This window comes from Pogona vitticeps, chromosome 2 (genome assembly GCF_051106095.1).
Source record: "Pogona vitticeps strain Pit_001003342236 chromosome 2, PviZW2.1, whole genome shotgun sequence".
Lineage (NCBI taxonomy): Eukaryota > Metazoa > Chordata > Lepidosauria > Squamata > Agamidae > Pogona > Pogona vitticeps.
Window position 1 is genome coordinate 158,266,932 of NC_135784.1, and position 224,996 is coordinate 158,491,927.

The 224,996-nt window shown below is 44.6% G+C and overlaps 4 protein-coding genes across 16 annotated transcripts in view; 2 read left to right on the forward strand and 2 right to left on the reverse strand.

Annotated features, from left to right (window-relative positions):
- Positions 1-7,837: 7,837 nt before the first annotated feature.
- ITGA7 (integrin subunit alpha 7) lies at positions 7,838-78,117 on the forward strand. Of its 6 annotated transcripts, none has more exons than XM_072990955.2 (26): positions 7,838-8,162; positions 40,315-40,442; positions 41,669-41,748; positions 44,153-44,408; positions 45,840-45,962; positions 46,393-46,512; positions 51,406-51,613; positions 55,287-55,480; positions 56,083-56,171; positions 56,335-56,462; positions 57,485-57,580; positions 59,626-59,687; positions 60,295-60,464; positions 61,540-61,689; positions 61,848-61,960; positions 62,799-62,988; positions 64,165-64,248; positions 64,358-64,437; positions 64,787-64,864; positions 65,785-65,887; positions 66,995-67,177; positions 67,857-67,955; positions 70,337-70,450; positions 73,231-73,329; positions 73,873-73,998; positions 76,697-78,117. In XM_072990955.2, the coding sequence occupies exons 1-26, from the start codon at positions 7,993-7,995 to the stop codon at positions 76,874-76,876; spliced, it is 3,423 nt and encodes a 1,140-aa protein (XP_072847056.2). In that variant the 5' UTR covers positions 7,838-7,992; the 3' UTR covers positions 76,877-78,117. The 6 variants fall into 6 exon arrangements, with proteins under 6 accessions (XP_072847056.2, XP_020638918.3, XP_020638898.3 ...); XM_020783259.3 differs by lacking the exon at positions 46,393-46,512 and adding an exon at positions 74,727-74,839; XM_020783239.3 differs by lacking the exon at positions 46,393-46,512.
- A 2,372-nt stretch (positions 78,118-80,489) lies between these two features.
- MCRS1 (microspherule protein 1) lies at positions 80,490-95,582 on the forward strand. Of its 2 annotated transcripts, none has more exons than XM_020783297.3 (14): positions 80,490-80,603; positions 83,731-83,964; positions 85,204-85,342; positions 85,981-86,139; positions 86,625-86,734; positions 88,235-88,343; positions 88,805-88,943; positions 89,050-89,125; positions 90,407-90,435; positions 91,831-91,923; positions 92,429-92,511; positions 93,358-93,445; positions 93,754-93,881; positions 95,149-95,582. In XM_020783297.3, the coding sequence occupies exons 2-14, from the start codon at positions 83,795-83,797 to the stop codon at positions 95,233-95,235; spliced, it is 1,410 nt and encodes a 469-aa protein (XP_020638956.1). In that variant the 5' UTR covers positions 80,490-80,603; positions 83,731-83,794; the 3' UTR covers positions 95,236-95,582. The 2 variants fall into 2 exon arrangements, with proteins under 2 accessions (XP_020638956.1, XP_020638973.1); XM_020783314.3 differs by having other exon boundaries at positions 80,491-80,603; positions 83,835-83,964.
- A 394-nt stretch (positions 95,583-95,976) lies between these two features.
- KCNH3 (potassium voltage-gated channel subfamily H member 3) lies at positions 95,977-154,924 on the reverse strand. 2 transcript variants are annotated; one of them, XM_020783283.3, is made up of 15 exons: positions 154,485-154,924; positions 117,536-117,769; positions 115,012-115,146; positions 114,208-114,338; positions 113,477-113,729; positions 111,542-111,699; positions 110,370-110,577; positions 103,896-104,162; positions 102,509-102,708; positions 100,972-101,221; positions 100,097-100,311; positions 99,146-99,432; positions 98,201-98,304; positions 98,018-98,085; positions 95,977-97,170 (listed from the first exon to the last, which is right to left on the reverse strand). In XM_020783283.3, exons 1-15 carry the CDS (start codon positions 154,558-154,560, stop codon positions 96,571-96,573), a joined length of 3,186 nt encoding a protein of 1,061 aa, XP_020638942.3. In that variant the 5' UTR covers positions 154,561-154,924; the 3' UTR covers positions 95,977-96,570. The 2 variants fall into 2 exon arrangements, 1 of the variants encoding a protein (XP_020638942.3); XR_012083943.2 differs by lacking the exon at positions 95,977-97,170 and having other exon boundaries at positions 98,054-98,085; positions 99,146-99,317; positions 154,485-154,681.
- Positions 154,925-201,388: 46,464 nt separating this feature from the next.
- Positions 201,389-224,996, reverse strand: part of SPATS2 (spermatogenesis associated serine rich 2) — a 51,986-nt gene continuing 28,378 nt past the window's right edge. For 4 of the 6 annotated variants that reach the window (XM_072990966.2, XM_072990964.2, XM_078385175.1 and 1 more), the window contains 11 exons: positions 219,968-220,047; positions 219,218-219,326; positions 217,265-217,314; positions 215,119-215,377; positions 214,403-214,615; positions 212,379-212,514; positions 207,912-207,970; positions 206,443-206,552; positions 204,839-204,941; positions 203,829-204,031; positions 201,389-202,574 (listed from right to left, as the gene is read on the reverse strand). In XM_072990966.2, coding sequence (XP_072847067.2) covers positions 202,266-202,574; positions 203,829-204,031; positions 204,839-204,941; positions 206,443-206,552; positions 207,912-207,970; positions 212,379-212,514; positions 214,403-214,615; positions 215,119-215,377; positions 217,265-217,314; positions 219,218-219,326; positions 219,968-220,047 — 1,631 coding nt within the window. In that variant the 3' untranslated portion in view covers positions 201,389-202,265. The remainder of the gene's footprint in view (positions 202,575-203,828; positions 204,032-204,838; positions 204,942-206,442; positions 206,553-207,911; positions 207,971-212,378; positions 212,515-214,402; positions 214,616-215,118; positions 215,378-217,264; positions 217,315-219,217; positions 219,327-219,967; positions 220,048-224,996) is intronic. The other 2 variants (XM_078385177.1, XM_072990965.2) reach the window with 1 other exon arrangement.

Genomic DNA, 224,996 nt, shown 5'->3' on the forward strand with positions numbered 1-224,996 from the left:
TGGGTACTGTAATTTGTTGCTTAATATAATTGACATTCCTAACTCTCTGCACAATTTTTTTCTGTTTTAATTTTCCTTTCCCATGCATTTACATGTAAATGGAAACCATAGGATAATGTGTGAGTATCCCACCTCCTGTCACTTGCTAGAAGTAAGGAAGGGTGGTCTCACCCAGGCTGTTCGAAAGCAGAAAAAGAAGACTTTATCACAGGCTGCTCTCCTGGCTGTCACCCTCTTTCATCTGCATTTGTTGAATGTTGAACAGATAGTTTGGCTGCCTCTCAAAAGCAGCATGAATGGAGAGTTGAGTTTTCTAAATTTCTAATTCCATAAAAGGCCTTATGGGCTAATTAAATTTTTAAACAAGGAATTCTTTTCATTTACCCGGGCCTGCTGCTAAACTGACACTCTCTTCCTGCTCTCATCTTAGAGAAAACTGCCTCCACACTTGCTTTGTGACTAAGAGATGGGGCCAGGGATGGGGTGGGGGGAGGGGAGAGAAAAGCACTCCTAAACCTAATTTGGAAGTAGGCACTTGTATTCTAAGGAAAATCTTCCAGCTACCACTTAAAATATAACCAAATCAGAACAAAACTGAATCCATTCCAAGAGGGACATGCACCCTTCCTCTCATCTGGAGGGAATAAGAATAACTAGCATTTATACAATGACTTTTGTTCTTTCTGAAAGGGCATCCACCGCCAACTGGAGGGCAACCCCCTTGACTCACCAACGGCCGGCCGGCAAGAGAGCATCCTCTAATACCAAACATGGCAATTCTGTTGGGGCATAAAGTTTGTTTTTTGGAGAACAGGAAGATGAGAGCATAAAGGAAAATGCAGAGAACCATGTAACAGTTATGAAAGGGCCAAAGAGATAAAGAAGTGATTTTTTTTATTTTTTTATTTTGGAAAGCAAAGCAAAGGTTGTGTTTGAATTTTTTTTTCAAAAGAGTCAGAATCCGTTAAGTGGTTCAGCAGTAGGACTCCCGCCCGCATGTTGTTCAAAGAAAACATGAACTACAAGTGAGCGGCCTCTTCTGTGGTCTTGCCATTAAGTTCTTCTCCCTCTTTCTTGCACGAGATCTTGTGTTTTGGGGCTGCTTGCTTACCTTTCCTCTTTTATGCCTCCTGTTGATATTCACGACGGTATTTTGTCTGGGGAGGAACTGTTAGCAACTGCACACAAATGGCCGTGCATGTAGGCCACTGCTGGAAAACCATAGGTCTCATATCACACCTCCTATCACTCCTGCCCATTCGCTATGGTGCCTGGTCCTTGTGGGAATGGAAGCCCAAGGCATCTGGAGGGCCATAGGTTTCCATAGCCATGACAGATGCTTTGGGTGACGGAGCTGTCGGAAGTCCTCTTTCTCTCTGCAAGGACTAGGCTTCTGGAATCACCAACTGAACTCAGGTGGTAGATAAAAATGGACTCAAAATGGGGCCTCTGGAAAACAAGAGGGAGGAAACAGCATGCTTGAAGGACTCCCCCAACTCCACTATCACCCCTGCTCCCCAGCAAGAGGTTCTCTTTAAAAAGAAGCCCAAAGAGGGGGAACAGACGGAATGCAGTCAATGAATAAAGATTAACGCTAGCCAAGGAATATTAAGTGTCAGTTGAACAAGAAAAAGGGAAATAGTTTGATTATGGGAGAGGGGAGAATGGAGTTTTCTGGAGATGGGCCTGATTGTCTGTCCATCCAGCATATTGAACAGAAGCACGAGCCAAGGATGCACTGCAGCATTCTGTTGAAAATCATCTTTGTTCTTCAGTCATTAGTATCTGAAACCTTGTCAAAGCTGCTGCCAACTCAGTTGTTTAAATATATGATTGATTTTTTTTCCTTTTTAAAGTTTGACCCAAAACAGTAATGGTGTGGGTTGATTTAATTCATGCCTAAGCATTCTTCTGTAAAGCTCCACCATTTTTCATTCAGAAAAAAAAATCCAGAGCAATCTGAACAGTCATCATATAACAGATAGGGGCAGGTAGGAAGAGAACGGCAGATCCAGTCACATCCCAAATCCTGCCAGTTCATACTAGTTAAAGCAGAAGGCAGGGACGGATGTCTTTCTTCACTTTATGCTTCCCATATTAGTCTCCAGCCAAAAACAGTATTTTGCCTGCTGCACCTTCCACACTAGAATCTGGCCACTGGGCTTGACCCCCTTCCTTGGTGGTGGAAATAGACAGCTGGGAGCCTCTCTTCAGTTTTAACAGCCACTATAAACAATGGAAGCTATCCTATCCTAATAGGCAACAAAGTTCTGTAAGACCATCCCCAGCCACAAAGCAAAAAACAAACAGTAATTTCACTGCTTAAATGAGTGAGCTTCTGAATATTTATTCTCTGTTTTTTAAAAATATCTTTTAAAATATTTTTACACCCAAAATAGAAACTCTTTTTAATGTCTGTTTGGCCAGGATGGAGTTTAAAAGTTCTCATCCTGAGAGCCATTTAATTGGGTCAAATTTTCAGACCTCCCTTCCCCAGCTCTCAGTGTTTATGTTTAGAAAGTTAGTGCTGATAACCAGTTTATAAAAAAAGAAAGCCAGAAACTCAGAATTCTCCCCATCTCTCAAATTCCCCCCCCCCAAATCATTATTAATGTACTCCATGCTTGGATTCCTTCCAAATTAAAAAGGGACTGGGACTGACCATTCTCCTTCTAGATAAGCAAGTTATGACTTTTCAATGTTATGTTTGCCTGGTTCTAGTCCAAATTATCTCAGTGGTCTCAACAAAGCTGTTGGAAATTAAAGCTACTGGATCATCAATACATAGATATATTTGGTGATTAGCCAGGAAATCATCACAAGGAAAAGGTGAAGTGTATGCAGAATTCTATATAAAATAAAAAAATCCACATCACATTATATTGCATTTTTCTTTTGTCCTTCCTCCAAGGAGTATGAAGTAGTGTCCAGGATTCTCTCATCTGTTTTATTCTCATACAAGTCCTGGCATGTTTGGCTGAGAGGCTGGTTCATGGTGAACCAAAGAGCTTCATGGCTTAGTGTGGACCTCAGTATGGATTTTCCAGATCCTGGTGTAATATTTATCTAGCCACAGCACCATATTGACCACCATTACTTATTTGTAACTGATTAAATTAACATCAGTTCCTATTTAGGGAACAAACAATGCACCCTTCATTGGTTCAGTGGTGCTTATTCTCTGCATGGAGTAGATAGAGTGTGGCCTTCCAGATCTTGTTGAAATGCAGTTCTGAAAAGCTTGGGAACACAGCTCATGATGAACAATTGGGAAGGCCTCATGTTCTCCATCCCAGTCTTAGTACATGTGTTTTGATTGCAACCTCAGTGACACCTCGTATCTCCTGGCAAAGCTCATATCTGCTAGTCAGGGATGTGGCACTAGAAAGGAGCCATCTCCCAGTACACTAAAGATGTCAGTTTACCTACTGCCTATTCCCCAGCACGACGTCTGTAGCTTGCAACAGCATGCAAAGCCGAGAGTTTAGAAAATAATGTTTCTCCTGGCATGCAGACACAGTAATGGAAAATGTTTCCCTTGCTGAACTGAGGCCTTGGCATGCAGTTGCTGAAGACAGAGAATCTGCGCCAGGATAAAAAAAGTTGGTGATCCCACTTGCTGCAAACTGATGCAACTCATTGGTAGTAAAAGCAGAGGGAGGGAGGCCAGACAGTATTTCAAGTACAGAAGGCCAATGGGAGATCCATCTTCCATCCAGACCATCAACTCACTTGGGTGCCTCACATCTAGTCTATCCTAAGTCAAGCAAGCCACTCTGGGTGAAAGAGGAATTACCCTGGTGTAGATAAAAAGTCAAATGGGACAAGATGAACCACATGATTTCAGGGCCATTTTTGCACCACTTTTTCTTCCTGTGGCGGAAGTTTCTTTGTTTGCTTTTGAATTATAGAAACCTCTGTGATACATTACTCCCTTCCCATCTGCACACCTTATTCTTCTGTGTATGGTGCCTTTTCTTTTAGTTTGTGAGACCAAGGACAGAGACTATTGTACAGTATTCAATGGTTTATAAAAGTCACTTTGGAAGCCCATTTTTGGCTGAAGGGAAGATGTATAAATACATTCTAATTCTGGCCGAAGTGCCTGTCTGTCTGGTGGGGGGGGGGGCAAAGGGCATCAGAAATCTGTAAAATTGCTAGCAGAGTGGCTGCAGGGGAGATGCTGTGTCAGCCAAAGTCTCAATGCCCTGGCAGTGCCATCAAATCTCGTAACATCTCCATTGTATCACTTCTTGGCCTTTCGGCTAAGACCAAAAGTAGTATCTCCATTGTTTCAGTAAAACTAATTACAGAATCCAAGACACAGTTGCTCTCCCATGTTTCCTAACTCCATACTTATTTACAGTTGTCAAAGATGACCCATGAGCCTCCCAGAGGGCCTTTTAGAAGTTATTACAAAATGGGAAGGGCATGTTGGCTAGAAGCTTTGCTTCTGAGTTTATCTACCCAATATAGCATGGATCATTTCTGTGTATTCATGTACGTTTGTGTGTGAGAATTGTGATGGTCTGGGGAATTAAGAAACACACTCCCTGGGGTCTTTAGAAGGAACTGGGCCAGTTCCCAGATTCTGTTCAGAATAAAACATCTCGTTCCCAGCAATGACTCTGCCATGCTTATTATGGCAGTTTAGATAAAGCTGTGGCAAAACCTGAGTGACAGCCAGCTAGATTAAACTCAGTTGCAGAAGAAGCAGAGTGCCCAAATGACAAGAGAAGTGACCCACCCCCACTCTCCAAGCATCAGCTACCCAACCTCAGGCCAGTACAGCAGCAAAATGTCTTGTGCAAAGAGCGAGCCTGCTAAAATCAGAACAGGGACAGTCTCAAGGGACTAAGGACTTCCAAGTTCTTCCTGTGACGTTTGTGCTCTTCTTCCTTGGCAGTGGCTGCTGCTGCTGCTGCTGCTGCTGCGTCCTGCAGATGATCTGGATTCTCAGGGACGTAGGACCTGTGCCAACACTCCAGTGTCGCTTTAAGCTTTCACAGCTGTTTAAAAATAGCCCCTGTGTACTGGAAAATGTGATGGCTACCTTTTCTCCTGGATGTGGTGGTAGGGGTGAGAATGCAATCAAAACTATTCTTGTTCTCTCTCTCTCTCTCTCTAAATATACAAATTATAAAGCATGAAATTCCTAATGGGTTTGTGCTGATAGACCCAGGCTCAGCAAAATATTTCAGTTTCTAAAGCTGAGTTTAAGCAATTGGACCATCAAGAACTTTCAAGAGTTTGGGTATTGCAGCTTCCGAAGGCTGGAATGGTAGTGTTTCTAGACTCTGTTGCTTGCCTTCTGTAGAGAAAGAAAAGCTGCCCACCGAGAGCTGATGGAATCACACTGAGACACCAAGGAGTGAACCAGGGACTCTCCGAAACCAAAGCATTTGCTGAGCAAGGGCTTTTCTTTCCCTTTCCCTCTCCTTCCTTGTGGCATCCCTATCTACAGCGGATGCTGGAGCCAGAATACTGAGAACTGACATTGCCATATGGGTTCATGTTTCTCTATTTTATCTTTAGTAACTGTAGTAAAGCAACATTACTTGAGTACTCCTAATTATATCATTCCGGTAGGCCATGGCTACTGCAGCAAAATGCATCTGTCACAATACTATTTAGTCACAATAAATATCTGTTCTGCTCTATGGAGACAGTAAAGGTCAAACTGCCAGCTATTTTCCAGGTTGACTGTGAGAATCAAGGAGCATCAAGTTACATTAAATCCAGTGGGCCATACCCTACACATGCATCTATGGAATATGTAACTCCTTTCTTTCATGCTGATCTTCTGAAGGCTTAGAGCAGACATCCCCCCCCCCCGAGTGTTCAAGATGGTTTGAAAGAGGAATCTGGTTTGTACACTCCTTCTTTGTTTGCCTGTGATTAACAACATTTGCAAACTTTTGTACCATTCTTAAAAAAAAAAAACCAAACTGTTCGGGCAATGAGGCCAAAATAATGTGGATATACTCCACATATGTGAACTATTACTATTTTGGATGACAACAAGCACTGTACGGGCAGGAGAATTCTTGGGGGGGGTATAGTAAAAAAAGAAAAAAGTTATCCCAATTTCTGTCCATTCAGCTGTCCTGTTGTTGTTACTTGCCATCAAGTAGTTCCTAACAAGTTTGGAATACTCAACAGTGGCCAGAGGATTGAAAAAGATCAGTCTATATCCCAACCCCAAATAAGGGCATTGCCAAAGAATGCTCCAACTAACGTACAATTGCATTCATTTCACACTCTAGCAAGGTTATTTTCAAAATCCTACAAGGTAGGCTTCAGCAGTATGTGGACCGAGAACTCCCAGAAGTACAAGCTGGATTCCGAAGGGGCAGAGGAACTAGAGACCAAATTGCTAACGTGCTGAATTATGGAGAAAGCCAGAGAGTTCCAGAAAAACATCTACTTCTGCTTCATTGACTCCACAAAAGCCTTTGACTGTGTGGACCACAACAAACTATGGCAAGTCCTTAAAGAAATGGGAGTGCCTGACCACCTTATCTATCTCCTAAGAAATCTATATATGGGTATATATGGGACAGGAAGCAACAGCTAGAACTGGATATGGAACAACTGAATGGTTCAAAATTGAAATATCAACCACCTCAGATATGCAGATGATACCACTCTGATGGCAGAAAGTGGGGAGGAATTAAAGAATCTCTTAATGAGGGTGAAAGAGGAGAGTGCAAAAAATGATCTGAAGCTCAACATCAAAAAAAACTAAGATCATGGCCACTGGTCCCATCACCTCCTGGCAAATAGAAGGGGAAGATATGGAGGCAGTGTCAGATTTTACTTTCTTGGTCTCCATGATCCCTGCAGTTGGTGACAGCAGCCATGAAATTAAAAGACGCCTGCTTCTTGGGCGGAAGTGTCATTGAAGCGACCAACATGACTTTCACCCAACTCCGGGAGGCAGTGGAAGACAGGAGGGCCTGGCGTTCTCTGGTCCATGGGGTCATGAAAAGCTGGACACGACTAAACAACTAAACAACAACAACAAGTTCCTGACATATGACAGCCCCATGAATTAATGACTGCCAAAAGGTCCCTGATTCCCAATGTGATGTAGCGGATGAAATGATGGACTAGGACAGAGTTTGAATCCCCACTCATCCATGGAAAGTCACTGGTTGAGTGGCACTGGTAAAACCACTCCTTAAATATCTCTTACCTTGAAAGCCCAATTAGGGTCCTATAAATGGCACAGAACACACACACAAAGTTCTAACTTTAACAGCCCTGCTGTCCTGGAAACTCAAGGCTGTGGTTCCTACATTGAGTCAATCCATCTCATGTCACCTCATCCTGTTTTCTTACTGCCTTCCCTTTCTCCTAGCATGTCCAAATTAAAATAGCCCTAGTATAGTCGTTTTAGCAGGTACTTTCTGAACCTGCCTATTATCTGTCTCCAGCACCTTGAACTCCCATACGCAGCAGAGGATCATTAAACTGTGAAGATATTATACTCGTGCACAGGAAACAGGTTACTGATGTGGTCCTGTGCAAGAGTCAGTACCTGCAAAAGATTTCTCCCACCGTTTTTTTTTTCCTGACAGTAGTCTTCAGTCTCTGGGCTTGTGCCTTTTGGATTTTTCTGCACCTGCTTTTCTTCGACTGGTTTATTCTCCGTCATGCTTAGTAGTAGATCGTAAGAAGGGGGCGTGTTTGCTGTTTGGAATCTGGGCTCCACCTCGCTGCAATCCAGAATGGAAGAGAGAGAGAGAGAGAGAGAGAGAGAGAGAGAGAGAGAGGAGGGAGGGGGGAGGAGGAGGACTCGATGCGAGGCAAGGTTGCCTGAGGATTTTTACAATCTGGCGCCGGCGCCACGGACAGGCAGCCAGTCCGCGAGGGGAGTGAGAGGGCGTGTGTGTGCAAAGGCAGGCAACGGTTTCTCTTCCCAAAGGGCAGGGAAGAGTTGGCAGAGGCCGGTCTCCCCCTCTTGTGCCTCCTTGCGAGCTCTCCGGCATGCCCGGGGCGCGCGTTTTTTGTCTCTTGTGCCTCAGCTTTCTTCTCCTGGGGTGTTCAGCCTTCAATCTGGATGTGACTGAAACCATCCTCAAATATGGAGAGAACGGCAGCTTCTTTGGCTTCTCGGTGGCTTTGCACCAGCAGCTCCAACCTCAGCCGGTCAGCTGGTGAGTTCCATGCCTTTGCATGGCCGTGTGTGTGTGTGCATGCGTGCGCGTTTTCCATCGCTCTCTGTTGACAAGAGCCGGCCTGAGAGGTGGTGCGCGTGGAGCGCGCGAGGTGCGGCGGTGAGGTGATTTCTCCCGCTCTCCCTCTCGCACGCCCGCAAGAGGCACCTTGGTGAGGCAGCGGAAAGTCTCGCTCGCCTGCCGGCCTCCCCACGTTAAGGAGAAGGGTCACAAAAAATCTCGGCGGGAGGTTGGCGTGCCCGTTTTGAGCGCTGAATTACGCTGTGCGCGTTTGTGTGGGAAAGAAGGAATGAACCCAGCATTCTCTGTTTCCCTGTGTCAGAAGGTCAAACTTTACACCACTTCTGTCTTCCCTTTTTGAAATGAGATATTTGAAATGCATAATTTGTCTTTTAAAAAAAAACTGTGACTCCGGGCCGTTATTTACAAGGTGCTCCTCTTTTCCTTTGCCACCACACTGGGCATCTGGGACCTTTGGGCAGCCCTTAATTCATGGGGATACCATAGGTGAAAATTTACTTGATGGCGAGTAACAACAAGATAGTTGAATGGACAGAAACTGGGATCACTTTTTCTTTTCTTTTTCTCCTTGGGGGCGGGGGAAGATCTCTAGAAAAGGTCGTAATAATTTATGTCTTCTGATCCTGTGGTGGGTGTTTATTGTTTTTTTTTAAATTCCATTTTATGGTGCTTTAAGTACATTATTTGGAGGGTGGAAAAAGTAGACACACAGAGGCCCTTATTACATTCTCTGCAGCCCAACCCTAAATATTTATAATATTTCTGTAGTGGGAAGGGTGCTGTTGACTTGCAGCCTATCTTGCCAAGAATTTGCATGATTGTGTTGCTAAGTACTTCTCAACAAACCGTTTACCTTTTTCGCCACTTCCTTCTCACACTCTCTTACAAATTTCACTGAAAAACCAGATGGTATATTTTGAAATATTTTCTTCTTCCATGCATTTTCTGGAAAATTCCCTCATCTCCGCCCCACCTCCTGCATCCTAGCAAAGAAAGCAAGTGTCGAATTCTGACCAGCTTCCAAATATGAATGCAGACTCATTTGCTGATTGAGCCGCTTAATCATTACTGAACGTGAGTTCTCCCATTTTCTGGGGCTGCATTCATAGCCTGCTATTGATTACAACAGAGCCAGGGATGAATTCTCCTCTTGCTTTCCCAGCACACAGCCATAAACCACCAGCAGCAAAATGCATCTGTCACAATACTATTTGGTCACAAAAAATATCTGTTGTGCTATATGGAGACAGTAAAGGTCAAACTACCAGCTATTTGCCAGCTAATTATTATGACCTTATCCAGCATGAGCACAAAATCACTGCATGGTACTGAAACTAGTGGTGCTTTGCTATAATTCCTGCATTTCATCCTTGTTCTGCCTCTTAGAGAAGAAACATGTCATATTGAGCAGAGAGAAAGCAGCGCATGTGGTGCACTGTCAGGACCGAAAAAAGGCAGGTTGGAGATATAGTAACCTCTCTCATCCTGGAGGTTTTGTCCATGTACTGTATTAGGAAAGCTTGGATAGCAACATCACCAGGAGACCTAGAGTCCCTGAAGGTAGGAGTGCTGATTATCTGCCTCTCTCTCCCTCTCCTCTCCCTCTCCTTCTCTCTGTGTGTAGAGGATTCTAGTGACTCTCTGAAGGGTTTGATTTCCCTCATGACTGTTCAGTTGCTCTGGGGATGTTGTGATCTAGGAAACATCTGCCCTCTAAGCCTACCCTGAGGGTACCACATAGCATGAAGCTCTTAACTGCAGTTTATGGGCTTCTAGGTCCCAGCTCTTTCACAGGCAGCTGCACCAGTTTCGCTGAGCTTCTTTGGTGGGTCCTGGCGGTTTCTTATTCTTCTGAGCACAGCATCTTACTGTGCTGTGTCTAGGGAGAGTTTGGAAGAGTTCCCTTTCTGGACAACAGCTGCCCAAATCCCCCAACCGGCCTGGCCAAGAATACCAAGAATTGTAATTAAAAAGAGGGGAATTTTCCCCATCTCTGCTTCTGTTGGGGACTGGCACTTTTGGACTTGTTGCCTTGTAGTGTGTCTACAATAGCTGTGATTGTGATGTATTGCACTCAGAAGTGGAGCACTAGAAATCATTCCAAACTGGCATTATATCAGACAAGGGGTGGGTGGCCTAAGAGGGCAGGTCAGAGGCTATGCCGTCTTATCTCAGAATCAGAATAATATTGTGTTAAGGACACTTTCCTCCTCCTCATTTTTCTGGAGCCATTAGAAGATGTTGGTGTATCCCCTCTTTCCCAAATAAAATACATACTAGGCCTTTGTGAAAGGGAAGAGTTTTACTTTGTACTCTAGCAGTTTGGTCCAGTGGCTCAAAATCTCAGACTTCTACTTGTCTCGGACTTTTTTAAGGGATGTATTTTTTTTTAAAGGGATACCTTTGGGAGTCTCAGACATCAGTCTTCCACCTATAAAACGGGGAATAATTGTGACCCAGTGTACAGATTTATTAAGTACAACCAGACATCAGCTGCACTTCTCAGTCTGAAGTAATTTATGACCTCCAAAATGTAATATCATTAAGAGCTCTGCTCAGATCTTGCAAACCAACAGCATCTCATGTTAGGTTCTCCCTTCCTACTCCCCTCTTCTAGTAATATTTTCTTTTCCAGTAAGTTCTGCTCAGGTCTTGCAAGCTAACAGCTGTGGCTTCCTTTATAAAAATAATTTGTCTCACAGTAGGTCTTCCTCTCTTTCTACTGCCCCTCTAATTTTTCCTAGCAATATTTTCTTTTCCAGTGAGGTCTGCATTATCCCATGTGCTTGATAGGATGGCTGCAGTTTACTCATTTTTTGCTCTAGGAAAAGTTCAGGCTTGACTTGATTGAGCACCCATTTTTATTGCCTTTCTCACTGTCTGTGGTATCAGTAAGGTTCATCTCCAAAATCACATTTCAAACAAGTTAATTTTTGTGTCCCTGTCTTTCTTCACTGTCTTTCTTTCACATAGTATGGATGGTTTTGACGTTGGTTTCCACTGACAGTCTTTGCTAACGCCCAGCTCTCCCTTAAAAAAAAATTCAAAGGTTAAAGGGACATCTTTTGCAAATGTCACACAACTTGTCTGTACAACCTTTGGTCCAATACAGCTTTTCTTCCTCAGGTTGCCAGGATAGGGTTTGGAAATTGGAACATCGCTCTCTCTAGTCTGCATTCTGCCCGAGAGGTTAAAGGGTGTGTCTGTTTCTTTGCTGTCTGTGTTGCATTTACTCAAACCTTTGCTTCACAGTTCCATGAAATCGAAAAACAGCCGTTACCAAAATATTTTGGCATGGAGGAACTGCGGGCACAGCCCAGCTGTTCTTGCTTCTGTCCTCTCCCAGCTACCATAGTACAGATTATGGGTTCATCTTCTGCGATCCTCTAGTATTGGGCAGATTTCTGTTGGAATTTAAGTACTGTATATATACACTATACACAAATTTGCATTTTAAAAAGCCTAGATATTCAATTCTTCAAAAAAAACCAAACCCTAACAACAACCTTCTGTTCATGGATGTGCAGTATTCTGTATCCACAATGATGACACACAGCTGTACATCTCCTTTTTTCCAACAGCAGTGGATGCCATTGCACCCTGGGGGCTGTACTGCAATGGATGCAGAAGAACGGACTGAGGCTGAACCTAGAAAAGACGGAGGTCTTGAGGGTGGGCATTGAAGGTCATCAGTGGTTTGGGAAGCTCCTTCTCTTTTGGGGGTGGTGACTCTCATCACAAAGTGTGTGGTCCACAGCTTGGGGGTCCATCTTGACCCAGTGCTTACCATGTAGTCCCAGGTAGCATCTGTGGTCTGCACCGCCCATCCACATCTTCAGCGGATTGCCCAGCTGCACTCCAATCTTGATGTTGGAGTGTTCACCACTCTAATCCATTCACTCATAATCTTGAGATTAGACTACTGTAATACTCTTTCCATGGGGCTGCCCTTGAGATTGATGCGGAAACTACAAATGGTCGAGAATATGGCCGCTAGACTATTAACTGGGGTGAAAAAATATTGTCACATTTCCCCCACTCTGACAGCCTTACACTGGTTGCCCATTCGTTTCCGCATTAACTTCAAGGTATTAAAGCTTACATATAAAGCCCTAAACGATATAGGACCTCGATACCAGGCAGAGCACCTGCTCCTACCTAGCTCTACTCATGTCACTCAATCTAGTGAGGCCGGGCAGCTGAGGGGCTTGACCGCAAGAGAGGCCCAGAAGGAGAGAACTAGAAATCAGGCCTTCTCCATGGTGGCCCCTCGCCTCTGGAACATTTTGCCCCCTGAGATTTGTCTGGCACGCTTGCTGGGAGTTTTCAAGATCAAGTTGAAGATTTGGTTCTTTAAGTAGGCCTTCCCCCCTTCCATCACTTAGTTTCTTGTATTTTACCATCTTGACTTTGCTCATCTATCTTTTTTGTTTTGATATTGTTTGTTTTAATTCTTGGTTTTATATTGCTTAGACTGTAAGCCATCCAGAGTAGATTCGTTTAGAATCTAGATGGGTGGGGTAAAAGCCAAACAAACAAACAAAGAAAGAAACAAAGAAACAAACAAAAAGGAAATGGCTCAACATTGCTCCACAATATTGTGCCAGCAGAAAATAGGATGCCAAGCTTTTCATAGCAAAAGGCAGCTTGAATGTGGGTACCAATGGCAGCGGTCAGGATGATCTACAGAAGTGGTCCCCAACCTTGGGCCTCCAACTCCAACTCAGACTTCAACTCCCAGAAATCCTGGCCAGCAGAGGTGGTGGTGAAGGCTTCTGGGAACTGTAGTCCAAGAACATCTGGAGGTGCAAGGTTGGGGACCGCTGATCTACAGGATACCCCCTTGTGTTCAGTACCATTCACTCTTCTCAAAAAAAAATAAAGCCCTGACAATTGGTTTGTGTTTAGGTGTGAAGTGGTTAACTGATGAAGAAGGAGTCAGGTTCTGGGATTTTCCTTTCTTTTGTGTCACTTTGTGAATGGTAGAGAGCACAAGAGGGTATCCTGTAGACCAGCCTTTCTCAACAGGAGCTATATGCTCCCCCAGGGATTCCTGGCACATTTAAAGGAAGTCATATACTCAAAGCAAATCTCCACACACCACCTTATAAGGTTCGTTATGCGACTTATACATTCCTGATTCAGCCTATATTTCTTCCATATTGTGTTTATAGCAAAACATTTGAAAATGGGTGCTGTGGGCCATCTTGACTCCTAACATGGGTGTTGTCAACATTCAAACTGCTTTTTGCTATGTAAAGTCCGGCATCATTTTTCCTCCTAGCATTATAGGCATAATATTGTGTAGCAATATTGGGCCAGTTCCTTTGAATCATGGATAGAGCAGCACAATATCCCACCTTCATAGAGGGATTTTAAAGAATTGAATTGAAATGTATCTTCAGCACTAGAAGCTTGATCAAATCATACTGGATTTGCTAGTGACCACAGAATGTTAGATGCTAACAACGTGGCTAAAATATGTGGACCTCTGAAATGCTATGGCCCAAAACAAAACGAAATAAATACAGAGATAAATGCTAACATATTGTAATCAATTGTGTTATCAATTAAGCTGGGCATTTGCTAATTAATACATATGGGCTGGCTAGCTCAGTGTGTTAGGTATTTGGTTATGGAGCCAGAGGCTGGTAGTTCGATTCCTCACACTGTAGAGTCACACTGTGTGTTGCCTTGGGCAAGCTGCACAGTTCCAGATTGCTCCCAGAAGAAGGGAAGGGTAAATTACTTTTGAGTGCTCTTTACTAGAAAACCCTGTAAAAGGGTTGCCATAAAGTCAGAATTGACTTGATGGCACACAAATATTATTATAGGCAATTTAATTCAATGGTCAATATTCTGTTACTTTATGCAGTCATGGAAGGATCTCACATTGACTCATTGATCGTGAAATTGGTTTTTCAATCAGTTATCTGATTTTAGGGGAAAAAATGTCATTGACTTACCTGAAATTTTTGCATTAACAGTAATAGGCTAGTGTTAGTGCTAATCAGGAAAGAGATTGTGCAAGGTTCAGAAATTGTTTCCAGGTTACATAGTAGTGATTGAATAATAAAAGAAGCAAAATAGCTCTCTGAAGAGAAAAAGTGAAGTTCAGCCATGCCCTCTGGAAAGTTGCATTGTGAGGTTAGCAGATGCGGTGACTGATCCTTACTTACCCTTATCCCATTTCTTAAAATAATGAAAGGTTCATAATACTGAAACCAGACAGTTTTTTACATCTTCAAATGCTGGGAAGGGTCAATGTAAGTTGGAGTCGACTTGACATCTGGAAGGCTTCAGAAAGGTTGTAGAAAACACCTGCAGTTCCATAGGACCTAAAGACCCAAATTTGGGGTGGGGGTGGGAGCTTTTAAGAACACAGTGTCATTCTCTACTTTATAAATCAGTTACAAATCACTAACAAGCATGGATCTGTCCAATTGTCCTCAGACTACACCAACCAGCCAGAGGCAGAATCCTAAAATAAGCTGAAGAAGGGGAGAGGATGAGGAATAAAGTACTACCCTGAAGAAAAGGGGGAGAGGTAAAGCTATGAGATTCTAAAGGGCAGGGGTGACAAATAAAGCAACAAGAAGGGCTTTTCATGGAGTGGGTGGGTGAGAAACAGCATTGTCAAAACTGTATGCAGACATTTTCCAAAGCTCATTTTTCCGAAGCTCAAAAATGGGCAACGGGTAGGGAGTGAAAATCATGGGTGGTATGCTTTTGGTGTGATCACATACATTTAAATGCCAATTTAAAATTAATGTAAATGTTAAAAACGTCCCCCTTTTTGTATGTGTAATTTAATAAGATATTTTAGTTGAGTAACAATTAACTTAATGTGTGGTCCTTTCTCACCACATTTTCCATTTCTGGACAAAAAAAGATTCTAGTGTATAAAATCTATAAAGATATCACTTTAAAATGTGATTTCTCTTTCTTTCCATTTGAAAACATGGATTAACCTTTGTTTTAACCATATCTTGATTAATATTTGGTAGGACTGCCAGAAATCAGATAAAATTACTTTGGAGGCCATATCTGGCCCACTGGTCATCCATCATTCCTTCCTAAGACTACCCCTAAAGGAGGAGCAATCAGTTCTTAGAGATGCTCTTCCTTGCATTCTCTTCTGTCTCATAAGTATTATCCCTTCTCTACAGAACTGGGCCTCACAATTCAGTTTCATTTGTTCTGTTACCAGCCAGTGGGCAGCTTCTTAGTTCCCTGAACATTTAAAACTCATTAGACTTCTTTTCCTCGAGAACTTAAAATTCATCATGGATGCATGATGTGGCCTTTTTCTTCCTTGTCTATTGTCTCTACATTCCACGGCATTAGGACAGATATTGCGATTGGTACCATCTTTTACTCACTTCTGGACTTGTACTCTGCACTTTGACAATTACCCCACCCCCACCCCTACCCCAATGGTGGACAACAATTCAGTTCAGCCATTTAGAATGTTCCCATCACAAGCAATGAAATATCATAGTTAAAACCAAATGAAATTTCTTTATAAAATCCAGGTTTGGCTCCCAGCAATTGAAAGGTTAATGGTCTGGTGAAACAGCAGTGTTTTGATTCTCCTCATGAAGCAACCAGTGGGACAGCTGTGGGACATGTTCTTTGGGAAGCCATTACATAATTCTGGGGATGGCATTGCTCCTTGTCCTGTTACTGTATCTTACCTGAGAAGATGATATTGTTTGAATAAGGGCCTTTATGCTTGTTCACATGGGTAGTGGAGTGACATATGAGGGGATCAGACACTCCCACATTTTGATGTGCTTGGTCCTACTTCTGCGATTGAAATACTACTGGGCTTTTATGTGCATGCAAGAGCAGTGATGAATATTGCTATAGCTAATTGCAGATGTCAGGCACATGCCAGGTGTATGCCAGCAACACAGTTGGCATGCTATCAGCCATGTGACCAACCTGTGAATGGTACCTTGGCAGTTAGTCACTGTGATATTTTTTTAATCCATGCACTAAGTATCCAGCAGAATTCTGTCTTAAGTGTAGTGCTGAACTATGTCTAGTAATAATCATAGCAGTAATGTAGCATACTGGTACGTTGGCGAAGAGAGGAGTTTTCATATACAGTACTGATTGATCTCTGCATGTGGCAGAGGTGGGGAACTGCCAACTATGTGTGGAGGGAGGAGGAACAGCAGGCCTGCTTCCCTGGCCATCTACATCAGAATTCTGTCATTGTTCTGGCTGGTGAGAGCAATACTGTACTTTTATAAGGTTACAAGATGCTGCCAAGGTCTCTTCATTAGGCAGGAAGTGACAAAAACTAGGGATTTGTGGTGGACAGAAGAAATAGCTGATTGAATGTTGAAGTCATGAAACCTGCCTGGTCAGAACCTTAAGATGAAATGGAGAAAGGACAGGGACGCAGACATTCCCATCAGACTCTACAAGGTGGCGTTTTGGTTTCAGATGACACCAAAATAAAAAACAACAACGACAACAACAGATTGTAGGTGCTCCTCCCCATTATTATTATTGTAAATACAAAATCCAGTCATCACCCAAAACTGTCTTCATCCTTAGCTGAAGCACCACTAAGTTTCTTGGTAAATGGAAAACAGAAGTAAAGAGAAAGACCGTTCTCATATTAATCAGCCTGGAGATAATTTTATTCAAGGAAGAAAAAAAGGCAATAGGTGCTAATCTGGGTAACCTGAAATAGGTAGTTCCTGCTGCACAGAGGCTGGATTTAATTTTTTTTAACTACAGTGCTCCCTAGACCCCAGCCTACAAAGGTGAATAGTAGCAGAGAGAGAAAAAATACATTTCCAAGTCAGATTGCTGCAAAGGTTTAGAGCTGTTTCTGTGTGACTGGGGGTGGTTCTGTTCCCTGTGTTGTGTCTGTTCGTTTGTCTGGCCATTCCTGAATGAGAGTCTGCAGGTGACTGGCGCTGCAATCCTGTTCACCCTTCTGAGCGATGGACTGAGCGAGGGTGTAAGCTTCACCTTGAAGTGGGCAGTGAGACATCCTTCCCCTGCTCCATCAACGACCTGCAGATAACAGCCTATTACTGGACAGCATGCATGCACAGAGGTCTGGTTCTAAGGATGGACAACCTGTCAGGGGTAATGTAGTTTCAGGACATCTGGAGGGCAGGAGACGGTTTCCAGTGCTTTACGTTATAAATAGGCATACTGGCCCTGCTCCTCAGATGTTTTACAAACCTCTGGGCCCTATCCTTCCTGTGGGACTTGCTGCCTTGCCGCAGTGTGGCTAGCCATACACTGTTATTCATTTCATGGCATTGTGGGCACAGCTGGTTCTCTTTCCCATGGGTAACAGTGGCTTCCTACTCAAAGGTATGCATGAAGTCTGTTGGAATTAACATGAACTACACGCTGCAAAAAATATTCTTGCTATTATTATGACTTGAAAGCGTGTTGGCTGCCTGCCATTTGTCTTCTTAGGCAGCCTAGATTACCCCCAACAGCTGATACCTGTGCTGTTGTTGCAGGCAGTGTGTCCCATCCTGTCAACCTTTAGATTTATTAGACTACAGAACCCATGGCTATTGACGGCACCATTTGGGGTCATGGGACTTGTAGTTCAATCTGTTGGGGAAAGTTGGTATAAGCCCATTTTGATCTGTTCTGTGTCGAACCCTCCCTGTCACTCGGTAATAGCATACTTATCTATTACTTAAGTAATACTGTAGATTACTTGTAAGGTTGATCCATGCCTGCTGTAGGGTCGTTTCAGACATACAATCAAGATTCATTCGGCACCTGAAAGATTAACACAGATTAGCTTTTTTGGAGTTAAATTTTTAGACAATTTTGGAGCAGAAAAATAAATAAAAAAGGCTGACATAAAATGAATGTAAATGCTCCCCTTTTTTATTCCATCTATACGTGATAGTTCACTTGCACTGAGGAGTGCAAGCAACTGTGGTTTCCGAGAAAAGATGCCAGTTCCAATGTCACATTTGACTTCTGCTCATTTTCCCACAACACAATGCATTATGTGTTTCTTACCCTGTAGTTCTTACCCTCATTTTTTTCACTTGCTCAGCCTTCCCTGTCAAAGGCATTACTGGAGAGGCTATATAGAATTAATGGAGGGAAGGATGAATATTTATAGTTCCACTTCTTGAGCCACTGACTGCACGTAGAATCGTTAATGGGACATTTGAGCAATGACACCCAAGCTCCCGGATGGTCTGACTTGCCCAACTCCACCCCCACCATCCACACACACATACACATATGCTCCAAGCTGGACTTCCCAGTGGATGAAATGTACACCCCCATCTAGTAACTTGGGAAGGTTCTTCCTTCTATCGCTCTTTTCCCTTTGCTTAGGGCTGCTGAAAATGCACACTGTCCTTGATTATTTAATTATTCAGAGGCAGTTAAAATCAATAGGACAGCTGGAAATGGGAAATCCATCTAGCTCACAATAACTCTATAGGTATGCAACAGGCAAACAAAATCCTTATGCATTAAAAAAACACTTTAGAGCTTTAATCAAGTTTTATTTTTATGTCAAGAGCTCGGGGGATGACACATATGGCCCTGTATACATAATATGTTATTATTTACTTATCATCATCATTATTGCTATTACTACATATGCGTTAGGAGTGTGCAGTCATTCAGTTCCTGTCACTCCCACGCCCATCCTTGTTGCATTGTGGAAGAAAATATACTGTAAATCCCGGCTTCATCTGGTTTATACAACTCGTAATGAGCCCATAAAAACACATTTTACATCCCCAATGGAAAAAAAACAGTAAAGAATAGCTAATAATAACTTATAGAGGTCTTCACGTGCACAGGTAGTGTGAAGTACAGTATTTATTCTGAGTAAAGCTATCTTTAACAAATAATGTAGCAGATGCTCTGGAAACCGCAAGCCACTCTGGTTTCTGCCCTATCACAACTCTGGCTATAGCTCCTCCTGTAAAAGGGAAACATTTGTAGCTGGTTGTGGATTTTGTTGCAGTCAAAATGATGCTGGTAATAGATGCCAGGAGACATAGGAGATCAAGATGAGGGCAGCTCTAAGAGTCTAGGGCAGTGGTCAGGGAACGGGGTAAATTACCCCAAATGGGGTAAAAATGAAAATCCTGGGGGTAATGAGGACGCAACCCTAACCACCCTCCCTCCTCCTCCTCCTCTTCTGCCTGGAGGGCGGTTCCTGGCAGTCCAATAGCCCCCTTCCCACCCCCTTCCCCAGCCCGGCTGCAACCAAACCACGGTGGATGGCAGCCGGTGACGGGCCCCGACCGGCAGAGTATGGCAGCCGAGGCAGTGGCAGGGCTGGCCATGGCAGAAAGCAAGGCTGGGGTGAGTGGCTGGAGCACCCCAGCCAGGAGGAACCTCTCCTTCCAGTGTCTGGAGAGGTGGATCATGGCGGAGGGGGCAGGCACGGCCATGACGGCGGCCCAGGCCAGGCTCAGCCTCCTGGCACTGGGCCATACCCAGAAGAGCCCGTTGGGCGGCAGTGGCATTCGCCCAGCCATGTGACTTCCTTTGGCGGCACCTCCGTGCTGGCCGTTTGGGCCTAGAGGAGTCTCTTGCCCTTCATGCAGCAGCTGTTGTGGTGCTTCAACGACGAGGCCCACATCCACCCCAGCGAGCAGCCGCCGGAGTCAGTACCAGAGTGGGAGGCAGCGTCGGGTGCCCCCGGAGGGTGAGCCACCTGCTGCTCTTCGATGGCCACCCAGGAGCCGCCCACCAGCTGAGAAAGGGAGTCACCCCCGTGGGGCCAGGGACTGAGTGCAGCCCTGCCATGCAGCGGCGGCAGCCCGGGCGGTGAAACTTTGGTGGCGGCACTCGACTGACCGCGTGTGACCGAGTTCCTTCCTTTCAAGGGGGTAATGTCAAAGTATATAATTTTTTTAGGGGGTAAAAGGTAAAAAAGTTCCCTGACCCCTGGTCTAGGGATCCAGGGTGAGATAAGCTTTTTCTGCTCTCCATATGCCAGGAAAAGCTGAAGGCAGCAGAAAAGAGGAAGATCAAATATGAGATGGATTGACTAAATAAAGGGAAACACCGCCTTGAGTTTGCAGGACCTGAGCAGGGCTGTTAATGACAGGACATATAGGAGGTCACTCATTCATAGAGTCACCATAAATCTGAGACAACCGGCATGTAACATCAACTACAACCCCTTACAACGCTTGTTTCTTTATTGTTTTTATCAACAATTTCTTGAGAACTCTGTTGGATAAAGAGGACTTGTGATTCTTATTTCGTTTGTTTAATCTTAATTATATTTCTCCATGAAGTATCATTACTTATACTTTACTGAGAGGTGTAATTGGCATTTCTCCTGCTTTAAATTCTGGGTCCTATATGGATCACATCACTGTTTTCTTCAGTATCCAGATTATGTTTTGCATACACCAGTTACAGCCAGTCTTTTCCTGAGATTTTCCATTTCTTTTAATTCAGTTTGGTCTTGAATTAAATTGGTGTTCCGTACTCTTCATTTTGTGTTATGTGGAACCAATGTTGTTGTATAGCGTGGTTGAACATACCAGTATTTATTTATTTTTTTGGATCTTTGATGGGTGCATCTTCAGATCATATTTCATGTCCCCCAGACTGGGAGCAAACTCTTGCCTCCTGCCAGGAACAGTAAGCATTTTTAAAATAAAATGTTGGTTATTAATTCAGTGCTAGACACCAAAGAATAAAATGACTTTGTGCTAAACGTCTTGGTTTTGAGTTTAGTGCTAGCCTGATAGATTTTAAGGAATGAGTCATTTTCATGCTTAACTGATCGTAAAAAAAAAATTAGGGGACTTGGTGCTAACTTGACAAAATATTGTAAGGGATTAGAGATGAGTGGTAGGCACAGTGGGAGTGGGAAAGTAAAAAGGCGAATAATAGGGTGGAGGCGGAAGACAGGAATGGGAGGCACGGGGCACTATGAAAAAATGTTCCTGTTTGCATCCTCTGTGTTGACAGGGAACAAAGACCTCAGTTTGTGAGGATGCCAAAGAGCAAACAGTACCGTTTACAAGGCATATAGTAGTGGTGTAGGGATAACAAAGCAATATGTTTCAGATCGCCCGATCTGGATGAGCTGTGTGTTAGGCTCAACCAAGCAATGGGACTCCACTGTGCCCAGGGCTGAGTACAGGATGTCTTTCCCATCCCAGCAGCAGTTTTATTATAGAGTATACAACACCATGGTGCCTTGTGCACACCACTGCTCTTAGGATCAAAACAGGATTGGGTCTTATAAGGGATTGGATGAGAGACTGACCAGGGAATGCCATGGATCTCAATGTGGGGCCAAGAAAGATTTCCTTCCTGCACCACTGGAGGGCCACCACCAGTCCAAGATGATAATACTGAGCTGAATGGACCAAGGATCAGCTTCAGTGTAAAGCAGCTTCTTCTGCTCCTGTGTCCTTATGCTCTTTCTACTGTTGAAGGAACACCAGGCTATTGGTGCCCATAAATAATCCAGCACCCATGTGGAAAATGTCCTAGCCACCTGAAGGATGTCCTTGATGTAGAGATGCAATCACATATTCACGAAGGGGAGGCGATTTCATTATCCACCCAGAGATTCTGTAGTGTCACACATTTCAGAGAAAAGGCATGAGAGTGTGGACTTGATTAGGCCAAGGGGCCTTGTTAGGTGGTTGGGTTTTGTGGGTGGGTGGAGAGTTAAAGACACCTGCTAGTCACCGACTGTCTCAGAGGAGGCACCCGGCAATCCCAGTGCCCACAGTCCTGTTCAATGTGAGTCAGAGGCTGAGCTGGGCAGCCATGGGGAGGGAGGAATGTGGCAGAAGGGCACCTTGGTGTTCCCGTCTCCTTGTGTAAGCCCTTTGTTGGTCAGCTGTCGGAGTCAGGCAAGCGCCCACGGAGAGATTCCAGGAGGGTGGCGTTCGTAGGCTTCCTGGCAGGCAGGACTGCCTTGGCCTCTGGCAGTAGGGGTGTTATGCTGTCTCCAGATTATGCCCACAGCTGTGAACCAGCTCCTTACAATGCCTGCTTAACACAAATTCCTGCCAGGCAAAGCGTGACAGAAAACGCAGCCTGTTGAATTCTGATGCAACTCTTTAGGGAGGTGCTGCAGATGAAGAGGCCAAAAGAACATCTCGTTCAGGGGTAGCATAGACAATTTTTTGTTTTTGTTTTTTTACTTCTGTGCCTTTTCTGACATTCAGTCTTGGAACCAGAGGCTTTCTCCAAGCAGTCCTCGAGAACATTATTTTTGCTCTCAGAATCTCCCACTCAGCATGGCCTCTGCAATGGCGGTTGGGGGAATTCTGGGATTTGTGGGCCAAAAAAAACCAAAATAAAACACATTCACAAATTTTGCCTTCAATTTGCATTTAGCTCTTTTCAGCCTCTAATTTCTGGTAGCAAGTACAGTATAACGATTCATCCTTTTTTAATATCCACTTGTTGTCAGCTCGGCTCCAGTGTTAGTGAGGAGCTTGGCTGGTGTCAAGAGGGTCTCCCTGTGCTTTGTTAAGTGAGTGGAAGCATATGGAGAGAATGTGTGTCTGTGCGTGCGTGTGCGTGTGTGTGCATGTGTGTGTGTGTGTGTGTGTGTGTGTGCGCGCGCGCGTGTGCACAGGTGTATCTGTGTGTATGCAAGGAAACCATGAGTTGTGTTGTTTTTCTTCACTGCAAATCCCCATAAAACATTCTCTGCATTCTTCCTCCTTGGGGGGATTGTCTGAGACTCTCCACAGAAGCAACAGCCACTCAGCATAAATAAATGTACAGTAATACCCTTCACCCTCCTCTGCACAGGACACCGATGAGCCTGGAAGGTTTCCCTCTGTCACCTCATGTGCTAGGATCTGTGAGCTCTTTTGTTTAGCACAGCAGCTTGTTCAGAAGAGTGGGTGTTTTCTCCTCATGGGATCAGCTTTTGTTTCATGGGGTGTTCTCATCTGATTCCATAGGCCCCTGCAGCCTTATGATTCCCCACATGGGCAGGGCAAACACCCAGTTCTATCTAACATTTATTTACCAAGAGGACTATGTGTCATTCGAGTTCGTTGGTTGTGTTCTTGGTAAGAGTGAGAGGTACAGGGTTCTATCAAGGTTTGATTGGCTCCTGGTCCTAGGCCTGGAATTCACCTTGGCACATACCAAATAATGGTGGATTTGTTTACTTGATTTACCTACTTATTTAGATAGCACCTGTCCTCTAAGCACCTCAAAGTGCCTGCGCTAGATCTGAACCTGGGTCCCCCTGATGCTTGCCCAGTGTTCTAACCATTTACAACAAACTGGCTCTCAGTGAAGAAAGAAAAGTCTCTGAACAGGTGCAGAGTATATTTCTTAGTCCATTCAGTAATCACATCAGGGATTAGGTAGAACAAAGGTGGTCAAATGTTTGGTCCCTGAGGGCTACATGCAGTGTTTCTTGTCTGCCTGGGGACTCTCCTTGGATGCTCAGGTACGTGTGTCCACAGGTGTCACACACACACTTTCCCCACCCTCATCTCCACTTCTTGCATCCTGAAATCTGGGAGTAACTGGGTTGTATATATGAAGACAGCAAAGCCTCTTTTATCCCACAGCAACTCTAGCTTGAGATTGCTGTCCTGGTGATGCTAAGGAGCAGAGTGTTCCCTTCAGGCTGCGTTGATCAGCCGAGGAAAGTGGCTGAGGCTTTCAGATTTCGTTGGCTGTACTGGAAGCGACTGAGAGCTGTAGGCTTCCCTCCTCTGGGACAGAAGATCTTAGAGGGCTACCTCTAGAGAGTCTAAATATACCTAGAGAGGAATGGTAGCCTGCTGTAAGGAGAGTGACTGAACATACAAACATACATACGTATATGTAGAGACCTTCCACACCTGGGTGATTTCCACATGTGTAGACTACCATGCCCATTATCCCTCACCAGAATGGGAGTTGAATTCCAACACTTCGAGAGGCAGCAGGTTATGGAAGTCTGTACAGCATCACTTCATTGCCTCACCTGTTTTGGCACCATTGTCAAACCGTTCTGCCATCCATGTAAGCTCATACTGTAACACTGTATTCAAAAGCAGTCTGGGAGTCTGATTTGAAAAAGCCCTCTCTCAGAAATGATGCTTTTATGGAACTACAATTCCCAGAATCCCCACAGCACCATGCAAGATAGGAGGCTTGGAGAGTTGTAATTTAGAAAAGTAACAGGGAGGTGAGAGAAGACTCTTCCCTTTTCCCAATAAAAGAGTTGTGCAGGAATGATCTGTTGATCTTTGGTAGGCGTTGTTTGTCATCTACTTCTTGAAGGAGGAGCAGTGATTTAATGATGCTCATCCTGCTAATTGGATGTAGCCAGGGTGAAACCAAACACCTCTCTTTTCCACCCAAAAGGGAGTAGTAGACAGGAATGTTACCCTCTCTGTTTTTCATGCTCTTGATGAAATGCAGGGCCTGGGCTAGACTTTCATAGAGCCCTCGACATTCTTGTCATGGCTTTAGTTATTTCTGATTATCCCTTGGACCCTTGTTGTCTGGTGGGTATTTGTGGCAGGACCTCCTGTACTCTGTCTCATTCACACTTTCATGGCATCTGAGGGCAGGAAGACAAGAAAGGACATGGCTGCCTGAGACAGTTTTGGTGCCTGGGACAAGAAATGCAAGTGATGAGTTTGTGTGGTAGCAAAAACTGTAAAAACAAAACTCACAGCTCAGTAGTTTAGGTGCCTGGCTACAGAACCAGAGGTTGGGGGTTTAATTTGCCAATGTGCCTCTTAGGGGAAGAACCAGCCTATGTAACCATGGGCAAGCTGCACCGTTCCAAGGATCCCTCAGAAGAAGGGAAGGGTAAACCTCTTTTGAGTGCTTTGTGCCTATTTACCCTGAAAAGGACTTTACTTGAAGGCATGCAATTATTGTTGTTGTTATTGTTATTGTATTGTTATTGTATTGTATTGTTATTGTTATTGTTATACAGTCTAATATATACTATAGTCGTACACTATGTGGAGCTGGAGGGTATGTTGCTGGAAATGGAACATTTGGGCCAAGGGATAAATTGCTATCTCTAAGCAGGTGATGCCTGTGGTAGTAGCTTAAGAAAAGTTATATTTTTGGACTACAGTTCCCAGAATCCTCCTATCCTCTGAAAGCTGCTTTCTGAATAAAAAATATCTCCCCCAAGATCTGCAGGGGGAAGCTCTGTCTCCTGTTTTTCTTTCTTAATGTCTCAGATACCTCCCCTCACAATCTTTTCTATGTATGGGCACGCACACCCCAGCCCAGCCAAAGGAAAGGGATTCCGTATCTCTGGATATAGATATTACCCTGAGAAACATGTTCAGTTTGGTGTTCTTGTGTCCATTGGGTGGTCTGTGGGCACTCATGAGATCCTGCAATACACACACACACACACACACACACACGCACGCACACAGAGAGAGAGAGAGAGAGAGAGAAATCTGCATTAATATTTCTAGACCCCCCCTCCTTTTTTGGACATGCTGGATGCTGAGTTATTTTGAGTGAATTCCTGTTTATTTTTACCATCACACTCCCCCCCTCACCATCCCGCCTCCCAGGCTCCTTCCTGCAGCTGAATTATCCTCTTTCCTAAGTCAGTTCTATAGTGGGGAGATGAACTGGAAATTCCTGGCTGTCCTAGTCATGGCCAAGAACGCTAGTTAGGAAGAGGCTAGTCTTGCAGATGAGGTGGGAATGTGGAGGAAACTTGCTGGCTACTGTTTTCTGAGTAATCTCTAGCTCCCTGCAATCCTGCTTCTTAGAGGGTTCTCTGCAAAGACTTGGTTGGCCAAAAATTCTCATTCAGTCCTTCAGGTGATGAATGTACATAGGAGAAGGCAGTCATTCCAATACCATTCAGGGCTATATACAGCATGTGAGACAACCACCTTGATTTATTCTCAGAAATATACAAGAAGCTAGTGCAGCTGTTTCAAGACCATGGTTAAATGGCCCATAAAACGCATACCAATATCAATCTGGATACTGTATTCTACTATGTGAAGTTTCTGAACATGATTCTATAGTTGTTATTGCTGTTGGAATCTCACGAAAGGCATTAAGACGTAAGTCCAAACAGCTTCTTTGCCCCTCTTTGAATCCCAGCTTAGAGTGCAACTGTATGGGAAGGCCTCCAGAGTTGTTCTGGGTCAATTCAAACTTTTCTATGATAGTTAAATCTCTCCTGTCGTTCACACCAAGTGTTTAACTGCACATAGCCATTTTTGGTCAAGAGTCCATATCACATCTGAAATCACTACAAATCTCACTGGAATCACATGTCACCCCCCACCCTCCTCTAGCATTAACGCCACCCTCTTCCCCACCTCTCTCTCTTTTTAAAAATAAAATTTTGACAAGGGGAATAGCGCTGCATTGATGCAACAACTTGTGAAGCTGTAGTGCTAACCTGACACAGAGCCAAATTTCACCAGCTTAATAAATTAATAATTTAAAAGTTGTTCAGAACAGAGACAGGAGGCGCTTACTTGAGAGGGATGTTACTGCTAGGCTATATTGGCATACTATGCTCTAGTAAAGACGTCACTATCAAGGTCACCCTAGGACACACCTGCCACTGTTCCTCTGAAACAATATAGGCCATCACACAATCCAGGAAAAACAAAAAACCGATGTAAAAAGAATTGCAACCAAAAAAACCCAAACAATAAATCCCTGCCACCTGAAGAAAAAAGCAACAAATACCCATTAAAAATATTACTAGGCTTACTCATATGTAATTAGCTGCATTCCACAGAAAATACATTGAATTTAACCATTCAACTCTGGCTCAAACTGTGGGGAACACTGCAATGTAGTCACACCCTTATTTGAGAGAAAGTTAGAGGCGGTTCCTGTTCCTGTTCTTGTTGTTTATTCCTTGTGACTGGAATACACTATAGGAATTCTGGTTTTCTTATGAGGGCTACAGATCACTGAGAATCTTCAACATATCATAAAATTACATTGTGTTGGATTTGTTGGGAGAAACCATAACATTTGAAATTTTATACGAAGGTAACCATGTTAGTCCGTTGTGACAAAAACAACAAAGAGTCTTACAGTTGACAGGCTTTCTTTGGCATAAGTAGACTGAAGAAGCCTACTTCTTCAGATTCATGGCAGCTGAATTGTTGTCATGCTGATATAACTCTTGTATTGTGCAGTGTCAAAAGACGCACACTGTTTAATGTATGCAGGGTCTTCATGTTCATGAGTAGGTTGTGCATAGATAATGAGGAATGTGTGCAAAGGTTAATTTATGAAAAACGCACATGGGAATTTACTTGCAAGGGAATTTACTCCTCCATAGGACTGTTTGAACAACAGTCTAAGGAAATGTCTGAGTTGGTTTGTAACAAACCATACTTTCAGATGTGCATGCTTTTTGAAAATCTTGATGTGGGGTATATATCCCCATTCCCACCCAACCCTGGTTCTAATACAACTCATTTTTGTTTGAGTTTTTAGTGAAGTGGCACTTGGACTGGAGAATTATTACAACACAGTAAATGCAGGCTCTACGGTGATGAGCTGTGTTATAACTTTGATGTATCACAACACAGCAGATTCACTAGGAAAGCTAATAGTATTGATTGCAGCTCATTAAGACAGTGTGAACCTTTTTGTGCAGAAAACTCAACAGCTGTGCAGCTGCTACGAGCTCTGAAAATGAGGTCCTTTATTTGTCCCGGTGGGCGAAATGTGTAACCAGAGATGATCTGAGGCTATCCACAGATGCAATTAATTTGAAGATTTATCTGAATTGCAGCAGATGAACATGGAATAAGATCTGCAAAATGAAGGCACGATATATAAAAAAAATCAAAGGAAAATCAATATATTTCCAACAGAATACAATGCAATTGTGAGATGAAAAGTACAAAGCAGATTAACCTGTATTATAGTATCAGATGAAGTTATGCATAATCAGCCACAATTAGCCCTTTATAAAACACTATATTTGCCTCTAACCTTCTACCAGCCCTCTAGTTGAAGCTTACTATGTTCCAACTGTTTGGCCTAAAGACTAAAAAAAGACATATAGCTGCTCTTCCAAGGAACATGTTCCTGAAGATTCAGAGGAATGCGCAGGACAATTGATCTAGGACAATTCAGATGGGAAAAATCAGAATGAAAAATGTAAACTAGTGAATTAATGAAAGAAGACAATAAGGGACGTGTTGTAGAATCTCCCAGAAGGAATAGCGTAACCCATTATAAAAACTGAAGCTTCTCTCAGAATCAGGATGAATTAAGGCCCCAACGCTGCAGAGCAGTCAAAATCTGCAGAAGTAAAAATCACATGGGAAACAGAAGTAAACTGAGAAGCATCTGCATGTGAATGTGAATAAATGTGACTCTTGAGTCTGAGTCTCCTTGTCCCAAACAACAATTGCTTTTTGCTTCATTGATTCCCTTGATTTTCCAGGCTTCCTTACCTTCACACCTAAAATTCAGTTCTCTGTTGGTAGCTGGCAAGCTGGGAGAAAAAGTGCATTGTACCACATCCCCCCCCCCCAAATGTAAGCTCTTTGTCCTGTGGCACTCAATGTGACTGTAGTATCCACTGGGCCACTGAAAGTATTCAACCTTGTAGCCTGTCCATACTGTTCGATTGTCTTCCAGCTTGGCCAGAGACTTCTTGTCGCAGCAATCATGTATCTTCTTCTCCTGCCTCCCCTTTCTCCCTCTCCCTCTCCCTCTCCTTCTCCTTCTCCTTCTTCTTCTTCTTCTTCTTCTTCTTCTTCTTCTTCTTCTTCTTCTTCTTCTTCACTCATTCCATCATAAAAAAAAACTCCAGGCTGGAAGGAATCCTAAGTCCTTTTGGCCAACAGGAAACAGTCAGTTATGCTATTTATGAAAGAAACCAGTCCACATAACTTTGCCCGGTGTACCGTGATACCTAAAAACTGGATCTGATTATCGGGCTCTACATTCATCTTTTCCACTGAGAAAACACCTTTCCGTTAAAAGTCCGTAATGATCTGGCCAAAGAGCAGCAAGGCTGTGCCTTGATAATGTGTTTCTTTACAACCTCATTCAGGCTTCATTCTTTCTCTCTAAGACTCTCTTAGGAAGCCGTTGTCATTGTTTCAAGACCTCTCGCCTGCTCCTGTTGCTGTAGAGACTTCCCTGCTTGCTTCCATGATGTCTGTAACTGTTTGTATAGAAGCCTCTTTTTCTGTACATCCGGCATTGTCAGATGCGTGATCCAATCACTCTGGGTTAAATTCAGAGCAACCTGTGGGTTCACAACTGATTTTCAGAGGTGAAACTTACATGACTGTGTTAATTTATGATTGCACAAAGGTATAATCATAAATTTCTTTGGGCAGAAATAGACATTTGCAAACAGCCCATGATTTTCTTGTTATGTGCCATCACATTATCTCCTACTTATGGTGATCTATGAACGAGTTATTAACAAAATATCCTGTCCTCAACAATTCTCGTAAACTCAGTCCTGTGGCTGCCTTTATGGAGTAAAGGAATATCCATCTTCCCTGCTATCTTCAGCCTTTTCCATTTTTCCTGTCTTTTTCAGAAGAATCCTGTCTTCTCAAAATGTGCCCCAAATAGGATAGTCTCAGTTTCATCATTTTTGCCTCCACAGGCTTGATTTGCTCCAGCACCCACCCACATGTTTATCTTTCCGGCAGTCCAGGGTATCCACAAAGATCTTTTCTAGCATCATATTTCAAATACTGTAAATAATTTTTTCCCTCTAACCTTCTTCACTGTCTAGCTTTTACACCCATACATAGTAATTGAGAATATAGTAGTGTGGAAGATATTTGCCATGGTCTTCAGCAACATAAACTCTAATGTTCAGCCCCTCTGGGCGGGGCTCCGCATCTCTCTCTCACAACTCCATCCCCTGCGTGCTGGGTTCTGTCGCAACTGGAACTTAACACAATCGCTGTGCAGAGGAGGAAGACAGCTGCGTGGAGGGGAGCAGATTCGTGCGCCCACGCACCTGCACCCAGCTTAGCAGGAACCATGGTCTTCAGTGACACATCCTTATCCTTGATTTTCTTTTCTAATAGAAGGTGCTCTAATGAATCCAAGCATTTAGAACCGTTTTTGACCATTTTAAGACACTTTTTAAAATGAAAAAACAAACATCGTTATGTGAAGCAGGGGACCTAAAAATGCATTCGCTATGTGAAGCATGGTCCCAAACTTCGCTAAGCAAAAATCGCCCATAGGAAACATCGTTAAATGGTGCATATTATTTTCTAAAAAAACCCATCGTTATGCGAATTCATCGCTAAATGAGGCAATCGTTAAGCGAGGCACCACTGTAGTGTCATACGAATATCTTAAAATTAGTGCCATTTCTTCTGCCTATTTTCACTCCTCCTTCATCTGAATCAAATGTAGCTTTCTGTATGATATGTTCTGCATACAGATCAAACCTTTAAGAGAATAAATTGGACCCCTATCTGACAACTTTGCTTACAGGAAACCATTGTGTCTCTCCATATTCTCTCCTAATGGAAGCTTCTTATCCACAATACAGGTTACTCATCAGGACAATCCGGTACTGAGGCAGACCCATTTCTTTCAGGACAGTCCACAGCTTTTCATGATCAACACAGTCAAAGGCATTCCTGTAGTCGATAAAGCACAGGCTGATCTCCTTCTGAAATTCTTCGTTGTGCTCCAGCAGCCAGTGAGAATTTCAGAACTGGTGGGAACATCTGAGTGCATGGATGGAAATTTTTATCACCTCATGTATCTTGCAAATTAGTAATCTGTGGCCTTAAGGAATGAAGCATGGGATTCCTTTAAAGTTTGATTTATCTAGCATAAAATACTCCCTCAGCCATTGCTCACCAACACGGAATAGTATTTCAGCAATAATCGTGGCATTCTCTAATGCTTGTTTTCATAGAATTATGAAGTTGGAAAGGAACTATAAGGTCATCAAGTCCAACACCCTACATAATGCAGGAATACATATCAAAGGATATCCGTCAGGTGGTTGTCTAATTTTTTTTAATACCTGCAGTGTTGGAGCACTCACCACCACTTGAGATAATTGGTTCCATTATCGTATTGCTCTAACAGTTAGGAAGTTTTTCCTGATATTCAGCCACAATCTGGTTTCCTGTAACTTGAGCCCATTGTTACATGTCCTGCTCTCTGGGCTGATTGAGAACAGATCCTGCACCTCCTCTGTATGACAGCCTTTCAAGTACAGTGGACCCTTGACTTACAGACGGCTTGACTTACAGACTTTTTGAGTTACAGACTTCTCTGGCCACAAAATTTAGGTTTGACTTGCAGACTGAGATTTGACTTACAGACCAGAAAAAAACCAAAATGGAACAAAAGCGGCCTGTTACGGGATTAATTGGTTTTCAATGCACTGTAGGTCAATGGAGACTTGACTTGCAGACTTTTTGACTTGAGAACCACCTTCCAATACGGATTAAGTTCTCAAGTCAAGACCCCACTGTATTTGAAAAGTGCTATCATCTCTCTTCTTTTCTTAGGGCTATACATGGCCAGTTCCTTCAGCCTTCCCTCTTAGGGCTTGGTTTCCAGTCCCCTGATCATCCTTGTTGCCTTCCTCTGAACTTGTACAAATTTGTCACCATCCTTCCTGAACTGCGGTGTCTAGAACTGGATGCAGTATTCTAGGTGAAACCTAACCAGTGCTAATTAGAGGGGAACTAGTATTTTATTTTATTTATTTATTTATTGGACTTATATACCGCCCCATAGCGCTACAAGCACTCTCCGGGCGGTTTACAATTTTTAATTACACAGGCTACACATTGCCCCCCCAGCAAGCTGGGTACTCATTTTACCGACCTCGGAAGGATGGAAGGCTGAGTCAACCTTGAGCCGGCTACCTGGGATTTGAACCCCAGGTCGTGAGCACAGTTTTAGCTGCAGTACAGCGTTTTAACCACTGCGCCACGAGTACCTTGCAGGATTTGTCCTGCTGCTGTCAAAGAATTCGTGATGCTAGGAGGAGGAAGAGGAGGGGCAGGGTTTGCTCTTAAGTTGACCCTGCCATACATTTATACGTTTCAAGTGCATTTAATGGGTTATCTTGTCTCTGAGATTAATTACTCAGAGGTGGCTTATTTATTGTACAGAACATTTCCTGGCACTGCCACAGCTGTGCTCATCAGACACCATTCTTCCTCCATTACAAATACAACCCTCAGCAATTTGTCATTAGTTCCACCTCAGTGCCTGAGACAACTGAGTTGTTTGTTGGGCCCTCTGTCTTGCCAGAGCATGGTGGCAGAAGCGGGGCATGGTGGGAGGGAGCCTCTCCTTACAGACCTGTCTCCTGTGCTGAAGAGCTGTATAAGCAAGGCTCTAATACTAATAAGGCTGTAAGGGAAGGCATTCAAGCAGAGCCAGATTTAGAAATGCTGAAACCTTGCCATATCAATTTGAATCAGAGCTGGAAAAGTTACTTTTTGGGACAAGAATTCCCAGAATCCCCCTAGTCATCATGGATGGAAATGATGAATTCTGAGAGCTCTATTTAAATTCTGAGAGTTATATATATATTTTAAAAAAAAAACTTTTCTAACCTCTATTTGTAAGAGACCCCAAAGGTTTCCAAATAAATATTCATTCTATATTATTCTAACAATTAAATATTGTCTTTGAGAATACAGTTATATAAAACTTGAGAAAAATGTATCCAGAGTTCTCTCTTCACTGGAAGTCACAAATTGCAATATGTCTAGGTTGCACATAAATCTGTCAGTGCCTATGAACAGCAGTGTTGAAAACTTTAAGGTAATACCATTGACAAAAGCTCTCCCTTAACAGCCTGTTTGGGATTAAAAAGCAATATACTTCCCTCTCCCCACCAGGGCAATCACACTTGTTACTATAGAGCTGAGATGGGCACAGGGGGGCAGTCCAGAAATTTTTTTGGACTCTGTAGCCCACGGCTCTACTTTGCTGAGCTGCTGGTGAGAAATGCTGGATGTTACAGTCAGAGAACATCAGGATGGACTGCAGTTTGCCTAAAGTTACAATAATCATTTTGGTCATTCTTTCAACAGCCATGTTTTTAGCTGTATGGCCTGCTTAAAGAGAACAGCAAAAGCAAGAAGCTTTCTTTGCTCAACCATATGTATAGGAAACCTTTTACATCTCCTGATTTGATGTCTCCTGGCAGAGAAGCCCATATAGGAAATTTGTTAATCTCATCTGGCTACTTTCCCCTCCTTTTTGGCTGAGACTTAATTGACATACTAAAGGGAATATTTGGCTAATCTGAAATGGTAACTGCAATTGATAGTTATTGGTTGAAAAGTGCCTAATGCACAATGTCATAATGACAGCAACCTGAAGAACTGAACTTTTCTCCTACAAAAGGAGTGTTGTTCTTTTTTTTACAGCCGCTACAGAAACAGGGAGAGTACCTGTTGGAAAGCCAACTTGCCAAATACTCTGGAAACCAGAGGCTTGTTGCTTTCTGGCAGAAACAAAGGCTTGCCAACAAGTGGACTGCTGGTAATTTTCTAAAATTATTTTTGTAACTTGCCATGACTTCTAGCAATTCATCATCTCCGGTGATGTCAGAGATATAACTAAATATTTAAAATTTTGTCTGTATTTTTTTTTTAAACACCGGAAGGCATGTTTCATTTTTTCCCCCTGAATAAAGCTCAGCCTTTGTTTCAAATGACCCATTTTGGATGGGATTTCCCTGTCTTATTAGTTTTGTTACAAGATTTTTTTTAAAAAAAATGAAGCATTGTTGGATTAGAATTCCTGAAGATGATGTGTAAATAAAAAGCAGTAAATAAGAAAATAATTAAAATCAATGAAAAGAAGATACATAAACTATCCCCACGCCACCCCAAAAAAACCAGAGCAAGAGACGGAATGGTTTTTGGCTTGAATGATTGAATGAGATGTGGGAAATGCAAGGTTAAATCCCTAGCCCTCCCTGAAACTTAGTGGTGGTCTTGGTAGTTAGCCTGATCTACCTCACCGGGTTGTTTTGTGTGGAGAAGGAGGAAAGCTGTATTTGCTGGTGTATAAGACTACTTTTTTGCCCTGAAAAACATGCCTCCAAGCGGGGGGGTCGTCATATACGCTGGGTGCACTTCAGTTGGGATAGACATAGCTGCCCATAGTGGCCTTCCGCTGCTCGCCCAGTGCCCATAGTAGCCTCTCGATGCCTGCCCACCTCATTCTACATACCGTCCAGTATCGCGTGGTATCCAGCATGGCTGTGGTGAGCATCAGCAGCGAGACAGGGGTGCTAGCCTTTTCAATGTGACTGGCCCGTTCTGCCCAGTGGGAAGCAGCAGCACTCCGGCCCGCCCCTTGTCTACGCAGAGCTCACACATGCGCATTTGCGTACTAGTGCTGGTCACAGGGAGATGCAGGGGGGCCGGAGGCGCTGCGGCCGTACAATGGTGACAATGAATAGCACCTTTTATTTGGTGTGCAGAAGGTATGCGGAAGAGGGGGTAGTCTTATACGGCGAGTTTATGAAAAACTCTATATTTTGAGTGGAAATGTTGGGGGGGTCGTCTTATACGTCCAGTCGTCTTGTACACCGACAAATACCGTGTGTCAGAACAACGTGAGCACATTGAAGAAGAGGTGGGATAGATAAAAAATAACTAATAGTCTAGCAAAAAGCATTGCACCCCAGCTAGTTTTATAAACTGAGCAAGTGACAAGAAAATACAAGGAAAGGTACATGTTCTTCATCATCTTTTTTGAAGGCCTAAACCCATTTAATTTAGTGATGTTTATTATTGAATAGACATTGTTAGTTTGCACTGCTAGGTGAACCATCTTTTGAAATGAATCCCTGGACCTGCTGCATCACAACACCAATAGTAGCAAATGAGCTGTATGTTTGATAGCTTATTATAGTAACAATACCCTTTTTTATTTCTTAACACCAAAGCAAAAACTCTTGTCTATACTGTGCCTTTTCTATATGTTTGCAATGCCAAGAGAGCAAAGGAGGAGTGTGTGGGTTTTTCTCATACCAGCAGAGAACAGATTTGGCATTGTTCACTGTTTCGTGGGCTCTTCTAGCCAACATGAATACAACAGTGCAAGACAATATGTATTATACTGTACATGTTGGGGTTTTTTGGGCTTCCCTCTGTGACTTCCATCAAACTCCTTTAATCGTAGAGATTTCTGTATGTATATGACCTGACCTGTGATGGTGTTAATGTACAGTATATGAAGGAAAGTTTTGAACAATGGTACATCAAAACTTGTTTAAAGATGTAAGGTAGTTGAGAGCCAATCTTACTATTATAAAGCAAGGTGAGGTAGCAGCCTCAAGCAGTTGAATCATGAAAAGACAGTAGTTGATAGTTTATTATTGTGTTTTTACTGAAAGGGAAATGGGGCAATGTGCTTATGGGACTTTCTATTTTGGGAATCAAAATAGCTTGGCTGGCCTTAGGAACTATTGAGTAAAGGGGTGTCACTTGCTACTCCATCTCAGACAGCAAAATACAGCATGTCCAATGGTCATCTCATCTACGCTGAGGGTTGTGGGGTGCTGGTGGTAAGATCAGACTGAACTTCCAAAACACAGGATGCAGAAACACATGCTTGTCATAGCAGCCAGTGAGGGGTGTTGTTAAAATCAAAACAGAGGGACCTACGTTCAAATCCGCTTTCCACCAGAAAACTCAGCTGGGTCAGTCATCATCTCTCAGCCTAATTTAATAATGACCATTGTGTGCTGTCAAGTAGATTCCAACTTACGTCAGCCTTGATGCCTGAAAGAAGCTTAGGCTTCCTCTAAGGAGAAGACTGGATCCATTTGCCGTCCTCTGTGCATGTCTCAGAACTACGCTATCTCCCTGCTAAGATGTGAACATTAGCTGTTATTATTTTCTGGTGTGATCCTCTTGAATGCCTTTAAGTCTATCTCTGCAGTTGCTCTTGCATTTTGAAAAGCCTTTTTTGTAACTACAGTATTTGGAACTTTTGCCCTTTTTATTTTTATTTTTTTGGACTTATATACCGCCCTATAACGCTACAAGCACTCTCTGGGCGGTTTACAAGTTAATTATGCAGGCTACACATTGCCCCCCCCCCCAGCAAGCTGGGTACTCATTTTACTGACCTCGGAAGGATGGAAGGCTGAGTCAACCTTGAGCCGGCTACCTGGGATATGAACCCCAGGTCGTGAGCACAGTTTTGGCTCCAGTAGAGCAGTTTAACCACTGTGCCACGAGGCTCATTTTTAATGCTTGCTTTCTCTTTTATAAACTACGATTTTTGATTGAGAGGGTTTGTGATCTAAAACCAGTCCTTTCCTTGACCAGCTACTGGAATTTTTAATGTTTGTGTGGGATGGTGGCAGCTACCTCACAACATTGGTGAGCTAGCTCTAAGCGGTTGGCCTTGGGGTTTCTTTTTTGTTTTAGATTCCCTGGAGTACAGCTGAGATGGGAAGAATGGGGTGTTGGGAATACAATTTGGTTCCAGTCAACATCCATAGACTTCCCCGCATCTGACTCCTCCTGGGGCTCTCCCACCTTGGGATGAGCAAGAGTAGTGTGGCTGAGTAACAGTAGAGATGAAGTCTTGACTTCTGGTGGCATCTCAGGAAGAGAGATGTCTCTTATGACTCCTTGCTCTCTTGTCTTTTTCTTCTCTGTATAGATTCAGTTTCAATGCATGCAATAGTCAAGATCCACATTTTGAAGGAAGCAAATCATGAGCCATTGACTGCTTTGTTGCTGCTATCAAGTCACCTGTATATTTATTTATTTATTTATTTATTTATTAAATTTATACCCCGCCCCTCTAGACCCTGTCTACCCGGGGCGGCGTACAACATAAAATAGATCTATAAATATATATATATAATCATAAAATACAATCATAAAAATATATATATAATCATAAAATATAGTCTTCTGTGGTGGTTAAAGTGTTAAGTCACCCTGAATGATTAGGCTTTCTTTTTGTTTTACTTATGAACTTGCCCTGTTTTTGCTGCCTAATATAATTGTATTCAGTATTTATAACTATTTTATAGTCTCTATTCTTTTTTAGTTATTTTATTTTTAGACATTAGGCTCCCTGCTTGCTGTTTATATGGTTGTTGTTTTTTTAAATTGGGGTTGTTGTGTACTTTACATTATTGTGATTTGTTTGCTGCCCAGAGTAGTAGCTCTGTTACTCAAATGAATGAACAAACAAACAAAAAACAAACAAGAACTTGGAAGACCTGAGTTCAATCCCCACTGAGCTATGGAACCCGCTGGGATATTTGATTTTGAACCAGTTACTTTTAGGCCAGTCTACCTCACAGGGTTGTTTTGGGGGTAAAAGGAGGAAAGCAGCATATGCAGCATTGTTTTTAGCAGTGGTCCCCGACCTTGGGCCTTCAGATATTCTTGGACTTCAACTCCCAGAAATCCTGGCCAGCAGACGTGATGGTGAAGGCTTCTGGGAGTTGTAGTCCAAGAACATCTGGAGGTCCAAGGTTGGGGACCACTAGTTTAGAGGAAAGGCAAGATATAACGGTAGCTGATCTAGAAATCAACTCTGAGGAGATGGGTCATATGTGTCTGAACTGATTGTCTGGGATGGGCTCTGCCTCCAGTTTTTCTTGTGCCTGCTAGCTAAAAAACTTGGCTACAGCATGCACTGGGTTGGGCTCCTCTGTTCGGAACACAGCTGGTCATCATGCTTAATTATTATACTGTCCTTGGTGTGTAGGTGGATGCATCGATTCAGGAATGAAGAAGAGAAGGAAAATAATTGATTATGGCCACCCATCTTCCTTTGGCCACTTGAAAGCATTTCAGCATTTGTCTTCCTTCTTCAGTCTGTGGATCCTTTTCTTGGCAAGCACAATAATTTCGAAGAGGCATGCTCCACTTGATTCCTTTGCACAGAGTGGGAGGGGAAACCATTTGCAAAAGCCAATCCCACCACCACACACACTGATGCAACCCACTTGTTTGGCCATCTTTATGGGAAAATCTCTGTGCCTAAGCCATGATGAGCTGGATGTTGGCGAAGCTAAGGAGGAGGAGGAGAAGGAGGGTGCTATCTGTGGGGGGTGGGATGGGGAAAAAAGAGGGCTATAAAAGCTTCACTTCCCATAAGATTTTACATCTACAACAGCTGGGTTTTCAATACCCCCCAAAATAACTAGAACAGGGTGTGGAGGAGGTATGAAATTGGCTCCTGCCTTGAAGACTGCTACTTCAAATGTCAGCATTAGGGCAGGAGGAATAAAAGAAAGTCTGCCTGCTCCAACTTCAGCATAAGCCTTGTAGCATTTGGACATTGGAACATGGGTTACAAAACTTCCTTTACAGACCAGCTGTCTTGTGTGACCATCACAAAAAAGACTGTATGGGACCCTTCTGTATGTATCTTTTTGGAGGTACACGATGCTGATCCATCCCTTGCTTATTAGGGCATGAAAAAAGTTCTTTTTTTCTGTGGTATTTTTTTTCATGGAAGATCCAAGAGCCTTGCCATCTACTACTGTATTTTTATCTATGCCTCAGTATAATTGCAAATATGTGGTGTAACTTCTATAAATATATAATGTGAAATATTTCAGGTTTCTCTGCTGATGCTCCATGTACATGTGCATGCACAAGATCATGTCAACACAACCCATCTTTATTAGCAGCATGTGCTCACTGATGCCATGTTCATGTCCACTCAGCACCGTTTAGACCAGTGTTCCCAAACTTGCTGCCCTCCAGAGATGATGCCTTGCTAGAGCCATGCTGTCCAGGAGCGGTGATGGTGAGGGATCATATTCTAATACACTTGAAGGGAGTACCATTGAGAAAGGATAGGATTAGATTCCACAATGTCTTCATAAGTATGCATGGAAGGCAAGGAGAAAATCCCTACTTCCATCATTTAAGCATCCTGATTATGGTGGTTACATGGCACCATGGTTATGGGATGTTTCCAGTGTAGAACTTGGAAAAGTTGTCTTTTTGGACAGTGATTTGCAGAGTACCTGGCCATGATGACTTGGGAATTCTGGGAGTTGTTGTATAGAAAAGTAACTTTTTTATGCTCTGTTAGGATAGGGCAGCTAGTCCTTGTCAAGCAATTATAATATTCTCTAGGACTGCGGAAATGGGGTGGGGTGGGGAGAGAATGGCTTAGTGGTAAATAAGAGTTTAAGCATAATATGACTCAACCTATGAGTGAGTGTTATGGTCTTGATTCCAGCTCCTCCCTTTGAAACATTGGGCCACAAGGCAAAAGCTGCTGAATAAAGCTGGTGCTAAATTGTTTGTGGGGCTGCTCCAAGTCATTCCCTGTCCTTGACTAAGAATTCCAGAAGCTGGGGTGGGTGCCAGGGGGAAGGAGGGGGGGGAGGAGAATGACAGCTGGGGTGGAGATCCAGGAACAGGTGATGATGAGTATTAGCTCTGTGGTTGGAGGGGCATTACTTTGGAACAGTAATGCATCTGCTTACATGGGGATGGAAATCTGGAAAGGGCTCCTACGGCTCACCCCCCTTTCGCTCTTGCTGCAAACCAGGCTGTGGTGGATGTTGATTTTGTTTCCCCCTTTGACGCATCCATTTCATAGTGGCAGGGAGGGAAGGGAGGGGGGGATGAGTCACTGAGGCACAGCTTAGAGGGCAGAGGAAGCAGGGAGGTGTGAAACCTGGTTCCAGAGTGTTTTTGAACCCCTTTAGTAGCTTCATAATGCCATGGAAATAAGAGAGGGCCGGGTGGCTCTCAACTGGAAGAGAACAGCAAACGAGAAATCCCCCTTGTTGCCTCTTCCTGACTTTTTCCATTTACGGGAGGAAGTTCCCCAGTTAGCGTTTATGGTTTAAAAATCATGCAGTTCATATGCGCTGCCCTAATACCCTAAATGTTTTTTTTTCACATCCTCAACCCGTCCGCGGAGGCGAAGAAGAGTTTAATGTGCCAATAATCTGAAACAGCTGTCTTCTTCAGCCATTTCACAATAGTGGCAAAATTGACAGGGAGCCAAATAAGGTGCAAGGATTTCATCAAATGGCACACCGGACCTCGTAGTGCTTCCATTTCGCCCGATCCAGCTAAACAGGACAAGCCCAGCTTCCTCCCATTCCTCCTGAGCAATTCTCCCTGAATCCCTTAACAATACTCTGCTTCTTTTCTTTCAGGTTGTTGGTGGGAGCCCCACAGGCTGCTGCTTTGCCAAATCAACAGGCCAGGAGGACTGGCGGCTTGTACGCCTGCCCTATGACTCATGAGACCAATGATTGCAAGCGTGTGCCTATTGACGAAGGAGGTAAGGGGGCATCCTGGCTATGTCTGGGTGAAAATGAAGCCCTCCTGAAGCTTCGACGCAGCGCCATTCCACGATCTGATTTAGATCAGGGTTAAGCTAGAGTCAATATGGGATCTGGGGTGAGCATGCCATGAGCGTAAACTATATCCGACCAGGCTATAAAGGTGGGGTCCATCAGTGGCAGCACTTTGACTTCTTTGTGGTTGGGAATAGCAGACCTATGGATTATGTACGGATGCACAAAGTGAACAGTGCCATTACAAAGCATAATCAAATGGTATAAGGAGCACAAAACAATGCACTTGAAATGACCCTGCCTTAGTTGACTTGTGACTTGAGATGTTATAGGACAATGAGGAGCATCCCAGTGGATGCTGTGCATCAGGACAGAATTCCCTTTCTGGTGTTTCATTGCATTGCTACAAAGAGGTTCCCTCAGTATTCTGTTCTTCAGGGTCAAGCTGCACATAAAAAGAATAAATGGATCTCTGAAACAACTTTTTCTTGACCTAAAAGAAGAAGGGGTGGGATTGAAGCAGCAATGCTGTGCTTGGGGGTTTAACTCATTTTCCTGTGTCCCTATTCACATATCCCCTAGGTGAGCTATTAGCTAAGGAAAGAGAAGATACTTGCATTGAACCTATATGTTTCCTTTTCTTTGCCTCATAGCTAATTTGCTATGGCATCAGTCTGAAAGAGCAAATGAGACATCTCAGGTTTATGCTACCCACAGGCAGCCTATTCTTGCCTCTTGTAAATATGAATGTTTGCTTGCTTTCCTGGGGATAGGTGTCTGTGTACAAACACCAGTTTTTGTCCCTGGCTCTGCCTGCCATCCCTGACCTCCTGCTCTTCATTGGCCACTGTGCCTTCTGCCCCACCCACCACTGTCTGTGGGCACCAGCTGTCACTGGATGCAAGTTAGGGAAGTGTTTGGATGGCAAACGTGAAAGGCTGTTCTCCATTTCTTCCACTTGGTCCAAACTGGACCTCACGCATTCGCTTCCTTTTAACTAAAGAAGGAGACAACAGGAGGTCCGTTGATGAATCTCATAGGAGGTCATGTGTAGCTTGGCCCCTGAGGTCATGTCTCCCTGACATACACAGGATAGGCTGAGGCATCCTCTCTCACACTGTATTGGGAAAAGAGCAATGGAAGACCAGAGTAGAATCTTCTCCCTGAATTGAGATTGACCGAGTCTCTTCATTTCATCCACATTCCACAGTTGACCTGAAGAAGGAGAGCAAGGAGAATCAATGGCTGGGCGTCACCGTCAAGAGCCAGGGCCCCGGCGGCAAGATCGTGGTCAGTGGCCGTGGCTGGATGGGTGGGTGGTCATTCTGTTTAACCCCTTTAGATCCAAATTGCAAAGTCTGATAGGATCCCTCTGTTCTTGGTTACAAAAAAAAAAAATTATGCCTAGAGGACTTCTTGCTCTGGCTTCTGCAATGGGGGTGAGGTGAGGTGGGGTGGAGGGAAAAGAGTGAATTATTGTGGTATATGGGGTGAGTGGGGGGGGAAATTGACAGATTTCTTGACCTACATTGGTGGTGCAGTTAGAGATTATTCTGCTCTAATTTTTCTGTATTTAAAAAAAAACCCATGTTTAATAATGTAATATGGGGATACAGGGCAGGGTTGGCAAACCTTTGGCGCTCCAGGTGTTCTGGACTACAACTCCCACAGTATCATTGGCAATACAGGCTGGCGATTCTGGGAGTAGTAATCCAGAACATCTGGCATGCTAAAAGTTGTCCGCCCGTGCCCTAGGCATCTATTTTCCTTTCTAGAGAGGAAGCCATATCTCCCTTCCTCCCTCCCTCTCCCTCTCTCACTTCATCTCTCTCTGTAGTTTAACTGATGCACTCTGAGGAGGAATGGTGGAAGAGAAAGCAGAGATGTATTGGAGCCAGGGGTCACAGGGTTGAAGCCCTGGGGATTTCTGAGTAGCAGGGCCTGTGACATTGTTTAAACCCTCCCTCCGGCTTCCCTGTTCCTTCTGAGCTTAACTGCAAAGTAGATGGGAGAAAAATAATGTCATCTGTGTTATAATGCAAAGTACTTAAAGATGGTTTGGTCTTGAATGGGCAATGAAAAACCATTAGCTTTAGAAAACACTCACTCCTCAGTTGTTGATGTGGACTGATCTAGTTACCTGCAATTTTAGATTCTCCTTATGCGGACGTGTGGCTATGGGGACTGTCATGAAGCACAGCTGCACTCCCTAACTTAACCTCTACACACCAGATAGAGAAAGTTCTGCTGTTGACAACATTTACCCAGGGAGATGAGTCTGGAGCAGAGTCATGCACTCTTCTAACGAAAAGGAGTGCTCATCTGGCACCATGAGGTGTTTTTAACAGGGGAGAATACAGGCATACTTTCAGAGCATATGGGACTGGAACGGGGAACTTTATGGTTTGAAGCTGGGGCTTAGCCAAATGTGTTAAACATAATCATTTGTACTGAGGTCCCCAAAACCTGAGCAGATAACATCCCTACAATAGATATACCTCTGGACTAATTGTTGTTGTTTAGTTGTTAAGCCATGTCCGACTCTTCGTGACCCCATGGGCCAGAGCACGCCAGGCCGTCCTGTCTTCCACTGCTTCCCAGAGTTTGGTCAAATTCATGTTGGTCACTTTGATGACACTGTCCAACCATCTCGTCCTCTGTTGTCCCCTTCTCCTCTTGCCCTCACACTTTCCCAACATCAGCGTCTTTTCCAGGGAGATTTCTCTTCTCATGAGATGACCAAAGGACTGGAGCCTCGGCTTCAGGATCTGTCCGTCCAGTGAGCACTCAGGGTTGATTAGTCTTGTGTAAATGTGAGAGTCCTGGCATTCAGCCCCACCAATAGAACCATAGTCTTCCAAAGGCCCTTTTGGATTAGGATAATTTCCCCAAACTACAGTGTGGATGAACAAGGGACGTGGTGGCGCTGTGGGCTAAACCGCAGAAGCCTGTGCTGCAGGGTCAGAAGACCAAGCAGTCGTAAGATCGAATCCACGCGACGGAGTGAGCGCCCGTTGTTTGTCCCAGCTCCTGCCAACCTAGCGGTTCGAAAGCATGCAAATGCGAGTAGATAAATAGGTACCATCTCGGTGGGAAGGTAAACAGCGTTCCGTGTCTAAATCACACTGGCCATGTGACCACGGAAAGATTGTCTTCGGACAAAACGCTGGCTCTATGGCTTGAAGAGCGGGATGAGCGCCGCCCCCTAGAGTCGGACACAACTGGACAAAAATTGTCAAGGGGAACCTTTACCTTTACTTTTACAGTGTGGATGTAATTCACCACAGAGAGTGACAGTGATGGGTTAGCTAAGCTTTGGGCCTTCTGAACAAGTTTGGGAAGAGGAAGCGTTTACTGATTGTTTATTTTAGTGTCCCCACCCCGCTTTTTAACATGATCAAAGCTATTGTTAAGTTTTTAACCCTGGAATATTCACATTTATCTGCTTTCTGCAAGCTCTGGGCATCTCTTAAATATGTAAGAGGTCTCATATTCTGGCCGCAATCTTGCAAACCATAGCCTCATCCAGTGACATATTGCCCCCCCCCCCGTCTCGGGCAGCAGCTGTATGGGAGGCATTGGAGACTCTTTGTAACCCACCCTACTTTATCTTTTAGTTTCATGCAGGAACGCCATAAAGCAGTATATCTTTTAACCCACTCTATCTTCTCTTGTCCCTTCCCATGTTTCCCAGACCTGCGCCCACTTGTACGAAGCGCGGAACCGGGTAAACGAATCTCTGGAGACAAGGGATGTGATTGGCCGCTGCTATGTCCTCAGCGAGGGGCTTCAAGTGTCTGATGAACTGGACGGCGGAGAGTGGAAATTCTGCGAGGGGCGGGCACAGGGGCACGACCGCTTTAGTGTTTGCCAGCAGGGGATGGCAACTGGATTCACGGCAGATAGGCATTATATCCTTTTTGGAGCTCCTGGCACCTACAACTGGAAAGGTAAACAGAGAAACGCAAATTTGGCATAAAGGGTATGAAATAAGAAAGCCCGGAAACCTTGCAGCCCAGCTACGATGTATCCTCACTTGGAAGATGCAGAAGCCTCCAGTAGGGTGGTGAAGGTCTAGCAGCTCCCCTACAGGTAGACAACTGAGTGTGGCCATAGGTGTTGTTTTTCCCATCATAGCAACCTGTCCTCATCTTTGGGAATGTGCCCTCCTTGCCAGTTACAGAAATGCAAGAAGCTGCTTTGTACTAGCAAAAATCTTCTTGCACATAGCTATGCAAATGGTGTAATGTTTAGAAGCAAATGCCCCCAAATTAAGAAATCAATGTAGACATTACCAGTTGGATGCCAAGTTATACAACCCAGTGTGCAACTGGTGATCTCTACAGTGATTTCTTAACTTGGGACAATTTGCCTCCAAAAGTTACTCCATTTGTGTTATAGCAGCAGTGTAACTAGGAGAGAAGATTTCGGCCATTGAATCAGACCATTGGTTTGCCATCTGAGTATTGTTTAGAATTGATTGGCAGCAGTTCTCCAGGACCCCAAAAGTGTCATCATCACCCTACTTGAAGATGGTGGGGATCAAGCCTGGGACCTATGTATGAGAAACATGTGTGCTCTGCCATTCGGCTGCCACCCTTGTCCATACAACCAGTACCAGCAGTTGACTGGCTCTTCTTGGCCAGATGGAAGAGGCAGTGGGTTTGCTCATGTCATTTTAGCTGCTCTGCTGGTCAGCCTTCCTGATGAGCACAGCCAGCTGGAAAAAACAAGTGCAGTACATGGCAGGTTTGAACTTCAACTCTCTGGTAGGGGAGCCTTGTGGGCCTGTTGGAACCCAAGGCCACTGTGTGTGTTACAGGGAAACCCTGATGGGCAAGCCCACCATACAGTCCATTTCTTTGCCAATTGGAATACCTTCATCGAGAAAGGTGTGTATGAGACCTGCGGCTCCCCAGATGCTTTGACTACGGCTCCCATAATTCTTTACCACTGGCCATGCTGGCTGGGGCTTTGGGGAGTTGGTTGAAAACATCTGGAAGGCCAAGGAAGGAGACTGTCTGCCCCAGTGGTTCCCAACCTTGGGTCCCCAGATGTTCTCGGTGTAGAACTCCTAGAAGCCTTCACCACTAACTATACTGGCTAGGATTTCTGGGAGTTGTAGTCCAAGAACATCTGGGGATGCAAGGTTGGGAACCACTGCTCTGCCTTACTGGGCATCCCCATTCTGAGTGCTCCTATAGTCCTGGTGGGCCAATTAACAACCCCTTCAGTCTCAGTGGGTGGATAAATTGAAGCTCCTCTTCACCGAAACGCATTGTTCTCTCACCTAATGCTAGGGGGATGGAGATCTCCCCCCTCCACCTCTTCCAAACTTCCCTCTCCCATCAGTCTCTAACGGGTGGTGTTTGGTTTGGCAGGGACCCTACGGGCAGAACTGAGTGGCTTGGATTTGAGTCAGTACGACGACGGGCCCTATGAAGCCGGGGGAGAAAAGGACCAGGACCCCTCGCTCATCCCCTTGCCTGCCAACAGCTATCTTGGTATGGGGCGGCTGTGCCCAGCAGCAGGCGAGCACGACAGAGCAACCGGCAGGACACCATAGGGCAGAGTGTGCATGAAGGGGACCCCAAAGTTCAAAAAAAAATCAAAGCCCCTCTAGAAAATATTCTTGAAGAACAGGCAAAAATAAATTGTAAGCAGATTGATAAAAATAAATAATGCTTGCCCCTTCTGCCTCTGCCCCTGGCCATAATTTTCTTGACCCTAAGAAAGAAAACATTGTGCTCACAAGGGTCATAAATAAGTTGTGATAGCAGACACCTGTAGGTGTTCGATGGTGACCCAGGCCCTTTGTAGTCTTCTAGACTCTTCTTGCACAGTTGCTCTGTGGTGCTTTCCTGCTGGGCCTCAAGATTTCTCATACTGCTAACCCTCTTTCTCTCTCTCTCTTTCCTTCCATCGGCCATGCAGGGATATTGTTTGTGACAAACATTGATAGCTCAGACCCTGACCAGCTGGTCTATAAAACGCCAGAGCCCAGCGAACGGGTTCCCGGGAATGTTGGAGATGTGGCCCAGAATAGCTACTTAGGTTTGTAAGGTGTTGGTGTGCCCGTCTCAGTGATTTCTCTCCCTCTCCCTGCTTCTTTCCCTTAGTACTTTCGTAGCTAGTTTCTGTCGTTTCCCCCTTTCTGTTGTGTTTTGTCACTCCCTCCTCTCTGGCGTTTCCTAAGAGGTAGATGGAATCAAAGGTTCTGACGCTTTCAAACGTCAGAGGGCTCCTTTTACAGCTTCTGCAGCTGCTACAGTAATATTAGGACATAAATATTAGGAAGGGAGTCCAACAGTGTTTTGCTATAGTAGCAGACATTACGTAAATAAGCTGTTTTAAGTAGCTTAGGGAAGAAGATCTGTCAGAAGTTGTTCTATAAATTTAGTTGGCTTGTTTTTAGTAACTTGTAAGTTGCCTTGGGAGAAAAGCAGCCTACAAATGAAAATAAAAACCAAAAACAAAACAAACAAAAAAATAAAAGTGTGTTTAGCAATGACCGACCTCTCCATGTTTAGGAAGCATTAGCATCAGAAATGGGGACATCACAAATACTGCAAATATGAAAGTTAGACATGTGTGCTTTTTAAAAAGCTGTGTTTAAATCAATCAGAAATTGACAGGAGGAAGAGCCAAACTGTTTTTCTCTATGTGGTTCAAAGGTCATGTTGCATACCGTGCACCAGGAATGATGAAGAGAGTGTTTTTCAGAAGAAATTAAAACATTTATTTATATTTACTTCACCTTATTCTCCTTCAAAAAACAAAGTTCGTGTACGCTTTAGTTTGAACTCAGTATTGGAGGTTTAGTGTGAGTATGAGCTGATTCATCCAGATGAGTGGGAGCAGAAGCATGCCAGTGGGCAAAGGGGAGATGCTCAGAAAGTCTAGTTTCAAGTTTGGGCACAGATATTAATGTCAAAGACTTCCATACAACCCTGAGAGCTCAAATCCTGAAGCACAATTTAGTCAGCTAAGCAATTTGAAAGTTGTTACTGAGAAATAAGTACCTACACAGCCTTTATTTACCACTGAATTCCACATAAGTTAAAAATGCTGACATTTGGCTGTGTGTGATATCTTTGCTGTTTAAGAAATGAAAGCTGAGATTCTTGAGAATGCATGCTGCAGTCCAAGATAATGCATGATGTTCTACAAAAACAAACAAATCATGCGGCAGGGGGAGAGATAAAGGCAAATTGTCCAGTTTATAAATAGCAGCTTTACACACATGCAGTAATACTCACACCCCAGTCAAAACATTGTGTGCATGTACTTAAAACCAATTGGAGGCTTTCATGGGAGAAAATACAGTCAGTTATAGTGAGCAGCTGCCTCTGCAAAAGCCAGCATTGAGAAGGCAGATGTGGACACCGACAATTGTCCCACCCATCCCCAAGCTGCATAAATGGGGAACATGTGACCTTCTAGGTGTAGCTCTCACCCCTCACTTAAGTCTGTTGGGCATTTCAGTCCAAAAACATCTGGAGGGTGACATGCTCATAAGAGAGGAGAGGCTGCAAACGCATTGAATTTAAAAGGACCTTAAAAGATTAGAGAACATGGCCAATAAAAACAAAATGAGTTGCAGTGGGGGGGGAGATGTCAAGAAAAATCAGAGGTAGAAATTTAGGATGGGTGAAAGCTGGCTTGGAAACAATGAAAAGGATCTAGAGATCTTTGTGGATCACAAACTAAACATGAGCCAATTGTATGATGCAGCAGCAAACAAGGCAAATTCTATATTCTGGTATATCAAGAGAAGCATAGTGTCCAGTTCAAGGGAAGTAGCAGTACTACTCTATTCTACTTTGTTCAGTCCCCTGCTAGAGCACAATGTCCAGTTTGGGGCACCAGAGCTTAAGAGAGCTATCAAGAAGCTTGAACATGCCCAGAGAAGAGCAGTCAGAATATTTAAGAGGTTTGGAAACAAAGTCCTATGAGGAAAGGCTGAGAGGACTTGGCATGATAGCTGTCTTGTGGAAGATCGGGCTTCTTTTTTGAAGCTTAAGAGGATAGAAGTAATTGATTCAAGTTACAGGAAATAGGAGTTCAGCTGAACATCAGAGATAACTTCCTAACAGTGAGAACCACTCTATAATGGAATCAGCTGTCTCAGAGGGTGAGGGACTCCCCTTCATTGGAGATCTTTGAGAGCAGAGAACCTGGCCCTGTCGTGGCTGTTGTCCTAGCCTGTCTCATTTATTATTTTGGACCTTTTAAAAACTTCTGTCTTTGGTTTAAGACAGGAATTGGCAGCTGCTGCTTCCTAGGTCTCAATGGACTACAGCACCCATCAATTCAAGCCAGCAGAGTCAGTGGTGGGGAAGGGTGGGTACTGTAGTCCAACAATTCCTGGGGGCCCAACCAGGCTAAGAAATTGGAATCTAAGGACCCCAACAGAGACAATGGCTGAGCAAAAGAGAAGAGCTGAAGATTCTTACAAAATGCTCTTGACTTCCAGCTCAGCCACACAGACTGGACGAACTGCCCATCCTATTTTCTAAAAGCCCCCTTCTCTTCAGATTTCAGAACAGAGACCACCATCAGTCTCCCAGCCTGTGACTCCCAGCCTCTCTCCTTGCTAGATCCATGGGGAGGTTGCATAATTTCTATATAAGGAGTAGCATTTACATTCCTGGCCAGTGTCCATCCCCCAAGTTCTGGACTTTCTCCCAGTTCTTTGTCTTCCAGTACAGTGGGAAGAGAGCAAAAGGGCAAGCGAGCGATACAGCAGAGCCTTGCCGGAGCTTGCCAGCAGAGAGATCCTTTGCCTTGCAGACGTGAGGAGGAATATTTCAGTGCTTGCCCTGTTCTTCTGTGGTATGGGAGGAAGCACTCTGTAGCTAGGCGAGAGGGTCCCCTGTTCCAAAGGAAATCCTCTCCACAGTTCCCTGTCTGCATGGTTTGAAATGTGCAGTGACTTTCTGTTGTTCTTTGTGGAACAGCTGAAGTCCAGCTTTTAAACCAGGCAGCTTCTTGGTCATAGGAACCCAGACTGATGGGCAGCAACTGTTGCGTGAGTGATTCACTGCCCCTACCAGAAGTTGTTGCTGCTCGGGGGAAAAATGCCTTCGTTCAGTACCTAGCAGCACATTGCCAGGATATTGAATCGCAATTCCCACCCAGCCAGCGGTGACACAGAATGGCCTAACAAAACCCTTCCTCACAATATCTATCAGGTAACCCAATTGTTGGATAAAATTTAGCCAAGTAACAGCTAACCTTTGTAGCATGTCAGGTCCAAAGCCTGAGATGAGTAGTGATAGGAAATGTTGATTTGTGAATGGGGAGTGTCTGTAATTTCCCTGATATCTCAGGCAACATGGCAGTGGCCATAATGACTAAGAGATCCTGGAGTCTGTCCTCCCAAAAGGCAACATTTCCCATCTCTGGAGATGGCACCACAAAGGTGCACACAATTGCTGGAGGGAACAGTAGCAAGGCCCACATTTTCTCTGTTTCTGTCTAGGGATACTTATATCAGGGGGTTCCCAAAGTTGGGTCACACGAGTGATCTAGGACAGCTAATCCCAGAAACTTTGGTCAGCACAGTGGGTGGTAAAGGCTTCTGAGAACTTGTGAAGGAAAGCAGGAGGAAAGTGAGCCATCCTCACTAGTAGAAGCATCTAAAGAGGAAAAGGGAAGTAGTGAGAATGAAATAGCGGAGGTGAAAGACATCTGAAAGGATGAAATGAAGGGAAAGATAGAAGTTTTCCTGGTGGAGGAAGGGAAGGAAGGAAGGAAAGAGGGAGGAGCTAAAGATGTCAATATGGGAGGAGAGTATAAAAGATCAGGGGTAAAGAAGGTAGTAGGTTTGAGGAGGGGACAAGGAAGGAGGATGAGATAGAAAGATTAGATGCTGATGTGAATTACGAAAAGACACGCGGACTCTTGAAGGACTTTCCTAGCCTAAAGGTTGGGGGACTGCTCCCAGATCCAGAGCCAAAGGAAGAAGGATAGACTGTATATGAAACCCAGGAATAATGGACGGTGATCGTTTTCCCGCGGGGACAAGGTTGAGGCAAGAAGGTGATCAGGCAGGACAGCTGAGATTGGGCACGACACCTGTGCTGCGGCACTATTCGCGCGGTGAGGAGTGCTCATTTTCTGAGTCCAACGGATCGCAAACGTTTTGGCCCAGCACCCGTGAGCTACCCTGATTTCCAGAGGGAGTTAACCTCATCTAGTTATGGACCTTTGTCTGATTTATCATGCTTTTATCCCATTGAAATAGTTGTGGAAAAGGCAAAAGTTAATAAAAGTTATGAACGTTACAGACAAGTCTCAGTTGTTATTTCCCGCCAAAACTGAGGAACTGCCACCACATTCAAATGAACTCAATCACAGAACTGTAGTCCAATAACACCTGGATGACCCAAGGTTGGGAACCACCGGCTTATATCGTAAGTTACCTGCTCATTCATTCTGCCACCACACTGCGTATCTACATATAATTCTAGCTCCAAGCAGTGGAGGGAGCTGAGCTCTTGACTGTGGCCATGCAGACCTGACTAGGATAAAGGAAAGGCAGGTGGAGTGCAAGGGTGTGGGGGAGGAGAAGACAACTAATCTGGTTATTGATGAATTGTGAAATGTGTTCATTTAGTCATGTGTTGTGATTGTAAATGGCTTCCCTCTTAGGAACTACTGTGAAACAGAAGTATCTGAAACATCCGCTTTCATTTTTTACAAAAAGAAACCCCTCCCCCCCCCAAAGCATCTAGGAGTAAAATAGTCTCTATAGTTCTGTGACGCTTCCAAGTGTGTCTTTTTGTGTGTGCATGTGTGAATCAAATTCAGAACCCAGGGATTGAACCATAATTTTTAGCCTCATCTTGGAATTTTGAGACTCCAGGTTTTAAATACAAATGCTGCCCTGATAAACCTCAACCCCCCGGCCCCGATAACACACCTGCTTTCGTCTTGTTCCAGGCTTTTCTCTGGACTCCGGAGTGGGGATCATGAGGAAAGATGAGCTGAGCTTCGTCACAGGCGCACCCCGCGCCAACCATACAGGGGCAGTGGTCATTCTGCAACGGGACAACATCAACCGCCTGGTGCCTGAGTTTATCTTGCCAGGGGAGAAACTCACCTCGTCTTTTGGCTATTCCTTGGCTGTTGTAGATCTCAACCATGATGGGTGAGTAAACAGCAGAGAGACAGAGGAAGAGAACTAGGCTGCAGAGCTGGACACATTGTGAGTTCAAAACAGTGCTGCACTGAGGAGCCATAAGGTTCCATTGGGAGGTTATACTAAGACATGGGTGGGACAACAATTGCACTCTTACTTGCTTCCATGACTGTGTAACCCACATTACAAGAGTCAACATTATACTGAGATTAAATAAAGTTTCAAATAAGACCAGAGGTATTAGGTTACCACCTTGGGACAGTTGCTATCTTTTGTTGTAAGATAGTTAGGCATCCTTCAGTCTCGAAAGACTATGGTATCGTGCTCTGTATGGAGGACTTGGAGCAGCGTCTAGTGTGGCTGAGAGGCCGATTCGAGAGTGACAGTCTCTTCCACACTGAAGACAAATCCAATTTGTCCCCTGTCCAGCTCCCTGGTTTTGCTGCTTTTGTGACTTCCTCTTTGCCTCAGCCTGCTGGGCAAGGGTCTCTTCAAATTGGGAGAGGCCGTGATGCAATGCCTGCCTCCAGGCTGAACGCTCAGATGTCAGGGTTTCCCATCTGTTGAGGTCCATTCCTAAGGCCTTCAGATCTCGCTTGCAGATATCCTTGTATCGCAGCTGTGGTCTCCCTCTGGGGCGGTTTCCCTGCACTAATTCTCCATACAGGAGATCCTTTGGAATCCGACCATCAGCCATTCTCACGACGTGCCCAAGCCAACGTAGACGTCGCTGTTTCAGTAATGTGTTCATGCTGAAAATTCCAGCTCGTTCTAGGACTACTCTGTTTGGAACTTTGTCCTGCCAGGTGATACCAAAAATCCGTCGGAGACAACGCATATGGAAGGTGTTTAGCTTCCTCTCCTGCCGTGCACAAATGGTCCAGGACTCACTACAGTACAGGAGTGTGCTTAGGACACAGGCTCTATAGACCTGGATCTTCGTATGTGTCGTCAGCTTCTTATTGAGCCATACTCTCTTTGTGAGTCTAGAGAACATGGTAGCTGCTTTGCCAATGCGTTTGTCCAGCTCAACATCCAGAGACAGGGTGTCAGAGATGGTTGAGCCAAGGTACACAAAGTCATGAACAACCTCCAATTCTTGTGTGGAGATGGTAATAGAAGGAGGTGAGTCCACACCCTGGCCCATGACTTGTGTTTTCTTCAGGCTGATTGTTAGTCCAAAGTCTTGGCAGGCCTTGCTGAATCGATTTATGAGTTGTTGGAGGTCTTCAGCAGAGTGGGCAACAATGGCTGCATCATCTGCGAAGAGGAAGTCCCGCATGCATTTCAGTTGGACTTTGGTCTTCGCTCTCAATCTAGAAAGATTAAAGAGCTTTCCGTCTGATCTAGTCCGGAGATAGACACCCTCGGTTGCAGTTCCAAAGGCATGCTTCAGCATGACAGCAAAAAAGATCCCAAAAAGTGTTGGTGCAAGGACACAGCCCTGTTTCACTCCGCTTTGGATGTCAAAGGGGTCTGATGCTGAGCCGTCAAAAACTACAGTGCCTTTCATTCCCTCATGGAAGGATCTGATGATGTTAAGGAGACGGGGTGGACATCCAATCTTGGGAAGTATTTTAAAAAGGCCATCCCTGCTAACCAAGTCAAATGCTTTTGTAAGGTCTATGAAGGCCACTAAGAGTGGCTGTTGTTGTTCCCTGCATTTCTCCTGCAGCTGTCGGAGGGAGAATACCATGTCAGTGGTGGATCTATTAGCTCGGAATCCACACTGTGATTCTGGATAGACTCTGTCTGCAAGAACCTGGAGCCTCTTCAGCACAACACGGGCAAGCAGCTTCCCTACAACGCTAAGAAGAGAGATGCCGCAGTAGTTATTGCAGTCACCCCTGTCGCCTTTGTTCTTGTACAATGTGACGATGTTTGCGTCCTTCATGTCCTGTGGGACTCCACCTTCCCTCCAGCAGAGACAAAAGACTTCATACAGTTCAGTGGGGATGATCTCCTTACAGCACTTCAGCACTTCAGCAGGGATGTTATCCTTTCCAGGTGCCTTGTCGGAGGCGAGGGAATCCAAGGCCGCTTTTATTTCTGCTAAGGTTGGTTCACTGTCCAGCTCTTCCAAGACAGGCAGGCACTCAATGTTATTTAATGCTTCTTCGGTTACTACATTCTCTCTGGAATATAGCTCGGAGTAGTGCTGTACCCAGTGTTCCATCTGCTGTGCTCGGTCCTGGATGGGCACACCTGTAGCAGACTTCAAGGGAGCAGATTTCTTCTGCATTGGACCTAAGGCCTGCTTGATACCGTCATACATTCCTTTGATGTTACCTGTGTCCGCTGCTATCTGTATCTGGGAGCGGAGCTGGAGCCAATAATCATTGGAGCATCTCCTGGCAGCCTGTTGGACTTGGCTACGAGCAGCTCGAAGAGCTTGCAAGTTGTACTCGCTAGGACAGGTTTTGTATGCTGCTAGAGCTCTTCTCTTATCCTCGATGGCTGGCATTAGCTCCTCTGAATGGGCTTCGAACCAGTCAGCCATCTTTTTGGTCTTCTTGCCAAAGGTGGACAAGGCGGTGTTATAGACAGCATTCTTGAAGTGTTCCCATCGTTTAGGTGCATTTACATTAGCCGGACCTGGGAGGGCTTCCTCGAGTGCTTGGGCGAATTCCTTCACTTTTCTTTGATCACGAGTCTTGCTGATGTCAATACGTGGTCTTCCTTCCTTTTTCGTGTGATATACTCTCTTTGTTCGTAGTTTTACTCTACTACACACCAGGGAGTGATCAGTATCACAATCAGCACTCTGGTAACTGCGTGTGATCGTAATACTAGGGAGGCTAGAACGTCTAGTGAGGATCAGATCAAGCTGATGCCAATGCTTGGATCTTGGATGTCTCCAGGAAACTCTGTGTTGCAGCTTCATATTAAAGAATGTGTTGCTGACACAAAGACAATAATAACAGCAAAACTCCAGCAAGCGTTGACCATTTTCATTCATCTTTCCAATGCCAAAACGGCCTAGACAAGTGGGCCAAGAATTATGATCAGCACCAACTCTAGCGTTAAATGTTGTAAGATAAGTAGCCATTATTAATAGCGTCCTCCTTTTATTTGTCCAGTCTTCTTTCAAAGACATTGAACTTGGCAGGCATCACTACATCTTGCACCAAAGAAGTCTCATGACACGGTTCTAGGAAATGTGCTGAAAATAAGTATTACAGTGGTGCCTCAACTTATGACTATAATCCGTTCCAGGAAATGGGCGTAACTCGAAATGGCTGTAAGTCGAAGCACCATTTCTCATAGGAGTACCCTGAACCCCACTAATCCATTCCAGCCGAAAATAATAATAGTATTTTTAAAAACTCCACGACACAGCAAGCCCCATTGGAATGTGATGGGGCTGAACCCCCCCCCCACAACACCACACAGGAAGCCCCATCAGAATGCAGTGGGGCTGAAAGAAAAAAACAACCTAAAAATAAATATACCATGCACCAATTAGTAATCAAGCTCTCTTGTATTGCACCCATTGAAGATCCCAGACCCTCTTCAAGGGTACCCCGATTTAGAATACATTGCTGTAGTTATGATGTGATGTAACTAAAGCATGAATGACTGTTTTGATTCAATTACTCTGTGTTGTACATAGCGAATGTTATATGACTGCTGGCAAATAGGTATTACCATGGCAATTGTACTGACATCCTGTTGTTTTTAGCTGGATGGACTTAGTGGTTGGGGCACCAAACCTATTTGATCGTAAAGAAGGAATTGGAGGTGCAGTCTACGTTTACATCAACCAGGCAGGACACTGGGAAAATGTCCTTCCCATACGGCTCAACGGTTCCTATGACTCTATGTTTGGTATTACAGTGGGTGCCCTTGGCGACCTCAACCAAGATGGCTTCCAAGGTGAGAGAACTTTGAGAGCCTGCTCCTATGGGAAAGGGGTTGCTGCAGATTCATGGTCTGTGCAAAATACTCTTTATATTAGTGCAAGGAACCTCCAAGTGCATGTATAAAGATCTGTAGTAACCAAGCAGAATTGGTGAAAACTACTGGTGACTTTGTGGAAGGAAGTGTGGGTATGAATGACAGAGAAAAAGATGTAAAAGAGTGTGGTGATCTCAGGAGGGTATGTGTCTTGTTTTGTCCTAGTTTGTGTGATGTCAAGGTTGGTTGTGCCTGAATCTATGTTACCTTTGTGGCTATGATCCTTTGTTGGATATATGTATATACTGTACTATACTGAGATTGAAAGTATACTAGCTGTGTGTGAAAGACTAGCTTGTGTATTTGACATGGGCGCAGCCCATTTCCACCCCTAACCTCAAACGGAATTCAGTAACATATGATCACAGTGCTTCTCAAGGCCCTGTGGCAGCTTGAACAGGATTATGTAACAGCACTAGGCCATGTCTGTGAATCTGTGGTGCCCAGGGACATGGACCACAGGAAGAATTGCTAGGGATGTGCCCCTCCCACTTATCCTTGGGCTCTTCCTTTCTTCCCAGACTTTGCAGTCGGAGCTCCATTAGATGGCGATGGCAAGGTCTACATCTATCATGGTAGCAATTTGGGACTGGTCATCAAACCTGCCCAGGTCAGTTTGTGACTCCACACTCCTTGCTGGAGGTGGATGCAAAGCTTTGAAACTTGATGTGCCTTGTTGTCTTGCTCCCTTTTTTGGCTCCTTTTACCCCACAATCACATCCCATCATGCGGATCATTACAGTGTGTTTGTTCTATACCCTTCTTCATGGCAGATCCTGACCGGGGAGAGTGTTGGCATCAAGATGTTTGGCTATTCTTTTTCTGGGGGGATGGATATTGATGGCAATTTCTATCCAGATCTCCTGGTGGGATCCCTCTCCAACACAGTAGCACTGTACAGGTAAGCATAAAAAGAAAGAGTCTGTGTAAAATGTATCCTAATTATGATGCAGCCCCAGACATCATAGCCTAGAAGGTAACCTATAAATTCCTTTCTGATTCTATTTCCACGCCCTCTTTTTGTTTTAAACCACAGCTTTCCCTTTTCAGGTGCTTTTAGCCAGCCAATGTGCAGGCGTGATGCTTCCTCCTGTCCTGACTGTAGATAATCTGGGTACTAGTCCAGCTCCTCTGGAGGGTGCCACATTTGCAATGTCAAAGGAGGTGCCCTGGGTGGGGTTAGAGCAAGGGATAGACACAATCATATCAGGCAGGAGACAGGGTCAGATTACAACAGCTGGTTCAAGCTAGCAAGCTGGCCCAGCTAGCCATGGATGGTGGCTGGGTCACCTGGTACACCGGTAGGCCCTGCCACCAGACCAGTCCATTGCTTAAAGCTAGAGCTGTGGCATTTCTGTGGGATGCCTACAGGTGGCTATAGATACCTGAAGGGTGTCGGCTACCACGAGGGAGTTTTACACAGGATATCAACGGATACCAAAGAATGGAAGCCAGCCTGGGCCATTGCCAACTTAGAACAAATCCAGAGTCCTAGGCCAGGCTATGTATTATGGGCCAACTCTCAAAGCATTGTGCAAATAAAACTGCACATAGACATAGAAAAGTGTCTGGTGTATGGGTTTTTCTACTATTATGGTATACATTTATAATACTGTACTTCATTTATGTCCTGGATATTGAAAACTGCTCAAAGCAAAGCAGTGGAGGAACAGAGGCCTTGTTTTTATGAAAAACTAGAAAAAGGTAGACCAGGAATATCGCGTAGGCCTTCTATTACAATTGCTAGCTTTTTTTCTTAGATTTTAAGCCTGGGATTTTGGAACATTCAGGAATCAAGACATCTCTTAAGAAAACTGCATTCCCACAGGTGGCCCAACCAGCTGCCTGTGCCTTTCCCTAAACATCAGGTCTGGCTGTCTACAACTGGCCGAGTCTGTTATGAGTATCCAATATCTGTTTTAGATCCCGACCTGTCATCCACATCTCCAGGAATGTCACCATCTCACCCCAGAATATTGACCTGGAGAAATTTAATTGCCGCTATTTTGAGGGCATATGGTAAGAGGAAAACTTTTCCCCCTTCTTTCTTCTCTGTATCTCTTTGTTTCTTGCATCCTTCCTAATCTGTTTCTTAGCTGATATGCAGATGGGTTTCAGGGATACATTCACATCTTTATCGACTGATCTACATGCATGGGATTAGAAGAGGAAATGGACCACCTATTCTGCAGCTCGGAGCTGGCATTGGGTCTAGCAGGTTGAAAGAAGAAGAGCAGGAAAGCCCAGAGCCCCGCATTTTATTCTCAGGACTAGAAAGAAATCAGGTCAGACAGATAGGAAAGGATCTCATCTGGGATGATTTAAACAGGCACCTCCCGTCTTGGAAATGTTCTGCAAAATGTTTAATGGGTTGTAATTAGAGATGGGGACGAATATAAAAACATATTGGCTTTTTCGACGAATATAGCCGATTCATTAAATATTTGTCCCTTCTATCCGTGGGTTCCAGAGACCCCCACGAATACGAAGGGACGAATATTTACCTGTTTTTATTCGTCCTTCGTATTAAAAAACAAAATTTATAAACCATTCTGCCTGCCCGCCGCCAGTCAGCTGATCGGCGGTGGATAGGCAGCCACCTTCTCCCACAGCCAGCCACCTCAACAGCCTATCCCCACAGCCCCTTCCTTTCCCTTTCGGTAGGAGCAATTAAGGTAAGGGGGTGTTGGTGGGCGTGGGGTGGGATGGGGGGCTATGGTAGGGAAAGGAGGGGAGGTGGGTAGACTGTTGGGGTGGCTGGCTGTGGGGGTGTGTGGCTGCCTATGAGCCTCCGATCAACTGATCGGCGGCCAGTAGGTAGAATGGTGGGTTTTATTTTTTGTAATGTTGTTGAAGACAAACTCAATACCTCGTGCATGCCTCTCAGTGACAAAGGGACCTCTCATTCTGCTGGGGCCAAAAACAACTCCCTCAATTTCATGGGCTTCTGTGCCGTCTGCTTAACTCTCCTGGGGTGGCCCAATTTGTGGGTGAATAACTCAGATGTCCGATATCCAATCTTCACCAAAGTTGGCAGGCATGTTGGAGAAAGACATAGGAAGCTCTGTTGTGATTCCAGATCCACAAAATTATCTGGGGGGACCTTTCCTGGGGTGTCCTCTTTGTGACTATATAACTCAGGGGTCCATTATTAAATGTTCACCAAACTTTCAGGAGTTATAGAAACACGTCTGAAGAAGCTTTCCTGCAAATTTGCTGTCTCTATGTGCTTGGGGGCTGGTTTTATAGCCATTTAAAGCAAAGATGACTCAGACCAATTTGTCAAAGAATATTTGTATATTCGTATCCATTGATCCATTAACATCGACGAATTACGAATCAAAATGGATCACCATTTTTTTTATTTGTCCCCATCTCTAGTTGTAATTGTGGAGGCAAGGAACCAGGACCAGTGGGTTATTTTCACCATCCACTGTTCACCTGCATGCATAGCTCCTACTTATTGCTTATATGCATCTGATACAGTCTGTGGATTCAGCACCATGTTGTGGACATGACTAGCATCTGTGTCGCTCCATGGGTGAGCTTGTTGCAGTCACCGGGGCAGAGCTGAGTGAATTGTTTTGGACACCTCATTGTTCCTCTTTAAAGTCAGAACACAACAACTCTGCAGCGTATGTAGAGCCTTTTAGGAACACATCTAATGATCCTTTAGTTCAGTAGTCCCCAACCTTGGGCCTCCAGATGTTTTTGGACTTCAACATCCAGAAATCCTGACTAGCAGAGTTGGTGGTGAAGGCTTCTGGGAGTTGAAGTCCAAGAACATCCGGAGGCCCAAGGTTGCGGACCACTGCTGTAGTTCATCTGTTGTCTGCTTTGGGAGATGATCCCTTGCTTGCTTTGGGCCCCTTTTTTTCTGGTCCAGGGAAACACCACTTTCCATGCCTATCCTAATTCACTGATAGTTCAGAAAGAAGGAGCCATTTCCTCATCAGGACAAAAAGGGCCAAGGAAGCCACCCCATTGCACCCAACAAAAGGGAAAGGGAGATGACTAACTTTCCGTTGCTGACTGGGTCTCCTCTGCTCTGTTGTCTTCCATAGTATGGATGTAAACGCCTGCTTCAGCTACACAGCCAACCCCCTGAGCTACAGCCCGCACATCAGTGAGTATCTGCTGGACCTCCCCAAGGCTGTTTACTACTACTAGATATCCTTTGGGTGCTGAGCTTCTGCCCTGCCTTGGATGCCCTTGGCATCCTAACGTAAGGGATAGACCCAGGCTGCCCAGAATACTGTAGTGGCTTTTTTGGCCATTCTGAACATTGCAGTCGTATCTGAAGGGCCAAGCCAGCCCTGCTTTTAGGAAGAGGGAGACAGCCTCTTCAGGGGACAGCCATGGCAGCTACTGAAACATTCTTCTTAAGTCTGCTGGCCACCTCCCTTGGTTGGATGACCCAGTTGTGTGTCCTACGTAAGTCATCCTCCAGACCCCCAAACCAGCTGCTTCAGGTGGGTGAACAGTTTTCCACTGCCAGACTAGTTTGCTTCTGTATGAGGAATGGGAGAGGGAGGTGCTATCTTGTCATTTGCCTCAGGCAGCAAAGTATCTTGGGCTGGCCCCGTCTGCCTCCATGCTGGGTGAGGGAACTCCTTTTTAGCAGCTGGCTTCTTCCCAGAAGAGGCTGCATTTTGGCACCAGCAGAAAGAGCTGCCTCTTCTCTTTCCCCCATTCCCCTCCTCTAAACTCACAGCCTCTGCTCCTTCCCCCAGCGCTTGAATACACTTTTGATGCGGATACTGACCGCCGAGAATTAGGCCAAAGTCCAAGAGTCTTCTTCCACAATGAAGGAATCACAGACCCGGAACACCAATACTCTGGGACAGTAGAGCTGCCCCGACAGCGCATCCCTTCTTGCGTCACGGCGACCCTGCAGCTGAAGGTGGGTCTCCACACTTGAGCATGCCGGGTCCCTGTGGGCTGCTGGAACTGCTGATCTCCTTAAGGCATCCAGAGTAGCTTTCCAAGCACAGCTATGCAGGAAAGCTGTAAACGAGGAACAGGAGAACTTCATATATATGTAGGAGCATAATCGCAGCCCCGGTTCCGTTTATAAGCCACACTATTATTGCTTCAAATCTCCCATTCCAGTATCCCTGCACAGCTTAGCCAGCAATGCTAGCTAAGTGACTTGGTGGGTTCATGATGGTTACCTGCCTTGTGCAGAAAATGGCAGAGCAGGATTTTAAATAAGAAATGCACGAATGGTCTCCTCCTAAAGGCGCTGTGTATTTGATACATGTTTGCTGTCACTCCAAAATAACAGTTCTATTGTGTTATTAAGGAGTCATTGTGCTGGTTGGAGACTTCTGATGGCAGTATTGGGTACAATTCCTCTTTTGAATGATGTTGTGGCTTTAACACTATAGGGTTTCCTGCTGTTGGTCACTCTGTAGAATGCAGGGGGCAGCAATGGTCATAATGGGGGTGGGTGGGTCTTGGCCCTTCAGAAATATTCCAGGCTCCCTCCTTGAATTTCCACCTTTAATTTGAAAATGTAGGCCTCTGTAGTTAAAAAGAAAAGAAAAGAAAGACAGAGGGTTTTTTTAACTTTTAGACCTGTCTTTATTGATCATTAGGAATTTGTTTTACTGTAACCTTTCTACGTCTGTCTGATGTGTAAAACTCTACGGGGATAACAGACAAGTGTGTGGCATTTTAAATTTTGTTAACAAACTATGTAACAAGTAGAATCTATCAGACTACCTGTAATTAGGAATTCATTGTTATGCATCAGCTCTCACGATATACCATTCAGTTTTCCTGCTGCAAGATTTCTGGCTAGCCCTGCCATGGTCACCATGTCCTGCTTCAAATATTGCTGGAGGTTCCTACAATTCCCACCCCTTACTATTCTGAAGGCAAAAGGTCTGGGTAGCAACAGGAGAAGGTCTTCCAAAATGTGTCTTACAGTCAACTGACACTCCCTCTTTTCAACATGATGGCCCTTCTTGCAGGACCAGATCCGTGACAAGCTGCGTCCCATCACAGTGGTGGTGAGCTACAATATCCAGCATGCCCGCAGCAGACGCCAGGTGCCCAAGGCCACTTTGGGCCCACTCTTGCCTGTCCTGAATGCTTTGCCACCCAACACTCAGAGGACAGAGGTAGGCAAGCCAGACAGCTCCAAAGCTGACTTGGGGACCAGTAAGTCTCCCTTTCCTCAGTCCTTGCTGAACTATAAGGGGAACTGAGGTTCAGTCAATGCTGTTGGATCGGTATCCCCATGTAAATGTTGTGTTCCCTTACCTTTGTGTTGCTACAGGTGAATTTCCTCAAGCAGGGATGTGGGGAGGACAAAATCTGCCAAAGCAACCTGCAGCTGGGCTACAAGTTCTGCTCTCGTGTGGATGATGCAGTCTTCCATCCCCTGCCCAGGTACAAGAAGGGTACAGCTTCCCAATTGATGACTACCTTGGTGTTATTGTATAATATTCCTTTAACAACCAACCATATAGGTGCTGTGCAAAATAACTATTTTGCAGAAGAGCAACCTTACAAGAACAATCTGTGAGGGAAAGTACACATTTTTCTCTCTTACTAGGTGGCTTTGAAATCCCGTCATTCTTTTGCTCCTCTCCAGAAAGGAGCTGCAAACGTCAACAGGCAGCAGATCAGATCAGTCCTTCTGCTCCAGGTCCAGTTCATATCATCTGGTTTTGCTATGTCTCCAGAAGTACAAAGGAAACAGGGCTCGCAGGGTCAAAGTGCTAGGAGTTTTTGATCAGAAGGAATGATGACATCATCTGCCCTCCTTCTTCAAGCTTTACTTCTCTTTCTGAGCTTAGTCGGAAACCTCAGAGCAACTGTGTGAGGGTTTTGCCAATAATACTGTATTGGTATAAGCTATCCCCATTGCAATCCAAAGTATATTGGGATGGATTGATTTTGAACGGGAAACTAAGATCCATTCCTTTCTTAAAAAGAAAATCCTGGCCTGCTCCCAGTGAAGAAGGAAACTATTAGAGCTGTTTTGTTGACCTGGATCCACGAAGCTGCTGCCTGTGCTCTTGGACTCTTCTTTGGGTTCTTGGTAAAGGCACAAGCACTTCTGTAACAACACTGGCTGTCAGCCCTTCTTTGTTTGTTTCCATAACTCCTTGCTTTTAGGCTGATGGAAGCCAGTGTGATCTGTCCTTTCTCTGAAGCCTTTCTAGTTTTCCACAAGGGAAGCAAGCCAAAACTTTCAGGAAAATCTCTTGTTTCTTTCCACCAGAGGTGACGATGGCTTGGATATTTTTTCCATGAGTGACCAAAAAGTGGTAGCTCTCGAGATCTTCATCACCAACTTTCCATCAGATGTTGCTGAACCACAGCAGGATGGCGAGGATGCGTATGAGGCCATGTTGTTTGTCCATCTGCCACCTACCTTGCCTTATTCTGCCTCACGCCCTTACAATGCCACGGTACGCCTCGGAATCTGCTGTGATGTGTCCCTCTTGGATGGATAGAGAATCAAAAGGGGGAAAAAACGGATCTATGGGGTGAATTGAATGGAGGCAGCTCCAGTCTGGGGCTGGGTGTGTGTGAATCCACTGGCTCTCAAAGCTGGGGTATGTGTGTGTCTATGTGGGATCACAGAAACATACCATTAAGACCATGGAAAAAGGATGACATTTAAGGATAGAATGGCTTATTTATATTTGTGATTTGAAGGATTATAGCCATACTGGCATGCTAAGACTGGCAACTATGGCTCTGCTGGAGCTTGCTGTGTGACTCTGATGGGTATGATGCAGACAACATTGTTATGCTGCTGGCATTAGAGGAGAACCGTTCCATCATGGGTCTGGATGCACTGCTCACAGGCAGGTAGTGGAGGAGAACAATGAAGGGGGGCAGCCCAGGGCAGATACTAGAGAGATCTCTGGGAGGCTGCAGAGCTTTATTTCAGAAATCTTAGTATCAGGACTCTCGGCATGGCTCTGCTGCAGGTATTAAAGAAGTTGTATGGGTCATGAAGTTGAGAGCTGGTAGATTAAAATGCAAAGGTATCCATGTTGGTTCATGCCATAAAATAGTCCCCAGCTGAGCAATTTATTAGGACTAACCAAATAAAAAGTGTGTAATCGTTAAATTCTCCAAAGCTTTTTCTCATGCTGGGTAACACAGAAAAAGGGAGGGGGAGGCAATGATGCAATTCTGGTGCTGATGGGAGGAGAGAAAAAGAACTGGATAGAAAAGTTTCCATAGTTCCACTGTGTTCAGGCCAGTGTAGGAATGGGTGTCTGTTGCAGGTGTCAGCCCTTCCAGTGGGTTGAAGAAAGGCTAGAGTACTGGGCCATTTATGATGGTATGTCTATGTGAACTATTATTTATAGCTCACTTACCCACAGTTTCCATATCTTTCAGTTGCAGTAGTCCTTGCTTTATATTTCTGACATTTCAAGTGCTGGGCTTGGATGGCTGTCATGAATATCCGATATAGTCTAAGCCAGAATGTGCAAGGATTTGTTCTGCTTTCGTTGTTTAGGTTTCTCAATATGAATTTTAAGGACAGATGGTTTTATTTAGGGGATAAAACATACAATCTCCACAAACCTACGACTGATTCTTCTGATGAGATCTTACCTCTTTCACAGGAGAAGGTCCCAGTGTGTGTGTCTAACCAGAATGCCTCTCATGTCGAATGTGAGCTTGGGAACCCCATGAAACGTGGAGCACAGGTGAAGTACAGGCCAACACCCTGATCACCTCCATACAAGCAGCTTCCTATGCTTCTTTGCAGTTGTCATTGCAAAATCCCACCTCACTTGCATCTGCTTCTTCCCTTAGTTTCGGTTTTACCTTGTTCTGAGTACCTCTGGCATTACCCTGGAGACAGAGGAGCTGGCCGTGGGGCTGGAACTTAGCACGTGAGTAGTGCTGGTCTTCCCCTCAGGAACTCGACTTAGTAGCAAAACCTCTGCTAGCTCTGCAATTTAGTCAAGATAATTTTGCTCATAATTGGCCGGACCCAGCCCATGTCTCAGCTTCCCAAATCTGAAGTATAACTCAATGAGCAGCTTGAGTTTGCTTACATTTTTAAAATCCTTTAATTAGACTTCTTTTGCAGGGGATTGCAGAGATCAGATTCATCAGAACAGCCCTGTATGGAGGCCACAGAGGGAAAGAAGGGGGACAATTACGGCAGCAGTCAACATAGGATGCTGCCAAACATTGGCCTGGCTAAGTATCTCCAACTCCTCCATTTCTCCTTTACAGGACCTCAGAGCAGCCGGAGTTGGCCCCAGTGGTAGCACGCGCCCGTGTGGTCATGGAGCTTCCTCTCTCCGTTACTGGGTAAGGACCCCGTCAGAAGGGTTCCTATTCAAATAATACGTCAGGTTAAGATACAAACAGATTTGTACTTTAAAAATGAAGACTTCGCATCTGCTGGAATACTTATTTGGAATAGAAGGTGTATTCAAGAAAGAATACGCGGATATTGTGACAAAAGACCCATCAGCCTAAAGTTGCAGATGGATGTTACCCTACATATCCGGTTGCATTTTGAGATGATATTTCTCCCATTCCATTCCATGACAAAACAGCCCCATGGTGGGAAAAGTTATACCATAAGCAATCTTAGGCATCCTTTTGCTGGCCACAGACCATGTTTACTCTGCAGCTAGAATCCTGAACAGTGTCCTTGAGTTCATGCCTATGTATGGACATCATCTAAGTATCTCTACCAATCTTGTTCATGGATAGAATATATTTTCCACTTACAAATGTGGAACTACAAGCCAAATTAAAATATCTGTGGTCCAAATTGTTGGTACCAGAGACTGCGGTTCCCACTGCCACTGAGGATTAGCAGAATACATAGCCCTTGTTAATGTCAGTCAATGAAGCCTATGGCTAGAGATCTCAGTGAGTTGGGTACCTGGCTGTGGAGGGAGAGGTCAGGATTTCAATTCCTCACTGTGCCTCACACAAGAAGAGCCAGCTTGTGAGGCCTTGGGCAAGCTGAACAGTCCTAGGATGTCCCCAGAAGAAGGGAAGGGTAAACTACTTCTGAGTGCTATACCTAGAAAATCTTGGAATGCGTTATCAAAAGGCAGAATTGATCTGACAGTGCATGATTATTTATTATAGCAGCCTATGCCTATGATAAAGTGGTGATTTGCAGATTTGTAGATTAAGAGAAGTTAGATTTCTGTCTTCCTCCATTCTGAGACCTCCATGTGCTCTATCTTTTTCTCTTTCCCTCTTTGCAGAGTAGCTGAACCACAGCAACTGTTTTTCAGTGGGGAAGTGCGAGGTGAAAGTGCCATGAAAAAAGAGAGCGATGTGGGCAGCCCTGTACGCTACAAGGTGATGGTGAGTGACAAAATGAGTGCTTTCAACCCTTGTGCTACACTATCAGCATCACCATACCGCAAGGGTTGATCATGCCTTCCAACTGTACTTGGACAACAGTTTCCATCATCTACTCACTCCAGGCAGTGTGGGCTATAGCCCAACACAACTGAAAGAGAGCACCAGCTGTTCCTGAGTAACCACCTGAGTTATAGCTAGAAGTGAGAAGGTCTGGGGGTATCAATTGAACCTCTGGATTTGATGGCCATTTGATTGTGAGAAATGGGATCTATACATGATAGAAGAGGCTGGCAAAGGTAAAACCAGTGGCATGCAGCAAGGACTCAAGTTTTACTAAGGAGTTATAACTCTGCATATCTGCCTCTGACACACTAGATTCTGGATACCACTGATTTATTTTTTATTTATCTACTGTCATGAAGAAAGGTATGAAAACTTCCTCTTCCGTATCCATCAGAACAACCTCAGGACATTCTTTACATCCTAAACATCCTCTATATAGAATTACTCCCAAGCATTTTTGCCTTTCCAGGACCTGTCTATTGATGAATAGGGGGTGTTCTAGCAGTTGTGAATACAGGTTTTTGTCGCAGATTAGTAAGGAGTCTGATATTGTGTGCGTCTGTGTGTGGTGTATTAGGACTGCACGTCAGATTTGCACAAATCCCAAATTCCAATCAAAATCAGCCTGTTTTGGAGCAATTTGTACAAAATCCAGCTTCAGTGCTGGGGAGACAACGTTAGGGATTTCAGATAAGCCTCCAGATTGGATCAGGGCCTCCCTGCGCAAGTCTAGGGTGTACACATGTATGGCAATTGTGTGTTTGGAGAGTAATGCCAAGTGCAATTGGCAGTACGGATCCTAGGACGGGTGAGGAACCTGCAGCTTTCCAATGGTTCTTGTGTATAATTTCTATCTGCCTTAGTCAGTGTGGCCAATCGTGAAAGATTATGTGACTGGCCATCTAACAACATGTGGAAGACTGCATGTTCTTAACCCTTGTTCTTGGGGCTTAGATAGGTTTACATTTGCCACTCTGAGGTTGCATTTTCATCTCCCTTCAGTCCTGAATCATATGCAGCTTTTCCCTCCCTGCCTCCCATCAGGTCTCCAACAGGGGCCAATCACTGAACACACTTGGCTCAGCCTTCCTCAATCTCATGTGGCCCCATGAACTTGCAAATGGAAAGTGGCTCCTCTACCCTCTCAAGCTGGAGATGGAGTTATCAACCCAGCCTCAGCATCGCACAGCCTGTAGTCCAGAACCCAACATGCTAGGTTTGACTCTGGTAAGTGCTCTGGGAAATACTGTAGGAAGCATTCTTTAGGGAGGGCAATGCTTCCTTTTCTCATCCCAGGTCTTCATACAGCCCCGATTGCCCCACATTTTTTATCTTCTCTGCTGCTTGTGACAGGCAAAGTGCTCCTAAAGTACTGTTTACCTGTCTGATCCTTCTTAAATAGTCTCAGTTGTGGCAAAAAATACTTTTGCCTTCTCTGACAGCAAATATTTGGGACATTCATTCATAAAACAGATAAGCAAATTTTGCACAGATTGGATCACAGTTCAAAAATGGTTGTGGCACCTCATGGGCACAACTAAATTACATGTCATTCTGTATGAAGAAGGACAAACCGGACTATACTGTGCAGTGATCCCCACACCAAAGCACATTCCTGCTGTTTCACATGACCCTTGCCCCAAAGATCCATCTTAGTCATGTGGAAGCACACGCCTGGCGTATTTCTCCCGGGCTAAAGCACAGTAATTGCTTTGTTATACATCTGTCCTCATTCAAAATAACATGCCAAATGTTCATCTGAATCACTGATGTGCATGCTTGGTAAGCTGCTGAGTTTTGTTTTTGATAGACTCCTAAAACCTGCTTGCAAATCTGTTGGCTCCTGTGAGACAAGAGTGAAAGTCTCCATTTTGCAGCTTCTGTCATCCTTTGTTCTTCTCTTCAGGAACCTCCTCATCAAGCTAGGAAGAAGCGAGAGGCTGAGCAGGCAGGGGCACCTAGCAGGTCACTCACTTACAGGGAAAGGCGAAAAAATGTGACCTTGGTGAGTGAAACTCTCCTCAGTGGCATTGCTACACACTGTATGTATTCCACACTTGACATGAAACCTATCACACAACATGGCATTTTGTGACATTTGCTGCCATCCCAGTAAATGGAACAACAACGTACAGAAGAGTAAACTGCCTGTGAATACAAGAAAGCTCTGACTTTTTAAGACATGGAAAGATTCAGCAGATTGCAACTGGAAGAGTAAATATGAATCTAGAATCACAAGGGTGGGGTGATGACTGGTTTTGAATGACAAAATGGCCAGGAGTGGAAGTATTACATCTCCCCTTCCTTTTGCTAATCCTCTACTCAAAACGTACAGACCCTCTATTTGCTATTTAATAAATAACAGCAGGATTTTATTATACTATTTGTGTCTACAGCATAGTTTGTTCAGGAGAACGGGCTGAGGCTGAACCCAGACAAGACGGAGGTGCTGAGGGTGGGTGTCCCCACAGTGGGGGGTTTGGGAAACTCCCTCTCTTTTGGTGGGGTGACCCTACCTGCCAAGGATGGGGTCCACAGTTTGGGGATCCATCTGGACCCGGCGCTCACTATGGAATCCCAGGTGGCGTCTGTGGTCCGAACCGCCTTTTATCACCTTAGGCGGATAGCCCAGCTGCGGCCCTATCTTGATGTGGGGGCCCTCACTACCTTGGTACATGCGCTCGTTATCTCAAGATTAGACCACTGCAATGCGCTCTACGTGGGGCTGCCTTTGAGGCTGCTGCGGAAACTACAGGTGGTGCAGAATGCCGCGGCCAGACTCCTCAGTGGTGTGAAAAAATACCAACATATTTCACCCACTCTGGCCGCACTGCATTGGTTGCCCGTCCGATTCTGCATCGACTTTAAAGTGTTGATGCTTACGTATAAAGCCTTAAACGGCTTATGGCCTCGATACTTGGCGGAATGCCTACTGTACTTCCACCAAGTTCTACCTGTGTCACTCGCGCGAGTCAGGAGGTGAGGCTGAGGAGCCTAACGCCGAGGGAGGCCCGGAAAGAAAAGACAAGAAATCGGGCCTTCTCGGCGGTGGCTCCTCGCCTCTGGAATAACCTTCCCCCTGACATTCGCGTGGCTCCCTCGCTGGGTATTTTTAAAAATCAATTAAAAACACTGATGTTTCGGCAGGCCTTCCCCTCAGCCAACTCCTAATCTTCCCTCTTTTTCCTCTTTCTTAGTGTTTGTCCCATGTTGTCCAAAGTTTTTCCCCTATTTAAAATTGTTTTAATTATATTGTATTATGCTTGCTGTAAGCCGCCTAGAGTAGTCTCAATGAGACTAGATAGGCAGGATATAAAATAAATAAATAAATAAATAATATCAAAATAAGAATATAAGTTATCCACCACCCTCTGTCTTCAGGTTGGAGCCTTGGAGCAGACATTGCCTTCACCTTTGCATTGCCTCCTTATAGCCATGAGGATCAGAAACTAAATTTTTGTTGTTGACATAGGTTAAGTCATTTCTGTTTCTAGCAAGAATTTGAACTTGATTTGCTCTAGAATCCATAGTTGTCTTTCTGGTAGAAAAACAGCATTGGACCCTGTAGAAATATGACTTTATAGTTTATAGCACAATTGCAGCCACCCAATAAACAAGATGCTGTGTGTAGCTTGCATAATTAAACTGTAAACTGCCCAGAGAGTGCTTTAATATATATTACATATGGGGCAGTATATAAGCAGCATATACTTTATAAAAAATGTGGCAAGTTATCGATGAACAGTACAGATAGCTGCTTAATTACAGTGGTGCCCTGCTCAACGATTACCCCGTTTAACGACGAAATCGCTTAACTGTGTGTTTTTTGCGATCGCAAAACGATGATTGAATGGGTTTTTTTCGTTTCACGATGATCGGTTCCCTGCTTCGGGAACCGATTTTTCACTTTACGACGATCAGAAAACAGCTGATCGTTGGGGTTCAAAATGGCCGCCTGCTGTGTAAAATGGCTCCCCGCTGTGCTTAGGACGGATTCCTTGCATTACAAGCACCAGAAAATGGCTGCCCTATGGAGGATCTTCGCTGGACACTGAGGTATTTCGCCCGTTGGGACGCATTGAGCGGTTTTCAATGCGTTTCAATGGCCATTTTACTTTCGCTTGACGACGATTTTGTTCTACAGCGATTTTGCTGGAATGGATTAACGTTGTCAAGCGAGGCACCACTGTATAGCTGTTTCTTTAAAATGCCTCTACAAAACAGTCTTCCTTGAAGTAGGAAGGGATTTGGGTTAGGTTGGGTTTTTCTGGGACTGTCTAGCTAGGATGAAGAAAAGGATGACTGCCTACTAGCAGGGTTTTTTTTTTAAAAAATTATTTTTTACTATCACTGATATTTTCTGTTGCTTTTTACTTCATGCTCCAGGACTGTGTTCAAGGCACTGCTCATTGCCAGCGCTACCAGTGCCCCCTCTACAGCTTTGAGCGCTCTGCTGTGCTCACCATATGGGGCCGTCTCTGGAACAGCACCTTTCTGGAGGTTAGTCTCCCCCTGCTGGATTCTAGAGGAATTACGTGGCACAGGCCATGGTGAATTTTATGCAGGAATTCATCTTAGCATAACTAATTCCAGGTAACAAAGAATATGGGCTTAGGAAGAATTTTCACAATCGCAGTTTGCAATCTAGGAGTAAATAAATACATTTTTATGGAAGATGGTATAATTGAGTTAAGCGCAACAGTGCTTTGTGGTCCTTGACCGGAGTTTCATGAAGGGCTTTTTTAGTAAAATGTGGAAGAAACTTCGGATGCATAGAAAAAGTTTATTTATTGCAGGCCAAATGCATTTTGAACAATATCTTCCAAGAGCTTCTCTGCAGCAATGATTCACAAGTACAAGGGAGGCGGAGGAGTAATTGAAACGTCCCATGTACTTACACGGACACCACACTTTAAGAAGGATTCAGACAACCTGGAACAAGTACAAAGGAGGCCAGATATTATTATTAAGGCACCAAGCCTTATAATAGAATCAAATGCAAGAATCCAAATCAAAGAACATCCAACAGAAGGCTGTCTAATTTTCTCTCAGATGCCTCCAATATTGGAGTACTCACCACTTCCCAAGCTAATTGGTTGTATTACCACATTGCTCTGACAGTTTTTCCCTGATAGTCAACTGAACTCTGGCCGCCTATAACTTGAATTACTACATGTCCCAAACTCTGGGACGATTGAGAACAGACCCTGCTCCTCCCCAGTATGACAATCTTTCAGCTATTTGCAAAGAGTGATGATATCTCCAATTAGTCTTCTTTTCTCAAGGCTTCTCAAGTTCTGGAGGCATTCAAGAGAAAAATTAAGACAATCATCTGTCAGATCTGCTTTGATTTGGATTTCTGCACTGAGCAGGGGGTTGGACTTGACAGCCTCATAGGCCCTTCTAACTCCATTTATTTTATGATTTTATCATTCCTTCTGAACTGCAACCCATACCACATGCCTACACTCTCTTATTTTTACGATCGAAGGCTCCTCTCCTGGGTTTGTGTGTGTTTTTGAGGGGTGGTTGTCACCATGGTTTTCGTTCTAGTTTTTGCTTCCATCTTGGTGAAGCCCTGTGTGTGTGTGTGTGTGTGCGCGCACACACACAGACACACACACACACACACAAATATGTAGTCACTGATGCCAGGAATCTAGTATGTTTTGCAATTCTCATGCTGAAGGGTCTGAATGGGAGGCTTTACCATTTCTTGGAGGCCATCTGGGCCACTCTTGTTTTATTCTGAGGCCTATTTCTAGCGCCTGTTCTAACACGGATTTTCAACAGCTCGTTGGAGCTGTGTAGTGTCCCTATATGTCTTAAAACTTCCACCACAGCTGTGTAGTGTCCCTATATGTCTTAAAACTTCCACCTAAGAAAGCTTCTATTAGCGGACTGAACGACTACAGACCCATCGCCTTAACATCTGTAGTGATGAAAGTCTTTGAGAGATTGGTGCTGACCCACTTGAAGGACATCACTGATCCTTTGTTAGACCCTCTTCAGTTTGCATATCGGCCCAACAGATCAGCAGATGATGCTGTCAATATGGCTATGCACTATATTCTACAACATCTGGATTCCTCAGGGTCTTATGCACGGGTTCTTTTTGTCGACTTCAGTTCCGCGTTTAATACAATTGTACCATCTAAATTGTATCTTAAATTGATTCAACTAAAGGTATCCATCTCTGTTTGTAAATGGATACATAGCTTTCTGATAAATAGGAAACAGCAAGTGAGACTGGGAAAAATAACATCCAATATCCGTACAATTAGTATAGGAGCCCCCCAAGGGTGTGTACTTTCCCCATTGCTTTTCTCCTTATATACGAACGATTGTATTTCTACGAATCCCTCTGTTAAGATTCTAAAGTTTGCAGATGATACGACGGTCATTGGACTTATTAAGAACGGTGACGAGTTGGCATATAGACAGGAAGTTGAGCATCTTGTCGCATGGTGCAACAGTAATAGCTTAGTGCTCAACCCACAGAAAACGGTGGAGATGGTAGTGGACTTTCGTAAACACCCCCCTTGTATACTCCCACTTTCCGTCTTAGGTAGTACGGTCTCTGTAGTAGAGTCGTTCAGGTTCCTGGGCTCTGTACTCTCTCAGGATCTGAAATGGTCAACTAACATCGATGGCATCATTAAAAAAGATCACCAGCGTCTGTACTTCCTACGACAACTTCGGAAATTCAATCTGCCTCGGGAGCTGCTTGTCCAGTTTTACAGAGGCATTATCGAATCTGTCCTCTGTTCTTCCATAACTGTTTGGTTCGGTTCGGCAACCAAACTGGACAAGGACAGGCTTCAAAGGACTGTCAGAATTGCTGGAAAAATAATCAGAGCTGATTTGCCATCAATGGAAGAGTTGTACATTGCACGGGTTAAAAAGAGAGCGGAAAAGATTGCAGCAGATCCACGGCATCCTGGTCACAACTTGTTTAATCTTCTCCCCTCTGGTCGGCGATACAAGACGCTATATACTAAAACATCGAGGCACAAAAATAGCTTTTTTCCTTGTGCCATCAAATTGTTGAATTTGTAAATATCTGATGCAACTGGGAGTTGAGGCAATTGGTTTTTTGTAGAAATTTGCTCTTATTGTCTTGTGTATTCACTGTTTATGGTGTGTGTGTGTGTGTAGTGTTTTTAAGTGTGGCTGTGTGTAGTGTTTTTAAGTGTGGCCGGCAGCCATATTAAATTCCGGGTATGGTTTACATACCTGGCTAGTAAATAAATAATAATAATATTTTCTTTCCATGTCAGGAATACTCTGATGTAACATCAGTGGAAGTGATTGTTCGAACCAGTATCACAGTGAAATCTACCATCCGCAACCTGATCCTGAAGGATGCCACCGCACAGGTGCCAAAGTCTCACAGCACTTAGTTCACGCCCACCTTCTCTTTTCCGTGTGCTTTATAAAATAGCCAAGGACTAATTCTTTAGTCTCTTTGGACTGTTGTGGTTCAGCAAGAGGATTCTTATAGAAATCCTATATAAGTGTAATGTGAACCAATTTTTCCTTGTCTTGGTAAAATAGATGGGTTGGGGCTTCTGAAAGTGGATTACAGTGCTCATTAAAAGTAAAGGGGTTTGTAAACGAAGGGGAGGGAAATTGACCAGACCAGCCTTTTTAACAATCCTTTGTGCAAATGCCAGAGCACTAAAGTGTACTTCCTTTCCTACAAATAGCAGATTCCAAAATTAGTGCTGATCTGAAATTAAGTTTCACTTCCAGTTTGCTCACAGCCTCTGGTTCAGCAAGAGGCCACCTGAGAGAGCTAGCTGATAGTCTACCTTTTCTAGCTGAGCTGATTTGGTTAGTCTGATGGGAACTGTCATCCTAATTGTACATTTCAGGCCCAGCTTCTTTTTGTTTAAGATTTATGCAATTTTCTCCCCCAGATACCAGTGACTGTCTACTTGGATCCCATTGTGGCCATGTCACGAGGGGTGCCCTGGTGGATCATCCTCATTGCAGTACTAGCTGGGATCCTTGTGTTGGGCCTGCTTGTCTCCATCCTCTGGAAGGTGAGCAAACTGACCTGGAAAAAGTCCAGTCATGTCTGGGTGTCTGGGATGGGCTGGGGGGGGGGGACTCTATTCAGGTCTAGTGTGGATTCCCAGTCTGGTGTAGTGGATAGAGTGATGGACTAAGACTGTGGAGAACAGGGTTAAAATCCCTACTCAGCCATGGAAACTTGCTGGGGGAATGGAACTAGTAAAACAACTCCTTAAATATCTCACTTACCTTAAAAGCCCTATTGGGATTGTTATAAATTGGTTCCGACTTGATGGCACACAACACACACACTCTTCAGGATGGCCCCTCAAACACCCCTGGCTCTAGGGCAAGCTTTGACTGGATGGCATCTACTTGCTTCACCACACTGAAATGTACTCCCTGGGAACAAAGACCCAATACCAGGGATAACATCCTTTCTAATTATGTGTTTCTTGGACACTATTTCCATTGCACAAGAAACCCAAACCTTTGGAGTCTGTTCTCCATAACTGTGGAGGTGGAGTCACATCTCTCCAAAATGACTGCAACGTATGAGCTAGGATTTTGGAAAGGATTGTGTGGTGACTGGAGTCTAACCTAAGGAACAATATCAGGAGGCTGCCTGAGAGATATCCATGGGCACAGATGGGTATTTATGAGAGCAATCCCTGGCATTCAGTTCTTTCAACTCCATCCCTATCAGCTGTTCACTGGCAAGGCTCTTAATAATATTTATACTTTTCCCTATTCCCAGTTTGGCTTCTTCAAGAGGACCAGCCGGGCATCCAAATACTCCACCAACTATTACCGAGCCCGGCTGGCCATACAGCCATCTGACGTTGACAGGCAGGCCATGGAAGCCTAGTGGTAATGCCTGGTTTGACCCACTAACTGATTTTGTGTGTGTAGGAGTGAGAACACAACTGTGGTGGGGAAGTGGGCATACATAGAAAATTACGGTGTGTCCTTGGTGTGAATTCACTAGGAATATTAGTGCATGTGCAAACAAGTAGCTGTACTCATGCATTTTTCAGGATTCCTAAGTGTGCATGAAACCTTTGCAGAGCCTAACAGAGAAGAATAATCACCATTCTTATGTGCATGTGGCTTGCACAGAGATTGACCATAACGGTGCATGGCCATGAAATTATGTCTTAGATAGTTGAGGGCTTTAGGACCCAATCATGGGTAAATAACCCAAAGCCTAGAGCTTTTAAACTACAAACCAGCAGTATAACATACTGAAAAGTGTTCTGAGAGTCAGGTGCATGCATGACAAACAAAGATGAAGAGCACTAGGGGTGCTATACTAGAGTATAACATCCGTGGGCAAGATTTAAGGTAGACAACTTGATATTCTTCAGATGTTTTGAATTACAGCTCTCACCAGTGCTTTAACCAGCTTAAATCAGGGATCGTGTGAGTTGTACTTCAAAACATTTTAAAGTCATCAAATTGCCTATGACCCCACAATCCATGTATAAGAGTCTGAGCTGTCATGAGAACTGCAGTTGAAATGGCTGGCTTTCCACAATGACTGCAGAAGTATTTTGGGTGGAAAAGTTCATCAAGTCTTCTGGAATGCTGTATTCAAAAAAATGATCAGGCTGGGATGGAAATGCATCATTTCCATGTGGTTTAAGACACTCTCATACACTCTAGCAAGAGCACACAAGAGGAGGTTTTTCCCCCAAGAAAACTACATGAGATCAAGGGTACTCAGATGAATGAATAAATCACTATGAATATCTGTGTTTGAGTATCAGAATACATGGTAATAAGCTATCCATTACAGATGTATGTTTGCAAAGCCAATCTGGCATTCTGCTGTCTGAGGCAAATAACAAGATGGAGACACCACTTCCCTCGTCCTTTATTCTACATACTACAGCCAAGTGGATGGGCAGCTGAATCTAACTTCAACACTGCCAACCTGATAGTGTTCTCTTAACATAGCTAGGGCAAGAAAACTAGTTGATGGGATACAGGGCAAGTTACTATAGCACACACAGCTCTTGTCTTCAGAAAGGATGACTGACTTGGGGCTTGGGAGAAATGGCTGGGGAGATGATCTTCCCGGCCCACAGCATCTGCTGCCTCAGAAAGTTACTTCCCTATGCCTAATGGCAGGAGTCACTCTGAGGTTGTTCAGTGAGCAATTTCTGGTCCAGCAGATGGTTGTAGTTTGTGTATGTAGACCAGGGATGAGCAATTAATTTCTATAGGGTGCCGACATGAAAAATCTGAACTGTGTTTGGGGGCCGAAACAGCTTTACTTAAAAATAAAATGAAACAGTGATGTTGTTGTTTTTATTTTAAACTTGTTAATGTTCACAAATACTAAAGAGGTTTTTTTGCAGTATTTATTTATTTGATTTATATCCTGCCCATCTGGTATATTTATACTACTCTGAGCGGCTAAGATAAGCAACTGATCAACTTTAGACAAAAAGCTATAAATGGTTTTGATGTTCAACTTGTTCAGTGAGAGGAATCCAGTCTGTCTTGGGCTTGAACAAGTGCTTGAACACCGGACTGGAGCAACCACCGACAGGCCGGACAAGAGCGGCTCATGGGCCGTATGTGGCCCTTGGGCCGCACTTTGCCCAGGTCTGATGTAGACCCTAGCCTGGTGCCAAGATACAGAACATCTTACCTGCTAGCATTAACAAAGATCTTTTGCTGACTTTCACTAATGTAACATCATTGCCTTTTCTCTTACAGCTTGGCTTCTTCAAACGTGCTCGCTACACAGAAGCCAAAGTTCCACAGTACCATGCTGTCAAAATTCCCCGCCAGGAGCGCCAGCTCTTCCGTGAGGAGAAAACAGGCACCATCACCAAGAAAGACTGGGTCACCAACTGGAGTGGGGACAGTGATGGCCATGTTCCTGTATCAGCCTAGCACCAGCTCCAGTCTGACTTCCTGTGTCAATTTTCTGATTGATTGAGAGATGCCTCCTGAGGGACATTCTTTGGTGCCACTGGCCTGGATAATAGCCACAGCACTCTTGCCTCTTCTCCTCTCTGAAAGATTTGTAGACACTGGGCTGCCCCCTTCCAGGAGGTGGAAAGGGGATCCAAGGGGACATGTGCTTTACACTGAGGATGATAGTGATCTTTTACAAAGGGTTTTCCCAGTACTCTACATTTCCTTGTAAACCTGAGCCAGCACCAGAAGGAACCCTCTGCTTTTCTGGTTTTCCAAAGAATTATCTGCTGAAAGAGTGTGGTGAAGGGAAAAAAAAAAACAATATACCCTGTGCACCCTGATGCTGACAGCTGGACTTGTACATGTCACTATTTACTCCACTGGAAATGGGGTGAGCATTTGCTGGAAGGACTTGATACTTTCAGAATGAGAAGAACCTAGATTCCTTAAGCATGCTTGCTGACAGGATTCAAAGCCAAAAACACTGTGGTGAAGAAGATGAGAGACTGCCCTCTTTTGAGAAAGATTGCTTTCTTTATGCTAGCTTTTTGTAATTTATATTGTCTTACATCAGAGACATTTGATGCCTGAAGCTGAGAGCTGGGTTAGGTCTGAAATTACATGCTTTAGTAACTAAGGTTCTTAATACTGTAAATGGAACAACACAAAAACGTTTCTCCAAGTTGCTGTCTCATGGCTAGCAAGCAAGTTTCTGATTGTTAAAGAGTCACATTCTTATCCAGCCATAAACGTGCACTGGCAGACACATCATGAGTGGATGATTCAGTCCAGCATGGCTGCATGACCACTTAAAAGGGAAGGGGCCCAGTCCTTCCAGAAACAGATCAGTATACCTTTGTGCCTCCACAGAATGCAGCAGGGTGTTTCCTAGCTATTCTGCTCTTTCCTTGGTCATTACGTGGCAATGGCAGCTGTGCCATGCAATCCTACACTTCTATGCTCAGAATTAGAGCTTTTGGGATGATCGCTCCCAGAATCTTCTGGCCAAAAGAAAATACTGTAAATCATAAAAAATCTGAATGTGGAAATGCTGGATTCCTACTAAACTAATGGAATGGCTTCACTGCTCTAAAGATGTCTGTGCATATTTCATGGACTTCAGGAAAGACATATATCGATACCTCATCGGAAGGAAGGCAGCCTACGAATGATACCAAATAAATAAATAAATAAAGTATTCTTCGCTTACTAAATCCAATGCCAATGTATTATGCACTGGGCCACATCCAGTGGTTTGCCCCAGCTAGAACAGAGCCACTGAATCAATGAGACATGTTTGACTCAACAAGAGGTCTACTGTACTTTACTTGGGAGTAATCAGTGGGTTGAGCTGTGTATGACAAGTGTTCAAGCTTGCATGCATTTCACTAATTAAAACTATTTCCACTGCTTCCTTCAGCTTCCTGCCGTATCCAGATTGTAATAGTCTGCAGGTAATGAGAGGTTTTGGAATGAACTTTCCTCCTTGGTAAATGTGAGGAAAAGGCTTTTTTCTACCTCTTCCTCCTTAATAACAGCAAACTGAATAGAAGCATGTGGACTAATGGTGCAAGACACTTTCTCTCCTCCTACAAGGACCGTGATCAAATCACAGCTGATAGGATAAAAGATGGTAGAGCTAGTAGGAAAAGGTTAACTGTTAATGAGCCCTGAAATCTAATTCAGTTAACTTTAAATTGGAAGCAGCAAAATTTTAATAAGAGTTGTTGAAACTAAAATGCTGTTCCGGATTATGTTAGGTGACTGTAATAAAGAGGTGTCAGGAAATGAAGCACACCTGTTATTTTACTCCTTTCTCCACCTCAAATGTTGTTTTGAGCTTTGGAAAGAAGGAATTAGCTACAGGAATGTTTGAATGCCCCACTTCCCATACACCCCACCAAACCCCTACTATTGCTTTTCTCTCCCCCCGCTCCCTTATAACCTCATCTCTTTTTCTTCTCTATTTTGATCTTATGGATACCCAAGTGGAACCTAACAATAATTCCAGTGAGTCAGCATTTCAGTTTCCTCAGACAGAGGAGCAGTCTCTATACAATGTCTATTGTAGAACTTCCACCTCCTTTCAATATATCTTTACTATCTGTTGGTTTAAAATCTTCTAATTTTGCACTGTAAGGTTAATTAAATAATGAGGACTACCAGGCCTCCAGTCATTCATTTTAAGTTCTGAATTATGCACATGTACTAAGGCATCACCTTCAATGTTCAATGAATTTCATTTTGGGATACAGAAATCCTACTTAATCTCAAACCCAGTTGCCCAAGCAGTTCACTCTTATTGCTCAAGAGGGCAGTAAAATCCTTCAGCTAGCAGCAGTTCTTTCACCACCAGACACTTCTGTTTTGGAACAAACCTAAAAGGCTTCCTCTGTGCAACATGCATGTAATGATGCTTTATTTAATAACTATGCTTTGCTTTAAAGAGTTATAAGTGGCACATCCTACACTGACATTTCTATTTCTATCAGACTTCTGTAGAGCTTGGCTTAGTGTACAACTACACAGCAGGAAAAATGCAAATAGGTCTGATGTGAATTTGCACCTGGGAAGCTTTAAGAAGAATGGACCCAGGTTAGAAATTTTGAAACCCAAGCTTAAATAAGCCCATTACCCACATATTATGACCTCCAATTCCTTCTGTTTTTGTAAGCAGAGAGTCAGACATTAAATCAGATTTACTCAAACCTTAGTAGGCTGATGCATAAGGCAGCAGGGCACGTTCAGCTTAGCGTGATGCCCTTCATGTAAGGTGTGCAGTAAATTAGGCATCTTCATTAGTTGTTCTGCTACAACAGGGGTTGTGGCAAGATGGTTACTGCTGACCACTGACTGGGCAGTTTTGGGACTCCTCCATATGCTTCTCTCAGAACAAACTCTTATTGCCTTACCATCGAAGTTCTTGGCTACCGCTTCCTGTGGCTGGCTTATTCTACTCTACGGTCTCTTCAAGATTTCGTTATCTTTATTAACAATGCAAGAAGGAGGAGCATTCTGGCCAAGGTTCACCCTATACAGGGGTCCGTCCTCTTTAGACCATTATATCCTCCGTATGTAGCGGTCAAATCAACCCGCAACGGCAAAAACAAGTGGCCTTAAACAAAACACATCTAAAGAAACCCACATTGTCTTCGAGATGCAGTAATGAAGGCTGCCCCACGACATTGAGAGGCCTGAGGTAAAACTGTAAATGAAGCTTCCCGCCTCAGGGTACGCCCCATAATACTAAAACTGTCAGTTAATGTCTCTATTTTGAACATCCGGGCAGCCGTAAATCCTTCTTTATAGAGAACAGCCATCTGTCTGAAGATGCCCCCTACTTCCATTCCAACTCGGGTAGGACAATAAAACAAGGAATCCAAAATATTTTCCGAGCACGTTACCATAGCTACTGGCCAACAAAGTACTGATCCTTACCTACCGAACTTATCGATTCGCTGAGCACTCCCAACGACCTATGCTGTGCCCTTAACTAAGATGGACGCCCCACGCATACGTTATGGAGAAACGCCCATAGGCCTCTCGACTTCCTTTGGGCTTCGCTGTGACAAACAGGAAGTGGGCGGGCTTTCGCCGTCTCTTTATTCCTTCTCCTCCTCCTCCCGGAAGTGATTCGGCATTCTCTCCCATTTCCGAGATGGACGCTGGAAAGAAAGAGGTGTCGTAGCGATTGGGGACGGTGAGGCAAATGACGCTACGGGCATTTTGAGAGCTTTAACAAGAGATAAGAGTAGGCTTGGGGGCCTTTTATTTTTGTGTAGAAAGTGGCGGGGACGTGAGGGGGGGTTTAAAAGCGCATGCGCAATAGGATGCTTCGAGGCTGTGCGATAGCAGTGCGCGTGCGCCCGCCCGTTTCTTGTTATTTCGACCCACCCGCTGGTGGATGCCGCTTGGGCGGGACCTCGAGGACCTTGGTGCGCATGCGCTGATTTCAGCGCTCGTAGTTCATGCTTGTTCGAATGGCTTGACTGGTTCGCTGATTGGTTTCCTGCCGTTTTATTCTTATAGAAACCTTGTTCAGTAGGTAAGTAAATGATAAATGGCCTAGACATCCTTCCTCTCTCATATTGGGGAAGGAGGAGTAAGGTGGGGTGGGCTCAAGTGGAGATTTGAGCCCCGGTCTTTCCATAGTCGGTGGCTGCCAGTCCAGCTACTACACCACGCTGCTGTTTTATTTGTTCTCTTAGTTCTGGTCTGTGACAAGTAGGGACCTACTTAGGCAGAAACTTGGATCCTGGGCCCTTTGTAGGTGTTTCGAGTTCTTGTGGTTCCCTCCAGGAGCGAGTGGGCTAGCTGCCTTGAAGGACCTGGTTTTGGCACTTTTCCAGAAAGAATAATCTTTGGGCACGGTAACAACTAGGGGCACAGAGCGACTGATTGCTACACAGTTATTTGGCCCTTTTGTAGGAGACCGATTATGCTTCGCATAATGCCCAGGGGAGGGGCTGGAGTCCATACCTGCCATGCCGAAGACCCTTGGCATCGGCCAACTGATAAGGGTCACGTGGCAGCTAACAGGAAAGACTTCTAATGTATTTGAGATCCAGGAGAACATCGGAGTTGAAAATATTGGGCTAGATGTGCACACACAGTCTGGCCTGTCATGAAGCAGGTTCCTGCATTAAGTGGGGGCTGGACCTGTTTGCCTTATAGGCTCCTTTCATCATAATACACTCCAGCTTCATGCTTGAAGCAGCTCAGAAGCATCCTTGGTTCATCTGAAAGATGGTATATTCTGGGGAAAGGAGCGGGGTTTGTAACCCACATTATTTACTGGTTTTCAATATGATTGACCATAGCAGACCCAGAGTGAACAATTTTGGCAACCAGCACAACCAGCTCAAAACATTTCCCAGCAGCCACTCCCTCCAGCCCCCCCGGCACCCCAGTCATATTTGCCCAGTGATCTTTCCATCCAGCACGAGCCTTGCATGGGGAAACAGGCAGAGTGGCCGGGTGAGCCAGTCAGCAAGCGTCCTCTTCAGCAATGTGGCTAGGCTGTGAAACCTTCCCGGCTCCACTGCCAGGCCTCGGCCTCATGGTGCCACAGTGTCTGTGACATTACAGGCATGCCTGCAGCAGCCTGACCTGAACCAAGGCAGGGTAAGAGAAGGGGCACATAGAAGACACAGCCTTGCAGGAGGGAGGATGCTCAGGAATTAGTGATTTCTCCTCATCCTGAAACACCAAACAGCTTCCTCGCAATGAAGGGAAATCCGGGATACTGTCCCGGTCCCCTTTTATATCCCCCATTCCAGCCTCCGTGAGGACCTGCCTCCCCTCTTCTTTTCCTGCCGAATCCTGTGGGAGTTGAGTAGCTACAGATAACCCTTTCATCCCCTTTTCCAAGTCCGAGGTGTTGACGGCTTGATGCATCAGCTTGGGAGGGAAGGGACGCAGAGCGGTCTGAGTTCCCACAGTTGCCTTGGGGCGAGACGGCACTCCTACCAATGCCTCTTGATCTGGAGCTCGGGTCTCACAGGAGGATGGTATACACTGACTTGAGCTCCTTGCAGGAAAGACAGAGTGTACATGTAATGAATAAATGATTTTTGCAGAACACACAGTAGTGTAAGGTAAGGGGAGCTGTATGACACCCAGGTTTTAACTTGCCTTTCATCTCATCACTAGCTTGAGAGTCCTCCATCTTTTGGAAAAAAAATATAAAAATACACAATATTATTAGAGAGGCTGCTGGAGCTGTTGGGCTCAGACAGTTACTGATTTCAGTTATATAGTACAGTGGTGCCTCGCTTAACGATTCCTTCGTTTAACGAAGAATTCACTTAACGATGTGTTTCTTGGAGGAATTTTCCGCATCGTTTAACGATGTTCTCTATGGGGGATTTTCACTTAACGATCTCTGTTTTCGCTCATTTTTAAGTGTCTTAAAATGGTTGAAACCTGTTTTAAATGCTTGGAATCGGTAGTGCACCTTGTGAAACCTAAGCAAACGTAATTTGGCTCTGTTCTGAGTCTTTGTTAATTTTTGGTGATTTTTTGTTTTTCCCCTTTAAATGCATTGAACGGACAGTTGAACGAACAGAGCCAAATTAAGTTTGCTTAGGTTTCACAAGGTGCACTACCGATTCCAAGCATTTAAAACAGGTTTTAAACATTTTAAGACACTTAAAAATGAGCGAAAACAGAGATCGGAAAGCCATTCGAAAGCATTGCAGCTGGCTGCAATGCTTTTGAATGGCTTTCCGTTGGGGGAAACATTGTTTCACTTAGCGATGTTTCCTGTGGGGATTTTCGCTTAAGGACGGTAATCCGTTCCCGTTGGAACGGATTAACCGGTTTTCAATGCATTCCTATGGGAAATGGTGTTTCGCTTAACAATGTTTTCCCATAGCGATGGGTTTTTGGAACCAATTAACATCGTTAAGCGAGGCACCACTGTATTTATGAACTGTTGGCTCGCTCAGTGATTGAGGTCTCTGGCTGGAGAACAAAGAGTCTGAGCATTCCATTCTCTACTTGTGCTGCCTTGACAGGGGCTGGAGTTGATGGTCCCCAGGGTCCCTTCTAGTTCTGCAGTTCTAAGATCGTTACATGACAGTTTAAAATTTGTATTAAGGTTTCATTACTCTGGAGCAGCTGTTTAACTCTGTAAGGAAAGGCAGCCTGCCTCCATACACCATCAGGTTATTATGTGCAAATATAGGAGTTTAGAAATTGTGTCAGTGTTTAAAAATAAATGCCCATTTTCGTAGAGAGGGTGACTGAAAATCAATTCCTTTGAAGTTCTCCGTACTTCGGTGTAGGAGGATCTGTAACTGATGCGTGTTTATTTTTCTTTGCAGCTTTCAGCATGAGTTATGTAGTTGGAAATTAATCCAGCCTGGGATCAAACCAGGACTTGAACGTATGCCAGACATTGATTCTGGTGTTGCTCTTTCCATGGCAGACGTGCTGGACTTCAGGCTGATGGCGTCTGGTACAGCAAGCCGCTCTGAAGACGAAGAGTCTCTGGCTGGACAAAAAAGGAGCTCATCACAAGTTTCTGGGGCCATTCCAAAACGGCGCAGTTCTTCCAGGTACCTATTTTATTTTAAATCATATATTGTTTAATTTGTCTTGTGGTCCAGAGGGCATTCCCAGAGAGGGACCAGGGCAGCTGGGTGAGAATTCTTGTTGGAGAAACTAAAAGTGGAGGGGTCATCTTGCAAGGGGTGTCCATGGCACAGGCAGGCACAAAACTAGTTCTGTGGAGGACACTCACCAGAGACGGGAAACAGCTTGTGCAGTGACCCTGCCATTCCCAGTTTCTCCTAGCAGGATTCTGGCCCTCATATCTGAAGCATTTCTGGCAGTGAGACTGGAGCAGCTGAGTTGTGTATTTGCCACCATACTTGTTTATTGTTCCCTTCTGGGGCCTAGGACCAAATAGTCGTTGTATGGTTTGGCTCTCATGTGCAGAGGGATGCTTGCCTGTGGAAATCCGCTGTAAATAAAACTTGTCTTGGACGGTTCTTTTAGGCTGTCCAGGGCAATGCTAAATGTCTTTTCCTCCTTACACTTTACATTCATTGAACTGGTTGGAAGCAGGACTCACCATTTTAAATTGTAGTCTGTATATTCTGGCTGATTTTGGCCTGTGGTTCCCACTTGCCACCACCAATTTGAGATGTGTGTGAAATTTTGTCAGTGTCATTCCATTCTTTAGAGGTGCACGGGTCCTCTGAGGTGCCTCCCAAACCCTATTTAATGTCTGGGTTTTCCCATTTCATTCCTCTGAACTTATCACAAATCCGTTTTGCAGGATCTAGATATGCCTACCAAAGACAAGTTCATTGGTAATTTCCTTAAATTTAAGGTCTAGAAGTGGCATTTTAAAAGGGTATTTCTTGTTAATGAGAATACTATGGTTTGACCTTTCTCACTGCGGGTACGGTATTGTTGCAGTATGGCCAAGCTGCCTCTGCTAAGTCAGTGTGCATAAGAAGGGCAAACTCGGTGCAAAATGCCAGCTTGTCAAAGTTTGTCTTAATTACGAAACCAAACCACCCAAAGTACTATGACTGTATCAGTAAGTGTCATACTAGGTGTTGTTGTTTTTTTAAACCCAAATTTGTCCACTGAGATCTGATGGCAGGCTGTTTTCACACACTGTGTTAAATGAAAAGGCATACATTACAAATCCCTTCATAGGCTCAGCCTCTAAGGGGTTGCGTGGGCACCCTGGGCTGATATTGTTGGCCAGAGTGGTGAGGAGAGCCTTGGAAGAAGCAGCGTGTTGCTACTGGGTACTGCAATGTGGATCTTTGCCCTTCTAGGTTCATCAAGCGGAGGAAGTTTGATGATGAGCTGGTAGAGAGCAGTCTTGCCAAGTCGTCCAGCCGGGCCAAGGGCCCTACTGGGGTGGAGCCTGGGCGCTGCTCTGGCAGTGAGCCCTCTTCCAGTGAGAAGAAGAAGGTGAGTTGAGTGATGTCTCCCTCGCTGAACGAGAGCTACCCTGACAGATCTGTGGCTGGGCAGCCTGGAACGGTGGCTCTCAACTTGTCATACTTTATATTTCATCAGTCTAGCAGTTAAAGGACGTGGTTTCCACCATGGTAGAAACAAAAAGCATATCTAGATGTTTACAGTCTGCCTGTTATTATGTTTATCATTGATGGTACATTTTAAGGACCTCAGAATTTAATTAGCATTGTTGGAGGGAAGCACAAATGAATAAAAATAATTATATTAATAGCTGAAAGTTATAATTATGCTACTAGAGGTGTATGCTAAACATAAATTGTACTGCCACAGAAGCTATAAACACAGAGTTAATAAATTTAAAAACCATACAGTATTATTTGAAATAAGCCCGTGAAAGTCTTTTGTTCCATCCACACTATTTCTGTGTCCTTCCTGTGTTCACACATGCCACCAGTTAAGAACTGGTTAATTTAGGACTTTCAGGTGTTCAGACCTCCCATAGATACGGCTGGCCTTCTTTTGCTCTAGTGGGTCCCTCTTTAAAAGCCTGCAATGGAATGGGTCTGTGGCAAATCTTTGAAGGAGGTCCCACTGCAGTCTCCTCTAGGCGAACTTCTGTGTCTCCTCAGGTCTCCAAATCCATCTCTGCGCCTGTCACTCCAAGCCCAGCTCCAAACCCTGGTCTTACCAAGCGGATGAAGAAGAGTAAGCAGCCCTTGCAGGTCACCAAGGATTTGGGCCGCTGGAAACCCACCGACGATCTCCTCCTGATCAATGCTGTGCTTCAGGTAACGGGATGAGGTCAGACAAGAGATATAGACTAGCAGTTGCATTGTTTTCAGTCAGGATCCCTGACAGGTGAGGAGCAGTGTTTGAATTAATAAGGTATCGCTCTTCCTTCAAAAAGCCCAGAATGACTTCCATGAGATTCCCATGATCTTGTAGATCTTTCCTTAATAACATCCCATGCCTTGAGACCCTTTTCTGTGGCCCTATGGAATTCACTTCCTCCTCTGCTGGGCCTGTAGAATGAGAGCCACAGGTGCCTTGGGTTCTGCATTTCCTGGTCAGCCGCCAGTGTAGGCCAAGTAGGAAACACCCGGCTTCAAAGGGCTTAAAGTTGATAGGGCTGTCCATTAAGAAAGAGGAGTGCCACTTGCTCCAAGTTCTTAGTGCTGCCCAAACTTGATTGTGTAGTTCCTCCTTTCTGGAAAGGAACTCGTGACACATTCTCTCTCTCTTTCTCTTTCTTTCTCTCAATTTCTTTGTGAAGACCAATGACTTGACCTCTGTGCACCTGGGGGTGAAGTTCAGCTGCCGCTTTAACCTGCGGGAAATCCAGGAGAGGTGGTATGCGTTGCTCTACGATCCTGTGATCTCCAAGTAAGTTCCGTCATTCAGCCGTGGTGCTGGGAGGTATGGAGACCGAACCAGTTCCTGACGCCTTAGGGCTGAGGGGAGGAGTGTCCTGTTTCTAGAGGCAGGGAAAGAAGAAAGCACTTTCTGCCCAGTATAGCAGCCGTGGGGAGTCTTCATCAGATGACTAGAACCAGATCAGATGGTGCTGGGAGGCTGCTCTGTAATCCGGGAGAAGGATGGGCATTCATTGGGCTCCAGCAACGATTTCATTTGAACAGATACTTGGGAAATAAATATTTTGCAATCAGTGGGGTTTACTTTCACACACTTTCTGGAAATGGAGGGCTTTTTGTGTTCTGAGATGTGGCAAGCTATTTAGGGCATCTTCTTGTTTGTTTGAAATAGCCCACAAACGTCCTGATAAAAATGCCACCACAGACTGAAGTGTTGGTACTAATGGCTGCTTTCAAAATAATGGCAAAGAGGAATGGAAAGTGTTTTTTTTCTCTCCCGTCCATGTGAGCATCTGAACTTATGCTCTGTAGATATGGGCAAGGACTAGAGATGGGGGTAGTTGTATACGAATATGACTATCCCTGCACAGGTGGCATTAACATGGGTTCAGCCCCGTGAGACCGGACGGTCCACTCACCGATCCGATTCAGACGGCGCAATTCTACCAGTGGCTCTGCAACTCGAAATCCGCTCGCCACTCCTGGCAGGAGGTGGGAGGACAAGCTTCGCTGCAAGGCCAAAGAGCGGCGAGCAGATTGTGCGCTGCGGAGCTGTTGGTAAAAACATGCCCCCTGCCTTGGATCGGTGAGTGGACCGGCCGGCCCCAGGGGGGTTGGACCCTTGTTAGCACTGCCTGTGCGGGGAGAGTCGTCTTTGTATATGCATACCCCCATCTCTAGTCCAAGGCCCTTGATTTGGGGAGACCTGCCGTCTGAAATGTGGAGGGTCCTGGGAGGAGAAAGGCTACATACATACCAAAAGAGATGGGGGGTCTATGCTCTGATGGAGGACTGGCATGGCTCCCCCACAGCCCATGGGTTGCTTCTATCCCTCTCTTGTTTTTGCAAACCTCTACCCTGGAGGGGGCGGGGAAGGAGGAGTGCTGCTCCTGGAATCCTCCAGGAGTAGTGATGCACCTCTCAAGCAAGGATGTTTCTGTAGCGTACATAAGTGAATGTCTGCTTTTGGGGGAAAAGTGGGGGGGGGAACCCACACATTTTTAAAGGGACCCAGCTGGCCAGTGGCAGGTCCAGTGGGACTCACTGCAGTTGCCAAGTTCTGGACTACCATGAATTCTAGTGTACCATGAGTTATCATGGAGGTTAGAGGGGAAGGAAGCAAAGGTAGCCCTCTTCCTGTTTATCCTTATTCTTTTTGTTGAGAAGGTCTGTTTTGGGGTTTTTTTCGCTCTTGGATGAATCCTTTTGGGAAGAGTGGAACTCTCTCTATTGCTCCTTTTTTTTTTCTTGACGGGTGGGCATTTGGTCCTCCTCTCTTTTTTTCTCCCAGGCTCTCTTGCCAAGCTATGCGGCAGCTGCATCCTGAAGCCATTGCATCTATTCAGAGCAAAGTGCTCTTCAGCAAAGCAGAAGAGCAGCTCCTGAGCAAAGTGGGATCCGTAAGTTGGTTGAAGCACCGACGGGCCCTTGAACCCCCAGCTCTGCTGACCTTAGAATACATCACGGCGGGGTGCAGAATAGCTCATTTTCTACCATGCCTTCTCTGCGTGAGAGGCCCTGTTGGGTCAGGCTGCTTCCTCTAACCTTTTGTTTGCTTGATAACAACCTAACAAGTACAAGGTGCTTCTTCATCTAAATATATCTGTGCCTCTTGGTGTGGTTTGTAAGACAACTGTATCTCTCTTTGGAATCAATGAAGAGTCCTTAAAAAGTTTGTATCACTGCAGATTAAGTTCATACCAATGCTTTTTTTCTGTTTTTTTGTTTGTTTGTTTTTTTGGTAGCTGGGGACATCTTTAGACCCACATTTAAACCTGAGTGTAGGGCCCTATTTATGGAAACTAAGCTGGGGCAGGAGTTCGATTTGCTTTTGCTCCCATCTCCCTATTTCGTTCTGCAGACAAGCCAGCCCACGCTGGATACCTTCCAAGACCTGCTGCACAAGCACCCAGAGGTTTTCTATCCTTCTCGCACGGCCAAAGTGCTGCAGACGCATTGGCAGCTCATGAAGCAGTATTACCTCCTGGATGATCAGACAGGTGGGGCGAAACTCTGTGCCCTTGCTTCCCCCCCCCCCCAAGTTTCTGAGGCTGAGGTCTCTGCTGGAAGTGGAAATGATCCTTTGCCCTCTCTGCTCCCATTTAGTGCAGCCACTGCCCAAAGGAGACCAGGTTCTCAACTTCTCAGATGCTGAAGACATGATCGATGATAGCAAATTGAAGTAAGTGGAAGGGACTGGGGCCACATGAACCATCCAGACTCCAGCAGAAAAGAAATGCTGCTCCATATTCCAGGAGGCTCAGTAAAGTAGGCTTGGGGATCATAAAAGGGACTAGAGAGGGGTCTGGGTACATCAGCCGCATGGAACATGCTTTTGAAAAGTGACATAGAGCAGTTTTAATTAGCTGCTACTGTTTTTACTCCTGCTATCGTCACTGATGTGATTTCCTCTCCATGTTCTTTTTTTGTAATTTGCCTTGGATGTGTGAAAGCAGAGGAGGGCAGAGTGGGTAAACAAATAAACAGAAAGCTGGGAGGTGCTTTACTATGAGTCAAGCCATGGGTCCATCTAGCTCAGTGCTGTCCACACTAAAAGTGGCTGGAGAACTGTCTTTTATGATCCTGTTATGCAAATAAAACAACTTGGTCCCCAGGGCTACCCAGTAGTTCTTTGAGAGATCAAACGTTTGTGTTTGGACTTTGCAAGCCAGAATCCCCAAACTAATTATTGGTAGAAATCCTATTTATTTTTTACACAGGTGGAAGACAGATGGTGTAACATTCATTCAGCAATGAAAGAGTCCCTGCTGGGATTCTTGAGTGTATGCCAATCCAGCAGGCATATGTGTCCCCAAGAATCACAGCAGCGACTCTTTAATTGTCAACTAGAAGGAACTGAATGTTACACCATCTGCCTTCTGCCTACCTAGTAATGCAACAGAAATTTAGCCATTGTCTGGATTCAGTGGTATTGAATTTTTCACAAGTCTACCATGCTCCAATGGGAGAACCTAATTTGAATATTCTGGTCATCTTTGATTCTTCAGTTTTGAGCATTAGCGTGAAAAATTGACAAGCTAGGAAAAAGCTCTGTTCTTGCCCCCTCCGCCACAATTGTCAGTTGTCTTCCATACATAGAGGTTAATCTTCTGAATAGAAGAGAACGGAAAATCAGCATTTCTGATTGTATGGAGAGTGTCACAGATAATGCAGTGGCTCCTTTTGAAAAGTCATCCAACTGCAACAGGGGAGGAAGGGAGCTAAGGTGCTGTCCCTACTTACACAGTTACCCACATGGATTCCTAGCAGCCCAGTAAGGTTTATAACTAACTTATTGCACATGGCAGAGTCTTAATTCAGCCTCTGTGTCTTAATGTGTCCCCCAAGCTCTGTTTTCCAGGATGGAGCAAGATGATGGTAAAAACTGGTAATAATGGCATGTGGTCAGTTAGCAGTCTAAGGTTTCCTTAACCTTCTTCTCTCTCTCTCATTCTCCCCATAGGGATGTACGAGATGAGGTGTTGGAGCATGGTGAGTAGGTTTCCTCTTGATGCGATTTGGAACAGCGTGTGGCACAAAAAAGAAGCCCTCTCTTTAAGGGTCCCATTTCTGCCTAGCTGTGTATATTAAGCGGTGTGGTTGAGACCAGCCATTCTCAACCAGGTCCATATGGTTCCTGGCAGGGAGACCTGATACATTTGAAGGAGGCCACAGGCTGGAAACAATTCTTTACACACCACCTTGTAAAGTTTTTAATGCGACTTATACAATCCTGATTTGGCTTATAATTGTTTCATATTGTGTTTACGGCTGTGGCCACAAAAAAGGTTGAGAATGGCTGCTTTAGAGTATAGTATCCCTCTCCAAACAACCCTATTTCTGGATAGAATAGAATTAAATCATGCTCCTTTAAAATCAAAATTGTTTGTAAGAGTTATCAGTCCTCTTGGGCTACTGTGGAAAAAAAGCAGAGCTGAGTTTTCTGTGCTGCAGAAGGATAGAAGGTTATCCTTTACATCCAAAGTCCTGTCTAATGATGCTAGACAACAGCAAATATTACCTCTAGTGCCAGTGTGAGCAGAGTGAGACCCTAAAGCTGCATGTGACCAATGCAGATCATTTTTGTATCTCCCAAGGCCCCCCCCCCATTGTTTTTTTAAAGAAGAAAGGCATCACAGAATTGCTGCTACAAGCTGTGGCTTCTGTGTTGCTTGCGCAGTTCTGCAGTAGCATCTAGTCACTTTTCAGCCTCCAAATCCCACCCACCCCATGTTTGGTAATTGATAGTCATTAAGCTATGAAAGAGTCTATTTTAGAATAAAAGGCTTGTTCTTTGGCGTAATAATCGTGATTAAATAAATTTTTTAAAAGTCTTCAATCTCCATGTTTACATCCTGGAATAAAACTTCCAGAAATAGCAACCAGGAGGCTCATTCTCAGAAGTCAACATTGTTATCATGATCGTAAAGGCAAAGAACCACCATTTAAAATTAAAGGTGAAAACACTCCTTTAAAACTCAATAACAGAAACAAAAAAAAAATGTTTTGAATCTGACTCAATGCAACAGCAGAATTGTAATTTTTTAAAAAACCTTACTTAATCTTACTCATTTTATCAGAATCTTTTGAAGAATACACTAATGTGAATATTACTGGAATTAGAGAACGATTAATCAGTGTAACATATGAAAAATGGCTCTCAAACCCCCTGGGTTTGCCCACCGCTGCTGTTACGGAATGTTGCACTTCTAGCACCACTGGGTTTGTCCTTGGCTGTCGCTGCCTCGCCCAACCTCGTGCCTTTCAGAGGTTTTGGATACAGCAGTAGCCTGACGCCAGGCCAGGGAGGCCCGCATGTTTCTCCAACATGTCTTTGTTTTGCCTTCAGATACATGTTTGCCATGCTTGCTTCCATTCTCTTTGCAGAGCTAACTGTAGCAGACCGGAGACAGAAGCGGGAAATCCGGCAGCTGGAGCAGGAGCTACACAAATGGCAGGTCCTGGTGGACAGTATAACAGGTGAGAGAAGGCCCTCAGGGCTTCTCCTTGGGTGGCAGCGCCTGAGCTAGGATGACAAGCATTCAGGACTAGCCACAGGGCCAAAGCAAGATGTGCTCCTGAGCTCTGTGGTGCTAACAACCTACCCAATCCCTCCATGCGCTACATGCAGAAGTTTCAGTTGACTCCTGCCTACTTCCAAAGGCCCTTTCCATCTGATCCAGGGGTGCGCACAGTGTAGGCTGCATTCTGCCTCCTGTGCCGGGTTTTGATGCTTCCACCCAGTGAGTAAAAAAAAGGGGGGGGGCATTTTTGGAAGCCTGTAGGAACTGCAGTTTTGGTGTAAATTTCTCCTCTCGTTGCCATCTCTTTCAAAATAGCCAAGAGGAAACGAGCATGTCTAGCCACCTACTGCATCAGTGATGCCTGGGGGTTATGTTTTGTTTTCATTTGGGGTGGTGGTGGTGAACGTGGAGATTTGACCCCTGAATCTCATGTAATCTAGTCTCTCCTTTCTTCCTCCCAGGGATGAGCTCTCCTGACTTTGATAACCAGACGTTGGCTGTGCTACGTGGAAGGATGGTGAGGTACCTCATGCGCTCCCGTGAGGTGAGTCCAATCTTTGGTTAATCTCCATAGGTTCAGACAGTTCTGAACATTCCCTCGTAGGACCATGTCACGAGAAGCATATATCCCATGGTTTTGTTAATAATATACTTGTCACCAATAGCCAGCAATAGATTATAAACTCCGCCCCCCCCAGAAAATGCATAGACCCAACATACATCTCAAATGCTTTTAAAGAATAACAGAATTTGATAACTACTGTATTTTTCCGTGTATAAGACATCCCCATGTATAAAATGCCCCCCACTTTTCTAAATCAAAATTTATTTCTTTGCAAGAAAGTGGAGGGGGGGAAGCTCCTGCTTTCCCCCTACATTTTCATTGCAGAAAACAGCTTCCCCCCTCCAGGTTATGCAAAGAAAATGCAGGGGGGAAGCGATTTCTGCTTTCCCCCTACATTTTCGTTGCAAAAAGCAGCTTTCCCCTCCAGGTTTGATCCCTTCCCCCCTTACTTCCGTGTACAGTATAAGACGATCCTCAATTTTTAATCTAAAAATTTTAGAAAAAGTATTGTCTTATACAGAGAAAAATACAGTAAATATCCTGAGAAATCCTAGGCTTTTCCCACAAAATGGGTTTGTCAGTTGAGTGATACATTTCTTCTGTCCTTCACTTAACCTTTTCTTCCTTTCTGCCATCAAACTGTGCCTTCTCCGGTAATGGCAACATCGCTCTCCATTTTGGAATGGAGGATGCAAATTCAGCAACTTAATGTACTGTGTTGATTTGCCTAATTAATTTTTATTGCTGAATAATAATTTCCTAGGAGCATAGTTCCAATTCGCTTGACACACTGTCTCGAATGGCTTTGCTCATTTTCTTTTTCAGATCACACTTGGCAGAGCCACTAAAGACAATCAGATTGACGTGGATTTAGCACTGGAGGGGCCAGCCTGGAAGATATCCCGTAAACAAGGTATGGGCCATGGAGCCACAGCCTGTGGATTGCTGGTGCTGAAGTGATGCTGAAGGAGGGAGGTTTGAAGGATGATTGTGCTAGGGGGTTGAGAGAGGAGCTAACTCCAAGCCCTGGAAAGTAACTAACTAGAGTTTTGTGCTTTGGGGTTATGCACTTAATGAGAATAACACAGAACTTCAGGTGCACGTGTGAGCTGTGGCCTCAACTTTGGAGGTCTTCCTGGGAAGCAATTGTGGTTGTGTTTTCTTTTTTTTCCCTTTGAAAGTCTTCTTTCTCCTCACCTCTCTTCGTGTGTGCATACACAGGGGTCATCAAGTTGAAGAACAATGGTGACTTTTTCTTAGCAAATGAAGGGCGGCGTCCCATTTATGTTGACGGGCGCCCTGTGCTTTGTGGCAGTAAATGGAAGCTCAGCAACAACTCTGTGGTTGAGGTGAGGTGGGGACCTTGTTTTTCTGATCTAGAAACTATGTGAAATTTATTTGGAGCAGGCTGGAGCAAGCTAAATAGGGTCACTAGGAGGATTGACATTTACTCTCATCCTCACATCCAAATGGCACGTGGACCTCAAGTAACTATTTGGTCAGCAGCAGTCCACTGTCAATTTGCTGATACTATGAAGTGGCTTAAGAAGAGAGCCACCTCAGGATATGGTTAAGTTAAACACTTCCTTGGATGCTAGGAGGAGCATAGAAAATGCAGTGATTGTTTTAAAGTGTATTAGGGCGGCATAGTTTCACTGCACCACTTTATAAAAATAAGAACAAATGAAAAGCTTTATCTCAGAGGTGGGAGGAGACAGGAGGGAGCAACAAGGGGAATTTTGTTTGCTTTAATCTTAACAGTTTGACTCCTCACAGCCAAATCATTGCCCCCTCCTATTTCCTCCCACTTCCAGAAGGAAGTTTTCAATTTGTCTTTTTTTTTAAAAAAGTGGCAGTGCATCTGCCCTGCCCTAATACACAAAACATTTTGTTTTAATTTCATCTGCACCTCCATAGAGTGAAGTGTTTGATTTTCTAATATCCTGAAGTGGCCCTGGTCTTAAGTCACTTCGCAAATTCGAAGAAGAAAGCTTGCTTTTGGTTTTTTCCCAGCCATCACACATGCTGGAATTGGACCAAATGATCCTACCCCCACCAAAAAAGTAGAAGCCCTTGACAAGGCCTAGAAAGGTGTGTGTAGGGCTGCTGTGAGGGCAGGCTAGTTTGCTCCAACAAAGATGTCTGGTTGCCAACTTGAGAAGTGAACCAGAGCAGCTCCACAGCAGACCAAACAGGCTAAATGCCCATGTTGTCACCTCATGTTTTCCTAACTCTTTGTCACACACCAAAATGAAGTTGCTGTCCAGAATAGTACTGTAGTGGACCTGCCTGGTGCTAGAAGCTCCAGGAAGCTGCCCCTACTTTTGATTTTTGAACAGTGGCAGTAGATTCTTCATGTCCTAAATGAAGGAGGTGGACAGACTTGTTCATTAACACGAGCCTTGTGCTGGCAGATAGGCAGAAAAGTGCATCTGGAGAACCATGGGGTATTTTCAGAGCTTCCTAGCTGGATTGACATCATGGGTCACTTCAGCAGTTAGAGAGGTTAGGCCTTTTAAGGTGGGTTCAAGGAGAAAGGAAGGTGACTAGAACATAATATTGGAAGCACTCATTTTTTCTTCCATCTTCTAATCTGGCGTCTCTCTTTTTCTCTAGATTGCTAGTTTGCGCTTTGTGTTCCTCATCAACCAAGATCTGATAGCGCTTATCAAGGCAGAGGCTGCCAAAATTGGCCAGCCTTGAGATCGGGATCATACTAAAGGCATCTATCAGTGGATCTATGGAGTGTTTCTTCGCCTCACGCCATCTGCAGCAGGGACCACCATGTTATCTGCTGCTAACATGGCTTTGTCTAGCTTTGCCTCTCCTCTTGGCCAGGATTGAAACCTCTCGGTGGCCTTTTCTTCCATGGGGAAGGAGCCCTGCAGCCAACAGAAGGGCCCTGAACTGTATGGACAGGGGCTTCATGGTTTCTGCTGGCTGTGCTTGATTGTGAGATGGAGTGACTCTGTCTTCTTCTATGGAGGATTTGGGGAGGGGAAATAGGGACAGGAAGAGTCAAGGGAGCTATTAAAATCGTTACCAGCCTCCTCTCCTCTGGAGTGTTGTGTTGGTGCCCAGTTTCTATACAAGGTAACTTTTCAACTCTTGTCAAATATACTGTGTGTTTTGGAGTTATATCTTGCACTATGGATGTGAAACAAAGGTCAATATCCATTGGTACATATTTCTCTTCTTCTGCAAGGGTATTAGTATTGTGCATCTGTATTGCCTGTTTATTAGGAACTACAGGCAGTTCTGCATCTCCGCTCTCAAAATGAATTTAGACCAAAGCGGTGAAAAGCCGTCTTGTCCAAACTGTGGAAGTCTTTGCTCCCTCTTTCCCTTTACACAGCTTGCAAAAGCCTTTCTCTCTTGACCTGGCTCCATTGTAGAGACAATAAACTCCAGGCTAGGATTTCTTTGAAAACCCAGAGGCCACTGTTCAAAACATGTCCTTTTAATTTATAAAAAGGAGATCCACCATTGCATGACCCCAGTATCGCAGAGGGGACCTCTGTCCTGCTCTCCCACCAGAATAACTAGATGCACAAGCCGGGGTGGGGGGGGGAGTGTCTGCTGGTACTGCACGGCCACCACCCATGCCTAACGAGCTGCCTGAAGGAAGAACTGTTATAATTAGGGGGCACTTTGCATATTTCAAGCATCTGCATGTTAAATCCATGTATTTCCTAACCCCCACAGTATTCCAGACAGGAGGGCTTTTGATAACAAAGGTCATTGAAGCAGCTCTTGTTTCCCTGATTTTTCCCAGATAAACTATGTGTTCCATCACACTTCAGAGAATTTCTATGGCTGTTTTACAGTCCTATCCTTATTATGACAGCTGCTACAGCTTTTTTTTTAAACAACACTGTATCTGGACTTCCTTGGGTTTTTTTCCCTTCCCTTCTTGGTCTGTTGTCCAGAATGGGCTCCCACCTGGTACAATAAAACAAGAGATTCCTCTTTGTCAAGTTTCCAGACCAGAGCAGTGCCAGAGACTGAGCTTTCCGCTAGCAGAAATGCCAAATAGGTTCATAAGCCTGTCCCTTCCTCCTCTGGCCAACAGGGGGCACTGTCTGTAGCGTGGTTGTTCCCAGTGCCAATCATCACCATCTCAAAACTTGCAGAATCGCAAGTTGGAGTCCTGGAAGATTTGGTTTCTGTATGGCATGCTGTGTCTGCAGGGGAGCAAGTCTGGGGGAGGCAGCCCTCTCTTTGGCTGGGGCTTGGCAGCTGTGTGTTGGTCCCCTGGCCCTTGGGTCCATGACTGGTGAATGAAGCCGGCCCTTCGTCAGTGTCCTTTCCTGGCCCTTGAGTCCAGAATGTTCCAGGCCAGGGTGAGCTCTGGCCAGCTGGTGGCGACCACATCCACTGGACCCGGCCACAGGCTCCATTGGGACAGGGCGCAGGCGGTGCGCTATGGGAACAGAAGGTCGGGGAGAGTCCAGTGTCTACTCGAAGCGGGCTCAGCAGTGGATTCGCAGGGGCGTCTGCACACGGAAAGGAGCTGTAGGATGGAAGGTCAGCCCGTGGCTGGGCCGGGCCCTGGGAGAGGAGGAAGAGCTGGACAGCTTGGCGCAGGGACTGGAGGCCTTCCCGCATTTGCTGAACTTGCCCGGAGAGTTCAGCCACCTAGAATTGCAGAAGAGAACTACATTAGTGGCCTCAGCAGCTTCTGTTTCTCCTTTGGCTGCATGATATCAGCACACATGCATGCAGACCCCTTGTTTACAAAACATCTCTTCCCTTCAGCCTCGGACTGAACATAAATGTTCTCCTCCTGATGGGGCTGCCGCCAAGTTGCTGGAAGCCTCATACGGGAGTGCCGTGGGAATGGGAGAGGCAACGCGGGGCCTCACATTTCACATGAAAAGGAATAATTTACCTTTGCTGCTTGAAGAAACTGACCTTCATCCTATACATTTTTAGACTTTGGTAAGTTAACCATTTTGATTAAAAATTCCCTCTTCATCCAGAGAGGTATTTTGGGAGTGTGGGGGGGGGGGAAAGAAATTTTGAAAACCCAGAATGGAACGCATGTCCTTGCAGGGCAGACCAAGGGTTTCCCTGGGCCGGTATCCTGTCTTCCCACTGTAGCTAACCAGATATCCCTGGGAAGCTCTCCCTTGCTATTCCCCAGGAGTGAAGAGCCGATTCTGCTGAGCGATTTCAATACCGTGGAGGCCGCTTTATGCATACAGCAGGATTCTGGGCTGTAAGAATTTTCCTACAATACTATTTCAGGCAACAAGTGAGACTTGCACACGTGAATGCTATGCTGTGAATGGCAGAAGGAAAAGTTTTAGAATAGCCTCTCTTGCGTACTTTCTATATACGTAGTATTAGTTTTTCAGTGGTAAACTTTCAAACGTGCAACACCCCCACCCACATACACTTGCAGACTGAAAGTGATACAGCCCACTTAGTGTCGCTATATATATATATATTCACTCTTGTTGCAAAAAACAAACCACCTTACCGCTTGCCGCAGTTTCTCAATAGTATCAGCACCTGTTAGCTCTGGAGGGATGGTGAGCAAGCCACTGTCTGTAAGCAGAAAAACAGGTTGGATTGGCAAAAAAGCATTGGTTGGGATCACCTTACGTATCTTTTCTCTGTGTGGTGGTCTTATTAAGTGAAAAATGCTATGCAGAATGCATACCTGTGCCAGGTGAAGGACTGGTATAGTCTGGACCCGACGGGCCAACGCGGAAGCTAAAAATGGGTTTGTCAGAACTGGACCCGTCCTCGATGCCATCTACAACTCTGCAGGGGAAAACGAGAAGGGAGAAAAAATTTGAATAAATAGGAAAAGACATACACTATTCTGTGCTCAGCTCCCTTCCCCCAGCCTGGAATCCTACTAGCTGAGGACCAGACATGCCTGTATTCTCAGGTTTATCTCAACAGCAATTCCCGACTGCTAAAGGGTAGAAACAAAAGCTGACAACAACGGGGAGGATGCTAAGGGTACCAGACCCAACTTGTGATTGTCTGTAGCTGGTATTCATCAGTAGCCTTGCTGTAGAAAAACAGCAAAGCAATAGGCCATTGGTTTAAGTCTCTGGCTAAGTGAGTCAGACGTTGGGAGTTGAATTCCTAACTGTGCCTCCTTGATAAGCTAGATTTGATGATCCATAGGGTCCCTTCCAGCTCTGCAGTGGCATCTTAAAAGATTAAGGCATTTTACAGCCCACGTTGTCCGACGGACCTGATGGGAGTGGACTAGAGTCCACAAAAGCCTATGTCCGGTAAAACTGTTGGTCTTCATGGTGCCGAAAAACTCGATGTTATTTTTGCTCTTCAACTATAGTGTGTTGTACAACAGCAGGCAAAACCTGACCTACACTGCACACAAATGCCCAGTTAGTCCAGACTCGAGAAAAAAAGCGGCTGTGTGGCAATATCTATAAACACATCATCAACAGGTCTGTTTTCCATGACTGAGTCATAGAACACAGTGCTTCGGAAAGCCAAGAAAAATGGGCAACAGATGCAGGATGTTTAGAGATGGGAGGGGGAGGGTAAAGAAGAGAGCAGTTTGCCCAACCTCTCTGCTCCCCCTTTCTGGAAGATGGTTTCCCCGCCTCCTCTGTTGGCTCCTTACCTGGGGCTGAGATCTGGGGGCCCACTGTAGGGAGCACTGTGTAGACGCAACGCTGTGGGATGGGAGGAGGTTTCAGAGCGGGGCTGGCGTGGAACATCTGAGCGTGGTGGGTAATGGTTGTGGCCTCCAAAGGAAGAAGGGCACAGGGGAACAGAGGATTCCTCGGCTGGCTCTGGAGGCAAATAGGGAGTTCTGTGATCTGGGGGGAAGAGAGTGCCAGCGACACCCTTCCCCACCACAGAGAATAAAGTGGTGGGTTCCCTGCCACTCATTGCTGGTGACGATTCCTGTAGAGGGAAGAAAAGTAGAAGAGACAAGCTTCTATCGCAAGGGTGATGGGGTATGACGAGACACACAGACACCAGTTCCCAACCAATAATGGTTCTATTAGTCATATACTGTATATTCTTTGATTTTTGTTACTATCCCCACAGAAGAAGAAAAAGATTCCTTATTCAACACACCCTTAGGTCACATACAAGGGGCTACAAAGAAATGGAGGAAACCCTTCTCTCCCCATCCCCTGCTGCCAATTCCAGCAGTGCTTTCCAACCTGGGGTCCCCAGATGTTCTTGAACTACAACTCCCAGAAATCCTGGCCAGCACAACTAGTGCTGAAGCCCGCTGTGAATTTTGGTCCAAGAACATCTGGAGACCCCAGGTTGGGAATCAATGCATATAAGCACTTCTGTCAGCAGGAAACCTTACCTGGGTACCACTGTTTTATAAAATGTTTTTTTCTTTTTTTGCTCTCTTGAGTTTTCACAGAACTGTATTTTATAGTTTATGATTTACAAGTTCCGTAAACTGCCCAAAGACGTTGGTTAATGGGAAGTACATATAATAAAGAAGTGATAGAAGGAGGTGCTCATGACCCTTGTGATCTAAATGGAGAGCCTTCCCACCCAATCTTTTTACTGTGCTTTTCTGTGCCATGACTGTCATACTCACTGGGAAGCTGCTGCCCCCACCCAGGTTGTAGCTGAGCTCACAGGGCAGTTCCCGCCGGAATTTACTGGCAAACTCTGGGTAAAGTTCCAGGCTGGCAAGAAGGCCAGGCAAGCTCAGGCATTGCAGATCACAGTAAGTGAGGCCTCGCACATCTGCATTGGCTTGGATCACTTGCTCCCTGGAGGAGATGTGGCATCCAATCAGGTCTCCCTTGCCTAATGGGGGAAAGAAAAGCAGAACAAAGGGCAGTGGGGAAAACAGTAGAGTTGTGAACCCATCTTCCCCCCCCCATCAAAATGTTTATCCAAAGGTTCATTGGGGTACCACAATGGAAATATTTGGATCTACGTGACCCACACATCTGGAGATTTTTTTTCTTTTTCTTTTAAAGCAGCGAAAAGAGGCCCACAAGTGGAATACAGTATCTATACAGCTTAAGGCTGTATAGATTATTGGGGGGGGGGGGGGGACAACAGGAAAGTAGGGTGGGATTTGTAGGTTGATTTTATTTTTATTTTTGGTGGGATGGAGAGAAGATCAAAGCATGAGTTACAGTTATATATTACTGCTATGGTATACCACATGAATGCTGCTATGGGGGGGGGGGGGTTTCACACATTTATCCACCATCTAAACAGTGTGTGGCCATCTTGCATGTCAAGAAAAAAAAGTTTAGCCTACCCCCCACCCCCAGCCCTCACCCCACACTGTACTGTCTCATGCCCAAGAGCTTCGTTGCTGTGGAGCATTCAGATCCTCTGTGCACACATGGCCTGGTGGCCCTGCTTGCACACAGAGCAATGGACACTGGCCTGGGCTCTGAAAAAGGTCCCTCATCCTGTTAACTGGGAAGGGGCAGAGTAAAGATCCTGTACCTAGGATGGCGAGTACAGTGCCGTCTTTCAGCACTTCCATAGAGCCCGAGCAGACCAGGTAGAGGGCTTGGAGGGCATCCCCTTGCCGGATCAGGTATTCCCCTGGCGTGCAGAAGGAAGTACGAACGCCGAGTGAAAGGGAGCGCCGGCAGCCCCGACTTGCCCCCTCAAAGAGGGGCAGTTGCAGCAGGTCCTTGTGCAAGTGCAGGGCAATGTCTGCTCGCAACTCATCTGGCAGGCTCTGTAGCAACTACGGAAGAAAGGAAAGGCAGTCATTTCAGGAGCAGCGTCAGTATTGCCATGCTCCTCACAGTGTCCTTGAGATTGCCACTCTTTCCCCGTAGACCAACATAGAAATGGCAAAAGTTGAGACAAATTTGGAATGGATCCAGGTTCCATCATAATACACTGCAACTGAGGCGGTAAGGAGGCAGTGGGCAACGGGTGGCTCCCCAGATGTTGCCAGCCTGCATCTCTAGTGAGAACAGCTGATGAGAAGGAATGATGGGCATTCCAGTCCAACACCTTCTCTTCTTCAGCACCCAAAGCTGCCCACCTCTTACCTAAAGCCCACCTCTTACCTAAAACCAGATGTGGAACTCTGAGCTACCATGGATGACAAAAGTGACAGAAGAGTTTCGGTGGTTATTGGTTTCATATCCTAATTACTAGCATGATTCACTGCTCCTCAATAACCCTAGAAAGTAGGATAGATTGGGAGATAGTTGGTTTGGGCCAACAACTCTCCCATGATCTTCAAAGGCAACGAAGGGGGTTGTTCTATAACACTTAGGTAGAACGTCTCCACCACCATTCCTTGAACTACCTCTGGATTTGGCTTGGTTATGCATTTGTTTATTTCTACCCCATCCCAGTATTGGCAGAACTCACGTTAGGGTATAATCGAGGATATAATTTTTGAAACAATGTAAAATGCTTCAAACAAGGTAAACAATCTGAACAATTTGAAAACAATTCATGTTGAACAGAACAAAACCTGCAATCCCAACCCACTGAAAACCAAGCCACTATCCCACTCTAGGCCCCCAAATGCTTCAGTAAACATGCCGGTTTTTACTTGCTGTTGATATAAATATGATGTGGGCACCAGTAGGGCCTCTAAGAGGCCTTCCATAAACAAGGCATTGAATGATGAAAAGGTTCTCTCCTGTTTCTCCACTTTGCCTACGACTCTCAGAGCACAGAAATGTTATCTTGGTGGCTTAGAATTCCCCAAATGTCCAAGCTACGGCCATGCTGGCTGGGAAAATGAGGGAAATGTAATCCAAAAAAAGTAACTCTTCCAGATCTGACTGTTTCCAGTGGTAGAACACATAAGAGACCACCATGACCACCCTTGGAAGATTTAACTGGTTGGCCGAGTATAGCGAGAGAATATATTCGCCTGAGAGGTATATTGTCTATTTTCTCACCAGCTGTTCTCATCCAGTCCCCTTTGGGGAGAGTGAAGTTGCTCAGGGAAGAAATCTGCTTAACGAACCCTCATAAACCAAGACTCTGGGGTTTTCAATCTCACCTCACGAGTATCAATGCCATTACTGGCACTCCATGTGGCCTGGAAGTACTCTAGCATGCGCTGCTTCAGCGGTGGAGGGATACGATGGATGCGGATGTAGTCGTGAAGGTCCCGCGTGCGGCTGTGGTACAGGAAGCGGCGAGCGTACATGCGCTGGATGATGGCTGTCACGTTGCCAAAGACGACAGCATGCATCAAGGCTGGCAGGCCGAGACGGGGTGGTGGTGGGGGTGGGGGAGGGAAAAAAGAACAGAACCAAAGCTAGTCTGGGAAATACGGCCAATGCCCTAACCCCTAACCCTGCTCCCAATACCATGGAATAAATGATCACAGAAGTGTCTTGGGGAGGCAGGATTGTCCACAAGTTGTGGTTCAGGAAGTACAATGTTTAAAACAAGGCAGGATAGCCAAGTCCCTGGTCTTCTCCATACCTGGCGAGCCATCTCTGGCCAACCAAAGACCTGGCAAATCAGACCTGTGCAGCTTCCTGTTTCTCCAAAAGAGATTCATCTAGGAAAGTCAACCTCCAGTCACGGGTCCTGGACAGGACTGGCAGTAGGCAGGGGTGTGGGCCTTCCCCTGTTGCTAGCTAGGCTCCCTGCCCTGTTGCTTGGGCTGCTTTGAATACTTTGGCCTCCCAACTGGGATGCCAAGAGAGTTCTTCCTGAACTCCAAAGTGTTTCCTCCTGTCAGGGGGCAGGGCTGTCTATGCCGTAGAAATTCTTCTGTGGCCCTTAACCTGGGCAGTGGTTTCAATTATTTCTGAATTCTTATTTCAATTCTGAAATAAGATTCAACTGTCAGTCTAGTCAGTCTTTCATACACAAATTAGGAATGGGGTACCATTTCTTTGCTACTTTTGTCTTAAGTAGGACAACTCCTTGAGTCAGCTCTATTCCTAAAGGCTGGCCACAGACAACACTAATGAAAGGTTTACTGTATCCTCCTTCCCTCTCCCTCTCCCCCCCCCCTCTATTTCTCTCTCTCTCTCTCTCTCTCTCTCTCTCTCTCTCACCTGCTCTTCTCTGATGAAGGCAGTGAGAAGCAGGCAATTCACAGCCCCTGCCAGTCATTTAATCCACCTCCTAAAAAGAACCGAGATGAAAAAGCCATCTGGTTCTCTTTTCTGCCACAAGGAAAAGGCCTCAGAACAGAAGAACTACCTTGCTAGATTTGGGCATTGTACTAAAATAAAAAGGATAATAATAGAACGAGATACTTGCCCTGTTGTCATGATAACCAGGAGCCCAAGTTAAGAAGCTGAAAACAGGGAGCCCGGAGCTGGAGAAAAGAGGCAGTTGAGCCTCTGCCCCGGATGTCCCACCTGCCCAGCCCCACAGACCCCGTGCGCCGTCCCCAGACACCCCAGGCTGAGAGCCTCACTCACCCCCCACCAGCATGGTACATATGGAGAAAATTTTCTCTGAGTCTGTGTTGGCCGACACGTTGCCAAAACCCACGCTGGTCAGGCTGCTGAGGGCGAAGTAGAGGGATGTGATGTAGGAGCTTCTCAGGGAAGGGCCTCCCAGGAGCTCCCAGGTGCTGCTATTCAGGGAGGGATTCGTCCGGTTGGTGGAAGGGTCTTCGCCACTGCTGTTCCTCTGCACCAAGTAGTAAGGAGTCTCAAGTCGGCGAGCCAGCTCCTGCAGCCAACCTGGGAGGAATTGGGGGGTGGGGAGAGGTCAATGGGGTGAGAAGAACCAAGGCCCTTCCTTGCCTGGAATGCCAAGTCCCTCACCCAGTCTCAGGAGCCCTGGGCTTCAAGCAGACAGCTGACCTAAGGCATGCCTTGGCATTAGAGTCAATGCCCTCTCAGTACACAGCGCGCCTCTGTGGCCATGTGTCCTACTTTACAAAGAAGCCTTCTTCATTTGAGGAGCTGGCAGAAAGCCGTCCCGTCCTCTGAGGAGATCCTGTCTTTCTCTGTGGCTCTCCAGATGGGGGTTGGACAGTAACGCCCTCACCAGCACAGACCAGAGTGACCGATGCTGGGAGACGCAGCCCAACAACACCCCAAGGGACATACTCTGCCCACTTCTGCTTTATTGGAAGGGTGCTCTGGTCAAAAACAATGTGAAGATTTTTTTAAAATTGTAAGAAGGGAGAGGGGGCAGCTTGAATTGAGTATCGGCATCATTAGGACAGAACAGTTATTGGCCATGCAGATCAACTTGTCACGGTCTCCACTCTAGGCAAACATGCATTGCATGGGTGTATATGTGTGTGTATGTGTGCGTGGGTGATGTCAAGTCAGTTCCAACTTGGGGTGACTTTTTCCAGGGTTGTAGAGAATATTCAGACACCCTGGAGTCACCCTGGGAGTGTGCAGCTTGCCCAAGGCCACGTAGGCTGCCTCTTCTTCCAGGAGGCACTCTGTGAATTCCCAACCTATGGCTGTGCAGCCAGATGCCTATCCCACTGAGCACAGTCACTCGAATTATCATAATTACTTCTGTACATCTAAATGAGCATATGCATACTTTATGCCTCTTTTTGTTAGAATGCATTTTTTAGAATGCATCTCCTCTCATGGAAATGGCCATCCAGAGTGGGCTGTCTTCTCCATGGGTCAGTCACATAGCTCTGGGCACCAAGTAGACATTCCTAGATCCCCACCCACCCTGCTTTGCTCTCTTGCAAGGTCTAAAATGGAGAAGGCAGAAAGCTCTGTGGTGTGACAGTTCCACTGGGTATCACAGATAATCACTGCTTATACGTCTTCATGGGATATGCTTAACCCTTTTACAGAAAGGATCCAAGATGCTGGGCATGCTGGCTTGTGGTTTGTGGTTAGCTGTAGAGTCTCCTAAAGAAAGTAACTTCTCAGCTCTGAAATTGATTTTGAAAAAACACAGGACCGGAGTCCTTACATTTCATACTGGAGGTTAAGAGAGGTTTAACATCTATCAGACTTTTCCCCATTATTATTATTATTATTATTATTATTATTATTATTATTATTATTATTATTATTATTATTATTATTATTATTATTATTATTATTATTATTATTATTATTATTATTATTATTATTATTATCTGTTATATAATACCAGTCAATTTTTTTATAGTTTTGGTTGACTGTGCCTGATGTTTTTGAACAATAATAATAACAATTATTACAAAGGTCAGAACAAAAAATATGTATTATGGGAGATTTCAATGCAATAATTGACAAAGAAAAGGATACATCCAAGGAAACTGAAAATGGGAGGGAAAAGACGAGGAATATGATACCTAAGGTGTTCCTTGAAATGGCAGAACAATTAAAACTAATTGACCTATAGAGACTCAGAAATCCGAACAGAAGAAACTATACATTTTACTCAAACAGACATAAATCATGGTCAAGAATAGATAATTGTTGGATAGCAGCGGAAGCTATACATCAAGCAGAGGACATTGAAATTTTACCAAATACTTATGCAGACCATAATCAAATATTGATGACATTAGGACAGAGGACAAGGAGTGGCTTTTGGAGACTCAACATGCAATTGTTGAGAAAAGAGACCTTCTTGAATAAAATTAAAAATGAGATGAATTTTTTTCCCAAATCAATAAACCTCAAGACACAGTAATGACAGTGGTATGGGACACAGCCAAAGCATATTTCCAAGGATACACAATAGAATTTAATATCCAAAAAAAGGGGGAAAGGAATAAACAATATCAAACCCTAATAACATCTCTTTAAAAAGAGGAAGCAGTGCTAAAGAAGGCAACAACAAAAAAGGGATTACTTAGTAAAATAAACTTTTTACAGCCTAAAATTAATTTATTAGAACAGGAACAGATGGAGAAGAAAATCAAATTTGCAAGGCAAAATTTTTTTGAAAATGCAAACAAATTGGGAAGATGGTTAGCGTACAGAATAAAAAAAGGGAGAGAGAGAAAACGATGATCACGGCAATATTTGATAAGCAAGGAAAGGAAGTATATAAACAAAAGGATATTGAAAAAGAAATTCATGGATTCTTCACCGAACTATAGAAGAAAAGAGAAGGAGAAGAAGAGAGACAAAAAAAATTTATTGGAATAATATCCCAGAATGGAGGCTGACTCATCAAAAACTGGATTACAATAGAAGAGATTGGAGAAGCATGGAAGAAACAAAAAAGCGGCAAATCTCCTGGCCCAGATGGATTACCAACGGAATATTATAAGACATTTGAAGAAATTTTAAGCCCACAATTTAAGAAACTAATTGAAGACGTTCAGATTAAAGGGGACATTCCTAATTCATGGAAAGAAGCATATATTTCTCTATAATTTATATAATTTAAATAATTATATAATTATATAATTTAAATAAATAAATAAATAAATAAATAAATAAATAAATAAATAAATAAATAAATAAAGAAAGAAAGAAAGAAAGAAAGAAAGAAAGAAAGAAAGAAAGAAAAGACGGATAAAAAGCAAACCAAGAATTACAGACCTATTTCTCTCCTGAATGTTGATTACAAGATCTTCACAACCATTTTTGCAACAAGACTAAAGGAAATACTCGAAATAATAATACATAAAAATCAAACAAGCTTTATACCTAAAAGGAAATTATCATCAAACACAAGGACGATAATAAACATACTGGAATATTATGAAATGCACCCGGAAAAGCAGATGATGTTAATTTTCCTAGATACAGAAAAAGCCTTTGATAATGTAAATTGGGAGTTTATGCTGTCATTACTGAAGAGAATGGGCTTTGAAGGAACATATTTACAAATTACAAAGGCAATATATACCAAGCAAGTATCCAAGATAAAGGTCAATGGTAACATAACTGAAAATACACTGATTGAACAAGGAATAAGACAGGGATGCCCACTATCCCTCTTATTATTTGTTTTAGTATTGGAAATACTCAACAGACAGATTAGCGACAACGAGGCAATTAAAGGACTTAAAATTAGAGGAGAATTTAAATTACAAGCGTATGTGGACGACTTAGTGATAATACTAGAAAATCCTTTAGAAAATCTTGAAGGGTTATTGAAAGTCATAGAAGAATTCGGACAAGTGGCTGGATTTAAAGTAAATTACCAAAAAAATAGGGACGTGGTGGCGCTGTGGGCTAAACTGCAGAAGCCTCTGTACTGCAGGGTCAGAAGACCAGCAGTCGTAAGATCGAATCCACGCGACGGAGTGAGCGCCTGTCGCTTGTCCCAGCTCCCGCCAACCTAGTGGTTCGAAAGCATGCAAAAGCAAGTAGATAAATAGGGACCACCTCGGTGGGAAGGTAACAGCGTTCCGTGTCTAAGTTGCACTGGCCACGTGACCATGGAAGATTGTCTTCGGCCGAAACACTGGCTCTATGGCTTGGAAACGGGGATGAGCACTGCCCCCTAGAGTCAAACACGACTGGACAAAAAAATTGTCATGGGGAACATTTACCTTTACCTTTACCTTACAAAAAAACAAAATTTATGACAAAAACATAAAGAAAGAAGATGTTGAAAAATTAATACGGAACTCCAACTTTGGGGCCGTGAAAAAAATTAAATACTTAGGAGTGGTCATCACCAAAAAAACCAAGCAATTTAATGAAAGAACATTATTTAGCAATACAGAAAGAAATTCAGAAAAATTTTGAGGAGTGGAGCAAACTATAAATCTCATTTATGGGAAGAATATCAACAATAAAAATGATGATTTTACCAAAACTTTTATTCCTATTCCAAAATCTCCCAATACTACTGAACTTTAAACATTTTAAGGAATTGGACAGCTTAACATCAAATTTTCTCTGGAAACCTAAGAAGCCAAGAATAAAACTTAAATTGCTACAAGATCTGAAAGAAAGGGGGGAGTGGGTCTACTGAATTGCGCTATGACCTGGATTAAAGAATGGACAGCCTTAGAAAATCAAAGACTTATGAAACTGGAGGGACATGATCTAAAAATAGGATGGCACGTATATGTATGGTATGGAAGACATGAGGAACACTCACATTTTGGAGAACATATCCTTAGGAAGGCCCTAGGGATAGTATGGCAAAAATTTTAAGCACAAACCTATAAGAAAATCCCATTGTGGGTGGCGCCTATAGAAGCGTTTACATTAAAAGTCCTGAACCAGAAAGGAATTTTGACCACATATGAAAATCTGTTAACTAAAGAACAGAAGATAAAGGACAAACAAGAGCTTGAAAAATTTGGTGTAGCTGTTGATTGGTGGTCAATGGTTAAATTAGAATCAAGATATAAAAAAGATAGGACTGTGGGTTTCTTTGAGGGCAAAGTATAGGTGGATAGACTGTGGATATACTGATGAAAAATAATTTTAAAAATGTATACCTACTTTTTAGAATATGGTTTAGAGGATGAGAGGGTGAAAGAGATGAAGGTAAAATGGGCAAATTTTTTTGGCTATAACATAGGTCTTGATGACTGGACTAAGATGTGGAAAGAAAGTTATAAGCTGATCAAACCAGCAAATCTTAGAGAAAATATCCTCAAAATGATGGCACTACACACCTGTTAGACTAGCAAAAATGTCAGAGGGTAACAGCAATATATGTTGGACGTATTAAAAAATCCAGGAACTTATTATCATATGTGGTGGACATGCAAAAAAGTCAAAAATTATTGGACACAGGTGTGGGAAATAGTGAAAGAAATTATCCAGCAGAAATTACATATAAAACCTGAAATGGCATTACTGAATGTTATGCCAGGAATTAATGATAAAAAAATGAAGACCATTTTTTTATCTGGGCCCAAAAATGGAAAAGCGAAGAGGTTCCAACAACAGAAGAGTTGTTAAAGAAGCTATGGGATATAGCCGAACTGGACACTCTATCAGAAGCACTACGGGAACAACCAAGAGACTACGTAAAACAAAGCTGGGAACTAATATATTTTTGGGCCCAGAGAAAGACAAGAGCGTGGGGGAAATTTTATTATATATGTATATCTATTCATTACACCCTGGACACCAAACCGGGGAGAGTGGAGGGTTAACAAGGCTGGGGTCTCTGACTCCAAAGGGGGGAGGATTTAGTTTAGCAGAGCAGCTAGTTTAGTTTTTTAAATTCTTTTTATTCTTTTTGTTCTTTCTGTTTTTGTCTTTTGTATGTTGAATTATTATTATTATTATTATTATTATTATTATTATTATTATTATTATTATTATTATTATTATTATTTCACCAAGCTGAAATAGATGCCAGCCTTCAGCACCAAGCTCTCCAAGTCTTTAAAGATTATAATAATATATAATAATCTTAGAACTGTGGTGCTAGAAGGGACCCTAGGGATCTTCGAGTCCAGCTCCTGTCAATTCCCAAGCTCTGTCTCTGCAGCCAGCAGAGGTGGGGACTTGCGGTCAAGTCAGATCGAGGTTCCGCTAGCGACTTGACTCGGACTCAACTTGGGTTTGTTTCCCCTCCGCCGCCACCACCAATGACTTGGATTCAGCTCATGACTCGGAACCCACTCACCCTCCCTTTTTTTCAAGGGGGAAAAGCTTGTTTTTAATAGAAATGGAGGACTTTGTACCAAAGACTCAGACTTGGGACTCAAGACCCAAAGACTGGCCAGAGACCTAAACCACTTTGGCAACCCTGCTTGAACTGAAGCACAGCCTTTGATTGTTAACTGGCCACTCTGCAGTTCCCAAAGTCCACTAGCCAACAGTAATTACAGGATAACTTATTGCCCCTCCCCCCCAAAGTGATGATACGTGGAAAATTTATTTATTCAAACAACGGTGGCACAGCACCCATCTTCCCTCCCCTTTGTTTTATGGGCCAACATCTTGCTCCTCCACCTTCGACAGAGCTGCACATGACCCGCATCCCTTTTGCCACAAAGGAATCCCAAGAGGTTGCCCGTCACACACACACACACGCACCTATCCCTGGCAGCTGGGAGGGGCTGCTCTCGACCTCACGCTGCCCAATGAAGTACCAGACACAGGCCACCCAGTGAGCCAGGAGAGCAAAGACCGTCATGAGCAAGGTCAGGACCACAGCGCTGTACTGGGAGTACCGGTCCAGATTGGGAAGCAGCCGCAGCAGCCGCAACAACCTCACTGTCTTCAGCAAGTGTGCCCCGAAGTACTGGGTAGGGAAGACAAGAAGAAGGGTAAGGCTGGGTTAGTCCACAGTGCCCCCCCCACTTTCATGAAAACAGGGCTTTCAAGATAAGTGAGATATTTAAGGGGTGGTTTCCCCAGTTTTACTCCCCCTGTGTTGGGTAGGGATGCTGGGCATCCAGTGACATGGAGAGGACCTGCTAAAGTTCTGGGAGTAACGGAAGAGGGTGTCACAAGCCCATCTTCCCGTAGTTGGAAAAGGGAGCCCACAACTCCCAGTGATCCCTGCAGATGTGCTCAGGATTGCTTTCTGAACGTCTTCACATCTTTAGCCTTGACTCATCAGCACCTAAATCTTGCTGTGGTGACTAGCATTTATGTTAGAGATTCAGCTATTCATTTCAATGGATCAGTTGCTCTTGCACCTCAAGGCCTACAAGGGGACTCACCGTAATGACATGAATGATTCCCAGACCCCCACAGAGCTTAACCTAATGTTTAGCAGGCAGCTCCCAAGTGTGGAGGAACATGATAAGACCATCTCATGCCAGTGCTGCAAATTTGGTGCTGGTTCATGAGCCCTCCCTGGATCCTGGGATCTGCTTCAGATACTTGCTGCCAAGCCGCAACATGTGAAACATGCATCTGGCAGATCCCCCTCTTTCTCTGAAGCAGAGAGCACCTCTAAACATGTGCAAAGGCCATTTCCCTTATCCCCAAGTACTGATATCCGTAGGAAAGGCAGGTTCCCATGGCAGCTCAGAAGACAGAATCATCCACCATCATCTTTTCACACACATAGAGGAACTACTAGGCTGAGGACTTGCATGCTACCCTCGATGCCCTGAGTTGCAATTTAAGCTTTTGCTAGGAAAACTGTTTCAGCTTCCTATTATTCTGAATAAACTGCCAGGGAGAGGTTTGTAGGAACCCTTGGGCGCCTCAGCCCCCAAGGCCTCCCAGGATGGAAACCTGGCCCCACAACTCACCACATTGACGTGAAAGGCATAGAGGAGGTCAAAAGGCAGGGCTGCTAAGAGGTCCAGCACAAACCAGCGCGTCAGGTAGTGCAAGAAGATGGCGTGAGGGTCAAACACCACCTGCCCTGACTTGCTGACAAAGGTGGTACGAAAATTCAGCACAATGTCTGGGGAAAAAGAGGAAAGAAAAAAGGGACGAAAATTGACAGCTGTTTAACAGGATCCACGGCAGACCTGGTCAGAGATGGAACAGGGTTGGCTTTTCCAAAGACGAAAGGAGAAGCAAGGAGCTGGCCTGGCCTCCTTTCTGCCCACAGGCTGGGGGTTGGAAGAAGAGAAGGAGGTGTAGGCGGATGGAGATGGACTGTGAAAAATAAGGGCAGGAGCTTCTTTGTCATTGCTCTACCTGATGAATGGGACCCATTTGTAACTTCTGACACTCCTTGTGTGAGAAGGTATTGATTCTGAGGCAACATGAAACATGAATACCTCTGGTGGTTGAGGAGAAGACAGGTGACAAGGTGGACCCGCTGCCTGCGGCCACGTCCCTTGCCAAAGCAAGGTGGAATTGCTATTCTTGTGGGTAAGCCCTGGGAGGAAGGAAAGGTGGCCAGCACTAGGGAAGCCCCTGCCAATCACATGGCTTCTTAATAGTCACCCGGATTGCAGGTGATGTTGGCCAACATGATGATGCTGGAAGGGGTCAGCTGGCTCACTACTGGAGAAGATGCTTGGCAGAAACTATTGGAGAGAATCGCAGTCTTGTATGCAACCTAATACCTTCCCACTTCAGTGGGAAGTGCCTTGCCACTAACCAATGAGCAACGTCCTTTTTCCCAGGCTTGAGGCAAGCCCCGTCCCCCTCTTCCTGTTTGCTTGCTTCTTTAGTTTTGTTTGCCCTCTCTCTTCCTCTTAACCTGAGCAGACATATAAATTCTGCTCCTGACCACTGACCCATGCAACCAGCATGGTAGATTTCTGTCAACCAGCATGAGACTGAAATCACCATAGCTGAGAGTGCAATTTCTATCTTTCTTTTATTCATTCCTCTGATTGTAACTGAAAGTCCACAACTGTAAGCATCTTTTTCCCTTTTCCACTTAAGCTGTGATGTGTATAGTGATTTTTATATACAAAAGGCAAGTTCCTGTGAGAACAACAGGAAATGGATGGAAATTGGGACTTTTAGCTATTCTCCTTCACATTTCTCTTCTTTGCTGTATCTGGCTTTTGTACTTTATGTTCTACTAACTAAGAGGGATTAACCAAAAATTCCTGCAACATAAACAATGTGGCATTATCTCTCTATTTGCCATAGCGAGGCTAGAGGGGCATCCATCCATTCCCCTTTCGGACCATTCTTGCCTATGTTGGCTATCATTTTCCTTCAATCTATGATTTAAGAACACAGGAACCTGCATTTATATAGGCTATCAGCCTATCAGCAAATCAAGCCATTCTAGATCTGGCTAGCAGCAATGGCTAGCAGCCCCATTGATCAGTAAAAGATGAGGATTAAAACAGGATCCAGAAAACTCATTTTCGACTTCCTATATTCATTATTTTATGCACCACACAACATTTCTCCCAAAGGACCCACACTCCCAAACAGTGCTGGCAAATGTTACTCTGATGGACTACCATTCTCAGTATCTTCTTCAGCTGGAATGGTGAACATGCCGGCTGGAGGGAATTTGGAGAATTTTAGGCCCAAAAAATGTAATTTTGCCAAGCTGTAATCCAGAAGCAAGAAGGAAAAGAGGAAGTGACCTTATTTGCTCCTCTAGCTCTTTTTTTTTTTTTTTTTTTTTTGGTAAGAGCGGCCGCCTAAACTGTTGAATGGAGATGATGGGATGGAACAGAGAGCATCTGCACATGTGACATGTTCTCTCTGACTGACCTACAATCCCCCTGAGGTTTGGCTTTTGGTTATTGTCTCCATACCTAAGATGAAAAGGATCTCAACCGAAAGATCACAGACACTGGGGGGTGCGCGGATCGCTTCCGGAAGCCCTTCGTCCTTGGCGCCACTGAAGCAGACACTGTAGGGCACCGTAACGGCCACGTAGAGCGTGGCCAGGAGAATCAGCCCATCCCAGCCGGCCTTGAAGGTCCCGTAATGCAACAGGATGAAGGGCGACTTGCGTGCGGCAGCCACTTTGTATTCGGGCAAGGCAGGCTTCTCCCCAAAGACACCCTGGTTGGATATGGGGGAGAATTAACAACATTCAGCACTGCAGAACAGGTTAGCCCTCTACCAGCCATGCGTAGATCTGTCCACAAAAAAAAAGAAAAAAAAGAAAAAAGAAAAGCCCAGACCATAAAATGCCACCAGTGGAGAACGAAAATTCATCCCAGGACAAGGAACTTTCAGGCTTCAGATGGTTCAATGAATTGAACCAAGGTGTATGTTAAATCAGAAAAATCATAATAAAATTCAGAATCATTGCCATATTTTACCAAGTTATGCATGTCCCAAAGAAGGAGCCCACAGGATGGCAATACAGGTGGAATAACTAATTCATCTCTCTCTCTCTCTCTTTTGAAACAATATAACCGCTAGGGTCCCTTTAACATTCCTGCCAGCTGCCTTGGGTCCTAGTGCCTACCCACTGAGCCTCTGGAAGGAGCCCCTCCTGTCTTTCCATCTCCAGACTCTGCACACATGCACATACCTTGTGCAGCTTGCGCTTCCCTTTGCCCTGCTTCTGGAGGTGCCCCGACAGGTGATAGAGCACAGCCCGGCTTCGCCGACGGTTGGCATTAAAACCTTTAGCTCCACCTCGGCCATAGCGCCGTCGCCCACCTAAGAGGAACAGAAGCTTGGTGACATTTGGCAGGTCAGTACAAAAAAACCTCAACTGTATTGGTATGCAAGAGAGAACTCTCAAGGTCCCCATGTGGACAGTAGAAAAGAGTAACCCAGAAATGTAAAATCTGATCTTCTGGCTGAATTTTCCATCTTTGCCTGGAGCAGATTTTTTTTTTTTTTTACTTTCACAGAAATGTGTGCATATGCGCTACTTGAATTTGGGAGACAAGGCTTTGAATTTTAACTCTGTTCTTTCACAGGAAGCCTTTAAACCACAAATTCATGCTTTTTATGAATATTAATCCAAACAAAAGATTTGCAGACTGTTCAACAGCAATTATTGGGTCTTTCCTTTTATATTTTGTATGTTATACTAAATGTTCCAATATTCTTACAATTATTGAAACAGAACTCCGAGGAGTTCTTACTCAAATTTCTCCGAATACATATATTACGTTCCCACCACCTGCTCATCTGTGTGTCTTGCTGTGTCTGATCTTCATATCTATTATCTCCTTCTATGCCCGGGTGAATACATGTCTCTTTGCCTGTTAACCATGGGGACATAGAGGAGGGCACACTCAAAGGGTTGTCAACATTTTTCATTTAGCAGAGTAGCCGACAATTCACCTCCCACCCACCCATGCCATACCACGTCTAATTTCACCTCCTTCCTTCCAGTTTTCTGCAGATGCTCTGCTCTTGGTCTCAGTGATATCCTTGTGGGAGACCAGAAAGAGGGCCACTTCTCCTTTCTCATTCTTGATAGGCACCACATCCAGGAGACACCAAAAGGGGACACCTAGAAGGAGAAGGAGGCAGGTGGGATCAGCAAGGAGGAGATGATGGTCTCCCCTCTACTGCATTGCTGGCCTTCTCTGGTACACCACTGAAGAACAGAAGCCGGGAAGGACAGCAACCTTTCCCTTGACAACCCAGCGGCCTTTCCCAAAGGGCTGCATGTGAAAAATGTAGGTCTTAAAAACAAAATATTGAAACCCTGGCCATGCCCTGCGAGCGCAGCAGCCCCACCTCTCCCAAGCCCATATGCTTTAGGCAAGTTACTCTTCTGGACTACAACTCTTAGAAGCCCACAGATTCCCATTTAGCTTTCACTGAAGCTCTTCTTTCAGGGCCCCTTCTCTCTTGGAATACGGGCGCTGATCTAAACTGCTTCAGGCCCAGTGGATGCTCCATGGAACTCCTGCCTGCTACCACTCAGACTTCTTGACAGCTGACCTGGCCTTAGAGCCAGCAGATTTTTTTCTCTCTTCCTCCTGTGCCTTGCTGGCATGTGTGTATGTGTCTTATGTTTCCAGCAGCAGACGTTCTTTCTTGTCATGCCCTGTGGATCCCTACTGCAGGGTCTCCAGATACGTATTAGATGAAAGGGCTCAGGCACCTTTGGTAAGTTGTGTAAAACAGGGAATTTCATCAGGTGTGGCTGAATTGAAAACTTCTCTCTGCACGTTCATTAAAAGGGCAGGATCCCTGTTCCCTTCTCCACTGAACCATCCAGTCCTATATACACTGGTGCCTCACACAACGATGTTAATTGGTTCCAAAAAAAATCAACGTTGTGTGAAACATCGTTCTGTGAAACACCATTTCCCATAGGAATGAATTGAAAACTGGTTAATCAGTTCCAATTGGAACAGATTGCCATCGTTCAGTGAAAATCCCCATAGGAAACATCGTTGAGTGAAACAATGTTTCCTATGTATTGGAATGTATTGAAGCCGACTCAATACATTTCAATGCCTTTGCAAAGTCCTTTTTCGCTCCTGTAAAAGTGTCTTACAATGTTTGGACACTGTTTTAAATGATTGCAATGGTTAGTCCACCTCCTGAAACGTATGCAAACTTAATTTGATGTTGTTCAGAGTCGTCCTTAATTTTTAGTGATTTTTTGAATTTTCTCTCATTGGAATGTATTGAACTTTCCGTCCAATGCATTCCATTGAGAGAAAATTCAGAAAATCACCAAAAATTAAGGACGACTCAGAACAACACCAAATTAAGTTTGCATAGGGTTCAGGAGGTGGGCTAACGATTGCAAGCATTTAAAACCTGTTCCAAACATTGTAAGACCCTTAAAAATGAGCGAAAATGGAAGAGCTTCAAAAGCACTGAAGCCGGCTTCAGTGCTTTTGAAGTCTTTTCCGATGTTCCTTTTCGCTCATTTTTAAGTGTCTTACAATGTTTGGAACAGGTTTTAAATGCTTGCAATCGTTAGCCCACCTCCTGAACCCTATGCAAACTTAATTTGGTGTTGTTCTGAGTCGTCCTTAATTTTTGGTGATTTTTTGTTTTCCCTATTTAAATGAACTGAACTGTCCATTCAATTGATTTAAATGGGGAAAATAAAAAAATCATCAAAAATTAATGAAGACTCAGAACGAAACCAAATTAAGTTTGCACATGTTTCACAAGGTGCACTATGGAATCCAAGCATTTAAAACAGGTTTCAAACATTTTAAGACACTTTTAAATGAGCAAAAAGGGACATCGTTAAGTGAAATTCCCCCATAGAGAACATCGTTAAACGATGGGGGAAATTCCTCAAAAAAACCCATCGCTGTGTGAATTCATCGTTGTATGAAGCAATCGTTGTGCGAGGCACCACTGTATATGGCTGTTAGTGCAGAGCTTGGAAAAGGAAGTGTCGGTGGTGATGCAGGTTAGTTTGAGTATTGGTACTATTGTGCTTATTTCTCATCATTGCCACTGCAGGGGGGGGGAACACTTGGTGAGATGATACGTTTTCAAAATGGTTTTTGAGTTTCAGGAAGTAAATGAGCAGCTCTTGGCAATTGTTTTTAATCGGTTGGGGGATCTGGGGAGTTGAAGTCTAAAAAGGAACTTTCCCAAGCTTTGGGTTTGTGCCCCACAGGGTCAAGGCCTGATAAGAAATGGTCCATCACCATTTCTAACAAGGCTTCAGCCCCACCAGATTGTGTCCGTCCCCATTCCCCTTCCCACGAAGAAGCGATACCTAGGGTTTGGTCTTCTACTACCTTTAAAGGCTGTCAACATCTTTTTTTGAGGGAGGGGATATAGCTTCCAAAATTCCCTGGCCATCTTGGAAAAATAGTTATTCACAGTTCTTGACAGCTTTAATCTCCACCCCACCCTGAGAATCATGGAGACCTTGCCAGTGCCGTTTATTTTAGTGATGAAGGGAGACTCACCGCTCTTCCTGTAGAGAATGAGCTCAGCCTTAAATTCCTTGCGCTCATCAAGGGCCTTGCGGATCTGGGCGCGGACAAGTTCGCTGGTGTCAGGCCCGTAGAGGAAGCTGCAGGCACAGCAACGCTGCATGACCTCTGCCCGGGAGAAGCCAGTCAGTTCACAGAAGCCATCAGAACAGTACACCACAGGGAAGGCCCCACGCACTTGAGCGTTGCCCAGCACAAAGTTACTGTCTGCAAGAGAGCAAAGAAGAGGCACCTAGCAGGTGGCCCTGGCTCTGGCGAAGAGCCCGTTTTGAGATCCATGCTAAGCTCTGGCAGGACTGAGGAAAGTCCGCTCTTCCTCAGCCCTTGAACTGGAGCATACTTTGACCATACACTTTAAGTGGGTAATAGACATGCCTGGGTGAACTGACTCGCAACTCTCAGCTTCTGTCACCCAGCATATAGTAAGGGAAAGTCACACATGTTAGGACTGCTGTTTAAGGGTTGGTCTTCATTGCTATAGTTTGGCAGTGGCTTATCTGAACACCATTTGTGCACGACGGGGGCTGTAGCTTGTAACATGATGGGTGCCATCTCAGTAGTGGTTCACAGGAAGAGAGGCGATGGAGAGAAGCGATGGAGGGCAACATGGAACATCATGAAAAAGGAGACACCTGATGCTTGAACATTCAAGAGGGCACAGCAGCACACGTTGAAGGAAATGACAGCAATAGGTAAACTCCTAGCATTACTGGAAAAGCAGGGACAAAAGCAATGTGTTCACTGGGATTGGTGTTCATTGTTATGAGTCTCAAGTTGCTCCCAATTCACAGTAGCCCTAACAAGGTTTAAAAGTATGTGAGATATTTAAGAGGTGGTTTTGCCAGTGTCAAGCCGCCCTCCACCCCATGAGTTTCAGCAGCTGAGAGAGGATGTGAACCCCAGTCTCCCAAGTCCTAATATGACACTGTATCCACTACACCACATTAGCTCCCACAGGGATTTGTGAAGGATTTAAATTAGAAAGTATAATTTTAAAACGTAAAAAGGGGGAAACAGTTCAGACACCAGGTGTGATTTCTCAATGGGATAGCATCCCACACTATCTCAAACACATCCCCAAGAGGTCACCACAGGAGACGCCCTCTTCACACAGAAAACAGTGACATGGCCGTTCACACAATCAAACATGGGTCAAAACAGTGCAACGCAGAGTGACCTATAACAAACAACTTCCTGATGGGTGTTCAAAAAGAAATGATTCCTTGAAGAAAAGTAAGAGTTTCCCCTGTGCACTTACAATAACGTTACGTAGCCAGGAAATTTTGAATCCGTTTACCTTGATTTGCATTGCGCTAAACCCGTAGAAACTGGAGGAGTATATTGCGATGTAGTCACACTCTTAGATGAAGCCTTGATTTCAGGGCAAGATGGAGAACAAGGAAATAACCAGGCAGTGAAAGAAGGGGGTAAAAGCCAAAAAGAAAGGAAGGAAAGAAAGCAAATTGCTTATATACTGCCCCATAGTACTTAAAGCACTCTCTGGGCAGAGCAGAGCACAGAGTGCTGTCCTCTGAGGATGCCAGCCACAGAGACTGGCGAAACATTAGGAAGAACAACCTTCAGAACACTGCCAAAGAGCCTGAAAAACCCACAACAACCACTCTCTGGGCAGTTTACAAGTTAATTATGCAGGTTACACGTTGCTCCTCCCCCAGCAAGCGGAGTATTCATTTTTACCAAACTGACCTCGGAAGGATGGAAGGCTGAGTCAACCTTGAGCTGGCTACCTGGGAGAGAACCTGGGTCGTGAGCACAGTTTTGGCTGCAGTACAGGAGAGACCACAGGTACAAGGTGGAGTGGAGACGTAGGAATGCTGTGTCGCACCCCACCCCCACCCCCTCCAGATGCCTGGTCCTTGTTTCTCCCGACTCTCCACTACCACCCCAGGAGCTGGCACCATCTGGTACCATCTCCATGTTCTATTTTTACTCTGTTTGTTCCGTGCAGGGTTTAGTCATTGCCTGCAGCATCTGGACTCAGACTTCCAACTTCTCACCCATGGAGAGAGTCGGGGGGCCTAACCCTTCCCCCAATTTACTTGCATAGATTTGAATAGGGACGTGCTGAGAGGAGGCGAGGGAGGATGGGATGGCATTTGTGGAATCTTTGTCCTGTATCCAGGAAGGAGAGTGACAATCCACTCAAAACTCCCCACCCGCCCACCCACCTACCTGACAGAGATGCCTAGCAGTAATAATCAGTTATAGCAAATGACGCTCCGCTGGGCCTGGCAGGAGAGTGAGGTGTAGTGACTACAGCAGGAGGGAAGAAATGGAAGGGATGTTGGCCAGGGAAAAGGTCACAGAGAAAGAGAGAGAGAGAGAGTCAGTCATACCTAAAACCTATGGAAGTGTCTCCAGCTCTCCCCATTCCACTTAATCATGTTTAGTTATTAATATTTTCTAAGAATCAACAATAAGGAGCCAATAAGACTTGAATCAAAGAAGATACAGATAGAGATATATAACTCTAGTATGCTCCCGGCTGACAACAATATATGAAAAGCTCTTGAGCTCTGAGAAGATTGGAATGAAAGGGGGAAAACAGGCAGAGGGAAAAGGGTTGAGCAGACCTTGCCAAGCTTAGAGACCGCTCAGAATGCCAGTTAGCTGAAAGAATATCTTTTAATATGCCCACTGAAATGAAACAAGGTGTGTCTCCTCCTCCCGGCCCTGTTCTTGTCTTGTGCTTCTGGAGGAAACACAGCAGGAGGAAGGTCTGCCGTCTTCACCTGGTGTGAAGCCCATAGTAAAGACATGCACTCTTGGCTCCTGAGTTTCAGCAGAATATGATGGGAAAGAGTCTCCTGATGAACTTCCAGGAAATGTGACACCACTAGGGAGAGGGACGCAGCTGCCTTGGGCAGCAGGCCTTGGAGGAGGATGAAAAGGGGAGCATATTGTTATTTTAATGGTTGTTATTGCATTTTGAATGCCGGAAACTGGGAGGAGTCCTTGTGTCTTACCTTCATGTGCCAAACTAATTTGGCTGGCCTTGGGTATTATTAATTTGGCTGGGTAGGATGACTCTCAGCTGCTCTGCCTTAGGCAGCTACCTACCTTGGGTTGGAAGCCTGTAAAATAAAAATGTCTTTTAACATGCAAAAGCAAAATCGTTGACTTTTTTTTAAGCTAGCAACCCAGAAATAGTTATCCTGAACCATTCCAAGAACTCTGCTCTGAGAACTCGTGCCATAAAGTGCACCTGTTAGAAATGCAAACAAGAGGCCTTGGAGGACAGACTCAGGGTATTCTTGTTTAGAAGGAGATCTGCTAAACGCAGGGTTTGGTTCGCATCCATCATCTCATCAATGAATTACGACAAACAAGAGCCTCTTCCAACGATGCACTGGAGGAGGACTCAGTTCGCTCACTCTGCCGTTTTCTACATACGATGATGGCAGGAGCGGCTGGAAGTTCCCTGTCTATCTTGGAACCTAAAAATAATGTTCTGTTTTCTAATTAGTAACAATGGAGACAGCCTTAGGGTGTTTGTATTATGTTATTCAGAGACAAAACTCCTTTCACATTTCAGAGGGTGGGGTGAGGAAATGCACCAAGCTTGGGGTCATAATCAAAGGTATCCTTCCTTCCCTAACCTGAAGCCAGCAAGATTCCTGTGAATACAGTTCCTATAATCTCCTGCTGAAATGTCTACTTGGTGAGGATGGGTGAGATTCATGGATCCAACACACACCTGGAAAGCACCAGCCTGAGCAAAGCTGTCCCTGTTGCAGTACGCTGACCAGCAGAGGGCGACTCTACCCTGACAGATGTGTCTCGCTATGGCTCAAAGTTGAAGTCAAGGGGACCAATGCTTACAGGAGAGTTGGCTGTACTTTAGAGGCCACCACTCTCCCTCTTCTGCACAGGCAAAGGTTATTTCATTGCACAAAGCCAGCATTTCTCCCTCAGACCGCAGCCAGCTCCCTTTTGTCCGCCACATGGATGCAATTTAGTTGTTTTTGCTGCTGCGGCAGCTACTGTCTCAATCCGGCTGCCTCGTTCCTCAGCCCAGAGTCAAGACATGCGCTCCAGTCTCCAAAGAGATGGAGTGTGGAAACCAAGGCAAGGAGCCGCCAGGGAGAAGAGGCAGCCGTGCAAATAGCGGTGGCACAGCCCAACAGACTTGTGTTTCCAGGAATATCCCTAAGGAAACTGCGGTGGCAGAATCCCCTGAGGTGAAGGGCTGACACAAGATTCCGCACACAGTCTTGCAGAGCCTTGACGCTACACATGGAGACTTGTTCAAAGGACTTGCCCCTTTGCCCAAAGGGACCTTGGAAGCTGTCGTTCTGTGTGAGGCATACACGTTTAGCCTCTGTAATAGAGAAGACCCAGCCTTGTTGCACTTTGGAACGTCTGTGAGGAGGAAGCCTTGACAGTTCGCCTGGTCTCTTTCTGCAGAATGTTCCCCTCGCTCCTGATTGCCACCATCATATCCACCAATTTCTTCCCGGGATCTTTATTTTTTGTACACTGTTGGTTCCAAACTTTGTCCTTTCCCGCAGTCACAGGTTATCGGTCAATTATTTTCCACAATTTCAACTAAGCCAGACACCTAAATGTAAAAAAATAATAGCATAAACTCCCACCTGAACTCAGAGGCAGGTAGCTTATGGAACGAAAAGGCAGTCATTTTAAAAATGTTGTACATTTTAAAAAGCCAACAAAAGATGGTGCATAAATCCTTTGGTCCTATTTCTTACAATAGACTGCTGGGTATTTCAAACACTGTCTATAGTATTACCATTGAATCAGGGTTGGCTTAATCTGTATACTAAATGATCTGTAGAGAATGAGTCTCATCAGATTATGGTTCGCCTGAAGGATTCCTAATGCATCTGTTGTGATTTATTTACAGAATTAGATGGTGCTTTGTGGTCGTGGTGGTGGGTTAGGAGAGGAATTTTCACAAGGCAGCATACAATACAGGAAATTTCGACAAAATCAACAATCAGATTAAAGCAATTTAAAAAGCATCTTAGAATGACACCACTATGTGAAAAATATCCATTTGACTTTTGTCCTAGCTTTTTTTGTGCCAGTCTTATTTGAAATTCCTGGCAGCTCAGATATTTTCTGCATAACCATTCAAAGCATACCTTAAGTCCACTCCACCTTCTTTAGAACAGTGGTTCTCAAACTGGGGTCCCCAGATGTCTTTGGACTGCAACTCTCAGAAATCCTAGCCAACACAGCAAGCATTGAAAGCTTCTGGGAGTTTTATTCCCAAAACATCTGGGGACCCCAGTTTGAGAATCATTGCTCTAGAACACTACTGCCTGTGGCTGCAGTGGGAAGGAATAAAGAGTGTGGAGACCTGGGTTCAAGTCCCTGTTCAGCCATAGACACTTGGAGGAGTGATGATGGTAAATTACTCATTGAACATCTCATAAGCATTGAAAACCCTATTAGCATTGCCCTAAGTCAGAAGCAAGTTCATGGCACATAATGATAGAACACTACCTCCTTTAAAATTAATAATAATGATTGTCACACACCCCTAGTTCCCCTGTGTTCTTCCACCCAACCCAGGTTCACTTTCAGGTGTGACATTTATTTCTTCAACCTGTTTCCGCTGCCACCAGAGTCGTCACTCCTCACTACATCAAATATGACTCTTAAATCAGTGTTATTAGATAAAACAAAGTTTATTAAAGTGTTCATAAGTAAATCACATAAAGTAAATTATGGATGGTCTTATTTCATTTATTCAATCAACTGTGCTTTGGTAACATATTTGCTTAGGTAGAATCATGTTAATCCAAGTATTTATTCATTTCATATCTTATTCTCTATCTCTTTATTCTTTTTCTAACACCAGGCTGGTCATAACTGCCTAAACTGCTTCTCTCTCCAACTCATATCCCTAACTCATCCCTAACTCTAACTGAAATCCTCTCTAGCTGCTCTTTAACTGTCATCCATTCTTCTTATATTTCCTTAATCCCTCCTCTTCTGTACAGCCATTGGCTCCTGAATCAGGGTTCCATTGTGATGGACAGGAGTGGTTCCTGACCCGTCCGTCACAATGATCAAGTGCTCTCATGTCAATTCTGACTTACGGCAACACTTCCCAGGGTTTTCTAGGTAGAAAATACACAGAGGCTGTTTGCCCTTCCCTTCTTCTGGGGGCTACTTGGGACTGTGCAGCTTGCCCAAGGCCACAGAGGCTGGCTTTTCTCCCTGGAGGCACAATAGAGGATCAGATTCCCAACCTGTTGCTCCTTAGCCTGATACCTAACTCAGTGAGCTATCCAGCTGGTTCATTTATAATTACCAGTCAATATATATGTCTTTGGAGATAACAGTCCCCCCCCCCCACAATTTATACTCCATGTATTTATCATGGTAAACACCAGAACAATGATGGCAAGCACGGCTGCCATGAAGAAGCTACAAGAAGGTACAACCTCCACTTAATAGCACAGGCTCCTTCTGGTCTGACCCTGTTGTTTCATTTCTTTTACTTAAAATGTTTCTAGCCCATCCAAATCGCAATGCCCTCAGGGTGGTTTTGCAAACATAAAAATGGAAACAGCGAATAAAACCAGAAATATTTACAATAAAAGCAAGGGTATCAGCTCAAATGGTGACTGGATGTTAAAATACTAGAAAATGGGATACAGTAACACCAAAAACAAAAACCAAGAGTAACAACAACACCACCATCAGAGCTACAAAGAACCATCAATATTAGGAATAGCATACATATTGCGCCAATATTTAACAAGTGGGGGCCACGTGGGGATCGTGACACATTGGTGGCACAGTGCTGGGATAAGAAACAATCCAGTGAAAAGTTGAATGGGCTTGGGTTGGACGGTGTTCCTGGCTAGAAGGGGTTAGGATCTGTGGTAAGAAGTGGTTATCCGTTAGAGTCTTGGTGAAGACTTAGTTTCGCGGCTTCTGAACCCAGATCTGGGGAATCCTAAGAGAAGGAAAATATCTACTCAAGAGAAACTATTTTTCTTATGTCAGGATTTACAAGACCTAGTGGCTAGCTCAAAATCCGGAGCTCTGAGGCTAAAGGACAGCGGCAGATAGAGTGGAAGCCTAGGTCAAAATACTAGATCTGAGGGGATAATAGAAACTAAGCAGAAGTTGTTCTTATGTCTGCAGACAAGAATCCTCTGGACAGAAGAAATATTGTGGCAAGAGTTATGAGCTTGGGAGTAACCTAGTTACAAGGAAAGCCACATGCTTAGGTTTTTTTTTTTTTTGTTAATACATGTTTATTTATTTATTTATTTATTTATTTGATTTGTATCCCGCCCATCTGGTAGGTCAATACCACTCTGAGCGGCTAACATAAAAATATACAATTATAACAGCATAAATCCAAAAATATCAAATGTCAATTAACAAAACATAATAAATCATAAATAATAAGTAGAAAAAAAAGAGAAAAGTAAATTAAATTAAATTAAACGCTGGCAGGAGGGAAGGCCTTGACATAAAGCCATGTTTTTAATTGAGTTTTAAATGTACCCAGCGAAGGGGCCGCGCGAATCTCAGGAGGGAGATTGTTCCAAAGGCGAGGAGCCACCGCCGAGAAGGCCCGGTTTCTTGTCTTCTCTCTCCGGGCCTCCCTCGGCGTCAGGCCCCTCAGCCTCACCTCCAGGCTCGCGCGGGTGGTTCGGGTAGAACTTGGTGGGTGAAGGCGTTCCGCCAAGTATCGAGGTCCCAAACCGTTTAGGGCCTTATAAGTGAGCATTAAAACTTTGAAGTCGACACGGAAACAAATGGGCAGCCAATGCAGTCTAGCCAGAATGGGAGAGATGTGATGGTATTTTCTCCCTCCGGTAAGAAGTCTGGCTGCTGCGTTCTGCACCATCTGAAGTTTCCGTATCAGCCTCAAAGGTAGCCCCACGTAGAGCGCGTTGCAGTGATCTAATCTTGAGATTACGAGTGCGTGTACTAAGGTAGTGAGGGCCCCCGTGTCGAGATAGGGCCGCAGCCGGGCAATCCGCCAGAGGTGGAAGTAGGCGGAGCGGACGACCGACGTCACCTGTGTTTCCATGGTGAGCGTCGGGTCCAAGTGTATGCCCAAGCTGCGGACCCCGCTCGCCGGGGCCAAGGTCGCCCCCCAAAGGAGAGAGGGCCAACCAGGCCACCAACCACGGGGGGTCCCACCCTCAGGACTTCCGTCTTGTCCGGGTTCAGCCGCAGACCATTTTCCTGCATCCATTCCAGTATAGTCTCCAGGCAGCGCTGGAGGGTCAGGACGGCATCACCTGCAGTTGGCAAAAAGGAGATATAGAGCTGAGTGTCATCAGCGTACTGGTGACACATCGCTCCACACCTCCTGATGACCCCCGCTAGCGGCCTCATGTAGATGTTAAATAGCATTGGGGAGATAATCGAACCCTGTGGAACCCCACAATTGGAGCTCCACGGGGCCGAGACCCTCTCCCCAAGCTGAACTCTCTGGGGACGGTCCTCCAGGAAGGAACGGAGCCAGGCTAACGCCAGGCCACCGATTCCCAACTCGGAGAGCCTCCCCAGGAGGATACCGTGGTCGACGGTATCAAAGGCCGCCGAAATATCGAGGAGGACCAACAGAGACAGTTTGCCCCTGTCGGCCTCCCTCAGCAGGTCATCATACAGGGCGACCAATGCCGTCTCTGTCCCGTGGCGCGGCCTGAAGCCCGACTGGAATGGGTCCAGTGCATCTGTTTCATCCAAGAGTGCCTGAAGCTGGTCTGCCACCACCCTCTCCACCACTTTGCTCATGAAAGAAATATTGGCGACGGGCCTGTAATTGCCAATTTCGTCCGCCGCCAAACTAGATTTCTTTCGTATGGGCCTAATGAGCGTCTCCTTGAGGGCAGATGGAAATCTGCCCTCAAGGAAAGACCCATTTATTATAGCTGTGGCCCATTCAGTTGTTTTCGGCCTGGCTGCTTTGATTAGCCAGGCCGGGCAAGGGTCCAAGGAGGAGGTGGTGGCCCGACAGCGGTCAAGCACTCTGGTCACAGAGTCAGGTGTAACTGGCTGAAAAGAATCAAAAATAACCAGGCAAGACGGAGCGCTGGACATCTCAGCTCGATTCACTGTATTTAAAAAGGGAGAGAGCTCCCGGCGGATGGCCTCCACTTTAGATTTAAAAAATGCCGCAAATTGGTCCGGAGAAAAACTAGGGGGAGGCCGATCTCCCGGGCCAACTCCGGATAGGTCGCGTACTATACGGAAAAGTTCCGCCTGCTGGTTGGAAGCTTCGCTTATCCGGTTAGCGAAGAATGATCTACTGGCAGCCTTCACCTTACTCAGGTAAAGGTTAGTTGCGACCTTAACGGCTATCCAGTTATCGTCCGTCGGATTCTTCCTCCATCTACGCTCTAGCCTTCTCCTTATTCGCTTCATCGCCCGGAGCTCCTGGGAAAACCAGGGCGCCGGACGTGTTCTGCGTCAGAGAGGGCGTTTGGGCGCGATCGTGTCCACTGCCCGGGTGGCAGCGGTAGACCAGCTATCCACCAGAACGTCGACAGGAGCGCTAGCCAGGTCAGCGGTAATCCCTCTCATGGCATCTTGGAAACCAATCGGATCCAGTAGTCTTCGAGGGCGGGCCATAGCAATAGGCCCTTGCTCCCTGCGTGGGGGGAGAGCCACTGTGAGGTTACATTTAATCAGGTGGTGGTCTGACCATGACAAGGGGACTGACACCAGGTCCGCCACCATCAGACCACTCTCACCCCAATTGGAGGAAAAGACCAGGTCCAGTGTGTGACCGCCCACGTGGGTGGGGCCGTTGACATGTTGGGACATGTTCAAGGAAGCCATGGTTTCCAAGAACTCAGAAGCTGGCCCAGTAACCTCTGCCTCCGCATGCACGTTGAAATCACCCAAGACTAAAAGCCTCGGGGATCCCAACAATGCCGCGGAGACAAAGTCAGCCAGCTCCGGAAGGGAAGTGGCTGGGCCGCAGGGAGCGCGGTAGCCCAGCAAAATCCCAATTCCATCCCTGGCCCCAATCGACACGTGGAGGGCCTCTAGACCAGGCCTTACCGCCGAGGAGCGCCTGGTAACCTCCAAGATGGATTTATATACAATGGCTACTCCCCCCCCGCCCTTCCAGTCTACCCTGGTGCTGGACATCATAACCGGGCGGGCAGATGAGGGCCAGAGGAGGTCCACCCTCCCCATTAAGCCACGTCTCGGTTATGCATGCCAGGTCTGCATCCTCCTCCAGAATAAGATCTTGAATTAGCTGGGGCTTATTGGATACAGACCTGGCATTCAACAGCAGCAGGGTTAGAGTGGAAGGCTGGCTGAACTGGTTACCTCGATTCTGGGGGTTGGTCACAGCCTCAGAACAGTGAACAGCCTTCAAACATCTGTTCACCGTTCTACTAACACGAGTGGGGGCTGCGCCAACGCCATATCGCCCTCTACCCACATGTGTCTGTTATAGAATACCAGTCTATGTTCTTATAATTTTGATTGACTGTGCCTGGTGCTTCTGGATCATCCTCATCCTCATCTTAGAACTGCAGAACTGGAAAGGACTGTGGATCATCGAGTCTAGCCCCTTCAAGAAGGCACCCTGGGGAATCAAACTCCCGACCTCTGGCTCCACAACCAGAAACCTAAACCACAGGGCGATCCAGCAGCTATGCCTGCCTACAGAGGAAAGTCCACTAATGAGGGTGCCAGGGATCCTTCTCTAGGGAGGGCATTCCACAGGTGGAGGGGCCACTACTGGGAAGACACCTCTTCCGGTAGCCACCAATAGCCCCACTGTGGGTGGTGGCATCCAGAGAAGACCTTCCAAAGTTTATTCTAGTATAAAGGCAGCTCCCAGGAACCATCTCCCAGCTTCCAGGGTCCAGTTAAACCTCTGAGGGACCCCACTCATTTCTATAATCTGGACGGGCATTGCCTGGTTTGGGCAGCCAACATTGGTTCCAAGGAATTTAAACACCTACTGCCTGCATTTTGCAGATTGTCACCTTGTCTGCACAGTTTTTCTGTCCTTTGCTAAAGGGTCTCCCTGCTGCCACAGTACTCTCTTGTTCAAAACTTGCCTGTTGCCATAGCCTGTCACTGCCGTGCCTAATGGCTTTTGCTTCCAAACGGCAACCCTAGTAGAGGGCAGTCTCAAGAGACTTCTCATTATTAGTTCACCATCAGAGACGCTTTGTGCACCCAGGACATTCAAGGCAGTAAATCAAATGTGTTTTTCTTCGCCCCTCCCAAAAAAAAATTCAGCTAAGGGGGGAAAAAAAAACCAAAGAAAGGAGGTGAAAAGCAAAAATAGTCTTTTTCTAGTGGTTGAGACTGGGTCTGCAAGTTCAGCAAATTTCTAAGTCACAGAAACGTTCTGGGCATTTGGGAGCCGTCATAGAAATCTGTCAGTTTCCTCCGCTTGCACACAATTCCCACAGGATCTGGCCCTTTTTTCACATCACAGGCAGAGAAGCCAAGCCATCGCTGCTGGAAGGGCAGCTGCCCCCTCTCCTCTGTACCTCTGGCCCTTGATCCTCCTGCGAGCCCATTAAATCCCCCCCCCTCGAAAGGTAAAATAAAAGGAAATAAAAGGCTGCAATGTTTGCAGCCACAGCTACACAAAAATTTACTATATTCCAATCATTCGGTTGGTGGCCTTTCCTTTTTTTTAATGTGCTCAACCTATACTCCGGAGTTGGCTGCCCAAGGATACCAGAGTTTCCAAAGGAGTAAAGAGATGCATTTGCGATCTTCTCTCAAGGGCACCCATGCTGTTGAAGGAAAGCGGGCTTTTTGAACGCCCTCTTTCTTTTCCCTATTGAAAATGCAGGGTCTTGATCTGAGAGTACCTATGGGAGTGAGCTGCAGCCGAAACCTCTCTTTTCCTCCATCCCAGCCATGCACTTCTGCTGAGACCTTTTGCTTCTTGCCTGCCTACCCTTCTGCTTTCTCAAAGCAGCATTGGTGGTAGAGAAACGCCATCCAATCGTGCTACTGCAAGGAAAGTGCTAACCTTACAGGCTACGATCACCCAAGGCAGTTGCCTATAAATTGCCTGTTCTCTTATGGCTGCCACTGTGATCTCGCACTAGATAAGGAAACTCTCCATAAATAGCTGCTCCTGTTTCCTGCAAGAAATGGCATTACTTCAATGTCCAGGTAGAAAAGTGTCCTACGCCACCGCAGACACAAGTTGTCTCAGTGGCATAAGCTAGGGCCAGATTCAGTTTGTGTTTTCAAATCAGACAAAGCCACAAAACGCCCAGGACCTCAGTATCAGGGCAAGCCCAATTCTGTACCAAGTGAAGTCAAACCTTGCAATGTATGTGAAAGATGAAGGTTAAACACAATTGCACTTTGGGTCTTTGGTGATTCCACTTTGGCCAGTGAGTGGGAAGGAGCAGAGATGAAAAAAGTTGCTTTTTAAGAAGGGTATTACATCTCTCTGAAGCTCCTAGCCAGTGACCATGCTGGTTGAGGCATGCTGGGAGCTGTAGTCCATAATGTAACTTCTTTTCTATGTTCTGGGTGGGTGGAGGACAAGGAGAACCAAAGCCCTGCCCCCCTGGCCCACATAAAGTCTGCCCCAAGTTTGGGTCTGAAAACTCATTTGATATTGCCTATGTTACTCAGATGTGCCCATTCTGTTTGCAACGAAAGCTACTTGAGAGAGACAGGGAAGGAGGGAGGAAAAGATTGTACTACTGTACTATTCTGTGCTTGCAGCTGACTGCAACTCACACGCAGCCTCTTGCAGGACCCTTCTCTTGTTAAAGGGAAATGAGCCTCCCCTTTGTCTACCTCCAGATTTAAACTCTGGTTGGTAGCAGCAATCCTGCAGCGGCTTGACCCAAGTTTTCCTCCCCTCTTACCATCCTCCTTCACCATCATCCCTTTCCAGGCCTGCGCACTGATTGTGGGACTGATCCCTCTGCAAAGCTGGCATTCCTCCCCCTCCCCCTTCCAAAGAAAGCCTTGCTTTGGGTTAAGAGCCTCTTGACTCTGGTGTGAGAAACCTTCTTCTCCCACCCCCATCCCCACCCCCAGGGTTCTGTTGTACATCATTTAAAGTTGTGGTGCAGCGCTTTGAAATTAAAAGGCAATTAAGACCTGGGGGGTGGCAGGCAAGAGCCCCCGCATTCTCCTGCCTGTTTAAACTGCACTCCCCAGCTCCTCGCTACCCTCTAATTATACCCAGGGTGACAGCAGCTTTCAGGCGCTGCGCGCATTCGTTAGATCTGCTTGAGTTGGTGCCGCTGCCGCCGAGCGCCAGAGTGCTGGGACCTGCTCTGTCATTTGCCTGCTGCTGTTACTCACTCTGAGCAGTGCGGGGTGCAGCGGGTGGAAGCATTTATAGAGCAGCCCATTGCTGGGATCCTTGTGGGGATGTTCAGCTACATGCAGAGGGGGGAAGAGCCAAGGAGTGAGAGCGTGGGTGCTCCTCGCAGCATGCCCTTGCCTACGCAGGGCTCACCCCTTCCCTGAGAAACTTGGCCCACTGCTGGCATATGGTGGCCTACTTGCCACCTCTTTGGTGGCTCTGCATACCCAGCTGGATCCCAGAGCAAACGATGAGGAGGAGGAGGAGGAGGATGACTGAGAGAGCCCAGTTGTGCCTGGCCTAATCAGTGATTCTTCAGCAACGTGCAATGGGTCTTGCAGAGGTGCTAAGAGAAAACATGGAGAGAACCTTTCTCCTCCATTACATGAACTTAGCCTTCTCTGTCTTCTTCTATTGGCCCTTCTCTTTCTTCCATCCCATTTTCTTCCCATTCAGATTCTTCCAGCGTTGTCCCCTGCTGGCTCTCTGCACGAGGGTCATCTCTCCTGCTCTGAGCTCTCCCCCTGCCTGTGGAGCACCGACAGTTCCTATGAACTCTCTGAGCAGACCCTCCACCATCTCTTCTTTGGCCATCCCACCGGAGTGGCCATTGTTAAGACAGAGAGAAAGAAGCCATGCCAGCCCTTCTGGGAAGCAGAGTGAAACGAGTGCCTCAGGTGGCAGACCCTCTGGGCCATGGCATGCCAGCCGCCGCCGCCTCCTCCTCCTCCTCCTCCTTCCTGAGCCTAGCCCATGCACCACCATCTCTCTTGGCTGAAGGACAGAACTGTGGGCCACAGAGACTTACTTTTTGCCCACAAAGCTGAGCTTCTGTCCTCAGCCATGGTGAAAGCTATCATCCTGTGTGCCCTTGTTGAAAATGATTGTCATCTTTCCTTTCACTTTATGTTTTGGGCTAATTTGGGGCAAGAAGGAAGGAAGGCCTCAATCAGGAACCGTGCCATCCTTGCCTCTGTGTTGAGATCCCCATACTTTGCCATACCACCTCAACATGCACAGGCAACATGTTCATGACAGAACCTAAGAGAGAAATGGGAGATTCATATATTTCTTTTCAGAGTCCATGGACCCAAGGGTGGGGGGGGGAAGGAAATCTATATCAAATCTATATCAAAAGACCTCTATTGTGTTCCCCTGAATTATAGCCAAGCATTCTAAGCGCCTCACCAAACTACACATCCCAGCATTCCATAGGCCAGAGCCACAGCAATTAAAACAGCATCAGACCAATCAGATTGGGCTGTGTAGATAAACTTGTCATTACTTTCTCAGTTTCCTTTGCTCAGCCAGGAATGCCCAGTCAGGAAACAGCCACCCCATGAGAAGCTCTAAGAAACCTCAAAGGGCTCAGTGGGTGGGAGCTGGCGAGCACTCCATCCACCCAGGCGCACTCCCAGGGCACAACAAAACATGGCGGACTGGGATGGACATCCTGCTTGTTCCCTTCTGCAAGAGTGAGTGTGCAGTTTGGAGCTGGAGAAGACAGGTTGCCATTTAGACTGGGTGTAGGTGTGGGTGTGGGTGTGTCACGGTGCCTGGGAGAGAGTCACAGTTCTCCCAGGCCCTGTATTTGCTTGCTTGCTTGCTTGCTTGCTTGCTTGCTTGCTTGCTTGCTTGCTTGCTTGCTTGCTTGCTTGCTTGCTTGCTTGCTTGCTTCCTTGCTTACTTACTTACTTACTTACTTACTTACTTACTTACTGCTTGCTTGCTTGCTTGCTTGCTTGCTTGCTTGCTTGCTTGCTTGCTTGCTTGCTTGCTTGCTTGCTTGCTTGCTTGCTTGCTTGCTTGCTTGCTTGCTTGCTTGCTTGCTTGCTTGCCTGCCTGCCTGCCTGCCTGCCTGCCTGCCTGCTTGCTTGCTTGCTTACTTACTTACTTACTTACTTACTTACTTACTTACTTACTTACTTACTTACTGCCACGTTGCCTCCTCTCAACAGAGCAGAATATATGGATACCTGGTTCAGACAATAGTAGCTTTCTCTCCTAAAATGCAGTTAGCATGCTGGTTGATGCAGAATCATGCACCTTCGAAAGAAAAATCCAGGAGTCCTATACAAATGCAACCCTATATGGGACTCCTGGATTTTTCTTTCGAAGGTGCATGATTCTGCATCAACCAGCATGCTAACTGCATTTTAGGAGAGAAAGCTACTATTGTCTGAACCAGGTATCCACATACAGTATTCTTAAATGTGTATATACCTCCAGGGGCAGGGAGGACCCCAAACCCCCTCTGAAGGAGAGGCAGCTTGTTCCCAGCACAGGTGGCACCGCTATTGTCGCAACTCCCGGCTGGAGCTATTTATACCCCAGGACACCATGTGCTCCTGCCTCCTGCGGCATCCTTTCGCCTACTCAGGGAAAAGAGAGTCTGCTGGAGAGTGCAGCTCAGGGGAGAGGCTGCCTTTGGTGAGTCGTGGGCGGGTGGATGTGGGTGGGTGAGCAAGAAGAGAACTGACAGGCCACAGCCCTCGAGGTGCAAAGCGGGAGAGGTGGGGTGGGAGGAATTGCCTTTGGCGCCAAGCTACAAAAGTTGGGGAGATTTATGGCTAGGTAAGCAGGTCAGATACATTTCCTAGGAATGCTGACGCATGTGCAAGTATCTGTAGATGCACGCACGAGGGACGGCATGGTACACACACACACACACACACACACACACAAATATGTTTAATTTCTTGCTGACACCCCATTCACAACCATACACCCTGTACATATAGCTGAAATACCTCCTACATAGGATGTGGTGGGCTATGGTCTGCAGAAGATCACACTATAATAGATTTCATCATTTCCAAGTGTGAACAGCCCCCTGGTCCCCCTCATATGACATGGTAAGCTGCTGCAGAACTGAAATCTTTTATCCAAACAACCATTAAACTTAACTGGCAAAACCAAACATCCATAGGGCCCCCCTAGGAGTTCAGCTCACTCCTGGTCTCCTCTTTTCTCTAACCTGTTCTAAAGTATGGAGCGAAGACCCCACTCCTCCGCCAAGTCTAGCATTACTCACAGGTGGGCCAGACAGGGAGTGCCACCACAGGGGTGTTGGCTACAGGCAGACACCTGTCCCCAAATTCCAGATGTTCCCAGCTGGCACCTCCAGAAGCGTGGAAGGGCAAGGGTGGGGTGGCAGCATGTGGCAGCTCATTTCTCAAGGGCCGTGAGTCTCGAGGGGGTGGCTGGATCTGCAGCAGACATTCCTGGTTCTTGTGGTGCTCATGTCAGGGACGATGCCAATTCTCCAACCAGCGTGCCTCGTGATGCCAAACCTGGTCACACCAGTTGCAGACAGCCTTCTCTGGGGGCATGGTTAGGTCTACCCAGTTATCAGTGTCTGGGTTACACAGGCAGACCTTTTCCCAGCCTTCCTTCAAATGCACCTCTTGTGGCTTGACCTCCTCTGCCCCACACATCTCCCAGTCCATCCCATCTGCCATCACAAAGATCCTCCTCTGTGGTGACCGGCTCCTCTTTAAGTTGGTGACCTGCCATGGCTGCACCTGCTTGCTTGAGGGTGTCTCCCACTGACTCATCATCCACACCCCAATCTACTGGTGAGCTGTACATGGGGAAGGTCAATGCTCATCATGCTCAGGTGGGGAATCCACTAGCTGGGTTCCGGGTGGTCTTACTGGCCCCACACTAAGATATAACAAGACTTTTTGTTGTTTTTGCTGCAACATGGCTACATTTAGACACTGTTTAAAAAACTGGTTCCCACCTCATGTTTTGCCACTGTGGGGTAGCAGTTGAAGTACAGAAAGAATTCCAAGGCCTCCCATGTATCTTTGTTTCTTCGAACATCCTGTCCACAGCATGCAATGCAAACCCTATGGATTTATGTGAGCCAACCTGTGTTAACACATATGAATTGTCAAGAATGAAAAGCTGAAATGGTGCTCATAGTTCCCATTAGGAAAGCCATCTGGACGAGCCTTCAGAAGAGGACTGCAAACCAATACAAATTTAATCTGATTAATCATCTGGCTTTCAACTAATAAGAACATATTTGGTAATATAATGTATTTTTCATATTGTCAAAGCCTCAACATGAGCACCTTTTTTTACATGTTAAGGGAAGCATGAGATACTGTAACTTGCTTTTCAGAAATCAAATCTGTTCATTAAAAGAAAATGTCATCTTTAACTCTTTCCTTTTCACTCCCTATTTGAATAAATATGTCACAATCAAAACAGCCCAGACAATAAGCAGGGCACTCTTCATTCTCAACCACACAGATCAAAGTTTCCAGTTAATGACTAAAATTGTCTTCTACTAATTAGATAAATTGGCTGTGTAATCCACTGACTAAAGGCTCCATGCCCAATAAGCAGGTCTTAAACTACACAAAGTAGTGTATGTTAAACTCAACACAATGAAAAGTACTTGGAAAGGATAACACAGGAGTGGGAAGAGTCTGCAGCCCTCTCCCATAGATGTTGCAGCTCCCAAGATGGCAAAGGAAAGTTATCAGATTTGAATGCAAGTTTGAGTGTTCAGGAACATTGATGTGGAACTGTCCATGGTGCTGAATGTGCTTGTTTACTCCAGCAAGCATGGTTTGGTTTGCAGATTGATTCAAGAAAGGAGATCTTTGCTAAGGCACCTTCCTGCAATATGAGTTGAAGGCATTCTTTCCTAGAGATACTAATTCTTTAAAAGAAATATCAATATGCATTAACAGTGGAAGGACCCACAAGAAATGCTGGCTGGATAGCTCACTGAGTCGGAACACTGGAGCTAGGCAGCAGGACTTTGATCCCCCATTATGTCTCCATGAAAAAAGACCAGCCTGTGAAACCTTGGGCAAGCTACAAAGTCTCAAGTGGGGCCCCAGAAGAAGGGAATGGTAAACCACTTCTGCGTACTCTATACATACCTAGAAAACTCTGACAAGCTTTGCCATAAGTCAGAATTAGCTTGATGGTGTGTGTGGGACCAACACCGCTCTTCCTCCTCCCATCCAGAGTGGGCTTTCTACTTCCCTGTGAGTGAGGGTGAGATTCCTGACCCGCAGTTCACCTGTGGACTGGGGCAGTGACACAGACATGGAGGGATGGAGATATGAGGAGGAGGAGGAAGAAGAAGAGGACTGCTGTGTTGACTGGGAGGCATTCGGGGCCCAAGGGGTGCCAGCACTGCTGAAACACCCAATGGACAATTGGGAGGTGGTCCATCACCAGGACCCTGACACCAGGGGTTGGGAGGAGTTCTTTGTGATGCTGAAGGAAGCAACCTGAGTAGGCTGAGACAAGGCAAGAGGTAAGCAGTTGGGAGCACCAGCAGAGGACATGCTACTAGCCAGAGGAAAGCATCAGGGGCAAAGGGGCCCCTGACACTCAATTCTCACAGGCAATATTTCCAACACCGATCAACTGGTCCTCCTCCTCCCCCTATCCATCCTCCAGTCCTGTACCTCCATACATGGGCGAGCCTAGCCATGTCTGCATAGACTTTGGCCATGCCTCCAAGGAAGAGTATTATACATACGGTGCCCCTGCTGCTCATGGAGACTACTGGGGAGTAGACAGGGAAGGTGCCCAGACTACTCTACTCCAGGGAACAATGAGTGCTTGCATCCAACAGCCTTGTTGTGGCACCCTGTGCTTTGCACATCTGAGTGGTGTCCTCGAACTGGTAGAGGAGGCGGGGCTCTGCTGCTCCCAGTAAGAGACTGTAGTGGGAGGTTTTGTGGTTGAGCCAAGTTGATTCTGTTATAATTGTGTTGCTCTAATAAAAGAGCCTGTTCCTGCAAACACTTTCTGTGTCATGGAGGGGGTTGCTCACAGTGCGCAATTATTACTGCCTACAACGAAATGAAGAATGAGCTTTGTGATGCTGAAGGAAGCAACCCATGTGTGTCTCTAGGATGTTTAACTAAGACTGTAAGAAGAGCCCTCTGGCTCTGAACAAAGATCCATCTATTCTAGCTTCATGCTTTCTATACTGGCCAACCAGATGTCTCCAAAACCAAGGCAATACTATCAAAGGCAATACTATCCCTCCTTCATGGTTTTCTACATAACAACTGATACTCCCAGCAGGTATATTGCTTCTGGACATAAAAGTTCCATCTAGCTATTCTTGCTGGCAGATGTATCCGCTATGAATTTGTCTAATCCCCTTTTAAAAATCCCCTATTGTCCTATGCAGGAATTGGACTGGGATATTGGCATGTTTATTAACACCACCCCTTAATGTCCCCACCACTCATTTATCTCAACACACACAAGCAGTCAAATACTTGCGGCCATCACTGCAAATATTTGTGGCTCTTGCCACATATTACTGCAGAAGATTAACAGATAAATGTATCATTAGAACACAAGAGGAGCCTTTCCATTCAAACCAAAGGTCGGTCTGGTCCTGTAACCAAAGGATTTAGGTTCAACACTTTCCCCAAGCATGGTTGCACCGTACATTTGAAGAAGGACATTACAAAACTGGCAGTTTTATTTTTAATCCATTGCATATAATAATTCATAGAGTGCAATCTCTCTCTTTGTTATATGTTGACGCAGTAGTAGTTTAGGCAGTTGCAGAATGATACAAAATATGTCACAGTATATAACTCATGGACTCCATAAAAGAACCCACAGTCTTGGATTTGCAAAACCTGACCAGGGCTATTAATAGCAAGAGCTTCGTGTGTGTGTGGGTGTGTGGGGTGTGTCAATAATTCATGAGGTCACTGTAATTCAGAAGTGATGTCATGGCGTATGACAACATACAAGTTACAGAGAGAGCTTTGCCTTGACTCTCAAAATATACATGTATGAGCAGAAGGCACTCTCCTCTCGGGTATAGGAATACCTGAAAGGACATCCTCTCGGCTACCCCCACCCCACCCCACCCCACTTTTCACAGATCCCCTTTTTCTACTTCTACACTATCCACGATGCCCTTCTGCCCATGGAAGCCCCCTTGTTTTCAACAGGGAGATCTCCTGCTCAGACAACGTCCCAGAGATCACACTGAGCTCTGTCCCTGGGGGACATGATGTTTTGCATCTCCTTAAGAGGATTCTGCTCTAAGACACACTTTTTCAAACCAGTGATGTTGAATAATATAATGTACCTAACAATGCATATGATTATATAAGCTCTCATAACAGTAATAATGAATATGATAAGATAATTTCAAGTTATAATGCCTATAGCACTGCACATTGTTCATTCATTCTTATTGTTCTCATTCAATTTAATGGGACTTTCCTGGAGATTAAGTGTGTTTAGCATTGGGATTGGTGTGCAGTAACATTGATTTAGTTATACTTTCTGATTTCTTGCTAAATGCTCTCCACAACAATTATGGAAAATGAATATATTAGAATGTCTATTAAAATCAACAACTGTAATAGAACAAACACAACAATTATCTGCCTCTGCTATGGAACTATGCCATTTGTGCAATTGGATCTCATGTTCTGCACACAACTCACGCAAATGTGCTGCTAAAAGTGCATGCACACACCCACACGTTGACTTTGCCGGATATATTTATACTTACCATGAACACTTAGCTTGTGTAAAAATACATAAAATCAAGCCATACATGTGCTGTGTCTGTCACTCAGCAGCAAATGTCTGATCTGCTCTGATGTCACCGTGAGTCTCGGCAGAGCCTTCCGGACAGGTCACTGATTGAACTGTGCTGATATTACTGTAAGGACAGGACTAGGCAATGGTGTGGGGACTTCGGTGAGTCAAGAACAGGAAAGCTAAGATCTGAGCCAGTGTTTATTATAGCAAAGGAGACTTGTGGCACAGTGGTTAAACTGCAGTACTGCAGTCAAAACTCTGTTCAAAACCCAGGTTCAATCCCAGGTAGCTAGCTTGAGGTTGCCTCAGCCTTCCATCCTTCTGAGGTTAGTAAATTAAGTACCCAGCTAGCTGAGGAAGCAAGGCAAAGTGTAGCCTGCATAATTAAATTGTAAACCACCCAGAGGGTGCTTTAAGTGCTATGGGGCAGTATATAAGCACAACACTTTGCTTTTATTACAGTTGTTAAACACTTCCTAGATTTATTATATTGAATGAATTCTGCACACACTGTACAGAAGTTTAAAATGTAGGAGTAATACTACAACTACAATACAAATACTTTATCAACATGGCTGAATACAATATAGGTTGCAACAAGTTGACTCTATCAGTCACCACCTATTGGAACCAAAACTATACCAACCACAGCACGTAACATAACGTAAGTTTAAAAACCTAGGAGAGCAACCAGAACACAAACCTGCCACCAGAAAAAGCGCCATGCAGATGGCCAGGTCAACTTCGCTTTGGGAGAGCATTCCAAAGCTACTACAAAAGATGCCATCTCTTTAGCACAGACACTCTTCAAGAGTCAAAGTGTGAGGGCCTGCAGAAGACATTTTCCACAGAGAGCTTTAAGGCTCCGATAGATTCCACCGGGGCCCCCAAGATCCAACTGACATAGAATTTTGTCATGTAAAATCAGCTCCTTGAACTCAGTCTGGAAACTAAGCTGGACAGAAGCAAAAGCAAGAAATGAACATGTGTTACAGTGTGGTCCTGCACATAACCGATCTTGCGTAAGTTTAATTGTGTTTAATAGGACATTCTCAAGTAAATAGGCACAGGATTACACTCTATGTTACTGCAGAATCAGAACACACCTTTGATTATCAGCTTTCTTCCACTGCTTTGCTGTAAACAACTGCTTGCGTTTGCATGCTATTTGCTTGAGCAAATCCTGACTCTTCCAGAAATATTCACCACAGAATGACAAAACATGTCTCCTTTTTCTCCCCTCCAAGGAGCTGCAAGACCATGGTAAAAAAAAAAAATCACTGACAGCACAACTGTTTTTCTCCCCATCTGTTTAAATTGGGCTAACAAATCACACAGAAAGGAACAGAGGCAGTGCAGAATTTTATCTGTGAAAAAAGAAATAATTCTAGATTTCTCAAGGAAGCAACCCAATCCAGATATTTAAACAAAACAAAACAAAACAACCAACCAAACCAGCACTGGGAACAATAACTTTTCCAAGCTCTGGACAAACCTAAGTGAAGCCAGTGGCATTCACTCATCTGACCTGAACAGAAATTCTGTCAAAGCCCCAAAATGCTGGTGATCCACTTGACACAAGAAATGTTAATTAAAAGGACAAAATCATTGTGCAGGCTTAATTCTCACAAAACTTCAGGAGAAATAATAAATCTGTGGGTGGACTGTACCACTTCAGGCCATGATTATTATTCTTCTGCACCTAAAAAAAGTCCCCTCAAGTAGAAGACTGGCATGTTTTATCCTACTTTCCTCTTAGCCACTCTTCTACATGCAAGGCTGTGTGTGGAGAGGTGGAAGCAAGCTCAGGCACCATAGCTCAGACTTCAGCCCTGAGACACTGCAAATGAAACGCTGTTGGGGAGCTTGCATACCAGTTCCTGTTCTGACTGTAGCCTTTTACACACACCTACCGAGTGGGAATTGGCCATTTTAGAAGACAACTGTGTATAAAGGCTCATTGTTGCAGATCTTGCAGATTAGTAAAAAACAAAACAAAACAAAAAACTACCCAAAATGCTCTGGAAGAAGGAACTGTATTTCCAAAATACTCTGGGTGCAAAGGATCATACAGGCACTCAGAAAATGGTTTTTGTCTGTCCTTGCTGCCACTGTTTGTGTGTTGTGAGATTGTTTATTTGCCTTTTGTTTTTGTTTTATTCTGCAGAGACAGGAAATCCCATCTCACCTTTCCAACCTGAATAAGCTGCACAGAAGAGCACCTTTTAGTCCAGGGCTGGAAAGTACCTGGTCCACAAAATTTTGTGGGAATGGCAAGTCCCATCAGCCCTAGTCCAGTCGAGTATAGATAATGCCAAGGATGTTGAGAGCTATAATCCAACAATTCAAGGACAGCCGCACATCTCCCACTTTCGCTTTAGAACCTTGAACCCTTGACCACTTGGCACCACAGTATCAGTAACATTTAAATTTGCCTTCAAACTGGGGGATAGATGGCCATATACATCCTTAGTCAGCAAGAAAGCAGGATCCTACATGTGCAGCTGATATCTGTCATAGGGGCACTCCAGGGGCTGCCTCTCTCTGCAAAGCTCCTATTGGCTCCCTGGACAGGCTTGGAAACAGAGAGAAAAAGGAAGAGATGCTGATGAGACGAGATCCCCATCCATCCGCATCATCAAAAATGGCAAACCATTATGGGTGACTGATGGGTGTATGACAAGAGCCGCAATGGGACCGTTTTCTTCTACCTTTTGATTGCCGCAGCAGTTACAGTCATGTGCACCTCGGGGGGGGGGGAGCACGACCTTTCCACCTGTAAGCAACAGTGGCCACCAACAAGAGGCAAATCATTCAAAAGGATTGGCAATCTACTGTGGATTTAGATTAGATTAGATTAGGCATCCTTCAGTCTCGAGAGACTATGGTAACGTGCTCTGTATGGAGGACTTTGAACAGCATCTAGTGTGGCTGAGAAGGCCAATTTGAGAGTGACAATCCATTCCACACTGAAGACAAATACAATCTGTCCCCTGTCCAGCTCCCTGATTTGGCTGGTTTCGGGACTGCCTCTTTTCCTCGGCCTGCTGGACAAGGGTCTCTTCAAACTGGGAGAGGCCGTGATGCACCACCTGCCTCGAGGCTGAATGCTCAGATATCAGGGTTTCCCATCTGTTGAGGTCCATTCCTAAGACCTTCAGATCCCGCTTGCAGATATCCTTGTATCGCAGCTATGGTCTCCCTCTGGGGCGATTTCCCCGCACTAATTCTCCATACAGGAGATCTTTTGGAATCCAACCATCAGCCATTCTCACAACATGCCCAAGCCAATGTAGACGTCACTGTTTCAGTAATGTATACATGCTAAAAATTCCAGCTCATTCTAGGACTACTCTATTTGGAACTTTGTCCTGCCAGGTGATACCAAAAATGTGTTGGAGACAATGCATATGGAACGTGTTCAGGTTCCTCTCCTGACATGCACGAAGGGTCCAGGACTCACTGCAGTACAGGAGTGTGCTCAGGACACAGGCTCTATAGACTGGTATATGCATATCTTGGCATCAGCTTCTTATTGAGTCATACTCTCTTTGTGAGTCTAGAGGACATGGTAGCTGCTTTGCCAGTGCATTTATCCAGCTCAACATCTAGGGAGAGAGTGTCAGAGATCGTTGAGCCAAGGTACACAAAGTCATGAACCTCCAATTCTTGCGTGGAGATGGTAATAATGGGAGGTGAGTCCACACCCTGGCCATGACTTGTGTTTTCTTTCTGATTGTTAATCCAAAGTCTTGGCAGGCCTTGCGAAAACGTTTCATGAGTTGTTGGAAATCTTAAGCAGAGGGGGCAACAATGGCTGCATCATCGACGAAGAGGAAGTCCTTCATGCATTTCAACTGGACTTTGGTCTTCGCTCTCAATTTAGAGAGATAAAGAGCTTTCCATCTGATCTAGTCCGGAGATAGACAGCTTCTGTTGCAGTTCCAAAGGCGTACTTCAGGATGACAGCAAAAAAGATCCCAAACAGGGTTGGTGTGAGGACACAGCCCTGTTTCACTCTGCTTTGGATGTCAAAGGGATCTGATGTTGAGCCATCAAAAACTAGAGTGCCCTTCATTTCCTCATGAAAGGACCTGATGATGTTAAGGAGTCGAGGTGGAGATGCAATCTTGGGAAGTATTTTTAAAAGGCCATCCCTGCTAACCAAATCACTGTGGATTAACCCCACTGGTATCCATGAAATCCAACTGGGGAAAGGGTAGACGGGGGAATACTTGGTTTAGAAACACAGATGACTATGTTCTCTGTCACCCTGCTTGCACCTAGAGCAGCGTAGGGCCATTGTAAACAACGCAGCAACTCACAGTACTAATCAAGTGGAAAACCTTTCATAGAAGTACACTTTAAAGCAATTCTCAAAAATAGACAAAAACTTACTTTTCACCACAGGGGGAGATAGACAGAAGGAGAGAGTCAAAAATTGCAACATGCCTTTCAAGAGGAGAAAGAACAGCAACAATTCTAAGTGCCAGCAGGTGGAATATAAAAGGCAGGCTTCCAGAATTTGCCTCCGTATAACCAAATGCCAGAAAGCCGGCAGATAAGAGGAAATGGTTTCCAGACCATGGGCTCCATTGGGGAGGTGGGTTGGTTCTCATTTCCATAAGAGAGTTTATAGGGCAGAGCCTCCTCCATAGATCTGAGGCAGTAGGAAAAAGGGGCTGGCCAACGAATATGTGCCTGGGAAGAAGCAATGTCCAGGAAAATGCTACAAAATACGTAATGCAGGTATAAACTCTCACATTTTCTGTTGAATCAAAAGCAAAAACAAACAAACAGAAATAACAGTTCTTTGGAAGGCTTTAGCTGAGCAGCTTTGCCAACAATGGCATTTATTCATGAGGTTCATCCTCATCCCCACCACCACCACCACCATTGCCACTGCATAATAACATCCACCACAATAGCTAAAGTCAGCCCTTCAGTAATCCTTGCCATTTGCAGGCTTCTCCAGCCTGACACCGTCCATATATTGGACCACAACTTCCATTGTCCTCTAAACAATACAATAAGGACCGATGGGATCTGTAGTCCAACACACCTGAGTGGCACAAGGCTGAGAGAGGCTGCTGCAGTTCCTTTAAGTGTTCAAGGTATGTTACATGCATGACCTCACTTTGGTCCACTTCCTTGTATGATAAATGAGTGACCAGAAAACTATTGATCCTCGTGTAAGATTTGCGCCATGGCTAATGGCAGCTAAGTGATAAGCTGCCAGGGCTTAACGTGGTTGTATATTTGGACACATGACCAGACACATGATCAAGATGCACCTCAGCACTTGGGCAACTAGCTGCAGCACATCTTTCACAAATGCTGATAGGATTCTGGCCGGCAGTATTATTCCTTGCCTACTGCTCAGTGGGAGGGCTGAGACGGAGCAGTTTGCCCAAGGCAGCCTGTGTAGTTAATGGTAGATGTGGGAGGACTCGTCCTGGGGGCTTCTTGGTTTGTAACCTGGTCTCTTAGCTACAGCTGGCTAGATAGCTCAGTGACTCTCATAACCGTTATGCTAGTCAAGGCAGATACGCTCTGGAACATATCTGAAATCTTTACCCAGGGCTCAGAAGCACTTAGTCAGCCCCTATAAAGGAACCCACTTTTGAGATGCCAACTTAACTACGCACTGAAATCAACTATGATGTGCAAAGATGAGCCTTAAGCAACTCCAAATGAGACAACTGCACACTACTGTCTTTGAGAGATTAATGGAAGCCTATGTCTCCAGAAGTAAATGGGAGACAAAGGACAACTATCTCACAACGCTTGTTACCTGTTTGGGTAATCCTTCATGCACACGTATCTTCAATTAAGCCCCATCAAACGCAGTGGGCTTCCAGAGCAGAGGGCTGCACTGGGTTTCATTAATTTGTATATAATAAGTGTGCCTGCCTGCCTGCCTGCGCATATTCTAATACAGCAACAGTTTATCTACTGGAGGAAGATTTATTAATTCTGTAACTATCAGTGTTGCCAAAAAATTTTTTTTAAAAATCCCCACTGTCTAATTTACTCAGTGACTAGGAAGGAAAAGTGAGCTAATATCCGTTCAGCTGAAAATTGGAACATAATTGCAATTGCCCACTAATGAGGGGTCATCCCTCTGCATCTTGCTGAGACTTTAGCTTTTGCGATAATGATATGCGAGGGGAAAGAAGAAAAGGTGGTGGTGGGTGAGACAATCGTAAAGCTTCTTCTGGGTACTTCATCTCCCCCCACCCTACCAAAAAAAAACCCATCTCTGATCTTTATAAGGTTCAAAAATGCATCAGCAGGTTAGGGGAGAGCGCTTTTCAATCCAGGTGATTTCCTTTTTTAAAAAAAAAGGGATAAAGAAAGAAAAGACAAATCTGAAAAGACCACTAGATGCAAACCACATTGTTCCAGGTGGGGAGAGAATGCCAGAGTTTAGTATAAGAGGATGTGCATGTCACTTTGTTTTAACGTGACCCCCACCTGAAATAACAGGAAGGGGTGCAGGAGAGAGACCGGCTCAGATTGGCTCAGTTAATGTTCAAATTACACAGCAGCCCAACAGCAGTGATATTACTAAATACAGCATGGAATAATCCCTTATTTATAGATTGATGCAGGCGTTGTTCCCCCACCCCCATCCCCTTCTCGGGCTAGACACATTTATAAATCAAGGCCTGTCTGCAGAAAGGCCCCAAGCGGAATCGAAACGTGGCACATGCTACGGAGGTGCAGCCTGATCTTTTAACACAACAGCTACTGCTATTATTTTAGGAACTGTGCTGATTATTTTTGATGGTGGGGGGAAGGGATAGAAAGAGGACAATTTGTGATGCTCAGACCACCCACAGAAGGCAAGCAGGGGAGTTCCCCCTCTTTTGCTTCCCAGAACAAATTGTGCTTTTGAGAGCAGTGGGCAGAAATTCAACTGGTAAAGCTTTGCACACTACTGCATGTTGGGAAATGTCACGCCACTGGAATTAAAACAAGGGTGGGCAACTTGTGGCCTCCTGGGTTTTGTGGGTCTAAAAGTTTCACAAGTCCTAGAGAGCCTAGCCAATGATGAGAAATGCCGGGAACTCCAGCAACAGCTGGAGGGCCACTTGTTGCCGACTTCTGGTTTTAAAGAAGACTGAGGCATATTTATTGCAGAAGGACCCTAAAGTAGCAGGCGGTCATAGTGGCTCTGCTTTGACGCTTGCCTTTTTACTACGACTTTTAACTAGTTTATTCCATGTTTATGGTGTCACCTTCTCCATGGGAGTTTCATTTGGTTTTATATGCATGTGCAATCCAATTCAGCAAGCCATCTCAAGCTATCTCTAGCAATCACATAGCCAGGTTATATAAATAAAGGCTTATATAAATTACATTTATTTAATTGAAATTCACTCCACTTTTCAGATAAATATTGTCTTTCAAAATACCTTACATAATTTTGTTCTAAAGACAGGTCCTGCCCTCAGGCTCACCAATTAAACGACATATAAAGAGAAGAAGAGTGGAAGCAAAAGTTAGAGGAGAGAAATTATTTTGACAAATGCAGTAAATGAATAATAAGCCTGCTGCCCTTTATTTCTGCAAGGTTTCAGCTTGCATAGAATCTTTCTCCACAGGAATTTTTTAGAAATAACTAAGGTCTTGGGAAGCTACTTGTCTCTCTTCTTTGGAGTGGTCTGCCTGTCTCAGCAAGCCAGGGAGAAAAGGAAGCACAATTAGAGGGAGGTACATGAGGGGGGTGGTATACTGTTGGCCCTATCATTCCTCTCCTCCATGATCTTTTTCTCCTGCTAGTTGAGGTGGACAGGAGTTGGAATCTAGAGAGATCGAGAGAGCCATGGATTCCCCACACTTGCTATACATTAAACTATGCTGGCGTTGACAAATGTGGTTTGCTATAGTCCTCATCGATCCCAGACAGCTTGGCCAAAAGGAATGGTGATGGAAGCGGAGGATGGATTGAGGAATGCTTGGGGTCCCTTCTAGTTCTATGATTCTAAGGTACCGTCCAGAACATCTGGAGGTTGGAGCAGAGCTGGGCTAAACCCAGTTGCAATCCTATATGGTCAGCTATAGAAACTCACCCAGTGAGTAGAAGTGGTGGATCATTCCTTGAACATATTAGATAGCCCAAAAACCCTGTTAGAGTCACATTAGATTGAAGACTATTTGGCAGCACAAAAAATGACAACAAAATAACAATGGCACATCATAACAAGCGCCTTAGAAACCGATGTGAGGAAAAGTAACATTTAAATGGTTTAAGTCAGTGGTTCTTAACGTGGGCGATAATGCCCCCCAGGGGGCGATTTCATTTTTCAGGGGAGTGGTAGAACGAAAAGGGGCGGTGTGGGGGTGCTGGAGCAGAAGGGGGGCGGTAGGGGGGTGCTGGAGCAAGCCAAACCTGTGAAGATGGCTGCAGCCTTTTTACAGTGTGCATGAATATATATTTTCCTCCAATCTTAATTTAGTTTCAGAGTTTTCGTCTTGAAATTTTTAGTTCCTGCATTGTAGTTTGTTTTTATGCCCTTTTTATATTTCTTTTTGCATCTTAAAATTCACTTGGAACTAAATCATTAAATGTTACTTTTTGGGGGCATTTCATTTTCTTGGAATTGAATTTTGTTTTCAGGGGTCATTGGATTTAAGTGCCATAAATAAATAAATAAATAAATAAATAAATAAATAAATAAATAAATAAATAAATAAATAAATAAATAAATAAATAAATAAATAAATAAATAAATAAATAAAAAGAAAGATATCATCACCGCGGGGAGGGGGCGATGATAACTTCCTCAATGGCTCAAGGGGGCGTTTCTTTCTAAAAGGTTAAGAACCACTGGTTTAAGTAAATAAGTGTAACTGGCCTATGTCACATAATCCACGGGCTTCCTGTGATATTCTACTGCATAAATTCCACAGCAACTAAGAACAATGACATAAGAGCAAACTTCATTTCAACTGAGCTTGTAGAGTATATTCTATTTTTATTCTCATTATTTAACCCTCAGGTACCAGGATAGGACATTTTCATTCCTCTGGGGCATTTTGTGTCACAGAAGCCTCACAGAAACCTAAAACAACAATGCGGGCATCTGAAGACATTTGTCTCCTGAAGGGCTGTGAGCTGTGTCACCAGGTGTCAGCCATTTCTCACAAAGAAGGGTTTTACCAACAAAAAAACCAGCTAGGACAAAATGAGTCCCAACAAATCTGTTCCCTTTTGCCACTAAGGCCTTTTTTTTTTTTTTTTGGTCCCAGTCCATGTGTTGTATTGGGACAAAAAAGTTCTGGGCTGTTTCTCGGCAAAGCGTATTGCTCAGACACTAAAATACTCACTACAATATTCCAGTTGTCCCAATGTTAGCCTCTTTGAGGCAAGGTGGGGGAGGGGGACACTGGGATTATCATTAGCTTTAGGAAATACAAAAACTGTGTGTTAACCTTTATCTCTGTTGCTAAGACTCGGTACTTTAGAATCTTCCTCTTAGAATGGCAGAGTTGGATCAATGCTCTCTGGCGTAGAAAATACCCCATCAACTCACTCAGTGCAAGGATGGTGTGTTTTTTTAAATTCCAGTGGCTGAGAGTGAACATTTTCTAAAACGGAATGGCCACAAAGTGACCCCAGCTAAGCCTATTCACCTAACACCCATTAGGAATTCCTCGCAAACTAATTAACATCCATTGATCCACACTTGTCTTCAAATAGCTCCTTATACCTAGAGGAAGACAGAATAAAGAGAAGGAAGTAACCCCACCCCACAACAAAATGGGGAGGAATCACCCACTTGCATGTCTTTATTTATTTGAATTAGTCAGTTTTCAGTGTGTGATATGAAAACATATATCATAAATAATAATAATTGTCTGCCATCAAGTCAATTCTGATTTATGCCAACTCTTTCCAAGGTTTTCAAGGCAGAGAATACACAGAAGTGATTTACCATTCCCTTCTTCTGGGGTGTCTTGAGCCTCTGGAGGTTGCCCAAGAGCACACAGGCTGGCTCTACTCAGAGGAGGCACAAGTGGGGAATTGAACATCCAACTTCCCCCTTCACAGCCAGATACCTAAACCACTGAGCTATCCAGCCAACTTCATTGATTATAATCATGTGTGATCACAGACATTTCCCCTAGATTTAGCATTTTAAGGAGCAGTTCTGTGTAATTTGAAAGCTTACATACTGCACCGTGATATGTGGTTAATGAAAACATACCTGTACTGTTTAGATTGCTAGTTCAGGAGAGTCTCTATTAAAACCGTGCAGCTACCCTGTTGAAATGAACTGGAGTTTTTGAGATCAGTTTAAATTCACATGGTTTTTCTGTCAGCGTGTCTGTCCTTTTGGGACACCTTTCATTCCAGTTCTAAGCTGTATTGGTCAAGGGGGGGGGCTATATAGGCTTTAAAAATAATTGCATGTTTCAGCAAATTGGTGCTCCAGCTTCTGATTTTTCTGGGTCTTTCATCATATCAAAAAAACATTTTCTTTCTTCTGTAGGGTTTTTTGTCCTTTTGTAGATAATTGTTTACTGCTGTTATAAACAGTCTTTAGTTAATTTTATTTGTTTATCACATTTGTATTACATCTTTATGTATTTCAAAGTAGCATGGCACTAGATAAATGTTACAGATAGAAAGAAAAAAAACCACAGTTCAGACTGCAGTGTACCCTGCAGCCCTAAACCCATGATCTTGACAAACCCCATAGACGCGATTTCCTCTGACACAGGTGAGCACACATGCTAAAACAATCTTAAAAATCATGACTGGAATCGATTCAAAATAAATTACCGTACCCACTTGTGGGTGTTTTTTAAAAACTCACTTTCTGACAACAAAAAATTACGCTTAGCTGTACCTTGTGTAGGTGGATATTTTAAAAGTCAATTTCAAACATGCTAAACCCAACGCAAAAACCGGAGTATTATGAGGTACCCGAGCCCTGAGATTAGGTCTAGCCGCACAAATTCACAATTTCTGTGTATATTATGCAAACAGTATTCAGCCAACGAATGTGCTGATTATCTTGTTGTTTAGCAAGGATATTGTTGCCTGCAGCTGTGTTGAACTCAGACTTTGCAGTTCAAGTGACACAACTAGACAAATGTATGCACACACAGCAGGAGAATAAATCCCCTCTCACTGCCAAATATACATGCTGAAAGGGACAGGAGCCTCTGAAATGCACCTAGGGTTTGACAGGGCTGAGCCCAGGAAAGAGTTCTGAATCTCCAAACTGAATGGAGCTCATGACTCTTCTGCACAAGAATTCTGCTTACCCCAGGAGTTCTTCATTTGAGCTGTTTAATCTGTTTAACACAACTGGGAGAGAGGACTCCTTGCTGATTTACCACAAATCATGCAGAGATCTGCTGGTTGATTCTGGTCCACCACCTGCCCGCCCCAGTCCTTGCCTTCTCTCGTGTTTCAAGATGCTTACTTCTTTCGCTCCCTCCTCCACTGTCACCAACAAACAAACAAGCCACCCCCACAAAGGCAACTCCTCCAAACAGCTACCCACTGAAGTCTGTCGAGAGAAAGGAGGCAATGGCAGCAACTTAGCCATTTTAAGACAGTCAGAGCTTATCGGAGATACAATCAGTGAAATCCTGTCCTTTCAGTCTCTTTCCCAAAACATGTTCCTTTCATAGATTCAGAGGTGCTTCCTACCAAACATGTCAGCTCCAGAGAGAGAAATAGAGGGGTGCGGGGGGGGGAGGTCTGTTGGTACCCGACAGAAGGCTCAAGATTGTTCAGGGGTTCCAGTTGGCTTCGTGTCCTTCCTTCAGGTCTTTCTGACACTTGGATGATGGACGAAGAAATTTTGCTTCTCTTGGAGGAGAAACATAGGTGGAAATGGAGAGGGTGTGTGAGAGAGTGGTGTTAGTAAAGGAGCTGGGAATTTTGTGTATAGCAGCAAAAGCCTCCCTATCTGTGTTCTTCCCTCTCTCCCTGCCCCACCACTACAATTCTTCCATCAATGTGGTTTGAACCAGAGTATGCAACCAAGCAAGGTCAGTCAGTGCCAAACAGTGGGAGAAAAATATTTTTTATCACCCACCACCAAATAATACAGGTTACCAATAGTGTCACACAGGAGAGCACTTCACACATTGCACCACAGGTGAGGAACCTAGGGCCCTGCAGATCATGTTATTCCTTGCTAAGGGCCATGTGGGCAGGAGCTGATGGGAACTGTATGTCCATTCTCTCCCCCCCCCCCCCCAGATCTGCCTGATACAATTTCTATATAGAAGGTACGGTACTTCCATTAAGAAATCAACAACAGTTGACTCAGCTGACAGTGGGCAGCACAACCATGTCCTACACTGAGATTTTACTGAATAGAGAAACCAGATGCCTGGTATGGTGAAAGTCCATGTGTCCCAACTTTTTCACAAGTGATTTTATACAATAGGGGTGGTAGCATAGCCAGTTGCATGGAATCCTGGGATTTGTAGTCCAACAACCACTCAGGGGGCCATAATTCTCCCATGCTTAACTACACCGAAATAGCAAATGTACTCTTCATTTCTTCACTAGCCCAGTGCCCTCCAAATGTTTTGAACTACAACCTTCATAAATCGAAACTAACCTGGCCAAGGATCAGGACAGTGATTCCTAAACCTGCCCCCCCCCAGATGTTCTTGCACTCCAACTCCCAGAAATCCCAGCCAACACAGATTCTGGCAGTTTTAGCCCAAGAATACCTGGGTACTCAGTGTTGGGAACCACTGGATCAAGGTACTGTACGTGAAAGTTAGATTTCCTTTTTTTTATTATTTTTTTTAATTTTATTTTAATTAAAAAGTACAAAAAATACAAAAAAAAACGAAAAATACAAAATACCTACTACTACAAAAAAAAACAAACTATAAATTACGAGACTATAAATTACAAAACATAACAGTGGACCCATCACCCTCAGGACTAGCATTACACTTCTTTCCATCCATTTTCATTCCAAAATTTCAATGTTTCTTCACTCGGTGTATACCCCCTCCCTCTCCGAAATACATGTTCTAAAAATACGTTCCATATTTTTTTAAAGTCATTATTTTTCATTTGGCCCCTGCTTATTTTCATATCGCATGTCAGTTTATCATTAATAGCCATATCCCACAATTCTCTATACCATTCCTCAAGGTTAAATTGATTTTCATTTCTCCAATTCCTTGCCATAATTATCCTTGCAGCCGTAATCATTATTATTATTAAATCCTTATTTTCATTCACCAATTGATCTTTACTCAAATTCAATAAGGCTGTTATTGGGGACATTGAAATATTCAATCCCATAATTTCAGTTATTTCCCTAAATATTACTTTCCATTCTTTCTTTCTTTTTTCACATAGCCACCACATATGTAAATACGTCCCCTTCTCTTTTTTACAACTCCAACATAATGATGACACAGTTTTATCCATCATATTCATTTTGACCGGCGTTAAATACCACCTCCATATTACTTTATAGCAGTTTTCTTTTATCCTTACTGACATGTACTTCATAATTCTCTAATCCCATATTTTATCCCATTCTTCTCCTATTACTTCTTCATTCAAATCATTTTGCCATTGCATTTTTAACCCTACAGTACCCTGTTCTACTTGATTTAATAATTTATATATAAAGTTAGATTTCCAAAATAGCTGGAGAGCACCAGGTTGGGGAAGTCCACCTTACATATAAGAGAAATTATAGCGTTGGATTTAAGACTGGAGAGAGCAGGGTTCAAATCCTACCCCCCCCCCAACTGCTATGTTCACTAGGGTGATCTTGAGCAGAGCTTGAAAACTTTATAACTCCCAACATCTCACAGCCAACGACATCTGGGAGTTGCCGCTCAAAATAAAAGGATGCGTTGCTCTGTAGCATAACCAGACAAACCGCAAAGTCATGTGTCTGATTGCAACAGAAAGGGTCACTTCAATGGGAGCAGATCTCCCTTCATGTGACCTTTCTGCCTGCTGGGGAATTGTATCAGCCTAGCCCCCCCCCCAAAAAAAGTAAAAGCACAGATTAGGGTCGGGCCGGAGCACATGTCCTCACGTGTTGTTTGAAGGCTGAGAAATAGATTGCCCTGAACCACTCCACAAGGGGCCCAACAATGCCATCTATTTTCCCATGCGCTCACACCCCCAGTCTTGCCCAGCCCACTCAGCTCAGGAGGTTTCTGTGAGAAAATAAGAGTGAGAGGCCCACAAATGCCATCTTGAGCCACTTTGAGAAAAGCTGAGGTTAAAACCATACTGCTGGCGGCTCAATCCTTCTTGCTCTGCAGAGCAGACCTCTCTTTGTACCTCTGTTTTGAGAACAGTGTGGCAGAGACATCACTTGAACTTCTCGTTGTTCCAAAGCCCAGTCTCACAAAAACAGCCCAGTTTATCCAGCTCACCATTTCACGCACAGGACAGAAGGCAAGCCTAGGGAGCCATGACTTGCCCAGGACCAGGGCTTGAAAGCCCTGACTTGCCATGGGCAAACATTTTAGGAATAGTTGTAAGTAGTTACCCTCCCACACAACCTACAAGTCCAATCCTGAAGCAGACACTCTTCAGGCAGCCCGAATCCATCTTGGAGCCCTTGAGGAATCAGGTCTGAAGGCACACATATTTGCAAAGACTTTTCAAGATGTATATGTAGAATGGGGCAGGGGAGAGAAAGGAAAGGAAAGGTTGCTAATCCAGGGATTCAACTTTAGGGGATACAAGACAGAGGGTTGCAAAGAGCTTCTCCTGTGCTTTCGTCTTAGGGAGGCCTCCTCACCTGGATTAACAGGCACAGGCCTGTTATGAAGGTCATCCTTTCACCAGGGGAAGCTCTATTTAACTATCTTGATCCAGAAAGAATTAGGAAAAGACAGTGGTGGTTCAGAATTACACAAATGGAAGAGTTAGGTGACACCTTTATCGAACCACTAAAAAAAAAACCTACACAAAAAGTTTGCAATTTGTGTGATTTTTCGGACCAGTTAGGCGGGGTATAAATCAAATAAATAAATAAATAATAAATAAATAAGTAGTTCAGTAAAGGAATCACCTAACTCTTGCACTAACTGTCTTAGAATCTTAGACCTGCAAAACTGGAAGGGATCCTTATGGATCACGGAGTCCAGCCCTTGTCAGGGAGGCACAGCGGGGAATCAAACTCTCAGCTCCACAAATGAGACCGAAACCACCTACAGTATTCAGCAGTTATAACCATGGAGATGGGGAGAAGCTGACCTTCGTGAAATTCTCCCTTTTGATGAAAATCTTGAACAAACACAGCAGCCCACTCTGGGTGGGCATTTCATAAGCCTTAGAGGTTAGCGGTCAAAAAGAACTTCCTACATGGTTTGGGGAGCCCATAGAGACCAGGGCTGGGCAATACGGGGCCCTTGAGACCTTGGCAGTCAACAGCCATGAAAAGGGCAGCGCTTCATCCCGCCACTGCTTGAGCTCAAGCCAACTTTGCCTTCAGATGTGGTTAGACTCTCAAGTCCCATCAACCCCAAGCAGCCTAGTCAATAATCAGGAAAATTGGAAATGTAGTCCAAGGAGATCTGGAGGACCACCATTGGGCAGCATCCTCTGAGTGAATTTCCAGGCCACCTGAGAAGAACCCACAACCCATGAGGGGTGAGAGGGGCTCAGGCAGGGTGAAGACTGGCATGCCTGCCATTTCAGTGCTTTGTCCCCATATCTCCTCCCCCTGCGCCCATGTTCATGGCCACATGGGCTATTCTATTGTCCCCATCCAGTTTCCCCTCTAGAAGAACCTCTGTCCGTGCAGCAATTCTGTCTCCTCAGAGAAGGGGGTGCCGCCCTGAAATGCTGCTGGGCCGCCTCCTCCTTCAAAGGAACCTGATCTCTACCGAGTTAGGCGTCCAGCCCAAGGAAGGAGATCATGAGAAACAACAGACCCTTTCGGAAGGGACCACCTCCAAGGGACAGCCTTCAAGTTTTCCTGCTAAGGCCCCGACGACGACGACGACAGCATCAACATCAAGGAAGGGAGAGGGAGAGAAGGGGAAAAAAACGAAAACCAAAAAAAGAGTGGGACTCGGACTCACGCGTGCCATCAAAGCGGGTTGCTATGGTGTCGAGGAAGGTGTTTTGGGGAGCCAGGAGGCCCCTCATCACCGGCATTTTAGGACTCGCTCCCGGGTCTCGCCATGGTCCGCAGGGGGAGGACGACGGAGGTCTTCCAGGGATCTTCGCGCCGGCGGCCGGGGAGCGGGAAGGCGCCCTCGCTCGGCCCGGGACCGAACGGATCCCCAAGACTGGGGAGTCTCGCCTGGCCGCCCCCTGACGCCTTCTTTTGAGGGACGCCGGCGGGGCGCCCTGGCGACGCCGGCTTCCCCCTCCTCCAACTCCTCCTCCTCCTCCGGCTCTCTCCGCCGGCGCCCCGACGGCGAGGCGTTCGGGCTGGGAGAGGCGAGAGGGCGGCCGAGGCCCTGAAGGGCCGGCGGGACCCCCGAAAGGGCGCCGCCGGGGAAGTCCGACGGGAAGAGCTCAGCCCTCCGGGCGCTGGGACGGGAGACGGAAAGGGACGGAGAAGACCGCCCGGTCCGGACGCTTCAGAGCCCCGTCGGACACCCCACCCGGGGGGCGGTGGCGGCCCAGGCGGTCCCGGTTCGGTGCCCTCTCCGCCTCTCCCCGTCGGGAAGCCGGAGGTCCCGGCCGCGGCCGCCGCGCCAGCACCTCCGCTTCGCCTCCACTTCGCGACAACTCCGACGGCCGGTCCCAGGAGCCGCCAGGCGTCGTCCTCGCCGCCGTCGCCCACAAGCTGCGGGCGCCCGGGGCATCGTGCCGGGCGCTGCCTTCTCTCAGCGCGGAGCCGCCGCCGCGATCCTGATCCCGATCCTCCTCCTCCTGGCCGGGCAGCGGCTGCTCCTCCCGCGCCGTCGGTCCCTGCGCCCAAAGTTGCGCGGCTGCGCGGCCGGCGCGCTACCGGGCGGGCGCAGCCTGGGGCGCCGGGCCAGCGGAGCGCCGCGGCTTCCCTCCGAGGCGGCCACCCAGAGCATCGCCCGGCAGCCTCAACTTGGAAGTTACCATAGCTACTTAAGACACACCCGGCGCCGGCGCCGAGACGCCCTTAAAGGAACAAGCCACCTGTAGAGCTGGAAATGGGCGCCCCGGGAATGCCAGCCCAGCGCAAGGGACGGTCGGGCGGCCAGCCAGGTCCATCTATCGGTCTCATCCTCCTCCTCAGAAGCGCTGGGCAGCGGATTCGGGGAAGAAACGAAACAACAGCCCTAAAGCCAATCCAGCCCCATGGAGGGGCCCCCAAACCTGTTCTGAGTGGCACCTCGGGGTCATAGCCTCTTCCCTACACGGGTGCCAGTGGGAGCTGCCCATTATCCCAGGGGCATTTAAGGATAGCAGGGAAATGGTTTGTTTGGGATCTGGTGAGATGGGTTGGCCCCAGACTTTTTGGCCGCCCGCCCTCCGGAGATACCCTTCCCTGACAAGGTGTGGAACAAACCCAAGCTGAGCCAAATTATTTTGGCACATGAGGTGGGGATGGAAAAACCAAGGGAACAGAAAGGACTTCACAAGGACTTCACCCACATTCTTAGCTTTCAAATGCCCTGGCAAAAGAGTCAATGGTGACTGTTGTTTTGTGATGTCCTAAGTGTCCCTTCCTGGTGTGCCGCCCCAGAGCAGTGGGTTTTAACCGCCTCCTCTCCACATGTGAACCATCCGTGTCAAACATTTGAACTTCAGGACGGCCCTCTTCTGCACCAGCCCTGTGCCTTTCATATCCACATACCTCAGAGAATTTGGGTAGAACTTTCCCCACACCTCTTACATCCTGGCCAGGAAAGAGTGTCCCTATGCCATGCAGGGTGTGCCAAGCTACAAAGGCCAGCCTCAGCAGCCTTCCTCCAAGGCCTCTACCTTGCTAAAGCCACCTGAGCAGGAGGGACTTTGGCACCAGGGTGCTGTTTTTCAACATTTCTCATTTTTGCAGAAGTGTTTGTTTGGCTTCTAAAGCTTGATCCTACAAAAGGCAAAGAGCCGTTTGCCCAAATCCACCCTGACAAAAACAGCCTCCGTTGAGAATCATGTTGTGCTACTCAAAGTGGGAAAATGGCTGCCTCTGATCTAAAGCCATCTTGGAATACCTCCCCAGGTGCGCAGCATGCACCTGCAATTGTGGAAGAAGGGATGGAAGTGTTTTCCCCAGTCCACATCTCTGTGAGGAGAACAGAGGAGCAGTCTTTAGGGTACAGAGAACAGAGAGTTGAGCTGAAAGTTCAGAGACAGGTTGATGTTGCTTTCAAACTTCCACAACTTATATAACGGCTTCTCCTCCTCAATACACCCCATTTAAGATTCCCAGTTTTATACTGGTGCAGCTTATTTCAAAGACAGTGGAAGTCCTTAGTGCAGCCAGCACTGGCAGACAGTTACATGGTAAATGTTGTCCTGAGGTTTCAGCGGCTTGGAAAAGGGAAGATGCTTAAGAGTGTTAATATCCCTTGTTTTGCTTTCCTGAAAGCAGGAGTTTAACTCAGCAGGAAAGCCCTTCGCTGCCCCTCCTCCTGGCATCAGGGCTACTTCAGAGGCACCTGGGCTACTTCAGACACCCCCTCCCTCCTGCTTTTTTGATGGAAAGAAATTGCAAAGGCAACACCTGTATTTAAATTAACCCCACCTGAGTAAAGAGACTCAAGTGATGTTTGTTTTTAAGAGGAAACTGCCTCTCATGCCCTCACACACACACACACACACACACACACACACACCATCAGAACCACACCAGAACATAGGGGTAGGTAGGGATGCTCAGACACGCTGCAGCTCCATTGTGCTCCTGTTGATACTCCACAGAGGAGGGAGCCCTTTGTTCACACACCCCTGCCCTAAACATAGATCCACACAGGATTGAGCAGGTGTGCTCTTGCCTTGTGTACCTGCCGTTCATTTCAAGGGGCTGGCTCAGTAGTTTTTGCAGAAGGATTTATGGGCTCTTCTTTTTTAGTATGCTGCATGTGGGCTCGGTCCGGCTGCACAGCCCCAAGACACCCCCAGAAGAAGAGAATGGTAAACCACTTCTGAGTGCTTTACATTTCGAAAACCCTGGGAAGGATCGCCATAAGTCAGAACTGACTTGACGGCACACCATTGTTTATTATTATGAAGGCACAATACAGTATGCAACCAAATGCTTCAAAGCCATGTATATATTACTTACTCTAAGGGCTCAGGCAGTTTACATGCATGATCGCAGCAAACCTCTCAATGGCCTTGTTGGGAAGGCCATGTATTCATCCATTCATTCGTCTTATTTATATGCTGCCTTTTCCCCACACAAGACCCAACAATTAAAACTGCACAATAGTAAGTTAAAAATACCATACAAAACTGTAGATTTAAAAACACTTAAACATTGACCAAGGTTGAAAACAATTTTTAAAACAATGTTTAAAAACCTTTAATAACATCTATATTTCATAAATGTAGTGTTTCCCTAACCCACATTCCTTAAAAGTGTGCCTGAAAAAGAAGGGATTTGCCTGCTGACAGAAGGACACGAGGAAGGAGGCCAGCCTGGCTTCTCAGAAGCAGTGCCTTTCAAAGCCTGAGAGCAGCCACTGAGAAGGCCCCGCTCTCGTGTCCCCACCAAAACAAGTGTGGGAAGATGGTGGAACTGAAGTAAGGGCTTCCCCAAAAGATCTTAGAAGTTTAAAAAGCTCATATGAGAACTTATGATCCTTCAGATAGCTGGACCCAAACCAAGTAATAACCAGCACTTTGAGTTGACCCTGGAAACCAGCTGGCAGGCAATGAAGCAGTTGTAGTGAGGGAGATATGTACTCCCTGTAACCAGCACCAGTCAGAGCCTGGCTGCAGTATTTTGAACCAGTTGAAGTTTCTGAACACTCTTCAAAGGCAGCCCCATGCAGAGTGTGTGGCAGTAATCTAGACAAGAGTGTGTAACCATGGCTAGATCAAACATCTCAAGGAATGGGCACAGCTGGCATACTAGCTTTAATGATGCAAAGGCATTTCTGACCAGCACTGAAACTTGTGGATCCAAAGTCATGGTTTCAGTCCAGGAGCACATGCAAGTGGGGAATCTGACTTTTCCAGGGGTGGTGGTGGTGGTGTAATTCCATCTAATACAGTCTGGATCCCTGTCCCCTGATTTGCTTCAAGACTGACGGGGGTACCTCTATCTTGCCTGGATCAATTTTCAGTTTGTTAGCCCTCATCCAGTCCATTACTGGTCTTTAGGCACAGAACAGCTTCCTTGGAATCAGATGGAAAAGAAATGTAGAGTTGGATGTCATCAGCATATTGATGACACTGAACCTTAGTGGCTGGTCTTTTGATCACAATAAAAGTTTATTTATCTGTCGCGGAACCTTAAAACTCCAGACCACCTCTCCTAGTGGTTTTATGTAGATGTTGAATAACATAGGGAACAGGACTGAATCCTGTGGGACAGCACAGGTCAGAACCACTGTAAAACAATACCTCCAAGACCCATCCCAGAAAGGGGCCCCAGAAGAATATAGGTACTGAAAGCTGCTGAGGGTTTCAGCAGAACCAACAGATATAAACTTCTTCTGCCCAGTTCCCCAGGGGTAGGTCATCCACCAAAGTGACCAAGGCCATCTTTGTTCCATAACCGGGCCTGAAGCAAGATTGAAATGGAGCTAGATTATTTATTTATTTCATTTATTTCTTACATTTATATACTGTCCCATTAGTGCCATGCACTATCCTGGGTGGTTTACAGAAGTTAAAAACATGTAATAATAGTATATATGAAAGCAGAGGTTAGAAAACAACAGAAACTTCAAGAGGCATAAACTGTAAGATTAAAATGCGGAATGCGAGGCAAATAAACAACGACTGTATCAGAGAGGAAAAACAAAAAGAGAAAACAAAAATGCACCAGGCAGGGTTGCGAAAAAAAAGAGAGACCTCTCTGTACAGCAGTGTTTTTGAGTGCCTTTTAAATGTGGGCAGGGAAGGAGCCAGGCACCGCTTTACCAAAGTCTCATCAGTCTCATTTAGGAACCCTCGGGCGCTGGGATGCCACCCTATGCTCCCAATTACAGATGGGAATATTTGTATTTGTAAAGGAATATGAATATCTCTGTCTCAGCTGCCCCAAAGGCAGGTCCAACCCCTGGGACTGGCCCGTCCAGTCATGTCTCCCCATGCCGTGAAGGTCCCACTCTTCCCGCCGATGGCGCCAGGAAGTCTGCTGTCTCCCTGCTTGGCTGGCCACTCAGCAGCTGTGTGGGAAGACTCATCCTCCCAGCCCCTGCCTGGTGTTTCTCCCTCTCCTTGTAGCAGCACCACCTTTATTTCCCCCAAGCACCAGGGGCAAGCTCCCCTCCACCTTCCCTCCAGGGGTCATCTCTCCTCCCCTGTGGTTTCTGCCAGTACCTCCCTGTGAATCCCAGCTTCTGGGAAGTGGGACTTCTCCTGCCTTTCCCAAGTCTGCCAGTACATCATCCAGACCTCCTGGACCCTCAAGGCTGCTCTGTCCATGCTCTGGCCCTTGGGTGGGAGGGTGATGGCCCATCAATTTCATTGTCTTCTCCCAGAACCCTTGATTGATATCCAGTTATTTTTTAAGCCTCAATGCTATTCCACTGTGAAACAGGATGGCTAGAGGTGTTATATCGCTAAATATCTCTTCTTTCCTTTACCAAAATGTTCTGCATTCTGCAGGAAGACAGTGATTCTGTTAACTTGCATTATTGCACTTTAATTTATGTCTGGTGTAATTAACAAATGTAGAATGGAAATGTCTGGGAAGAAAGAAGTGCATCCATTTCATGATTACACTATTCGTACGCTAAAGGCAAGACATTTTGGCTTCTAGAAAGGCAAAGTCAGGGTGGCACTCATAGTAAATACACATTTGGAAACATTAAAGGACTTAGCTAATTACCCACAAAGCTTCCTTCTGCAGGACTGGTGGTACACATACCATATTTTTCCGTGTAAAAGATGCCCCCATGTATAAGACGCCCCCCCCCCACTTTTCTAACCCAAAATTAAGAAATCTAAATGGGGCTTAGCAAGTGCAGGGTGAAAGGAATCAAAGTACTCCAGGATGGCTTTGATCCCTGCTTTCTCCCTTCATGCTAAGCCTCTCGGGGCTTAGCAAATGGAGGGGGAAAGAGTTCAAAGTAATCCCTTTCCCCCTTATACAGCCATGGGATTGCTTTGATCCTTTCCCCCCTCTTTTTGCTAAGCCCCATGGAGCTTAGTAAGCAGAGGGGAAAGCAGGGATCAAAGCCATCCTGCAGCGCTTTGATCCCTTCTTTCACTTTGCTAAGGTTTAGCAAGTGGAGGGGAAAGCAGGCATCAAAGCCCTGAAGGATCATTTTGATCCCTGCTTTCCCCTCCATTTGTTTTTGTTTTCTCCTTGCTTACTTTCGTGTATAAAACGACCCTCAATTTTTAGTCTAAAGATTTTAGACAAAAGTATAGTCTTATACATGGAAAAATACAGTACACTCTCCTTCCTTCCTGAAAGGACAACAGAGGCACCTCCTCAGTTGTGAGAAACATGAACAGATTATGTAGTTTTGCAAACCATCGCTCAATCTACATAGAGTTCCGTTAGCCACGAGGGTTGGAAGTACATTTTTGTTGAAGTTTTACATGTAACTTCTCATGCTGTCCATAGTTTTTGTGACTGAGAGGGACTTTTCTGGGCCAGGATGGTTATCTGTCCATCACTATCCAAACCTTTCTTTTTCTCCAGTCTTTGATTTCAAAGAGAGCCCTGCCTCTCTGCTGAGTGCTTTTTCCATCTTTTTAGTCTGTTGTTATTGGTTTGATGTTGATATGTTACGTTAGTTTGCTAAGTATGAGTGCACTAAAGAAAGCGGTATGCCCAAGTCTGCAATTTCACACAACTGTAAGTAAAGAAACTTTTTTTTTTTAGTTCTTTCTTCTACCAATGTCTCAGAGTGAGTTATTGAGACTTTAAGTGCCAGTTAATGAGAAAGGGGTGGGCACGGGGGAACTTGTAGCTATTCTCCTCTGTGGGTTTCTGTACTTCTACAAGAAACTGAAAACTCTGCAACTGTTTAAAAAAAGAAAAAGCTATGTTGCTTGATTCAAATGCCTGTAATAGATTCTACACTGAACACCATATGGAGGCAAAATGATGGGAAATTGAAGTTTTCTAAATCCTTAACACACTAGAATATAGTTCACACATATATACACACACATGCCCCAAAGTAGCTGCTCATTGTCAAAGCATGTTCGTCTTAATGTTGCTGCTGTTGATAACTACAGCTGTCTCACTTGGCTGCCTCACCTGCTTCTCTTTCTGTGCAACAAAGGCACAAACCTGGCCTTTCATGTTGTTTCTCAGCAACAGGTCCCCAAAGAGAAGAATAACCAGCTCCCTCCAGAATGGTTCAGGACTCAAGCCAGGAATCTTTCTTAGCAAAACTACTTTGCATCTCTTGAACCTAGGCAAGGGATTAGAGAATAAGTGGATCTGGGGGAAAAGAGGCTGTGTGTACTGGTAGGGGATTTAAAGCAAATTTTACTGGCTTACTTTTCTCACCATGTTCCTGAATTAATATGTTATCCCAAAAGACCAGTTTCATCCCAATGTTGCCCATTATGGTATAGATGTGGATTTATAAGTGAAGGAAAAACAGTAAAAAAAAGGCTGAGTTTAGGCTCTATGATTAACGTTATTGTACTAACACTGGCCGATAAGGATTAAAATTTAAGATGGTTTAAAAAAACACACAAAGGAACTTTCCAAGTGAAACTTCAAAGTACAGTGGTTTGAATCTCTACAACACTGGATGCTGAACATTTTCAAATTTCCATTTCAGCTTTACCAGGGACAGTTGTGAAGTGGCATTAAATCCGAGGCCAAATCTATATTAACTTTGCAAGACAGCATGATGTGTGCAGGCACGTTGTGAGAAGGACTGACGCGTTGATATGGGGTCTGTTGGCGAGCCATCCTCTCCATCATCTAATGCTGAGGGGTTCAGCACGGTTTACACTCTGTTGCCTACGATGTCCCAGATGAAAATACAGGAAAGCGAAGGCGGGAAATTTGAAGGAGAAAAGAGCAGGGAAGCCATAGCGGGAGGAGATCCACCATTAACAAAGGGTACCTAGTGATAGGGGGAGGGGGGCTGGTGGAGGAAATAAAAGGGGGTTTGGACTGGGGAGAAGAGAATGATTAGGAGGCAGACAAACAAGAGAAGGAAGAGGATATTTTGATAGGAAGGGTATGGCTGGAGTTAGAGGACCTGTGGTCCCATTAGATGGTGAAAATGAAGCTCCCTCCGGAAGAAACAGAGAGGAGGCAGAAAAGTAAGCCTACCCCCAAACCCTCATACTGGGGAGAATGAGAGAGGAATGAGTGGAAGAAAAGAGAAAGAGAAGGTGTGGAAGGGAGTAAGCTCCACTAGAATGGACCATGCATGTAGACCCCAAAAAGGGAGGTCCCTGGAAGAAGGGGTCACATCCAAACACGAGTATCCACACTGCAATTCCAACGGAAGGCAAGTGGGCTAGACCAGTGGTTCTTAACCTTTGTTACTCGGATGTTTTTGAACTGCAACTCCCAGAAACCCCAGCCAGCACAGTTGGTGGTGATGCCTTCTGGGAGTTGCAGTCCAAAACTCCTGAGTAACCCAAGGTTAAGAACCAGTGGGCTAGACATCCCTCTTGTGGGACTATTTGCGCCAGCCAGAGCAAACTCCTGAGGGAGCCAACTGAACACCAGAGGTTTGGGGTGTACCCACGTTGATGAACTTTTTGTCACACCAGTTTTGAAAGACTGTTGGCCCAAAATGGCCCACGTTGACGGTCCCATTGGACCTACCCAGGTTATAGTTCACACCACACTGTTACAGGAAAATAAACGGCTATTGCAACCTGACATGGCTCTGTGTTTGGGCCAAGAGGGGAAGGACCACCCAAAATCAAGCAAGAACTCAGCCACACACATAAAAGCAGAATTTAGTATAGTACAAAAGCCCAGATTAATAATGGCAATACGTTACATCTGCAAGGGATGCATGAATTTCTCACTGAACAAGTTGTTTTTATGTATCCAAAAATCTGCTTTAATTTTTTTTAATGTTCTGTTCTGCCCCTCACTCCCATACTTCATTGTCAAAACTTTGTGTGTGTGTGTGTTTAGTCGTTTAGTCGTGTCCGACTCTTCGTGACCCCATGGACCAGAGCACGCCAGGCCCTCCTGTCTTCTACTGCCTCCCGGAGTTGTGTCAGGTTCATGTTGGTTGCTTCACAGACACTGTGCAGCCATCTCATCGTCGGTCGTCCCCTTCTCCTCTTGCCATCACACCTTCCTAACATCAAGGTTTTTTCCAAGGACTCTTTTCTTCTCATGAGATGGCCAAAGTACTGGAGCCTCAGCTTCAGGATCTGTCCATCCAGTGAGCACTCAGGGTTGATTTCCTTTAGAACTGATAGGTTTGTTCTCCTTGCAGTCCAGGGGATTCTCAAGAGCCTCCTCCAGCACCACAATTCAAAGGCATCAATTCTTCGGCGGTCTGCTTTCTTTATGGTCCAGCTCTCACTTCCATACATCACGACAGGAAAAACCATAGCTTTGACTATTCGGACTTTTGTTGGCAAGGTGATGTCTCTGCTTTTCAAGATGCTGTCAAGATTTGTCATCGCTTTCCTCCCAAGAAGAAGGCGTCTTTTAATTTCAGGGCTGCTGTCTCCATCTGCAGTGATCATGGAGCCCAGGAAGATAAAATTTGACACTGCCTCCATATCTTCCCCTTCTATTTCCCAGGAGGTGATGGGACCAGTGGCCATGATCTTAGTTTTTTTGATGTTGAGTTTCAGACCGTTTTTTGCACTCTCCTCTTTCACTCTCATTACAAGGTTCTTTAATTCCTCCTCACTTTCTGCCATCAGAGTGGTATCATCTGCATATCGGAGGTTGTTGATATTTCTTCCGGCAATCTTAATTCCGGCTTCGGTTTCTTCCAGTCCAGCCTTCCGCATGATGTATTCTGCATATAAGTTAAATAAGCTGGGGGACAATATACAGCCTTGCCGTACTCCTTTCCCAATTTTGAACCACTCAGTTCTTCCATGACCAGTTCTAACTGTTGCTTCCTGTCCCACATATAGGTTTCTCAGGAGATGGATAAGGTGGTCAGGCACTCCCATTTCTTTAAGAACTTGCCATAGTTTGCTGTGGTCCACACAGTCAAAGGCTTTCGCATAGTCAATGAAGCAGAAGTAGATATTTTTCTGGAACTCTCTGGCTTTCTTCATAATCCAGCGCAAGTTAGCAATTTGGTCTCGAGTTCCTCTGCCTCTTCGGAATCCAGCTTGTACTTCTGGGAGTTCTCGGTCCACATACTGCTGAAGCCTACCTTGCAGGATTTTGAGCATAACCTTGCTAGCGTGTGAAATGAGTGCAATTGTACGGTAGTTGGAGCATTCTTTGGCACTGCCTTTCTTTGGGATTGGGATGTAGACTGATCTTTTCCAATCCTCTGGCCACTGTTGAGTTTTCCAAACTTGCTGGCATATTGAATGTAGCACGTTAACAGCATCATCTTTCAAGATTTTAAATAGTTCAACTGGAATGCCATCACCTCCACTGGCCTTGTTGTTAGCCAGGCTTTCTAAGGCCCACTTGACTTCGCTCTCCAGGATGTCTGGCTCAAGGTCAGCAACTACATTGTCTGGGTTGTACGGGATATCCAAATCTTTCTGATATAATTCCTCTATGTATTCTTGCCACCTCTTCTTGACGTCTTCTGCTTCTGTTAGGTCCCTCCCATTTTTGTCTTTTATCATGTTCATCTTTGCGCAAAATGTTCCTCTAATATCTCCAATTTTCCTGAACAGATCTCTGGTCTTTCCTTTTCTGTTATCTTCCTCTATTTCTTTGCATTGTTCATTTAAGAAGGCCCTCTTGTCTCTCCTTGCTATTCTTTGGAAGTCTGCATTCAATTTTCTGTAACTTTCCCTATCTCCCTTGCATTTTGCTTCCCTTCTCCTCTCTGCTATTTCTAAGGCCTCGTTGGACAGCCACTTTGCTTTCTTGCATTTCCTTTTCTTTGGGATGGTTTTCGTTGCTGCCTCCTGGACAATGTTACGAGCCTCTATCCAAAGTTCTTCAGGCACTCTCTCCACCAAATCTAGTTCCTTAAATCTGTTCTTTACTTCCACTGTGTATTCATAAGGGATTTGGTTTAGATTATACCTGAGTGGCCCAGTGGTTTTTCCTACTCTCTTCAGTCTAAGCTTGAATTTTGCTATGAGAAGCTGATGATCAGAACCGCAGTCAGCTCCAGGTCTTGTTTTTGCTGACTGTATAGAGCTTCTCCATCTTTGGCTGCAGAGAATATAATCAATCTGATTTCGATATTGCCCATCTGGTGATTTCCATGTATAGAGTCGCCTCTTGTGTTGTTGGAAAAGAGTGTTTGTGATGACCAGCTTATTCTCTTGACAAAACTCTATTAGCCTTTGTCCTGCTTCGTTCTGAACTCCAAGGCCAAACTTCCCTGTTGTTCCTTTTGCAGGAATGGAGGCTGAAATACTATACAGAGTTTTGAAGGAACAGGTTCCATGAGATGCACCAGCGCTTACTTTTGATAGATAAGCTTAGAGAGGTTGTACCACAAGTCTAGAAAGGACTGTCCTGAAGTACGACTGAAGGAGCTAAACAGGATTATTATTTTTTCCTTCAAGCATCTGCAGACATTGACATGTATTGACATCCACACAGGGAAGACATCGGACAATTGGCTCTCTCTTCCTCACCTTTTAAGTGAGAGCCTCCATACAAGAACAGCCTCTTTCGGGCAGCCACTGGTACTAATTTTCCTCACTGTCAATAGTAAATGTGCCACCAGACTTACAGATATGACTGGCCACAGATGGAAATAAGTACTATTCAGAGACAGTTGTTCCCAGGAGCCAACACTGTAGTGGACCTGCAGAGTCAACGTGTTGGCTGTCCAATTAGTAGGAACAATGCCATCTGTCACCCCTCCCCCAAAGCCTCTGCTTCCTCAGAACTTTCCTGCAATCCTCAAAGTGCCTTTGGTTGGGGAGGGATGTTTCCAAAAACCATAGACTGTTGTGAGCAATTACTGTTGTAATCCATGTATTTTAACTGCTAGAGGTAGTCCAGATAGGCGGGGTATAAATAAAATAAAATAAAATAAAATAAAATAAAATAAAATAAAATAAAATAAAATAGATAGATAGATAGATAGATAGATAGATAGATAGATAGATAGATAGATAGATAGATAGATAGATAGATAGATAGATAGATAGATAGATAGATAGATAGATAGATAGATAGATAGATAGATAGATAGATAGATAGATAGATAGATAGATAGATAGATAGATAGATAGATAGATAGTTAGTTAGTTAGTTAGTTAGTCTGTGGAACAATACAGTGAGTGGTACATTTTGAAGTACGGGTTCAAAATCAATGTGAACATCCCCATAGTGCTCCCCCCTACCACCACTTTGGGGTTTGGTTTGGGAAAGCTGGGCAGAAGGGGTGGGGAGAACATTATGGAGACTTTCATGTCGATAACCTGAACTTCAAAATGTACTGCTCACTGCTTAGAATCTATAAATTGTGAAATAACTCTGGATGTTTCTAACACAGAGAGGTGGCACAATTCCATTGCACACTTACCTGGAAATAAATCTTATGGAGCTTAATGGGGATTACATTTGAGTAGACATACATAGGTTTCCATCATAAAACGCTTCTCTGAAGAGCCTTCATAATGACAAAGATCTCTAGGGATATTAAAAGCACATAGGAATATGGATTTCACAGTTCTGTGTCATCTGTTCCACCAGGTAGAGGGCAATGTAAATCCCAAAAGTGATGAAATGTGGTGGTGCAAAAGATCTATGTAACCAAATGTATGAATGTAACACACTGCAGCCAGACTGTTGATGGGGAGAACCTAATGCAGAACTACCTGCAACTCAGCTGTTGTTCAGATCAACATTTTGTTTGCAACCTTGCAGTTTGAGTGACTAGGAGAGACTTTTCTGGGCTCAGATGATCGTCTCTCCAGCGCTAACCAATCATTACTTCCAGTCTTTGAATTCAAAGAGAGTCCTGCCTCTCTACTGACTGTTCTTCCCCCCCCCCCTTTCCTGGGTTGGTGTCAGTTGTTATGTTTGCTGTTGACCTGTTTCATTGGTATATGTGCAGCAAAGAAAGCAGAATGCATAAATCTGAAATTTCAAGCAAGTAAGTAAAGAGGCTTGTTTTTTTTAAAAAAATTCTTTTACAAATGACTCCGAGTGAGTTATTGAGACTGTAAGTGCCAGTCAATGAGAAAGGGATGGACTCTGGGAACCTTGAAGCTATTCTCCTCTATGGGTTTCTGTACTACTAATAGCAAAAAGGAATTTTATCAGGAATTCAAAGCTCTGCAACACGGACTTCACTGGCTTCTGTTCTGCCTAGCAGGCCAAATTCCGAGCATGCATTAAAACCTTCACCACAGCCCCAAAGTGGTTTGGGAATGTACGTCTGAAGAGGTCTTAAGTATTAAGAGATCTTCCTTTGAAGATTCTCTGAAGTCTTTTGGGAAGCACCCACTTGTGTCTTCCCATTGCTGTCAGAAGTACAGAGTTTAGAAAAGTTACTTTTTGGACTGCTAGCTGGGAAGTTCTGGAGGCTGGTCAGAAACAAGAAGGTCTTGGGAATTTTCCAAACTCTTGAGCTTTTGTGTAACTTTCCCAGGTAACTTTTCCAAAGCCTTGAGATTCGTAGACATGCAGAAACCACATTTTCTTTTCTCTGTGGAACCCAGACTAGAGAACTATTTCCCCGAGAGGCTCATTTCACTCCATCTGCTTTGATGATTTAACTTTTATTTCAGGTTGCTTCCAGATGGTGGGCTCCTCATGCTTGTAATTAAAAGGGCCCTGCACAGTTATGCCGTCTTCTTCTCTTAAACCGATTGTGCACAATAAGAAAAAAAAATGGCAAGACAAGGGGTGGAAAAACAAGAGACGCTTATGAGTGGAAAATGGCATCATCTTAATAATAATAATAATAATAATAATAATAATAATAAGAATAAGAATAAGAATAAGAATAAGAATAAGAATAAGAATAAGAATAAGAATAAGAATAATAAGAATAATAAGAATTACCTGCTGTGAAGTCAGGTCAGACTTAACGGCCACCATTTCCAGGGTTTTCTAAGTACAGAGTACTCAGCAGTTGCTTACTATTCCCTTCTTCTCGGGACACTCTGGGACAGACTGGGAGGTACAATGGGGAATCGAGCTCTTGACCTGACCCCTGGTATTCCAGCTCACTGAGCAATCCCGCCAGTTTAAGTCATGTTCAGATTAAGTGAATGAGGCAGGGTAATGGCATAATAATCAAGTCCAACTCAGAAGCCAGCCACCCCTCCCTTTTTTTTCTGGGGAAAAGGGTTTGTTTTTAATAGGGACTCAGACTTGGGACTTGGGACTCAAGACTCAGACTTGGGACTCAAAGACTTGTCAACATCCCTGATGATAATTCATAACCAACTCTAGAACCCCTTTAAGTGTATTTTTGGGTTGCTTATTAAGTTAAGTCCCCTCCCCCACATTTCATTTGTCATGCATTTCTGAGTCAGTTTCGCTACACAGGTCTTGTTATTACTGTTGTATAAGATTCATTTATTTGTGGCTTCTTTTTTAAAATTAAATTGTTGTGATTTAATCACTGTCAGTTGCTGGTGTGTGTGTGTGTGTATGTGTGTGTGCGTGCGCGCGTGTGCGCAAGCGCACATAGGTGCATGCTCAGAGACACAAGGTTTTAAAACATTGTTATTTGTTTTCAAACATTTCGTCTTAGGAGCTTTAGATGGATAACAAAATAAATCAGAACTATAAATGTTTCTTTAAAATTTTACTGTTCAAACAAGACCCGATAATCTTTAAAACACACCTAAATAGATGATAGAACTTCAATAGCCATTAAAATATTAAAATGAACGTTGTTAAACAGGCAGCCTGCACTTAGATGTTAAAGAGGCTACTTTTGCCAGAAGCCGTGCACAAGCCTCATCTTTCTCTCAGGCTTTCTCTAATGGCAAAGTCCACCCACTCTCCCATATCATCCTGCTTCACTCTTAAGAGTCCTGCCTGACTTCACACTGAAGTAACAATATCTAAGATCTTTATGCTTAGCCCAAACTGGAACGAACTGCCCACTAACAAGTTGCACCATAACAACTTATACATTTTGACCCTCACTCGGGATGAACAAGATGCTGCATAAAGCAAGCGATTATCAGGGATTATTTATACTTTTGTTTTCACCTATGGGAGGCCTCCAATGTTTTAGGGGGGCCCTACACAACCCAAATAGTATACCCTGGAACATCCACGGAGCACAAATGCATCTGGTTGTTTAATCTGCAAAACTGATTTGGCTAATCATGAGGATGGGCAAACAACCAGTTGGGATCCTGAAAGCCCCTTCTCCCCATTTGAAGCTGAAAAATTGTAATTTGCCTGCTTCCAGACTTGTAGGATTTCACAGAGAGTCACCCATTGAAAGACAAGCTTTTCTTGGAAGTGGTCGGAGGTCGGGGTGAACAACAGTGGTGCAGCATATGCTAGCTGGACTTTAAATCCCAGCCCTGCCCCCACTGGCTGTCTTGGCTAGTACTTGAAGTACTGGCTAATTACGTGCTTTTATAGAAATGTGAAACGCACACTGATCAAGTTGTTGACTGACCATCCAGAGTAGCAGCGTCAATAATACATATGGGACCCCCTGACCTCCTACCACTTCCATGTCTGAGCCCATTGTTCACAGAGATCTGTTTCATATTGGCTAAGTCTTGGTTTCTTAGAATGGTCCCACCTCTGGCGCTAAAATAATCTAAGGAATCTTCATCACAGTAATTGACTTGAAGGTATGTTTACATCCACTCATCAGTGCAAGAAGACAAAGTGACAAGGTCGGGGGTGTTATCTGAAAGTGTACCTGCTTTCCTAATAACATCCCCCATTTTTGTGTGGGCGAGTACCCAACCCGTTAGGCAAAGCCTTTATCTTGAGTACAGCATGTGTGGGATGGACTGCGAACATGCTGTCTGGGTACAATGAGGAGGCACAAGAGGCGGCAGGGAAAGGAGGTAGAATTAAGCAAGGTGAAGGAAGGGTAGGGGGTGAGCAACTCGGAGCCCTGAGGACATGGCTGCGCATCCTGCAGTTTTGTACACAATAGGCAGAGAAGCATCACTAGCTATCCATTCCGCATTGTGTTTATACCTCGTACAAAGGAGTCCTAATGGGGGATATTTTAACTTTAGCTGCATTGAATATTTGAATATTTATAAAGTCCTTTTAAGGAAAAAGAATATATTTCTGGGGAAAAAATTTGTCTGCTGCATTTATGCATATAATGTGGGTGCATAAAACGCTGGGGAGGGGTTATAGCTCTTGGGCTGTTCCTTCCCCTTCCTAGCATTTACATTGAATTATGGAACAGAATTTACTTTTCTTTCAAGTTGGGCACCATCTAGAAGATTATAAGTACTGCTCTGAAAGCAATGAGGGATAATGGAAGAGTTGCTCCTCTGAACTGGAAAGTACCGGTAGTTAAAGAACAGAAAGCAGGAGGAGGTGGAAATGAGCAGTCCTCACAAGGAGAGGAATACAGTAAAAGCATGGGGGCTCCTGCAATCCTATACAATATTGAGTCTGATACTTATTAATGTCTAGAAGTTAGATAAAGTTACAGTTGACCGGAGGAGTGCCTGAGTTTACAGACAACAGCACATCATTCTGGACGGCAAAATTCCAAGCGGATTTTGAAAAACATTGAAAGGAGCTCTGCAAGCTAAGTGAATGGGTAACAAAATGGCAAGTAAAAGAAACAGTCAGTGTGAATGAGTGCCCTGGAGGAACAACAGAGGGTTATAAAATGATGCATGGTGGAAGGAAGGCAGGTGGAAATAAATCTTGCTCCCTCTGTCATTGCTCTAGAAGACATGATCTAGTATGGAAGGTCGTAATTAATTAAGAAAGAGAGAATTTTGAATTATAGATTTTGCTGCAATAAAATATCATGAGGACTAGTAACTACCATAACTTTGAAAGGGGATAAGACAAGTCCTTCAATGGCAGATCTATCAAGCACTGCTAACAACAATGCCTATGTCGAGTCTCTAAGGCAATATGTTACTGAATACAGTTTCCCTGAAATTAACAATTGAGGATGGGTGGGGAGAGAGAGCGGGAGGGAGGGAGGGAGAGAGGAGAGTCTTATTGCTTTCCTTGTGGGCTTCAATAAATCCTGGACATTGGGTAGGATAGGGCTTTGAGAAACAGAATGAGGAATTTAACGTACCCCAGTCCTGATCTGGCACAGAGATTCTGCTACCTTGAGCCATTTGGCATTCACTGTGTTTTCTGTAACTTTTTGTGAATCATTCTTACCTGAGACAACCGTGATACCATCTTGCCAAGGGCAACAGAATAATTTTAAACTAATTTAAACTAATCTCAGATGCTTCATGAAATTAGTGAGGAATGAGAGAGGAAGAGACAGTGGAGTTAAAGCTACCTTCACTTTTGTTATTTCAGGACACCATATTTTCATTTGTGCTCCACAATTTTAAGCATATTTACTCAGAGTTGTCCCCTACTGGTACAACAGAAGTTTACATCCTTGCTAGTCCTGTTCTTAGGAGATCTGAATCTCCGATACGGCATTTCCCACAGACCTGAGAATCTCCAAATCTCATGACGTGCTAGGTCTCCCCTTTATTTGGCACTGGTTGGCCTTCATTCTGAGTACAGTACTGTGTCCAGTTCTGGACTCCACCAATTTGAGAAGGATTAAGACAAACTGAAGCAACTGAAACCAAGCCTTAAGAGGAAAGGTTGGAAGAACTGGGCATGTTTAAGCCTTGAGAAAAGAAGACTGAGGGGAGATGTGACAGCACTTATCAAATGCCAAGCCTTTTAAAATAGTTCCACCCCTTCCACCCACATCAGCCATGATTCTGGGGAGAGGAGAGAGAAGCTCTTGAGAGTTTGGGGGCACCTTAATAGCTTTGATGAGCTTTCATTGTCCCCATGAACAAAAACATGCGCTGGCAATTACTGGTGGACTTAACAGGAGGGCTCTGTGAAAGGGTTTGAATAAAATGTACATATATACGGAAAAGCTCAACAAAACACACCTGCACTTGAAAGCCATGGATTCGGCACTTGGAGGCAGCAGTTCAAAAGGTCTGTTTGTTCAGGGGTGAGCAAAAATAAGGACCGTAAAATTAAAAACTTTTAATGTGCTCTAAAAGCAAGTCGGTTTTTCAAATTTTTTTATCTTCCAATTGCAAAACATAAAATCTAATGTGTGCAGAATGACGCTTCCAGCACAATTCAAACCATGTCTCAAGAGTGATTATTTTTATGACGCTGTCAACCTCTGGAATAATTTGCAGTCACACGAGCAGCAGAGAACGAGAGGGCCTTGCCCAAGTGAACACGTCACTGTGAGGGAGTTAACGGAGGATGAGAAAGCCAATTTAAAGGTAACATTAGATGGATGTGTTAAAAAAAAACACTTCAAGTACATATGGCTCCATTTTGGCAGGTGCCAAAAGAGATCATGAATGTCAAGCTTACACATTGGAGGCTACACTCCATTGAATCTTTGTAGCACTGTATGGTTTTGTGGTGTGCTGTTAAATGTTTACTATTGCATCAGCCAGGATTTTAAAATACCATAATTGGTTTTTAAGCCTCTCCCAAATGAGCAGGCTCAACAGTTAGAATGGCAAAAAGTAGTTTGTTTATTATTATTTATTTTATATTCATGTTATTTATATGCCATCATTCTCCCAGAATTGGGACTCAAGGTGGCTTACAATACAGGTAAAAACAATAGAAAATTAATCATCATCATCATCAAACTGCGGAGCTATAGGGGACCCTATGGATCATCATCTTAAAACTGCAGAGCTGGAAGGGACCCTCTGGATCATCAAGTCCAGCCCCTGTCAAGGAGGCACAAGTGGGGAATCGAACTAGGAGTCTCTGGTTCCACAGTCAGAAACCTAAGCCACTGAGTTACAAATTTAAAGCAGAATTAAATTAATTATGTACTTAAAATAGAATTATGTAGATAAAATCTCTAACATTTAATTTGCCTTTAAAAACAGAAAACCAACACATCGGCTATCTTATGCACATCTGGCTCTTAATTGCCAAATGCCTGTCTAAATAAAAAGACGTTTGCAAAACTAGCCTCTCTCCGGAAGGGGTTCCAGAGCCTGGAAGCAGCCACAGAGCAGAGAAATAAGGAAAAGAGCTTTTATTCCAGACCTGTTGTACTGGAGGCAGTTTCACTTCAGGGCCTTTCTTATCACATATCACTATGAGGACGAAGCAACACTGCCACAGCAATGAGATATCAAACAACTACGGCTGCCACTTCCCTGCAGAGGAGACCCAGCCTGATCTGCTGCTGTGCTTTCTGTTTCATCAGGAGCCTGACAGGCAGCAACCACCAGCAAGGGAGCTGCTAATAAGTGGGTTACAGTACCCAGTGTGGTGTAGTGGGTAGAATGATGAACTAGGATGCTGGAGACCAGTGCTCGAATTCCCAGTCTGCCATGGAAACTTACTTGGGGTGGGTGGGATGGAACTGGTTAAAAACCACTCCTTAAATATCTCGCTTACCTTGAAAGTCCTATTAGGGCCACTATACATCGGTTCGGACTTGACAGCACAGAACCGCGAGCAGAAAGATTAATCCAGCAAATTCTTAGGAACAAGTTTCAATGGTTTTGTTGTTAGCCAGCCCAGCTCCTCCTATGCTTTTTAACAGGATTTGCAGGGATATACCGTAATCCAGAGGAGGCCTAGCATAATCTGCAGTGGATGCTGTCCTGTCCCTTGAGTGCTGCCTGGAAATGGTTCTGGAATGGATGAGGGCCAACAGGCTGAAACTGACTCCGGACAAGACGGAGGTCATCTGGATGGGGGCTCCTGCTGCCTACCCATCTGTGATCTGGTCTGCCTTTTTTCATCTCAGGCGGATTGCTCAACTGTATCCCTTCCTTGGTACCAGGTCCCTCACCATGTTGGTCCATGCTCTGGCAATCTCAAGAACAGATTACTGCAATGCACCCTGTATGGGGCTGCCCCTAAGCCTGATGTGGAAACTTCAAGAGATCCAGAACATGGAAGTGAGACTGATGAAGGGAATAAATAAACACCACTGCATTTCCCCAATTCTGGCTGAGCTGCACTGGTTACCTGTTCATTTCCCCTTCAAGGTGATGGCATTGACCTAGAAAGCCCTAAACAGTTTGGGCACTCAGTGCATGGCAGAGCACCTACTCCCCACAGGGACTCCTGTCCTACACACACCTCGCAGGCTGGCCCACTGAGGGTGCTGACCCTGAGGGAGGCCCAGAAAGAGAGAACAAGGAAACGGGCCTTCTCTGTAGTCACACCCTGCCTTTGGGATGACAGACCCTCTGGAATCTGCCTTGCCCCCTCTCTGAGGTCTTTTAAAAAGCTCTGAAAAACATTCTTGTTTCATCAGACCTTTCCTAAATGTGCCAAATTAAGAGCTGACTGCACTAGCCTTATTTAATTTTCTCAATGGTTTACATGTTTCAAATGTCTCAGTGGTCTTATTATTTAATTTAATTTATTGTTTGCTTTATGTTGGCACTCATCATGTTATGTTTTGTTAAGTTGTTATTACTCATTCATTGTTAACCACACAGAGTAATAATTGGTTTAGATGGGCAGTATAAAAATCAAATAAATAAATAAATAAAATGATTGTAGACACCCAGTATATAATGTTTAATGTGTTTTAGATTAACAATGGGCAATAAAGAGGTTTAGAAATTCAAGATGGTGTTAATTAGTGTTCCCCCTGTAAAAATCTACATTCCCTTTAGGCATGTTAGATGTTTTGTGAGGTGAAGTGTCGTTTGTGGAAGAGATGATGTGGTTAGGTTCCTGGCTCTATATTGTTTCCACCTCTTCTTTTGTGCTGGCAGCGCATTGTACCATTCTGGATTAAGGCAGACAGGTAGCTAGGGCTTCATATAATTTGCGAACACCTACAGTACTTTCCTCTTTGGTTTAGAATAGCATGCCTGCGAAGGTGACAGGTAACGAGAGAGCAGGTGTAGCTTTTCTCGATAGTTTAGCTCTGTGTTTCATCTGCCAAGCTGAATTATGTCAAATGAGTAATTTAAAAAGGAGCCGGGTTCATTAGTGTAAGCTTTGGAGGATTGCATGCTGCTGGGTGGCTGGCCTTTCTCAACATACCTCGAAATAAAATGCAATGTCATCATGTACAGTATTACATTAAAAACCATATAAAGTGTGTATGTGTGTGTATGTGTTTGGCTAGATATATCTTAGCCTAAAATGTAATACAATCATATATTATATAAGTGATTAGAAGTACATTACATAATGAAGTATTCCATGTGTGAAGCAGTTCTAACATTCCTGTCAACACCAGTGTGAGTTCTTGTCAAAAGCCAGGCCAGTTTCATCCGGGAGGCAGCAAGAGGGCTAATGAAGGAGGGGCAGGATGTTAGTTTTACCTAGGAAAGGGGCGTGCATGCTTATCAACAGAACAGGGAGATATCCAAGTCACCCTGAGCCATCTGAGGTAGTGGCTATAAATTGGCTATTATAACTCACAGCTACGTTCCTGAGTAAAATAAGAAGTGACTAATGGCAGATTTGATTATTTTCTGGGTTGTTTGGGGAGAGACCCCCCAGTGACTGGCTGAGAGGTGTCATTTGAGTAAGCAGTGAAGATGTATAAAATAGGTCGAGGTGAAGAGCAAGTGGGGACCACATGGCTGGAGACTGCAACCTCACACGAGTGAGAACTATGCTCTGTGTTTGCTCAGAGACATGTCCTCATCTATTCTTAGGTCCTCCAGGGAAGAAGAATGGGCTGGCGAGTTTTCTTATTTCATGTGGAGACGTTCTTTACCTGTAATTATTGCAGCTGGAATTTTTCCCATTTATTAGGATTACTCTATTAATATAAAAAGATTCCTTCCTCCCTCACTTGTTGTAGCTTGGCTTTCTTTTTTCTATCTTTAATAAAATAAAAATTATCCCCATCCGTGTGCTTTCTGGGGCTTTTAGTTGAGGACCTTGATGGTCCTAGATCCAACTGCTCAGCCATTGGAACCACTGCTGTACTATGTGCTTAAACTGAATTTTGCTTCTGCTTGCTGGAAGAGTTCTGGAAGGAAAGAAGGGACTCACTAGACTTGCTGGTCCCATGTGAGAGATAGCGACTGCTAGTTTGACTCAGATTTAGCCAGGTGGCAGCTACCGTTTTGTTGAGTTGTATCTTCACAGCATGCAAATTTTATTTTTGGCTGATGAAGGATTCTGAGAATAATAGTCCAAAATACGAACTTTTCCAAGCCCTGAAACCTGACATGCACTTAACTGAAAAATAGTGAGTCAGAATGCTACAGTGGGGGGTCCCTCTGAATTGTCTACTTGTCAAGCACTTTGGTTAGCGAGGCATTTTCTTCTCTGTTTAGTATTATTATGTAATGTAGATCTAATCACCTTGTCTCTGTGCTTTTCAACTGCAGTTTACTTTACTTCTGCGTGTATTGAGACATCCATCTTCTTGATTTCTGCATGACAGAGATGCTGCTGTTTAAACAGGCCTGCATAGCTAGCATTGCAGAGTTTTGAATTTCTTGTATAATTCTCTTTTGCTACACAGTAGAAGTATAAAGACGCACAAAGGATAACAGCTAGAAGTTCCCCAGAGTCCACTCCTTTCTCATTGACTGGCACTTAAAGTCTCAGTAACTCACTCTGAGACATTGGTAGTAGAAAGAGTAAAAAACATTTCTGTACTTACAGTTGCTTGAAATTACAGGCTTGTATATAGCACTTTCTTTACTGCACATATACCAATGGAACGGATCAACAGCAAACAAACAACTGCCACCAACCCAAGAAAGACAGGGAAAGAGCACTCTGCAGAGAGGCGGGTCTCTCTTTGGATTCAAAGGCTGGAAGGAACAATTGGTTAGCACTGGATAGATTGCCAGTCACCCCAGCCTAGAAAAAGTCCCTGTCAGCCAAGCAAACAACAGACAGCATGCAAAGCTGCAAATAAAACTCCAACAGCTAGGTAGCCCCAGGAAGGTAAGGGATTTTTCTCGGCCTGGGCACTGCATTAGACTGTGTGATGGCTCTTGGAGCTGCCCTGAAATGGTTGGACAGGGCTAAGGGCACAGAGCAGGTCTAAAGTGAAGTGGGCCAATGGGCCAACTGCAATTTTTGCAAATTTATTTATTTATTTATTTATTTATTTATTTATTTATTTATTTATTTATTTATTTATTTATTTATTTATTTATTTATTTATTTATTTATTTATTTATTTATTTATTTATTTATTTATTTATTTATTTATTTATTTATTTATTTATTTATTTATTTATTTATTTGACTTATATGCCGCCCACTCTACCCAAAGGTTTCTGGGTGGCTAACAACAATTAAAATTCAACTAAAATACAATAAAAGATAAAATGACTAAAATACAATTAAAATTGCCATCAGTTGATGTTATTTCAATTAAAAGCCTTCTGGAACCGGAAGGTTTTGACCTGGCGCTGAAATGTCACCAATGTTGGCGCCAGACGAATTTCAGTCGGGAGGGCATTCCATAGTCTGGGGGCAGCTGCTGAAAAGGCCCTTTGCCTACAAGCCATCCCTCTTACCTCCTTGAAGGGCGGCTCTTTCAAAAGGGCCCCCTGGCTAGATCTTAACTGCTGGGTAGGCTCTTATGGAAGGAGGCGGTCCTTCAGGTATCCAGGGCCCAAGCCGTTTAGGGCTTTATATGTCAAAACAAGCACTTTGAATTAGGCCCGGGCAGCAACTGGTAACCAATGTAACTTAAACAGAATCGGCTTGATGTATTCTCTAACGGCCCCACCACTCACCAGCCACGCAGCTTGATTCTGGACCAGTTGCAGTCGCCGGACTGTCTTCAAAGGCAGGCCCACTGGGAAACCAAATTTGGATGGTTTCCTGTAGCCTTTTTAGATAATACTGTACAGCCATTAATGTCTGCTCAGGAGTTGGCCCCAGGGCAAAAGCTTCCTAGGTTGCAAACCAGCACTCAGATCCATGCAACCCCTTCCAAGGGTGCAAACCAGAGCTCAATTCCTTGTATCTGTGATCACGCAATAGGGAGGGGAAAAAAGCTGTGGAAACACCTTTGGACATCCTGGGAGCCAAATATGACCCACATACAGGAGGTTCTTCTTCCTTACAGTATAGAAAATTACGTGCCAGCCTTTTGAAGTCCCAGGCAGGCAGCAAAACCAGAATGTCATGAGGTCTTGAATACCAGTTGTGAAGGAGTAGGACCCAGTGTGCCGTCCCCAGAAGAGGAAAGCCCGAAAGACGCGAGTGGCTGTACTGAAGGGATACTGGTAGAAATAGAGTGTGAGGAGGAGCTGCAGAGGAGACCTACCGAAGTGTGCTTGGTGGATGAGGGCGGAGCCGAGATGGACTTGATCATGTGGGAGGAGGTGAAAGGGGAAGGAGAAATTGCGCGGGAGTTTAGTTGGTTGGGGGAAGGAGAGCTGGGCAGATGTATGACCAGAGGGGTACAGACGGATTGGCTGAAAGACGCTAAGAGCCTAGCAGACGGGACCCCAGGTTTCCAAAACCTACCGGGAGGAGGAGGACTGTTGCCTGAGTCTCCTTCAACTAGCGGTCGTGGTAGGACTTATGAACCCTTGGAATGGAGGGTCTCGGTCTTCCCGGTGGGCTACCATGGTGGGGGACGGAGAGTTATCTGCCCGGGCCCCGAGTTCCAACAGAAACCTCCGGAGGGGGATTGGGCCCGCCACCCCTGCTGTGGGACCATATGCGCCGTCCGGAGTGCGCCTTTAAGACCTTTGACGGACCGCGAGCGGTTTGGCCCGGCCCCTTGGTAGATGAAGAGACAGGTCTACCAGTTGTTAGACCTAAGAAGTATACGCTGTTAACTGATGAAGTTCTGAAGGATCCGTTCGATCCGGTGGAGTTGAGTGTACACGCGAATAAAGTTGTTATTTCTCAAGACTCGAACTCGCCTCCGCGCCTGTTTCCCGCCTTTACAACCCAACCCCCCCCGGCTAAAGACGAACCTTGTCACAGTGGCGCCCAACGTGGGGCCGGGGGGACAGATTTGGCGGGAAACAAAGAGGTGGACCGGTTAAGGGAAACAATGGAGAGACAAGCGCGGCTCATAGAAAACCTGACCGAGCAGCAGATCTTGATGGCCAGGCAAATGCGCGGGAGAGGGAGCGAAGAGGAGAGGAGTGCCAGGAATCTTGCCAGCGTACGGGGCAGCCTGGTAGCGGGGCCGGCGCCAATTCGAATACAGAAGATGACTAACACGGATGACCCTGAAGCATACCTGCATACGTTTGAGAGGGTAGCCACGGCAGCGGGGTGGCCACGAGACCAGTGGACTCTAGTGCTCATACCATGTCTCACTGGCCTGTTGCAGGAGGTGGTTGATACCTTGGGAGTTCAGGAGGCAACGCGGTATGACGCAGTGAAAAATGCTATCTTGAGCACCCTGAACCTAACGGAAGAAACTTATAGGAAGAGACTGAGGGAGTTGAAGTGGAAACCGGGAACCCACCCACGTACGGTTGCACAGAAAATGAGGGCAAGGATTGAGCAGCGGTTCTGGTGGCCTGAATTGCGGAAGGAGGTGAAAGAGTATTGTGCAACCTGCCCTCAATGTCAGAAAACCCAAAGGAAGCCACCCACAGGGGCTGAGTTAATCCCATTACCTCTTATGGATCACCCTTTCCAAAGGATTGGATTAGACATTGTGGGACCGTTGCTTAAATCACAAGGGGGGCATACTCATATTCTGGTGATCATAGATTACGCCACCCGATATCCCGAAGCGGTCCCACTGAGATCAACCACGGCCAAAGTGCTAGCGCGGGAGCTCATGCAGGTATTCACGAGGCTGGGGTTCCCCAAGGAAATACTCACTGACCAGGGCACGAATTTCATGAGCCAAACCTTAAAGGAATTGTGGTGCCTCCTAGAGGTAAAACCCATTCACACCGCTGTGTATCATCCTCAGAGTAACGGCTTGGTGGAACGTTTCAACAAGACCCTAAAGGGCATGTTGCGGAAATTGGTCATGGAGAAACCCCGACGATGGCACCTGTTGGTGGCGCCCTTAATGTTTGCCATAAGAGAGGTACCACAATCCTCTACAGGGTTTTCTCCATTCGAACTGATGTATGGGTGGAACCCTAGAGGTATTCTGGACCTAGTAAAGGAGAGGTGGGAGGAAGGTCCAGACGATGCGCGGATAACTATTCAACAAGTGATCGAAATGAGGGAACATCTAAGAACAGCTGTGGGGCTGGCTAAGGCCAACCTTGGCCAGGCCCAAGCCGGGCAAAAGAGGAGATACGATCAAAGGGTGAAGGTGCGGGAATTCGTACCAGGGCAAAAGGTTTTGTTGTTGATGCCTTCTGAACAGGCCAAGTTGTTTGCGACTTGGCAAGGCCCGTATGAGGTGACACAAAAAATAGGAGATGTTGACTACGAGATATATATGCCAGACAAGACTAAGAAAAAGGGTATCTTTCACGTCAACCTCCTTAAAGAGTGGAAAGAAAGAGAGGCTTTGTGGGGTGAAGTAGAGGAGCATGAGTTTGGGCCAGAGGTTGATTCTTGGGGGCGGATAGAAGGCCGGTTACCTATAGATGAGACCTTACCTGCGGCACAACAACAAGACTTATTGCAGCTAGAGGACGAATTTCAACATTTGTTTTCAGGGGTACCAGGCGAAACTCGACTAATACAACACGAGATACACACCCCAACAGGGGTTGTTACGAGATCAGGGAACAGAACTTGGCCGTAACACCTTAGAGAGGCTATAAGTAAGGAAGTTGAGGAAATGTTACAGCTGGGCATTATAGAACCCTCAAGAAGTCCATGGCGCAGCTACCCTGTGATGGTGCCAAAGGCCGACGGAAAGATGCGATTGTGTGTAGATTTTAGACAATTGAACGAAGTTTCCAAATTTGACGCTTACCCCATGCCTCGGGTGGATGACCTATTAGAGAAACTGGGCGGGTCAGTCTATCTGACCTCACTTGACCTTACTAAAGGTTATTGGCAGATACCTTTAAGAGAGGAAGATAAGGAGAAAACATCTTTTGTAACACCCCAGGGGTTGTTCCAGTTCAAAAAAATGCCATTCGGGTTGCATGGCGCCGCTGCAACGTTCCAAAGATTAATGGATCAAGTTTTAGCCCCAGTTAAGGATTTCGCGGGGGCTTATATCGATGATATCTTGATCTATAGTGAGTCCTGGGAAGAACATCTGGAACATAAGGAGGGTGCTTAGGGAAATTGAGAAGGCTGGACTGAAAGTGAATCCTGACAAATGTAAGATCGCGCGGAGAGGTGTACAATTCTTAGGGTTTCAGGTGGAAGGCGGGAAAATACAACCAGTGTCCGATAAGGTAGACAAAGTTGTATCGTGGACGATACCTAAAACTAAGAAAGAGGTCCAACAATTTTTGGGGCTAGCCGGATACTATAGACAATTTGTGCCCAATTTCGCGGAGGTGGCAGCTCCTCTCACAGATTTGACGCGGAAACGGAAAGGGAAAGGCATTATGTGGGGTGCAGCAGAACAGCACGCGTTTAGACAGCTTAAGGAAATCTTGGCGACCTTACCCTCTAGGTATGCTCCAGATTTCAAGTTACCTTTTTGGGTACAAACGGATGCTTCTGACAGGGGAATTGGCGCGGTGTTGTCTCAAAGGAGAGATGGGGTGGAATACCCTATAATGTACTTAAGTAAAAAGTTGAGCAGTCGGGAACAAAAGTATGCTACGATTGAGAAAGAAGCCTTGGCGGTGAAGTGGGCAGTGCACGCCCTGAGGTATTATCTGTTGGGCGCACCTTTCATACTAATGACAGACCATGCACCATTGCAATGGCTTAATCGCATGAAGGATACCAATGCCCGCCTAACCAGGTGGTATCTTAGCTTACAACCATTCTCATTTCAGGTGCAATATAGGAAGGGGAAGGCACACTCTAATGCCGACTATTTCTCTCGACAGGAAGGGGAGAAGGAGAACCTTCCCTGGAGGACGGCCCACTCAGAGAGGGGGGCGTGTGAAGGAGTAGGACCCAGTGTGCCGTCCCCAGAAGAGGAAAGCCCGAAAGACGCGAGTGGCTGTACTGAAGGGATACTGGTAGAAATAGAGTGTGAGGAGGAGCTGCAGAGGAGACCTACCGAAGTGTGCTTGGTGGATGAGGGCGGAGCCGAGATGGACTTGATCATGTGGGAGGAGGTGAAAGGGGAAGGAGAAATTGCGCGGGAGTTTAGTTGGTTGGGGGAAGGAGAGCTGGGCAGATGTATGACCAGAGGAGTACAGACGGATTGGCTGAAAGACGCTAAGAGCCTAGCAGACGGGACCCCAGGTTTCCAAAACCTACCGGGAGGAGGAGGACTGTTGCCTGAGTCTCCTTCAACTAGCGGTCGTGGTAGGACTTATGAACCCTTGGAATGGAGGGTCTCGGTCTTCCCGGTGGGCTACCATGGTGGGGGACGGAGAGTTATCCGCCCGGGCCCCGAGTTCCAACAGAAACCTCCGGAGGGGGATTGGGCCCGCCACCCCTGCTGTGGGACCATATGCGCCGTCCGGAGTGCGCCTTTAAGACCTTTGACGGACCGCGAGCGGTTTGGCCCGGCCCCTTGGTAGATGAAGAGACAGGTCTATCAGTTGTTAGACCTAAGAAGTATACGCTGTTAACTGATGAAGTTCTGAAGGATCCGTTCGATCCGGTGGAGTTGAGTGTACACGCGAATAAAGTTGTTATTTCTCAAGACTCGAACTCGCCTCCGTGCCTGTTTCCCACCTTTACAACCCAACCCAACCCCCCCCCCCGGCTAAAGACGAACCTTGTCACACCAGTGGAGACTTGTCTTTCATCAGATCATGCAAATATGACCAAGTATATATATTATATACTCTCTCTCTCTCTCTCTCTCTCTCTCTCTCTCTCTCTCTCTCTCTGTGTGTGTGTGTGTGTGTGTGTGTGTGTGTGTGTGTGTGTGTGTGCATATCTATGCATGTGTGCTTAGGCCAGGGATGGGAAATGCATTGTACAGGCTCTGAGTTAGATTTGACCAGAGTTTCAAAAAATCAATCAATCAAATCAATCAATCAATCAATGCACTACAAATCCCAGCGTCCCCCAAACAGCATCGCAAGCTGTTTTGTAACTGTTCTAAGTTCTGGGCCTGAATTTGTAACTTCTGCCATCTTTTGGCAATCGCTTATACTGGCTAGCCTAGGGCTGATAGGAGTTGAGGTCTGGAGGGCTGCAGCCTCCTATAGGCATAGGTGCCGCTTGCAGTTCTGTACCAGGACTTGGCGAAGCTGATGTTTGCTTCAGTCAAGACATCATATCCTCGCTCAAACCATTCACAGAAATACGAGCCAGCATCCACTCGGTGCCTTGCTTCCTCGTGGGTTCACTTCAGGGCTTAATTTCTCACCAGTGCCAGCTTTAGCAACATGACAACTCTGCATTCTCTCCCTCCCCACCATTTTTATTGCATCAGTAAACTTAGTGGGAATGACAAGCCTAATGGAGAGAGACGGAACCAGAACCTAATCAGCGGTGCTAGAGCGCAGGCGTGAGAAGGGGACTGACTCTGTTGACAGCACATCGCCTTCTGACTCAGCACTCCATGGGACACTGCCTTGATGTGAACTTTAGAACAACAACCCATACACCTCCCCCGACCAAAGGCTAAATGGGCTGACAGGAAAACGGACTTTTAGCAATTCTCTGGCTGCTGCTTTACTGACACAGCAGATCATTGGATTGTGATTGAAGATCTCAGTATTGCTACAATCCAGAAGTTATTTATCTGAACTACACCTCCCAGAACTGTCATCCAAAAAAAAGTTTTTCCCAACTCTGGCCAAGTCCAAAGATCCACTAATAATTGACATCAGCTTGCTGCTGGCAAACATATTTTCTGGAACCCAAAATTAGGGATGTGCTATTTGAATTTTTGGGGGCTTTAGGAGTTCTAATCTACCTGACAGGTAGATACACCACCTAAATTTCACTCACCTGGAAAAAGACCTAGCTTCAAGGCTCCATGGCCTAGCTTCCCTATTTTAAAAAGTTGCTTTCCTGATGTTGGCTGGGAGAGTCTTTTTTCATCAAGAAGGTAGCCCAGGCTACTCTGGAGCCAGACAAAATTCGGGGAGTTCATATCTACACACCACCTAAATTTCACTCCTCTGGACAAAGGCCTAGCTTGAAGGCTCCATGGCCTAGTTTCCTGTTTAAAATGGAAGCTACCCTGATACTAGCTGAGAGAGGTTTTTTTTTTTCAAAAGGAAGCTAAGTCAGGCTAGGCTAGAGCCAGACCATGAAGTCTTTCTCCCAGGCCTTTCACCAGAGGAGTGAAATTTAGGTGATCTGCATATGTAAGTCTGTCAGGTGAAATTTTCAGAATCGAGAATTCTAGGAGTTGGAGTCTAAAATATCTAAATGACATACCCCTAACTGACATTAAGGAGAGTTGCAGCCCTTCCTTGTAGTCTGGAGATGTGGGATAACTCACCATTGTGCCACACTGAGTTTTGGCCCATAAATTGAAGGGTCAAATAACCATAAATTGAAGGGTTATTTTCCTTAACACTGTATTCAGCCTTTAAAAAAAACGTTATTAGAGCCTTTAGATTTCTTCTGATGTTTAGCCGATCCCATTCCTTTCTTCAGCAACTAAGAGGGGCTGCAAAACAAATAAGAGCTAGTTTCCCTCTTATGGCGATAAAGATAAAACTAGGGCAAAACGTCTAATTTTCCTGGCTACCAGTACAAGCCCTGGATTTGTCAGCCCCAGGCCACATTTATGGCCATCATCAGCAGTGTTGCAGCAAAAGAAACCACCTATGGAACAGCCTTACTGTATATGGAGCAACCAGTCCTACACAGTGTCTACCTTGATTGCCAAAGTCTCAACCCCAAATCTTGTTGAAGGTGCAGGGTTGTTTCAGCAATAGCTTGTTGGAGCAGCTGGGAGGCAACAGTCTGGGGACAAAAAAAAAAAAGCTGTGAGAGAGGAATGGTAGCTGCAGACCTATTGGGAAGACCTTCAGTCAAAATGAAAACAAAGAAACCCTTAGCACCGTATGCACCTCATTTCTTGTAGCATCACTTTCGGAGGAAAAAAGAACCAATTTCATTCAATACCTGAAGATAACACTTTTCATGAAAGGCCAGTGAAGCGGTTTCTCTAATATCTCTCAGATAGGAAACATATTGTTTTCATTAAAATAAACAGTGTTGTTTTTGTTACAAGAGAAAGGTGTAATTTATAGATCATGATTACGGATGTACTTTTTAAAAAATCCCATAAATCTTAATTCTGAGAGTCTCACCTAAGAGACAGACACCTACAGGCCAACTTTCTGTTGTTTAGTGTTACAAATTGCAGTAGAGTTAGATGGCTGAATCAAAGAGAATTTAGTGAGACAATTTCTCCAAACGTTCCACTGATTCAAATGGGCCTACTCTAACTGTGACTTAGTATGCTGCAATAGGTCACAGGTACTACGTATTGTAGGGCACTTAACTACATTACACAACAGGATTTTGGCCATTGACACCTAAATGTGGCTCATTTAGGACAGGAGTTCTAAATGGCCTTGGAAGGACCGAGCCGTCAGGACAGATGAGCAGTGTCAGCATGCTCCTATTAGGTTCTAATGCAGCTGCTGATCTGACAGGAGGTGGAGCTATGCTCTCCATTCTCCTGCTGCTGCTGATGTTTCCCCGAAAATAAGACAGGGTCTTATATTATTTTTTGCTCCAAAAACCACACTGGGGCTTATTTTCAAGGGATGTTTTATTTCTTTCATGTACAACAATCTACAGTGGTGCCTCGCTTGACAAGCGCACCATTTAACGACGAATCCGCATAGCGATGCATTTTTGCGATTGCTAATGCGATCGCATTGCAACGTTCTCAATGGCCGAAAATCGCATTGCGATGATTGGTAAGCGTTTCGCTTACCGAACTTCGCATTGCAATGTTTGCAGAACAGCTGATCGGCGGTTCCAAAATGGCCGCTGGATCAGCAAAATGGCCGCCTGCAGCGTTTTCGCGCCCTGCCCTCGCTTACCGGGCAGCGAAAATGGTGGCTGGATGGGGGAATCTTTGCTTACCAGTGAGTTTTTCCCCGTTCCTATGGGGTTCCCCACACACATAGCGACGAATCCGGATAGCGACGTTAATCTTGGAACGGATTAACGTCGCTATGTGGGGCACCACTGTACATTTATTCCAATACAGTCATGTCATCTTCTAGTTGCTTCACAGTGGTGGAGGGCGAGGTTTCACTTAACTGGGGCTTATTTTGGGGGGTAGGGCTTACATTACAGGCATCCTGAAAAATCATACTAGGGCTTATTTTCAGGTTAGGTCTATTTTCAGGGAAACAGGGTAGATCAGCAGTGCCTGTGGCATTAGAATCTCATAGGATCCTGCGCTCCTGATAGGTTCTAAACTGCTGCTAATCTGACAGGAGGCGGAGCTTCAATTGCAACTCCCCTCCTGCTCCTCATTTCCTTTATGAGCTCCATTCAAAGCTATCCTCCAACAACCTATTGCATAACAAGTACTCTCACCCCCCACACACCCCGGTCCTTGGGAGAATGATCTTCAACTAAACTGGTCCCTGGTGTCAAAACTGTTGAGGACTACTGATTTAGGAGACAGCCCAGAGCAGGAAAGCTTCCTGGCCTAGGTGTAGCTCTCTCTAGCTTCCTGTTCAAAAAGGAAGCTCCCAGCAAGCACCAGGGCAGCCTCCTTTCTGAATGGGAAGCTAGACCTATGGTAGGACACCAAGCCATCCTACTTAGGCCTTTTTCCTAGGAGAGCCACATTTAGGGTCAATGGCCAAAATCCTGTAGATTAATGTAGTAAACAGCAATGGTCTTACTGAGTGGATGTTCACTCAAGATCCATTACGTGTATGACATATTTGCATAAGTAGCTGTTTAATGTGCATTGCTCATGGTAAAAGAAGAGGAGCTTGACTGCAGAGCATTTGAGGTCTTAGGAACTGGAAACATGGATTGAATGAGGGCTCCTGTATGGACAGAATGTGTTCTGGCATTGATCTGAGCAGAATACAGTTCTTGACTTGAAGCAACTGGAAAGGTGGAAAAGTCAATTCTTCAGTCATTCAGAAAAATGTTTTACATCCATTCAGAGGCACTCAGAATATTTCTGATTAAGAACTGTTTGCCCTTGATTCACCAGTCTATCTTTGTAGCCACTGATTGCTGCATTATTATACTTCTACACACCAGTGTTCTTGGATGGAACACAAAATCCCTTATTCACTGTTTCCAAGCCAGATGAACTACCATAACGTTTGAAAGGTGAGTGAACACCACATACTGTACGTTTGTGGGGGCAGGAAAGAAAAGAAAGAAGGGAAATAGAGATCGGTGACACCCTCCCCAAAAAAAGATATTGGATGAATGATATTAGACCAACATTAATCCTGCACATTAGGGCAGCCTTTCCCAAACTGGCAGTTGGATTATAGGCTTCATAGTACAACACGTTCGACAAGTATCAACCTAAGGAAAGCAACTTAAAATTACAAAAAGTGTGCTTTTGAAGGGGAGGAGAGGAAAACAATGATTATTGAACAGGCAATTATTTATAAATTCCATGGTTTCTCAGACTAATTATTTAATTAACAAATTAACTAAGGATAACAAATAAAATATCTCACGGCTCAACGTTAACAACCATAAATTCGATTCCCCATGTCTGCTACCATTTATGACTTGGTTTCCAAGCTTTGCAACGGCAGATCGTGTAGGAGCCTCCAGTGAAAACATGGAAAGGCAAAGACATCCCTGCTATACAAACAGAATGCCAAGAGGTGGATGTTCATAACATTTAACGGCGTGACCATGTGACACAGCCTTCTTCCTTCTCTCAAGCTGATTCCCCCCCCCCCTTACAGATAACACCCCTGTAAGTCTTCCCTCTTTGTTACCCATCTAGCCTTCAGGGAAACATGGGTCTAAGCCAGTGTTCCTCAACCTTTTTTGGAATCACGACCCACTTTTATAACCAGTTAACCTGCAACCCCACCATATTTGCCTAGGAAGGCATTTTTAATGGGGTAAAGGAAACACACTAAAAATACAAAGAGAAGGGACACATTGGTCCATAATATCCAGCAACAGCCGCCCACTCTGTGACAGGATTGGCAGATATGTTTTGTCAATCAGCAGTCACACCTGAAGACCTTGGATATGTCATAGGTCCTTGCCTCCCTCTATGAAAATACCCGGTCAGAATTCTTTTGGATGTTGCAGTGTAGCCATATTTAAACAAATAAGTGGTGAAATTTCCTATAAAAATAATTGCAACTAAAAATAGCCACAATGACATTCCCCCACAACTGAAAACATTTTGTGATTCCCCCCCTTGGGAGGTCAAGACCCACAGTTTGGAAACACTGCGGTCTAAGTTGAGGTCTACAAATATATCTGAGATTGCTGGACTTTTCTGTCTGAACATGTAGATTACTCACTCACCCACACTTGAACTAGGTTACTTATCAACGTGTTTAAAAATCTTAGCAAAGCAAAGGTTTTCTCAAATAGCCGGAAGGCAAGTGTGAAATTTTAGGAACCCGGAGTTATTTAAGCATAAACTGTCAGAATTCTTAAGGCTCAAAAGTGAAAGGCTTTTGGGGAAGGGGGGGGTTGTCAACTCTGCCTGACAAGAGTTTTGTTAAACACCCAACTATTTTATCCTTGGAAAGAACAGTTCTTGAGGAGGGAAGGGAAGACAAATATTGAGTGCCAGAGCTTTATTATTTAAAGCTTGCAATGAAAGCTGCAGGCTGTAGGTGAAGTGATATGGAGTTCTTTCCTATGGAGAAGGACAGGTTACTTACCTGTAAACATGGTTCTTCAAGTGGATTCTCCATGAATACACACTAGTGGGTTTAGACAGCGCCTGCGCTGGCCTCTCGGAATTTTCTAGAGCTGTAAGAGAAAAGTAACAATGTTTGAGGCTACCCCTTACCGCGCATGTCTAGCCCGCCAATGGCTCAGTTCCATATGCCCGCCACAAAGAAGAGTTGGGACTCGATTCCAATGACGGACATGTGGGGAGGCCGGGCGGGACGTGTGTATTCATGGAGAATCCACTTGAAGAACCATGTTTACAGGTAAGTAACCTGTCCTTCTTCAACGTGGTTCTCCATGAATCCACACTAGTGGGTGACTAGCAAGCAAACTTACTGGATGGTGGGCCGTCATTGTAGCAACGACGTAAGGACAGCCCTTCCAAATTTGGTCTCATTCTTGGCCCGAAGGTCCAACTTATAATGCGTGACAAACGTGGACACATTAGACCAGGTAGCCGATCTGCAAATTTCTTGAATATCGACTCCTCGCAGCAAGGCTGTAGAAGTGGCCACAGCCCTAGTTGAATGGGCTTTAAGGCCTTCAGGAATAGGTCTGTGTTGTAGTTCATAGGCCAAAGAAATAGTGGAGACCAACCATCTAGAAAGAGAGGACGACGAAGCAGCTGAACCCTTTTGCTGACCATAGAAGCAAAGAAACAGCCTAGGAGACTTCCGAAAATCTTTAGTCCTTGAAACATAATAGGCAAGTGCCCTTCGAACGTCCAAAGAATGAAGCATGCGCTCAACATCTGTCACTGCTTCAGGAAACAACGTTGGTAAAACCAAAGGTTGGTTAACGTGGAACTCAGAAACCACCTTAGGAAGGAAGGAAACATCAGGATGCAAGACAACTTTATCCTTGTAAAACTGAAGATAGGGAGAATCCGCACGCAAAGCTGCAAGTTCACTAGCCCTCCTAGCCGAAGTGATGGCTACCAGGAACAAGGTTTTGAAGGACAGGAACTTAAGGTCACAAGAGGTCATAGGCTCAAAAGGAGGTCTGGTGAGGCTATGTAAAACAGTTTGCAGAGACCATTGTGGTACTGGCTTCTTCAACGGTGGTCTCATGTTGCTTAAACCCTTGAGGAAGGCTTTAAGCGTTGGGTGCGAAAACCAGCGAGATGACTCAGAACCCTGAGGTTGAAAAGCTACAATAGCCGCTGTGTAAACCTTTAGGGTAGATTTGGATAGTCCAAAATCAAAAAGATGTCTGAGGTAGAGCAGGAGAGTGGACAAGGATACTGGGGACGACTGTAAGTTGCGTTCCTTAGCAAACTTCAGGAAATTCCTCTATTTATATTGATAAAGCAACTTTGTTGCTGGTTTACGAGCTTTATCAATGACTTCAATTAGTGATGGGAAATCCTCCACGCTGTCAAATGGAGGGTTTCCAGGTCGGGATGCAGAATCTTCCCCTCGTCCAGAGTGAGAAGATGTGGATGCGATGGTAATGTCATGTAGTCCACTGCACTCTGAAATAGTGTGGAGAACCACGGTCGACGTGGCCACCAAGGGGCGATCAGGATCGCCTCCGCTTTCATTCGCAAGGCTCTGATGATAGTTCTCTGCAGAAGAGGTAGCGGAGGGAACAGGTAGACCAGTCCCACGTCCCAAGGGATCATAAAAGCATCCCCGAGGGAGTCCTTTCCTCTCCCGGCCCGAGAAGCGTAATGCAGACACTTCTTGTTGCTGAGAGTCGCAAACACATCTACTCGAGGTTGACCCCACATCCGACAAAGTTTGAGGAACACCTGCTGATCTAGTTCCCACTCGTGGGTCTGAGCAGAGCGGCGACTCAAGTCGTCCGCCAGCTGATTGTCCGTTGTAGCAATGTGGATGGCTACCGGAAAGATGTGTTGCTGGTAGCACCACTCCCACAGCTGAATAGTGAGGAACAGAAGAGACTTTGATCTTGTGCCTCCCTGCTTGTTCACGTAGAACATCGTGGTGGTGTTGTCCGTGACTAGTTGTATGGCCCTGCCCCTCACTAGGGGAAGAAAGGCCCTGAGGGCTTTTATGACCGCCAACATCTCCAAATGGTTGATGTGCAGTGTCGATTCTTCTGGGGTCCAGAGGGCACTGATTTGATGACCCTCGCAGTGGGCTCCCCAACCCGTCGGGCTCGCATCTGTGGTGACCTGTCTGGTAAGTAGAATGGGTCTGAAAGGCTTGCCGACCAAGAGATGGGGGAGGAACGTCCACCACTGTAGTTGACTTGCCAGCTCCGGTGTGACCCTGAGACGCTTTCTTTGGTTGTCTGTCTCTGGATCGAACAGGGTGAGGAGCCAAATTTGCAGGGAGCGCATCTTCAACCGCGCATGAGACAAGGTGGCTGTTGTCGATGCCATGAGGCCAAGCAGATGTTGAGCTAGCCTGGCCGACACTGTGCATCGCGGTTTGAACTTGCGAACTGCTTTCCTGATCTTGTGGACGCGTTCTAGAGGAAGAAACATGCGGGCTCTCACAGCATCGAGGTGTGCTCCTATATAGTCCATCGTTTGAGAGGGCTCTAGATGAGACTTCTCGAGATTGATGGATAGTCCCAGGGCTTGAAGAGTGTTGAGCACGAATTGAGTGTCCCGATATGCCCTTGCTTTGGATCTGGAGACGATGAGCCAATCGTCGATGTACGGGTAAATTTGGATGCCCTGCAACCTCAGGTAAGCCGCCACCGGGGCCATACATTTGGTAAAGGTCCTCGGTGCCGAGGCTAGACCGAAAGGAAGAGCCACGAACTGGTATACCGTGTCCTTGAACATGAGACGGAGATACTTTCTGAATTTCCGGTGTATCGTCACGTGAAAGTAGGCATCCTTGAGGTCCACCACCACAAACCAGTCTCCTTTCTTCAACAGGTGAAGGATCCCTTCTAAAGTGACCATCCTGAAGCGACGAGGCCTGAGGTAAGAATTGAGGTCCCTCAGATCTAGTATGGGACGCAGACCACCGTCCTTCTTTGGAACAGTGAAATACCGGGAGTAAAACCCGTTCAGGATGTCTCGTTGAGGAACTACCTGGATGGCCTGCTTCTCTAGAAGGGTGAGAATCTCGTCCTCTAGGATGGGATCGAACGAGGTAGGCTTGATCCAGCCTAGAGGAGGTAACTCTATAAACTCCAGGCGGTAGCCGGAGCTTATAATGTTCAAGACCCAGGTGTCCTGTGTAATCATGCTCCAGTTCAGAAGGTAAGGAGAAAGTCTTGTGTGTGACCTGATGGACCGGAGGGGATGATGAGAGTCAAAGATATTGTTTTGACCTTTTCCCCCCAGGTTTGAAGGACTGCCGTTTGTATGTCTGAGGCTTGAAGCTGGAGGCCGATGAAGAAGCCTGTGAAGAACGTGGAGCTGCTTGAGATCTGAACGAATGGTAAGTGGAAGGACCGGATTGTTGATAGGTCTGCTGTTGATAGGGTTGTTGCTGGGGTCTAGGCCTCCACTGAAATTTGGATGACCTGGGCTGCTGCTGCACTGCATAAGACTTTGCTGTCTTTTTGCTCTTGTGTAAGCTCTCGAGATTCTCATCCGTGGAGCCATTAAATAGTCCTGTAGCATCAAAAGGCAGATTTTTAATCCTAGCCTTGATGTCCTCCACAATATTAGCAGAACGAAGCCAGGCGTGCCTTCTTAAAGTAATGATGGATGCCAAGTTTCTCGCGTTGGCATCAGCGACGTGGCGGGAGGCCAAGCGTTGGTGTTTGGAGACGGTCAAGGCCTCCGCATGGGCATTGAGACAAGTCTGCCTGATGTCTTCCGGAGCTACTTGTAGGGCTGGCAAGACTCGTTCCCATAGTTGTTTCTGATATGCCCCCATAGCTACCAAGTAATTGAGAGCTCTGAGTGCAAAAGTAGTCATAGAATAAAGCCGTCTGCCCAAAACTTCCAAGTCCTTGCCCTCCTTAGTGGTTGGAGTTGGATGACCTTTAGCTGGTAACCTTGAAACACTAGACTCCACCACCAAGGAATTGGGAGCTGGATGCTTTAACAAGAACGAGGTATCATCTCCATGTACCCGGTACATGTTCTCAGTACGCCTGGACATATTGGGAGGATCAGCAGGGTGCTGCCAATATTCCTTGAGAAGGTCCATAAGCTCAGGCACGTAAGAGAGACTGACAGGACGAGACCTTGCGAGGTGGATATCCCCAAAAATCAGGTCGTCTGCACGCGAAGGGGATTTTTCTATGTCCAACTTAAGCGCTGCAGCCATCCTAGAAACCATCTGAGGATAAGATGAGAAGTCCTCAGACGGGGAGGAGGGATGGATGTCAGCTGCGTCTGAGCCTAGGGGTTCTCCTGGAGGCGGTAGATCCAGAGAAGCCTCAGAAGTGTTTCCATCCTCTTGCTCAGAAGAGGAGTGAGGGTCTTGGCTTTCCTCATCAGAAGACTGGAGGATGCTAGGGCGAGAGTCTGTATCCTTAGTCTTAGAAGTTTTACGAGGCCGGGGTGCCTGAGGTACAGGTTCAGGCACCGGGCGCACCGGAGGAGGAGGTGGTGTTGGTCGACCTGGAGGGTCAGTCGGCTTAACCGGTGCCGAGGGAGCAGGTTTGTCCACGATCGGACGCTTGCCATGTCGACCCTTCCTAGGCGGTGAGGCAGACGACGAGGAGGAAGAGGTATATCGGGACCTCTTCCGACGTCGACGTCGATCGCGTGAAGTCGAGGACGAGGACTCAGTGGAATCGTCCCGCCTACGACGCCGACGACGGGACCGTTTCCTATCCCTGCTATCATCGGAGTCGGAGGAAGAGTAGTCCCGGCGTCGATGTCTCTTATGCCTATCGGCACCAGAGCCGCGTTTACGTTTGCGGTGGCGCCGGGGCTTCTTAGGCACAGGCTCCTCCTCTAACTCGGATGCTGGAAGCCGAGGAGAGGGGGCCGGAACAGGCTTAGCAGGTCTCACTGGTGTAGGTGGAGACTTGGAGCCTGGGGATCCCGGCGTCGAGGATCGAGATCCCGTCCCTAGCCCAGTTAGAATGGGGCTGCGAGGGACGCCCGGCAAATCAGCCACTATCTTCTCCAAGTGGCTCGTTGTCGGTGACTTCTCGACAACGGACGGCGGCTCCTGATGAGGAGGCAAAGAGGGAGCCAAGTCCGACACCGACTCCCGGTCTCGAGACGAATCCTCAAGTAAAGGAGAGGGCAATGACGTCGAGACAGATGGAACGACGAGGGTAAGCTCCTTAGCCCTCGATGATGACTTTGTCGACGCTTTTTTCTTTTTCAGAGGCTCCGACACCGGTGGAACCGAGGACTCGGCCGATGTAAAGAGGGAGACCGAAGCGGAGGTGAGTGCAGAGGGGGTCTTCCTCTTCTTGGACTTGTCCTTAGAGGATTGCTTAGGTCCCTTTCCCTTAGATGACTCCGGCGCCGAGACGACTTTGATTTCGGAGCGCACGGAGGAGGTAGAGGGTACAGCCTCCATTAGAGAAGGTTGGGAAGCGGACAAAGTCTGTTTCCACAGAAAATACTTCAGGCGTTGCTGGCGTGCCTTGAGAGTGACTTTTGTGAACTGCTTGCAATGCCTGCAATGGGACACCGCGTGCGATTCCCCCAGGCAGTACAAACAGAGGGAATGTCCGTCCTGAAAGGGAAGTTTCCTGGAGCACGCGGTGCAGAGGCGAAAGGGTCCTCTCCTGGGAGATGGCTTTTCTTTAGGCGGCATAGACCAAGAGGAAAGGGGAAAAAAACCAACCGTAGTGGAGGGTCCGATCGACTGAGAGTAGAGCCGCGTCGACAGGAGCAAGAAAGGAAGTCCAATGAGGGATAATTGAAAGATTCCTGCAGGCGCGTGGCGCCTCAGCAGGGCGCCCGTTAAGGCCTATTAGGCCCCAGCGGGAGGCCCTTTGAGGTGATCAAAGCCGGATAGAGGCACAGTTCACCGAAAAAATCACCAGAGGCAGAAGCGTTGTCGAAAACGGTCCGAAGTCAGGGTAGCCAGAAAAATAGAAGAAAAATAGTTCGCTAAAAACGAACTAAGAAGGCAAAGCTCTAACGAGAGGTCCCAACTCACTGGCGGAAAAATGGAACTGAGCCGTTGGCGGGCTAGACATGCGCGGTAAGGGGTAGCCTCAAACATTGTTACTTTTCTCTTACAGCTCTAGAAAATTCCGAGAGGCCAGCGCAGGCGCTGTCTAAACCCACTAGTGTGGATTCATGGAGAACCACGTTGAAGAACAAGAGGCACACTGGCAGTCGCTGGGGAGAAAGATGAACAACAGCTCATTTATCTCATAAGTTTAATGACCAATGCAACTAACAAACTGTAATAAAAGCAACATTTCAGCACCACCAAATACAAGGCACAGACACACCAAACCTCATATTACTTTTATTTGTCAGGTCCATAACAGGCATTTGTGATCTGCCAAAAGTCTAATCCATGACATTTCTTCCCTGTCTCATGTCTGAAAGGATCTTAAGCCATATCAGTCCTGGCTTAAGCCTTGTGGCGCAGTGGTTAAACTGCAGTACTGCAGCTAAAACTCTGCTCACAACCCAGGTTCAATCCCAGGTACCTGACTTTGAGGTTCACTCAGCCTTCTATCCTTCCGAAGTTGGTAAATTGAATGTCTAGCCTGCTGAGGCAGTGGGAGCAATGTGTAGGCTGCATAATTAAATTGTAAACTGTCCAGAGAGTGCTTTAAGCACTGTGGAGTGATTTATAAGCCGCACACTTTGCTTTGCTTTTGGTATAAAAGGGGAATTGTATGGAAATGTTGCTCAGAGAAACCATGTAAGCACAGAAGAAGAAATACAGTTGGTCTTGTTGGATCAACATCCTTTAAATGTACCGTATTTTTTGCTCCATAAGATGCAGTATCCCTCCCAAAAAATTGGGTGGAGCGAAGGCAGCAATTTCGTCCCTGTTGGCCCCGTGGGGGGGAGCATCGCAAGGGTCCAGGTGGGCCTTCCAGGACCCTTGCGACGTTCCCCCAACACCCCACGGGGCCAGCGCAGTCGAAATTGCCAGCTTCCAGGTGGGGGGAGCGTGGCAAGGGTCCTGGAAGGCTTGGGAAGCCTCATAAGACTCCCAGAAGCTGGCGATTTCACCCCCCTGGCCCCGTGGGGGCGTGGGGGGAGCATGGCAAGGGTCCGGATGAGCCTTCCAGGACCCTTGCCATGCTCCCCCACCCCCCCATGGATCCAGCGCCGGTGAAATCGCCAGTTTCTGGGTGTCTTTTGAGGCTTCCCAATCCTCAAAAGACTCCCAAAAGCTGGCGATTTCACCCCCTCTGGCCCTGTGGGGGGCAGGGTGAGTCTCTAAAGGGTCCTGGAACACACCCTAGGACCCTTTGGAGGCTCACCCTGCCCCCCCCGCTGAGCCAGAGGGGGGGAAATCGCGAGCTTCTGGGACTCTTCTGAAGCTTCCCAAGCCTCAAGAGTCCCAGAAGGTGGCGATTTCACCCCCCTGACCCCTGGGGGGGCAGGGTGAGCCTCCAAAGGGTCCTAGGGTGTGTTCCATAAGATGGACCTCTCCATAAGTCTCACCAATTTTTAGGAGAAGAAAACAGATTATTTTTTCCTGTTTTCTTCTCCTAAAAATTTGGTGCGTCTTATGGAGAGGTGCTTCTTATTTATTTATTTATTTATTTATTTATTTATTTATTTATTTATTTATTTATTTATTTATTTATTTATTTATTTATTTATTTATTTATTTATTTATTTATTTATTTATACCCCACCCATCTGGCCTATAAGACCACTCTAGGCGGCCTCTGCAATCTCTATCAGGCTAAAAAAAGGGGGGATATGTTAGGCATCCTTCAGTCTCGAAAGACTATGGTAACGTGCTCTGTATGGAGGACTTGGAACAGCATCTAGTGTGCCTGAGGAGGCCAATTCGAGAGTGACAATCTCTTCCACACTGAAGACAAATCCACTCGGTCCCCTCGGTCCCCTGACCAGCTCCTTGGTTTTGCTGCTTTTGTGACTTCCTCTTTGCCTCGGCCTGCTGGACAAGGGTCTCTTCAAATTGGGAAAGGCCATGATGCAACGCCTGCCTCCAGGCTAAACGCTCAGATATCAGGGTTGGGGGGATATGAGGAGCCCTGAAAACATGGCAAAAACATGGGAGGATATGAGGAGCCCTGAAAACATGGCAAAAATGTCTTCAGTGCCCCTAAAAGGCACCAGGCAATTAAAAAGACCACATAAAATTGGGAGTGAGGTGCTGGGGGTCCCATATATTCTAGAAAACCGCAGTATTAGCCCTAGAGGCTGCTGTGCAACATATGCTGCTCATCCATTCTGGATGGATGGCCTGAAGGGCAGGGTCTCTTTTGCCTTTTGATTGATGTCTCAGCCCTTCTGTGGTTTGGATGCATGAAATTAATTGGAGAGTTGTTGCAACTGGTACAGAACTGCACATGGGGTTTCCTGTGCCTCCCTGGCTGTTCTGCACATTAGATCTATTCTTAGGGAAAGGAAATGAAGCAGAGCTGTGCTTTGAGGCACGGTCTCTCCCACTCCAGCTGTTTCTCATCTGGCTGGACCAGTTTGCTCCTGTAGCCCCAGCAGCATGAATGGCTGACTTTCCTGTTGGGAATTTGTACCCTGAATTTTGAAATGAAGTCCATGAAAAGACTGTGAAAAGTATTCCTTATCTATGTTTCTTATATTTATATTGTCCTTCTCCTTTGTTTGGTGAAAGGTCATTTTGCATCAAGAAAAGAGCACGTCCTCTGTTGTACTGTAGACATAGTAGTGGACCACCAGGCCATCTATCAATTTCAATGTGAAATGGCTTTCCTTGTGGGGGCTTACAGACCCTCAGTGCTGTGATGGAGCGGTTGCAGAATGAGGAGCTTGCTCCCTTGAGGAGAAGACGAGGAGGGGGCGAAAGGCAGCTGTCTTCTACTCTCCCTGACTACAATGGGCCTTATTTACCTCTGACAAGCATTTTGCAGTCACCAGTTTACAGCCACAGGAGAAACATGCTTTGTTCTAGGGCAAGATAGGATCTTGAATAAACTAGCTATTTAGACCCTGTCTGTCTCCTGCTTTCCTTTTACACCTTTGTACATACACTGGTGTACTAGCTCCATTGCTGGGTACAGAAGCATAATATTACTACATAATTTTTACATGATACAACCTCATTTAATTGCAATCTCATCTTTATCCTCTGTTAGAAAATAGGATTTTCTTTTCAAAGTACTTCACATATATTTGCTCAGTGGTTTCTTCAGCATTTGTGGGGAACAGCCTTGTGTCAACTCAGTTCTGAATGTTCTCAATCAGTATGTGATGTGGTCTGACTCAAGTTTATTTATTTAAAATATTTATAATCTACCTTTCCCTAGAGCAGTGGTTCTTAACCTTTGTTACTCAGATGCTTTTGAACTGCAATTCCCAAAAACCCCAGTCAGCACAGCTTATGGTGAAGGCCTCTGGGAGTTGCAGTCCAAAACTCCTGAGTAATCCAAGGTTAAGAACCAGTGCCCTAGAGCAGTGGTCTCCAACCTTGGGCCTCCAGATGTTCTTGGACTCCATCTCCCAGAAGCCTTTACCATTACCTCTGCTGGCCAGGATTTCTGGGAATTGAAATCCAAGAACATCTGGAGGCCCATGGTTGGGGACCACTGCCCTAGAGGACCCAAGGCAGCATCCAATATTAGAACAAACAATATTAAAAACCTTTTTGGGCAAATAGCACAATTAGCCCTGTTTTTAAGTAACTCTCTTAGGCACCCAATTATTGAGAAGAAGCCTGGCTGAACAGGTCTGCGCCTGCTTGCAGAAAACAGCAAAACGAGGGGCAACAAGGCTTCTCCTTGGAGGGAGGTTCACAATTTGGGAGGAGAGACAGAGAAGGCCTTCTCTCATGTCCTCACCAAACAGACCTGTGAGAGTGGCCGGTCTGAGAGAAAGGCCTCCCCTGATCATTTAAATTCCAAGCACACACACTCTCTCTCTCTCACACACAATGTGCTCCTTCCTCCTTCATCAACACAAAGTAAGAAATGTATATGCCTAATGTGTTTATTACCATATATTTACTATGTATGTTTTTCTTTTTTGGGCTGAACATGTAATCCTTTCAACGCTTATCTTGGTGACCAGCTAGATGCTGTTGCCCTCTACCACCTGCAGGGTTATATATAATTCTAATATTTAATTACACACATTTTTCAAAGAGCTATATTTTTCTTCTTTTTTTTAACCCCTTCAGTAGCTTCACCGTGCTGAAAGACATACTTGGGTGGGTATGCAAAAAATCCTGGCCCTCTCTTACACTACGAATCAGCACTCTGATTCTGGGACACAGCACTAATTTATTTTAGCATTATGAAAAATAGAATTTTATTCAAAATGTTTATATTATATGGACTGCAACTAAAAGTTTGATCTCTGAGCCAACTTCAAGTCCCTGAACGAAACTCTGCACAAGTTTTTAATCATACCTCTGTCATGAATTGACTGAACAGTCTCAAGTTACTATCTTTCAGTCCTAGCCACTCATTTGCAATCTGTGGGTTAATACACTATATAGCTATGCAGAATAAAAAGTTCATGTACCTTAAACACTATAAAGTACCATACAAATTCTAAGCATTGCTTAAAACACCTGCTTCCCCATATTGTCTGTCAATGTGGTGATTCCTTCATGTATACATTTATTTGTGGGTTGGGTATCTGGCTGCAGAGCCAGAGGTTGCAAGTTTGATTTCCCACTATACCTCCCAGAAAAGTCAGCCTGTCTAACTTTGGGCAAGCTGCAGAGTCCAAGTGGCTCCTGGAAGAAGGGAATGCTAAACCACTTCTGAGAACTGTATACCTAAGAAATTCTGGAAAGTGTCACCACAAGTCAGAATTGTCTTGACAGCATGTAATTATTAATTAAGAGCACCAGGTTTGTATGGGAATAGCTTTTTATGCCTATATAGTGGATATACATGGGTAGAGTGCTAGGATGATTGGTAGCTGAATATTTGGTTGGTGTTGGAATATAATGGGGAAGAGGTCTGGTCTGTGTGAATTAGTTGTTAGAGCAGAGGCAGTCAGAACTAAGAGAAAGAAGTTTGTTTTAGAGTCAGTCAGAAGTAGTTTGTGCAAGAATTTATTACAAAAAGATTGTCTAGACAGCCTAAAGTGTATCAGGAAGTTAAGAAGTGATTTTGGCCTCAAATTACAGAAAAATATTTGTACGTTTTACTGTTGTTCTGATCATTATCATGTATAGCTTATAACCTACCTTTCCCTTCATACTAATTACTTGTAGTCCCTTTTTGTTTGTTTAAACCAAACTCTCCAGATTTTTTTTTTGTAACTAAGAAGTAAAGCAGACTACAGATAGACAGCTATATATCCATGTCATGTGAAGCTATATGTTGCTAGTAGAAACAGAGTAGTTAACTAAAATAGAAGAGCCCTTTTACTAATCACCTGAATATATATAGAGCAAGACTGTGGCTGGGTAAGAACAGAACCCTAGGTAACACTTTCCTTTCAGGCTAACACTGGTTAACACTTTTATTAGTAGTACCTAAGGAGTGGTAGCCAGACACAATGTATGTAAAAAGTGCCTGCAACTGCTGGAGCAATGTGAAAATTAGTAGAAAAGTCATCACCTAACTCGGGAAGTAAGGTCACTGCAATCTCCATTTGGTTTGCCTACCTAAGCTTGAGTCAACTAATTTGGAAATCCCAAAATATTTTTCATTTTGATTTATCAGTCACAGTTGCACCATGCTTGAGAACCCACAACACACGAGCTAAGCAGAATTATACAAGTTCCACTTGCTAAGCAGTCCAGAAATGTTTTTATTTGTACAATAATGATGTTGTAAAATGTTGTAAAGTTTGGTTTATCTGACATGAGCCAATCCTGAACTCCATCTAAGAAATAAAGGCACAAAGTGGAGGTCACCAACTTTTAAACATGTACATTGTTTTTATTTATACAAGATAGAGAAAGAATGTAGCAATTTTTGTTTTTACTTGCAATCACCTAAGATTAGCACTGCTAATTGAATGCTAGAAATTTAGTTCAGGATCAGGTGGGGGGATTGCAGCTGAGAGATGAACTAATAAACTCTCCCATCCCTCACTGAACATTAAAAGTAGGGAACATCTATATTTATACACGACATACAGCTAGAATGTTACTTCTCTCAGGATGACTGGACCCCTCTCATCCTCTGGTGGAAGAGATATACAAGACCAGGATTCCCAAGTGCAAATATTTAGGTAAGATGAAGAAAAAGAGAAAAAGAAAAAGAAAAAGAAAGAAAATAACCCTCCCAGCAGTCTCTTATGGCTCCTCCCATTTGGATGCCTCCACTTGGTCTCACAAGTCACAGCAATTTGTTTCATTGCCAGCATGAACAGCTTTGCTGTTAGGAGTCAGGCCTGGCTAGCAGCATTCAGGGAGGGGGAAGGAGCAGAGGCTTTAGGGTTGAGGCACTTGGAAGACAACAACCCTCATCTTTTTGCTTTGCGGCTGCAAGCCTGCCAAAGTTTTTGGATGGCACCAGAGCAAGAAGAGCCATAAAGTGCAAAGGAGGTGGCAGCAGTGAGGCTGGTCAAGGCCACGCCTGGGTAGCGTGTGTGCATGTTTCCACTAAAGTCTGACTCATGTAACATGGCAGGAAGCAAGGGCAGGGGGAGTACTAGGAAGCTGCTTTCCTAGAATGGAATGGTTTTGGAAAAGAAGTGGCACAGGGGCAGCAAGTGTAAACTTTTCTTTGTTAATATCTCTAGCTAGCTGTGTTCTACAATCCTGTTATCCAGTTTTGGAGTTCATGGTCCTCAAGAACTGGCCACCTCAGATTGGCTTGATCTAGGTTTCCGCTGCGGCAAGGCCTTAATTTCTTTGCTGAGTGGGCCCACATGTGCCTGTGCTGGTGGACTTGCCTCTGGCCCAGTACCAGTTCCATTAGTTCCTGTGGAGGAAGGCTGGTTGAGGTTGCTTGTGTTTCCAGGAGGGGGCCGGTACCTGGAGCCAGACTGGTACCAAGGCCCACTTCTGTACCGATTTGAATTGAGGTGTGGGGGCCCATTTTGGCGCTGTCCTTGTGGCCGATAACCTTGACCAAATCTTCTATTACCTTGGAACCCCTGAAATGGAAAGAAGACAAAAAGTAAGAACAAGCAATCATCTATAATAGTTGGGCTACTTTGCCATAGTGAACCCAAGAACATCAAATATATTCTATCACATGATTACACACAAACGTGAACCTTCTATTCCAGCAACAGGCTGAAAATGACATCAGCCATGACTGGGTACAGACTTTGTGCCTTCTAGTCTGATAGCTTGTGTTAATTTTTCTATTTTTTTCTTTTCTTTTTTTAAAGAGTAATATTGCCAAAATTATTGCCAAGAACTTTTAGGCTGGTATAATTTGATTTCTAGTGAGGAGTTCATTCAAATTGATACACTTTATAGCTACAGCTGGATTTTGATTCCGTTCACAAGCTTGAGAAAAGCAAATACAACTTGAATGCTGTTTCACGTAAAGATCTTTACATCCAGAGCTAATAGGTACAAGCATCCTCTCCCACCATGAACAGCACAGACAACTCAAGCTCTTTATGTAAGCTGTAAAATGTCTTGGGTCCTGCTATTTGGGAGATAAAAATTAAAAAAAATGAAATAAATCGGCAGGCAGTTACATGTGTCTGTTACTCTTTACCCCTAAATTGCAGCTGCCTAGTTTACCCCCCCCATCACCAAAGAAGCATGGTTCTTCCTCTTTTTACATTGCCAGAATGCCCTTTAGGGTAACATGCAAGAGTTAAAGAATACTGAGACACTAAGCCATAGGACACAAAACCACACTGTCCTGGTGTCATCTTTATGACTGCTTCCATTGTGCTATATAACTCCTACTGTATGGCTAGGGCAGTAATGGCGAACCTTTTTGGGCTCGAGTGCCCAAACTGAAAAAGAAAAAACAACCCAGTGGGTGGCGGGCCGTGGTAGAACCGGAAGTGGTGGTGAAAGGTGGAATCCCAGGCATGGAAGTGCCTCGAGACTCCACTCCAGTACCACTACCAGCGCCAGCTGGTCTGAATCCTGGCCCACCGCCTGTCAAAGCACCAGCACCATGGCTGCAGCTGCCTCCACAGGTTTGGCTGGGGGGGCGGAGGGGAGTAGCGATCTGGTGACTTACGGCTCACGTGCCCACAGAAAGGGCTCTGTGTGTGAGCTGTGGTACACATGCCATAGGTTCGCCATCATTGGGCTAGGGCAATGTGCCACAAAGCTGCATGCTTTGGCACTCTGGGGAGTGACAGGATAAAATATAGACACAGATACCCAGAGTCAAATACTACACCACTCTCAACTGTAGCACAGAATGTTATTACCTCACGGTATGGCTGGTATGGACGACTTGCTGCATTTATGGGAGTTTCTCCTGAAGATGGTGTTTTCTTATTGGGTATGGTAAGGTTTGGAGCAGAAGCAGAGGCACAAACTGTGGTGGTGGAGTCACCTGGGTTGCTTACGGGCATGGAGGTGATGGAGCTACACCGTGATCTAGTTGAGTAACTGTTTTTTGGGTGAGAAACTGAAATGAAAATTGAGATAAATGTGTAGGTAGCCTATGGCAATCCAACACTATTTGACATATTTTTTCTAATAGAAGGAAGAGATTATCTTGAAAATGATTGTCTATAGCCTTGCATAAACAAAGTGATGGCAGCATTAGCCTCTTCTAAAACCAAAAAGTACTACCTTCTGAAAGAAAATACTAGCAACAAGTACTGACAGGATGGTAGCCAAAACAGAACAACATACCAGCATGTTGGAGGAACACCCATGGTGTGCAAAAATAGACATTTTAAGGGGGAGTGGAAGAACATCTAAACAGAGAAAAAATGTCCTAAAGTGGATTGTACATACTTTGTAAGCAAAATGGAAGCCAGTGCAATTGGTTCAAGAATGCTGTTGAATAGTTTCTAAAATATACTACAGAAAACAGCCTATCTGCTGCATTTGATGCTAGCTTTTGCTTCTGAATACTTTTCAGGGGCAGCCCCACATAGCCTTTGTTATCTTAGTTTAAGTGGGTGGCAAGGCATGGATCACTGTAGCCAAACCTGCCATCCAAAATGAAGGGGTGCAGCTAGCATACCAACCAAAGTTGGCCAAAGGTACTTCTGGCCACAGCAGCTATCTAGCTTTCCAGGAGCAATGCTTGGTCCAAAATCACTCCCAAACTGTGAATCTGGTGCTTCAAGGGCAATACTTCCTCCTCCAGAACAAGCTATAAAACCAATCCCAGATTCCATGTTTGGCAGCCTTTTCATCCAATTCAACCCATCACTTGAATGTAGTACTCTCAAGTGACTTTCCCATGTCTAGCTTGGCTCACCTTGCCCAAAGGATTCAATGCTCTTCTTTAGTGCATCTAGATCACAAGTGAAGCGAGCCACCCTTCCCAGATCCTCATCGTATTTGCGCTCACTAACAAAGTGCTGAAAAAAAGAAAGTATGGTGGCATGTTAAGGTTTCATTAGCAGTTTCATGTTGTACCAGCTCAGGGTCTGAGATGGGAAGAAGCACAAATTTGGCATCAGCCACGGCATAAATCCAAAGGTGAGAGGAAAATGCACATTCCTTTTCCTGAATTACCTGCACAATTAAAAAAAACACTTAAGATTGTATTACTCTGGCAAACATAAAGCTGCATAAGCGTATTCAAGGCAACAGATATTGATGGCACCAGCAGCATTTACAGACATTTAAAAACAAACATGGTCAAGAAAATAGACTGCTCATGCAAAGGCAGTGAACTTGTGTTTCTCAGTTTCAGCAAAACAATTCTGTTCTGCCCTCTAGTGGTAGAAAGAGGAAGCATTTCTAGAGCTGCATATACAGAAACACATTTAGTAACTATTTATTTATTTATTTTATTTATTTGACTTTTATACCGCCCATCTGACTGCCAAGGCCACTGGGCAGTTTACAAACAGGATAAACAACAACATAATAACAATAACAGGGTAATCAACAACAATATAAAAGGCACTAGACAAATTACACAAAAAACCCACATAATAAAAACATAATAAAATAAAATGAAAATAGAAACATGGTGGTTGGATGTTAGTTACTGAAGACACTATTGTATCAGGGCGTTTAAAAATCCAAGAAGGCCTGTCTGAATAGCCCCAGTGAAGGGGCCAGGCAGATTTCGGGCGGGAATCTGTTCCATAGTTGCGGGGCAGCCACTGAGAAGGCCAGAGTTCTGGTCATCATTTTTCAGGCCTCTTGTGGTCAGAACTCTCAACCGCCTGGCCTGTGAAGATCTTACAGGGTGGGCAGATCTGATCAGAAGGATATTGAGGTCCTAAACTATTTAGGGCCTTATAGGTTAACACCAACACCTTGAATAGAAGGTGGCATAGAAGCGAACAGGTAACCAGTGCAAGGTGGCCAAGGTGGCAAAAATGCGTTGGCATTTCCTAACCTTACTCAAAAATCTGGCCACTGAGTTCTGGACCCATTGGAGTCTCTGCAACAGCCCCAAGGGCAGCCCCACATAGCCAGTGTCAAGGTAGGAATGAAACTGGACAACCCACCTTAGATGGAAATAGGCTTCTGCCCAGTTCTGTTTCTTGGAATTCTGTCAGAAATAACAGATTCTCTCTAAAATGACATTTTTGAGTTGGTTTTTTTCATTGGTAAGATGAACATCAGCCCATTTTTCCTCAATGTATATAAAACAAGGATACCCTATAATTCCTGGGCCCATGTTGGGCAACTACGGCCTTCCAGAGGCTGCTGGACTGTAGTTTGCATTGTCTCTTCTTCACTGGCTCCGCTGGCAAGGACCGAAATGGGCTGCAATCCAGTAGGATCTGGAAGGTCAGGCACTGCCCTGTTTTCTTCTGGTCTAGCTCATTAGAGCCAAACCTGACAGGCACATCAATAACAGTGCTGAGTTCACATAGACCACCCCAGTCTGAGATTCACCTTTATGTCCGCTCTAAGCTCTACCAACTGCTCCTCTGACATTCGGACTGCCACATCAGTCAGCTTCTTCAACGCTTCCGCCTTCTTTTGTCGACTGCTTAGGATTTCCACTGAAATTAAAGGGGAGAGGGAAAGCTTATGCCTGGTGCTATTACATGTCTTGCTTATGTACTCTGAAAGCTAAAAAGGTCAGAAATTAATTAACAAATGTGAAGTTCAATTAAAGAACAGGCTAGAATCCCAACCTTCTACCAAGGTCTCAAAGACCAATTGAAGACTTGCACTGCTTCTGAAAGGTGCACCACTTTGGAAAACTTCCAGGGTAGACAAAAATTGATAGATCTAAAGCAGACAACTGAAGGGTTCATGCTCTAACTTTCCTATCCTACTGAACCGAAGACTTGTTAACCAAGAGTGCAGAAGGCCAAATCAGATGTGAACAGGATCTCTACTGAGCAGAAGATTTTTGAACAGGATCTGAGTGTAACATTAATTGGTCAGCCAATTAATTAATGGCAACTATGTTCATGCATGTGATTTTCATTTTCATGCATGTACTGATAGGAGTGCTGGATAGGTTCCCATTATGAAACTTGGTCAACTGAGGCTGCTATTTGCCTTACAGAGGGGAAAAATACAATTATGTCTTGAACTTATGTGTAGAGCTGCAGTTGTTTCTTGAAGTTCTTGGTTTCAGACAAAGACTTAAGTCTCTGAATTCAAACAACTAGGCTAGGCACAAACAGGACACCCTTTAAAAAACTTATGCCAATATTGTTCAGAAATGTTTGGCTCTCCAATGGAGAGACTTCACACTTGCACCTGTACATATAATTAAAATGGTGCTAGCATATAGGCAATAAGACAGTGAGGAGCAATGTGCTAACCAGGAAGACTGAGAACAAGTATTTATGCATACTGAGAAGTTCTAAGAGTATTTGTCCCAGATACGTCTCACATAAAAAGAGCACTGCTTTTGTTCTTCCTCATAATGTAGGCCACAAATGGGGCTCTGAAGAGAAACAGAACACAGGGATAAAATTTTATCTACTTAGATAAAATTGCCAGATGTTCTTCAATTGCAGCCATAATTCACAATTTTTTGGCATGCCTTCTCTTTTTCTAAATACAATGTGATTCTCATACAAACATACATACATACATACATACATACATACATACATACATACATACATACATACATACATACATACATACATACATACATACATACATACATACATACATACATACATACATACATACATACATACATGTGTGCATGCGTGCATGTGTGCATGCATGCATTATCTGCAGTATGGGTTTTAAGTTATTTGGTAGTGACGCAAGATGGAAAAGTAGAAGGCCTGGCTTGTACATCCATTTGATTAGCTCATTCTAGGGGAAGATCAGTTTTTTGGAGCTTTAGCACGAAGATATTTAACAAGGTTTCTTTTAAAAGATCTTACTTGCTTCTGCTTTCACTTTGTCCATTTCACCTAGAAGGGCTACCTCTCGATCCATGAGACTATAGAAAAGAAAAAGGAGAAAAGGTAAAGGTGAGATAAAAGACTTTATACTCCAAGCCTGTCCATCACTTTGGCAAAAACCAAACCAGCAGCCAAACAAGTAAAAAGAAATAGTTCCGTGCTATTCAGTGATATTTCAGAGTGCAAGTGGATCAGTCCTCGTTCTTCCCAACAGATGGCAGCAGAAAGCTGCAAATCTTTCCAGAGTTTTTGGGACAGCTTCTCATGAATTAAGAGAAACCCAATATGAGCCTTCTGTTCATTATCATTTGGGTTCCTAGAAGCCAAACACTGGGAGTTTTAAATTCTAAATCTTCAAAACCTATGTACAGCTGTCCAAGTTAATTTCAATTCCTGTGCAATGTTTTCCAAATAATCGAAGGGGGTACCTCAAAGAGATCACACACACCCTGTTTGCTATTGTCTGGGACAACTCTCTCTGGTACTGAAATGGGTGATTTTTCACAGGAAGGTGACAGAAATATTTTTAGAGAGAATCCTGATTACTTTATCTCTTCCTATTGATTGGGATGTCACACAGAACAAACAAACAGAATGAGGAGATGTTTAAATGAACAGATGCAACCCCTCAGTCCCATAGCATTAACACAATATGTGCAATATCCTGCCAGGTACTTTACCTATCTTAAATCAAAACAACACTAAATAATAAAACAGCATTAAAAACCTTAAAGGAGGTTATCACGGTTCTTGTAGACATTGGAATATTTCAAACCCTAGTAATAAGTTGCTCACCAAAACAAATCACTACTATGAAAGCTCGCTCTGGAAGACCTCAGAGCTTTCTATAGTACTTTCTATAATATCCCCCCCCCCCGAGCATAATTCTCTGTATTTTCAAAGTACCATGGACTGTAAGAACAAAAAGACACTGTAAGAGTGCATGAGCCTGACCTGATGAGACCAAAAGCCTACTTCGTCCTGAACCTTTGTTCCACAGTGGCTAACCCAATGTCTTCTGGAGGCCCCCAAACAAGACAAAGTCTTTTTCATGACTTAATATATCTGTGAAGATTCTCAGCCGTCCAGGTAAGCTTATCTGGAAGCTGAGTCATGGCAACTGGACTTCTTTCTTAGTAGGTTGAAATGTTTCACTTCTCATAAACTGAGGCTGCTATTTGCCTTACAGAGGGATAAAATATGGTTATGTCTTGAACTTATTTGTAGAGCTTCAATTGTTTCTTGAAGTTCATGGTTTCAGACAAAGACTTAAGTCTCTGAATTCAAACAACTAGGCTAGGCACAAACAGGACATCCTTAAAAAAACCTTATGCCAATATTGTTCAGAAATGTTTGGCTCTGAAATGGGGAGACTTCACACCTGCACCCAATGAATGACAGCTCCTCCTCAGGAAGATTGGCATTAGCAAAACGTTTCAACCTAAGAAGTCCAGTTGCCATGACTCAACTTCCAGAGACTATAGATTAACTTCCTCTGTATTTTTCCCACCTCAATATTTTAAAACTCTTTTTGCATGTATTTCTGCTAGCATTCTTATATCCCTATCACTTATAAAATTTATTTCCAATACTTTTATTTCCCTTTCCAAACTCTCCATGTGTTTAATCCTCTGCTTTTAAAAATATATATGCTTTCTTAATGTTTATTCTTCTTATAATACCCTTCATTGTATCCCATGCTAAACTTTCCTCTTTATTATTAATCTCCCATATCTCCTTCATTTCTTTCTCTATTTTATTTATTTACTGGAAAATGCTTATATCAATCCACCATCTTTTAGATTCTTTATAGTCACACACTTTTGAAGTCAATATTTACAAAGGCATAGTCTGTCAGTTTTATCAAACCTACAAGAATAATATACTTTAGAAAACAAATCATTAGATACAAATATATAATCTACCCTATAGTAAATGTTGTGATCTGAAGAATAAAAGGTGAAATTTTTTTCACCTCCTTTCAACTCCCTCCATACATCTTTTAAATCAATTTTATTACTATTTTTGTTCAATATTGTACTACTACATGTTCTTTCATCTTTTGTAGGATTTAGCTCATCTTTCACTTTGTCCAGGAAGATATAATTTGGTTTGCAAAACTGTGAAAAGAAAGCAACTTCCTCTGGAGAAACAAGAGCCATATCTCTGTTTAGTGTGATATGAGGTTGTAGGAGTACTACCAAGTGTTAGGTGTATCTTACATTGATGAATGTTGCTTGGAAATGATGGGTAGACTCTTGACAGGAAGGAAGGAGGAAGGATTAACAGAAGCTGAATGGATACCTCTTATGTATCTTACTTTCTTAAAGACAATACTGACCACCATCCTATTAGGATTTTACTATGGAGTAATGAAATTGTGTAAGCTAGGATAACAAATTACAACTAGTTAGCAAGCTGCTGACCATGGGCCTGGTTGTATGCTCAGTTACATGGATTCACATGAAAAAGCACGTGACTGGCATCTTCTTAATTAGCTGTACTTTGCAAAATAATTTAGCAGTAGGACCCTGTCTTATGACATCTGTAAATGCATAATTTTCAAGACAGCATTTTTAAAAAAAAAAATACCCTGCCTGAGGGGAAGAGATGATTTTGTATTCATTTGCCAGAAGGGAAGTATTTGATCTGCATGCACCAACATTAATGTGCCCGTGCCCAAAGGAAAGCCAAGGCTCTGTGGTACAAATATTTGAATAGCAACTATCCCATGTTCAGAAGAGCACAAACAGTCTTAGCTATAATGCTGAAATAGCCTGACCACAGTCTCAGTGCTTTATCAGTCCTGTATACAAAGCCTTCCTTGAGGAACCTTCTTCACCTGGCATTTGTTAAAGGAGGTTCCACTGGCTGACGTCCAAGCAGGCACTGTATATCCTTGTGTCACGGAACTGACTTCCTGGTTTCTGCCCTCCCTTCTCTTAGCAACTGGGACACAGGGAGAATTATCTGAGCAAAACTGTTGAACCACATTCGGGTCATTAACCTTTTTGAATGTGACGCAGGTGTAAGTCAAAGACTGAAGAATTAATTGATACAGAAAATATTTTTATGGTAACAGAACTGGAGCTGTTGTTTTGCAGAGATTATAACCACAGAGAGGTACTGATAAATTTTTTTTTGTGAATAACACAGAACTATGATATTCAGAGCAAAAACTATTCCAAAACATTAACCCACAAAGTAACTAGTATCAGCTTGAGAAACTTTGTATCTCAGACACAACAGGGCCGAGTCAGAACCTTCTGTCCATTGGCCAGTTACATTAACAGATATAGGTCAAGGCCCTAGAGACCCTCAGTCCAAAGAACTTAAATATGGTGAACACAAGATTTAACTACACTAAGGGAGAACAGTTCTGCAACACTGCACTAAGAGGCCAATGTATAATAAACAACATTTCCTTGCAGCTGTATAAAAATATACCTCTGGTGGCCTTTGTAGACTAAAGATGCTAAGCTCTGAAAACGAAAGCTGTTGTTTGGCTTATGGAGAAGAAATTTCTACACATTCTTCAGACTCGTCCCTCAGATTTCAAAATTTGACTTTTAAGCACCAAGTAACAATAAACCTGCATCCATTTCTAACTGTCGTATGAATAGAAGAGGTTAAGATGGCTTTCTTTACTCATTTGTACGTTTAATATATGCACACCTACTCTGTTTCTCAGTCACAATGAGGACCATTTTTTAATACCACTCAGTTATAACCTGGAGCCTCTGCCTGGAAAGCATGTGCTTTTACCAAGGAAGATTGGCATTCCAAACCATGTACAGTTCAGTGGCTCCAAGGAAGCTTTGAGAGCCCTGTATCAACTTAAACCAGAATTGTTCAGTTACAAAGTCAAATAGCTAGGCTGTGTATTTTATTCTTTCCATATGAGAGACGTTTCTCTAATGACAATCAAAGTGACCATGCAGTCATTTACCCATCTGAAACTTCTGTTATTTCACTTCTCTTGTTGTTGGCAGGAGTCTTGCTGGCCTTTCCAGTCAACATGCATCAAGGAAAGATACACCTAGCACTCTGTAGTACTCCTATAGAGCCTCGTGGCGCAGTGGTTAAACTGCTGTACTGCAGCCAAAACTGCTCACGACCTGGGGTTCAATCCCAGGTAGTGGCTCAAGGTTGACTCAACCTTCTATCCTTCCGAGGTTGGTAAAATGAATACCCAGCTTGCTGGGGAGGCAATGTGTGGCCTGCATAATTAACTTGTAAACCGCCCAGAGAGTGCTTGAAGCACTACAGGGCGGTATATAAGCAGCACACTTTGCTTTTTTTGCTTTGCTTTTTATACTAGACAGACCCTGAGGTAAGAACTAGAATTGTTTGGAAATTTTTAAGAAGGACTAGTAAGCCAGAAGCTCTGCTTTTACCCAACAAGCTTAAATATATAATCCTTCCATCTCTTTGGACATAGCATACCAACTCTGCAGCTCTGCAAAGGCCTGCTTCATTTTCTTAATAGAGATGTCCATTTCTTCTTTAACCACAACACGATATCGAGCCAGTGAAACAGTACAGCGTTGGAGGTCTTTCACTGATTTTTCAATATTGGAACCTATTTAAAGTGAAAAATACACAAAAACAAAATGTTTATTTAAGATTTCCAAGAAATTTTCTGAATTACAGGCTGTTTGCAATGACTGCCTCAAAAGTCTGGATTCAGACACGTTAGATATTTCTTTCCAGAATAAGTCTAGATATTCACTAAAAACACCTTCTTTGAGAAATAAAGCAGAATTATACAGGGAGAGGAAGAAGCATCCAAATATGAATCAAATGTAAAAAATTGGTGTGTGTGTGGAGGGAGGAAAAGCAGCAAATAAACAAAACACACACACACCCAAAGAGTATTGTGCTAGCAAAAGTGTCACTTGGCATGAGATTTTGTGGACTGCAGCCATGAAGGCTTATGCTAAACAAAACCTTAGTCTTTAAGATGCCAAAATATTCGAAACTTTTTAAATTTCAGAATATCTCCTCTGATAAACTCAATTCTGTACAAGAACTCTTTCTTCAAGGGAAAAGATGTAAGGCTTAGCTGCTTATTACAAAGGTTAGACTTTCTGCCTTGTATCTCCAACAGAGCATGTCTCTGTGCTTATTTCTGTCACTGGGATTTGCTGAAGTGCTCACCCCCTGTTAAGCTGAACTGCCAGTTGCTTGTTATGCCCCTTGTTATGGTGAGAAGGTGAACTACTGCCACCAGGAGCTGGATGTTCATATCTCCCCAAAGCTACAGATAAGGACCATGTTTAGAAACAAGGTCTTGGAGGTCCTTTCTTGCTGACAAGCAGAGATAGGTAGAGAGAAGACCAAAGGAAGAAACTGGAAGAGGCTGTCTCTTCTCATTAGTTACTGGAGCTCTCTAAAATTCTCACTCAGGAACAAGGGGAAAAAGGGTACAAAAACTCAAAAGACTTTCTAACAAGGGATATAATGAAACATATATGGGGATATATGTTCTCTATCCCTCTAACAAAAGCCAGTGTGGATACAGCACTAGAGTTAAACTCAGGAGACCTATGTTAAAATTCACACCTGGCCATGAAAACCCATTGAGGGGTGATATGGCAATGGTAAAAGCACTCCTTAGCTATCTCACATTTCTTGAAAATCCTATGTCACCATACGTTGGATGTGATATGATGGCATGTAACAAACTATCCCTGTAATTGATTAGGTATCAACAATAAATAATTATTTAAGAATGTAAGAGTAAGAATGCCAGCTAATTAAAGGATTTCAGCCACCAAATCTCATTTTAATTTCAGTTCAGCAGGAGGAAAAACAGTTAAAAGACAAGCTATCATCTATAGGCTGCCCAACAGAAATGCTGCATTCAGAGAGCTCATAAACTTCCCACCACTAGGCAATCTAATTAAGTTCTGTTTCAGCTGACTCTGTCTGCCTAGCGTGTTCTGCAAATTAATCCCTAGCTTCCTCAATATATTCTGTACCTTATAAGAGTTCTCTGTAACCCACATGGAAACCAAATTGGAATTCAAATAGAATGGGGAGAAGACATCCCTCCCCCCCTGAACCTGACTTGTTCTCATAGCAGCCAGGTAATAAGCCTGGGCTTCTGCCCAGCAGTGTTGTGTGCAGCTTCTCACCGAGATTCAGTTTCTCCTGAGCCAACATAAAGCTGAATAAGAGCTATGCTGCAACAAAAGTTTGATATTAAAGCAAGCACGGGAGTTTGCCAGCACTGATTGCAGAGGAACAAGTGAGAGCTGACTGGATTAAGAAAAAACACCTAAGCAATATGCTACAGTAACCAAAAAGGTGAAAAGAAGAGATTCACAACTAAAATTTACCAGCTTAATAATTACAACAAATCTGATCTTGTATCATGGTCCTTTTGTATCCATTCAGGATTTGCCCAGTGAAGGTAAGAAATGACCAACAGTGTCATGAGCAGCCACAGACCCCACCAGGCCTACCTAGCTTTTTGTTTCCAGAAGACATAGGAACCTCATCTAGCATCATGAGAGACGAAGAAGCAGGTAACTGGTTGCTTGAGGCCGGTCTGGAGAGTGGCTTGCCAGGGCTCCTCAGTTCAGGCTGCACTCTAGCAGACGGGGTACTTTGGGAAGACCGCATGGTGGCAGACTTTGGAGTGAGGTCTGTTATTCCATTTTCTAGCTCAAGTGCTGCTGAAGAGGGGGAAAAGTTCACAAGACAGTGTAACAAAGTAGAAAACCATGAAGGGGTTTACACCAGCTGGGGCTCTCCAGCTATTTTTCTACATCTTGAACACAGCTTTCCATCTACGGTACAGCATTTCATAGTTCTAGGTGCTGTGAATAACCCCACCCCCTTACCAGAACCTCTTTAATTTCCATCACTAAAAAGTCACTACCAATCCAAGCTATGCACTGTCAAGTGAAACCTGATACTACAACACAAACATCAGACATCTACAGTATCTTTCAACCTGCTCCTGTCCTCACCTCTTTTCCCACTCAGAACCAGTAATTGTTACAATACTGTTTTTAAAAAGATTGGGCAGCTGGACAGCAAATAGTTCTTAACTTCTTTGTTCTGGTAGTTAAGTGTGACAGAAGCAGAACAAGGGAGAGAACAGGCTCTCCTACTTTTGTCACACGCATAAATGTAACAGTTCTGCACTTCTCCAACAGTCTGATAGAGAACTAACCTGCCCTATCAGGCACCTCAGGCATAGCAGGTTCACATTCTTCGATCTCTCTGGCATCGATGGAAAGGGTATCCAAGCCTTCACTGAGGGAGTCCACTGACTCTGTGTCGTTGGCCGAGCCATTGACATGGTAACCGTTGATGCCACCCCTCTCTGATGAAGCTGCAGATTGTTCTTCTTCAGTGGGTATTGGCTTGCTTGGGTCAGGAAGGCTGGCACTTGATTCTGCAGGTTTCGGTTTGGTTTTCTTCTTTTTGTTCTAGGGATTAAGAAAGAAAAGAAAAAAGAAAAAGGAGGAAAAAGGACTATGCTTAATTCCTGAAACAAAACCCAAGATTGTCCTTACCACTTAAGTATCAGAGAATTAAACAGGAATCAAGTCCTTGGCATTGATTCCTTAAAGTGGGTTGGGGTTGGATTTATTTAACAATTAGAACTGACAATCTAAAATTAATAAATATGAAGTGTACTTGACATGGCAACTATGCACAAGAAAAGGTTGTACTGCAAGACAGCATTAAGCATACTATTCAACAACCAATTATTTTTAAGGACTGACTATACTTAAGAGATGAATACATTTCACAATCCTGTGCAAATGCAGAAAAAGCACAGTACAAGTCACTGTATGAAGAATGCTTTGCTACATATTAGTAGTGAGAGGCACAGCTGAATCAGCTTTCCAGTGGTCAGGAGATGAGGCTTTTTAACTTGTTGTATCTTAACATTTTCAAATCATATGAAACATTATTTACACTGGTACAGAGAATAATTGCCAGCTATTCTTGTACAAAAAGCAAGTTATATTATTGTAGGAAACGTTTGTTTTTAAAAGGTCTTGAGTACATGTAGACGTGACTAGATTCACATTTTATGGATACTATGGAATTTATTACAGATTCTCTGCCTTTTCCAAGTACAGTACAGCCTCTAAATGTTTACTTTTCCCTCCTATTGATGATCAAAAGATTTCTGTCAGTTTCTATGAATGCCTTCTAGCTGAACTACTGAGACAAGGCTCTTATGTGATTCTATGTTCAACTCCATCTGACCTTATATTGCCCATATTTTACAGAGATAAGATAGTTTATAAATACTATCCTATCAATAAACACAGTACACTTAATTATATTCTAGCATCAGTGGTGACAATGCTCTGGCAATGACTGGCTAATATTCGCAAATGTCACAAATGAAACACACTAGAAGAGTGTCTGATTATCATCTATAGAATTGTTCAGATTGTAAAGAGGGAGAGGTTCGTAGAGAATGATAAAGATTCTGAACCAATGAAGCAGATACAGCTGCATCTAGGCTTAGCATCTCTTAGCAGAAAGAGGTTTTGAAACCAGAAAGCTGCTCCTGAAAAGACAAAAATCAAAAAGCTACATAGGTGCTAAGAAATACTTTCCTGGGATTACATGTAAGTAGACAGGGGTCAGAAAAAAATAAGGAACACTGAAAGCAAAAAGGGAGGCAAGCACATATTACATTTATTAGTACTATAAAGGTAAAGGTAAAGGTTCCCCTTGACATTTAGTCCAGTCGTATCCGACTCTAGGGCGCGGTGTTCATCCCCGTCTCCAAGCCGCAGAGCCAGCATTTGTCCGTAGACAGTTTCCGTTGTCACATGGCCAATGTGACTAGACACGGAACGCTATTACCTTCCCACCGTGGTGGTACCTATTTATTTACTCTCATTTACATGCTTTTGAGCTGCTAGGTGGGCAGGAGCTGGGACAAGCAATGGGAGCACACTCTGTCGCGTGGATTCGATCTTACTACTGCTGGTCTTCTGACCCTGCAGCACAGAGGCTTCTGCGGTTTAACCTGCAGCGCCGCCACATGATGGTTTCATCTGGAAACTATGGCATATAAGTAACATTCCGTAGCAATAATTAAGTTGTTTTTAATTTTTTATTCCAAAATCAGATAAAGGCAACCAATGAGACCAGGCTCCTAGATCAATGTCTTGTAGAATAGAGAAGTATCATAAGATATTCTTTCATTGTCTTTAACTATATAACTCTAACTGAATGAGGGTGATAGAAGAAGATGGACTTAATAAGCTTCAAGATCTTTAAGGATTCCAAGTGAAGGCAATACATAACTTCCAAAGAAAGGTCAAGCCCAAATAAAGAATTACCTTCTTCTTTCCAGTTACTGTCCATTCTTTCAACACTGCACTGGCACTTCCTGTAAAAGCAATAACAAAAAATTACAAGGATAAATAGATTTTGGCTTATGTACTCTTGATGTGTTAAAAGCAGAAACCCTAAGCAATTGATATAGGAAGGAAAAAATACAAGAAACAAGGGTAAAGATGCCCTTTCTAACTAAAGCGTGGAAAGTTGAGTATCCTCCTACTCTTCAATTGCACCCTTTTAAAAAGGGGAATGGAGTAGTATGAAAAGAAAAGGTGCAAGAATGTGTTTCCAGATGGCCCAAAGGAAAACGAAGTAATGAGATTTTGCATTTACTGGAACATTTCATTGTAAGTGTGGCCTATTAGATTTTGAGTAGCTCCACAAATATTTTAAGGCAGCTGCATAACTCAAACAAAATGATTATGCTTACTACATATGGCCAGATTGAAGGATTTTTACAATTCTAGTTTCAGTCACATACAGAAAATGACTTTTTCATAAGTCTTAAATAGACCCTGAAAGAGACATTAAGAAAACTATATTTAGGAAGATGAATGAAACCAGTGTGCTGTTCTCTTTTTCCCCCTGAGAAAAGCTACTAAAAGCTTCTACACAGGTTGTCTAAACACAATCAACACTATTTTGTAAGCAGTGTGCACCCTTTCCAGGGTTTTCTAGGCACAGAGTACTCAGAAGTGGTTTAACATTCCTTTCTTCTGGGGCCATCCTGGCACTGTAAAGCTTGCCCAAGACTATACAGGCTGGCTCTTTTGGGATGCAAGATGAGGAACTGAACTCCCCACCATGGGCTCTGCAGCCAGATACCAAATCCACTGAGCTATCCAGTCAGCTAACCTCAAGTTACTTGATGGCATTTAAATTTTCATCAATTTATATAAAAAGATACAAAGAAATAAAGCAGAAATTTTGGAAAACTGCATTTCCATGAGCATATCATTCCATGCAGAATGGGGACTCTTACCTAAACCAATAGTTTAACAACCTAAGTGTACACTCTTCCTCTCTCCAAAGCAGAATTTCTGGTCCTAATAGTTGAAAGTAAAACCTAAAATCATACTTGAGATTTCTGCATTAAAAAGTAATGCAGAAAATTACAGTTCCCATATGAAAAAATGTCTATATTCAAGCATGCAAATCATATCGTATCTATTTTGCCACAATTATGCATGTTTGCATGCAGTAAAATATCTGTCTGAAAGTTAATTTCTGCTATAATAAGACATAAGACATAAGACATAAGACATAAGAAATTTATTTGTCATTGCGCTCACAAGTGGGTGCAACGAAATGAGGTGCTCTTCCCCAAGGTAAAACTGGACAACACTACAAAAAAAAAAGTTAAAATATACACAACTTTCACCATCCAAATATAGATACCCCGTTTTCTCTCAGCAATTAAAAAGTCCACCAAAAACTTATGGCCCCGCATTTAAACTCAATACTGCACTTGGGTAAAAACTGTTCTTGAATCTTTACTAATCATAGTAAATAGAGGGTTGTGAGACAATAAAGAGCTCTGTACACATTTTCCTTTCTACATGGAAACTATATGTGTAAAACATGTCACCTGTAACATCTATAACACCGAGGTGAAAACCAAATAAAATCAAAACAAACTCCAAGAAGGAAGTCACAGAATAAATACCTTACTCTAAACAGTTATTATGTTGTGTTCCATTTCTTTTCCAGCCTTTACTAAACACTAAACTCCTATTTCCAAACCCCTGGCAAGTCCCTGTCCCTGAAAAATGTGCATTCCAAATAAGCAAAAGACAAAACAGAACACCTTAGAAATGTGCATCAACAGACTTAGTACATAAATTATGTCAATATTTTAAAAAGAGAAATCAGTCCGCTTCATGAAATTTGTTTTCATCACGTATTTGGGGTTTTAAAGTCTAGCAACTAGAACTCTTGCTAAAAGAACTCACCTTCCATGAAAGCCTGTACTGTTCGGTCTACACAGTTATCAAAGTGCTGAAGCACCAAGATAATTTCATTGTTGCTGCGGTTGGGGACTATTGCTCTCACGGCACTGATCTAGGAAAAAGGGGAGATGCCAGTCACGTATTAACTGCTTGCTTCCAAGTCAAATATTGTCCCAGCTTTCCAACAGAGGAAACAAATTAAGTTTCTATTCTCCTAGCTAATGTCAGTTTCAGTTTTGCTCTGAGAACAGCCTATTAGTAATGTTTTCTCTGGCAATGTTTTTCAAGTCTTTCCCAAGGCAGCAAACTTGTCACTGATGCTACAGCTGGAAGCAACATGAGCCAATGGCCGTCATCAAGCCACCTGGGTTCCTCTTGCTTAAATTTTAGCTGTAGGGTTTATAATTTGACTCAATATGCTGCCTAATGGAGAGAATCTGACAGCAAACCCTGCTCTAAAATCAGTGGCAGTTTTTTAAAAAAAAAGTTAAAATGAAGTCATGTTTCAATGATAGCCCAAGGAGTTATCCAGGAAAAGGAGTGGGGAGAGACAGACAACACTACTGAGTTTTAGTTTCCAGTGAGGGAATAAGGGCCAAGAATCAAACACTGCAGCTAAGAAGCATGTCTACAGCAAGCAGAGAAATCATACACAACTTAAATCCCCATTTGTAGGATTTTTAACTTTATAACTTTCAGGCAGCAATATGCCATTCCAACCCTTAACTAAATAACTTCTCATTAATTACTTACCTTTTCTTTCATGTTTTCAAAGGTACCTCCTTGGGCCATTACAGTATTGGACTGTACATCAAAAATAAATCCTGATGAATCTGAAGCAGCAGAAGAGATTAATGTAGCGAATATGAGGCACCAAGATAAAAATTAAGGTCACAGACTACTAGATATGCACTGAGCTGTGCAGAAACATCATAAAAAGGAAGCTTAGATTATGCTGAAAGAATTCATCCACTCCCTGAAGAAAATTTTAGGTAGGCAGACACACCCCAGGAGACAGTCAAAGAGCGAAGCAGTCCCACTACTGTACACACTGCTTTTAAGTTTAAACTCAGCCGCCTAGAGTGGTCGTTTGACCAGATAGGCAGGGTATAAATAAATAAATAAATAAATATGTGTGGCAAAATCATCATCATCTGTCAAGTTGATTCTGATTTATAGTGACCCTTTCCATGGCTTTCTAGATACACTTATTTCTGATCACTATTTCCTCCTTCTTGGGGCACTCTGCCACTGTGCAGGTTGCCCAAAGCAACTCAGGGTGGCTCTTTTCCCGTCTACAATTTTGAAAGTCAAAAGCTCAGACAAATATACTTCCAGAGACACTGAAGCTCATTCCACCATGCAATACTGATAGTCATTTTATTCATAAAACTTCACAGTCACTGAATAGTTGTGAGTCCTTATCTTTATTTTTAGAGTATTACACAACTAGCCTTTTTTTTTACTGGCAACTGCCCCCTCTCCCCATTATCACATTAAAATGCAAGGTCTATTCACATGAATACTCCTTGTTTGTTGAAGTTCCTGTTGTCAGCTGCATATGTGCCACCAACATTCAAGTCAGCTCAAATTAGTATCTAGCACATAACTGCCAAACTGGGTTGAGATAAAGCTGCTGCAGCAGCAGCAGGACACATACAGGAATCTGACCAGAGATTCATACAGCTGGAAGTCACCAAGGCTAACTGAAACATACAGCAGGATCCCTAAACTGAACAGATCTAATGCTGCTTTAACATGAAACATACTAGATTTTTTCCTATCTTGAGTTGTTCAGTTTTGCAAGACTGCTAAAAAGTTCATGGCATTCTACTTTGTTAACTGAGATAAAAAAGGAAAACAAACACACAGCAAACATAGAAGGATGATAACCCCAATGGAAAAAAAATGTGAATTCTAACAGAAATAGCCTGATACCAATTACAGTATCTGGAACAGTCCCACTGCTACCTCTGATTTTCTTTGGTAATGTGAAGATAATCTGGAGTAAAGAAATCTACACAAGGAACCCATGTCAGCAGCAAGCTTTTCTCCAATATTTAATGTCTTACCATGCTGGATTTACAAAATGCAGAAGCTTGTAAATCATTTGTCAAGATCTACCAGTTGCTAACTCTGTTTAATTATAACTTCCAAGAAAACACCACACACATACCAAAAATGGGTGCTCTGATTCCTTTCATTCAATTGCTACTCCTATAACTAAGGAACTGAAGATGCAAGCGTGGAGTAATTCACCAATCCCTGCTTTAAAAATCCTTGTTGACCCCTAAAATAGGTATGTCGGTCTGACCTGGGAGTTGGCATCCAGCCTGTTCTGGGCACGGTTACGTTCAACGTACCCTCTAATTTTCAGCCCCGTGGGGGGCCTCCAACTCTCGCATGTGTGACTTCACCCCTGTGTTCATGCGCAACTCCGCCTCCCCCAGCACGCTAGTTCCATCTCAACCAAAACCTAACATGATTGCTGTGTGGAGGAGGAAGACAGCTGCGTGGAGGGAAGCGGAGTCATGTGTAGGTGCCCAGCTTAATGGGAACTTTGGTTACATTTCTCCTAAAGGAGTAAGTGCCAAAGGGTTTGGGGTGGAGGGGTTATGACTTTCTCAGTGTAAAATCTGCAACATGAAGCCTTTTTCACTAGCTATCATCATTCCTGAACATACCAAAGTTAACTAAGCTTTTTAAATCCCACTTGGTTTACCCTCATGCATCATAGGGGGAAGAGGCTTGATGATTGCTCAGACATTTCAGTTAATTCAAAATAGACTATCTTAGCTACTATATCTGGGTAGATGGATATTTCTTTCTAAGTTTTCAAACAATGACACTGGGCAAAATCCTTTTGCATGAAGTTACAACATCATAAACCAGATCCAGGTGCAAGAAATAATTTAAGTTTACTGAATGCATCCTATTCTCTACTTTTACATTTTGAGAGTTCACGGGACTCTTTTTTTTTGCCTTGAGGAAGCCTTTGGGAATCTTTAGACATGGTCAAAAATTCAGTCAAAAATTGCTTTCAGATCAATCCAGGGATCATCTTTGACTATAAAAGGCTTTCAACAGCATGGAGTCTAATGATCACCTTCTTCTAAATTATTCTACACAACTAAGATCTTTCTTACAGAATCTTATTTTTTGCACCATCCATTCTAAAAGCAAAGCTCTGGAAAATATTTCCCAGGGAAACTTGCCTCATTTCTCCTTGCTGCCAGACGCACACCATTTTATTTACTCAGGTGTTTCACATCTATACTTAAGGGAACTTTTAATTATTAGCTGATGTTTTTAACTTCTCAATCTGCTGTTCTACATCATTTTACACCATATTGCTTATTGTGTTGCATTGCTTTATAGAAATAATTTCCATATTTTTTCGTGTATAAATAATTAACCAAAAAATGAGGGTCGTTTTATACATGGAAGGCAGCTGCTTTTCACTGCCTTTTGCGAAGCCACGGGGCTTAGCAAAAAGGAAGGGAAGTCTTCCTTCGGGTAAGCAGCGATGAAAGGGTTGCACGATCGCAGCCCTTTGATCCTGAAGCCCTTTCATGGCTGCAGCTTTTTTGCTAAGCCCCGTGGATTCGCAAAAGGCAAGGGAAAGTGGTGGTCAAAGGGAGCCCTTAGATCCCTGCTTTTCCCTTCCTTTTGCTAAGGTCCGTGGCTTAGCACAAGGAAGGGGAAAGCAGGGATCACATTTTCTAATTTGGGGTTAGAAAAGGAGGGGTCGTCTTATACATTGGGTTGTCTTATAAACATAACAAATACGTACGGTATATAAACTGCTGAGAATTTGGAACTCAAAAGCAGCACACAATTTTTTAAAAAAAATCTCCTTTGAGAAATCACAATTCCTGATTCTGTCATCCATTATCCATGACTATTAACTTCTACTAAGGCTGCAAGAGACTTAACTGTAAATGCCAATAAGGTGTCCTGCTATCATTTCAGGCTGACTATATTTTCCTTTGATTGTCAACTGCTACTGTTGAAAACTTCATGAAGCATAAGGGCTTAACATTGGCCAATAAGGACAACTGAGATAACCACATTCTGTGACCTGGCAAGGAACTGAAACATGTCTGTTTTTCATGTCATCTTTCTAACAGCAGTTCTCTGTATTTCACAATATATATAGTGAGACCATCTGGAATTCAGTATAATCTATGATCCCATATTTCTTTAGTACAGCATTTTCACAACAGCCGTTCAGCATATAAACATGCTGCCCCTGCCTTGAAAACTTGTCCAGTAGAACCTCTCTGGAAGCCAAATAAAGGTTTTACAAAAGATCAAAGTCATTCCTCACTTTCTACAGCACAGTTGCTCCAGTTTCTATACCTTATCTCCATGCCCGAAGTTTAAAGTCCACTCAGCAGATAAAAATATAACATGTACATTTTATCTCAAAATTCACGCATAAAGCCATAAATATGGCAAAGCTTTCCTAAATTTTAATAGATATAGCATTGTCCCTTCAATTTATATGGTTCAAACTTTGCAGGACTCACAGAAAATGTTGGCTATTTATTTATTTATTTATGGTTATATATATTCACAATACAACCTGCACACTTATAATTGAGGAGGGTGAAAAATCTGTTGTGGCTTAAAAGCAAGGACAACAATTTTTTTAATGAGATGTGACTGATTCCAGAGATTGTAACAATGCTCTTAATTTTTAAACTGCTCTGTTTGAAATGGAAACTGCTCTGTTGCCCTTTCAAACAGAGATAAAAGTACCTGCAAGAAGATGCCACAAATCATGCTAATCTACCTTAATTTAATTACTGGCTTTCATACAAAACTGACACTAAATGACAAAAGACTGGAAAAATCTATCGATCACAGCAACTTATTAACATGTCTGTTATTGGTTTCTTGGGAAAACTTTTTTTAAAATTTTATTTTAGTGCCAAGTCTGTCAAACTTATTTTGGGTGATAACAATATCACCCGAAGAGCCATATGCCACTTTATATATTTTACACACAACTGAGCAAAGAGTTGTCCAAAAAACAACAAGCCAACACTGAAGAATACAGTTTGGGAGTACCAAACGTGTCTGCCAACATCCCTTATTCAATCCATCCCCAAACCTTCTAATAATGCCAACCAGACTATTGCTTCAATAGCACCCTATTCACCTCCAATCTATGACTGCATACTGTAAGATTGGGTGGGGCATTTTAGAATTACTGAAGCACAGAAAGTCACAAAACAGAAACATCTTAGCAGTGCCTACTGTAATCAGTATAAACCTGCCACAGGTTTTGGCCGTAGGTCATACCCCATTCCCGTCTCTGTCAGCAGGTCTGAAGTTGCACAAGAAAACAAGTTTGTATCACTGCCAGTTTACCCTGACCTTCCCATGTCACTGACTAAGCAGGGAGGGCAAGGGTCAAAATAGAGATGAACCTTCCTCACCTTTTGACAGCAATTTTGCTCAGTTCCTGGCTCACTTGGAAGTAAGCCAACAACATAGATTAGTGACTGCAGCAAAAGGGTGAAAAAAGCAGCTGTACTAAAAGTGGCCTTCAACACTGTTGTTAAATTGGTCGCTGTGACCATCTGAGAACTGGTACAACAGCAGTGCACAGAATTTCTTCATATTATGTCCTATTTTTATAAAACTAAATTAGGAGAGAGCAAAATGAGACTTACTGTTAATACATGCAGCTTCCTACTATATAACTGGATAGACAATAGTTTTCTGTTTATTACCTCTCCTAACACCTGTCTAAGCTATACATGTGCTTCTG

Coding starts and splice junctions, on each gene's coding strand:
- ITGA7 (XM_072990955.2), top strand. CDS start 7,993: ATGCCCGGGGCGCGCGTTTTTTGTCTCTTGTGCCTCAGCTTTCTTCTC. Junction 56,172..56,334: donor TGGTCATCAAACCTGCCCAG/GTCAGTTTGTGA, acceptor TCTTCATGGCAG/ATCCTGACCGGGGAGAGTGT. Junction 59,688..60,294: donor GAGCTACAGCCCGCACATCA/GTGAGTATCTGC, acceptor TCCTTCCCCCAG/CGCTTGAATACACTTTTGAT.
- MCRS1 (XM_020783297.3), top strand. CDS start 83,795: ATGCCAGACATTGATTCTGGTGTTGCTCTTTCCATGGCAGACGTGCTG. Junction 86,140..86,624: donor TGATCAATGCTGTGCTTCAG/GTAACGGGATGA, acceptor TTCTTTGTGAAG/ACCAATGACTTGACCTCTGT. Junction 89,126..90,406: donor ATCGATGATAGCAAATTGAA/GTAAGTGGAAGG, acceptor TTCTCCCCATAG/GGATGTACGAGATGAGGTGT.
- KCNH3 (XM_020783283.3), bottom strand. CDS start 154,560: ATGCCGGTGATGAGGGGCCTCCTGGCTCCCCAAAACACCTTCCTCGAC. Junction 110,578..111,541: donor ATGCCTTTCACGTCAATGTG/GTGAGTTGTGGG, acceptor TTCCCTACCCAG/TACTTCGGGGCACACTTGCT. Junction 100,312..100,971: donor CACTGTACTCGCCATCCTAG/GTACAGGATCTT, acceptor TTCCCCCATTAG/GCAAGGGAGACCTGATTGGA.